Source organism: Cupressus sempervirens, chromosome 2 (assembly GCF_028749045.1).
Source record: "Cupressus sempervirens isolate cs-2001-9-10 chromosome 2, ASM2874904v1, whole genome shotgun sequence".
Classification (NCBI taxonomy): Eukaryota; Viridiplantae; Streptophyta; class Pinopsida; order Cupressales; family Cupressaceae; genus Cupressus; species Cupressus sempervirens.
The window spans coordinates 479,205,663-479,494,020 of record NC_143119.1 but is presented as its reverse complement, the minus strand read 5'-3'; the positions used below and the strand labels follow the sequence as shown (position 1 = coordinate 479,494,020).

General features: G+C 36.6%; 3 protein-coding genes and 1 long non-coding RNA gene across 5 annotated transcripts; all 4 read right to left on the bottom strand.

The window, feature by feature from the left end:
• Positions 1-58,432: 58,432 nt before the first annotated feature.
• Positions 58,433-285,620, bottom strand: LUT2 (Lycopene beta/epsilon cyclase protein). Of its 2 annotated transcripts, none has more exons than XM_089814295.1 (12): positions 285,552-285,620; positions 243,860-244,171; positions 200,727-200,898; positions 165,406-165,541; positions 127,330-127,440; positions 127,137-127,239; positions 88,439-88,582; positions 88,159-88,266; positions 87,340-87,436; positions 87,116-87,247; positions 65,697-65,829; positions 58,433-58,723 (listed from the first exon to the last, which is right to left on the bottom strand). In XM_089814295.1, exons 2-12 carry the CDS (start codon positions 244,151-244,153, stop codon positions 58,558-58,560), a joined length of 1,596 nt encoding a protein of 531 aa, XP_089670421.1. In that variant the 5' UTR covers positions 244,154-244,171; positions 285,552-285,620; the 3' UTR covers positions 58,433-58,557. The 2 variants fall into 2 exon arrangements, with proteins under 2 accessions (XP_089670421.1, XP_089670420.1); XM_089814294.1 differs by lacking the exon at positions 285,552-285,620 and adding an exon at positions 244,271-244,623.
• On the bottom strand, positions 79,507-82,028 carry LOC149573117 (uncharacterized). The gene is made up of 4 exons (XM_089812306.1): positions 81,759-82,028; positions 80,491-80,929; positions 80,218-80,342; positions 79,507-80,026 (listed from the first exon to the last, which is right to left on the bottom strand). The coding sequence occupies exons 1-4, from the start codon at positions 82,026-82,028 to the stop codon at positions 79,826-79,828; spliced, it is 1,035 nt and encodes a 344-aa protein (XP_089668432.1). The 3' UTR covers positions 79,507-79,825.
• Positions 82,095-83,183, bottom strand: LOC149573116 (uncharacterized). Its single transcript, XR_016360037.1, has 2 exons — positions 83,061-83,183; positions 82,095-82,423 (listed from the first exon to the last, which is right to left on the bottom strand). It is a non-coding gene; the product is annotated as an uncharacterized LOC149573116 (long non-coding RNA).
• On the bottom strand, positions 202,657-205,070 carry LOC149573115 (uncharacterized). Its single transcript, XM_089812116.1, has 5 exons — positions 204,697-205,070; positions 204,150-204,547; positions 203,829-204,052; positions 203,531-203,718; positions 202,657-203,436 (listed from the first exon to the last, which is right to left on the bottom strand). Exons 1-5 carry the CDS (start codon positions 204,779-204,781, stop codon positions 203,429-203,431), a joined length of 903 nt encoding a protein of 300 aa, XP_089668242.1. The 5' UTR covers positions 204,782-205,070; the 3' UTR covers positions 202,657-203,428.
• Positions 285,621-288,358: the final 2,738 nt, after the last annotated feature.

Here is a 288,358-nt window from a genome sequence, read left to right as displayed (position 1 = left end):
GATCTAAGCCAAATAAACATGGTATGTAAACTTCATAAGGCTTTATATGGATTAAGGAAAGCTCCTAGAGGATGGTATGAAATACTACATAGATATCTGATAAAAATTTCTTTTGAAAAGACAAATGATAATAGAATTTATGTATTTAAGAAGTAAACTAGGGGTTATTCCCCTATCTAATGCTCACTAAAGAAAAAGATAGTGTGGCATCAACCAAGCTCCATTGAAGATCAATCAAGTTGATGCAGTAAAATGTAGAGCATATTGCCTATGAATTAGTACAAAAGGTACATTGTAACTTCAAAATTTGTATACTTTGACAATTGATGTTAAAGTGGGAGATTTTGGTGTCAACATGGAAGACTTATAAGACTGATGAGAGTTCATTTTTGGAATGAAAGAGGGAGATATTTTTTTATCTTAGAAGGGAGATATTCATATTATGGAATGATCAACAAAGAGGGAGTAAATGATAGAAGTTCACAATAGAGTGTTGACATGAATCAAAAGAGACAAATACAAGCAAAATCTCAAATGTAGTATGGATGAGAATCAGAATGGCACTAAGGATATTATCTTATTGCTTATGTTTTATCAGTTTATATTGACATGTTGTGTTGCCATCAATTCCAAAGAGGGAGTTTGTTGGAAATAATTATTCAATTGTGTATTGTCATTGATGTTTACAAAAATTTTAGTATTAACTGAGCAATGTAGAGTTTGCGATATTAACCTTGTACATCTTAGTATTAACCAAGCCGTCAGGTAAAAAAGATTTTCTAGTATTAACTGAGTAGTTGGTTAATAAAAGGATTCCTACTTGCAGTATTGACCTAGTGGTTAGGCATCGGAAGGCTTGTAGTATTGACGAGTGGTTGGGCATCGAAGAAGTCACATTGTCAACCAAGTGCTCTTTCCTAGTGTTGAACAAGTGACAACATAATGTAATTATAAAATATTTTATTAATTGAGACTGACTATTTAGATGTTTATTGATGTTTTGAAAGGATATTCAAGCCAAATTTTCTTAGCTTATGATATAAAAGAAAGGTCAAGTTGTGAGGATAAAGAGTAAGAAGTGGAACACAAATTAAGATGGATATGTGATCGAAGGCAAGGTAGAGAAGGAAAGTGTAGAAGATAAACTGAAAAGAACCTTTGATCGGAAAGGATCCAAAAGTCAAGATGAAACATATATCTGAATATGCAAAGGAAGTTACTTCATAAATCAGATCAAACTATTGTTGCTTTCTAACCATTGTAGTGGTAAAGAAATCTCTTAACAGAGTTGACTTAGCAATTATTTTGTAAATCTTCTAACAAGGTGACATTTCAAGATTGAAGTGTTGAAGACCTCTACCCAGGCCACTCCTAACAGGGCGATCTGAATCCTCTAACAAGGTCATACTTAATAGTATATTTCGTAACCTTTAACAAGGATTGTTCCTAACAGGGCTCACTTTAGAAGATTGAAAATTATTGTGACTAGTTGCAAGGAGGTTTTTCTCAAATTAGGTTTCAACGTAAAATCTTGGTGTCATATGTGTTCATGTTATTTGCTTATGCTTTATATTTCTACAACTAACTCACTAAGGGATAAAATAATTTAATAAATATTAAGATTGTTTTGATAATTGAGTAACAATAAAATTATAGTGTTAACCGAGCTATTCAGTATTGCATGATCAATGGAAGTTTGTATTGACATCTAAGGGAGAAGGATTTCTTTTTGTGGTATCTAATTCACACCTCCCCTCTTAGTTTCTCTCTTACATTTCCAACAAAATGACCCCCCCAAAACTACCTTCCAAGTCCTAGCCTCTTGTAGGATAGCCATGTCCATAGTTGAAAGAGCACCAGATTACCTCCCCTCTTGAGAAAAGGGCATCCCATATATATCTATTGAGGTAAAACATCAATATTCTACACTAAAAGACCAACCATAGACCCAACAAAAACTATGGCAGAAAGCCCCTATTAGCATGAATGCTAATGGTATTCCTATGGGGGAGTATCCTAGCATTATTGGAGATATTATTTAGAGCTTTTATGTTGCATTGATGATCATGTTTAGCATTGATGTGATCATACTAGTTATTATGTGAAGACTAACATAAAAACATAAAGAGATTGTATTCACCTAGTTTGAGGATTGAAGATTAGCTTATGCACATGAAGGATTATGTTCTATAGTATGTCTTGATGCTAGAGTTAAGAGCGCTTATGGAAATATGAAGACTAGACAAAGTCATGCAGATTTTAGTGAATCCAACTTTCAGATAACATTTCTAAAAAGTGGGCACTATTGTTTTGATTTTATCTCCTAACATACATGGAATTTGGTTGAGCGAGTTGAGATAGATGTTGAAGACATGTTTAAGATGACTTTGTTAAGTTAGCATAATCCGAAGATCATCAATAAAAAGTTATGATTACTGTGAGATGATAGATTAATTATAATCTTGGTTAAAGTGTAAAAATGTAATGTAACACGTATTGAAATATATTAAGATGGTCCTATATTATTATTATAAATTGGGAAAGCCTCAAGGATGACTCAATAATTTGTTTTAGGACCTGGTAGAAGAGAAAGGTCATTTCCTTTTGGTATCGCATGGTATGCGGTCATATCTTTGTAATATCTATTGTGCGAACTTAGTATGCAAAGTTGTGAAGATCAGAGTAGAGTTTGGTGTAGTTGAGGCATAATGAGCTTAAAAGGAATTGTACTTGGAAAGACAAATTTATTCTTGAATAATTATTTCACATTGTATTTTTTAGAAGGAATTATATAGAGGCTGATTGGACAATAGGTTCAATGGTCTTCCTTTCAACTCCTAATAGGGTTGACACAACTCTTAACAAGGTTGGAATCTCTTAACAAGGATTCAAAGTTTCCCAATAGAGACTCATGTGCAGTGATTGTATTTCATTAACTCTAACATAAATTTTTTATTAGTACATCATTTTGTGGGTACCACCCCCACTAGGATTTTCCCTTTGATCAAGGGTTTCCCTAGTTGAAAAATTTGGTGTTACTATGCATGGTTATCTTTCTATGGTTGTTGCATCTACTATTTACATGTTTTAGAATTAATAAATAATATATTGAGAGTTATTTTAGTTAAATAAATAAATCTCCCACCTCTCAATTATCTTGGCAGACTTTAGTTTCTAACAATTGGTATCAGAGTATCATGTCCTTGAAGAAAATTCTTTATCACATAAGGAGATCTATGACACATCAAGAAATATAGTCCAAAACTTGATGGAGTTAACTATGATGAGTAGTAAAAAAAAAGGATGAAAACACACTTGTTATGCATGTGTCTAGAATTTTGGTTGGTTACAAAAGATAAGAAGACCATGATTAAAGAATACAAGATTGAAAGATTTGATGAAACAAAAAAAAACATATTCATGTAGAATATGCTTGCTAGAGAAGCATTGCTACTAGGTCTTCTTGAAACTGAATATGGACAGGTAAAATATTTTAGACTTGATAATGAGATTTGGAATACTTTACAAGTAATATTTGAAGGTGATAAACATGCTAAGAAAGCTAGACTATAGAGTTAGATAAGTTTATTTCAAGATGCTAAGATGTTGGAAGATGAAAATATAAGAGTATACTTTTCTAGAATATCATAGATTGTTACAGGAATAAACAATTATGGAGAGAAGTTAGAAGATGAAGTTGTATGGAAAATATTGAAAATATTGACAAGGTAGATGATTAAATAGTTTATCCCTTGCACACCTAAATTTACAAGAGAAACTCTTCTTATGGGATTACATATATATGAGATGTGAATGAAGCAAAGTGGAGAATTACCTAGGTGGAAATTGCTTTCAGCATATTAAGAGACATACATATGCTGATAAGAAGTGCTAGTACAAGTGGTGACTATGCTGGTAGAATCTGAACAAGAGATGAAGAAGATAAGAATATTGAAGGACTTCCCTCGCTTGTGAAGATAGAACCTATAGCTAACAAGATTCTTGTTTGTTGGCCATGTAAAGAATTTGGTCATTATTCGTCTAAATTCCCTAAAAGAGAAAATAAATTTAAAAAAAACCTTACAAATCAAGAGTACCTAAGGATTTCTTTTATGTTAATGAGGATGGTGAATTTGGTTTTAAAATGGTAGACTTTTAGAATAATAGTGATAACGAGAAAGATGATGAAATTGGATTTGATGCTATTAAAGAAGAGAGCCTTGAAAAAGATGAAATAAAAGAAGAAATAAGAGAAGAAAAGGCATTGGTATCACAAGTTGAAAAGAAAAAGTTTGATTGGATTATAGATAGTGGTTGTTCCCATTATATGACATGAGATATGAACAAACTTGTGGAATACAATAGTTATGATGGTGAAGTTGTTAGAGTTGGAAATAATGCAACATGTCACATAAAAGGGAAATGATCTATTACACTTGATGGAAAGACTAGCCCTAAAGATGTGTCCTTTGTACATGGTTTGAAACATAATCTTTTGAGTGTTGGACAACTTGTTGATAAGGGATATCCGTTGCAGTTTACAGAGAAGACTTACATTATCAAAGATAAGAATGACACATTGATTGGTACTGGTAAAACAACAAAAGGTGTATTTTAGTATAATCTAACCAAAATGACATGGTTAGTTGCTAAGGTGGATGATAGTTGGCTATGACATAAGAGATTTTTTCATATCAAATTTTATAACATTGTGAAAGTCTGTACTACATTTGCAGTTAGAGATTTGCCTAATATTGGAAGCTACTAATATGATGCTTCAAGAACATGTGATAGAAAAATAGAAGAAAAATTCTTTTTCGAGCAAAAAATATACTACTTTAATGAAATTCAAGACTGTGCAAATGAATTTGAGCAGTCCTAAAAAGACCAAAGCATTCTATGGTGAAAGGTATTTTATGGTTCTTGTTGATTTCACTTGAATGATGTTGGTTGAATTTTTTAGATAAAAATCTAAAGCTTTTGAGAAATTCAAGATATTTAAGAGTAGATTTGAGAATTAATTTGGTTTGAAGATTAGATGCTTGAGATATGATAGAGGAAAAAAAAATATTTCAAATGTGTCCAACAATTTTTTGAAGACAATGGTATAAAGAGAACTTTTATCCCCTAAAACACTTGAGGAAAATGAGATATCAGAAAGGAGAAATAAATTAGTGACTAAAAAAAAAGAGCAATGATGTTAGAAAATAATGTATCACATATCTTTTGGAGAGAAGTAGTGACTAAATTAGTATATATTATGAACATAGTACAGATCAAACAAGGCATATGTATGATGTAGTGCAAGGTAGGAGAACCCCCAAAAGAGATGTCCTAGCCCCCAACAAATAACCACACAATGGAAGAATAAATAACAACATAGATAATTAGATCCAAAATAATGCCAATTTTCATAATATAATCATAAGATTTACATCCAACATGCCTGACTGTGAGGCCTTCCAGGTTATAGCCAAATACATAAGCAATTCAAATAGGAATTCTGCAAGATCCCTCAAGATCCAACCCAAATGCTAGCAAGTCTAGATCCACACTCTGGTAGAAACCTCCAACAAAGATCTCAAATTGTGCTCGTAAGCCCACTAAGCAATCTCCTTGTTTCCTAAGCCTCAACTACTAACCCTTCTATAAATTTATCCAAAGTCCAAGTGTAAACTACCTCACATTCGACGCTCTAACCAAACACTTTGGAAATCTTCAATCACTTAGCTACTCCATCTTCTATGCTCTTCTCCAAGCTATATCATTAATCACAATCCTACTGTAAATTGCCTCACATTCGACACTCTATTCATAGACTTATGAAAAACTCTCTCTTTATCTACTCTCCACACTCACTTCTCCTCTAAATTAATGAATAATGACAAGAGAAAGCCCTCTACTTATACCAAACCAAGCCACAAGTTGGTCACTAGCAAGTTACATTAAATAAACCCTCAAGCCATAAGCTATATTTAATAATGACACCAATTAAATGCCTTTTCTCTCTTTTCTCCATTTTTAATTTTTAAAATTTCTTCTTCTTCTAATTTTAGTCACTTTCTCTCTCCTCCACAATTAATTTTTTTTTCTCTTTTTTTTTGAAAAATAAATAAAAACAAAATTATTTGCCACTTTATTTTCTGATGCAAGATACTCCTGCATTAGACTCCCCAGGTAGGTAGAAAAGTGTGTCCCACACTTTGACACCTAAAGAAATATCTACAACCATCTTCATCTTCACCAAAGGCTTCTACTCTAATAGGGACAAGAAAACCAAGATGCAAGTCATCTACATATGTATCACTCTATCAAACACCATAATCTCAACCATCCAATCAACATGCTCACACCTAGGAACAAACTGAACATAATGCTTCATCAGAAAACCCTCATCCACATTAACAACTAGTAAATCCACACTAGTAGCAACAAACTCCATAATAACAAAAATATGTAGATCTTCATGAATACATTCCAAGCTCACAACACCAATGGTCTTATTGCTTACAACAAGATTCTCTACAAGTCACAACCAATAGCAACTAGATCATCCACAACCAAGTGCTCCATAATCTCCATGTCAAACTCAACCAATTGATCATGAAAACCAATTTCCATCCCACTATCAACAAGGTTAGGAATATGCTCAGCAACAACCTCAAGTCACTTTAAAAGTTTTGTATCTGACTCCACAAATTGATCAACAAAACCAACCTCTTCCACCTTGACCTTGCTATGCCATCTTCTCTCTCAAACAAGTCTCTTTACTGACCAACCAAATCTCTTCCAGATTGGTAGACTCTAACTCCAATAGCATATAACTTTCTTCTTTTGGTTCCTCAAATCTTTTAGAAAAAGAAGCATCCAGAACAATGCCCACCTGAGGTATTGTCTCATTAATCCTCCTCTCTACTATATCATGGAGATTCACAATCATCCTAGGGTGCAATTCTCTTGGAGCCATTTTTTCCAAGATCTTCACAAACCCTCTACGAAAAATCACCAACAGAACAATCTTCCTGAACAAGATCAACCTTCCATCTTCACAACCATAGATCCATTTGCATGTTCTCCTAAGGACCTGGTGCAAATTGCCTCAACTTTGGTGATCTGTCTACATGCTCAGGAACAACTTTCACTTTGATACCACTTGATGTAGTGCAAGGTAGGATAATTCCCAAAGGAGATATCCTAGCCTCCATCAAATAACTACACAATGAAATAATAAATAATAACACAGATAATTAGATCCAAAATAATGCCAATTCTCATAATATAATCATAAGATTTACATCCAACATGCCCGGCTATAAGGCCTTCTAGGTTATGGCCAAATACATAAGCAACTATAATAGTAATTCTGCAAGATCCCTCAAGATCCAACCCAAACACTAGCTAGTCCAGATCCAAACTCTGGTAGAAACCTCCAAGGAGGATCTCAACTTGTGCTCACAAGCCCACCAAACAATCTCCTTATTTCCCAAGCCTCAACTACTAGCCCTTCTCAAACTTTATCCAAGATCCAAGTGTAAACTGCCTCACATTTGACACTCTGTCCACACACTCTAAAAATCTTTTCCTACTCAGCTACTCCATCTTCCATGCTCTTCTCAAAGCTAGATCATTGCTCACAATCCCATTGTAAACTACCTTACATTCGATGCTTTGTCCACAGACTCAAGAAAAACTCACTCTTTAGCTACTCTCCACACTCACTTTTCCTCCAAATGAATAATGACAAGACAAAGCCCTCTACTTATACCAAACCAAACCATAAGTTGGCCACTAGCAAGTTACATTAAATAAACCCTCAAACCACAAGTTACATTTAATAATACCACCTATTAAATGCCTTTTCCCTCTTTAATTGAAGAAAAATTAGTTTTTTCTAATTTTTGTCACTTTCTCTCTCCTCCACATTTTAATTTTTTTTCTCTTTTTTCTGAAAAATAAACAAAAATAAATTTATTTCTACTTTATTTTCTAATGCAAGATGCTTTTGCATTAAGGTAAGACCCCCTATGAACTTTGGTTTGGACAAGCACCTACTGTGAAGTACTTTAGAATCTTTGGAAGTAAATGCTATATTAAGAGAGATGATGATAATAGAAATTTTGATTCTAGAAGTGATGAAGGAATGTTTCTAAGACATTCATTGAAAAACAAAGCATATAGAAGTTTTAATCAGATGTAAAAGACTATTGTTAAGAGTGCTAATGTGAGAGTTGATGAAAAATTTATAATTTAGGAAAGAATATTTGATTATAATTTTGATGAAGAGACTAATCCAGAAACTAAAAAGTAGAATGTTGAGTAGAATTTTTTTTACAAAATTGACACTGATTGCAGACTGAAATACAAAGAGAAGAAATTAGATATCAGAGTTGAGATAGTGACACCTTACAAGCATGTGGTAAAGAATCACCCTACTGAATATATTATTGGAAGGAAAGACAAACGAGTTATGAAAAGGAACAAGGTACATGAATAACTATGTTTACTTCCTCAAGTTGAACCTATGAATGCTGATGAAGATATTAAAGATGATTATTGGATTAAATATTGAAAAGAACAAGAGTTGGAAATTGGTTCCTAAAACTAAAGATAAGAATGTTGTTGGAACTAAATGGGTATTTAGAAACAAGATGAATGAACAAGGTCAAGTTGTGAGAAACAAAACAAAATTGGTATGCAAAAGTTATTCATAGCAAAGAAGGAATTGATTTTGAAGAAACTTTTGTACTTTTTTCTAGATTAGAGAAATTGGTTCCTAGAACTAAAGATAAGAATGTTGTTGGAACTAAATGGGTATTTAGAAACAAGATGAATGAACAAGGTCAAGTTGTGAGAAACAAAACAAGATTGGTATGCAAAAGTTATTCATAGCAAAGAAGGAATTGATTTTGAAGAAACTTTTATACTTTTTGCTAGTAACAATGTTTTTGGCATATGCATCTAACAAGAATTTTAAAGTTTATTTGATGGATGTCAAATCAACTTTTCTAAATGGAGAACTTGAAGAAGAGGTATACATTGAAAAACTTGATGATTTTCCATTGAAAGATAAAGATGATATGGTTCACAAATTGAAAAGACACTGTTTGGATTGAAACAAGCACCTAGAGCTTGTTATGCAAGTTTAGATAAGTATTTGACAAGTTTGAGATTTGTAAAAGGTAATACTGATTATAATTTCTATTTGAGAAAGAATGACAATAGCCTACTGATTGTTGAAGTATTTGTGGATGACATCATTTTTGGAAGAAATGATGAAGCAAGGCATTTTAAGAGGAAATGAAGAAAAAATTTGAGATGAGTATGATTGGAGAGATGAAATATTTCTTGGGATTGCAAATTGTATAGAAAAATGATGAAAATATTATATCAAATTGAAGTATCTTAAAGATTTGCTAAAAATATTTGGATTGAAAAGTTGTAAACTAGTTGGAACACCTATGGTAATTGGATGTAATTTATCTAGAAAAGATGAATCCCCTACTATTGAACATAAAAAGTGCAAATCTATGATTGATAGATTGCAATACTTGATGCACACCAGACTTGATATAGCTAATGCAATTGGAATTGTGGCAAGATTTCAAATAGATCCTAAAGAGACACATTATGCAAGAATAAAAATAATTTTAGATATTTAAAGACACACTTGATTATGGATTATGGTATGATAGATCACATAATTTCACTCTATGTGTGTACACTGATGCTGACTTCTTCACTAAGCAAGAAACATGATTGCATTTCATAGAGTATGATAGATGCAGAGTATGCAGCAACAACAAATAATTGTAATCAGATTATTTGGATGAATAAAATGTTGAAAGACATTGGGATTGAGTTTATAGAGCATATTATCATACATTATGATAACTCAAGTATAGTGAGTATGTCAAAGAATCCAATATTACATTAAAAAAAAACCATTTATATATTGAGGATCACTTTTTGAGAGGGAAAGTTGCAGAAAAAGAGACTAGATTGGAATATGCTAGCACAAAGGAGCATATAGTAGACATATTTACAAAATCTTTAGCAAAGGACACATTTGAGTATTTGGGAGGTATGCTTGGGGTTATGCCCCAACCTACTTCACATTAGTTGATGTAAAGATTGTATCAGTCTAGCTGGTAGCAGCACATTATTTTCTTTACCTAGTCCAAAAGATTGATGTTTCCTCCATGGGGGAGTATCCGTGTTTGAGTTGAGTCATGAAGGACTCTTGGTAATGGTATTTAACAATATCTGTGGACACTTGATCTTATTGAATTTAAAAAAAAAGATGATTGAGCTTAGTGAATTGACATAATGATGCCTTTTTCATTGATGTCAATGGAGGAGAGAGCAGTACCATGAATTTGATATGTATATATGGGGAGATACAAGTACTATGTGTTTAAGAGAGATTGTTGATTAATGAAGAAGATTTATACAAAGATGTTAATGTATGTGGAGGATTATCACCATCCTTATGCATGTTTTTTACTTGATGACAGATGACATTCATGAGAAACATGAATGGGGACTGAAGGCAAATAAGGAAGAAGTATATTTTGGTATTCTTGGAACTTATATGTGTTTCATCTACGTTGCCATCAATGCCAAAGGGGGATATTGTTGGCATGAGTTATGATGGTATGCCTATGGGGAGTATCCTAGCATTGTTGGAGATGATATTTAGAGCTTATGTGGTGCATTCATGATAGTATTTTTCATGGATGTCAACATACTAGTTATTCTATGAAGATTGGTAGAAAAATAGAGAGCTTGGCTTTGTGCAGTTCGAGAATTAAAGATCAACTTATGCACATGTGGAATTATGTTCTAGAGTATATCCAGATGCTACAATTAAGAGGACGTATGGAAATATGATGAGTGGACAAAGTTATGCATATTTTAGTGAAGGTAACTTTTAGACAATATTTTTAGAAAGTGAGTATTGTTGTTTTGATCTAATTTCCTAACAAAGATGAAATCTAGTTGAGAGAGATGAAATAGAGGTTGATGACATTTTGAATATGGCTTGGTTAAGTTAGTATAATCTGAAGATGATCACATGGAAAGTTATGATGACTATGAGCCAACAGATTGATTCTAATCTTGGTTAAAGCATAAAAATGTAATATAATGTGTATTATAATAGCTTAAGATGGTCCTATAGTATTATTGTAAATTGGGAAACCCCCAAAGCCAACCCAATAATTTATTTTAGGAATTGGTAGAAAGGAAAGGTCATTTCCTTGTAGTATACCATAATATACAAGCATATCTTTGTAATATCTATTGTGCAAACTTAGTATGCAAAATTATGAAGATCAATAGAGTTTGGTGTATTTTAGGTACACTGAGCTTAAAAGGAACTATATTTGGCTAGACAAGCTATTTTTTGGACAATTGTTTCATATTGTATTACTTGGAAGGAATAATACATAGGCTATTTGGATAGTGAGTTTAGTGATCTTCCTTTGAACTCCTAACAAGTTTAGCACAACTCCTAACATTGTTGGAATCTCGTAATAGGGATTCAAAGTCTCCTAACATGAAATCATACGTACTAATTGTATTTCATTGAATTCTAATAGGGTCTATCCTCTAGCAAGGAATTTTTATATTAGTACATCATTTTGTGGGTACCATATCCACTAAGGTTTTTTCTCTGATCAAGGGTTTCCCGAGTTAACAAATTCAGTGTTAATTGCACATGGTTATCTTTCTATGGTTGTTGCATCTACTGTTTAAATGTTTAAGAAGTAATAAAGAAGATATTGAGAGTTTTTTTAATTGCATAACTAATTCACCCCCACCCCCCTCTCAAGTATCCTAGTGGACTATACTTTCTAATAGGCCCTCCCCACAAACACTGTCAAAAACAACATCCTTTGCAAAGGCCACTAAAAAGGGGGTTGTAAACCCAACAACATTCACACCATGAATACCCACACAAAACATAACTGAAACACTCACACTGAACTATACATCCATGCCAACAAAACTCTAGAGTGCATGATAATGAGAGCCATTGTCATCACCATTAATACATAGGAGAGGAGTTATGACTAATTATTACTTAAGGGCATGCAAGGACATTTAATTCCAAGGTTTCTCCATATTTGTCGAAATGAACAAAAATATTCTTAATTTTTTAATTTGGTATTACATTAGTTTGTTATACATATTTTGTGTTGAATGTGGTAAGAAAAATGTTCAAAGAACTTCTCAACTAGTTCATTCCAAATCCATAAGTCACAAATTGAATGAGAGAATCACTCCATAGCTTCCCACATGATTTTGTGGGAAGAGGCACATTGAATACGTGTTATTATAAGTAGACTTAGTACAAGCTATTTTAGAATATATGAACAATAAAAAATGTTAAATTAATTCATAAATAAGAGAAGACATAAATACAATAAATAGATTTAATGTGGGTCACCCAATATGGGCTACATTGACTAAAGAAAAAACCCTCTACTTATTTAATCATCTAACAAAGAGAAAATTATAATATCTGTAAAGCTAATCTTAGTAATAAATAATAATGGGTTACATTGAATAAATTAAAATGGGATAATATCTATAAATGTAAAGAATAAGATGGATTGGGAATTAAAAATCTAAGCTAGCAAAATGAAGCTATGGGAGCTAAACTAGTCTGGAGAATGTATCATGAAAAAAATAGTAAATGAACTACAATTTTGTACCATAAATACCTCTTGAGCTTAAATCCTTTATCTTTATTCTGTACCAATAATCCACCTAAATGATTTAAAACATGGAACTTTATGATGCACTATCGCTCCCTCATTAGCAATAATTTAACATGGGACATATGAGAAGGCCGAGACACTTAGTTTTGGGAGGACTCTTGGGACGGTCTCCCTCAGTTTGATAGTCTAAATCTTCCCACATATATCAAGAACATACTAACCAACCTATGGGGAAATCTTGTTAACAATTATCAACAAATCTCAATCACAAACCAAAAAGTAAGTTGCAATTAGAAATCAATTTATGAAACAAACATGAACAAAAAAATGTATAGTATGAGTAATTCATGAATTAAAGATTAAAAAATAATAAAGATAGGAATAAAAACTAATTTGGTGGATCTTTAGGATGGGAAATACAGAGTAAAAAAGGGTTATGAGTTAATTAAAAAATTGCAAAGATGAGAGAAGATAGACATCCCCCTAGCACTCTATTGGGATCCTGCATGCCTGCCAAGAGGAAGATATATTCTTATGGGTGGCTATTCTGAACACAATTATCACAACATATAGATTTGCAAAAATGGGCTTTGGGGGCCCCTTGAGATGCCCTTTATGTAAACAAGATTCCAAAATAGCCTAGCATTTTCTATTCAATTTTTCCTTTGCCAAAATTGGCTGGCTTTGGTTATTTAAGAAACTCAATTGAGATTTTGTGCTCCCTAACAATCTCTAGGGCCATCTCAAAAGTTGTCCTAAAAAGGGTATTCTAAGATTTGCAACAGTCTTTGGAAGATCTCTCTGTCAATTTTTCTTTGGGAAATTTGCAAAGAAAGAAACCGTAGATTTTTTACCAATGAAGAAATGTCCATACATTCCTTCTTGAATAAAGTAGAAGCTAGTATTGTTGAAGCAGTAAATAACGAGCTCAAGAACACTATCAAAGAAGAAGGCAAATTTTTGGATTGGGATGCAAAAATGAAGCATAATTGAAGAAATCTAATCAACCCTCCAATGGCCTATTCTAAAGCTAATAAACATGCAAGAACAAATTGTAAATGGGGCTCTCCACATTTCGGTTGGGCAAAATTGAACTTCGATGAAGCCTCTCAAGGAAACCTTGGGCAATAGGAATATGTTGCATCATCCACACAACATATAGATCTTAGATAACTAAACAACCAAATCCATAGGAATAACATCCAATAACATCACATAATTCAAAGCATTAATGAAAGGTATAGATCTTAGTTTAGATTTAAGCATCAAGAATTTAATCATAGAAGGAGATTCAAAAATCATTTTAAATGCTTTAAGAAAGAAGGAAACCCCCAATTGGATTCTTAACCTGTAAATGGAATATGCTCTAGGGCCAGTCGCCAAATTTAAAGAAATTAGAATTCAACATATTTTTAGAGAAGGAAACAAAGAAGCAATCACTTAAGCCAACTTAGGAGATGATGGAAACAACTTCCTCTTTAAAATGTCCATTCATTTTAAATAAACAATAGGAAAATAATAATTCTAAATCAAGTATCATTCTATGCTCTCATCATAACACCCACTAACTCTCTATTTGGTTACTAAATGTTGACTTCTGTGCTTAAGATTTTTTTTAATGATATGTGTCGCTTCACCTTCATAATAGTTACTAAATCCTCATAAATAAGCATAGTCCATGAGTAATTTTGATGCAACTTATTCAAGTTGAAGCAATGTCGACTCCCATTAAACTTAGAGGCCCCTCAATTCAAATCAACTTTGATAGTCCCATAAATAGTCGCAGACTTTGCAATAGAATGCTTGCTACTCATTTCTTATTTGTCAGAGAAATAACTAGCATATTGCGAAACAAATTTTTAAACAACAGGCACAAATATAAGGTAAATTCAGACATCCCTGCAATGTTCATAGCTTCAACTCTTCGAGTGGATGCCGATAAAGTTGCCATTGAACTCCTTTGTAGAATAATTTTTAAAGAAACATATAAAAATGATTTAGAGATTATAATTTTCAATATAAAGGAAAATCTAACAATCCCTAAACCTAGATTTCATCAACAAAAGTTGTTGGTCAATAGAGAAGTTCAAACTTTCCCAATTTTGGAAGTAGAAGATATTAATAGGTTTCTTGAATGAATGAACTACATTACACAAAAATTTGGACTTTCTTTCCCACTTTTTACATGTTTGTCATCCCAAACAACCAAATTGGATCGATATCTTCATTATTCAAAATCATATTGAAGCTTGGGAGTGGGAATCCGACACGATGCAAAATGATGAACTTGAAGATCTCTCTAAATGATAACATCTCAATAGAATTGAGCTCAATATGAATTATCATAGATTGTAACTAGGAGTTTCTCAAATTGAATAAGACCAGAAAGGGTCGCTTTTTCATAATTGCAAAGTCTCCTATCCTAAAAACATAATGAATACATATGGCTCATATACACAATGTTTAATAATAAATGATAAACATAACGTTTCTCGATTCTAAAAAGGCTTGTGAAATAAGTAGGCTTAGATTCAATTGTGCCATAGAGTTGTGTTCATTCTTGTAGAAGCTAGGGAAATAGAACAATCAATATTACTAGCACATAAATACAATCTAGCTATATTTTCCCCTTTTTCTATTATTAATGAGACTTTAGTAACCTTCCACAAATTGTGTGCGAATATGATTGTGCAAACTTCACATCCTATTTGTTATGGTGATACTAAATTTATTCTCAAGTCAAAAACATGTCTCACCTATATCAATATCTACTAATTTTCATTTGATAAAATTTATGTGTATCATTATCACCTAAATAAACCTATCCCAAATCACCTTGAACACAATCTAGAAATATTTTCTATGAGGTTTGACATGAAAAGAAGCTTCTAAAAGTAATACCCAAGGATCAATAACATTATCCAATGAAAGAATACACATTACTTGCTATTTTTCTTCTTTGTTACTTTCTTCTTGTTAATTTTCTTGTTGTCTCTTCCTAGATCAACAATGTTTCTTCAGACACCCTTTCTTACCATAATGCTAACATTCAATGCTTGCCCTAGATTTGGATCTACATTTCTTAAAATTTTTGCAATTACCAAGTATCTTCCTTCTTTCCCTCTATCATCCCCTATTCTCAATACTCAAATCATGTAAAACCTACCCTTAGTTTACTTTTCATGTTATATTGCTGAATTCTTTTAGGCCAACTTTATGGTTATGTGTTATGATTTAGTGGTACTTAGTTACCTGATTTGATTGGATATTTTTTCATACTTAGTTTATATATTTGATAAACTACTTGATACTCAGTTATTTCATGTGTTCATGTTTCTTCTTTCAATGATGATGCTTCATATGTTCATATAGTGATTTCAGTTGTTCACGATGATAGTGATTTCACACCAGATCTGTGAGACCCCGCAGAGATCACACTTGGTAGCGACCTTCCAGAGTACATGACTGCTCTAATGCCTACCTTTCCATTATGGACTACTTCTCACTTGTGAGGAGTTTTTAGTTGTTGTTATTCCTTTTCTTGGTTCTTTTATTGTTTTGCTTTCATGTTCTTTCTATGCACACCGTTTGGTGCTCCCCTTGCTGGCGTTAGCCCTTTGTACTGTTTCCAGTCCCTTAGACCCTCATTGGTCTCCTATTGGACATTAATAAATTTATCTTATCTTTATATATAGTTTTCTATGGTTACTTACCCCATACTTGCTTGTGTATGGTGTACATGTATGTTTTACTTTATGTTTGACATTTCTAATGTGGTTAAGGGAGGGAGTCATAGTTAGTTGCTAGTCAGGATCTACACGATGCACCACTCCCCACCATTGCTTGTTTAGTTTATATATATGTACATGTTTGGCTTTTATGCAGATTACAGATACCAGACATCGACTTCCTTGAATTTTTAAGATGAGTGTGCCCTATCACAGTACCTCAACGGTAAAGAGGGGAGATAGTTCTTGAGTCCAAATTCTAAACTTGAGCCAATTGTCCTAAAATATAGGACATGTATCTAAGTTATTCATCCTTTCGAATTTGTCAAAATAACGTGAGTTTGAAATTTTGACCCTTGTGTTTGAAGATGTATTTTGTCTTTTAGATGAGTTTTCTTATTGAGTTTGTGGGTCTGTTGTGATTTTCAGTTATAATTAAATCAAATAAAGATATGATTAAATGACTTAATTTAACATAAATTTTATAAAGAAAAATCAAAATTTTTAATTATATTTAATTAATTGAGAAATCGATTAAATAAACGAATTAAATTTAAAAGATTTAATTAAAGTTCTAATTTTGGCGTAATTATATTTATTTAATTTAATAATAATTAATTCAGGAGTTTTATTTCAATAACGAACTCTAAATATTATTATTTAAATTAATAAATATACTTTTAAATACATCTTATTATTTAATAAAAGCAAGAGTGAATAAATTAAATAAATTTTATTTTAATTAAAATGCAAAAAGTTTGCACATAAAATTAAAATAATAAAGAAAATACTTTGTGTGTTCACAAAAATTGAAACCCTAAAGGAGAAAGCTCTTTATTAAAAAAATTAGAGCTCATTTCTTCACACAAAGGTTTGGAGGAGCAAAATTTTCGAAAAGGGTTTCGAGAGAGGGGAATTCGTGCAACTTCTGAGCGTTTGTCTAGTTAGCATTAGATCAAGGTAGGAACTTTGTTGAAATTATAAGACTAGATTGCTTCGAATTTTCCCTCTATCTTCTTCGTGTTTGTTTATGGGTTTGTTTTCAGAAATTGATTTTGGTTAAAACCCTTGTTTGATAGACAATTTTTGTTTTTCCCTATTGAAATAATTGTGAGAGAAATCAATCGAAAACTCTTTTGGGAAATTGGATTTTAGAAAACTAAGATCGGGATAGGGTTTGAAAAAGAAAACCAGAATTAAATTTAACGAACTTGATCTTATAGATATAACCACAATTACTGTGGTAATATTTATATTGTAATGGATTTAAAATAAAATAAAATAATATATGTATATGTATATGTATATGTATATGTATATGTATATGTATATATATATATATATATATAATACATGTATATATATATACATATATGTATATGTATAAATATATATAATACATGTATATATATATACATATATGTATATGTATATATGTATATATATGTTTTAGGGAGGTGGGGCCACCACCTGCACCCCCCTCCTTATTGCCAACAATCTTTTTAAAACATTTGCACACGATAGACCTGTTGCTGTAGCAGTAGGTATTGCTAACATAGTACCTTGCAGCTGCGATAACTAGGTTGCCACGACAGTCGTATAAGCCTATAGGCTATAAAATTCATAAGGTAAGTGAGGTTTATTTTTAATTTAGTTTTTTTAAATTTAAATTTATTTTTAACATATTAATTTATTAAATATATTTTGTTTAATAAATTAAAATTAATTATTAATTATTAATTATTATTATTTTGATCGGTAAACAACCAAGGCCTTGATTATGTTTATTGAATAAATAAGTTACAACAACTTTCTCCATTCAAACGAGCACTGGTAGGAAAGAACGGAGAAGAAAACCTCCAGTCTAGCCTGGGACAAACGTCCTTTATTATTACAACTTAAAAGGGGCATACCCCAGTCAAATTGCATCACATTTAATTACATTTTATTTAATAACATCATAAAAGAGGCATACCCTAGCTAAACACTAGTACATTTGAGGTCATTTTTTGACCAAAATTTTTGACCATCTATTAAAATGTTTTAGATTGGTCGGAATATGGAAGGAAGAATCTCTTTTTTTTAAAAATCCATGCCCGTGTTGGTTGAAATTTTGACCAAAACTTAGTTGAACATGTTAAAATGAAAAAGGGTTTCGGCTGCCCATTTCATTGTTTTGTTAAATTAAGAGGCGGTAGATTAGCGCTTGTTGGTGCATGTAAAGGGTGGGAGGTATATGGATCGTAGGGCATGTGCATCTCGATTTGGATCTGAATACGCTTGGGCAATGAGGTCAGTAGAATCTATATGCGGTCTTGAAACTGTATCTTTGCCTCTGTTCACTAAGCCTTTGCTCCTATCTTTCTCGTCTCACTTGGTTTCAAAGATTCTACGGAGCGCGCGCGAGGGAGATGCACAAGCAATTTAAGAGAAGAGGCAAAAATCAAGGAAGAGGCAAGGAATCAAGTTACTTATCACATTTTTCTGCCATTTTTTGCTCAATCTTAGCCATGGCACCCATTAGATCATTTTGAACAAAGTTTTTCTCTGCAATCTTTCATGATAGGTCATAGATATGAAAAATAAATCATACAGTCAAAACTAAAAGCTATCAAGAAAAACTAGATTAATGTATGTACATACACCCATTATAAAATAAATTATTACAATATGCCATTATAATTATTATGTAAAACTTACTTCCAAGTCTCGCAGATAGCCACATAGTCTTCAGATGGAGGTAGGGCTACTCCATTTGCAAAGCCAAGGCCATTAAGCAGCACACTTGTCATTTTGGTTTTTGGGTCATATTTGAGAAGGTGGCCATATGGTTCTCCTTCTAGAAAGTCCAAAATGGAACGGCTATTTGGAAACTTTGTACTGGCATCTGAGAAATATAAACTTCCATCACTACCTTCCACAACTGCATTAACAAGTCTGAAAACACCAGATCATCAAACATAACGCTTTCTCCTTGTAAGGATTTATCTCAACAGTGAGATATTAAGATATTAAGTATTGAGCTTTCAATTAGTATAAATGAAAGCCCATAAACAGCCTGATTTTTTCTCCTTCGATTTCAGAAGTTATAATTGAGACTTCCTCATCACTAACTTTGAGCAGGCCTTGCAGAGTAATGAATATGTTTCCTTGTCTATTTAGATCTAACAAACATGGTGTCCCACAATATGCATATAAATAATTTTAAAGGGCATCTTTTAGTCTTTTCAATGTAGTCTATATATCTGAATTGTGTTGAATTAGTTAAATTAATCTTATACATCATATAAAATAGTTAAAAATAATTGTAGCTAATTTGGCACAACATCCTAAATAATTTGTATTGAGGAACAGGTTAAGAGACTATACTATTGGTGCCCTCTGAAGAAGAAAATGAGGGGATTCTATATGCCATTGTTCTTGTGAAAAATAACCATGAAGACCCTCAGATAATGTTGAAAGAGAGGTTCTGAAGTAGTTAGTTGATTTGGAGATTTTGAACCACGAGTTCAAGCATTTGCTTACAGTTGATTCCATCACTTTTAGCATAGGTTTTGTTTATGATGAGATTAATGAGGAGGCTAACAGGAAGCTAAATTAAAGATTTTTAAGATTATTCTGTTTCTATATAAAAATGTTAGAAAGAGTTTCTGTTAGAGAAATTATCTTTCAAGATGCATTTCAGTAAAGATAGAAGGTTTTTTTATTGGTTCTTTCCCTCTTGAACTCTTGATCAAATATTTAATAATAATATATTAATAATAATATATTAGCTTTCCACATTAACCAAAAAAATGTTGAAAGAGCTATCCTCAAGCAGTGTGGACAGGGGAAGATGAATAGCTGAGGCAAAATGAGCAAAGATAAGGATTTCTACTAACTTTCCTGTTTTGATTTTGTCACTCAAACTATTCTTATTAGTAATATAGGTCAATGAGTTTGACTCAAAAAATACACAGTCAAATCTTGATAGCAGTTTCAGAAATATATGATGGATAAAATATTGAGCTCATCTAGATTCTACTTGTTGGTCTCTCTGCTATGTTCTTTCTTGAACATTTTGAAGAAGATGAAGCAATATTGCAAAAGGTTAAAGTCCCTTCCCTCTAGTTTTACTCTTGATTTAATTTTCTTTTTGATTTTTTTTTAAATATTAGAGTGTGGTGATCTTAGGGTAGGTTTAATTACTGAATTTTCAGTTTCCTAAATTCACTACTTGTGAGCTCATTTTTATTTCGCATTTTGACTTAATATAAAAATTCAACTCCCTCCCAATTTATCTAATTAAAACTAGACACATTTTAAGCTTCTAAATAAAAATCAAAATAATTTTAACAAATTTACTACATCCTAAACTTTTGGAAAAGTAATTTCTCCCACCTACCTACCATTCACAACTATAGACAAACAACCAAAAGTAGCAGACAAGCAGTCGCCATTAGCCATCCTTAGCCATCCAAGCATTGTCCAACACACCAACCTCATCATCCAACATTAATTGTAATAACACTAATACACCAAGATGATGGAAATGAACTTAAACTTATTCATCTCTCAATTGGAATTGCTCCATTTTTCTGATCTCTGTGCTGCTAATCCTATGTATTCAAGGTATGATACATTGAGATGTTAGAATGGAACTCAAGCTTGATGGACTGTGAAGTTTGATTTGTGGTCTCTGTGAGCTATTATCATCCAAAAAATATACCCCCTTTCATTCATCTATCCATGAGCTATTTCTTGTGATTGTGATTGTGATTGAGCTCGTAACTCAATGACCTACTTTGGTTGCTAGTGTAGTTTTAGTCTTTTGCTTACTTAGATTCACTCCTCTGTCACAATGCAATGTCCCCAAATCTTATTTGATATACTAACAGATTAGATCTAATAGATTAAATATTATTCTAAATAGAATAGGAAAAGGTGGATTATAATTAACGAGGATTGTCATCAACATTTATTTTCCAAATATAATTTTCAAGCCTCTTGGAGCATGTAGGGGAAGAAGCTGACATAGCTTATGAAATTATGCTATGCTCTTATTCTACGGAACCAATTTTTGTTGAGATTGGACACCAAACATATTACCTCACAACCATGTTCATGGTTGATAAGGCACTGTTAGAAAAGATTTCTCAACATATTCATTTTGTTAGAAAAGAGTCAATGCACACAAAAATTCAAAAATCATTCCTAATGGATATAGAAAATTAATTAAATAAGGGGGATATGATCATATTGTGTGACTTATGAAGATAGATATTGGAACCCTTAATATGAACTAATATACTACTATAACCTTGTTAACATGTTTTTTTTTTACAACAGATGATTTGTGATGCAGCCACATTGTTCTTCAGCGTTGAGATCCCAGTCATGTTTGGAGGCTTCATAGATCAAAATTTACAATTATTTTTGATTGATCTTTGAAGGATTCATAGATTAATTTACAATATTTTTAGTAATCTTCAAGGGCTTCAAAAAAAAATTCACTTTGTGTGACCTCTGAAGGCATCAAAGATAAAGTCATGATATTTTCAGTTATCTTGGAAGACTTCATAGATAGATATGTCAAATTTTACTAAGTTCAAAGATTTCAGAATTTATGTATTTCATAAAAGGATAAATCCCATGACGTAATTATATTGTTAGTATCTATTTTCTCAGAAACTAATTAGAGAGGAGTATATCATTGAATATATAGATTTTAGTGGCTTAAAATGAAATTCCATTTGAATGCATGGCCAGGATTGATATGATGCCTGGATATCCAAAACATCTCAAGGATAGGGGTATTGAAAAATGTAATGACACACAAAATGATTACCTAGAGATTCAATATTAATAAAGGAGTGAAAATCTCAATTAACAAGAGTAACAAACCATGTCTAATAAGGATAAGATTGAAAACTAAGAAAAGATGACAACTAAAAGAAAAAAATAATTTTCCAATCAACTAGAATGTTAAAAACTTTCAGCAAATCCAATCTAATTGGATAAAATGACTCACCTCTGGATTTTTAAAGCAATGCCGCCACCACCCATGACACCCATTCAAAATGCAATTCGAACCTGCCAAAACTAAAAACCTTATAGAAAATCCAATGCAAATGGATATTGGGTCCACCCCTGAACGTCATTTGAAGCTCAATTTTACGAGGACAAAAGAAATTATACATACCCCAATTCTCTCCCATTATACCTACATAAGAAAAATACAAATTAAAACAAAACATTAAGATCAAGATTCAAGGATATGGAAGTCAAATCACAAAAAAAACATTTATAATAAAACCTGACACTATAATCTTCTCCAATTTGGATATGTATCTACCAAAGGATTCAGTCCACAACATAGTTTTTTGCTTTATAAACTATTATCCAAACCAAAACTACTCTCATAAGGAAGATAGGGCTCAACCTTTTAGACCAATAATTACATGGAAATGTATGTGAAATGTCTGATCCTATAACCCACTTCAATTTCTTGATCATTTTTTTTTTGTTCTATCTCATAAGATTTGGCAGACATTTTTTGGTTTTGTGTCTTGATGAACTAATTTTAGAAGTTTACATTACAATATTTGTGAAATTATCCTTCCAAAATTGAGAAGGAATTCCATTTACAGGAGAGATTCTTGGGTGAATCTATCCACTTCTTTACAGTAGCTATCTTTATCTAAAGGAATCTAGCAACACAGAAAACTTGAGGAAATATCACCCTTGTACAAATGGCTTTATGTCTTTAATATGTTGATTTGATTGTACAAAAAGCTAAGTTATCAATTTGGCACACATAGTCCTTGGATCTGGGTCTGATATAAAGGTTATTTGAGATCCAATTCGGTGTAGTAATGCCTATGGGTTAAACCCAGAAAACTCAAAATGAACTAAGTTGGCCCCTCTCTGGAAGAATGCCTTTATATATCATCTTAAAATGAAAGGATGTTGTTTTGTTTGCCTAGAAAATCTTCTTTAACTCTCTGCTCATGCTTTTGTATAGACTATTTATAAGGCATTCTTCCTTGGCCAGGCAGGAGCTAATAAAGCCCTACTGTATTCAATTGTCTACTGTCAGAGAGTCTTCCCCAAATCAGGCCTTTTTGTGCTGTGTGTCATCCAATTATTTTCATTGTCATTGTTTTTGTTTTTATATTTCAATATGTGCAGATGGAATATATATAGACATGATGCAACATAAAGTACTACAAGCAAGATCTTGGTGGGCATCAGTATAGTAGGGTGTCAAATAGTGCCTGACAGGTTGTGATGTGTGCTGGAGAGTTAGAAAGTGCTTAAAACACTTTATGCCCTCTTGAACTTCTCAATCAAACCAAGAGCAACTTTTTCAAAATTGGACCATTGAAAATAGGTAAATACAATGGAAGTTTGTATGAACCAATTTTAATTATATTTAGGATTATGAAACAGACAACAAATGGTTGTGGGTGTCATTTCTTAACCTTGTTATTAGAGTAGCAATAGTAGAGTTTTGTATCTTCCACTCACCATCAGGCCTTTAACTATCCAAGGGAAAATAGGCAAGAGAAGCCACTGATAAGGCATTGAAAGAGATTATTCAAAAGCCTTGTAGCATGGAAGGAGTAGATTGTGAAGACTTCTAGCAATTCTATTGGCTTACCAAATGACATACATTGTTACTATCAGACATACTTTTCTTCAGTGGATGAGAAGTGGAAATCCTTAGGACATATTCTAAAGTTGGATCTCACCCGCTAGATCCAATATGGATGAGGAAAAAGAGTCGACTTCCCTTAGTAATGGAAATCCTCTCATCACTTTCCCATATGCTCCTTGAGTTTTGTTTTCAAAGTGTTGCTTCTTAATAATTAGTAGGTAATTTTTCATGTTTTGATGGGAATTGTGCCATTTAACTAATAGTTCCCACATGGAGTGCCTGCCAAACTGCATGCAGGCCTTTTATTTTCATCTTTTGAAGTTTTACCTATATGGGTGCATGTGTAGTTTTTAATGTGCATGAGAGTCCCTCATACAAGACCTCAAGGGGATCATTTTTAAGTTTTTTGAGTTAGTAACTCTGAACTTTTGATTCTCTTTCTTCTCCTTATTATGTGACCATCTTATTCCATCAGCTTGTGTGTTGGTCTAGGTCACAAAAGCCTCGGGCTTATCATCAAAGTAATATTCTAAATCTTAGATGAGGATTTTTTGTAATGATTGTTATTTTCCAATAAAGTCTTTAATTATAGAAAAATATTGTGCCTCTTAAAGATTGTGTTATTGACATTGTATTCAAATAATAGGAAATGTTCTCATAATAGTCTTTGATGTGAATATTGTAATGTCATAAACTTGGAACATAAATTGATAACCAATTTGATAAGCTGTAATCCAAAGCCTACTTTTTCGGCTTCATCCAGCCCAATCCAAAGCTATATGCTATGGTCAATCAATCTCAAATTATTGATGAATGAATTACCTTCTCTTATTTCACTGATTTAAATCTGGACTCTTCTTATGAATCAAAGTTCGAGGATGAAGTAGCAATTTGGATAAAAGGAAGGGTTCAAACATACAAGAAGATAATCTATGTAGACAAGTTCATGGATCTCTCACATAACAACCTCTCAGGCAATATTCCTCCAGCATTGGGAGTCCTCCAAGGTTTAATTTCTCTCAACTTCTCAAATAATCAGCTATGTGGTTCAATTCCTGAATCCTTGGCAAACATGGCTCGTTTAGAGTCTCTAGATCTTTAAGAAAACAAGTTGTCAGGAAAAATTCCTTTCGAATTTTCAAATCTAACCTTCCTCAAAGTATTGAATCTTTCAAACAACATGTTGTCAGTATTAATACCACAGGGAAAAAAATTTGCAACATTTGAGGCTTCCTCCTTTTTAGGAAACCCCAACCTTCATGGGTTTCCCCTTAAAAATATGACATTGGGTTGTGGTTTAGGTTGCAGAGAGCATCAAGCAGAATGGAATAAGACTACAATTGGTAGCAGCAAAGTTATAATGGAGAGTCGATGGTGGGCAGTGGGATTGGGATTAAGTTATGGAGTTGGATTTGGTATTGTGATTGCAGTGTTGTGCTTCCATAGTAGTTATAAACTAGTATAGGAGTAGTTATGCATATAATTTCATACATCTGCACTGTAATTTTATTTTTATGCATGGTTAGAACACTAGCTATAGTTTCTTAGTTCAGGAATTGAAGCATTATATAAACAAGTATGTACAATGTAAATAATATTGACAATTTTTTTGCAATAAAGCTTTATGCAATTTTCGCTTCACTCATGGTGTGAGAATGCTTATATCTATGTCATTTGATTTTTTTCCACATCTTGTTCAAAACATATAATGCAATCTTATCTATGAAACATATTAAAAGCTAAGGATTTGGAGTGACTCGTATACAATTCATTTTTTGTCATTTCATTATATGGTTTGAACAAGTGTGGAAAAAAATCATATTTTTATTATGAATTTTCTGTTCACCAATCTATGTTAAACTAATCAACAAGGTCACTTTCCTAATACTTTATGAATTGGATGCTATTCACAAGGTCAGTTTCCTAATACTCACTATAGTACTTGCTATTCAATTGAGATAGACATGGCTCATTAGTTTGTTTGTATTCTCTTTGGATTTTGTTAAAAAAGACAGCTGAATGCTATATGAACTAAAATTTCTATGGTGTCAATAGGCTTGTGCATCTCTTGAGCCAAATTACCAGCCCTAGTGACATTTGTTGTTGTTCAAAAGAGGCACCATACTAGACTATTTGCAAACAACCATACAGATAGGCATTCTATAGATAGACTTGGGAACATCTTGCCAAGTCTTCAGTACATAATAAAGCAACTAAATTTCATAAATTATTTTTTTGATAGTTGATTTGTTTAAATATTGCCCATAAAAAATTACTTAGTACATCTCATCTTTTTTCTACACAAGAGCTTGCAGTTCTAAAGAATCTGATAGCGAAGAATTTGAAGAAGATATTGTAGCAAAGGTATATTTGGTGTTCTTTTTAAAGTGAAAATGTGATTGGAAATTTTGTATATTGTCATATTTCACTTGTAGAAAGGTCAAATTGTAAATAGAGGTGAAGTTGTATGGATTTAAGTTTCTTCTTCATTATTTATAATGCTCTCGATTCCTCCTTTGTAGCTGGCAAAATACTTGTTTATTTTCACCTTTCCAAATACCCTTTACCAGGTTCTTCAAGATTCTAAAATATCTTGGGTTGACCCCACTCCAGCATGTCGTAACTCCTACTTGGTTCAGAGACCTAACTCCTTTTTATATGTGTCTTCCTCTTACTACTCCATCTGCAGGTTGCAAAAAAATCATCCTTCTTCCACCAACGAGTCATTCCATTCAAGAAAGACCATGTCTGATGATATCAACGCACAAAAAAATAGGGAGACAATTGCTAGATTGTGGTCTAACTTAAAAAGAAAAGGTGATGAAAAATGTTATTGTCCTTGCAAAATGTGTAAGGGCTTAAAGACTCAAAGATATCTAATCACAACAAATGAGCAACATTGTAGGCAACATGATCACATTGAAGGGGGAAACGAGTATCGCCCATTGGTATGTATTTTAATAGTTTATAAATTACATAAGACATGATTTGATGATGACATCATGGTCATGGTTAATATAAGGCCATCATTTTCATATAGGTCAACATCCCTGAGTTTCATGTTATGGACCATGACAATTTGGAGAATGTAGATTTTCAAACGAGGGAATATGGAGGTGTGAATATTGAAGTAGAAGGTAATGATACCATGGAACAAGACTAGGATGGTGAAGATCACAATGATCAAAATGATCACGATGATCAAGATGATGATGATGATGCAGAGCTTGATGTACCTTTACTTGAGAAGGCACACCAATCCCTATATGAAGGCTCCAAAACAACTTTTCTTGCCATTGTATTTCTATTGGTGAACTTGAAGGTTATGAATGGTTTATCCAACGTAGCAATGAAACGTATGTTAAGGTATGCCATCTTCTTTCATTATTTTACTCGTAGTTCCCTTACAATTAACATTGGGTTTGTGTAGCAATTAATATTTTTTAAATTAAGAAATTATATTTTTGGTCGTAGGTTGATAGGTGAGTGTTTGTTACCACCATCAAACATTCTACCTCACTCGTACTGAGAATTATCTGCCATTATGAAAGATATTGGAATGGAGTATCAAACAATACATGCATGTCCAAATGATCATATTATATATCATAAACAACATGAATTTGCAACACAATGGCCTACTTGTCATATCAATAGATATCAATCAGATCGATTAACAAAAAAGGTGCCTCGCAAGGTTCTTCGACATATTCCCATTATTCCACGTCTGTAACAATTATTCAAGTGCAATAGCTTGGCACAATTTATGGATTACCATGCACACAATAGAAGTCAAGATGACATTATGCGAATGCCTGTAGATGGTTCAGAATTTAAGGAAATAGAGGAAAAATGAACACACTTTAAAGAAGAACCTCATAATCTCAAGCTTTCATTGGCAGTAGACGATGTCAATCCTTATGGAGAGATGAGATCTACTTACTCGATGTGGCCTATTTTTGTTATCAACAATAACATACCTCCTTGGTTGTCCATAAAGAGAGAGCACGTAATGCTGACATTGATTGTTCCAAGTATTTTTCGATTTAGTGGTCATCTAGATTAATTTATTATTACTAATCCATCAAATGGTCAAAATAATTATGTAATGTTTTTGCTCATTCAACTAGGTAAGTACCAAGTTAAAGATATCAACGTATATATTGAACCCCTTATCGACGAGTTGGTGGTGTTATGGAATGGGGTTACTATGTATGACATTTGTAGACCAATAGGACAAAGACAATTTCAATTTCATGCAATACTTGTATGGACAATACACGATGCCCCTGGGCTAACACATTTTTGTGGTATGTTCTCTTCTTGACACCTCTTTTTTGGTATGTCAAAGTTAACACATTTAATCCAATTATAGATGATCTTGTAGGTCTTCAAAAAAAGGGTAAATTTGCATGTCCAGTTTGTGGTCCAAAGACATAATATCATCATTCAAAAAGTTTAAGAAAGCAGGTGTTTGATGAGAATAGACACTTTCTGCATAGAAATTATAAGTACCGAATTATCGAAAAAATCTTTTCAATGGTCTAGAAGAGACTACGTCAAAGCCACAGAGAATGACACCTCACCTATGGAAGTTGGCATACAATAAAATAAATCATCGAGGTAATGTCATTCCATTTGATGGTTTTTGTTTCAAATTTATATTTCGATATTGTGTTTTGTTTATTGATGATGTGATTGATGCTTGTGAAGGTCGTCAAGACATCAATGACCAACTTCCAAAAAGACTAAAAATTTATCCTACATAATTTACTAGGTTTTCGTACTACGAACAATTCCTAATTGTGCATTTGTTTGATCCTATGCATATTGGAAAGAATGTAGCAGAGAAATTATGAAAAATCTTGGATGGAAGGCATGACAAAGATCAAATTGTCAAAACTTGTAGTGACATTGAAGAACCCAACCATGCAATGAAAAATGGCATTCAGTCAAATAACAATGGAGACCAGATTGATACAAGTACCCTTAGTTGGTTATTGTCAGAGCAGCAGAGCAATGCTATAAAAGAAGTCATAAAAAAAATACGATTTTCCACAGGATTTGCTGCGACCATAAACAATGTCATCTCAAATAAAAGTGAATTTGGGCCAAGGTTGAAAACACACGATTGTCATACATTTATTAAGGTGATTCATGTTATTTTGTATATTTATATACTACATGTAGTTTCAATTGCATTCTTTTATAAAATATTGAATAGATCATTTTACAAATATTGTAGTACGTTCTACCTCTATCTCTCCCATGCCACTTTGCCAACAATGTCAAATAGGTTATATATGATCTTGAAAAATACATGAGGTGGTTGTCATCTAAAGAAATCAATAAAGAAGATATAAAATATTGGAAGAGAAAAATTCTTCTTCTGATGTGTGAAATGCAAAAGTGTCTACCTCTAAGTTTTTTCAATGCACAAGAACACTACCTCATACATCAAGGTGAGGAGATTGAATTGTGTGAACCTGTACCAACCAAGTTAATGTGGATGGTTGAGAGGCACTTGAAAATTTTGAAAATCTTGGTTTGATAGAGAGCACATCTTGAGGGTTCTCTGGTGGAGGGATATATGGTATACTAGACCATGGTGTACATTAGTGAATATATTCGTAAGTTTGCAGCAAAGATCCATGTAGATCGTATTTGGGATCCCAACTCAATTAACAAATTCGAAGGAGAGTACTTGATGAGAAAAGGTAGATTGAGGAAAGTGAGAGGTAAATATAAGATGTTATTGTAGTTAATTAATTCTTATAAATCTTCAATATAAGTTATTTTTAATTGGTGTATTTTTTTGAAATAGGTGGTCGAGAGTGGGATGCAATACATTTGTATATTGCTAACAATCTTGATTGGATGATAGAATGGATTGAACGATGTCAAAAAAATGGTTGCTCATTAACATGTGAAGGTGTTGCTTCATTGGTTACAAAAGCTCATTGTAATGGAGATTCCAATGTTATGCCGATGGTAGTTGATCTAGTAAAGGGTTTAAGAGGTGGAGAGGTACGTAGAAATTTATTAATGATCATAACTTGACGTATGTTTCATATCAACTCACGATGCAAATAATTTACATACACTTCAAAAATTGCAGGTCAAGCACCGCAAAGCTATGCACTATCATGGCCACAAATTTTGCATAAAAAGGTTGGATGACACAAAGAAAACTTGTGATTCTGGGATAATTGCAATTTTTGAGGTCACCAATACATCATCTAGAAATGACATACATCCTCAACAATCTCAAAATCAATACTATGGCATCTTGGATGATATAATTGAATGTGAATTTAACACCTTCAAAGTAGTTCTATTCGTCGTCAAATGGTATAGGTTACGACTAAATCAAAATGATCTAGATAGAAAAGTTATTCAACATGATAATGGATTTACAATGATCAATACAAGGTCATTTGAGCCAGTTGGAGATAAGCCCTATGTTCTTCTAAGCCAATGTGAGCAAGTGTTTTACTTAGAGGTTACACATAAACAGAGTTGGTCATTTGTTGTTAGACATGATCCAAGAGGAAGGCCGATAAAGTATAATGTTATGGAAGAAGAAGATATTGAAGATGATGAAGAAGCAGATGATGAAGATCAAGATGATGGTGATGACGATGATGGTGATGATGATGATGATGGTGATGGTGATGATGGCGATGATGATGGTGATGGTGATGATGGCGATGATGATGGTGATGGTGGCGATGATGATGATGATGATGATGATGATGATGATGAAAATGAAGAAGAAGATAATCAATGACTACAAATGTCGTCACCCCTTCTATTGATGATCTTGCATTCCATATATAAGGTAAATTTGTTCATGTTTACGATGTTTCATATTGTTCATGTTGTCTTCTAAGTTATTTGTAGCATACACGTATGATGTAATTTTTAGCTAACTTAAGATAAATGATTAACATATGCAAGAAATTTGATTACATATTTATTGTGTTCATTTCTAATGATTACAACATATGTTATTTATAGTTACCAATGTTTATGTTGTGTCTGATTATGACCCTTTTTGCAAATAGTCAATTGATTATAGGTACATCGTCACCCCTTCTGTTGACGATCTTGCATTCCATATATAAGGGAAATTTGTTCATGTTTGCAATGTTGCCTATTGTTCATGTTGTCTTCTAAGTTATTTGTAGCAAACGTGTATCATGTAATTTTTAGCTAACTTAAGGTAAATGATTAACATATTTAGGAAATTTGATTACATATTTATTGTGTTCATTTCTAATTATTACAACATATGTTATTTATAATTACCAAGGTTTATATTGTGTCTGATTGTCACCCTTTTTGCAAACAGTCAATTGACTATAGGAAATTTGACCCGTTTGGCATGGATTGTGCACAGTGACATGGATCAGTAGTTATAAGTTAATAAATAGACATAATTGTCTTATATTCTTCTTGTTTATCATTGAGAACGTATGTTATAAATAGACATATTATATAATCATATAATGTATATATAGACAAAGAATGTCCGTATAGAAATATAATTGTATAATAACTTTCAACTTACTACATTTTATATTTGTCACTTTCACTTTCCATTTGATGGATTGCAAGACCCACCAAATAGGTACTTGTTAGATCTATCTACATCAAATGAGGGAAATGAGGAACTAGTAGATGAAAGCTCTACATGTAGTACGACTAAAATAGGGAGATCAACTAGAGGTCAAAAGAGTAGAAAAAAAATTGATAAACGCGTGCAATTTTTCCTTGCTAATGGGGGGTCATGTTCTTATGATGATGAGACCAAAGGTGACATCAAGGTGCCCTTTCGGTACTCACACATTGAGAAAGAATGGGTACCCAATGAGCTACCTCTAATTAACACAGATTTTTGTGTTAATGAGAGGATATAACGCATTGCTCCATCCTCATTACATGGTTTGGGCCTATTTTCCATGGATGAGATAAATGTATGTTACAAAAAAGTTTTTGAATTGTTCAAGTATATCGGTCCATGTTACAATTACAATGATTGGATGCAGATTGTTCGATATAAAAAAAGTATGCGTAGGTATGGGGTATCAACTAATTATATACAATAGAAAGAAAATGATCAAAGTAAAAGATTTGCTATATACATTGATGGGAGACCAAAATAAATAGGTAATATTGTAGGTTTTATAAATAGTACACGACCTTCTTCAACTAGTAAGCAACCCAATTGCATATTTGAGGCGCGTGAGGGGAATGAATTTTTTGTTTGTGCAATAAAATCAATAAGTGCAAGGGAAGAATTGTTAATCGATTACCATTTAAATCACATAGATACAAACAAAGTTACTATCATGAGGGCTGTAAGTACTATTTACCATTTTGTTAATAAGTTTTTTTTTGCTGTCTATTGCTTTCAGTTAGCTGAATTTTTTATGTTTAATCTTTGTGACAGGATGATATGGATCCGACAGATGATAGAGGTCACCAGGATGCTACTCCCACCCCTTCTTCAGTGAGGGTAAACCTTTTTGAAATTGTACAAATTAGATAGTTGAAAAATGTTATATTATTATGTTATTTTATTTACGGTGTAAGTACTATTTACCATTTTGTTAAAAAGTTTTTTTTTTGCTATCTATTGCTTTCAGTTAGCTGAATTTTTTATGTTTAATCTTTGTGATAGGACGATATGGATCCGACAGATGATATAGGTCACCAGGATGCTACTCCCACCCCTTCTTCAGTGAGGGTAAACCTTTTTGAAATTGTACAAATTAGATAGTTGAAAAATGTTATATTATTATATTATTTTATTTACGATTTTTTAGTTTTTATGATAGTTTTATTGATATTCCTCTCACAATTTGATGTTCAGGATAAGGGTAAAGCAGCATCAGTAAGTACCGAGCCACTAGCTATGCCTTCTGATGAGGATATTGCTGAAACTCCCAATTTCATAAAAATATTGAAGAAAAAATTTAAAAAAATTAATTTAGAAGCAATGAAAATTTTGGATGAGGCAAATACGGAATCTAAGGAGATGATGAAGAGGCTATCAGATTTGAGAGCGCAACTTCATCGTTATGAAGTAAGCTCTAATGAATATTTAGTTATAACAGAAGTTCAATAAAGATTTATATTTTATAATCTTTTATGTTGTGAAGTAAAATATGTAATATGTGCAAAAATACTTTATTGATGCAATTTTTTTTAAAGAGTTGTAAGAAAATTTAACTACTAAATTCTTGTTATACAAGAATTTTTGGCAACTGATCCACAACTTGGTCAAGGACAACGTGGTGAGGCCGATAGTAGCAGAGCTCGGATTGCCATTGGTAAAATAATCTTTTAGTTGACAAGTTAGAAGGAATTTTTTATTTCGAACATTCAAAACTTCTTAACTTTTACTTTTATTATTTCAGAATGTCTTTGCTAACAATGTATTGTTCAAGTCATCTAGTGCAGGATACTCCTACGAGGTTGACAGACGCTTGTACAAGATTGCCGACTACAATGTTGGCAAGTAAATCCCTATTTTTCTATATTTGGTTTTGAGTTAATTATGAGTTGATAATATGTACTTTAATCTTGGGTGCATCACATAGTGTATTATTTTTTTCGTGGTAGGAGATGCACCATCTGGTATGCCGCCAAATGCAGATCATAGTGCATGTATTGGTGATAATTCACCATCATTTCCTGGAGCTACCCGTATTTCTAGCACGGGAGCTATGCCGACATTGTTGTTGATTGACGATAATGAATCAATGCCTTTGAAATGTCCTAAGATTCCAAGTACTTTAAATAATAATTTTTTATATTGTAATAATTATTTGATCCTCCAACCCTGAAATAGATCACTAAAAAGATGAAATGTATCTCATTTTATGTATTTGTTATTCACTATGAAAAGTATTCTTTTCATGATTCATTTTAATGGTTCTTACTATTAATTATTCCATGACATTTTTTGCAGGAAACAATACATTTTATAGGAGGCTTTATGACCTCACACTGCGAAGATTCGGGCCCACCATACGTAAAAGGTGGAACATCATAACTGAACTAATTTTATCCCACTATTCTTTTTCATATCATTAATTGGTGCAACATTTTCCCTTTCATTTAGGTCTTTTCTTATACTAGCTATATCTAACAATTCTGTGTTTTTTCTTAAAAGGTGGAACTACCAAGATCAAAAATTAAAAGATGAGCTCATCAAAGATATAGAGCATGAGTTTGGTAGTAATATTTTTGATCATAAGAAATTGTTACAAAAATCTTCCAGACATCTTAAGGTTGTGAGGGACACATATAGAAAGAGCCTTGTCCTAAACCCGAAGTATGAGCGTCCTCCCTTTTTTTCAGTGAGGGATTGGAATGAGTTCATTTTGGATGCAAAGGAGAAAGGGGAACATCCAAAAGAAAGTACACCAGCAAATTCGAAAAGGTATGCAATAGTATTAACTACTAGTACATTAATGAGCAAATTTAGGGTTCAACTTCAGTATCAATAATTTCAACTAGCTCAATTTAATCTATCTATTGATGAAAGGAATGTAATTCATATGCTGACACAATTGCTTATAAATCTCAATCTCAATCTGGGCATAAATCCTACATAAGATATAACTGACACAACTGCTTATAAATCCTAAATTCATATGCTGACACAATTGCTTATAAATCTCAATCTCAATGCTGACACAACTATATATATCTCAATCTGGGCATAAATCCTACATAAGATATAAATAGTGCACTTATAACTTCACATATAGCTATATTATGTCTTGAAAATATAGTAATGCTCAACTACATGTACCATAGTTGTATGTGTTAGCAGTATAGGTGATAAATGATATTCAGTAATTGTAATGACAAGTGCAATTTTTTTGAAAAACTTTGCAAGAATTTTACTAATGGTCAGTCTCCTAAAAGTAATAAGCATCATGTTCAATGCCATAAACACAAGTTAATGACAACAATCATGTTCTTATCTTTGAGGACTGACAACAACCCTTGTAGATTTATATTTATTGGTATTGTGGAGAGATGATCCAACCTACACTAGGTAAGACAAACTATTTGAGACTTCATTTGGATGACATGATGTATGTTACCTGTAGACCATGGCTAGGCATAGAGCCATAAGATGATGTCTTCTCCTAGCTAGGATTCATGTTGGTATCTTAGCCACTGAATGGCCATTCTTCATTGAAGATAGAGAGATTTTTGCTAACCCATGTCTAGAGATAGTTCGACTATCAATACAGTATATCACAGGAGTATTGTAGTTACACCTACTTCACCAAGGAGGTAAAGAAAGGTTGTTCTCCTAGATTGGACCCAATTAGATGTATGGACGATGTTAGTGGCCTTACCATTTATAGGTGGGACTACTTTCTAGATGTAGTGAATGATGGTGTCACTCCCTAGTACATAGAGCATTTGGCCACACATTCATTTCCTCATATAACTGATCCTATAGGGGTAGTTAGTCAGGCACCACACCCTAATGTTCAGCAACCACAAGAACATCCTTTGAGGGAGGAGAGACCATTATAATGGCCATTGGTAGTTCTTGTTACAATTCATTCTCATACTGTTAGATTGGATCTTAGATCGAGCAACAATGAATACGCACATAGGCCTACTCATGTGAGAACTCACAGAGAGATGAGCACCATGGGTGTAGTAGGAGGTGATGCCAAGAGACATAGGGTAGAGGAGCCACCACAATAGGATGTGGGTGGAGGAGGGGATGATGACATGCCAAATTAGCCTCCACAGGTTTCACCCATAGGAGATGTATTAGCACAGACTCAAGACTCTCTATGACATGTGAGGGAGAGATTGAGGACTTCTTAGAGGTAGGTGGGCAAGTTACAGGTGCAAGTTATAGTTAGAGATGCATGACTAGCTAGAAGAGGGGAACTGTGAAATAGTAGATCTATGGTCTGAGATCATAGATCTAAAGAGATAGATAGAGTTAGAGTGAGATGAGACCTGTCATCATACCTCTCGGGCTGCTCATTATTATGTAGTATATGAAAATGCAGTACCTCTAGCTCAACATGTCTCAAGGTTCTTTGATTATGCTTGAGATTTTGATGGTGTAGTGCCTCCTACACATGCAAATGTTACTCCTCCTCCTCCTGGTGATGAGGGGGAAGGATTTAGTTAGGTCCATGCTATCTTTTGTTCCTTTTTGTATCTTTATATTGATCATGAGATTCATTGTATATTTGATGTATCATTTTGAGACTTGAGATATTGATAGTGCTCTGGTTAGCACTTAGTTTTGATCTTTTGATTGTGTCACCCTTTTGACATGTCAATGATATATATATGACACTGGATGCAAATTTTCCACTCTTAGAAAGCATTAGAATTATTGATTGCAATTTGCCCAGTAAGATAATGGTGAGCTTATGTTTACCTAAATGTCTCTATTTGGAAACTGACACTCAACTTTTGGAACATTTTGCAAAAGTGAAATTGATCAAGAAAATCACCTGTTCTGATGATGAAGATTTTGCTAATGTTAAAGTTCTACAATGCTTTCCTTATTTGGAGGAGTTATGCATGCATTCTCCATTATTGGCCGTGTCCCCTACAAGTGTAAGCATTTATGTTATTTTAATCTGCATGAAAGCATTTGTTTGCAAGCATTTAAAGTTATGATTTTTTTTTTGGAAAACTCTAACCCAAATTTCATTCTTATAAATAATGCTGATAATTTCTGCTATTTCTTTCCACTCTATGAAATTTACTATTTCTTAAACTCTTATACCTTATTTATAGGATCAAAATTATGTGGCATTATTAAAGCGAATGGTTTAAACATGATCACATACTAATTTTCTTAATTTCTACAGTAAAAGTGTTAAATTTGACTTTTTATTTTTTTCTATCCTTAATTCTCCTTTTACTGTGTGACTTTTAAGAATAGTTGAAGCTTATCTAAACAGTTTTCTATCCAATTGTCAGCTATGAAATCGTTTGCTGTGGATGTAGACTATACGAAACATCCTCCAAACTATGATGTAATGTTTATAATCTTCTCAAACATTCTGAATGGTGCTCCACTACTAGAAGCAATCAAAATAAACATAGATTAAGACAAGTCTTAAGTCGTAAGTCTTCGGCTGGAACAATGTTAGGTAGTTCTTGTTAGTTGTTAGTTATCTTAGCAAATCAGTGGGGATTTTGTTTCAGTTACAACCACCATTTATAAAATCAGTTCCATGCAGTGTGGAGGCTAAAGAAGCACTTGATGCACAAAGGTGATGTCTTTTAAATTGAAAACAAAAAAATACTTACTTTTCAACTACGGGTAAAAAAGAATGCTACTAAAACAATCTAAAATCTGACATTTGCCCTCAAGTTTATACCTGTTGCAACCTTGGGGATAAAAACACTTTGAGTGTGGAACCTATGGATACTCTGCAGGACATCAAGAACTAGCGAGTAATGATACCAAGGTAATGCTACCAGACTCATGCCTTTCCACTAAGCGTATAGACTCTAAACTGCAGTTTGAACCAGTGGTTCCTCCATGAAGCCCCCCTCCCCCCTCTCCAATTTACCAAATATGTTCACATCCCATTCAACTAAATTGACTTATCTTTGATGGAAAAAAAATTTAATCTATAAAATCTACTAGCTGTTTGAACTTTTAGCTTATTGTTTACTTTGTGTGATAATGGATAATATAGACTGTCGAAATTGATGTGTAATTTTATGGAGAGGCATGCCAGAATATAGACAAATACTCAGCATGAAATTCATGGACAAATAACATGATTACACATGTCAATTAAAGGTATGATGCTATAATTTCTTCCCTTTTTTCATATTTTTGGTGGAACATGCTACTTTATGCTAAAACCTTCATACCAATATATAATAATCCACTATTTAATACTGATCTTTATATCTATATCATCTAACATATTTCAAACTTTTCATAGGTTGTAGGACACATCAAAGGCAACAAAGGTGAGGCTGGAAAAGGTTGGGCAACACAGACTTGGCTCTGGGGGATATTCGAAAATCAAAGCACACGTTATAAGTAGCAATAAATGAATTGCAAAGAAAAATTATTTATAAAATGCAAATAATTTTGTTAATTAATAAAAAAATGCAGGGCACTAATTTTAATCTGGAGGCCACAAAAGAACACAAAAAAATTGCCTTCAAGCAAGGCTATGCAGCGGTGGCTGAATGCCTATGGAAAACTTCCATTACCCCAACCGAACAGTCTCCTGCATCATGTGCACATGTAAATATGCCAAAATATATATTAGAAATTGAATACTTGAGCAACAATTTATTTGATAATAATGTGCATGACATTGCAATGCAATCTGTTAATCATGACATAGATCATACGCAACATCATGAAGCCCCTGACGTGCATTGTACTATCGATGGAGGTGCTCATTTGTTATTTAAAACTAATTATATAATTATTAATACAATTTAACATCTTTAATTGAAATTGGTGTAACCTTTTTGTGTTGAGGATATAGAATCATGTCGTGCTAAACGAGTGTCGGAGGATGTTCAGACTGATCAGCAGGTAGATCATGTTGCACATTTAGCTATAGAAAATCTATGTTTTGTTCTTTTAAATTAATTTTTTGATTTATAGTTCTTTTACTTAAATAAAAACTCGTAATTCACTAATATAAAATGGTGCGAATTTAACTCACGAAGTACTTGTTATTGCAGCGGACCCCCCTTTGGTGCAACAACCTCATGATGTTCCTGAACGGATGAGGAGGAGACATGTGTTAGAACCAATAGAGGAGGGGGATGACGAGGACATTGATATTCCTCTTAGAAATTTTATGAAAAAAAGAAATGGCAAGAAAGCAAAAAAGATATGATTATTCATGAATGACTTACTCTTGAATATTGTTAATGAATATTATTCATTAATGTTGGGTGTTAATGAATATTGTGTTAATGAATTATTCATGAATGACTTACTCTTGAATGTTGTGTGTTAATGAATTATTCACGAATGTTGTGTGTTTATGAATTTTATGTGTTAATGAATGTTATCATGTGATTATAATGATTGAATGTTATTTTTCAAAAATGGATGAATTGAATGTTATTAAATGTTAATGGGGATGACAAGGACATTGATATTCCTCTTAGAAATTTTATTTTAAAAAAATGGCAAGAAAGCAAAAAAGATATGATTATTCATGAATGACTTACTCTTGAATATTGTGTTAATGAATATTATTCATCAATGTTGGGTGTTAATGAATATTGTGTTAATGAATTATTCATGAATGACTTACTCTTGAATTATTCATGAATGTTGTGTGTTTATGAATTTTATGTGTTAATGAATGTTATTATGTGATTATAATGATTGAATGTTATATTTCAAAAATGGATGAATTGAATGTTATTAAATGTTAATGGAGAATTTAGAGTGATGTTTGGGGTGGGGGGGGGAGGGGCTAAATGAGCATCCACCTTCATGTGGTTGGCCCTGTTAAGTAGAGAATATTTAACTATTCTCGAAACCAAGTGAAGCTCAAACTTTAAAGATAAGCTTATAGTTAATAGTGACAACCAATTAGCAAGTCGAAATGAAGTTCTTCGTTACAGGTACCTTTTTAGTTTTTAAAGAACGATATCATGTTTTAATATTGTATATTTTTTTTTCTTAAGTTAAAGTATTCTTTTACTATAACAACATAATTTATGACCATTTTAGTAACTATTCTAACATTGCTTTATGAAAAATCTTGTTTTGGCAAAGATGACGATACGTGGTGCTGTCTATTCCTTGGGAGATTGGATTGCACAGGTCTGTATCTCAACATCAACATGGAAAATGGTGTGAAATTGCACTTTCCTTACTCGTGGTTGCATACCTACTGCACTCTTTCATTTTAAAAATGAATAGAAATACCATATCTAGTAGCTTCTCTATGTTGTATTTATTTATTGGTAATGATTCAATGTCATGCCATTTGATGGTAGCTTCTACAGTTTCATTTAGTTGTAAGGTGTGTCTTATCTTTTCAAGTTTGTATACTCCATTTGGTAGTTTGGTATTAATTGATGATGTCTGGGATCTTCTACCTTCACTGTAGTCTTCATCATCATCCAACTTGTTATTTAGTATTTTCCATGTTATCCTCTATTTCCATGGTCTTCAGCATGGTTGTGTATTTTATCTATCTAGTTCAAAGACTCTATGCGCCTAAGGTGGAAGCCATTTAGAACTAACTGTTGGAGAGATTGTGTTTCCTTGTAAAGCTAGAAAATGTCACGAGTTTAAGGTCAAGAAGGAAGAAGTTGTAACATTTTGAGTAGCAAAATATGCTTAAAATTACATATTTAGTTGATTCTTTGGTGAAGTTTCTTATTTCAATTCAATTGATTTTGGTTGTCAACCAAATTCCTAACTCCAATGTATATTGTATTTCAGTGCTACATTTTCATAGGGATCTAAGTAAAATGACAGTTGACTATTATTTATATTTGAGAATTTGTGTTGTGCCTTACTATGATCTTCTGATAATAGAGGAGAAATCAATCTGAATTTGTTTCTCATGTCCCATGTTGGATGCTTCTTCTTGTGTAACTAACCACTTTTGACATGGGTTATGAACTCTGATGCTAGTATGCTATTACACTGCCATTTATTAGGCCCCCTTCAAAACCTGTTTTCCTTAATAAAAAATAATGCAAAATTTGAAGCCAAAGTCACAATAATTTATTCATAGATATAACTGATTACATGTAATGTGTCGAGCTGTCAGGCCTTCTCGGTTATGACCAAATATAAAGCAAGTAATAGTTCTACAAGATCCCTCAAGATCCCATCTAAACCCTAGCTAGTCTAGATCAACACTCTAGTAGAAACCTCCAAGGAAGATCCAATTGGTACTTGCAAGCCCACCAAGCAATCTCCTTGTTTTCCAAGCCTCAGCTACTAGCCCTTCTCAAAATTCGCTCCTCTACCACCTCCTCTTCTCCAAGATGGATGAATAATGACTAAAGACTTCACCACAACCCCTACTTATACCCAACTAAGCCACAAGTCAGCCCAGTAAACAACAAATTAAATATTCCTTACGTTAACTACTTGAAGAGCCACAAGTCAACCTCCAATAAAAATTAAATACCATATGCCTTTAAAGGCTTACAATACTTATTAAATACATCAAAATTAATTACCCAAAACCCAAATAGGTCCACTCAACCCCACCAAAATCCTTTAATCATGCAGGATAGCCAACTACCCCAGGATGCTCCTGCATTAGACTTCCTAGGTGCAAAAAGATGTTCTTAGTAGCTGGAAGAACATCTCTTGGGATTCAACACACAAATCTCAAACTAGTTCTTCACATACATGTCCTCCAAGTCTTCAACTTATACATTCTTCCCCTTGCTCTTCTGCTTCTTCACCTCCATCCTCCATGTTCCACATGTTTTCTGTCCACACTGATTGCTAACCCTATTAGAATCTGCCAACTCAACTTGGCTGCCAATACTCAAGTTCTTTCTACTGACCTCTTCATTCTGCAAAGGAATTAGGGAATGCTTCCTACTACCTTTCTCAATTGTAAACACATTATTGACACAATCATGCATAACCTTGCAATCATACTACCAAGGTCTACCAAGTAACACATGACATTGTTCATGTCCACAATATCACACAACACTTGATCCTTATACTGCCCAATTTGGAAATCAACAAAGCACTGCTCCTTCACTTCCAAAACATGCTCACCTCACAACCAACCAATCCTATAAGGATAAGGATGTCCTACTCTCTTCAAACCAAGTTTTTGATCCATATCCTTAGCAACAAGGTTATTAGTACTACCACCATCCACAATCACATTGCAAACTTTATTGCCATACTTACAGTGAGTCCTGATCAAATTACTCCTTTGACCAACCAGTACTTGCTGAGCCAATAAACTCTCTCCTTGCTTAGATTCATGGTCTTCAACCTCATTTACAACAGCAACTTTCCTGTCACCAGCCTTTTGCCGACACCCATAAGATCTCTGTCCTTCTTCATGACATTTGAAACAAGTACCCTTAAACTCACCTCTACTTGTACTTCTCCTCTGCTCAATAGGTTTTGTTTCATCTTCAACACTTGGCTTAGCCTTTGCTGAGTAGTTTTGCTTCTCCTTCCCTCGAGAACTACCTTAATTCTTCCTCTTCAAGTTCTCCTTTGCTCTCTAAGAATATTGATAATCATCCTCAACCAATAAAATATTTAGCATATTGACCTCATCCTAAATATTGAGTCTCAAACCATTAATGTACCGAGCTACCTTCTCCTTTGACAACTCTCTATGCCCAGTGTAGTGCCTCTCCCATTTGACTTTTGTAAGTTGTCCTGATGGATGCAACCTTGCTGATCTTTTGTTGTGATGGATCATGATTGTGACCTTGAGTGGTCTACACCGTTGAGGTGTTTGGGTTTATGTTTCTGTATCAGTTGCTTTGTTTATGCTTTTGACTGATCTTTGAGATTATGATGTGATTTTTGGTTCACTGAGGTTTGTGCCAGTGGTTACCAGGATCGATGTGGTATCATGAGGTTGTTCTTGATTACCCTGAGATGTGTGCAGAGATTGCACTGTGTACTATTACCATGCTACACTGGACTAGGTTCTTGTAGCAGTGGTTAGTCATGTTTATGGCTGTGTTCGTTTATGTGTTTTAAGTGCCTTATTAAATGCATTAATTATTAGAAATGGATTATTCTTGTTGGATTCTTTGGTTATGTGCTGCGGACATTTACCTTGTTATATTTCTGATTAGAGAGATATTTGTTACTCATGTTATGTTTACATTTGAGATGACCTGAGGGTCAAATGTTACTCTTTGATTCCAGTATCATAGATATTAGACTACTATGCTGTTCAGTTAATCATATTGCATGATGATGCCATTTTGAGATGACAGTGTGTTTTATGATGTTATCTGGTTATCTGGTATTTGGACATACCTCTGATTTTGTTATGTGATGGATTTAATGCTATGGTTATTTACTTCATTCCTGCGTTGCTATGCCTTTTGCGAACATGAGTGATGTAAATAGATTATTTTAATATAATTAAATAAATGGTTAAATTATGTGATTTAATACATTTATTTCTTCGGCTATGTTATTATATGCAATTGCACTTGATCGTGTTGTGTAGTGTGCAGGATTTATATCCCTGGTAGTGGCACATGGAGTTAGTGATTCAACCTTTCATATTTTACCAATGTCGTCCTTGTATGGTCGATGTATCCTTTATTAAATGTTTAATTTAAACCTATCGGTGATTATTAAATCCAAACTCATTTGCATTATGTGATTAGACCAGTAAGCGTGTCTGTGCATTTAGAGGTTCGCATTGTCGCGAAAGTTATTAAGGAGATTTATGTGTTTTTGGGTTTTCGGACTTTTTAATTGATTTATTTTAATTTCTGGTAGCTTTGCCATAGATGAATTCCTATTTATAGGAATAGCCTGTTTTCATTTGGGTCGATTTGGGGTTTAACTAGATTGGCTGGTTAAATGCCCTAATCGATTATTCACTCGAAAAGTGAATAAATATCCAAATAGGAATTTAATTCCTCACTTCTCACTTTCAAATTGGAAAGTTGGAGAGTAAAACCCAAAATCCTCTTCATGAGGATTTACTGTTTTGTTCGTTGTGGGAGCTACGGGCGTGGGATCGTCGCGAGGTTGGGCTCGTTGGATCCAGCTCGGGGAAACCTTGGATTGCCATGATTTTCAGCTACTTCTGCGAGATATTTATTTTATGGTTCAGATTTCTGTTTTGCCCTTTTGGCTGTGAGGTAGGGCTTTCCTGTTTTATTGTTTCCGCTCCGTTTCTGCTTCTGTTTTTGGTAGCCATTTGTTTGGAGGCTGAGAACTAGTGTTCCCCTCCGTTTCTGTATGCTAGTTCTACCCGGTTGGGCGGGTATGAACATTTCCCTATTTTTTGGGATGAGGGTTTGGAATTTTACGCCGTTATGCTGGCCGTTTTTGCATACGGTGTCCGATTCCATTGATTTTTGGATTTTTGGGGTTTTTGAACCCAAAGGCTAAATGGGTTTTAATTTTGAAGTTTTCCAAATTTTTGGAGTTTTTACCTCGTTTTGCGTGCTGCCCTGTTTTCTCGAGTTTTCTTGGCACAATGTGGGTCGTGGACCTTGATGATCCGTTTGGATATTAGTCAGACCACTTTTGCACTTTTATGTTGCATTGGGATGGATGTTGCATCCGTACTCCCGACGTTGTGTTCGGTTGAGTGATTTTACACTTGTTATGGTTTTTGTTGGACCTTTGCTTTTGTTTCGTGAACGCTAGGATTCGTGTAGAATCCATACTCTCGGATTGAGGCCAGTTGAGTGAGTTCATGATGTTTGGTCTTGTTACATCATTGGGATTCGTGTATAATCCATACTCTCGAATTGAGGCTAGTTGAGTGATTTCATGATGTATGATTTTATTGGCTTTGGGATTCTTGTAGAATCCATCCTTCCTGTGTTGCTTTCAATTGGGTGTTTTCTTTGCATTGTGTTCTCATTCCTGTCCTTGTGTTATGATCTTCGTGATGGTGGTGCGCCACACACGAGTACGTACGCATACATTTGTTGGGTGACTTGCGAGGCCCAATCTTCCGTGGATTTGCCAGAAGTTATGATCATTGGGGTTGGGATGGGAGTATGCATGCCCACGGGCACTTGTCGCAAGATGAGCATGGGTAGGGTAGGGTAGAATATGGAGGGGGCTTCTATCTCGCAGCTTGACGATCATGGCATCATGGGTTGGCAGAGGAAGCTTTATATAAGTGATAATTAAATAAAATGTGTGACTGGTAATAAAACTTAAGATAATAAAATGGTACTTTTGTGTATTGGCCTTCCGTTGAGGGAGTTGAGCTACACAGTGTATTGGCCTTCCGTTGAGGGAGTTGAGCTACACAGATCCGAGCTTGGGCTTTTGATGCCAAGCGACTCTCCATTATGTTAGTCCCTACATAGTAGCCTATTGAGTGTCTGACCAGGACCTATACTCCTTGCATTGTCTTAGGTTCTTGGTTCAACTATCATACTGTTTGGCGTGAGTGTTAGCCATGGATGTTCTTTTGTGTGTTTGTGGTTGGATCATTATCTCCATCAGCACGGTGGGTGTGGACCTATGGGTGCCACGTGGTTGGGAGGCGTAGCTACCTTCACCACTGCTAGGGATTGGTGTACAGAGACGGTCTCTTATCCTAGTGTGACCATTGCTGGATGTTTTCACTTGGTACTTCGAGTTTCGGAGTATGCTTTCTTGTGATTTATGCTTCCATTGGAATGCTTGGATATCATGTTTAGATGATGTTATTTTATTTGACGCATTCCCTTATTATGATTAGTATATGATTAGATGCTGTGAATTGTTGTATTAGCATATCTATTGCTTATTGCTGTTTAGCATGTGATAGGTGATTTTATCTACTGTAGGATTATCTTATGTTTTTCTACTAGCATGTTAGATTTCCTTATGCTTATATTGTTACATGTTTTAGTAGTGACATCCCTATTACGATAGTACTGACGATCTGGTTGGTGGCTTGGGATGTTACGCACGGGGGATGGCTAGGAGCCACGATGGTCTTATGATGCTATTGACGGTTGGGAGGAACCCCGTACTTAGTTTGGTTGTTTTGTTCCTGAGATGTATTTATGTACATTGCGATGTTGCTTTTGTTCGCTGCGATGTTTATATTTAGTGTGTTCTTTACTGTTGTAGTTTAGTTGGTTTGATGTTCTTCATTCTGTGTTGTTCTTGCACTTGAGTGTTCATTCCTCGAGCCTTTTTGGATCCGGTACTCCCTGGTGTGGAGGTTCTTTGCTCTAATTTTGGTCCTTTTTGCTTCTAGGAGTGTTTTCGTGTTTCTATGGGCGACATTTGTTCAACATGGTGCGAGACTTTAAAAAGTATCGCACGCCCATGCAAACTATGTCGTACGACACTGTAAAGTATCGCATGCCTTCTTGAGAAATGTCGCATGACACTGGAAGAGTGTCGTACGCCTTCTTGAGAAATGTTGTACGATGTTGAAAAGTGTCGCATGCCTTCTTGAGAAATGTTGTACGACACTGGAAGAGTGTCGCACGCCTTAAGGAGAAGTATCGTCCTCCCTTAGTAAAAAGTGTCGCACGGTTTTTGTGAAAAACCTGCGCGCGCCATCAGCGGGCACTTTTCTTCGTGATCCGATCTTTTGGAGAGTGGTTTTGGATACCCTTTTGGGCGTTCTTCGACCCTATGCTGTTGCATTTTGAATTCTGTCAGTTTCTCTTGAAATCGAGTTTTCGTGTTTCTGTTTTTGTCTCTTGGGGTTTAAAATATATCGTTTAAGTATAAGAAATACGTCAACTTATACTTAAGATATATTTTAATATATGCGACAAATCGTTTGAGATTGGTTTCAGACCTCTCGGAGATAAGTTATGGATTCTAGGAAATTTCAGGGCTTCACAAATCTAGACTTAGCCAATTTTCAGGGCTTCAGGATTTCAGGCTTAGCCAAAATTTGGGATTCTGCATTTTACCCCAGCTTGGTGTTTTGTTGATGAGTGGTTGTTTCTGGTGCCCTCATCATGTGCATTGTCGTTGTTGGCTTTGTTTGTGTGTGTCAGTTTGGTAGTGGCATTTGGAGATTCGTTGGTTGCTGGGATTGTGTTGAAGTCTTCCGTTGCGATCTTTGTGATCCCTGTATGATGTTGTCTTGCGCATTCATACTTGTAAAAAAAAAAAAAAATCTTGGCTTGATTTAAATCCTTGTTTCCAAGGATCTCCGGGCGGGGCATTACACCCAGACCAAATAGTCAACTTGTAGAACTCAGTATAATATTTCATAGTCATGTCCTACTTCAGATTCTGCAACCTCTTAAACAACTCAAGTTCATAATCAACATAGATGAACTTAGCCTTCAATTTAGTTACCATCAACCTCCATCTAGTGATCTTCATTTCACCTTCCTCCTCTCTATCTCGTTGTAGCTCCTTCCAACAAAGAGCAGCATGTCCCTTCAACTTAGTTTGTGTCAACCTTACTCTGAGTGAATTCTCAATATCCTCAAGCTCAAAACAGTCTTCCAATTCACCAATCCAATCAATCAGGTCTTCAAGATACAAAGTACCTGAGAAATTAGAAACCTCCATCTTATACTTTAACTTTAACTGAGATCCAGATCTAGCAAACTGACCAGCTCTATTTCCCATAGGTCTCTCCACACGATCAATTCTAGCCTCACCACTCAATCTGACAACTTCAAAGTCTTCAACTTCCTCATAATTATCTTTAGTACCCATATACCGAGGTACACCACCTATAACACTTATGATCTCAACGATCATATCACTCTTCATCAACGCCATCTTAGATCTGAAACTAACTTTAAACTCCTCTATTTGAGATCTAAAATTTGCTTTTACCTTCTTTGAGATCCTTTCTTCCACAAGGTCACTAAGATCATCAATCGCCCTAGGGTTCAATCTTCTCAGAGCCATCTTCTAAGATTTTTGCAAAGCCTAATAAATCCACTTCACAAGACCTTGGTGCAAATTGCCTCAATTTCGACGCTCGGTCTACACACTCAGGAACAACCTTCGCTTTGATACGACTTGATGTAGTGCAAGGTAGGAGAATCCCCAAAGGAGATGTTCTAATCCCTAACAAATAACTACACAATGAAATATAAACAACAATGCAAGATTTGAAGCCAAAGTCATAATAATTTATTCATAGATATAATTGATTACATGCAATGTGCCAGACTGTCAGGCCTTCCCAGTTACAACGAAATACAAAACAAGTAATAGTTCTGCAAGATCCCTCAAGATCCCATCCAAACCCTAGCTAGTCCATATCCACACTTTGGTAAAAACCTCCAAGGAAGATCCAACTGGTACTCGCAAGCCCACCAGGCAATCTCCTTGTTTCCCAAGCCTCAACTACCAACCCTTCTCAAAATTCGCTTCTCTACCACCTCCTCTTCTCCAAGATGGATGAATAATCACTAAAGACTTCACCACAACCCCCACTTATACCCAACTAAGCCACAATTCGGCCCAGTAAGCTACAAATTAAATATCCCTTACATTAACTACTTGAAGAGCCACAAGTCGGCCTCCAACAGAAAGTAAATACCAAATGCCTTATAAGGTTTACAATACTCATTAAATACATCAAGAATTAATTACCCAAGACCCGAATAGGTCCACTCAACACCACCAAAATCCATTAATCATGTAGGATAACCAACTACCCAGGAAGTAGACCATCTTTGTACACCAATCCCCAGTAGTGGTATAGGTAGCTACGCCTCTCAACCACGTGGAATTTGTAGACCCACTCCCACTATGCTGATGGAGATAGTGATCCAACCACAATAACACAATCTAGTCATCCATGGCTAACACTCACAACAAAAAGTACGTATGATTGAAGCCAAGATCCAGAGACAATGCAATACAACAGGTCCTGGTCAGACGTTCTATGAGTCTCTATGTAGGGACTCTAGTGCAAAGTAGATTGCTTGGCCTCGCAGAGCTGAAGCTAAAAATCATGTGGAAACTCTCCCTTGGGAGGCCATCACACTGTGTCTTTGGATAAACTGTACAAACATCTGCTCTTGGATGGACCGTACAGGCACATACCCTTGGATAAATTGTACATGTATTTCACATTCTATTATCTTAGTTTTATTACCCATTAATTTATTTAGTTATCACTTATTAGAAACTCCTTCACGTTTACCTTGTCGGGAACATCACCCAAGGTCACAAGAGAAGCCCCTCTACTTGTCTACCCTACATACCCATGCCCATCGCACGATGAGTGCCCGTAGGCAATGCATTTTCCCTACCCAACCCGTAATGAACATAACTCTACCGATATCATTTAGGAGTACGAGCCTCACAAGAACTCGACAAGTGCACACTCATGTGCTCATGTGTGGGTAGACCAACTACATGAAGATCATAAACAACAAGGGTTAGATGAGAAACAATAAAAAATACCAAGTATAAAATAACTCAACTGAGCACATAGCTGAAAGTACGAATTCGTCATGAATCCCAACAAGGCAACAAATCACCAAGCATCATGTATTAACTCCACTGACCTAATCTGAGAGTATGATGTGTGGGCAGACCAACTACATGAAGATCATAAACAACAAGGGTTCGATGAGAAACAATAAAAATACCAAGTATAAAATAACTCAACTGAGCACATAGCCAGGGGTATGGATTCGCCATGAATCCCAAAAAGGCAACAAATCACCAAGCATCATGTACTAACTCCACTGGCCTAAATCTGAGAGTATGAATTCAACATGAATCCCAATACAAGCAGAATACAACTATGGCCAGATTGGAATCCTCACGGATAATTTGAATCCATGACCAACATTAGTGCCAAGAAACACCCAAGAAAATCGGGCGGCACAAAAAATTGAGGCAAAGTCAAAATGCCCTAAATTCAACATTGATGAAAATCAATGAAATTAAAACCCTTTTTAAAATCAGGTATAAAAACCCCAAATATCAAATAAAATTTGGGTTCAGAGTCTGTATACAAAAATGACCAGCATAACAGCTCGAAAACCCAAAACCCCAGGTCAAGAGGCAATCAAATGCTTGTACCTACCCAACCTGGTAGAGCCAACATACATGAATGGAGGGGAATGCTAGTTTTCTATCTCCTAGTAAACTAGTATCCAAAACAAACTCTGAAACATAGCTACAACGTAAAGATCGGAGAGCTTTGCCTGACAACCAAAAGGGCAAATATGGGAATGCTCAGGAAAAAATAATCGCTTTGCTAAAATTGCTAAAAGTATTAGCAAATCAAGGTCTCCTCGAGCCGAATCCAATGAGATCAACCTCGCACTGATCCCACCCCCGCAGCTTCCACAACGAGCAAAACAATAATTCCTCCTTAAGAGGATTTGAGATTTTGCTCTCAAAAACAAGTTTTACAAGTGAGAAGTGAGAAAGAATTCACTTTTTGGGATATATATTCACTTGAAAAGTGAAATATTAAAACATGAAAATAACTAACTCACTTAATTAAATCCTTTTTTAATCCAGACAAAATTAGGCAATTCCAATGAAATGGAATTCAACTACGACAAAGCTGCAAGTAATTAAAATAATTCAATCAAATAATAAAATCCCTCTCAATACAAAATATTTAATTAAATAACTTCCACGACCACTGTGGATTCGTAAATGCACAGATAGACTCATTGGTCTAGAGACATATGGATAATGAATCTGGATTTACCAGTTACCAGAGGGTTAAAATAATAATAAAGATGCATCGCCCATACATGGACGATATTGACTCAACATGAAAGATTTGATCACTAACTCCATGTGCCACTATCGGGGATATAAGTCCTACACAATAAACACACCCAATCAAGTGTAGATGCACAATAATAATAGCGGAAGCGATATTTATGCAAAATCACGTAATTATAGCATTTAATTATTTTCAATCAGATAGTCCACTCTACATAAATTACTGAGATGAATAAGGTAAATATCCAGAGCACATAATTTCATGAACCTAATATTGGTAGCTCATTCTCTAATTCATTAAGCATTCAATAATGGAATTAATAGTAATTACTCAACAATGGAAAAAGGCACCAAAACCATATAAGTTAACATGGTCCAATATATGAGTAACATTGCTGCAAGAACCTAGTCAAGTGCAGCAAGATAATAATCCACCATGCAATCAATGTACACATCTCAGGGTAATCACAAAGCAACATCATGATACCACATCAATCCTGGTAACCACTGGCACAAACCTTAGTGAAACCATCTAACACATCGTAATCTCATAAATTAGGCAAAGGCATAATCAACCATATAATGCAACAATATAAATCAAATTACCCCAAGGGTGTAGACCACTCATGGTCCGAATCATGACCACTCACAAAGAAAGATTATCAAGGTTTCATCCATTAGGATGAATCGCGAAAATCAAATGGGAGAGACACTACAATGTACTTCACTTCTACTGAAGCTACACTTTAACACTCCCTCTAAGCAAGGGAGAAGTGAGATATTAAAAATTTCTCATGTACTCTTAAAATACAACTAGTATCAACTTTGATGATACAAAACCAAATAACAAATTATCTGACTAACACTATGAGATAGTGACTTGTTAAATAACAGTAATCACAATGTCATGAACTTTATCATGACAAGTAATATGATCTCTAGCACTATGACACAACAATTAAATGTAGTCTAATCATAACATGTTCGTTATCAATGACTTCTGGATGTCCAGAACAACAACATAATCTGTCATGATAACATGCCTACCATTTGCAAGATCGTCACCTTAGAATGATTACCTTCTAAATATACATGTCAATGAAAGATTGTCACCTTTTATTACATATCCGATGCAACTATGAAATAGAGGCATAAACACACATATAACAAAATTGGAACTTTATTTCAATAGTTATATTTACAATTTAATCATACCAAGTTTTCCTCTGAATATTCCAATTTGAACTTGGCAAGAGGTTTGGTAGGGAAATATTCAAATTTTATAACATCTCAATCTACCATATCTCTAATGTAATGATAAGGTATCTCATTATGCTTAGATTGATTGTGAAAGACTAGATTTGCTGAAAACTTGATACAACTTTGATTATCGTAGTGGATGATTGTGGGCTTCAAAGGTTTCTTCAATAATCCAACTAGCAACTTTCTCAACCATACTGCTTCTCTGGCTCCCATGCAAGAGGCTATATATTATGCTTTAGTGGAACTTAAGGCAACTGATGATTGTTTTCTTCTAAACCAAGAATTCATGGCTGATCCAAGACTGAAACAACATCATGTGGTACTCTTACAATCAGTACAACTACCCGTCCAATCAGAATCTGAATATCTATGAACATTGATTTCAACTTGATCATATCTGAGTCCCATACCAACTAAACCTCTAAAGTATCGTAAGATGTGCTTAGCTGCCATAAGGTGTATCTTTTTTGGTTCACACGTGAATTGACTTAATGTATTAGTTGCATAACATATATAAAGACAAGTGTTGACGAAGAACATCAGTAACTCGATAATCTGCCTATAGTAAGTAGGATCAATAAAGATTCAAATCCATCATTCTTCAGTTTATGTAAATTAGCTTCCAGAAGAGAAGTTACTATTTTACACTCGATCATTACAAACTTAGTTAAAATATCAACAATGTATTTTCCTTGATTTAAGAAAATGTAGTTCTCCTTTTGCCAAACTTCTAGGCCTAGGAAGTAATAAAGGAGTCCTAGGTCTTTCATGTCGAAATCCACTATTATTTCCTATTTGCATTTAGCTATAAGATGTTCTTCACCTGTTATTAGTAAATCATGAACATACAATACAAGAATAATCATATCATCTCCATTTATTTTGAAATATATCTTAGGATCAACTTCACTCTTGGAATACCTTAATTTTGAGAGATAGTTGTCTATTCTTTCGGACCATGCCCTAGGTGCTTGTTTAAGACCATACAATGCTTTTTTAAGTTTACATATGTGAGAATTTTCGTCATGAGTGATAAATCCTTCTTGTTGCTCAATCTATACTTCTTCAATTTCACCGTTTAAAAATGTTGTTTTGACATCCATTTGATGTCTCTCCCATCCTGTGGATTATGCAATTGCTATGATAGTCCTAACAAATGTGTACTTGGCAATTGGAGCAATGTTTCTTCATAATCTATTCCTTTCTTTTGCGAGAATCCGTGAGCTACAAATCAGGATTTTTCAATGTTGCCATCTATTGCATGCTTGATTTTGTATAGCCATTTAGAAGAGAACTTATTTATTTTTGGCTCTAGGTACAACATCCCGCACATCATTTTTTAGTATGGATTGATATTCTTCAATCATTGCATCTTTCCAAGATTTGCTTGATAAAGCTTATTTGACATGTGTAGGCGTTGTTTTAATGAATTTAGAGAGTAGTGCTACATAGCATAAATGATTCCTCGTTCTCTTGTTTTCTCTAACTACTTCATCAGGTTCTATATGATTTTTTTTTATCATTTTTCTAGCCCAAAGTGATCTCTTTTTATTGTTAGGATTTTTAGTATTCTTTGAATTTGGGATAGGTGTAATATGATTTGTATCATTCTCCCTCTCATTCTCTACTGAGGGATTCTCATCTAGATCAATAGTAGGCTTAAGAGTATGATTCATCAATGTTCTTGGGAAGATTAAAAGCAATTTCTTCTTCAAATTTTATATCTCTACTAATTTCAATAGTTCTTTGTCCAGGGACATAAATCCTATAGGCTTTGGTTAATTCACTGTATCCGATGAGTATACCCTTCTTTCCAGATGGTTCTAATTTGGTTGTCTTTTCTTTAGGAATATGAATATAAACAAGACACCCAAATATGCTTAGGTGGCTTAAGTCTGGTTTATTGCCCGTAAATACTTCTCCGAGAGTTGTATTTTCCAATATTGGGCGAGGACATATATTTTGAATATAAACTACAATATTAGAAGCTTCAACCCAAAAAAGAGGTATGGAAATTTTGATCGTGCATCATAGCTCTGGCTGATTCAATAACATATCTGTTTTTCTGTTCCATGACTCCATTCTATTGAGGATTATATGGTATAGAAAACTCCCTCATAATCCCAACAGAAATGCAAAAGTCTTTAAATTTTTTTGAGATGTATTCACCTCCATTATTTGATCTTCGGGTTTTGATTTTCTGTCCAGAGTGGTTTTCAACTAGGGCTTTGAATTCTTTGAATATGGATAACACTTCGATTGATTCCTTTTGTTTAAGAAAGTAAATCCAAGTTCTCCTAGAATCGTCATCTATAAAGATCACATAGTAGAGACATCCATTTAGGGAAGATACAAACATAGAACCACAGAGATCAGTATGAATGAGTTCAACTACATAATTAGATTTATGTTCACTTTTGGGAAAGGACCCTATAGTGTTTTTACCTACGACACATCCTTTGCAAATGCCTAAATGATCAGGTTTAAGACTAGGTAACCTTGTTACTATTTTTCCTATAGATGATAAGACACGGAAATGAAAGTGACCTAGTCTTTATGCCATATTTCATTTGTGTTTAATGGTTCATGATTTAGGGCTAAATTTTGTTGGTTACAAAGTTATAAACTTGCATCTCTAAATCCAATGGATATAGCTTTCTTGATATTGACATTCTTTGGCCAAGATAATACTTTATATTCTTGAAAGGTGATTCGATACCCTTGGTTAGCAAGATTGGAGATGGAGACCAAATTTCCTTTTATGCCAGGTACAAACAAAACATTCTTAAAATGAAGAGTAATACCTGAATTTAGTTGAATTGAACATGATCCAATACCTTTTATCGGATGCGTAGTCTCCAATGGTTACTTCTTCAGAGGAGTATCCTTCAAAGCTTTCAAATTTATCTCTAAACCCTGTGATATGACGTGATGCTCCACTGTCTATAATCCATGTTTTTTTGTTGGAGTTTAATTTAGTTGAGAGTGCTAGATAGAGTGCAAAGTTTTTATCTTTTTCATCTTTGATTTCTACTAGAGCTACTTGAATTTTCTTTCGTTCTGGGCACAAGTTAGTAGTGTGACCAAATTTGTCACATTTTGAAGCTTGCACTTTTGACCAATCTCATTTCTTGTATGATTTGTTGAATTCCTTTCTATTTCATTTGAATTTACCTTTCTTTCCTTTATTGTTGGTATTGGCTTGAAGAGCTTGAATGTCTCCCTCTTGATCTAAATTGATTCCTCTAGATACTAATCTCGACTCTTCTTAAGTACATTCATTTTCACATAGTTCAAATTTAGGAGGATTAGGTCAAGAACTTAGACCATGAATAAAAGTTTCCCAAGTAGGCTATAATGCTAAGTTCTTTGTCATCTACTTGATTTCAATAGTCCCAAGTTGACTTTTCAACTCTAAAATTCTTTAAAAATAAGACAATTGATTCTCCATTGTTCATTTTTATGTATAGTAGATCTTGCTTCAATGTTAGCAATCTACTAGTATTATTAATTTTGAAAGTATTCTTAATTGTGGACATCTCCTCAAAAGTTTTATTACGACTTGATATAGAAGGGAGAATGTGATCCTTCACAGAATCTATGATAATCTTCATGGCTTTATTGTTGTGTCTTTTTCATGTTGTTTTATTTGGATCATTTTCTGGTATCGATTTATTTGTCTCTATATATTCTTCTAATTCTCTCTCTCGTAAAATAATCATTACTCAAATCTTCCATGAAGCAAAAGTTTGCAGCCCCTTCAAGTCTATCTTCTAACCTTACATGATTCATCATTTTGAATTGAAGATATTTAAAATTTGATATTTAACAATTATGAGATTTGAATTTCTCTATCAAGATGGCTCTGATACCATGTAAAAGTTTAAGGATCTCTAATAGAGGAATATTTAAATCATCTTTTGTTTTACTTAAAACACAATTCTTGATTCAGACTTTAGTTATCTATATATGTCAATGATATTCTTATTTGAATATTAAAACAATATGTACTACCTTATATTACTAGTTTGTGTATTATACTATGTACTTGTAACTTATATTCAATCACTATTGGTATTTAATACATTGCCATTTATTGATGTTTTACCCAACAGTGACCGATCTCTATTAAACATGACAATGAAGAGTCTCATGTACTCGTAGGGACATGATGCAAAGGCCATGTAGTGTCATGGCCCTAAGGAGCCATGAATATAATTTGAATGAGCAATAGTAACATAACTAATCAAGCCTGACAAATGATTGTCTTATATGATTACAAAAGTGCACCATTTCATGTGTGTGTTTGTGTGTGAATATAATACAATGACAAATGTAAGTATATGAGAGTTATCAAGATATATAACCGTGATAAGGGACAATCTGTGTGTGTGTGTGTGTGTGTAGTAATCACAGATTCATATACTTAACATGTTGTGTACTTCACTTCTATTGAAGCTACACTTTAACAAACAACACAAATGTCATGCTTCAAATCCAAGTTCAAGTGAACAAGGTAGCTTCAAAGGTTTCTCACCTCTAGGAGTTACTGGATCATCAGAGTAATTATTTGTGTATTACAACTAGGGTTGCACCTGAACAATTTTGCTTACCATGACCATTCTCTAACTCATTGCTACAGGTGTGGCCGAAAGTTTTTAGATCGATGCTCTGTCTCTCAAATCTTAGGTAGAGTGTTTCCACTCTAGATTCAAGATTGGCTTGGGCTCAATATTGCTCTGCCTCACCTTTGCCTAGAGGTGCTACCTCTATTTAGCCCTCAATGGGGGTAGAACTGGCTTTTGGTGGTGGCAACAATTGGTAATCGACTAGTGGTGGTAGTGGTTGGTCAAACTCCTCAAAGTAGTTCCCTTGGATGGCTCTAACTATGTCACTGGTGATGAATGAAGGTAAAGACAAGGAGAAGAGAGGAGCTAAGACAAACTAGGGATGTCACCACAAACCTCGATAATGTAAACAACAAGCTAGATGACCACGAACCCACGTTGGTTCTCACTAGCATTTCACTTGCTCCTCAACAACTTTTATTGTTACTTGTGTACTCTAAGTGACCTTGTGCCTTCCTTCCTATTTTTGTAAATATAATTATACATTTCAACCAATGCAATTAATCATTAAAAAACCACTTATTTATTCGCAAAAGTACTAAGACCAAACAAGATCTTATCTCTACTAGAAATTTGGGCCCATTTGACCCCATAAGAAAAATTCAAAGTAACGTTTTTTTTCTACAATAAGAATTTAGGACCTCACTCCTAATTTCATGTTGCACGAGTTGAGACACTAAAATGTTTTTCCATTTTAGCACTTTATTCTAGAATGTGAGGCCTACAAGGATAGCAAGGATAAGTTTGCGGATACTATATGTGACAGTTCTTGGCATAACCTGTTCAACGAAAAGTACATTGAGCAATTGGGGGGGCTCATCATTAGTCTACACAAGAGGCGAACAGCGCTACTTAAGTCTGCTTGAGTTGTCTTGCTGTCCCATAGGCTATTTTTGGCCTCGTGGACGTTAAAATTTTATCTATCTATCTATCATGTAATTGGACATTTCCATTATTGCTCGTCTATATCGTCTCCATTTTTCAGCACATGGCTGATACTAGAGGATTTTATGTATGAACGCAAACACATCGATCCCTATCAATGAATTCTTTCAACTTTGCGAGAGAGATCAAAACGTTTGCTTTTGGAGGGCAGCAAAACCAATGGTTATGATCCAATGGTCTTAAAGAAACCAGAAAAACGTACTATCTCTAAAGAGTAACAAAGGGAAAAAGAGTTGAAGAATATCAAGGAGTCACAATAACTATGGCTTCTACACCATAGCGAATGATGAATTGTCCATATTTCAAAGGCTACGAGATAAAAATAACCAATGGAATCAGTATATAGTCTTATCTATGCTAAAAAAAATGAATCGTTTAATAAGCAAGCATTTTCTCTGCAGTAGAAGAAAAAAGTGTATGCAAGTAGCTTGTATAAGCATTCATGCCCAATTTAAAAAATAATGGCAAATGCTTCGAGGATCAAATGAATTTAGCTTATAGCTCAATTGCTTACAGCTAGCCATTTTAAACTTTGGATGATCCCATGCAGCTGCTTACCATGCATTTTTTAAATTCATAAAACGTAAAATTTAGAACTGACTTTCAAATAAAATAATAGCCAGAGTTTAGGATTTGAAAACTCAGTTGAGGATAGACCCCGTGTCTATCCAACATACTGGATAGACTTTTACTGAAGCAATTATTCTTAACTTGTTATATTTAATAGACAATAGTTCTAGGATTAATTACTTTCAAAAAGGGTGCATGCACCATCCTTCGTAGATGGTGCCGGAAATGAAAATGAGGTTGAATTTATGCAGTCACTGTTAACCACAGTTTTGTCATATGACTGTACATTTCGACTTTCCTCTGATTTTTACATTTGCTTTTAGATTTTACTTTATGAAGAATTCACAATCCAAATCACACCTAATGTTTCAATTGGTAGATACTATGCAATTGCTGACAGCCTGTAAATATTATCTGCAATTTGCATGTATCAAGAAAAAAATTTCCGATGCAGCCATGCAGCTCTCTAATGTTGAGATTCAATTTTCATCATAGACGTAATTTCCAAATTAAAAATGACAAACCATGAAAAGGAATACTGCAATCAAGCATCCACAAGATTTTGACGAGCTAATGAAGCTAATTAAAGATTATGAAACAACAGATAGTTTTACACCAAAAATGAATACAGAAGCCTATGAGAGGAGAAAAGGAATATTTAATACAATGGACAGTCCTGTCAACTTTAAATGCCAACATATGTCCGTATCAGTTTTGCTCCACTTGGATCTGACATCAAATGTTTTACCAAACAATAACGCATGTAATTTGGAGCCATGATAAACATTACCAAGGCAAACCAAATAAGATCGATTGAAGAAAGTCTTGCCCCAAGAAATCCTTTCCACATCCTGCCATTAATTTGCACATGTTATAAAAATTGTATTCAACTTAAATTGCAACTCTTTTATATAAATTCATCAAAAGCGTGTGATATTGCATTGTAAAGTTTGATTATAGTTAGTTTCAGAAATAAAAAGCATTTCAAGACACAAAAATAATTCATCCAATGGTTTGCTTAGCACTAGTTTATATTTCTTCATTCCAAATTTTGGTTTATGATCGTTTGGCCTTGTCATGTTTGGGTCTTTCAGTCACAGGCAAATTTATGGAGCATCCTAAAGATTGCATATTTTTGTGTGTTTGCTTATATTGCATCGTAAGATTTGTAACATTACTTTTATATGTGATGCACGTTAGAACTGTTTTCAATATATACAAATATTATAATCAGATTTGAGCATAGCAGTTGTCTATGTAATTTTTCTACTGTTTGCATTGTATGAACGTTTAAAATATAAAACCACCAGTGACACTTCTTTCTCTCATTTTTTAAAATATTGTCTTATGTGGGCATCAAATTTGCGATTCAAACAATCTATCTCCCTCTCTCTGCGAATTCTGGTGCTGTGAAACGGTATGGATATGCCTATATGAAGGCCATACGGTGTCTGAATTGACAGTATGGCGTAATGGAGAGGATGCCCGTACGGGATATAGGCCATACGTGGGATGCTGATGGTTGTATAGTGGAGGCCGTACGGCAAGAAGAGAAAGCCGTACGGTGACTAGCCGGCCGTATGGTGGGCTGGGTGTCAGTGCAACAAGGGAAATATGGAGCCGTACGGTGGCTACTGGAGTGGCCGTATGGGACAAGAGATATAATGAAGATGCTAGGCCGTACGGTGTATGGGAAACCATTCAGGATATAGAAGAAGGCTGTATGGACTGTTATGGAGCTGGTTGATGTGGTGCACGGAGATATAGTACGGCAAGGGGAAATGCAGAGTAGTTCAATGATGCAATATGTAGTGCATTTGCAATATATTTAACACAAATAACTTGCAGGTAACTAGATACACACTTGTGCCGAATAATATTCCACATACAAAGATGTTTTGATTGTCCCGATCCGAGCCAAGTACACAGACGGAATAAGGTGAGGGTTGAATCCCACCAAAACCGCACGAGCCAAATAGGGAAGATCTTTCACTTCCGAAATGGTGAACAATTCCAAACTCCAACAGGAATCCGCAGTATAGAGAAAATAATCCCAAAGCATACCTACAGACTTCCTACAAGCCGTGCTTAAATACCCGTCAAGGAAACCTTTCTGAGGGTGTACAAAGATAACTGACGGCGACACAAATTACGAACAAAAAATGAAAATGGGTCCGAGATAAAATAAATCAATCGGCCCGTTACAAAGTTTAATTTATTATTTATTTTATAACAGGAACATTACACAATTTCAAACAAAAGCTCCCTTTCAAATTCTTGGGCATGCAACTCACAACATGCAAGCGAATTTGAGATTATATCAAATTTGATGACAACTTAATTCAATCATTTAATAAAGTAATTAAAGGACTTTAATTGAGCTTAGTGAAAAATTAATAGTCATTTTAATTTCAAGAGATGGCTAATAAAGAGACAAAGATAAAGAATATCAAGAAATAGGTAGAGGGAAAATGAAAAGTCATTGGGATGTGCTATTAAAGAATGAGAGGTTCATGCTTGATTATGCTTGGTTTGATATCTTTACTTGGAGAAGTTTGTGAGCATTTGGCTTGCCTATCTGAAACATGAGGGCGGAAACCTTCAGGATTCTTGGTGGATTGGATGGAAACCCAAATTCATCTTTGGTGTAAATTCATTTCAGGGTTCACCAATGTGCTTCATTGTCGGACTGTTGATAAGTTAGAAGTTGAGTAAAATAACATTATATATTGTCAAACGATATGAAATGTGGTATGGTGGGTGAAAGTACTGCAAGTTATCTGATGATTGATAAATATTATTTGTGGGCTATCATTTTGCTTCAAATAATGATGGTGTGCTAAGTTTGATTTATTAATTATCATTTCAATTGATGATATTTTGGCATTGAAATAAAAGAAAACTGTTGAAGTTGTAAGTTTGCTAGGTTCAATGCAGAAGTTCATTTATCTCATTGGGCAATTACTTGACTACTCACGGAGAAGATGACTCAAAGGAGGATTCACACACACCAAGTCTTCTTGTTCAGTTCTACTGAGGTTGTCTTTAAAGTGAAGAATTCACAAGGAGAAATCACAAATCATTTATTGCCAGTCCATAGAGCTTGCATCACGGCAATATTTGAGAAGGATGCAAGACGAGGTCCTCTAGTTTGAAAGAAAATTGCTAGCACTGTGCCGTGAGTTCCCAAAATAGGACATTTGGAGTTGGGTGATTTGATTGGTGGAGTTCCAAATATTCACATCCTTTACCAATATTAACTTTGATTGACTGGTCTTTCACTTTTAATAAGCTGCAGTGAGAGTATTTCAGTAGTGGTTCTCTTGTCACTGGTGCTGCTGTTGCCATGTGATTTTCTGGGTATTCACTGTGGTGGGGCTTGATTGAAGGGTTCTCTGTGCCTTATCAACTCTAAATTGTTGGGAGTTTAGAAGGGTGTGGTTGCTGTTATATCTTTCTGGTCATAGGGTTCCTTTTCTCTGGGCATGGTCATTGTGAATGGAAGCTGCATATATCAGCCAATAGCACGAGATTGGAGCATTTCTGGGCTTGTTCGTGGAATTTATGACGGTGTGCAAGTGATAGAAACATTAATATCTAGTACTATGACTGCGTGCAAGGGTTCTCTGAGCTCGAAGGCTATGACTGCTATACATACTCCTTGTGGTGATGATGTTGGTTTGCGCGATAAAGGTAAAATCCCTAGTCTGGTTGACTATGCTATTTCTGTTCACCATGACATGCCCATTTCCCCTTCTGGTTCTGAGGAGCACGTGGCAGTTTCTAAGGAGGAAGCTAGTTCCCAAAAATCTGGGAGTGTTCATAAGGAAGCTTCCATTCAATTGAATCTTGACGACTTTCATGACAAGCAGGAACTTATGCTAGGATGCCTTCAAACTGCGAAAGTGAAGTCTATTTACTCCTTCAGGCTGGACAAATGGATTTTCAGTTAAATCAGGAATCTCAATCTTAGGGTTTGTGCCTTGTTGGCTAAGCTTGAGGAGATGCAGCAGCGAGGAACGGGGACAAGGCTTCTCAGAATGTTGGTGATGATCTTTGATCTCTGGATGATAAAAGGATGATGTTGGAACAGGTGATAGTGGCGATGAATAATAGCAAAACGCTGGATGATAAGTTGGAGGAAGTGAACCGGAAGGTGGAAAGGACAGATAGCAGGCTGAATAAGATTCATCACTGCTTCTAACATGAGGTTCTTGTGGCCAGGCTAAAGGTTCCCTACCAGAAGAGGCCTATTGTGAATGTGGATCTGGATACTGATGAAGCTGTTGGTCGGTCAGAAGGGCCTGGGAAAAGGACTCAGGCGAGCTTCAAGAAGAAGATTGCCACTGTGCCAACGGACATTCAAGAGCTTAAGGAGTCGGTGCAGAGGATGACCGCCTTGAAAGAAGAGGTCACTGAGATCCTCAAAGATCTGGCTTTGTCTGGTCCATTTTTCTGTCTTTTGTCAGTTTTGTTTGTGCTGGTTTGCTGGTTATTGGTTGTCTGCTGGTTTTTGGATCTTTTACCAGCAGTGTTTCGGTTTTGGTGGCGCTAATGCTTAATCTTTTGTAAAAAGGGTTTTGGATCCCTTCAAAACCTAATTTTGCAATTAATCAAAAATATTATTCTCTTAACACTATCAGATTTCCACAATCCATTTGTAAAGCAAGTTCTTTTCTGGATTCGATTGTGTGTGTTTTTTAGCATCAACGTTTCCAATCACACTACGTGATCGATCATCAGGATAAATTGCAGGATTAGAAATATTAAAAAGATGCAGACCAAACCTTACTCAATAGCTACAAGAAGAGAAGGGGGGATGACACAAAACTATGCAAAGAATAAGAGAAGAAAAAATGGAATATAAACAACAAAATAAAAACAAAATAAAATAATAATAAAATGGGTGGGCAACAATCATCAAGAGGAATTAGGGAACCACCAAGGTGGGAGAAATAAAAGATATAAACTAATAAAGCACAACATTCCAAAAAAATGATTAAAAAGAATCCCAAAAATAAAAACTTATAAACAATACCAAAAGAATATGAAAAACAAATCCATGAAAATAAAAATAATAAAAAGAAAGAGAACCGACGCCAATAAAAGCACACAAAAAACTTAACAAATATATAAAATAAAACTAAATAACTATATGTGTGTGTGTGTGTGTGTGAAAATATGTACATATATATGTATGTTTATATATATGCAAATATAAAATAAAAGAATAAATTAGAAGAAAAACCACTAACCTGTGAAGTTATAATCCAAATAAACTAAAATAAAGCCCCAAACAAAGATGCAAGAAGGCCCACTAAATAAATAACAGACAAGGTCAATCAACCACTAGACAAAAATTTAAAAAAAAAAACTTAAAAGGTAATAACTAAGCATATATATATATATATACAGTTGTAATCCAAATAAACTTAAAAAAAGTCCCAAACAAAGATCTAAATGCAAGAAGGCCCACTAAATGAATAACGTACAAGGTCAATCAACTACTAGACAATTTTTAAAATAAAAACTTAAAAAGGTAATAACTAAGCATACATATATATATATATATATATATATATATGAAAAGCAAAGGAAATATACAAAAAGAAAAACCACAATAAAATCTAAATGTATATAGGTCTAAGCCTATGTAGACCTATATGCATGTAGATCCAAATCAACAAAATAGAACACTATAAATAAAGATCAAGAAACCAACAAAAATAATAAAAGCAATGAGAATTAGAAGAGATCAAAATCCAACAAGAGAAACCACAAAAAAACAAAATAAAACGTAGACCATGCAAACCCAAGCACTAGTCCTAGCCTCCTCTCGCCAACAAGTATGAAAGGACAGTATTTTTTCTAACTGAAGGTATTGGTGAATTGTTCCAGAATTGCATTGCTTGTTCTGATGTTAGTATCTCAAAATTAATGCCAGCACACAGTCATCAACATCAGCAATACAGTAATCTATAGAAGCAACATGTATTAATAGCTGTTGTTGGGATCAGTGTGTATGGTGAAGGTTTCTTGATTCATCGTGAGTGCCTTTTCATTATCAGAATTGTGCTTTGTAGAGCCCTGTGTGTGATCTCAGCATTAAGATAGCAGATACAGTGGTTTCTGTTGTTTATGTTCAGATTCTAAATACATGTGCAATAATTTCTGCAAACGATTCAGATTAATGTTAAGGCTGGACTTCTCTGCAAATATTTCCTTTGTATGTTAGAGGAAATTCTGTCTCTCTGTTTTTTGATGCAGCCTTGGTGTTCTGAAAATCATAACTGTATTGTTTAGAGCGTAAATGTGCACATTTCATCCCATGCTTGCAAACTCAGCCTACTCATTCAAATCAGAAACATATATGGATTGCACCTGAGCTGTTTGACAAATTAACTCAGAGTGAGAAGGCAAAAATTTGGGCAAGATTCCATAGGGGATTGTACAATCACATGCATGTGAGTAAAGATTTTTTAAAGAACCTTCTAACTTGAATCTCATTTATCAGGTGTATGCCTAATATATCAATTTTGATTTATCTTTTACTTCATACAAGGACACCCTGATCAATACATCTTTTCTTTGACTCACGTTGGTGCTCACAATTTTCTATGTGATTAACATTTTTTATCTTGAAAATTTCTCTTTTGCACAATATTACCAATTTACCCCTATGAAATGTATCCCCATCTTTAAAGATGGAAAACAAATTCCATTATTGAGATGCACACTACACAATGTAATTTGTAAATCTAATTTTGAAAACTCATTTCCTTCATACAAGTGGACACACAAGTATGTGATTTCAAAACAAACCTTGAGTATTATTTTTCCCTTCTCAGGTGTGCACACAGTGCATTTCTAGTTCAAACTTTGAGTGCTCATTTTCATTTTCTCTAGTGTGCATCTAACAATGCAATTTCAACTTTTAAAAATTGAAATCATTGCTCCTAAATAGATGTGCACATGTCAATGAGAATCAAACCTAATGACAAGTCCATCTAACTAACTTTTCCTTATCAAGTGTGCATTAGACAATATATTTCTCTTTTAGACAAGTGCACCCTTGTCAATCGTATCCCTAGGTTTGCAGATGGAAAACAAGTTCCCTTACTGAGGTACACACTGTACAATGCAATCTGTGAGTCTAATTTTGAAAACCCATTTCCTTCATACAAGTGCCCACTTATATATGTAAATATCTTGCCAAAATGGATGTGCTTGGTTCAAGGCAGCATGTATACACAATGATTAGGGTCTCTAATAACAGACAACTCTGAATAGGTTAAAGGTAGAAAATCTTTCCTACTAGTCACAAAACAGTGTCAAGTTATGTCTTCTGTTCTTTACTTTCTTGTTGCGTGTGTTTTATGCACTATAATTGTTGATACATACTTCCATCCATTGTTAAATGAACTTAACAGCACTAAACTTCATACATAAGGACCATTTTCCTCAAAGTTTGTATGATGAAGAGAAAATTCATAAGCCAATTCACATTTAATTTGAATATGATCTGTTTGGTGAATTATGTGATAAAATATACACCCTAATTGCAGATCGACACACTTTTGAAACTAACAAATGATGGGCTGATATTTTCCTTGCACGAGGCTTCTTGGGTTTATCCTTCTAGTTTTGTTACTAATCCTTCATCTGATATGTGTAATTCAATAAAAAAATTGATTTCTAGCATGTCACCTATTAAAATATCTTCATTGCGTGATATTTAAATACATGTAATATCATGTAAGTATTTAAATCTGTACAATCATGTAAAAACTCATAATATAACTCCACCTTGTGTTGAAACCTTACCACTCAGGCAACTGGAAAAATGTTTCAAAGAACATTCTTGTCCCATCAATATTTAGTTGCAAAATCAATTCAAGTCCAAACAGAAAGAATGCTCGTTGACGCTTTCGCTCTTGAGGCCAAAGAGTTTCCCATGCTGTAGCAACCAACAAAAAATTAGCTTACATGATGAACTTAAAAATAGTATGGGATGCATAATGAACAAGTAAAAGTTTGCATTAAAGCATAAAAATAAAGTAGTGGTCTACAAATGAAAGAAAACCAAGTAAGATGAAATGATTTCTATTTAAAATGAATTCACAAGAAAGAAAGCCAAAAGCCAAAGAGGTATAATTTCATTTTATATTGTGGATAAATTTTCAGCAGCTGGGTGCATCTTTTATTCATCTTTCTCATTTCCCAAGATGCTTATAAAATACTTTAAGTAATGCTTGAATGATTCCTTTAATCCAAGCAAGGTTAGATTACAAGAATGATCTTGTTGGTGCGGGAGACTGGCACAGTTTTAAGGGATGAAGGAGAAAATGCTGTAGGAAAATGAATGGTAAAGATTGCGATTGGTGATGCTCAATGACAAATTTTAATTGGTACAGGACTTACGCTGTTCACAGATTTCAGATTTCGATATCATAGATAATGCTAACAGGCAACTATCTCAATTGCAACAATGAAGGATCCTGTTATGTGCTAAGGCCAAAAGGGACTTCAGATATCCAGCATGGACAGCTTGTCCTCCTATCTTTCTTTTCTGACAAAAGATTTACAGAAAAGTGTTTTTCGTTTAGAGAATTTTAAAATTATGAGATGCATTAAAAGAACAAGTGTTATGATTAAAATCAAGCACACAAATTAAACAGGACGCAAAGCAGCCCTCAAAATATCTGCAAAATGTTCCCTAGAAGCTGTCTTCCAAATCACCATTTCAAGGAACATACACTTATACAAAGAGATTGTAATTTGTGAGACAAGAAGACCTTTTATAGCCATGTGACAAAAGACATATATAATTAATGAGCCACATTGCTACTATTTCATTTCTGTTGAACAAGCAGTAAGGGTGAGTGATCCTAAAACATGATAAATAAAGAACTGCCAAAACATTTGCAAATCATAGGAATATTTCAAAAGAACAGTCTCAGAGTTGCTAAGTGTCCACCAAGGTTCGGTAGTTAAAATCAAGACTGTAAAAAGCTGGGAGTAACAAATTCATTAAGCAACCTGTGGTAGAGAAGAACTAGTTGGTCATATCTTCTATAGGTGAAGTTTTGTCAATCCTTTTTGGGCATCTACATGATTATAGGATGATTTTAAGTATTTTACCCCTCTTGGCAATTACTTCTCTCTAGTGACTCTTCAATGATAATTGAAAAATACTCCAGAAGACAATTTGATTGTCTCCAATTTGTTTCTTTTGTAAGATAAGATGTAAAGCCACTTTTCTTAGGGTAGTTCTTCACTCAGCTTATGTGAGTTAAGGATTTTAAAGAAGAATTTGATCATTATTCTGGAAGTTGATATTGTTTGCTTTTGTTATGATATATAGTCTCTGATGATGCAGCTTCAAATGTATCTTTACTATCATTAAAGGAGACTTCACATGTAATCGTATTGATAAGTAGGAGATATTTTCCACAGCAAGTCTAATTGTGATATTGCTATTAGGATTCAACTGTGTAGTTTTTTGTTTCAAACTCATTGACCCATTTTTCATGAGTAGTGGTTCACATGAACCCATCTCTCATGAGAATGAATGGACCACTTAGCACTCATTGCATCTAGGTGATGCTCAAAGAGGTGAAGCACCGGGATTTCCCGGGAGGTCACCCATCACAGTACTACTCCAGCTCAAGCACACTTAAGTTCAGAGTTTCCCCCATGGTTAAACCCACTCTGCTTGCAACCCCATTTGCAAAACCTTCACCATTCATTAGAAAGACCCTTAAGCCCATCAAGGTAAGTTGATAAAGTTGTTGTGTTAGTTAGATGTAATATATGACTCAAATCTCAAAAATAATAAATAAATGCATAACATTTTAAAAGTACTCTACGATCAAGTAACAACGCTATTGCTTGACTATTGAACAAGCGATGAATGGTCCTATAATTTGATGGTAAAGGCACTGCCAAACAATTTGATATCAAAGGCTTCTTTAATATGAAAAGTCTAATGGTAACAAGTTTTTCACAAGATTTGGAAATTATATCAATACTAAACAAGATTGCAAAAGAAAAAGTCATGCATCCAATGTGGAAGAGAGTTTCTGATTGGTAATGTATTCTAGGTGTGTGTTTCTGCGATAACATTGTGGACATGGTCACATGACTGAATTTGGCTATTTGTGTGTTGTCTCCCTTTCAGTAAGGCCTCTCTTTAGAGACTCTTCTAAGTTCAATGATATTTAAAAAAAGTCTTGCTAGACAAAACAGACTATTAGTCACCTGTGGAAGGTGAGGTTTTTCAAGAAAATCTCAGCTACGCTTGTGAAAGCTAAGCTTATCAGTTTGTGTAATGATTGATGTTTGCTTTCCAAATTTTATAAAATGAGAGTAGAGTTTACATGTGATCCTCTTGTCAAGCTGATACAATTTTCATATTTCTCTGATGTAATAAAGTACATTCATTTAAAGCACTCACAGTTCAATCTCCGCATGAAGTAAAAGATTACAGGCTTTTTCAAATATTCCACGTCTCAAAGTTTCTTATGCACAATTTTATACTTTTAGTTTAGCTGTATAATATTGCAAATAAAATGGAAGAAAGGAGAATATCTTTACTTGAGACAAAACATTCAAGAAAAATCTGCAAAAACCGCCATTCATTGACCCAATAAGGTAGGCATTTCCCACATCATCTCCATGGATAGTATCCACAACAAAATCAATCAAAGCTTGTAGTATTCAAAAGAATTTTTCTTTTTCTTTTTATTTTATATTTTACATCATTAACAAATGCAAATATCAATACACTTTGGCTGAATTAATCAATGCAAAGAACACAAATTAAACAATAAGGTAAATGCTAAGTTTGTTGTTGGCAAAAGTGTGTTATGCCATCAGAATTAGTAAAACATGTGTTAAGGGTGTTAGTTAGTAACCGAAGGATGTTCTGTTATGACGCGACAATTAGGTCGCACCCCTTTGGGACCTTATGTACACTCTTTGTTGGGAGATACAATTCATTCAGTATTGGTCATTGCTATTTATCTTGTGTATTGGCATATGATGTACTTGAAGCATTGATGAAATATATATCTGGTTCCTAAAGCATTACATGTCTTACTATTACTATAGTATGCATTAATCTAGTTTACCATAGGCGGTAAACATTTGGTGTCGTTGCCAACTGAATTTGGGAAGGGCAACACAACGAATGGCATACGTAGAATAAATGGGAACACTGGTATTGGACAATGTTAGAACTAATGAAGATGGAGTGACCGAGTTGTTCGAAGGCGAGCATGCTCTCATGGAAAACTTCCAAATACTGTTTCGAGCAACAATTGAAACATTTGTATGGAGAGAAGCCGTGTGCGCAGAAGTTCCTGAGGACACCGTTTGGGACACCTTGAACATGAGCCCCGCCACAAATAGACTCTTGCGCCAATTTCCACAATTGTTCATGCAAGCATTCTTTGCACAAGTGAGGCGAAGGGAGGAAACTGAGAGGTAGCAACGTCGGCAACAAATCCTGAGAAACTTTGATGAACGTAACCGTTGGGAAGAAGAGGAATGAGATAAGACCTGACGGAGGTCCAACCCATGAGCCTTGTGCCTTGGGAGTGTTGAAGGAAAAGATCACTTGTAAATTTGTAACAGTTGCACATACGACCCATGATGTACGAAGATTATAAATAAATAAAAAATGTTCTTTGTTATTTATGATGTTTTCGTGGAATTGATGCCAAACCAATTAAATAATGATAGAAATAGAAAAGAGCAAAATGATGTACACGCCACACATCAAGCTTTGATCCTCACATAACAAGTCAAACAGAGGCAAAGGCTCAAGCATCTCGCTGTAAGCACGGTGGTGTCATTGGAGGGTGACCACAGTGTCATGGGAGGTGTAGGGACCAACGGGAAACATGGTTCGTGTGACTGTCGGTGGGTGAGAAGTAGTGACGACTTAATAGAAGAAACACGACAAATATTAAGTTGGATAGAGGAAACAAGGGAGGTGTTCATAAATTTGTCTTGCACACCACGGGTGGAGAATCCATACAGGAGTGAAGAGGGAACCAGTGCGGCTAGGGGTGCCGAAGCATCAAGAGCATGGGGTAACCGAGACACTCCGCTTGTTCCTTACACACCAAATGAGTGAGTACAATTTGGTAACCAACCCCTATTTTCAGAACCTACCACACCACAGTGCAACGCGGGTGCACAAGCACAGACACAAACCTAGCATGGGGTACAACAAACACAGCCAACACAACCAACTGTAACAACAATGAATAGACACAAGCTATGGTATGGCAAAAGCAAAAATTGCCTAAATTCATGGGTGATGGTACAAAAGACCCTGTGCAACACTGCAAAACATGTGAGACTATATGGATGACCAACGACGTAATGGACTAGGATGATTGGGTGTGACAATTCCCAACTACTCTCAGGGGAGTAATGATTGATTGGTTTCTTGATATCAATTGGGCGAAGGTAGCCACATGGCTGAACCTGGAGGAGTTTGCAATAGAGTTCCGACTACTAAGAGATGATAATGAAATCGTAGTAGAAATCTACAACACCAAATAGGCGAAGGATGGGATTGTCCGCAGGTATGGGCGGATATTGAAGAAGTTGGTGGGGAAGATGGAAAGCCCACCACTTGACAGCTTGAAGAAATGCTGGTTCACCAAAGGATTAAAGCCCGCACTTAAAAGAAAAATGAAAATAGTATCCCCAACGTCATACATCAACACATATAACAAAGCGATGGACCTCAAAAGTGAAAGCAAGATGGGGAAGAAGGAGAATAGATCATCTGATGAGGAAGATGATTCTTCTAGAGAGAGCAGCAATGAAGAATCAAACAAGAAGATCCAGGCACTACAAAAAGACATGTTGTGCATGATGAAGGAATTTAAAAACATGAAGAAAAATTCGGGCCGAAGCACCAAAGGGGACTTATGGTGTACAGATTGTAAAGAGGAAGACTGCAAGAAGGGCTCTTGCCCCAAAAATCAGTTCTGTGACATCTACAAGATAGTTGGGCATTCCACTAAAGAATGTTTGTTCAACATGAAATCTAAAGGTCACCAACAAGTTTTAATGATACAAGAAGTATCTACCTCATGCACTGCGGGAACGAGGAATGCAAACACCAACGCAACATTGTCAGGGGGATATAGGAGCAACTGACAAGGAAGAGGCGAAAACAACAATAACAAAAAAATCGCAATCGTATACAGTACGACCCAAGTGGGTAGCCGATGATACAATGCTGCACTTGAAATTAATGGTGCCACTCTGCTAGAGATTGCATTAAGAGTGAAGCACCACAGTTTCCATGTAGATGGTGTGGTCCTGGAGACCATGACGAGTCAAAATGCTTGAAGCTAGTGGTGAACCTGCTAAACATCGAAGGGAATGGTGAAGAAGTGTTAGCGGGTCACCCGAGCACAAGGGGAAGAAAGCCGCGTACCCAAATCCTGAAAATGAAAAAAGAAGGATGTAAGAACCAAAAGTCGAAATAGAGAAAGAGATGATGGCATAAAGAAAGAAAATGAATGATATTGTAAGTACCTCAATTAGGATTTAGGTGAAGCAAAACATCATAAGGCAGGTGATGCAAGTTGAAATCCCCATAAAACAAAATGATCTTCTTGCATTGCCACATCAGAGAACAACAATATTAAATATGACACTATCCTTGAAGGCATCGGATGGGCCAACAAAGAGTACTTACTGTGAAATGGAAAACTCCATCGGAAAGAAGATTCCTAGGACTCAGGGTATAGCAAGACCTGATGTTACTTGCAGTGAATATGGGAAGACACCTTGCAGAGGTGGAGATGGGCATCCTTGGGACCATCCTAACGGACACCATTGTAGATGGAGGTTCTGGCGTTAACGTATTGCCAAAGGAAACATGGAGAAAATTAGGGAAACCAACATTGTGGCTGTCGACATTTCAACTGGTAGGCGCTAACCAACATGGTATTAAACCTATTAGGACTCTAATGGCACAGAGAGTGGTGATCGGGACACAACCCTTAATCCTAGACTTTGTAGTGATCCCACAAAAGAGAAAAGGATATGACATGATCATGGAAAGGGGTTGGTTGGTGCAAGAAAAAGTGAATCACGATTGGAATAGGAATACTCTTTCAATGGAGAGAGGGGGTCGCATGTTCACAATCGACCTACAAATGCAGATGGTGAGTGAAGATTTGGCATCCTTGTCCGATTCTGAAGACGTAGAAGAATATGATGAAGGGAAGAGAAGCATGGAACCTAATAAAGAGGGAGCCCTGGAACTGGAGGCATGTTTTGATGATGACCTGGATTCATTAAATGGACTCTTCCATTGGCAAATGGAAGATTGCAAGTTGTTTTCGAGTTGCAACGTGCTACGGGTGGAGGAAGAACTTGTTCCCAACGGAATATGGGGAATATACAGAAGGGGAGTCACGGATGGATGAAACACCAACACACACAGTCGACAAGGAAAAACTCATCAAATACGAAGAACCCTTGGTGAAGGCAGTGAACCTAGGGGATGAAGCCAATTTGAAGAACATTCTTGTCGGCAATGACTAGAACCCCGTGTTGAAATTAACGCCATCCGAGGTATTTATGAAATAGAAGAACGTATTTGCCTGGACTTATAAGGATCTAAAATGGGTCCAACCTAAATTGTGAGTCCATCAGATTCCACTTGTGCAAGGGGCCCTAACTGTGTGGAAGCGACCATATCGAATGAACAAAATTATGCGGCATGGGTCAATGGTAAGATTGCAAGAATGCTTGAAGCAGGCATCATATTTTGTGTACAGACAAGTGAACGGGTGTCTCCGATAGTAAATTCAATGGAGGCCAACCAAATAAGGATCTGTGGACTTCTACTGTTTTAATGCAGTAATCATTAAGGATCTGTTCTTGATATCATTCACAAATAATATTCTAGAGGAAGTCGTTGGACATGAAATCTATTCATTCATGGATGGATTTTCTGGCTACAACCAAATATCCATTACAGAAGAAGACAAGTTAAAAAATGATTTTCGTGGTAGAAGATGGAGTCTATGCATATAAACAAATGCCCTTTGGATTGTGTAATGCTCTAGCAACATTCCAAAGAATCATTTTGCACATCTTCAATGAGATGTCGGTTGAGAACTTTAGAGTTTTCCTGGATGATTGGTCAATCTTTAGCGCGGAAGACACACACTTGGTAACCCTCGAGGAGTGTATGGAGAGATGTCGACAAACAAGGTTAGCACTGAACCTTAAAAAGTGTAGATTCATGGTGCCTTAGAGGAAACTATTGGGACACATTGTGTACGAAACGGGTTCAAAGATGGATCCAGACAAGGTCCGAGTAATTGTGGAGATGTAACCTCCCATGGACGTAATCGGAGTGAAGTCTTTTTTAAGACACATCAGGTACTATAGAAGATTTATTAAAAAAAATTCTCAAGTGTCCTACCCATTGGACAGGCTGACTTGGAAGGGAGAGCCCTACATGTGGGGAACGAAGCAAGATGAGGCATTTGGAGAACTGAAGATGAGACTATTAGGAGCACCTATCCTCGCATACTCGAGCTAAGATAAGGAGTTCCATGTGCACGTGGATGCATTGAACTTTGCAATTAGGGCAACACAAGCGCAAACGGGTGACCATAAATTATATCACCTCGTTTATTTTGCAAGCAAATCGTTCTCAAAAGCCAAAAAGAACTATAGTACAATAGAGAGGGAGGCCCTCAGAATGGTGTATGCCATACAAGAGTTTCAGCATTACTAAGAGGCAACTTTTTTCGTGCTCTATGTGGATCACTAGGCTTTGATGTACTTGGTGAATAAGCTGATTATTCAAGGGCGAGCAAGTAGATGGTTGCTCCTCCTCCAGGAGTTTACATTTAGTATTGTTGTACATCCTGAAAAGAGTCGCATGAGTGCAGAGCACTTGTCAAGGATCAAGATAGGGGAACCACCCGAAGGAGTAAATGATGACTTTCTAGATGCACACTTGTTTCCAATTGCCGTACTCCCATCCTACTATACAAGCATTGGGGAATACATTTGAATAGGGTAGGGAATACCTTTCAACAAAGCAGTTCCCGAGGGAAATGTAACTAAGAAAAAGGAGGAAGCTCGTATTGAGGAGCCAAACATTTCAGTTGATTAATGAATTACTGTATAAGATGGGACTCGACCAAGTCCTGCGACGATGTGTCATGGAAGAGGAAGTGTTGAATGTATTGAGAGAAGCACATGAAGGTCCCGCAGGTGGGCACATGGGGCCCGACACAACAACGCGGAAGATACTTTTGGTAGGGTTGTGGTGACCTACCTTGTATAACGATGCTAGGGAACGGGTCGTGGGCTGCAATACTTGCCAAAGGGCAGGAAAGCCATTGAAGAGAGACTTTATGCCACTTAATCCTTCATGTGTAAGAACTTTTTGAATAATGGGGGCTAGACTTTGTTGGATCCTTGAAGGAAAGGAAAGCTTGAAGGTGTTGATACATCATCGTAGCAACAAAATACCTCACAAAGTGGGTAGAGGCGCATGCCCTACCAAAAAACTCAGCAATTAGTATGGCAAGGTTTATCTATGAGCAAATCATTACTAGGTATGGTATTCTAATTCAATTAACAAGCGATCGGGGAGGACACTTTGTAAATCATGTCATCCAATTACTCACGACGGAGTTCAAAATCTGTCACATCTTTTCGAGCCCATACTACATGAGAGCAAATGGGCAGGTTGAATCAATGAATAAGATATTGGTATCAGTGATTTATAAGTCCCACAGAGTCAAAGGAGAGGTCTGTGAGGAAAAGCTGCCATCTTTTTTATGGGCCTATTACACCACTTCTAAGGTTACAAGGAGACAAACTTCGTTCCAATTGATGTATGGTCTGGAGGTTGTTGTGTCGATTGATTTCATGGTGCCAATTCTGAAGATAGAAATCGAGAATAGGTTGGGTGACATTAAGTCTTAGAGAAAGGTTGTACAATCTGAACAAGCTTGACGAACGAAGATTAATGGCACAGTAGGTCACCAAAATATCTCAGCTTAGGCGTAAGGTGTGGCATGATAAACACCTAAAGCTAATTAAATTCACCTCAGGTCGATTCGTGCTGAAGTATAATAGGCACAATGAGATTGAACCAAGCAAGTTCAGGGTGAAGTGGGTTGGATTGTACAAGGTACGCGAAGTCGGCAATAATGGAGCAATCAAGCTGTGGACCTTGGACGAAAAAGGGTAGCTGACCAAGTCAATGGATTGAAACTCAAGATTTACCATCAAAGGCATGAGATAGAGAGATAATGGCTCAAGCACAGGGCAGAGAAATAACTTAGACTTGGGAATTAATTTTTAAAAAAATTGAATTTTTTTTTTGAAAAATTAAGAAATTAGTCATACAAGAGGCATAAAAAATAATATATCAAAATAAAATTTAAAAAGTGCAAGTAAATAAATGGGGGTTGTACGACCACATAGGGGTTGTACAACCACATATAAGCATAACCCCGTACGACAAACTTGGAGGCAAGTATGGGAAGAGAAAGATGTGCAACGTTGTATGGTGTACGATGAATGTTGAGGTCTAAGACTAACTACCATACGACATCCATTAAAAGACAAGGTATGTGTACCACCTGAAGCACATAAACATTGTACAGTGTTCAAAAGTGAATTGAGGGGAAAGTGTACAGACAGAAGACATTACTGTGGGTTACAAAATAATATGGAAAATTTGACTGCCGTACGATAGTCTGGAGATGCAACTATACCACATAGACATCAATTGATCGTACAACACCAAGTGAAATAGAAAACACTGTACAACAATATTGGGAAGGCATATAGAACACCTACAACATCACAAAGACAAAAACACTAGTACTATACGACACTTTCCTCAAATGCATTCAGGAAAATTTGAAAGACACCTTTCATCCTGTGTGGAAAACACAAGGAAACAACGTACGAATTAGGTAGGGACACCGTACAACATATTGACTAAGAACACCACCATACATGTTGGGACATAGAAGTTGACGTCACCACTTAGTGCACGACAATTCAGGAGAAAGAGGGCAAACACCACACCGTACAACAAATTTAGAAGGATACATGTGAGTACAGAAACAAAACCTTAACAATCTATGCCGTATGGTAATAGCCTAAGTTGAGAGATTGCTTAACATGTAGCAGCCACATAGCGGCAATGCACCATAACTAAATCCCCACCATATGGAAAATGCTTGAAGCCTAGGACTAAGTGCCGTATGACAACATGATGCGCCAATAAAGCCATCGAAAGGTTCAACATCAGTCGTACGTCACATGATAGATGGAAATAATTGGCAGGGAAAGGAAGGTAGACACTTTAGGATGCGGCAATAAGGGATATCGTCCAAGGCTATAATAGCCAGTTCCCATAGCAAAGAAGAAGTACAAGCCATACAAACAAGCAATACAAACAAAAAGAGTTGCAGTCATACAAAGAAGAAGTAAGCCAAAACTCTAACCATTTCTCTCATGGGTGCCAAATACAAATCAAGAAACCATTATGGACAAGTGACTGTGGAAAGAAAAATTGCAGACAAAGGCCAGCAGTTCAAGTTCAAGAAACAACATGTCCAAGAATGCTCAAGTACTACTTTTACGAGTAAAAGTTGCAAGACGGATAGATATAGGGAAACAGGAAGTACAGCCAAAAGTACACACGCCTGCAACATCTTATGTAACGCATCAAAACATACCATTTGAAAGATTGAATGGCTTAGAGTGTCAGAAGTGCTGGCAGGAAACTCTAGACGATGATCTGGTGAAGGGTAGCATAAGGAAAAAGCAGGTAGAATAGGTGATACAAATGCCAATATTTTGCATTACAGATTTTGAGGGTTCCTTAAGGATAACGATAGATACCTATGATAAGCACTCGAAAATGAGTACCTTCTCTTATCTAGACCATGATGTGGAAATCTCTTTCAAGGCAGAAGATTTTACCAAAGTATTTGGCATACCTAGGTATGCAAAAGGGGCAAAAAGATCGATTTAAAAGAAAAGAAAATGAAATAGGAGGTAAAGGAACTACTTGTAAATTCGGTGTGCAGAGATCTATCTAACGCAGAAAAACAAGGACTTCCAGGGGAAGAGGGCTAAAGAAATTAGACGTTAGAGAGGAACCATGGCGCTGCATCATGGACTTTGGCAAAGAGTAGACATACGAGGTCCAACCATACTTTAGCCATCTCATTTCCGTAGGTGGCATTGATGAACAAGATTATGAGAGGAAAGGTATATGACTAGGCGGTGCTGCTTTCAGAACGCATGTATGAATTTATAATGTTGTAGCATGTTTACTGTGCTGTGGTAAAGGAATCAATGCATACAGGCAATAGACAAGAACAACATAACTCCTTGTATTATTCACACATGCCAAAGACATTACATACAGATCATGATTTACAATGACCCAAAAGGGTGTATAAATACTTTTCGAAGAACCTTCCCAAAGGGGTTTGTCGGCTACATGACAATTACCGAAGGGACCCGTTGGCTAATGCACAATTTTACCAACGACACAACATAAAACATTTTATATGCCACACTATGCTATTGGAGTGTTTTTGGATGCGACAACAAGATTGATCCTAGTTGATAGGCTTGAGATCAAGCCAGGACCTTTAGCTCCAGGAGAACCTCCCATTATGCAATGACACCATTTGGACACACTAGGTCAACAAAAGGCCATGGCAAGGCACAAACAATATAGACAAGAGGTGGACTCAGGATCAGAGCGTGGGAACACAGATAGTGGCAGACAAGACACCTCATCCGAAAGTGCCAGTGACACAGATGAGGGGGGCAACATACAGATAGAGGATGAGGAGATGGAGACAATCACGATGACACCACTGTTGTTCACACGACCTCTTCTCTCCACATAGTTCATTTGACCACCGTGAGTACATACATTCCTGCTTTCGGACAAATTAGGAGACCTATTGACATGACTCTGATTGTAATAGTGGCAAAGAGAGCACCCACGGTGATTCTTGAGCTAGGAACAACTCCTGAGGCAATAAGTATACCCAAGACCATTCTTGTAGACAGAGTCACACACCTTGCCAGCTAAGGCTTTGTCAGAAGAGGTGATGGAGGTACCCAAGCTAGAGCAGATATGTATTAGCCAGGAGGAGCCACAGGTTTGATTAGATGTGATTGGATTAGATGTTGTTTGTCTCAATAGACGTCGCATTGTTAGTCAATCCAACCAGAGAGGATATCGGTCAGGCAAGTACAACATAAGATTTAAGTTCTTATTTGGACCGAAGATTCAACAAAAGACAAGTGGCACGAGCATCTAGCATTCTCTCACCTATGAGGGAGGTACCTGAGGTTGAGGTTAGGGAACTTGTGTCTCCTATAGTTCTTCCAGAGGGAGAGAGCCACCCCACCCCTATGGAGGAGTGACCACCTCTAGTAGATAGTGCTCAGATGATGTTGAAGGCAATAGACACGACGATGGGCACATAGGAACAACTAGCATCAAGGTTGTCCAAGCACATGGGAGAGGACGTTGAGGCCTACTTAGCAGTTATAGTGAATTGAGGTCACCTAGTGGTGATCTCTACTCAGACACAAGCACTCGAGGGCGTAGTTCAAGAGTTGGAGCCTGTTCTCTCGTTTATGTGAGTAGGTTGTCCAGCTGCATTCACTACATGCTTCAAGGCATGAGGATAGCTTGACATAGAGACTCCCAAGATGAGACAGGATTGGATTGTTGGAGAATCAGTAGTGGAAAGCCAAGTGGAGAGCCTTGTGAGATAATGCAGGTACACCGAGACACCTACTATGCTCTGCGACGGAGTAAGGTAGATTGAGTAACAACAGAGAGGGCTCAAGAAGAGACAACTACCCGATTAGTTGCAGTAAAAGGGAACTTGGCTACACAATAGTCATCTTGGAGTTGGAATGGGTAGAGCTCATCGCTCAACTTGAGTCAATCACGAAGGAGAAACAATCAGAAGGGACAACATTCATAGCCCAGCTTGAGACTGTAATGCCCCGCCCGGAGATCCTTGGAACACAAGGATAAAACATGCACTAAATAATTTTTTTCTTAAGATAAGTTACTTAACAACAACAAAAGTAACCAAGTGCAACTGCATATAATAACTTAGCCAAAGAAATAAATGCATTAAATCACCTAATTTAACCATTTATTCAATTATACTGAAATAATCAGTGTTACCCCAGCACGGGGGTGCGGCAGGACGTCAGGACGAGTTTCGGGTGCGGGAAAAAAATAGCCTCAATTTGGGGACGGCAAGGGAGCGGAGGGGGGGTTCAAGGGAGGGGGGGAGGAGAGGGAGTGGAGGGAGGGGGTTGCATAGTATATATATATAATATTATTAATATATATGATTGCAAATGCTAATTATGAAATGATACTTCAATATATTATATAACAATGTAACATTAACATATCAAATATAGTTGACTACAATGACTAGAGAAAATTAAAATGTGATTCACAAACCATAAGTTCAAACTTGAAACTTGAAATTTCATAACCACTACTATTACTAATGACCATTTGACAAATTAACTTAGTTCAAGATGCAAGATTCAAAATTCATTGTTCAAATATGATTTTATGAATATCATATATCATAAAGATGCTCATGATGACAATGAGCTGAATAGCATGAAACAGTGAAATAATAATAATGTATCATAGCCATATCAAAGTGAGTATAATCAATAAAATGACAAAATGCCAATAATGAGAATGCATGATTCTCAAGTGCTCTCTAATTATCCCCTATGCCAAAGTCCTCATCATTGGAACTACTAGACTCCTCTTGGGTAAGATCCTGATCCTCTAAAGAAACACCAACTAGCCCTACATTGGCTTCTGCATCGGCATCCTCATCAATCTAAGCTGGATCCTCTGGCTCCACATCCCATCGTGCTGCAGGGCTCTCCTTGTACTCGTGTGTCTTGCGATCTTTGAGCCGCAAGTGACCATGTATCGCAACTAGCTTCTCCGCTCTCTTAGAGGTAAGTCTATTCCTCTTAACAGAGTGAATGAAGCTATAGGTGGACCAATTCCTCTCTGCAGCTGAGGTGCTAGACACCTGAGATAACAAAGTTGAAAGTTACAATTTACAAGTTACAAACAAATGTTCATACAATTTGTAACAAATGATAAATGGTAAATCGATGATTAATAATTATTGAATCAATGAATCATAAATTAAAATCAGCAAGGTAAAACTCTTCAAGTTAAGATTGTAAAGGGCTGGAATTAGTTATTAGTATTACAAACCTGAGAAAACAGTCGAATGGCTAGTGAGGTGATCTTTAACTTTTGTGACCCATGGCATTTCCACCACAAAATGGGATTCTTTTGTGCTATGGTTTTGAGATCCACCTTTGCAATATCCGAGTATCCTACAAGTTACAAGTTTTAAAGTTTACAACATAATATTAAAATTATAAATAACTTAAATAAAGTTATAACTTATAAGTAACAATTAATTATTAAAAGAACTTATAATTATAAAGAGTTTAAAGCACTGAATCAAGATTTAAGGATTACCTGAAAGACTAGCAAATTCGGACCACTCGGTGCGAATCTCACTAGCAGTCTCAGTATCATACATTTTGGCAATGCATCGAAAGAACCCATTCTTCACCTCATCATCCTGAAGTGGTGTGACTCTACCAGGCCTAGGTATGTACCACTTTGAGTTCAATGCATAGGCAGACATGTGCAAAGGAGTGTTCAACTTCTCCCACCTGCGGTGAATGATAGGCTCAATGTGCTCCGTATAGAATGCTAGAGTGGGGTCTCTCTCACGCACAACAGCCCTCATCTGCCCAAGCATGGAATCAATGCACTCATAAACCTCTCCAAGGCTAGGTGAATCTGCATCTCCATATTTGATCACCTGAAACACTGGAGTAATGATGGAGACTATGTATTTTGCATCACTCCAAAACTGATCACTCTTCACTGTCTCCTTTACCCTCTTCCCCTACTCTGTTCTGGACTCAGGCCATCGATTCCATTCTTGTGTCATAACCATGAGTTGCAATGGCTCTTGCAACTCAATCATTCTCTCCAAGAGAATATAATATGATGCATACCTAGTCTCAACTGGTTTTAGGAATTGCTTCTTTGCGAAGCTCCTGAAAAGTGCATGTGATGTATGGTGATTGCAGATAAACATCTGCACCTCTCTCCCATCATTAACCACCTTTCTAATCCACTCTATTTTCCCCATGTCTTTGAGTGCATTGTTCATGGCATGCACACAACATGGAGTACACCAAATATGCCTATAAGCTACCTCAACAAGCCTCCCTGCAGCTTTGCACACGTGCTGCATCTGTCACAACTTGGACCACATTTTGTGGTCCAACCTCCTCAATGGCTTCCCTAAGCACATGAAACTGAAAATCAGCATCTTTACGATGCCTTGAACAATCAACTGCCTTCAAAAAATATGGGCCCTCTGTGCATGTAACCATAATGTTGATGAGTGGACGATGACTAATGTTCGTCCACCCATCCATGATAATGCTGCAACTTGAGTCCATCCAACATGCTTTCATTTGCTCCATCAAGATCCCAACCTTGTCATAGGCTCTATCCAACACTGTAGTCCTCAGCTTGTGGTCACCTGGTGGCACATATGATGGCTCTCCCTCATTCACTGCCATGTTCATCATCCTCACAAAATAGAGAGATCGAGCCACATGTGTAGAGATGCCATTGGCAAAGAAGAAATCACCAAACAACGTCATCTAACCGGTCCCTTGCATGCATGTTAAATAAATGAGCAATGGGGTTACTATCAGTACCACTTGCAGTTGCTTTTCGTTTCCCCTATTGTTGTCCCCTGCTGAATTGTGTGTAGGTGAGGAGAATGATGGTGTAGGTGACATAGTCCTTGCTCTTTGATGCAAGATACGAGTAGATGTATCTCGCTGCCCCTGTAACTGCTGTATATGCTGTACTTGTTGCCTAGCAGACAAAGATCTAGGCACTGGAACAACACTATCATCAGGAATGCCCCATAGTTTATTTACTTCAATTCTATATCTGACATTCTCAGGATTTGATAAGAACATGCATGGGTTCACACCATAGCCACTCCAAAAAAGGTGGTGTGAATTAACTCTTGTAATGCTGCCAAACCATTCTGCTCCACATATATTGCACTTCCATTTGCGTGTGCCACCCCCTGAAGGTGTAGGGCGTGTAATTTTTGTAGCAAACTATTTAAGAGGGGACTTTGGGTCATAAGGACCCCTAGCATACTTCCTCAAAATCTCTGAAGGGCAATCAGTAGAAGGCACCCCTGGTGCAACATAAGGAGGCTCTTCCTCGGGCTCAGATTGACCACCTACATCAGCCCCATGATCACTTCCTTCAGGCTCAAGTTCAGGCTCATAATCAGATGCACTTGGCTCATTAATTTCCATGTCTTCTGCACTTTGGTTGGATCTAGAAGCCATTTATAAAACTGCATTTCACAAAATGAAAGTAAAATTATAAAAATGATCATGATACATTTCAGCCCAAGTAAAAATAATTTAAAATTTAAAACTTTACTATTTAATTTTAACATTTACTATTTAAAAATTTAAAGTATTAAAAAATGAAACTAAATACTGAAAGAAAATATTAAATAAAAATATGGCAATATGGCATATGCTGAAACGTTTTACTAAGTTACTCTCAAGTTTCAAGTTTCATTCTTGATTCTTGAATCTTGTTGATAGTTGAATCTTCTTAGTTCTATGATTTTTTATTTTATTATCTATATTAATTTTTAGTTTTTTTCATTGTTCTTAAAATAAAAATATGGCAATATGGCATATGCTGCAACGTATTTTACTAAATACGTTGCAGCATATGCCATATTGCCATATTTTTATTTTAAGAACAATGAAAAAAACTAAAAATTAATATAGATAATAAAATAAAAAATCATAGAACTAAGAAGATTCAACTATCAACAAGATTCAAGAATGAAACTTGAAACTTGAAAGTAACTTAGTAAAACTAAACACTAAATACTAAATACTAAATACTAAATTTTAAAATTATAAACTGATTTTTAAAACCAAAAAAACTAAGTAAAATAAAAAAAACCCTACCTTAAAGGCTCGAACTTGAGGAGACACTTGCCAAATCAAACTTTCTTGCTCCTCTTGCTCCTCTTGATTTTGCAATCCCTTGCAAAACCACCCACTAATCTCTCACAAGCTCCTCCAAACACTCTTTCTCACTTAGCTCCTTGCTGCTCCAAAATGGTGAAATGAAATGATGAAATGAATAAGAGATCTATTGGTCTTATTAAGCCTTCAAATAGACTACATGGGACCCACACCCAATTAGGGTTAGCATACTTAAAAAACAAAAACAAAAAAAAAAGCAAAACATATTGTTTTTTTTTTAAAAATTGGGCCTCTTCTTGACGCACCCCGCGCGCACCTAGGAAGCACCTCGCGAGCACTCGTGGTGCACCCACGCACCCGAGAAGCACCCAAGCACCTGGTGCTCGACCGGTGCGGCGGCGAAAAAGCCACGGGCGAGGGTGCTTGGGTGCGTGATGCACCTGCACCGGGTGTGTACACGCACCCGGTGCGCCAAGCTTTTGACTCGGGTGCGTGCACCCGGGTTACATTGGAAATAATCTATTTACATCACTCACATTCGAATATAGCATAATGAAAGCAAGAATGAAGTAAATCACCATAGCATTAAATCCACATATAACCAAATAAGAGATATGTCCAAATACTGGATAACCAGATATCATCATAACACATACTGTCATCTCAAAATGGCATCAACATGCAAATATGATCAACTGCACATCATAGTAGTTTAGCATCTATGATACTGAAATCAAAGTATAACATCCGACCCTTAGGTCATCTCAAATGCAGAAATAACAGCATGAGCAACAAGTATCTCTCGGATCAAAATATAACAAGGTAAATATCCACAGCACATAACCAATGAATCCAACATGGGAAATCCATTTCAAATTATGTAAACATTTAATAATGGTTGTTTAAATAACATGAAAAAGGCACTTAAAACACATAAGCGAACACAGTCATAAACATTACTAACCACTGCTACAGGAACCTAGTCCACTGTAGCAGGATAATAATACATAGTGCAATCTCTGCACACATCTCAGGGTGATCACGAAACAACATCATGATACCACATCGATCCTGGTAACCACTGGCACAAACCTCAATGAAACCATCTAACACATCATAATCTCATAAATCAGCCATAAGCATAATCAAAGCAACTAATATAGTAACATAAATAAAATCATCACAAGGGTGTAGACCACTCATGGTCCCAATTACAATCTCTTCACAATGAAAGACCAACAAGGTTGCATCCATTAGGATGACTTACAGAAATCAAATGGGAGAGGCACTACAGAGACAGTGAAATGAGAGGAGTCTTCTACAGGAGTCTAAAGCGAAGGAGACAGAACTTGGGAACATTGCAGAGATGATGAAGAGAGTGTTGGAGATCCAGATGCAAGCTGAAGAGGATTTGAAGAAGAGGACCAAGCAGATGCACGAGTTGCAGGCTGCAGCATCAACAACTCCAAGGATGCACCCGGCTTCCTCCCAGCTTATGTTTTGATGTATTGTATATAGTAATATGGTCTCCATTTTGGGGGGATGATGTTGTTGGCAAAAGTATGTTATGCCGTTGGGATTAGTATAACATGTGTTAAGAGTGTTTGTTAGTAACTAAAGGGCGCTGTTATGATGCAACGGTTGGGTCACACCCATTCAGGTTCTTTACGTACACTCTCCATTGGGAGATAGGATTCATTCAGTATTGGTCATTTCTATCTATCTTGCGTATTGGCGTATGTACTTGAAGCATTGGTGAAATGTATATCTGGTTCTTGAAGCATTACATGTCTTATTGTTACTATAGTATGCATTAACCCAGTTTACTGTAGGCAGTAAACAAAATTAATCAATACATCTGGCACAAAGTACACATTAAGGTAAAGTCTCTAAGAATATTGACAGATAAATAAGTAAAAGTTAGAAAGACTTGTCTCTTAGTGCTTTTACACAATCAAATCTAGAAGCACTAAGAGATAATTGAATGGATTGTGGAAATCTCATAAAATTAATTAGAAAGACTAAGTAAACAAAGTATGAAAACACTGTATATATGATACTAAGATTATACTTCTAAAACTTGTTAGGAATATGAAAAACTTGCAAGCTGAATAATGTTAGTGTTTAATTTGCACCTTTGCATTTAACAAAAGATGGAACTGATGTACATTAGAACTGTTCTTTGAATTAAACAGTGAAGCTTCCTCTAAAATAAAAGCCAAATTAAAACTAGACAATTTATACTTGCAATGTACAATCTTTAGTATGGTTTTTTGGGGTGATTTATATTCATTTTGTATAAAATGTAAATTTTTGTCCAACATTTGTATATTAGTTCAATCATTTCATTTTATTACCAGTTTACAATCATTTACAATCTTAACTTTCATTTGATTATCCCGTCGCTAAGCAATTAATAGTTTGATTCAATCAATTGTAATCTTACATTTGTATATTAGATCATAAATTTATGTCAGTGATATGAAGAGTAAAATATAGAACGCTTCCTGAACTACAGATAAAACATATTAATTACATTATAGTTAAAATGTCAACTATTATTTATGTTTAAAGCAACTTAAGTTGTGCTTTTTGCAATGATGTAGCACAACTTCTTAACAACTTCAATTGAGTTTGTCTTTTTGTTGGCAGCCATTACTTCTATAATTTATATTTTTTTTCCAAAAAATAATAAGAATTTTGTAATTACATATCGACTTTGTCTCAACTCTCAATAATGAGTGGTAATGGAAAACATATTCATTTTTTCACTCAGTTAAAAGAAACTGTTTAGCAGCAAGAAAAGGCAAGAGAAGTTGATGTATCTGCCTTCCAATCTGTACCATATTTCAAACAATCAAATCAAGAGAAAGGAGGCATTGAGGCATTAATATGTAGCACCAGGTCATCCCGACTTCAATGTTTCCATTGCACAACTTGCCTTAGTCCCTATTGGCAATGAGGAAATGAAGCTGCTACATAGGGCACACATAGTGGTGCAAGCAGGAGTAATGCTGGTATTGCCTGTGGTTCCAATGAGCCAATTGATGATCTTGATACTGTTGACAAAGAGCAATCTGATGGTTTGTATTTATTTTCCATCGCAGTTGCATATTTGACCACTGATCATTGCTCCCTTATGAACAGATGCAATGCTTTGATTTATCTTTAACATTTGACATCGATTATCAATTTGTTTTCTTTGTTTATTTAACTGCAATTTTAGAAACTATCAACTAAATCCAGGCACCATGCTATACCATGCTCTAATAAAAAATAAAGTATAACCCAAATGGAACAATTTGCTGTTACATCCCTCCTGACTACCGAAACTTTCAGCGTTTTGTTTAAATTGATGCCCTAGATGATAATTGGTTTTCATAAATTGTGGTTTCATTTGAATTGATGCCTTAGATGCTATTTGGTTTCATAAACAATGGTTTTTTATTAAATGGATACCCTAGATGGTATTTGGTTTTCACAAAGCACTCAACAATGTTCTCGCCCCTTTTTGTCTTTCAAAGATGCAGGTCACCACATATCCCTTTCAGACTGGATGTCATCTTTGATATTTATGTTCATTGTAATCTATCTTGCGAGGTACATGTTACTTATGTTTTGCCTTATTATCAATTATGTACTTTATCTTATTTTGAGTGTAAATTCATGACTCAGACCTTGTATAGTTGACACGTGGCACATATGTAAACTTTCTTGTATGTATTTTGCTAAATTATTGATTTATTATTATTTATTATTTGTGGTGGTCCTTACACTTGCACACTTATTTCTAGCTCATTACCTGACTGGTATTATTATTACAAACATCATACTCTTTTTTTCCCTTAATTGTACAGGATTTTATTCATTTTTATAACAATATCATAAATCTTGCATTTGTAATAGAATATTTATTACATGAACAGCTCTTTTACAAAGATAAGCACTATATCAAATTTTAGAAGTGTAGGGGCGAGTGCTTAAATAGACGAAGAGGCAAACATCTACATGGAAAATGAGTTGTAAAAATTCACCTCTGAGTGCTGCATCTGTTGTACATTTTTCGTAAAACATTGTAGCTTCACTGCCAACACTTTTCTTCAAAGCACTTGCAATAGCTGCTGCATAAGAGGGAGCTTCTGATAAAGAGCGTACAACAGAGTAGCCTACAACAGTTAAATAAGATATCAGCTGATTGTATTTGCATCTGATAAATGATCTCATAGTGTAAAAGTGGGAAGAAATCTTTTCAATTTACCAGTGGCAGGGTGAACCATGCTTGCTGCAGCACCAAAGCCCAAGTGCTTCTGTCTTGTATTTGGCAATGAACCACCAACAGGAATATAAGACCATTCCTGCTGATTGAAGTTAAATATAAGACACCAGTTTAACTTAGGTTCCACTTAATTATATGGATTTTTCCATTCAAATTACTTCATTATCGGGGAAATACAATACAACTACAAGTAAAAACTCAGATCTTTCAAGACTGGTCCATGTATTTAAAGTTAAAACTAAAGTATTTCGTTACAAATAAATATTTCGTTAGCTTTAATCAATGAAACGTTAGCTAGGATTTCATAACATCCAAATTACTACATTGACTTGACACCTAAGCCAACTTACACTTACAGTGTGATGAAAGGTTCTTAAATGCAACAGCATTGACCTAAATTTACTCAGATGACTGTATCTAACGGTAACCAGATATAGTTGAATTTTCCAGAGGCATATGACTTCATTTTATAGAATATATCTTACTTTGAACATACCCATGTGCTGAGGGTTTGGCAGATGAATTAACTGGGAATGTAGAATTGAAGTTTGGTAAAAGAAATGCAGTTTGTTCATAGTCATAGACACAAAAAAACATTTAATGTTTTATATTTTTTCTATAACGGATTAAAAAAATCATTGACAATGAATTACGTTATAAACCATACACATATCTGGTTTGAAGTGAATGGCCAACATGTTCCAACTAAATCACTTGAAAAACTACAACAGAGACTAACAGCACAACATGATGTCTTCTGAGCGATTTGAACATGCTTAGTCTCAACTTAATTTAATTTACCTCTTCATATAAATGTAAAACACGTATTCCCATACTTTTTAGGCGTTCTTGCAATCTCTTCTTCAATGGTTCAAACTGCATGGCAGGTCTTGAAGCCAAGCAAGTCTCCTGAAGATTGAAAACTGTTTATTCAACATATATAAAGCCCCAAGCTAAAAAATGATAAACATTGATGCTAGTAGAAATACAAATAACATAAACCATAACACATTACCAACAGAGTTAGCAGAGGTTTAACAATTCTTAGACATACAGGTTTCCAGTTTATATCATTACATACCTCAAAAAATACTCGTGTCTGTGATAATGGCATGGCATACAAAAATGTTGGTAAATTGGAATCACATTGGGTGTTCTTTTGGTTCATGTAATCTCGATAATCCATGAAAACCATTAGTTCAGGGTCATAAGGAAAGCTTTCAACCTGCAACATTCAAGCATGTAACAGTTTCAATGAATAGAAAAGCTTTAATTATCTAAAACCTCTAAGCCCATCTATGAAATGAAGAGCTTTTTTATACTAACCTACACCAATTTTCTAGAAAAGTTATCCATAACAGATCCTTTAAAAAGATTATATCTGAGAAGTGTAGACTATGCTGTTACTTAATGAACAATATAACAAGTGATATTACTTAGCAATGATGAAATGCTATGTTACTCAGAGTTTCTCAGATTGGGGAATGGGGAAACAGGTTTCCAGGACAGTATTTTCCCCAGACCAGGGATCAGCTATATATATGTGTTTGTGTGGAAATCTGAAATTTCAAACTTGGCCATATGGTTTGAAGCTATAACAAACTAACAGGATGCTCAAGATGGCCTTTGGACTGGAGAAAATTGCAACTAATGACTCATTAAGGAAGCTGAAGGGATTAAGGTCAAGCCTGTTGACCATATCTCTGTATGTTAATATACAGTTCAGCAAATACAAGTTTTCGTCCTGCTCATATTAAATCTTTGCACATTTTTGGATGATGAAGTGCTATTTCATTTTCTGAAATGTAACTAAAGTGTTTCTACTTACCATACAAGCTTAAACATCACAATCTGAAACTATCAATGCAAACATACATATGCCACTCATCATATGTGTCAGCAGTTTGTAATCTGCAATAAGTTCAGTATGGAAAGTTAAGAAAATCTGCTCCTGGGTTGATGCTACTGTTATTTTATCTCTAAAAGTTTCGAAAAAAATTGCAAATATATAATTTAAAACGTCATGAAATAAAGCTACAGTCAGCCATCCATCCCTGGGACAGATGGACGGCTTGGCTGTCCCATTTGTCTGAGGGATCTAGGACAGACGGACGGCTTGGCTGTCCCCAGCTGTCTGGGGGATGGTCAACTGTTTCCAAAACAACTGTTGACTGTTTCCAAATTCCCAGAATGGTTTCCAAAATTTTGCTTCATTGGGGACGGCTTGGAAACATTTCCAGCTGTCCCATTGTCCCCAAAACTGTTTTAGTTTCCCAAATGGATGCATTTAGGAGGGAATGCGTTTCTAGGTAACACCAATGAAATGGAAATAGCTGTAGAAAAAGAAAATAGTTAAAAATGGACCAGGATGAGCATATGTTGAGATGACCCTTACTATAAAGGCCACTAAAACCCCAATACTGAGCTATGGCAAATTCGTTAAATACTCAATATGTAACTGTTAAATCTCAAACAGATTCACCTTATAGAATGGCTATAACAAATGTACTGATAATCGAAAAAAAAACCCAACAGAACAGATCTGTGACAAACTTCAATGGTAATAGCAAAGTCTTACACTATTTGTAACAATTGAAGGTAAATGAATAACAGTGCCCGTACTCAGTTTTCATACAATGAAAGCAACATCCAGAACCTGAGAGTCTTCCATGGATCATCATAAACATGAATGCATTTCTCACTGTCTGACTGCAAGCCTGCTGATGGAGTTTACTGATGGATTCGGGTGGTTCCTGTCTGCTCTTCACAATCTAAAAAATGTGCTGATGCTGTCTCAAATTGCTATAACATTACTCCAGTTATTATGGCAAACTGGCCTGGCTGAATCGGAATGGAATCTGAAGTCGTTCCCAGCTACCAAGTAAATCACCCAATATTTGATGCAAATCGAGCTATAGATTGCTCCCCGCCTGGTCTTAAAGAATTCGCATTTAATCTCTTAAAGAAGTTAGATTGTCACCTGCGAAATTATCCTTGCGATTTCCTTATAATCTCCCAAACTCCCAAACAGGTGATGGACGCTGGTGGTTTGGATTGTGACTTAAATATTTTCTTGACCCGCCTGCCAATCCCGCTAATCTTGTGCGATTTTTCAATATATAAATCCTAACCTTCAAACGGTGCCTACTGATTTGAATCGAATCCGCCTACGGCTTGATTTCAAGGAGAGGTGCCACAACCCTCATGGAAAATCGGCGATGATATTAGGAAATGTTTAAAAGTACCTCCATTGCCTTGACTTTGGTATGAGGAAATTCTTTATAAGCCTCGGTTCTCCTCCTTCATACAGTTTTTTACTGCTAACAGTTTCTACTGAACTGAATCCTTAAAACTGGCCTTAGGCCCTAGATTTCTGCCCTGATGAAATGACTGTAACGTCACCTCCAATTTGCAATAATTCAGGTGATATTCCACACCCTCAAAATTGCTTATCAATGGGAGTTTTCGTTCCCAAAGATAAATTGAGAATTTGCAGACCAAATGACTACAAATTGCTCCAACTGAAATAGAAGTCGAATCCACAAAACCGCTTGTTCAAATGGGTGCCCCCTGTCCTCTATTTATTCATTTTTTGAGAAGTTACTGGAAGCTTCCAAAAACGTCTTTTATAATATCTTATTATAATGCACTTTATTATCAAATAACTTTATAAAATTAAAAGTGCAATCTCAATTAAAGATTAGAACATGTAGGCCCCATTTACTGGATGTAGGATTAATTATGCTTTCCGAGAGCAAAATGCAATCATCTGGCAACGAGGTGACTCTCTCTCCAAAATCATTTGCCTACGAAAGTCGATGATAGGCAAATCTACTGTAGGAATTGTGACGCTAGAAAGGGGACATGACATATGGAACCTTATCATGCATTGATTAAATTAACTTCTATCACCTAGTCATATGTATCTCTTGCTTACATAGTATTGATAAAGGTGGAATTGAATTCAACTGCAAGAAGGTTCCTAGCACAAGCTTGGATCCATATAACTTCAATAGCCTAAACATAAAGATATATATTATTTAGCAATTTAAAAAGGAAACATTTACCCCAATAAGATTTATCATTTTTCTATAGAAAATTGTTATTCTCTTAGTTGTCATCTACCAACATCCCTCCTACCTGTTAAAGTTTGTAGCTGCGATAGAGATCTTTATTTCTTAAAATCTAGACATTACTACTGTTATTGTCATCTTCAGCTGAAAAGGACACTCAAGTTTAATTTGTAATATTAAATATAAATGACGTGTCATTCACATGCATTGAGGCATGAATATTCGAAGAGTTATAATTAATTAGAGGAGTTATGAGAATCTCAAGAGACCTCCTGTTATAATGTGAAGAGTCTCTCCTATTGTTATATATTCGCTTCAAGCAAAGAATATTGTACGCTTGAACTTTTATTATCAATAAAATGATCTTTTTGTAACATCCAATTTTCCCGGGGTCTTTAAATTATCAACTAACATATCCAAAGAAATATAGTTATTACTTCATTTTCATAGGAAGACAGTTAAATTAGTTTCGTTCATATAAAAGAGATTGATGGTTAAAAATTAAAATCAGTTAAACAAATTTTTTTAACTAAGAACTTAAAACACCATCAATGAATTTACCATAGAAATTAAAATCCACTTACCATGGAATTTGAATCAAGAAATCATTGTAGGGATGCTTTTGCAACCACCTAGGTTAGTCCACAGATACAACTATAACAATATCAAATAACAACTACCATCCAATACCGCTATATTAGAATCAAATGACAATTACCAATAAACACCACTATGTCAGTTAGGGCATCACATACCACTGTATCAATTAGGACATCAATTACCATTAGATCATTTAGGGCATCAGATACCACTGTATCAATTAGGGCTTCAGATACCTCTGTATCAATTAGGGTTTTAGACACCACTGTATCATTTAGCGCTCCAAATACCACTAAATCAATTAGGTCTTCAGATACCACTGTATCATTTAGGGCTCCAGATACCACTGAATCAATTAAGGCTTCAGATACCATTGTATCATTCTTTTCTTTTCGATTTCTTATTTGTGACATTAACTGCTTTTAACAATTAACAAAAAATAAGTGAAATCACATTCAATTGAAATAACTAGATCAACAATTAACTATTCACAACTGTATTCATGTTTAGCTGAAATAAATAGATTAATGATTAACCAGCATAATTGTATTCATGATCAACTGTAATAACTAGATTAATGATTAACTATTCATAACTGTATTCATGATCAGCTAGATTAACGACTAACTACCATAACTGTATACAAGTAAAGTAAATACTTAACAAGAAAAGAAGGAATGGAACATACAAGTATCATTGAAGGATATGTAGCTGGTTGTGCAATCCTTGGCTTTGGTGAGAGGAGAAGCATTGACATAGGCTTAACCTCCCAACCTTGGACCATACTTATCCCCACACATTCTATCAAATTAGAATGGCCCTCCCTACCTCTGGATCGGGCTTGGGATGTTCTTCAATCCAGCCACCTAAGCATCCTGGTGTTTTGAATGTCTGCTTAGTTATGAAACGGACATGCTTACAAACTGGTGCTACTGACATCAAGTGATCATTAGATGGCACACATGCCTATAAACTACCTTGGCCAAGGATTTCTGATGGGTTCATCGACCTGATCACCACCACTCCACTTGTCAACAAGATTCATTATAGGGATGAGCATGAGCTATTAAGTATATTTCTTTTAAGTTATCCATGTCTGATTTCTCTTTTGTTTTCTTGTAAATTTATTCCACCTCTTCACCATACATGGCTAAACAGCCGGTGATTCCCAAGTGTATTAAAAGATTTTGAGCACTCTGCCCCCTTTTCACCTCTTCACCATTTCATGGCTACATTGCCAGTGAATCCCAGGTGTATTAAAAGATTATGAGCATTCTACCCTTGATATCTTTCATCATGAGTTGTGACAAAACAAGACTTATTCTTGAGATCAACAACAATCATGCAGGTTCTTATTGTAATTAGAAACTCTTCTTTATGGATACTATTCAACTGGATATGATGTAAATAAGAAGAAAGTTCTTTATAAATCTCAGGGTTTATTTCAGCAAGTTACATAACATGAATATAGATGTAACAAAGAAGTTACTGTTCCTAGCCGGCTGCTATAGAATTTCATTTAAAACTTGGAAGGATAATTCGTGACTTGATAAGTATTTGATATTGTTCTGATGAACCTGAACTCAGATTGGTCCTCTCCAGTTATGTTGAGATGTTACTTGCAGAGCATAATCCAATGCAGTTACAGCAGACGTATCAAATGCATATGGCTTATTCCTTGATGGCTAATATAAATGGCAAAGCTACCGCTTGCAATGGATGTTTAAATCTGGTAAATAGAGGGGACTCTTGACTCATGGAATGGTGTGTAATCGGATCCTAAAGGTGGCAGGGGTAGTAAGAATCGTAGCCGAGTGTGGAATGAATGATCTCGACCCCTCTCACGGCTTTCAAATAAAGAACCAAGCCGTGACTTCTTGGCTTCCACCGGTTTAAAAAGATTATACGTCAATTCAAATTTCCAAGTGTTAATTCGATTAAAAACAAAGAAGAGGAGAGAAAAGATTAAAAGGTTGGAAGATAAAGTTGGAAGGATTATAATTTCAATTGTTATTATAATATATAGTTATATATGTTTATGTAAGTATATCAATGGGGTGACATCATTAATTATGTTATTATAATTTATTGGTGCCATTTCATTTTTATATTTATATGTACGTATGTAAATATTTATTATAATAATATGATGAAGACCAATTAAAGATCCTTTGAGGTATGTTTGTATTTTAAATTAGATTATTTTATATGTTCTTAGATTATTTTCTTAATAACTCATGTGGGTCCCAAAAATGTATCCTGTGATCAAGTTGTTGCGTCCTTTCCAAAGAAGTTTAAGGTCATACCTGCCAATCCTAATGACCGAACTAAGTGAACATCCCATTCCGATGATCCCGTTTAGCAATGTTTCGCCCCTCTTCATCTTCTCCTACAATCACCCATAAAAATACTTTTTGCCATAATAATAATTCTATAATAATTCATAAAAACATAATAATCGATATTTTAAATCAAGCAATTACTAATCATCTAATAATAGTTAATTGTTAATGACCATCTTCATTAACAGTTAATACAACGTATATAAATAACTACCTATTTCACATGATCATGAAAGGATAATCCATTAACCCAACGGTTATGAACAAGTTTAAAATTAGGTCAAAATTTTGGGATGTAACACTTTTGTTGTGTGGTTGGGTTTTTCCCTTCATTCTCGAAGGATTTTCCCAGGATATTTCTGGCGTCTTTGTTTCAGTTTTATATCTCTCTTATTGCTAGTTATCTTCATTATTTTTTGGGCTCTAGTTTTAACATGGTATCAGAGCTAGAACGGAAGTAAGTGCACCTGAATTTGAGCCTGCATTGTTGTAATGGTTTTTTTGTTATTATGTTTTATATCGTATGTTATAAGGTCTTTTATTTGCTTCTTTATCTGTATGAACTCTCATTGAAGAGTATTTTTTATATTATTATTTTTTGCATGAGGTTGCCTATGCATGATGCATTTCACCAAGGATCATTACTTGTGTCTCATCGTTCTTTGTTTACCATTTCATGTTTTCTTTGTTTCTGCACATGTTCATTCATTGTCCAAGCGTATGATTGTTTTTTTTGTTCTCATTCTTGTGGGTTATGTGTTCTTTTTGAATGGTGATTTATTTTTTGTCAATTCGATCTCATGTGAAGGGCAAGGGGTGTGATTGTTGAGTAATTCTATGGCATGGCGTTTCACCCCATCACAGGATATGAGTTAGGTGTAGCTACTTTATTCGTGTTTGTTGTATCATCCCATTCACCTTATTGTTGTCATCAGAATTTGCAACACGACAGTCACAAACAAAGGATAATTCATTCTCATCTCTCAAAATCCGAGGCATCATATGTTATGCAAGAGTTTGGTATTTTAATTAAATCATTTATGTTCCTACTTTTATTATAATGGTTCTGCTGAGTACCTTCGAGCAGATTTATGTTTATTTTTCTAAGCCCGTAAGATCTCATTTGCATCGGGTATTATCTCTTGGATGATCGTGATCTGTCATTAATGTCTATTTTGTAATTTGATTTGCAGGTATTGTTGATTCATTCATCGGCTTCAAGTGTTATGATGTGGTCGTCGCATATCAATTTTGGTCTCTTCAATGTTGAGTGTGTCATGTTCTAGCATCAGAAGTTTCATCTCAACTACTGCAGATGTGGACTCTTATCGCATCATCTCTACTTAGTATTGGTGTTATCACCAATTTTGATTACCTTGTGCCTTTCTAGTAAGATTTATCGTTTGGTATTGTGCTATCAAAGACTATCGCTGGGCTTACCTTCAAATACACAAAAAGACAACCTTTTAGCTTCCTGAAGCATAACGGCTTCATACACAAATCAAAGACCAAAATGTTTATTCGTATTTCTTGAATAATGACAAGGAATATATGTGGTATGTAACATAATAGGTTTTCTTTCACATTGGTAGTGTTGAGCCTTACATAGGTTAAGAGATTTTTTTTAGTTATCATTCATACAAAATTTCTGGAGTTATTGATTATTTAAATTCAGATATCTTAACCTGAACTATTGTCAATATGAGCATGTAGCATGAAATCATTTGCGGCTAGATGAAAAGCTTGAGAAATTGTTCTTTTTTGTAATAGAAACAAGAATTTCTATTGACAAATTAGTGTTTAGCACTAAGAGTTTTTCACCAGTAGTGGGATTTGGGCGGAATTCAATCTCTCATACTCTAGTTTTTGGAGGAGGATCTGCAGTTTGTTGGATGATTTAGGTAGGCTTGACCTTATACATGGCCACCGTCGATGCACATTTGTGATTGTCTCAAGCGAGATTGTGTCAAGCTGACAATTTGATTGCATTCTTCAGCTACAAAGTGAGACTTTGTTGTGATATACTATTGCATGAGGTTGTAGAGATAAGTATTGCATGTAACTGAAGAGATAAGTATTATTATGATGTTAATATTATATTCTTATAATTATATTGATGCTATGAGATTTACATTAGTTGTAAAGGCATTATTATGAATCTCTGTGTCTGTGCGTTTATTGAGATTAGACCATTAAACCACAAAGAGATGAGTATTTATGGGTATATTGCTTAAAAAAGAGATTATTTTTAGCATTGATAGTAGATTTAAGATACGGATTATAGCTCCAGAGGGAGATGTTGAGCTTTAGAGGGAGATATTAGCTTCAGAGGGAGGCTTCATAATTAAGAGGGAGTACTTATAGAATCCCTTTCATTCTCATATATGGTTGTGATGCTTGTGGTATTTGTAATATTTGAGACTTCAATGGAACTAAGTCTTGTTTTAATGCCTATTTCTATTCTTGTGTGAATAAATGAGATTGTAAGATCAGCAGTGATAACTCTTTCACTATGCAATAGTGAACATCATGTTGAGAAAGTCCATGATGTCATCATGTTGAGAGATTCCATGATGGGAGTTGGATGTCATGTTGAGAGATTCCGTGACAACTCACGTTAAGAGAGTCCGTGATTAAAGGCTTAGTTGTGAGTCTTACAAATCTATCATGTTGATTGATTCCATGATCATTAAATGAGTAATTGTTATAGGTTTTCATGTTGAGTGATTCGGTGAATTTTATAGGATCTATATGATATGATTTTATCATTGACATTTTGTTTGTAGTCGTGTATGACAGTTCAGCTAAAGATCTCTCTCTTGCTAAGAGGGAGTGTTTAATTTTGTAGCTGCGATAGAGATCTTTATCTCTCAAAATCTGGACATTATTATCATTATTGTCATCTTCAACTGAAAAGGACACTTAAATTTAATTTGTAATATTAAATATAAATGACATGTGTCATTCACATGCATTGAGGCATGAATATTCAAAGAGTTATAATTAATTATAGGAGTTATGAGAATCTCAAGAGACCTTTAGTTATAATGTGAAGAGTCTCTCCTATTGTTATATATTCGCTTCAATCAAAGAATATTGTACACTTGAACTTTTATTATCAATAAAATGATCTTTTGTTGTGTGGCTGGGTTTTTCCCTTCATTCTCAAAGGGTTTTCCCAGGATATTTCTAGTGTCTTTGTTTCAGTTTTATATCTCTCTTATTGCTGGTTATCTTCATTATGTTCTGGGTTCTAGTTTTAACACTACCATCCTTAGTTATCTTCTACAAATTTCTAGGAGGAAGAAGGAAAAGCTAAAATTGAAAAGCAAAAGTGATGTTTTGGTGTCTGTTTCTGTCCTTACCCTTCTATGACTCAAACACTAAGTAAACTTTGAGTTCAAAGTAGAGGCATGTCGGTATCCCTAAAACTGCATTTCTAAGCCTCTGTCGTCCGGAGATGACTTTTACCGTATGGGGTAAATGAATTAATGCATACAAACAATAGAACTAGAACATGTAACAACAATACTCCTTTTATTCGCATACATGCCCAAGAGATTACATAATGCTTCCAATGATAATTACAATGATCTTGGATGGTGTCCACATACTTCCCGAAGGGGTCCGTCGGCTACATAACAATAACCTTCCTGAAGGGGCCTGTCGGCTATATAACAATTATTGACGACAACCTCTTTTTGGTAAAATATTTGTCAGTAAATCCTCAGTGTTACATCATGCAGACGTCAATTATTCTCATTCCAAGTCGAATCTCCCAAAGTTGTCTTGTCCTTGGAACTGACAATTTTGCAAGAAAATACTATTTCAATAAAGTAAAGAACTATGAAGATGTAGGATTGATAGCTTGAACCAATTGGAGGAAAGAACTCTTTAGCTTGCTATTTGGATGGTAATGTTGATAAAGGAAAACAAAAAAAGATAGTAAATTGTCAAAGACAAGCACACCTTCAATGTGGCCAAGCTAGCTCAAGATTGTGCTCAAGTAGTGGCACATTGGCAAAGATGGCAGAAAAATCCACCAATCTCTGTCAGGATTACTTTCAGCATGGTCAAGTCATTCAAAAATTGTGCCTAAGTGAGGGCAAGTTGGCCATTGCAAAAAAAACTCTTCATGGAAAACAGGTTTATGAGGTTCAAATTTAATTTGGGCAAGAGGCTCCCTACCATTCAGTTTAAGGAAAGTTGCCTCTTAAGCGGTGCACAAAGAGAATGGTAAACCAGCCAATATTCCAATCAAGGTGGTATGATGGCATAAAAAATCCATGACAATGAACAAAGTACAGATGATGACACCATTCTAAAATGGTAAAGCTAGAAGAAAATCATGTCAAGTTTCAAGTAAATAGTCCCGTTAGGGAAAAAAAGCATAAGGTATGTCACTAGATTTGCAATGAAAGTTTTATTTTTGTGTTACAACTTTTACTCATATCACAAAGAGTAATCGTGTTAGGGTCAAGATTGACAAAAACACATCATGGCATCTGACTTGGAGTCAAAATTTTCAATTTCAAAGTGTGTAAAAATGAATGGAAATTTAATCAAGTCAAAGATGGTGTCTTCAGCAACTCTCGCAACCTCCAAAAAAGTTCCAAGTTTGGAGGACTCAGAAAAATTCGCAAGTATAAGATTATAAGTTTTCAAAAATGACTTGTGCTAAAAGTTGTTATTTTCAAAAAAGGGATTTTAGTGTCATGTCCCATTTCAGAACTTCAAGAATTAATTGAGGACCCATAGCCTATTTCTCATTCCTGTAGGTTAAGGGATAAAATAAGAGAAATAATCTAAGTTATTGATTCATGCTTCCTGCCCTTGGGTGCGAAAGCCGAAACAGACGGGTTCCGAATGCGTTTAGAAGCTTTGTGGAAGCTGACCGAAAGCCAGCCGTAGGCTCCCGGATGTGTTTGGAAGCCAATTGTTGTCTGGCAAATTGGGTAGTTTAACGGTTTCCGGTATGGGCACGATTGTGTTGTTTCATTGGCACTAAGTCGGATATTATAAATGTGGCTTACACTTATGTATTTGGCATCATTTTGCATGGAACATTACTATTATGTACGAAAGTATTTGATGAATGAATAGTAGTTTACTTTGTTAAGTTATTATATGTTTTTTTCCTGTTCACCTACAGGCTAAACACCAGTCTCTAGCTTCCAAACAAATCCAGGAGCTTGTGGCTTCATCTCTGAGCATCTATGGGCCTAGCGGCCAAAAGGCTCAAAAATAATAATAAAAAACTCAAAAATAACTTGCCCATTATGCACATGATTTAACTTTTTTTTTGCTATGAAACCCTAAAACGACCCTAAAGGTGAATGTTGAAGCATTCACAACTCATTTTGGAACTTTGTTTGCACCTACAACCACTTCTCATTTGGTCTCTAGTTTGCATTGCCATGGTGAAGCCAAGTTCAACATTTTCGAAGAGCGAGAGATAGCTTTCTAAAAGGAGTTTAAATCATTCAAGGTAAGTGATCAATCCCATTCTCGAGTATTTGATGATTTTTAAAAAAAAAAATTGATGAATTTTTTGAAGATAATTTTCATTATTTTTTTGAAAGATATGTAGAAGCAAGTTTGGGTATCTATTTTAGTTGTTTTTCCTCACTTCTTTCCACTTGTATGCATGATGTTCATAGTTGTTAGGACCTAATTAAAATTTATTTATTTTCTTATAGAGTAAGTTGCAAAAAACTAGGCAAGAATGGATACCGGTGGTAGTGCTAGTCAAAGTTCAGTGGGGGACCAAGGAGGGGAAGGGATTGATAATTTCAAAATTGATATAGGTTCTCCTTTGTGGAGAAATACAACACAGATATCACAGGTTGCAGGAGGTGGCTCATACTATTGGAAGTGCAATTATTGTCAAAGTAACAAAGGAAAACTTTTCAATAGCTCATATTCCTGAGTGAAGCTTCATTTTATGGGCCTTGCTGGCAAAGGATTTGGAAATTGCAAAGGCAAAAATGTTACTGGGATGACTAGTGCAGAAATACTTTCATTTGTGAGAGAACAAGAAGTTGTTGATGCATTGATCAATAGATCAAAAAAAAGCACTATCAAGGTCCATCCTCAAAGAGCAAGATGCATGCACCCACTGAACCAATTGCATCCTCCCAACACCCATTCTTGCAAGTACTTGTGCCAGGAGAGGATGAGGAAGAAGTGGGAATTTCAACCCACAAAAGAGGGCCATTGCACACCGCATTTAAAATGGAGGCAAGCGACCACGATGATGAAGCTATGCAAATGGGCTTCCTTTCAACTTGGTGAGATCACCATATTGGAAGGAAATGGTGGCAGCAATCAAAGAATCACTAGCTGACTACACAAGCCCAGGGTATGAAAAGGTATGTACGACTCTATTGCAACAAGAGAAGACACATATAGAGAAAGACCTTCAACCAATCAAAAATTCTTGGGAAACTTTGGGTTTAACCATTGTGTCAAATGGTTGGAAGGATACAAGAAACCGACCACTGATTAATGTGATTGTAGTTTCCCCAAAAGGGGCAATGTTTTTGTAGGTTGTTGATTGTGAGGGACAACTGAAGGATTTTGAATTCATTTCTAGAATTCTCATCGAGGCCATCGAGATGGTGGGTGGTGAGAATGTGATACAGGTGGTCACAAACAATGCCAAAAATTGCAGGGGTGCGGGTGCTTTAGTTGAGAGCCGGTATGAACATATTTTTTGGACCCCATGCACTGTTCACTCCCTTGACTTGATCATGTAGAAGATTGGCACTCAAATAGATTGGGTGAAGAAAATATACCAAGAGAGGGAGGAGATACAAAAGTTTGTGACAAACCACCACATGTCACAATCCATTTTTAGAACATACTCCAAATTGGAGTTGCTGAAGGTAAATTGATTTTTTAAAATTACTAAGTTTCATGGATTTTGTAATTTAGTTAAAAATTAAAAATTATAATTTTATTGTCAATTGACATATTGTTAACTTTCCTAGGTTGCTGAGACCTGTTTTGCATCTCATACAATTGTTATTAGATGACTCCTCAAGGTAAAAGATGCATTGGGCCAAATGGCCATCGGTAATCAATGGGGCATATAGAATGCCTCAAATTCAAAAAGAGCACAAAGGATCATGGATTTGATCTTTAATGAGAGTTGGTGGGCTCATATGGCATATGTATTGGATGTCACTGAGCCCATCATGACTATGCTCCATTTTGCTGATACAAATACAGCTTGCTTGGGGGATGTATATGATGGCATGGACACCATGGTTGAGAAGGTAAAACATTCTATACAAGCACATGAGAGTAACTCCACACAAAGCAAAGCCTTATGCAAACAAGTGCAAGTAATTATTCACCATCGCTAGAATAAGATGACTACCCCATTGCACCTCCTTGCATATGCCTTATCTCCTAGGTACTATAGTGAGGAGGTAGTTGGTATGCCGGGTAGAGTTGCACCATTTGGGGATGAGGAGGTTGCTGAGGGGTGCCACAAAGGTCTTACAATACTCTTCTCACTAGAAGAAATGCATGAGAAAGTGAGGGTAGAATTTGGGCTGTTTGCTTCGGGGTTAAAGCATTCTCCATTTGCACTAAAGGACCAAAATAGAATGGGAGCTATCACATGGCTGGACATGTATGGTCAACCTTTCAAGCATCTTCAACCTCTTGCAATCAAGGTCTTATCAAAAGTTTTTTATTTTGTTTTGTTTAAAACTTTTATATTTACATTTGCATTCTAGAATTTAGTGTTTCACACATTCTTTAAAATTAATTTGCTTTTTCATTTGTATGTTTTGTGACAACTATCTAGGTTGCTAGTTCTTCTGCTGCTAAAAGAAATTGGAGTACATACTCCTTTATCCATTCAGTGAATCGCAACCGATTGGGCTCCAAGAAAGCTGAGGACTTGGTCTTTGTCCACACCAACTTGCATCTTTTGTCACGTAAGAATGATCATTACAAGGAAGGGGCAACAAAGCTTTGGGATGTAGCCCCTAAGTGTGCGGATTTGGATGCAACACTTCATAATCTTATTACAGTCGGAGATGGCGATGATGATAGTGTGGCACGTGGTGCATCTAGCATAAGTGGAACCATATTTGGTTCAAATGATCTTTCAGCAATTGGAGATGATGATAAGAATGTGGATTTTCTTGCGAATCCCTATGATTCAGACTTTGCTGCAAGTTGATTGAATCTTCAATCATTAACTAAATTTTTATTTTGTTGGAATCTTGAACATGACCTATTTGAACTTATTGTCTAAGACTAAACTCTAATGTTGGACAAGCACATATTGATATATCATATGAATTTTGAAATATTTTGAATTTTGATAAAGGGTTAAGTATCATAGTCACACTATCAAATGATTTGTTTTTGTATATTTCTTGCATTTCTTTGCATATATTATATATAATTATATATGTGTGTGTGTGTGTATTTATTTTCTCCCACATCTGCATCCAAAAAAAATCCCCACATCCCGTATCCACTTCTAGAATTCACATCCGAATTGGTAGCTTAGGAAATATTAATATTTAAGTTGGGACCAATCATCTTATTTCCAAAAAAGCAACTTAAATATTATATTTAAGTAGTGTTTTTAAAACACAAACTAATATTTTGAAGTGTTTTAAATACTTGGAGGCTAAAACTATTCTAATAGATAGTCCAAGTGACTCCTCCCATTTTGGAGATTGAAGCTTTTAAAGATGAAAACACTTGTTGTGGGAGCTGTGGTGAACAAAAACCCTCTTGGCTTCCATATGTGAATTTATCGAAGAAAACACTATGTCAGAAATCCCCCTCAACGCTTCCATATTCAGATTCACGGATGAAAAAACTTCTTGTCCATGAGAGGTGACACCATCCAGTAATCACGTTTGTTGATTTGGTGAAGGATTTATTGAAGAATTAGTCGTCAATGATTGGATTCATAGGATATTTGCATATTTATATAAACAAATTACCATGCATAATTGTATTTAGCAGTTGTCTGTATTAATATATGCAATTTCTAATGACCTATATGTAATGTCCCCAAAAAATCGAGAAATAGATTAATTAAATTAATTATTCTTAAGTTGTCCAAATATACATAATATTAAAAGGATGACTTTATTTTAAATATTTGGTTAAAACATGGAAGTGACTTAAATAAAACAAATATTATTAAATGTCACTTTATTAAATAAAGTTCTCCAAAAAGATTGAAAATAAAGTCGGCCTGATATTCTAGATGCTTCTTGGAGTCCTTATAAGGAAGGGTTTTGCATTGTATTGGACATGTTCAGATGTTTATTGAAATTGATATGTAATTCATTTCCTTCAAGGAAGTGAATATCTAAGGATGAAAACTTCCAATATAGAGATTTGGATGGAAACCCAAATTCTTGGTTAGAGGATGGAGCTATTAGAGGTTCCACTATTGGGTTTAGCTGCAAATTTGTGAAGTCTTCATCCAAAGACAAAATTTGTAAGGAATGTTTTATAAATAAATATTTGCTTCTATTTCCTATTTGAGAGATTACACTCTAAATATTGTCTACATTTGAATATTCATGATTAATATTTTATATTGCCTAAGTGTTTTTCATATGCTATAGTATTTGTGATTGATAAACCTTCATTTATGGCATTTTTTGGGTGCGGCTCTTTGTATGGCTTTGACTCTATAACACAAGACTCTCTAATATTTATAAAGTTGTTCGATGTTGCTATTATTAAGAATAACCAATTTCATAAAAAAGTCTCATATAAGTTTAATTGTCTTATAATGCAAGTGTGGAAAATTTGGGCATTGAAAATGCTCCAAATGTTCACACTTGTGGTGTGGGATTGCATGCAAGGGAGGCTTTTCTAAAAAACAATCCACTTGTACGCTAACTCAAAAAACTTCAAATAAAATGGTATTTCTACAAGTAACATATTTTGATGATCTCATCTATCCTTCAAATGTTTCACTATTTGCTATATGAACTTGTAGGCTATGTCACAAGGTTTGCCGAATTTTCAGCTTTAGGTTCAAAATTCGGCAAACCTTGAATATTTTTTAAAAATTCATTTAAATTCGGGTTGAGTTCGTCTAGCAAGAATTTTTTTTTTTGGTTTGGCCTCAGTTCACAGGAATATAGATCCATCTTGCTTCTCTATCTGGGCTCTGTCGCCATTCTTGTCGTTTATTCTTTGCTCGGGTTGTTGTCCCTTGTTGCCATCTCTTCTCCGCCTAGACTTCTGTCGCCATCGTTGTCGTCTATGCAGTGGGGAAAGAATGTAATGCATGGTGCAGCTGCGTGATCGCTTCCATCTAGCCGTGAACATAGTTTTCTCTTCCCTGATCGAGCTTTTCTATTGCCACACAAAGAATATTAGGTTTTCATTTCATTTTTAGATTTTTAAGACACATTTAATATTGAAAGGTTAAGTTTATTTATTATTATAACATTTATCTTTATTAATTTTGATGATAATATTAATAGTTAGCATATAATTTATTTATTATTATATTAATGTGCCAACGAATTTAAAGCTTTATTATTTTTAATATTTTTCATTTTGTTTTGTAAAGTTAAAATAAAAAACTAATGTATTTCTTTTGTATGTTTTAGTTAATATAATTGGCGCTTTTATTTTGTTTTTAAAGTTTAATGATTTATAAATAAAATATAGTATTATTTTAATATGTAAGAGTCAATAGAAGAAAATTAAAAAAAAGCATTGGCTATACTATTATACATTAAAAAATTAATATATAAGGTGAATTTAATATCGAATTTTTATTCTTATCAAACTTCATCCAAATTTCATGGTTGCCAAACTTGAACTCAAACCTTGTGACTTAGCTTGTAGGTATTTACTTGATTGGCAAAACATTCAATGTATTCGAGGTTTCTTCTTTGAGCAATTCTTTTTTGGTTGTATTATATACAAATGACCCAAGTTTGAAATCCACTAATAGTTTTTCAATATGTACCATTTTCTTATATTATGAAACAGTGGAATGAAGAATCATGAAGAAAAGATTTGTAAATCGACATAAACGCCAATATTTTGAAGAAAAAGGTGGCAAAATCAATTGACCATAAAGAGAGATTGTTGGAGCCTAGTAAATCTTTGCAAGCCAACCAATCATGAGAATAACTTTGTCTTACCTTAGCACTTTCTGTCTTGTAAGGTAGTCTACAAATAGAAAAATATTGCAGAAAAGAAATGCTCCTCTATTTATAGTTAGCAAGTTGACCACAACATCTCTTTACAAGCCAACCTAAAGATACTGTTGAGATATGATAGTGTCGGTCAGATACTGATTATGGCAACTGTGCATGCATTTATCTTACCATTAATATCACATGCGATTATTTGAAACTATTACTTCAAACTGAGTATGCAAATCTGTACATTTAGATTATACCTCTCTTGGAGATTTTGCAATACTTCATTGCAAAATATTGATCATGCATTGGATCGAGTTTATGATCCATCATCCTATGTCAATCAGAGGTCACCATAAGACTTGTTTATTTAGTAAACATGCCCGATTAGGAATAGGTCTATTGGAGTGTTAATTATGTGACTTCATGCCTCTTGACCTAGAGACACATAATGAAGAGTCAAGTCCACTCAATATGTGGCTCTTAGTATGAATATGTGATGTTCCTGTTATAAAATAAATCATTTATCAAACTATTTGTAATGTCCTTTCTTTGGGGACATTAGAATTATTAAGAAGAAAAGAATTTATCATTTTAAATTTGACTATGTAAGCTAGAGTTTTATTATTAAAGGTCAAATTAATATTTCATGGGGTCACAAGAGGACGAGGAGGAATAAGATGATTTATCAAAGAGAAGTTGAAGAGTCAAGGAATAGGATGAAGGTCAGAGGGTAGCCGAAAAGTCTCAAGATTGTGGATTAAAAGAGGAAAGAAGTTCTTTGTTGATATGCTTGATTTATTATTCAGTTCAGTTTCCTCTCTTGTGAGAGTCTCGAAAAGCTTCAGCTTTTAGCTAGTTGGAGGACGTAGCCCCTCGTGCTAGCAGACAGTGGACGCAAACCCATTGTCCCAGGGAACATCACTTCAGGTGTTTCATTCACGCTTATAGGTTCTTATCCTATCGTTCCCATCCGACTGTTGAATCTGTATTTAGGATTGGTTTCTGTGCATTTGTTATTGTATAATACTGTAACGCATTTAGTGGTTATTTGTGTTAATTCCTAGTTTATACATGTACTTTCTGAATATTGGAGGAATAAAACAAAGTTTTCTAAGTTTCCTTGTATGTAAATCTACAGGTTACAACTCGATTAACATTCTAGAATTTATATCAAAATTGGTTTTACTGTTCGGATTTAAATTTGCAAGTATATATCACAGGTTTTAGTAAAATATCCGGAAAGGGATATTACAGTGGTATCAGAGCCATGCATCCTACCAACCTATCAAATTATATCAGCAATTAAATTGTAGAAGGAATTGACACGAAATTTGATGAACTCAATATCAAGAAATTCTGGTTGCTTGAATGTGATTGGGTTGGCTCAAGGACGAAAAACTTTGGGGAATTAGAAGTTGGACATAACCCCAAACTTCTTGTGATTTCTTCTTCATCAGTTGAAGTTCGGTTGGCCCTCAAATTTTAGAACGCATGAGTCAGAAAATGGTTGAGTAAACTCTTCAGATTACTTGACTCAAGAGGAATAGTTCGATACAGTCTGGAGCCGGCTAAGGTTGGTATCATACCACCAGGACAGGAGGGAAGTTTCAGTTGATTGCTACACATTAGCACAGTGATAAGTCATGAATACCCCAAGAATTTATACGAGAGCAGTCGGGTCTGCTAATGACCTCACCATAAGATTCAACATATGGGATTTGCCACCCATACCTGCAGATTGGAGGGTATTAAGCAACAACACAGGAAGAACGCATGTGCGTGGAGGACGGCGTGAGCTTACATAGGGAGGCAGGTACATCCGCGGCCTACAGAACCGACTTCATTTTTGCCAGTCACACTTTGGTTTTACACAGGTTGCAGTGAGGCTTAGCATATTATATGCATCCAGAAAGGATTATTACATTGTTCATGTCGTAAAGCTTAAACAGAGTATCAAGAATCCTATACAGTAAACTTTTGTAGTATGCAATATTATTTTCATACAAATCTCTCCTCACAGCTCTGGATTGTTAGTGGAATCATTTCTCGTGCAGGATAGAAGATAGTTAAGGCTCTCCAAGCATCGATACTCAGTCATTACTTTTTTGAATTGCCATGAATAAATTTTTTGAGCACTCAATCATGGATTGCTAAGGCACATTAGCACAGTGATAAGTCGTGAATACCCCAGGAATTTATACGAGAGCAGTTGGGTCTGCTAACGACCTCACCATAAGATTCAACATACGGGATTTGCCACCCATACGTGCAGATTGGAGGGTATTAAGCAACAACATGGGAAGAACGTATGTGCGTGGAGGATGACGTGAGCTCACATAGGGAGGCAAGTACATCTGCGGTCTACAGAATTGATTTCATTTCCGCCAGTCATACTTTGGTTTCACGCAGGTTGCAGTGAGGGTTAGCATATAATATGCATCCAGAAAGGAATATTACATTGTTCATGTCGTAAAGCTTAAGCAGAGTATCAAGAATCCTATATGGTAAACTTTTGTAGTATGCAATATTATTTTCATATAAATCTCTCCTCACAGCTCTGGATTGTTAGTGGAATCATTTCCCGTGTAGGATAGAAGATAGTTAAGGCTCTCCAAGCATCGATACTCAGTCATTACTTTTTTGAATTGCCATGAATAAATTTTTTGAGCGCTCAATCATGGATTGCTAAGGCTTGGGCAAACATTATGTTCTGAATGGGAATGGGAAATATTATGGATGTCCGCAGAGATTGAATAGTTAAGGTATACGATATATTGGTAATGTTATATTAAATCTTCTTATTTTAATTCAACATCCCTATGAGTTGACTAGTCTTCAAGAAGCATCTCCAAAATCATATTTTCAATTGTCGTGAACTGATTTTCTGAGCAAAGAAATTACGAAGTTGACTAGGAAAAAAAGAAGAAATGAGGATCGTAAGAATGCTCTTCAGGGGAAGTTTATTAAACTGTTAATGTTTAATATAGGCAAACCTTTCTTATTTCATGTGTATTTATAGAAGGTTGTAATTGCCAAGACGACACGTCTGAGCAAGTTACATTAGTTTTTCAATAATTGGATGGGTCACATTTCCGGATAACAACTGAGTGTCGACCACATTCATCTTTCGATCAGACTTTGTACATAGATATAGGTGACGTGCTCAGAGATTAAATTCTTTAGTTGAAACAGTAGAACTATCATATCCAATCCGTGTGGTAACGCCCATCATTAAAAGGATTGTCGAAGGAAGGAGTTTTATAACTTGTAGAGTTTTTGTGACAGGTGTATTACATGCCGAATAACGGCCAAGGCAGATAACGCTAAGTAGAATTTTTTATTTGCTATTTCTTTTCCTGATGGGCATAGGTGGGCCTCTACACTTGGCAATATAAACAAACTATTCGTTGCAGACACCAAGGTAATCATGTGGTTCCCAGCCAAGGACGTTACTCATTTGATTCGATTACCAATTCGAATTAAGTGACAGGTGTCGGAGTGCTACTTATTGAAATTGTGAGTGGATTCTGAATCGTTCTATTTGGTAGAGAAGCTTGTATTTTCCATATAACACGTGAAGGAGGAAATTCGAAAAATCAATGTTTGGAGAGCATTCGAAATAGAGCTGAGATATAGCGGAGGTGATTGTCACGTCAATCAAGCTTTATGAAAAATTTGTCTTGGGGAATTGGCTAGCGAACAGCAAAATCTAGGATCTCAAGGAGTGCGGTATTAAATTGGATACACAGAGCTCAGTGATCATCTCCAGCTGAGTTAGCAACGTTCATCGAGCAACCCAGTGACATCAACAATCTATATTCCTAGGGTGACATCAAACATTAGCAATTTTCCTATATTCTGCCACCATTCAGGATTACGATCAAGCATCTGCATATTCATACATGCAATCACAGTATCATTGGAGGTTGTGACAAAGATTGTGAATGTCAAGCACATATATCAGAGGTTGTGGACATATATTGTGCTCATTCATCAAGGCATCTATCATTCTCATACATCAGATATTGTGGCTTATATCTTGGTGATATCACCTCTGCAATATTCACAACACTTGCTTGTCTTGGCACGATACATACATACATCTAGTTACAACATCATCAGACTGGTTGGCAGCTTAGCTTCAGTCATCAAGAGATTGTAGCATAAGCATTGTGAATAGTATTTGGGAACTCTTAGCTGTGTGCATACTTGGTGGAGACTATTGAATAGCTATTCATAGCTGAGGTATGGCTATTTATCATCTGCAAGTGTTGTAGCTTCTATTGCAATCTAATACATGCATTTTTGAGCATCATTGGGACATTTGCACATTGATTTCAGTTATTAAGTCTAGCTTTGATTTCAGATTGCTATCATGTATAGACTGAGTGCAACTAACAGGTCAGGAGTAATATTGTGACTGCCATATTCTTATTGTGTGCATTATTGGTATTAAGCCTGCAACCTTGTGTGCTTTCTCTGTTGTTATTATGCAATCCATTGAAAATAAAAAAAATGAAATCCATATCAAACTAGAAAGCATATATATACTTGCACATTTGCAGGCAAATTGTTTGAGAAAATGTATCAGAGTTGAAATTGCAAAAAATTTAAAGGAAACAGGGTGGATCACTATACTCTGGGCCCTATGATATAACTATGTAGAAGGGAAAAAAAGAAGTTACAGTCAGATAGTACCATTAAGTGTTTAGCGTTGCTAGATTGCTATTGGGTAGTTACTATCAAGTTCGAGAAGCAGATCAAACTGCCTGGATTACAAAATCAGGAAAGGAATTGGATATTATCAAGAGAGCTACTATGAAGCCACAAGAATCATTAGTCTGAAATTCAGATTCTGTTGTAAAAAATGACTTACTCGACATTTATGGAGAGTACAAAGGATTTCCTATTGGAATTCAGAACAATTTATCATTCAGCAACTACTTGGATTTTTATCTAGGTCAGCAAAATATGACTAATATGGTAAAAAGAAAGTATCTGGAGTTGGTCTAGGATCTTTTTGCAAACAAACAACACACAGGGGTGGGTGAAGAAATCTCGATAGACTAGAATTATCATTTGGATGATCTTGAAACAGAAGAGCAGACAACTACCAGAGATGGGCAGCCTTCTCACAATCACATAGAAGATGTTACATGAGGTACAAGTTTTTATGTTGGTGAAATGGAGGTGAGTGTTGACAAATAGGCGGATGAAGGCGGTTGCACTCAAAATTATTGCTGGTTGGAATCTTTGCATGATGAATCTTTTAATTTTGATGCCCATGACATAAAATTAGAAGAACATATCGTGATGACCCTACAAAACGATAAACCGCTTTGAAGTAACAATCATGAAATGCACACCTTAAAGAGTTAGTTGAAGGTTAATGAAAATAGTATTGTTACTTCTCTGGTACGTTATGACAACACTCATAAGTTGGTAGAAGATCTATATAGAAAGGTTCAAAAGGGAGTGGAAGGATATTGGCTTGTTGCTGATTTACAGGTGATCATAACAACTCTTGAGACTATGAAATCAGATTATTTGTATTTGCTTTCCGACTGGGATAACATTCTTAAGGTTGTTGAAATTCATGTTGGTCAGCTGGATAAAGAAAGGAATGAGATTATGGAGCTTAATAGGAAGCTTAAGGATACTCATGAGGCATTAGATGATGCTCGATTTTCTCTTCAGGAAGCAGAAAATCAGATTAGGATCACGAATCGCTCTCAAGAGTAGGAGGATAAAGAGAGGTAGGAGTTTTTCTTAGAGGTAATTGATGAATTTGAGAGCATTCAGCAGATGTATGATTTGTATAGCTGCCCCAAATGGTTAAGTAGCAAAGCTTCAGAACACTTTCAGCTTGTTGACAACCCTTTGTTTGAAGTTGTTGTTGATTGGACAACTGACAATCCTCTTTTTGTGTTACATGATGAATCTTCTCTTGTTTGCCATGAAGAGGAAGAGTTTGATTTCAGACTTTGGGATCCTAGCAGTGAATCCAGATCTTAGCATGGGATTGATGAATCAACTTCTATTGCTTATCATTTGATCAGCCCCGATATATTTTCCAATTTCGTCCCATCCAGGAGTTGGGTGAATTATCTTCATCAGCCTTTGAACAGTTCTTGGTGGAGTTCTTATGGGAGGTTTGCGGTTAGATTCTCAGCATCCTTCATATTCATAGCACCTATGCGCTTGGGAATTCTCCAAGTTTATGCCAACAGTTTGGATTTTGATGTCTATGGGATGGTGATTTCGGCTTTTGAGCAGCTCGTTTCTTACATCACCCATTTAGGTCAGGTCTTCACATTCTTCTGGATTATACATGGACCTTGGATATATTTCTATATCATCATAGCAGTTAGGCAGCATAATAGAGTTTGGGATCCAGATTGTTAATGTTATAATTCTGTCGAATAAGTTATATTATATATATGAGATATATAATATATGACAAATATTATATATGGAATAATTAACTTATATTAAGAGTGATATATATATATATATATATATATATATATATATATATATATATATATATATATATATATATATATATATATTGTTATAAAACAATTATAATATATTGAGGGTATATTACTTGTATTATAACTATAACTAATGTAAGTTAATATGTTAAAGAGACATGTCTCTTCAAGAGACATGCCTCTTTATTTCACATTTATATTCATTCATATAGTAACTTGAAAAACACATAAAATATCCACAAGTGCTATTACAAGTTATAGAATAGTCGATCCTATTTCACTAACATGGTATCAGAGCAGTGTTCGTTTCTTATTCCTTTTCTTTAATGAAAGAAAGATGTGAATGTTGTAATCTGAAAGGAAGTATTGGGATAATATGCGCTGGATGCTTGGACATTCCAAAGGTTTTTTATGCCATGACTAAAATCTTGATCATTACCTATGCATGTCATGAGCAGGCCTTGGGAGTTTGGGAATCAACATGGATATGGAGCCAACCCTGCAATCAGCTTCACATAATCAGCAACGCCTTCAATGAGACCACTGGAGGCATTCACTTGGCCATCCCATTGTACACGTGTGTCATCTCGTGCTACAAAGCTCCTCGTATCTCTGCCTTCACTTCTTTGGTGTAGTCTGCAACATACTCTGCAGTTAAGTGGATTTCGTCTCCAATCGTATACGCGACTCCACTCGTGCTTTCCACAATTAGAGTAACTTTGCTCACCTTCTTCCTATTCGAAGCTGATTTCTGGCTGAAAGTGTTCCAGATAAATTTAGTAGAGGAGTTCATGATTTCCAATGCTCTGCCATTGCCGATCTCTTGGTTGAATCGATTGCCGCCTGGGGTTCTTTGTGTCGAATTAGTGAATTTGAATTCTAATGCTTCAACAACATTCCCAATTATTAATGTGACACCCAGCAGGAATAACATGAACGGAAACCTAGCAGGCCTTGGGAGTTTGGGAATCAACAACTGGAAATATCTTGAGAGTAAATATTAATATTCCTAAAATTAGACCGCCTAAAGACATTAGCGTATTACCTCCTATTGCTGTGAAATATTATTTGCTAGTTGCCATGGGAAATAGATCTTGAGGAAGTATGGAAACTTTGATAAATTATTTCATTCTCATATACCTTACCATGAGAAATCTAGAGTGCATCTGAAAACAAATAGAGGAGTTGCAAAATCCATTAGAATGCCTTAATGTGAGGGAACGGTATTGCTACCAAAGTCTATTGCATGGGCCAACATTAGTTTTTTGGAGTTCAACCCAAGCAGATATGTTATGACATGGAATTCTCCGTGTGATATAATTTTAGAAAAACAGGTTAAGAATATGATGACCTAAAATAAAGAGAAGTGTATTGGGCCATGTCGACACATGAAGATCACAAAAAAAAGAAGGGAATACCATACTGTAGAAAGCGACGAAATAGTGTCTCTTCATGACCAACAAATCTGTATAGACATGAATTGGTCAAAAGGACCTTGGATTGATATATTCAGGAATACATATATTCTTGGCATCGTTTTGGAGTTACAAATGAAACCATGAATGCAGCGATATCAATTGTTTCACTTTGAGTAGATGAGACCGCAATTGTGAATGTGACAATTTGGGTTGATTCAACAAGGATATTGATCGTATTGTATTTCTCTACAATTTTTATGTCATATAACTGTTGCGATAATTATTGCATATAATTGTGATGAAGATATTGTGAGGCCTCTAAGATGGATGTCACAACTGTTGTTACATCCCAATTTTTGACCTCGCTTGAAATATAGCCGTTGAGGTTCGCATGAAGTCAGTTGGCAGTTTGATTTGATATAATCTGGCGAAATGGTAAGATAGTTGGTCGTTACAATTTCAAGTGAAGATGACATGTTAGTTGATCGTTGATCGCGAATTCATGGAATTAAGGTGAAAGGTTAACTATTATGATTATTTATGATTATATAATTTATAATTATATTATGGAGAAATTCCTTGCAAGGAGCATGTCGAAGGGGTGAAAGCATTGTTAGAAAAGAATTAGGCAGGGCATCACCATCATTGGGCAGACGGGTAAAAGACCTAGCCAAAATACATTTGCGGGACTTGTATAAGTTATTTAATAATTTAATTAAAATAGTTAGGATAAAATATAAAATGTATCTTAAAAATTTATCTTAAAGGATTTTTAATTTATCTTTCATTATATTGTTTTTAATAATTATTTATTTCATACATCTAAATATAAAATCATTTTAGCCCCAATATAATTTAATAGTCAATTAAGTGATGGTTGCTTATTCATATTAGATTTTAATAATTATTATAACTTATAAACTTCCTATTTTCTTTCTTCCTTTCCTTCCTCCTTTCTTTTCCTTTTAAAAATCGAGTTGAGGGAAATTCGAATGGTTTTCTTTGTAACTGTTAGGTACTTGAAGAGCCAAGCATCTCTTTTAATGGTTTCTTCAATTGTATAATTGGGACCTTGGTGCGCAAACCCGTAACACTTCTTTCATTTGTCTTTTCATATTTTGCTTATGTTTTTTCTAGTGAGGAGAAGACTTAGTTTGAACGGTAGCCATTGCAATGGAGTTTCCTGGTGTAGTCCCTGCGTTAATATATTTCTGTCATTGTGGAAGGTCGTGTTCAGTCCCTGTGCACGGTATGGTAGCTCCTCCAAGGAGAGCGTGGGAAGTCTGTTCTTGTGAGTTGATCTGGAGCCGACATGTCTCTATTCATGAACGTTTAGATTACTGCAGAACATCACCAACCATGGGACCTTAGTAGGAAGGTCAAACCAAAATCACGAGTAGAATGCTCTATCCAAGATTCATTGTGGAGGTCACGTAAGACATCTGCCAATAGCCAAGTATGTTATATGTTCTTTATTCGCTAGTTTAAATTGTAATAACTCATACACTGTTGGTTCCTTGTTACTACCTTTCTTAGTATAACGTCAGCAGTGTGTTGATAGAGGTACTGAACCCATATCATGATATATTTGTTTCTTCCAAGGGATAGTAAATAGATTCATTTTGCAGTTTGAAGTAATCCATGACATGATAGTTTATGTAATATTAACCATCTTAGTTTAGAACCAAATACTTTCTGTTATATACTTGCAATGGAGATTTTGAAAATTAGGACACCAATTCAACAATGATGCTTGTTGAGCTAAAGAAATGTAAAGAAAAACCAACGTATTGGCACTAATAATAATCACAGACTAAATCATGTTGGGCAGTAAAAGATTTCAAGTTCTTGGAAAACTGTTCTTAAATCATAGATGATTCTTATTTCATAAGATTGAATCAATCATGCATACAGGAGATAGAGATGCAATGGAAGCTGTAAGCAATTATACCTGGCTTAGAAATGTAATACATTCATTTATACCATAACAGTTAAAAAACATTATCAAGACTCCATACACCATAGAAAACTCACCAGGCAATACGATGAAGAGGTGGAGATAATTAGATATTCAATTTGAGATCTTTAAAGAACATAATTTTAAGATCATAGTTTGTGAAAGGCTAAATGCATGTAAAATTGACAGAACCAGTTAATCTGAGAATTCCTAACTCCTGGACTCACTCGGCTGTGTAGCCAAGCAGAAGGGTGACAAGGTGAAAGAGAGGAATCTGTAATAATAAGATTCAATATTAGTTATGTCATATCAATATTCATCATTTACTATGAATTAAATAATAACTCATGCACTTCCCTACTATTGTGATCTCCTACTGCCAAGTCATTAATTTTCAAGAAGCCCAATGGATGGCAAGATGATCCCTGTCTATTCTGGGTAGGGAGGGCCTTTCTCGTTAGAGATTGTGTGGGGATATATATATTGTGGTCCGAGGTTGGGTGGTTAAGCCCCTGACAATGTTTCATCTTTCTCAAGATGTCAGATATGCGTCAGAGAGAGAGAAGTCGTGCATTCAATTGTTTATCAGAAACAAGTATTATCATTTTTGTTTATGAGAAGGTAAGATTTAATTGAAGTATTTCATTGTTATCATCATTTTACTTTCATATAAATGAATATTGAATATAAGTATTTATCTAATCTTGAGAAATTGTCACAGATAAGCAATCGAAGGAAAAGAAATCCGAGACCCTAATTGATTGTGTGACAGCTGGAATCTTAATTGATACAGTGGTATTGGAAGCCCTAACTGAAACCGTGGTATCAAAAGCCCTAGTTGAATCGGTGGTCGTAGAAGCCCTAAATTGAATCCGTCGTTGCGGAAACCCTAGATAGAAATCCGTCATCGTGGATGCCCTAATTGAATTCCGTGGTCGCGGAAGCCCTAAGTGGTAAAGCAGTGCCAGAAGCCCCAAATAAACCTATGGTAATTGATGCCCTAATTGTTAAGATGATATGTGATGCCCTAATTTAAGTTATATTGGTATTTAGTGGTATTCATCAAATGATTTTTTTTGAGATAGCAGTCGATTTGAGAAATTGTTATAATGTATTTGTGGACTAACCCGGGTGGTTGCAGAAGCATACTTAGATGATTTTCAGTCTCAATTTTTCTGAGGTACGTGATTTCAATTTCTGAAGTAATTTCATTAAAAAGTATTTCAAGTATTTAGTTAAGAAATTTTTTGTTTAACTGACTTTAACGGTAAATCTTCTTCACATGAACATGAATGATGTAATTGCCTTCTTATGAAATCGAAGTTATAACTGTATTCTATGCATATGTTAGATGTTAATTTAGACCTGGAAAATCTAGATGTTACAACTGTGTATACCGATGTGATGATGATGTCATTTTGGTTATTCTTATCATTGCAATCTCCAATATGGATGAATTCACAAGTGGTTAAAATGCAGGGCTAATGTTGAAAATTGCCAAAGCTATCGAGACAGTTTATTGATGATTTTTAGTAGAACTAGAGTTTGTTATATGTTGAAATTGTAACTGCTATTGGTTCAATGTGTTGAAGGGAGCATGTTTCCTTCTATTGGTGGCAACATTGATAAATATACACTCTTAATGGTGGAGAATGACATTGGTTGCATTAAGGAGAATGTGATATTTGACAATTGACAAGATATGTTATTTCTTGTTTTCCAACACTATGATTGGTTGGAGAATTTGTGGTTTATTCCTTACCATGTCCAGTTGGTCATGAGGAATTATGAGATGGAAAAGTTCAAAGTTCATTTTGGAGGACAAAGTTCAAAAGTTCCTCCCATTTATCAGAAGTTGTGAGAGATTAGTGTTTTCTTTTTTTAGAGGGCTTCTATAGATGGAGGGCTGCTCTTTATTACAAGAATTTAAACCAAGTTGTTTTGCCACAATTGATGTAATGTAAAATTATTTGACGATGTAAGAATGGGAATTTTACATTGTGGGAGGAATATAAACCAATGTTCCATTCTCATTGTTTGACAAATGATTAGACAGAGGCATTTTTTGACTTGATGGATATGGACCTTCATTGCAGCAACTTATATTATTATTGCAGATAAGTATTTATTATCCTCGGGTATTGCATGTATCTACTCATTGTAGTCTCTCTCTTATTTTGTATTTCTATAATTACTATAAAGAGCTATTTGCCTTGATCTTTTCCTTTGTCTCTGAGGATGTTTATCCAAGAAAAAAAGATTGGTACATTAGGCATGCTACCAAATATTGTGCAGACTCAATCTTATGATAGTAGCTTCAAAAAAGCTATGATTTAGGATTCACGAATCATCTGATGATTAGGTTGGATAATGTGAGTTTCTTGAAGCAAATATCCTTGATTAAAATTATGAGAGGGAGTCTAACAATTCATTAAAGGCAACCTTGGAGAAAGAGAGGGAGCATAAAATAATAAATGTTTAAATCATACTTTTGATGATCTTGGTTTAGAAGGAGTAGACCTTGATTGATGGATTCTCCACTAGTTAGAAACTATAACAGCTAAAGGACTATGATTCATGGGATAAAGTCTCATATATATAGGCTGGAAGGCCTTATGCTATCAGGATAACCATTGAACTACGAAAGCATGAAATGACTTGCTACAAAGAGCATAGAAGGATGATAACAGATTCAGAGGAAGTCTGATACTTCATTGGAGAGAACCTTGAGCTAAGACGTCAGAATAGTTGATATCAAACTAAGAGGGAGAAATCTTATTCTCTGATATGTTTTATGGTGAATGTTGTGACAACATCACTTGACAGTACTCGTGAAGACTTCATACGAACCTTTGATGTCATACATGTATGAACCTGTCCCCTGTGTACATCATGAAGAAGTGACAACTTCTAAATGATTATCACTTGTATTAGGAGAAGTTGTTGTAAAGTGACGTCCTTACAATAAGTTGTAGCATGATTCATTTTTGCGAAATTGTTTCATGTAAAGGCTTTATCTTATAAATCAACAACTAGGCGGTTGATATCATTAATTTGATTATCTACAAGTTGCTTGTATAGATATATTTTCGGTACTTGGTGTATATCTTGCCTTGATATTCGGATAGGCCATTACTACATTGAATACTTGGTGGATATCATTTAGTTGATGTTCTAATAGGCCATTACTCAGAATATTTGTTGAATATCATTTGATTGATAGGCCAATGCTCATATTACCAAATATGATATCAAATAGTAATTGGTGAATATCATATGTTGATATTCTGACAGGCCAATACTTACATGATATCATATTCTAGAATTCTTCTGATCAAAGATTTCCTATAAGTGTTATTTTTTGAAATATTACCTATGGTGTAATATCTATGTGTTTTATCCTTCTTCATTAAGAGGGAGTGTTAATGTTATAATTCTATCGGATAAATTCTATTATATATGGAATAATTAACTTATATGAAGAGTGATATATATATATATATATATATATATATATATATATTGTTATATAACAATTCTAATATATTGAGGGTATATTACTTGTATTATAACTATAACTAATGTAAGTTAATATGTTAAAGAGACATGTCTCTTCAAGAGACATGCCTCTTTATTTGACATTTATATTCATTCATATAGTAACTTGAAAAACACACAAAATATCCACAAGTGCTATTACAAGTTACAGAATAGTTGATCCTATTTCACTAACACAGGTGTTGGGAGATTGAATCTATGATTGGACGGGGATTTTATTATGGTTCTATTCAGTTTGAGGTTGATTATGGTGATGATCAATGTTGACCAATTTACAAGTGCGATATTTCTTCAAAGAGTAATATGGGCTCCAGGAATTCAGTTGACAGGTGTTTTGCAAAGTGGTACCGTGCTTCACAGTTTGGTCGGGTTTGTTGTCAGTTTGGGCTACTAGATTAACTACAGATTTATATGGGATCCTAGTAAATATTGCTTGAGGGCAAGCAATCTCACGGAGGGGAGATTTGTAATGTCCCTTTTTTGGGGACATCAGAATTATTAAGAAGAAACGAATTTACCATTTTAAATTTGACTATGTAAGCTAGAGTTTTATTATTAAAGATCAAATTAATATTCCATGTGGTCACAAGAGGACGAGGAGGAATAAGACGATTTATCAGAGAGAAGTTGAAGAGTCAAGGAATAGGATGAAGGGCAGAGGGGAGCCGAAAAGTCTCAGGATTGTGTTAAAAGAGGAAAGAAGTTCTTTCTTGATATGCTTGGTTTATTATTCAGTTCAGTTTCCTCTCTTGTGAGAGTCTCAGAAAGCTTCAGCTTTCAGCTAGTTGGAGGACGTAGCCCCTCGTGCTAGCAAACAATGGACGCAAACCCATTGTCTCGAGGAACATCACTTCAGGTGTTTCATTCACGTTTACAGGTTCTTATCGTATCGTTCCCATCTGACTGTTGAATCTATATTTAGGATTGGTTTCTGTGCATTTGTTATTGTATTGCTGTTGTATAATACAACAACGCATTTAGTGGTTATTTGTGTTAATTCCGGGTCTTTACATGTACTTTTTGAATATTGGAGGAATAAAACGAAGTTTTCTGAGTTTCCTTGTATGCAAATCTGCGGGTTACAACTCGATTAACATTCTGAAATTTATATCAAATACTGGTTTTACTGTTCGGATTTAAATTTGCAAATTTATTTCACAGGTTTTAGTAAAATATCCGGAAAGAGATGTTACACTATTGTAATGGGCCAATTGATTTTTTTGTTTCTCGGACCCATTCTTATTTTGTTTCTGTAGTTTATGTCGCCGTCGGCTATCTTTGTACACCCGCGGAAAGTTTTCCCCGCCAAGTATTTAAGCACAACTTAGAAGTAGTCTTTAAGTATGCAATTTGGATTATTTCTTTGTACTGCGAATTCCAGTTGGGATTCTCTATTGTTTGCCATTTCGGAAGTGAAAGATCTTCCCTATTTGGCTCTTCCAGTTTAGGTGGGATTCAACCCTCACCCTATTCTGTTGCTTGTAGCACTTCACTCGGATCTAGAAAATCGAAGTACTATTATCTTGCGAATTGATGAAATCATTATTATCAAATTCTCTTGCGTTGGATGACTAAGGTATTTCACAAAGTGTTCTGTGTTTTCTCTCCTTCCATTTCACCTTCCACTCTATTGTTTGCAAATTCTGTATTCATCCTCCTCCTGTGTATTAATCGTACGACCCTCTCTATTCCCTTACGGCCTCCTTGTATGGCTTCCCACAATCCCTTGTATCCACCATACGGACCACAACACCCCCTCCAAACAACCGTACAGACTGTCCTACCAACATACAACTGTCCATCCTTGACTGTACGGCCTCCCTCTCCCACTGTACAGCCATCATACCATACGGCCCCTAAGACATCTCTTCCCACCGTACACCTAGACACTGTACGACCAACAATCTGCTCCTATATGACCTCACCCTTGTCAATGTACGGGTAGCCTAGTTACATCGTACAGCCAAGACTCTTGCTGTGTACGACCATAAAAATACAATACCGTACCACACCCTCCAGTGAATTGACAGGCACGGAATTAGAAACTGATTAAGTTTTTTCTTCCCCGGGGTTCAAACATTACAGAATACTTATATTAATTGAATCCAAGAGAATGCATTGAAATTAATAAATGCTCTGCCTTATTTGGAATTCTCAAATTATACTTTGATATTCAGTATTTGTTAATATTGAATCTACTCTACATACATTCAGTCAGTCACATTTGCAGCTGTCGCATTTCAACATGGTATCAAAGCAAATCCTGTGAGGAATAATCAGGGTTAGAAAAAGTGAGAGTGAATGAAAAGAATAAATGTGGAGGAAATAATAATATTTCATAAATGCTTGATGTGTTACAGGAAATCCCATCATCAATTGTGGAGTTTCATGGCATGGTGATATATATATATATCTGATTTATTAATGGTTGAGCTGTTCTATGGAGTTTGAATGGAGGCCATAACAGATTTCAGACTCTTCCCACGGCAAGGTTTTGGCGATAAGTGGAACCCATAGTCAATACAGTTTGGAGTATGGGAAGAACACATATTTGTAGGATCATATACATCATTCCTTGCTAAACAGTCAATGTCAAATATATGTTTCTTTAGTAAATACAAACGCCACATCTGCAGGCCAACACAGGTTCATATATGCCCAGATTTGCTTATGGATTAAGTGGTGAATAGCAGTGATGTTGATGTTGAAAGTCGTAGTTATTAGGTATCTATTTGTATTACTGTGCACTGTAAACAGAGACTCAGCCCCAACAAAAAGATATATGAGAAAACATAATGGAATGCAGCAAACCAGAAGGCCATCAAACGGATGGAGGAAATAGTAAACAGGATATTGCAAGTGGAAATCACGCCGGGGTCTGTACGAACCAGCAAACCACTACAGGTGTACTTTATATATATATATATATATATATATATATATATATATATGCCAACAAAGATAAATAAGGTGACTGATCAAATGAGCAATTGGAATATGGATGAGTATGTTAATGATCACACAACACAAGAAAACTATTATGTGCACCAATCATATGTAAGGCGATTCATATTGATATCCTCATCTCCAATTATGCAGATGCAACTCATGGATGAGATGAATCACATGAGGTGGGGCACCATTAGTTGTGGGTGTTAAAAGGAAGATAACAAATTGTTCAAGGTAGTACTGATTATTATTCCAGCAACACAGAGAAAAATTAATTGTTGAAGGCACAAGCTGCAGCAGCATCCTTTGTCAAAATACAATTTAAGCTAGAGAAGAAAGCTGGAAACTATACACCTGCTATGGAGACTTGGCAAGAGTGGAGGACAAAGTCCTTCGTCATATGGTTGCAGGTTGAAGAGCTGAAAGCTCAGCTTGATTGCTTCTATTCCGTCCTCCCATAATGCAAAAAAAACTAAGGTTCTGAGATCCATTAAAACAGAAATAAGTTTGCCATATTTGACGAGGTGCAAAAGTTGTTCAACAGTATAAAAGTGGGAATTTCCATTGTAGAGGGAATAATAACCAATGTTCCGTTCCCATTGTTTGACAAATGCTTATATGCAGGCACTTTCTGACATTCATTGGAACAACTTGTATCAAGGATGTTGATGTGCAGATAAGTATTTATTATCCTTGATTATTACATTTATCTACTCTCTGTAGTTCCTCTCTAAATTGTATTTCTAGATGTACTATGTTTACCGTATGGATTAATTAAGCAACGCACACTGAAAATCGATACGAACACTGAACAGCAAATAGCAGAACTTCTATTATTATTCGCATATGCCAACAGTACATTATGTTTTTCTTCCTATGATAATGATCAGATAATGATCAGATGAATACAATGCTTCCCGAAGGGGTTATAAATACTTTCCAACGAACCTTCCCGAAGGTATCCGTCGGCTAAGTACATTATACCCGTTACAAACTGTTTTCCTGTCGGCTACATAACAAGACTTTTACCGAAGGGACCTGTCGGCCGATGCACAATTTCTACCGACGACATACTATAACAACTAATTTTACCTTATTCTTTTCCTTTGTCTCTGAGGATGGTCTTGCAGGAAAAGAATGGTACATTAGAGGGAGTAGCTAGATGAACTGATTCAATTGATCTTCGAGGATAAATAGATACTTAAATGCTTATAGTCATGGACTAAGTTAATGGCTGAAACATTTTCGAAGAGGAAATAGCATTACATTAGAAGACACCTTGGATGAGGAGATGGGGAGGTTGACGAATGTACTTGGAGCTTCAGAAAGAAGCCAAATTAGCACGAATGCCTGATGTAGCCATATCTGGGGAGAAATCCACATTTTATTGCATTCACTCATGCTACAATGGAATCAGACAAGTACAAGTGTGTATGGGAAGTTGCTCTTATTAAAATAATACATCATGTGCCTAATGATGAGTCCCTTGGAACAAGATATTTTCCATGATTGGAGTATATGAATAGGACATGCTTCCGTGACAGAGGGATTAGCTTAAGGATCTACGTTGTTGGTATCCAATGATATTGATTCTGAGGGAGTAGACCATGACAAGATGGTTTCTTTAACTTTTGGTTGAGGTACATTAACATTGAAGAACAAACAACTAACCCTCTCACCAAGCCTCATGCTAGAGATAAGTTTTGTGTACTTTTCGGACAAGCTTGATATGTTGGAGAATGAAGCCTTAGCTGATGAGCTATTATTTATACCCTTGCGTATTCTTTCCTTTGAGAGAGAAGTTTGAGGTGAAAGTTATTGTTTTCACCTTATGGATTGAGCTAGAATGGATCTACCCTCTAATATGGTTCATGTGTGTGATGCCATGAGAACACCATGTGAGAGAATCCGTGGTAACTTTGTTTAAAATACTTTATTGTCATATGTGTGACTCCATGACTTCATGGGCCTCCTGTGTAAAAAATTGAAAGGAGATGATTTTTCTGATAATGTACACTTGTATTCAACATTGTAAGGTGATGACTTTACAATGTTTACTATCATGACGAATATCATGTTGACTTGATATTCAGGGAAATGTCTTAATATCTCTTGAACTTATTGATAGATATCATATGCTGACTTAATATCGGTTGTGTATCAATACGTTCTTAATGAGATAAAAATGGTGGATATTATGCGATGCAATACCCGTGGACACATGATAGGTTATGGTAGACATCATGTGATGTGATTTTAGTGCACATACCATAACTAGGATATACGAATGTCACGTGACTTGATGTTTTGTATACTCCTTGATATCATGAGTTAGGTGATATCTAAATTAGTTCATCCTTAGTTATCTTCCCTAGCTAAGAGGAACTGTTGAGATATGACAGTGTCGGTCAGATACTAATTATGGCAACTGTACACACGTATATCTTGCCACTAATATCACAGTCGACTATCTTTCTGATTATCTGAAACTATTATGTCAAACTGAGTATGCAAATCTGTACATTCAGATTATACCTCTCTTGGAGATTGTGCAATACTTCCTTGCAAAATATCGATCATGGATTGGATTAAGTTTATGATCCATCATCCTATGTAAATCGGAGGTTGCGATAATAAACATGCCTGATTAGGAACGGGTCTATTGGAGTGTTAATTATGTGACTACGTGCCTCTTCACCAAGAGACACATAATGGACAGTCAAGTGCACTCATTATGTGGCTCTTAGTATGAATACTTATATGGATTAAATCCAAGAGACAATCTAATTTACTTAGATATTGCGCTGCCTTATTTGGAATTCTCAGATTATACTTAGTTATTCAGTATTTGTAAATATTGAATCTAATTTACATACATTCAGTCAGTCACATTTGCAGCAGTCACATTTTAACAGATGCAATTGAACAAGAATAAAATTTCTACTTATCCTTCTATTCACTCTGATGATAAATTAAAGTGTACGATTTCATGCACAGCCAAACTTTTGATAAATCACCATTCATATATCAAGGCTGTAATGTCCCCATTTCCAAGATTGAATTTAACAATTATAAGAATTATATATAAAATTAAATGATTAAATAATAAGAAAATATATAACTACAAATAAAATCAATAATATTTATAATAAATAAAAGACTAAAGTAATATTATAATGAAATAATATATTATATAAATAATATATAACACATTACATAATATTTCAAATATCATAAATATCATTAATTTGGAAATCTACAATATAAATATATTATGAAATATATCGATAATGATATATAATAATTTATATCTAAATGATAAATATGAATAATCATATAGTTAACATACAATTCAATGGATGGAAACCTTTGAAAGGTCGTACCTCTTCCATTCAACACAAGTATAAAAGAGGATAAGCTACGGAGAATATGAAGGCAGGCAGAGAAATAAATAAATAATTAGGAAAGTAAGGCGGGGGAAAATAGAAGAGAAATGGAGGACATTGGGGAACTACAATCTCCATTTTTGACAGTGAATAGTAAAGGCAGAACCCAGAGGATTGGACGATCAATGAAGATGAAAGCATAATAACCCAACTAATATCTTCAGTCGCAATAAAGGAGAGATGATGTTGTTAGTGCAGAATGGAAAATGTTAAGAAGAGTTGCAGACAAAGTAAGAGAATGATAAGGAGAATCCCAAGCCGGCCAAATTCACAAAACACTCAGTCAATTATCATTCACAAGAGAGCTGTAGAACTTATACAGTCAGCACTGCAATAATGCGAAACTCAAACCAGATATATATATATATATATATATATATATATATATATATATATATATATATATATATATATATATATATATATAATGAGTACTTATTTAACGAATCCAAGAGAGGGAAGGACAATCACAGAAAACATTCTAAGGACCCCAGATACGGCTATCAAACGTGTCGCAACAAATTACCAAAAGAACTATCAACCCACAAGAAGAAAGACATTCAAATGCACGCCCTCCCTACTTGTATTTACATCTATAACACCATTCAGCACAAACTCAGTACAGAGAATGCAGAAGCAATGAACAGATTACAAGCGGGTAGAAGCAAGGTATTAAGGCAGTATAGACGTACAGTGAACAAATGTTTAGGGCCACACGATAGTAGGTATCGAGTGATAGAGGATATACAACAAATATCTTGTATGCAGATCCTAGGTGATTCCATGCCATTGGTCGATGCGATCTATGCATTCAGAAACATTATCAGTTATTAACTTATTAGTATAAATATGGAATTATATAATTGCAGAGCTTAATCAAAGAGCTTATCCCTCAATATACCAGGGTATGAATAATGGTTATCATTTGGAGAATCACACACGAATATCTTAGAATATTATCTTTCTAGCATTGCAATGAATATTTGAAGGGAAGGATCTAGCAGCACACAAGCATCAAGATATACCCCTAATGATTTCCAAAAAAAACCAGATCATCACCATTACCAGTACTACAGCAGATAGCTAGATGTGAATGCAGAGGTCAAGGCAAATAGAGGAAGATAGAACACAAAACTAATAAGGAGTGAATATGGGAAAGAAATAATAATCTTAATCAAAGACCAGCATACTGACGTTGCACAATTATCACAGAGAAATAAGAGGATATAAATTAGTAGATTATACGATACTGTAAACAGCAGCATCACACTTGGGTTGTTTTCCAACAACATACATTTCATACATTAAACCTCTAATCATTTCTGGAGAAGTAATATCAGAAATTGCAGTGGTTCATAATTAGTGACAACAACATACATCAAAGGAATGTTATTAGCAATCAATGCTAAGACATTAAGGGCAACAAATAACCACATTAGAATAGAAATACTACACATATATTGTGTTCATTACATGTCAGAATAATCAGGCCCATTATAGATATCAACATTCCACTACACATACATTTCCTAAACATATTAATGCCCAAATTAAGATGGTTTAAGTTAAATAGACAATATTATCTTTATAAGAATTGTCCCATAAGAAAAATATCTCATAGATTTGAGAGAATTAAATTCGTATATTTGAAGATTTTTGGGAAGAAGTCTCTTGCGAATTAAAGTTTTGATAACATCATTCCAATATTCCAAATTGGTACACAAGGGACATTACAAAGGCATTTTACTCGTAAACTCTTGATCAATTAACCTACCTCAACTTCCATACCGTAGGCAGTTTGAACACCAACTGGCGGACCATCTAGCTCATATTGTAAAAACCTTCCAGAAGCAGCCCCCGATGCAACAGCTACAATCCTGTTTATAAATGATACAATTGGAAAGATGGTAATACCTACAAAAGCTTAATTTAGAAAAAGGTGAAACAATATAAGGCCTAAAGCTCACCTGCAAGGAATCATTATTCCATTTTCACAAGAGATGAGACTATTGCTTTCACTTGTTTCTGTAATCTTCTCCACTTTGGAGTTAAGATACCGTACTCCAGCTTCAGCACACCTGAAATCAAAACAATCACTTCTAATCAATTTCAAAAGTTTTTACAAGCGCATAACAATGTTAAGAATTTAAGGCTTTCATATGCATTTTAATTAGAATTTTGATTTTGTGGAATTTAACAAGTGCATGATTTTAAGCCATCTTGAAATGAGTTCCTGGCCATGATAATAAATTTTGTGTCTATTGATAATAATCACACACTAGGAGGCCCACTTAGCAAAAACTTCTAAGTATTTGTTAGTTTAAGAGGCAGAGGTGGCAATGGATGTAATAAATTACCACGTCTTTAATTATTTCAAGCCTTTTTTCCCATTGGCAAAGCTTTTAGAGCATGTATTCTCTTGTAAGCCGCTACTTGCTAGAAAGAAACTTATATCCAATACACCTTTAAGATTCTTACAGTAAAATGTCCTTTGCCTCTGGCTCAAATATTTGGGTGTGAAAGCTTTGGAAAGGATTCTAGAAAGTGACCTTTTGAAAAGTAAAACAAATTTGACTTGGCAAAAGGGCCCCCCATGCCCTGGGCGTCAACTTTTGAGACTACTTCAACACCTTTTAAAGAGACATTACACTTAATTTGTCAGTTTAACATTTAACATCAGAAACTCAAGTGAATATTTAAATTATTTTACCTGAGTTGCAGAAGGCATTAAAATGGCATCAAAATCTAACTCCGACCATACCAACATGATACAAAGAAATTAGGATGATGAGAAAAGCTAATTGGGTGACTTACTAAAAACAGATCGCTACTCCAAAAAGCTTGAGGAGCTTCCCAAGTGTCAAAAAACATTTCTGGAAGTGTCACAAAAGTCCACACCAACTGAGCAAATTGCCAAAAGCAAAACCCTACTAAAATTGTGCATTCTAAGAATTTTGGACTTCTCCTGGCACACCAATTAGGCTCTAGAGCAACTTGGAAACTAGGCTGATTTTCATTTTTTCTAAAAATGTGTACAGTACAGAAACTGAGAGATTTGTTGGTCAGATAGAAGATTTTGAGGGGTTATGCTCTATTATCTAAGATCATAAACAAAAGGTCAATTTTGTTTTTTATTAGTTTTATATTTATGCAAAGTCACAAGCGATAAGTTGTATATAGCAGCAAAAATTTTATTGCTTTTTATGTAGAAGTAGATTAAATCAAGGAGCTTTGTAATGTTCCCGACCAGCACCAAATAACTGTGTACGCCCTGGAGGTCTTTGTCCCTCACACAGAAAATTTTCTCTAAGGAGTATAGGTGTACAACGACGGGGAATACTGGCTAATAGCAGAGACAAAATAGTTCGTACAGTGGCAATACAAGGACATTCGGTCAAGAGTATGTCGTATGAAGAGATAGGAGGGGAATGTTGTACAGTCAATTCATACAATAGGACAATGTCGTACGGTGGAGTAGGGATTTGTACGGACTGTATTGGAGGTTGTATGATAGACTGTGTGGGAGGTTGTACGTTGGAATTGAAAGGGAGGTCATACATCATACCATGTAGGTAATGGGGAAGAGTTGGAAGGTGTTGCTTCAAACAATGGACTGATGTACTTGGAGGCCAACGATGCCGAATAGGTATGAATTAACTGAGTGACCCAAACACTCACAGTATACTTGCCAAGCACAGATAGGTACGCAAAATATAGAGAAGTATGCAATTCGTCACCAAAACATGAAAGTATATTTGCAGATAAAGATAGCTATAATCCTAACAAAACTGCATAAGCCAAATAGGGAAGATCTTTCACTTCCGAAATGGTGAACATGGCAAACCTCCGATTGGAATTTGCAGTATCATAAAATTAACTCAAGATGCATCCTACAACAAGCTAACACGATTGACATATATACCCCGTTAGAGGAAAACTCCTGAGGGAGAAACAATGTGCCAACAAGACACGACAAATACCTATGAAAAAATAAAAATAGGAATGGACTCCGAGATATATTAAATCGATCGGTCCCACATACAAAGTTTTTAATATTTTATTTATTTTCATTCTCAGGCCTATCTACAAAGGATGACCACATGACAGTATCAGTATGGGAGTATTTTGATCAGCTCACCTTGAGGTCCAGCCACATGCACTACAGGAGGGTGTAAGATGCCTTCTTTGGGCATTATATGTGCTTATCCAACAAGGAACTACCAAAGAAGCATGCATTCGACAAGGCTTGGGCAAAAGTAAATGAATATGGATGTATGGTCCTCCTGCTTCCTAACTTCACATGCATGAGGGTTGCTTATTTCAGAGACGAGCCATATACTCTTCCATAGTATCCTACCGACAAGATCATCCTTATGGAGTTAGTAAGGTAGTTGATGGTGTACATTCTTACCAATCTTCCTTGCATAGGCTAGGTATTTGTATTCCATCCAATAATCCTCTAAAGATTGGCGGCTATTCACTGAACACTGTACCAAATGCCAAGAGCATGGACTTTGAACTGCATAGAATCACTTTGAAGAAGTTCATGGAACGTGCCTGTTTTGATTGGAGAGGCATGAATGGTAAAATCAGAAAATCCTACATTCATGTTCATCACTTTGAAGACCTTTGGGTTGATCTGCGCACGGAGATTGACATTCGTCAGATGCACTATTGTCAGTTGACACTTAATAAAATTGCCGACTTCAACCTTGTAGTGATCCCTGTAGGGGTTGAAGATGATGATCAAATCCTAGATCTGGAGTACACCAAGCATCACCTTGATAGGTTGCCTATCCTGTCTTGATCCTACTCATCCAAGGAAAGCGTTTCCATATGGGATCATTTTTAGCCTATTCTTGCCAACACAAATATTTGGTTGAAGAAACTAGGAGTGAAATCCATAAAGGTTAAGCCTGAAAAAAATTTTGATTCTGCTGGTTCGATTGGTCTAAGGGTTGAAATGAGAGGCAAGCAAAAGGATGGCACAGAGTCTCTGACAACAGTCATTCCAAAGCTAACCATCAAGGGTGGCAAAGCGAAGGGACGTGTACTTAAGGTGAAATTTGTGGAACCTCAAAAAGATTCACATTGATCTTAGTGATGATAGGGCTCTTTCATCTTCGAGAAAGTGCTCTCCAAGAAAACCCCCTCCTCTAGACGTATCGGTTGCGACCACCCTTCCTGATTCTATGTCAGCCTCAGACAATTCAGTGGATTCACCCTTGTGTGCTGCCGTGGACACTTGTCCTACTGAACAGGTACGATAACATGCGGATCCAACTCTGATCACACTGGTTATGCCCATATCTTCAGTTATTGCTGCAGTTCTGACAGTGGAGCAATATCACAGCCTGGATAGTCTTTTCGATGCTTGCACCATGTCAATCCCCAATGTCACAGTTCCATCTATGGCGTGATGGATACTTTGTTAGTGAAGTTTGAGCAATTCATGACAGGAATCACACATAGCAGCCCATTTCTAGTGGCAATCATGTCTGAGGTCCCAACTACTGTAACTACAATTGCACAAACTGATCCAGTATCCACTTTGCTTACCATTGTTGCTATAGGATCCTCTTCCTCCTTGGTTCATTGCGATTACTCAAAAGAGGAAGGAAGAACTTCCACCTAAGGACCATGATCCCAACGTGGTTGCAAAGGCCAAATTTCTTAAGACCAAGAAGGCTAGAGTGGTATCAAGGATCGTAGTGGGTGCTGACAACACCAAATATGCAAAGATGGTTGAGCCTCTCGTTAAAAAGCCAACAAAGAAAATGCAAACCACTGATTACAGGTTCATCACAATTGAACTTGGTAAACAATCTTGTTTGGCTTGTCAACAAGATGCACATGATGCTCTCAGCTTGGTCACCCAAAAGAATGATAAGTTGCGGAAAGGAATAACAAGCTTAAGGAGGAGAACGCTAGACTGGATACATTATTGAGAAAATGAAGGCCTCCTCTCTGACAACTGAGTCTTCGGAACACACAATGCAAATTGCAAGGAAAACCAAAGTTGCGGACAATCTATGTGATCGTTTGGTGTCCCAAGGGGTAAATGTGATCAGGGATAGCTTCAGGATACTAAGACATGGGAGAGGTATTTCAGGTACGTCGAAGGAGCTTCTTTCTTTCATCAACAACTTAAATCTCTCAAGGTCAACCTTGAATGTGTAGAAGACCATGAACGAAGTTGACTAAGATGCTTTTTGTAATTATATTTTCTCTTCAGTGGAGATATACTACAATACCTTGCATCTAATGGGCAACAGGGAAAAGGTGTTGCAAAGCATAGTCGTGGAAGGTGAAGCAGCAGTTCAGCATTCACAAGACCAAGAGCACATGATCATCAATGATTTTCAGCAATTGACATGCATAATTATCATTGAAAGTAGAGAACTTGTCAATCAGGGAGTTCTCATAACAGACATTGAGGACATAATTCACCTATAGCTTGGTGCAGAAAAAATTGATTTTGGAGAGATTGATACTTTGGTAGGCTATAAATTTTCGCTTTGTGATCTACAAGACAAGATAAAAGAATGTGACAATGTTACTTTAGAGAACGCAAGCGTTATCTGTAAGTTATCAATTCTTGCACAAGCACAACAGAACCAGATGTAGCAGTTCTAAAAGAATCATTGCACAAATTCGGAGAGTTCATGGATACATTGTGAAGATCTTTCTTAGTTAAAAATGTTTGTTGTGGCTGTTGAGACTTCAAATGGAATTGAGTTGGTTGGTTAAGTTGACCTCTATTTTGATTATATGTGAAAAAAATTTGTCGGGTTATTGGGTAGTTAGACAGTTGGTACATCTAAGGGAGTTATACGGTCGCAACATTTCGCCTCACCACCCCTCGGACACTATATGTATGCATCATTTCCTTTAATTGAGACATGTTGGCATGGAGTACATTTGTGTACGATGATCAATTAATGAAATAATATTACTATTCTTCCTTTCTCTTCCATGTTGAGTACATTACTTTCTATATGCAATTAGTATCTATTACCCCACGAGGGTAAACATTTCGCGTCACTGCTGTTTTCGAATTTGGGAAAGCGATGCGACCAATGGCATACCACAAATAGAGTAAATGGGAATACCTCTGGAAGACAACGTGAGAATTAACAAAAACAGAATACTCGAGCTATTCGAAGGGGAGCACAAACTAACGAAGGACTTCCCCATTTTGTTCCGTACAAGTATTAAAACCTTCGTACAGAGAGAAGTCGTACGTGAAGGGCTGTTGGAGGACACTATCAGGGACTCAACGAACATGAGCCACACCACCAACCGATTGTTGCACAAGTTTCCTAGACTATTTGCACAAGCCTTTCTAGCACAAAGATGACAACACAAGGAAATCAAGCGAGAGCAGCTAAGGCAGCAGACCTTGCAGAACTTCCAGGAATGCAACTGTCGGGAATTAGAAAAGTGTGATGAGAATAGCCGAAGGTCCCACCCATGAGCCCTATGCCATGGGAACGTGAGTAGAGTGTGAGTGGAAAAGAGCACTAACCTCTATAACAGTTGCACAGACGACCATAATGATGTACAAAGACTTTACATAAATAAAAGTGTTCTTGCTAACTACGATGTTTTTCGAGTATTAATGCCAAATTAGTTGAACAAAAATAAAAATAGAAATGAACAAAATAATGATGATATTCACGTTGCACAATGAGCTTTGATCCTCGCACAAAAAGTCGAGCGACAACAAAGGCTTAGGCAACTCGCTGACGGGTATGATGGTGGGGTCACGGAGGGTGACTTCGGTGCTGCAAGAGGTACACTGAATGGAGAGCAAGGTTCACCTAACTATTTGCAACTGAGAAATACTGAGGACTTATTCGAAGAGACGTGACAAAGGTTGAATTCGGTTGAGGAGAAAAGGGAGGAGTTTCTAAACTTGCACACATAACAGGTGGGGAACCTGGACAAAAGAAAAGAGGGAACTAGCATGGCTCAATGTGCCGAAGGAGCACGAGCACACAGTGATTACTTTGTCCTAGATATATTGTTCGAGCGAGTACAGTTCAATAGTCGATTATGCCTCTTCACAAAAGTTATCACACCACAGTACACACAGACACAAGTTCACGTGCAACAACAACAATCGTAACAGACACAACAACCACCTATAGCAACATAATGACCACTAGTTATGGCAAGGGCGAAACGAGAAACTACCCAAGTTTACTGGTGATGGGAAGGAAGGTCCTGTCAGACATTGTCGTGCGTGTGAAACTATTTGGCGACAAATGGGGTTATCGATAAAGATGAATGAGTTCAACAGTTTCCTGCAACCCTATGGGTTGATGCCATGGACTGGTATTTGGACATGGACAAAGTGAAAATAAATTCATGGGACGATCTCAAGAAAGAATTTCAAGTAGAATTCAAACTGCTTTGGGATAATAATAAGATTGTCACAAAGATCTACAATGCTAAGCAAGGAAAGAAGGAAACTATCCGAGCATACAATAGAAGGTTGAAGGAATTGCTCGGGAAGATGGAAACCCAACCGGCGGATGAATTAAAGAAGAGATGGTTCGTCGACGGATTAAACAGCTCCTATTTGAAGTGCTGGAACTTGAAAGATATTTGGAAGATGACTTGGATTCCTTGAACAGACTCTTCCATTGGCAAATGGGAGATTACGAGTTATTTTTGAGTTGCAATATGCTAGGAGTGGAAGGAATGATGAAGAGGAGAAGGTGTTTCTGCTAGAGTTCAGGGAGGAGTATAAAGAAGGAGAAGCCTGGGTGAATGAAAGTCCTACTCACAACTTTGATGCAAGGAAACTCATCAAGTATGAAGAGCCAACTATACGAGTCATGAATCTTAGGGATGAAGAGAGTCTACGAACATAGTGGTTGGCAATGAGTGGGGTCTTGTGTTGAAGGCAGCAACATTCAAAATCTTCATGGAGTACAAAGATGTGTTTTCCTAGAGTTACAAGGACCTAAAGGGTGTACCACCAGAGTTGTGCATACACCGTATAACCCTAGTGCTTGGCGTTGTACCTATACGGAAGAGACCATTTAAGATGAACAAGAATTACGCAACTAGGGTTGATGAAGAGATCCAACGCATGTTGGAGGTAGGAATCATATTTTGAGTTGAGACAAGTGAATGGGTCTCATTGAAAAAGGAGGCAAACTAGATTAGGATGTGTGTCGATTTCCGCTGCTTGAATGTTGTCACTATAAAAGACCCCTTTCCTATCTTGTTCACGGATACAATACTTGAAGTTGTTGGACATGAACTATACTCATTTATGGACGAGTTCTCTGGTTATAACAATATATCAATAGCAGATGGGGATAAGTTGAAGACCACTTTCGTGGTAGAGGATGGCATCTATATGTATAACCAAATGCCCTTTGGTTTGTGCAATGCACCAGCAACCTTCCAAAGAATAATCCTCCATATCTTTGATAAAATGTCCATAGGGAACTTTCATGCATTCTTAGATGATTGGTCTATCTTTAGTGGAGAAGACAAGCATTTGGCAACACTCGAGGAATGCATGGAAAGGTGTCGTCAGGCCAGGTTGGCGTTAGAACCGAAGAAATGCAGATTCATGTTACCCCAGGGTAAGCTGTTGGGGCACATTATATGTAAGATGGGACTCAAAACTGATCCCGACAAGATACGCGTGATCATGGAGATGGAAGCACCGATCGATGTCAGTGGAGTCAAATCATTCTTAGGACACACTGGATATTACAGAAGGTTCATAAAGAACTTTGCGCAAGTTTCATGCCCCCTTGACAAGCTAACAAGAGAAGGGGAACCCTATGTTTGAGGTACAGAGCAAGAAACCTCCTTTAAGGAATTGAAGAAAAGATTGCTAGAGGCACCAATTATGGCATACCTGAACTGGGATAAAGAGTTTCACGAGCACATGGACGCGTCTAACTTTGAAATTGGCACAACACTTGCACAAATGGGTGATCATGGCCTGGATCATCCTATCTACTTTGCTAGTAGATTGTTATTAGAGGTGGAGAAGAACTACAATACAAAAGAGGAGGAGGCTCTAGGAATGGTGTATGTTGTACAAAAGTTCAGACGCTATTTGTTGGCAACACCCTTCACATTCTACGTAGACCACTAGGCATTGATGTACTTAGTAAACAAACCCATCATTCAAGGGAGGGTGAGCAGATGGTTGTTGCTACTCCAGGAGTTTACATTCACCAATGTGGTGCGATTGGGGAAGAGCCACGTTATAGCCAATCAACTATCTCAGATCAAGTTGGGGGAACCACTGGAAGGAGTTAATGATGACTTTCCAAACATGCATTTATTACGTATAGCCATCCTTCCGGAGTAGTACAAAAGCATCGGCAAATATCTATTCACTTCAAAATTTCCTAGGGAGATGCCATCTAGAAAACAATGGAAGTTGGCATTAAGGAGCAGAATGATTTTGCTGATCAATGGTTTGTTGTATAAAATGGGGCTAGACCAAGTATTGAGAAGATGCATCATGGAGGAGAAAGTACAAAGTATCCTTCAAGAAGCCCAGAAAGGCCCGACAAGGAGGCATATGGGACTAGACACAATGGCAAGGAAAGTACTTCTAGTGTGGCTATAATGGCCTATGCTATAAAATGATGCCAAATAGTGGGTGGTAAGTTGTGACATTTGTTAGTGCTTGGGTAAACCCTTGAAATGGGATTTCATGTCGCTAAACCTCTCACATGCCCACGAGTTATTTGAACAGTGGGGTTTAGATTTTGTGGGACCCCTGAAGCCAAGTAGGGCTCAGAGATGCCACTACATTGTGGTAGCAACAGAGTATCTCACGAAGTGGGTGGAGGCACGAGTGTTGCCCGATAATTCGGCCATAAGCACAGCAAAGTTTATTTACGAGTAGATCATCATGCATTATGACATCCCTATCCAGTTGACCAATGAAAAGAGAGGTCACTTCGTCAGTCATGTCATCCGATTGCTCACGATCAAATACAAAAAATTCACTCCCTGACGAGCCCATACTATCCAAGGGCCAATGGTCAGGCAGCGGCAAAGAATAAAATCCTAGCATCGATCATCTACAAGTCATGTGGGGTGGAGCAAGCCGATTGGGAAGAGAGGCTACCATCAGCACTTTGGGCATACCGCACAACATATAAAGTCACAACATGACAAATGCCATTCCAACTAATGTCCAGGCAAGAAGTGGTAGTACCAGTAGAATTTATGGTCCCAAGCCTCTGGATAGCAATTGACAATAGACTTGTCGACACGGAAAGTCTTCGGAAGAGATTGTATAGGCTGAACAAGCTAGACGAATGACGGCTAATGGCACAATGGACAATTGAGGTAGCACAAACTCGTCGTAAAGCATAGTATGATAAACATCTGAAGAGGACAAGGTTTCAACATGTACAATTGGTGTTAAAAGTACAATGGACGTAATGAGATTAAACCCGAGAAGTTTAAGGTGAAATGGTTAGGACCCCACAAAATACGGGAAATTGGCGACAATTGAGCCATTAAGCTGTACACTCTTGACGGACGGGAGATAGCGGATCCAGTTAACGGTTTGAAATTGAAAATTTATCATCAGAGGAACAAGGACTGTCGAGTTAATACTGGTAGCCCATAAGAGGGGCATACTGATAAAATAAATTTAATAATAATTTATAAAAAAAAAAAAGCTACCGCACGACTGTTGTTACTACACACCAAGAGACACCATCACACATCATCCGCACGCAAATGAACATGTGCTTTGCTCCGTCTTGGTGGTTAGGAGGTGTGTGGTGTTAAGAGGATTGTGTTAAGCTTTGCAGGCATGCTCACGTGACCAATCCAAAGGTTATTAATATGCTTGTTTCAAAGGCGATGAAGAACTCAGGAACTGTCTTTATCATTCAAATCAGCATTATCACATAATTGGTCCATATGTGGATAGCCAAGAAGGGAAAATACCACTAGTTATAGACGTTGAAGAAATTCGATAACTTGCATGTTACAGGAGTAGAAGAATACCGCACGGGCAAGGGAATCGAGCCATACCATAAGCAGGCTAATGGTTTGAACCTTTAACCATCATTTCCCACGGCTACATCTCAAACATTCCACCATGCATGATCTTTAGTTAGCGCAAAGGTACAACTGAATTGAAAACCAAAACCATCATACACTGGGGGAGTGTAAGTGAAAGGTACGGCCATTTTAGTTAGGCACAACACGACAAAAGGGAGATAGTTATGGACTCAGTTTGAAAGCGCACTGCTTCCTGGAGAGCAAAGTTAACTACAAACTTGCCTAGTTTGAGTTCTAGAATGACCAAGAATGCTCTGTTTTGCCTTCGGGTGTAAGAGTTGCAGGCAGTATGGCAAAGTCAAAAAGAAAAGGAGATCGAAAGCATTTGCAACCTTGGCCAATGAACATGTGACACCACAGACAATAATGTTCGAAGGTTTAAATGGGTTGGATTGCCGAAAGTGGTGATTTGAGAGTGCGGCAACACAAGACAGCTAAATTATTAAAGATAACCTAAGGGACACGAAGGTGCAATGGATGATATAGATGCCAATATTTTCCATCAAAGATTTTGAAGGCCCTCTCCAAGAAATGATTGAGACCTTTGATAGCATCTCCATGAAGAGCACAATATCATACATGGACCACCTAGTAGCAGTTTCTTTCACACCATCAGAATTTAGGTGAGTTTTAGGCTTACCGGCGAAAGGGCATAAGGTGGAACTAAAGGCACATAAATTGACTCTGGAGGTGAAAGATTTCTACATTCGACTAATCTATCGAGACAACCTCACACAGGCTAAGAGAGTCGCTTAACAAGGTTTCACAGAACAGAGGGATAAAGTAGTCATTTATCGGAGAAGGGCATCGAAAGTGCTTGATGGACTTGGTCAAAAGTCGGCTGAAAGACACCAACCGTGCGTGCGACATTTCATTTCAGCAAGTCTCTCTCATGAATAACTTGTTGGTGGGAAGGATTTATGATTGGAGCACATTATTGTCAGAGAACATGTACAAATTCATGACCCAACAGCACAAGACGTTCTACATGCTGCACCACGCAATCGGATTGCTTATGAATGTCGTAGTCAACCACGTGTCGCACGACATTTTGGCAAGAGGGGACAAAATAGCACCTGCAGTACCAGACAAGCCTCCTATTATGAGATAACGACATTTGAACATGCTAGGCGGCCAAAAAGAAGCGCAGAATAGGCTCAAACAGGAGGTAGAGGCAAGCTTAGATCCGAGGGATACAGATAGCGGGCACCAAGAGACATCCAACGATGAGGATGAGACAAACGAGGACGAAGGTTCATTTGGCACCCATCACCGCTAATGTCCTTATCCCGACATTTGGTTAGGTAAAGAAGCCATAGATATGACTCCACCAATGGTGACGATGACGAGGGTCTCAATGGTGGACAAGACTGCAGTGATGGAGACCACTCCTATGACAGTATCAACCATAACCATGGTGAGCACTGTAGCAATTGCCGATATGTCCCAGGCAATCGAAGATGTGGTCAAAAATGTGTCAGAAGGAGTCGGGGAGACTGTGGGCGATGGATTATAGGAGCTGGTTTGGCTGGAGGCGATTGCCATGGAGGCTTTCGTCACCATTGCTTCCACCTTGTTGGTCGAACCAGTGAACATGCCACAGTCAACATAGTCAAAGGCTGAGGATGTGCAGGTGATGGACTGCACCAATATGTTCTTGCGACAATAGTTCTGCCTCACTTTTGCAGACATGGATCCCTCCATTCAGTCCTAAAGACAAGAAGAGGAGTACTAGCACCACCATAGGAGAAGGGGATTCCACCGTCCGAGGATGCGCCAAGAGATGAAGGGGTCGCACCAGAGGTGGAAGTCGCTGCCACAGGAAGAATGGAGATAGATACAGACCAACAAGTTGGGCAAGAGGATAAGGAGAGGATATCCTATGGATCGGACGGAGAGAGATCAATGGCGTACATTAGGTCTCTAGAGGATGTGCTGGAGAAAGGTCAGGTACTTGGACATAATGCCTTAACTAGAACAAGGAAATTGCAGTTGATTTGAGCCTACACGCAACGAAAGTGGCCCAAATGTTTTTGCTCTTGCTTTGGAGCAAAAGTGTGACCAAAAGTAGAGATGCCAGAGATGATGGAAGCTTGGGCTACACAACCTGAGTTGGGACCAAGCAACAACACCATGAAGAAGCTTGCACATGAGGTAGTAGAGGCATATAAAGATGCCTACTATGCTCAGTGGCATGCGGAGGCAGACAGAGTTGCAGCTAAGAGGCCCAGAGAGGTGGAGGCAAAAGCTCAGGAGGAGCTAGCCAACAGGCAACTTGGGCAATAGAGCGAGCAACGCTCTTGCAGGACAAAGAAAAGGCCAAAAAGGGGTTAGCAGAGGCTAAAGTAGCCTATGCACAAAGGGAAGCACAAGCCATGGAAGCAACACTTTTATTGAAGGATGTTGTGGAGGTCAACATGAGGACAATAAAGGATTTGCGCATCCACACGGATCAAGTCTATGAGTTGCGTTGGTTGTTGGACACTCCAAGGACGCAACCTCCCTCTCAGTCTTTGTTTTTTGATGTATTTGGTTAATTGTCTCCTATTTTGTAAGTTGTGAGTCATTAAGAGACGACTTTTCTTTTGGGGGGGTGATGTTGTTGGGTTATTGGGTAGTTAGATAGTTGGCACATCCGAGGGAGTTATACAGTCGTGACAATTTGCCTTGCGACCCCTCAGACACTATATGTATGCATCATTTCCTTTAATTGAGACATGTTGGCATGGAGTACATTTGTGTACAGTGATCGATTAATGAAATAATATTACAATTCTTCCTTTCTATTCCATGTTGAGTACTTTACTTTCTGTATAAAATTAGTATCTATTATCCCATGAGGTTAAATAAAAACTAAAGTGTTAGTTGTTTGTTATAGTTCAAGTGAAACTAAAAGAGTTTGTTTACCGCTATGTTCCATGGGAAATTAAAATAATGGTTTTGTTATATGAATGGCAAATGGTTTAGTTAATATGATTACTTGTTTTGATTTAACAATTTGGAAATATGTTAATTCTATTGGTTCCTAAAATTGCAAACTGGAAATCCATGAGCTTGTCACTTCTCCGACAAGATTCCATAATCACTTTTGGCCAACGAATGAGAATCACCTTGATTCCCCTACATTTTAGGCTCTGCTACACCCAGGCGGGTAGACTTTCACCTCAAACATTGACTACTTGGTTCGAAGCTTTTCTATAGTGAATTTAAGCTTGATGAGTCATCCAGTTGGCAAGGTCCTCAAACTCGATCAAAATGAAATTGAATGCTAAGTGTTTGAATTGAATGTTTTGTATAAAGTTTTTAACAATGGATTTGAAGTTTGTAAGAAAGAAGTTATAGATTTTCTAACTTCAAGTATAAATCCGATACTTCAATGATAAAAAGACCAGTGCTTTAGCTTATCCAAGCAAAAAAGTCAACTACATTGAAGATTATAAAGTACAACTTTATAATTTTCTATGCACATATTCTATAAAAAGTTTAATAATCAAGATGCGGCAGATCAAATATATATACGCAATTCTAAACTAGTCCAAATTGTGCTTTAACTCCTAAGATCGGTGAGATAGACTGGACACAGATTCAGAAACATCTAAATATTTCACAATATCTGTGATGATCGAGTTTAAAATGCCATAGATGACCTTGTCCGCTTATCTAACCAAAATTGTTTACAAATTTTTTTAAATGATTATAAAGGACATATGAATTGCAGTTCAAATCTCCATGCCTTTAATAAAAATAAACAAAGGGTCTTTTATTTTATTAGTAAAATTAAATATCTAAATTCATATTACAAAGTCATGCTTTCCACTCCTTATTCCTCCGAACAAATAAATATATGAATGTTGAATATTTTACACCGAATGTCTTCCAAAATATTCTTCATATATACCCATTTCAAAGGAGAGTATTTTAATTATATTAGACTCATAGCTTCATCATATAATTATATTAATCCTTATTAGCCATGGTGAAGAGATGTATTTCTTCAAATTAAAATGATAGTCGTACACAATACTTCCATGGCATGACATATCCCTTCAGTACATAGTGACACACATATGCTATTGTGTATCAAACCTTCAACCGTTGATTACTTTCAAAGAAAAATTTGACCTTTCATATATATTTTTTACTAATATCGCACCTAGGAATCTTTATGTGATTGAGCCTCAAATCCTTTTTATTAATCCTCTGCTTATGTTTTTAATGTTTAGTGGGAGAAGGCATGGATGCTAAAGTCTTTAACATTGACTGGATCTCTTCATTGTTAGATGGCACCTTTAATTTTTAATATTCACGATTCATCCAAAGCACCAAATTTCTTAAAAATTTGAGAGGCGTTGTAATATCCCTAATCGGATATTTACTAACTTTCTCCTTGAACAATATGATCAAAACTAAAAAATGGTAGATGTACTTTAGAACAAGGAAGTTCAGTAGAAAGCCCAAAAGGAATTCAACTAACTTCTTGGATATAACATTCAATTCAGATTTAGGCCCAAGGAATACAATACTATCATAAAACTAGAAAGTTCCCCACAAGTATATAACCTGTTATTTCACAATAACATTCAAAATATCGAACATGCAACCATAGATTACAAACTGGTATGATAAAACCAACAAACTCTTATAATTCCTTAAACAATGTTATTGCCTTATACAACACCAATATAACAATCAGCAACTAAAATGTTATTGTAATATACAACAGCAATACAATAACCAGTACACAGAAACCAATCCTAAATATAGATTTAACAGTCAGATTGGAATGATAGGATAAGAACTTGTAAGCGTGAATGAAACACTTGAAATGATGCTTCTCGGGACAATGGATTTGGGCCCACTATCTGCTAGCACGAGGGGCTACATCCTCCAACTAGCTAAAAGCTGAAGCTTTCTGAGACTCTCACAAGAGAGGAAACTAGACTGAATAATAAAATCAAGCATATCCAACAATGAGCCTCTTTCCCCCTTTAATACGCAAACCAAGACTCTTTGGCTCCTCTCTGGTTTTCATCTTATTCTCTTGTGGCTCTTCAACTTCCCTAAGGCATTTTGTCTTGTTCCTCCTTGCCCCTTTGTCTGTTTACCGCATAGGTTAATTAAGAATTGCACACAGACAATGAACACAAACACGAACAGCAGAACTCTTCTTATTATTATTCGCATATGCAAAACAGTACATTCCTTCCATGATAAGATCTGATGAATACAATGCTTCCTGAAGGGGTTATAAATACTTTCCGAAGAACTTTTCCGAAGGAGTCCGTCGGCCACATACAACATGTCGCTACATAACAAAAACCTTTCCGAAGGGACCCGTCGACTGATACACAATTTCCTTTCCGAAGGGACCCATCGGCTGATACACAATTTTTACCAACAACATCATCCCCCCCAAAAAGAAAAGTCGTCTCCTGACGACTATTACAAAATCTTTGAGACAAATCAACAACCAAAATACATTGACTGACTAACTGGTCTTCAACACTGTCACCTTAGCCAATCTGACATTTGACCCTGATAGCCACCTGTGCCGCTTTCTGCCTTCCAATTCCGAGTACACTGAACCAAGTGTCGCTGCACTGCCTCCAACTGGATGATCAGCTCCTCTCAAGCTCTCGAGGGGTAGCGCCCCCGCGAGGTCCTGGGGCAGGTGGGCTCCCTGACCAAATTAGCACTCTGAAACCCACACAAAACACAATTTCTGTCATTTTTTGCCAATTCTACACTCTTTCAGACAATCGTTGATGCTTCCCCTTCCCTATGGCATCATCTGATACTCATTCTGAGCATTCTTGATTTGTCAACGTTTTTTTTTTTTTTTTTCACAAAACCTCCTGCGCTGCCAATGCACATCTACACCATGATGTTGTACTGTGTTTGCTAAACCACCATCCTGAAGATCGTACGCTGAAAGCAGAAGAAAATCCAAATGAAATAGGTTCTCCAGATCAATGTTTTCACAACTCCGTATAGTGCACATTGCATCAATCTCAAAAACTCCATACGCTAATCTTCAAAATCTAGAATCCATACGATACATCCTTCCAAAATCCATATGCTGGAACCTTAAGAAAATTCGTACATTTGGATATGTGGAAAATCCATACAGTGACCTGGCTCCAAAAATCCATATTGTAATTGCAGGAAAGAATCCGTACATTGCTTGCTAAAACCCGTGCGCTGGAACCTCCAAAGTCCGTACGCCATACGGTAATCAAATTTTATAAAACTTGTGATGAATTTAGAAAACCGTACGATGGCTGGAACCTGAAATCCGTACACTGTTAAATCATTAAAAATCCATACGTTGTCTCCACAAATCCGTACGGCAACTCTGTGAAAATATCCGTACGGGAACTGTCTTAAAAGTCCGTACGGTAACCTTGCTGCTAAGAACCGTACAGTATCTGCCAGTTAAAAATCGTACACTGCTTTCTTATTATAAAATCCATACAGTGAACCAATAAATTCCGTACACTGAATTTGGAGAAGCCATACGGTGACTTATTTCATCATTTTTTTTCTTTTTTCTTTTTTTTTCTTTTTTTTTCTTATTTACATATATACAGTACTTACAGTCTTCTCTCAGTTGTTCATCCATGGAGGTGTGTTATCATGGTAGACATTCAACTTCGATCTCTTCACTACATCGACGACTTCCTTTCCATCTATCATCCATAGTTTTATTGCTCCATTATCACCCACTTCTCAAAGCTGATACGGCCTGACCCATTTCATTTGAAACTTGTCTGGGTTGATCTTGTTCCGTCCGTCATACCTCAACGCCCACTATCCCGATTGGAACTTGTTCAATTTCAGGTGTCTATCGTGCCATGGTTTGCACCTGTTCTGTGTCACCTCCATGACCCTTGGTGCCTGTAATTGTCGCTCCTCAAGTTTATTTAAGGTACACGATCTCTCCACCCGGTTTTCTATGTCGCCCGATTTGTTCCCGAAGCTCGATACCATGTACTCCGTCAGCTGCCCCTTTACGTCATCAATAACACCTACAACTTTTATTGAACCCTTCCTCTTTGTTGCCTGTACAGAACGTATCATGTGTCTTCCTTGCTGCTGGTACCTTTCTACTATATCTGTGGTTCGATGTAATACTTTCTTCCTGCGCAGTCGTACAGTAGAATCTTTCCTTTTTTCGGGTTCGTACTGTATGTTCTTTCCTTCAGCTTTAGTCATACACACGTTTCCTTCTTCGGCTTCTCTGTGTTGCTTTGAACATTCATTTCCTCCTTCGGCTTCTCCATGTTCCTTCAAACATTCATTTCCTTCGTCAGCTTCCCTGTGTTCCTTTGGACATTTATTTCCTCCTTCGGCTTCTCTGTGTTCCTTCGGACATTCATTTCCTCCTTCGGCTTCTTTGTGTTCCTTCGGACATTCATTTTCTTCTTCTTTCTTACCTTCGTCGATCCTCAACATATTACAACTTGGAAAGAGCTCGTAATCCTCTATCTGCCAGTGGTAAAGACCATTTACTGAATCCAGATCGTCATCTCCTTCCAATCGTAGGACTCCCTCCTGATCGGGTTCCATACTCTGCCTCCTCTAATCATCTTCTCCTTCGGAATCTGACGATAGAGCTTCTTCCCCAACCATTTGAGTGTGTAGATCGATGACGTACCTCCGCCCTTTGCTTTCAAGTGATAAAGAATTTTTCTTCCAATCGTGCTTCGCCTTGGCTTGTATCAGCCACCCCCGGCCCAGAATGGCATCGTATCCTCTCCGCTTCAGTGGGATCATGACAAAGTCCAACAGGAACGGTTGTGTTCCAATTGTCACTGGTTGCGCTGTGAGTATTCCCAATGGCTTGATTCCATGTTGATCGGCCGTTAGCAGTTGGAATGTAGGCGGCCATAATGTCGGCTGTCCCAACTTTTTCCAGGTGTCTTCAGGCAACACATTGACACCGAACCCTCCATCCACAATTGTTTCCGTCAATACAGTCCTGAGAATTCCCATTTCGACGACTGCTGGATGGCGTCCAGATGAGAGGGCTACTAGCATCAGATCTTCTGCACTTGCGCCACTTTCCTTCCCCTTTTTGTCCATTGTACTTGCTCCACTCTCTTGCTCCCTTCCATGTTCTCCTAGTAGTTTAGCAACGGGAACGATGTTTGTGAGTGCCAATTGGAGCTGAGGCATAGTGAGCAACAGATCATTTATCTTGATGGGTATCTCGGCTTGCAGAATTTGTCGTACGATGTTCTATTCTGCGCAGTTCTGTACGGAAGTACCAAGCGTGTCCTTCAGGTGTGCCATTTCTATCTGTGTTGCTCTCTAGATCTCTGCCCGTGCTTCCTCCAGTCTCTTCTTTTCCTCTGTTGGATCGGGGTGTAGCTTTGCCTCCTTTCGAGTGATTGCCAAAACTTCTTCCTCGTCCGTCCCGATGGTAATCAAGTTTACTCCGGACTTTGGGCACTTAGCATCGTCATGATCGCCAAGTCCACACCATCGACATAGCAACTTCGGTGTGTTCGCCGTTGTGCATTCTCGGGCAAAATGACCCCACAGATTGCATGCACAGCATTGAACTATCGGCCGACCATTCACATCATACTGAATTCGACTCCTTCCGCCTGTATTGTTGTTGTTGCTATTGTTCTTGTTTTGACCGTGCCGGTTGTTTCTGTATCCGCCCGATGTGGCACCTTCCGTGCTGGTGTTCCCGTTTCCTCCTGATGGGGATGCCTCCTGCGTGAGGAACACTTGCTGTGGTGTTCTTGATTTCAGGTTGAAAGGACATTCCTTTACCGAGTGTCCTAGAATCTAGCAAATCTCACAAAATTGATCTTTTGGGCAGGATCCCTTCATATGGCCTTCTTTCTTGCACTCTGTACACCATAGGTCATTGCCCTTAGTCTCCTTGTTCATGTTTTTGAACTCCCTCATCATCCAAAGCATGTCCTTCTAAAGAGCACGAACTTTCTTGCTGCTGCCTTCATTGTCGCTGCTATCTTCTCCTGAAGGCTCATCGTCATCTGAATCGGATGATTTGGTCTTCTTCTTCTTCTTTGTCTTCTGTTCACTTTCGAGGTTCAATGCCCGATTGTATGCTTCAATATATGTCGATGGTGGCACGATCTTCATCTTTTTCCGCAGCTTCGGGTGAAGGCCTTCAATGAACCATCTTTTCTGAAGCCCATCTGTCGGCTTATTCTCCATTTTACTGATTAAGTCCCTCAACCTCCTGGCGAAGACCCGTACTGTTTCATTCTTCTTTTGTTTGGTATTGAATATCTCCGCTACAATTTCATTATCGTCGTGCAGAAGTTGAAATTCTGCGATGAACTCCTTAATGTTATCCCAATTGTTTAACTTTTGTGGATCAGTATCAGTAAACCAATCAATCGCAACAACCCGTAGGGTAGCGGGAAATTGTCGGATTCATTCGTTTGTATCTATTATGCCATTTGCCCTCCAGATTGTTTCACATGTTTTACAATGTCGAATGGGAATCGGCTACTTCATCACCATCAAATTTAGGCAACTTTTCTTTCCGACCTGCCATTATCATTGTATGTTGAGGGTTTTGTTGTGTACTTGCGCTATTTTGCACTCCCGTGCTATTTTGAGCACCCGCGTTGTTCTGAGCTCTTGCACTATTTTGAACACCCGCGTTGTTCTGCACACCCGTGCTGTTCTAGACACCCGCGCTGTTCTGCACACCCGCGCTATTTCCAACACCCGCGCTATTTTCGGCTTCCGCGCTATTTTAGACTTCTGCGCTGTTTGGTGAAGAAGGTCCGTCAACCGAAGCTGTTCGTTCCGAAAGTATATCTCGAACGAAGAGGTCACTCCACGCTCGTGCTCCTTCGGCACTTTGAGCCGTGCGAGTCGATCTCCTTCCGTCAGGATTCTCTTCCCGTGGTGTATGCAGGTTCAAAAACTCCTCCCTCGCTTCTTCCACCAAATTGAGCCACTATCGAGTCTCTTCCAACAATTTTTCAGTGCTTTTGTGTTTGTCGGTAACTTGCTAAAATCTCCGTCCGCGTTCAACCTGTTGTGCCAAAATTAAATTTTCCTGTGCTGCACGTAATTCATCCTTTTCCTTCAATTTATTCTTATTCTTGTTCAACTGATTCGGCATTTAATCTTCATTTGCCTGTCACCGTACCGGGTCCATCGGGCAACAACGCCAAATGTTTACCGCATAGGTTAATTAAGAATTGCACACAAACAATGAACACAAACACGAACAGCAGAACTCTTCTTATTATTATTCGCATATGCAAAACAGTACATTCCTTCCATGATAAGATCTGATGAATACAATGCTTCCCGAAGGGGTTATAAATACTTTCCGAAGGAGTCCGTTGGCCACATACAACATGTCGCTACATAACAAAAATCTTTCCAAAGGGACCCATCGGCTACATAACAAGAACCTTTCCGAAGGGACCCGTCGGCTGATACACAATTTCCTTTCCGAAGGGACCCATCGGCTGATACACAATTTCCTTCCCGAAGGGACCCGTCGGCTGATACACAATTTCTACTGACAACATTGTCCTTTATATAACATTAAATCGACCTTTTTAATATTTTGAGCCTATGTCTTAGAGTCAATTTAATATTGCATAAAATAAGACTTCAATATTTGTAATGTTCTAAAAGGGAACATTACAAGTGTATACTTGTTCCTATGTATTTTGTTTGTGCACCTGAGCCTTGGTAAAACAGTTGTATGCATATGCGAGAATATTAGAGATTCTAATGTCTTTGTTCGATCTTCCAACACAATACTCTGTTGTCAGACGATGGATGCTATCCTCGTTATCCTTCAAAATAATAATTTTTAAATCCATTCTATGCAGTGGGAATGGATGCCATGGTTCCTCCTTTATCTTTTATCGGGCTCTATTTTTGTATGATGATTTGAAATCTGGAAGTCTGATATTATGGAGCCTGTCATCATTGAAAGTTTCTTTTATCTCCCTTATTCTTTATTGTTGTGGCTAAGATGAATACTATGACTCTTATCTTTTGCTTTGGCATTATCTATTTCCTCCATTTGGGTTGATGCTGCATATTTACTTCATATGATAGACACCACCACTGGCGCCTGCAACGCTTTCAAGATTGTTTACCGTACTGGTAAAGTCAATGAATGCATACAGACAATGGAATATAATAGCAGAATATTATTCGCAATAGCAGATGAACGATGATTTACAATGATCCTAAAAGGGCTATAAATACTACCGCCGAACCTTCCCGAAGGAGTCCGTCGGCCACAATATTGCATCCGCTACAAACTATTTACCTGTCAGCTACAAAATAGAAAACACCACCGGAACCATCCAGTCGGCTAACACCATCCCCCCCAAAAAAATAGTCGTCTCCTGACGACTAACAAAAGTAGTAGACAACTTACAGACAACAGAAGAAATACTAGAGAGAAGGGGGCATCCCAGAAGTGTGTTGCTGGCGACGTAACTCATACACCTGCTCTGTCCTGATGCGGAGATCTGTCTGAATCTGAGAATTAACCTCGACGGCCTCCTTGAGAAGAAGCGCCGCATCCATAGCCTGTCTCCTAGCTAACTGCACCTCGTGCTCAGCCGCATCCTTATCTCGAACCGCCGCCTCTGTACCTTGCCTAGCCACGTCCCTCTCCTGCACCGCTGCTGCCAAATCTGCTAGTAGTGCTACCCGCTCTGCGGCCCATGCTGCCTGCTGGTCGGCCAAGTCGGCGGCTAGCTTCTGTCTAGCCTCACTCTCAGCTACCAATGATCTCTCTGCTACAACCCTATCTGCCTCCGCATGCCGACGACCATAGTAAACATCCTTGTACAATCCCACAATCTCATGTGCCAGCTTCATCATAGGGGTGTCACTTGGTCCCAACTCCGGCTCAATGGCCCAATCTGCCAACATCTCAATTGTCTCCGTCGCCGGCCAACCCCTGTCTACAAAGCAAGTCTGAAATCACCAAGGACAAATCCCACGGATATATGCTTTGATCGATTGCCACTCCCTCCGCCTAGTCAGGGCCTGAATTGCCACATCATGTCCCTTCTTCAATGCAGACTTCATAGTCCTGAGGTAATCCTGGCACCTGTCCTGATCCGACCCATAGTCCTCCTTGGCGAAGGCCTCCAATGACCATTCCGCATCACTGTTCTCCTCCTCATCAGCAGGAGCCATGCCCACATCCGGTGCCGCCTTCTCTATTGTTGGCGCAACCACAGCATGTGGCATTCCCCCCTCCTGAAGCTGAGGCTCTGGTACTGCTGGTGATGTTCCTGAATGCCTAGGAGACTGAATGGACGGACCTTGCTTCGCCGGAGTGAGTCGAAACTGCTGCCTTAGAAACTCACTAGCTCTATCCATCACCTCCGGTTGATCGGACTGCACAGGCTCCATGTTCTCCTCTGGTACTGGTTGGGCTAACTCGGCCTCTGCTAAAAAAGATGATGAAACGGTGACCACTGCATCACAATCAATGACCTCCAACCGAACCTGCGGCTCAGACTCTAGCGGTGGCAACTGTGCTCTCGGTGGGACTGCGACGGTGACATCTGCTGGAATTACCTCTGCTACAGCCGTCGGCAATAACTCGGCGACTGTCCGTGGGACATCTGTCACTGCCTGTGGGACCACCTCCGACATTGTCCGTGGGACATTTGCCTCCGCTGGAGGACTCATAAGGACCGGGGCATGGCGCTGACCAAACGCCGGAATGACTGTCGAAAAGGTAGTCAAGTGCGCCGAAGTTGATAGCTGAGGACGGGTAAAGAATGTGGGCCCACTACTCGCTGCCTCACCATCAACTTCCGCCAATGTGCTCACCTCTTCATCCACGAACTCAGCCCCGTCACTTATCAAAGTGCCCTCCCGTCCGCTATCTGTCTCTCCAGAAGCAACCAATCCGCGGAGTACTTTCTTGTGACCTGCTGTTGATCCTCTTGTATCCAAGTGTCGCCAGTAGAATATGGGAGGTTCCCCGTCTACCAACTTGCCCCTTGGAGGAGCCTCAAAGCCATCCATTGGAATCTGGCTAGCTGCAGCCTCTAGAAACAGCCCGATGGCATGGTGCAACATAAAAAATGTTCGGTGCTGAAGCGTCATGAATTCCTCCATCCTGTCGGCAAGCACTGAGGCCCAATCATATACCACTCCCTGCATGATACCATTCATAAACACAATCTGTGGCAATGCTATATCCGAAGCTCGGGTGGCGCCTGTCAACCTGCTCTTGATGACGTCTATGATACACTGCCAATGACCCTCCCGAATAAAGTCTCTGCAAAGCCCTCTGCACTTTGTCTCCTGAACCGCTATCTCCCTCTCCACGGGTGTAAGGTCCCTACACACTAGATCTATCCAATGCTCCTTCCGTTCCCGTGACAGTTTATGATTCTTGATTTCCACTTTCCTCCCATCGGGGCCAGGGATACCGAAAGCCCTAGTGAAATCCCTCGGTTTAAAAGACACCGTCAACTGCTGCTGCTTGTACAGGAATGTACTTGTTCTGCTCTGGGCGCTATATGTCTTTATCATGGTGCGCAATACGAATTCGAACAACCTGATGGAAAAGATAGGAAGCTGGATGGCCCAATGCACCTGTGCCCGCATCAAAATCTGTTTAATCTAGTGTGCCTCCGGGGTCTCCTGCCACCACTTCCGACATTCCCTCCCACTAAGACTCTCAAATTGGACAGTGAGATAAGTAAGTTCCTCCTTGGTCTTCTGTTTCTTGCTATTGGAACCGGAAGGGCCTGCAACTCGAATCCCCGATGCCAGGACTCTTGAATTCTTCTCCATATTAGCTGCCAACTGACTCTTCCACGGCTTCCGCTTGCCCGTTGACTCCATGCAAAAATGACTTATTTCTTCTTATATAGGTTTCCTCCGTCTGTTACAAATGCAATCTCACCCCTTGGAGGGGGTAAGAGAACATGTCGTAGCCAATCCGACTACACCAGCACTCCTAGAAGGCAACCAGTAACTTCCTGAACAATCTCAATCCCTCTTTTTTTTGTTGCAATTTCTCCTTCCTAACAAAATTAGTGTGCTTCTCGGAATTCTTGGCGGAAATCCTAATCCTTTGGATCGGACATGGAAACTGCCCAGCGCACAAATTGAGAACCGCCAATGGCAGAATAATGATGGCCAATTGCCCGAAAAATGAGAACAGCCTTCCCCCGTATGCCGACGCTAGTTACGTTGTTCAATTGAAGCACAGAGAAAACCCAAGAAAGCGCTTGCGAAAAACCACCGTCGGATGGGCGTCAAACAGCATGCTCCTCATGGACCTTGTTCTATTACTTCCCCGACCTCCAGAAGGTTTTTTTTTTTTCAGTGGGCTTTCGCGTCTGAATTGCTACTGATTAGAGCCAGCAGTTGGAAGAAACATCGAAATCTTGTATTCCCGCGGAGAAGTCTACTGGCCGGAGGAGTTTCCTAAGTTCTATGCCCGTAGTCCTCTTCCTTTTACCTGTGGAGTCATCTGGCGAAAATGCTTTGGAGCTCGTGGCCTACCTTGGCGGAGAGAGTTATAAGTTTTAGAGCCCGCGGACAGGCTGCTCGCAGGGCTTTTATTAACCCGCGGACAGACTGTCTGCGGGGCCTTTGTCTTCGTCTCCTGCGGACCATGAGTTGCCCGCGGGGCTTGCTTTGTAACGCCCGCGGACCATTAGTTGCCCGCGAGGCTTTGCCCGCAGACAGACTGTTGCCCGTGGGGCCTTTCTGTCCGCGGGGCCTGTCAAATTTTTTTATTTTTTTTTGAAAAGAATCAAATAACAGAGGTAACTCCAGATGGCGTCGCTGCAAGAGAATCCTGTAATGACGATGACAGAGGATTCAACGACGACGATAACTTTCTTGCGCGATATAGTTTCAACTTAGATCCGTTAATTGACTGAGCCACCTCCTGTCCGTCCAAGCTCGCCAGTTTGATTGCTCCAATGTCGCCAATCTCTCAAATCTGATATGGTCCAACCCATTGCACCTTGAATTTTCCCGGTTTAATTTCATTACGGCCATCATACTTCAATACTAACTGTCCCAGCTGGAATCTGCTACATTTCAGATGCTTATCATGCCAGAGCTTGCGTCGGTTTTGTGCCACTTCCGTCGCCCACTGTGCCAACAACCATTTCTCCTCCAGCTTATTCGAATTATTCAACCGCTCTTGTAAGCTTCCATCATCATCCAATTTGTTTTCCAATGCTATTCGGAGACTCGGAATCATGAATTCCGCCGGGACCACTGCTTCCTGTCCAAACATTAACTGAAATGGTGTGTGCCTTGTCGTCACCTTGTACACCGTGCGGTAAGCCCAGAGGGCAGTGGGTAAGTTTTCCTCCCAATCAGCACCTTCCATAGCGCAAGATTTGTAGATGATGGACACTAGAATTTTATTGGTGGCCTCTGCCTGTCCGTTTGCTCTTGGATAGTACGGTCTCGACAATGAATGATAAATCTTAAACTGAGTGGTGAGCAGTCGAATAACATGATTAACAAAATGACCTCCCCTATCACTTGTTAATTGCAACGGGATTCCATACCTGGTGATGATCTGTTCATAAATAAATTTCGCAGTGTTGATGGCCGAGTTATTTGGTAACGCACGTGCCTCGACCCACTTGGTCAAGTACTCAGTTGCAACAATGATGTACTGGCACTGTCGAGTCTTGCTCACCCTCAGTGGTCCAATGAAATCTAGTCCCCATCTCTCAAAAAGTTCCTGCGCATGAGAAGGTTGAAGTGGCATGAAATCTCTCTTCAGCGGCTTCCCGGATCGTTGGCAAGTGTCACATCCGACGACCCATTCCCGTGCATCATTGTACACCGTCGGCCACCAGAGTCCTGTGAGTAATATCTTCCGTGCAGTGGTGTCGGGCCCCATATGTCCTCCCGTGGGACCCTCATGTGCTTCTTTTAAAACCTGCGGTATCTCCTCTTCCAACACACACCGTCGAAGAATATGATCCGGCCCCATTTTATAGAGCAATCCATTGATCAATTGAAACATACGACTCCTGATTATCAACTTCGGTGACATCCCCGAGGGAAATTGTCCTGTTGACAGGTACTCGCCAATACTTTTGTACCATTCCGGCAGTACCCCAATTTGAAATAGTTGTGCGTCAGGGAAGTCGTCATTCACACCCTCCGTTGGTTCCCCTGTTTTCATCTGCGACAGGTGGTCGACACTAACATGTTTCTTTCCTAGCCGGACAATGATTTTGAAGATGAATTCTTGCAACAGGAGTAGCCATCTGCTGATCCTCCCCTGGATGACAGGTTTATTAATCATGTACAATAGGGCCTGGTGATCGACATAGAACACAAACGGAATAGCAAGCAAATAATGACGGAATTTTTGCACAGCATAAACCATTCCCAACGCTTCTCTTTAAGTCATGTTGTAGTTCTGCTCGGCCTTTGATAGCAACCGGCTAGCAAAATATATTGGATGATCCAATCCGTGATTACCAGTCTGTGCCAGAGTCGCGCTGATCGCATAGTTGGAGGCATCCACATGAACATGAAATTCTTTATTCCAGTCCGGATATGCCAGGATGGGTGCCGTAGCCAGTCGTACCTTTAGCCCTTCAAATGCTTCATCCTGCTCTTTATCCCATCTAAATGATTCTTCCTTGCAGGTTAGCTTATCTAACGGTTGGGACACCTTGGCAAAAATTTTAATAAATCTCTTGTAATAACCTATATGCCCGAGAAAAGACTTTACCTCCGTCACATTAGTAGATGGCTGCATTTCAAGAATGACTCACCTTGTCGGGATCCGTCTTTAACCCTTCCTTACAGACAATGTGTCCGAGACAATGTGTCCAAGCAGTCTTCCGTGCGAAACCATGAATCTACACTTTTTGGGATTCAACGCTAGCCGGGCTCTGTGACATCTCTCCATACATTCACCAAGTGCTGCCAAGTGTCCGTCCTCCGTGCTAAATATTGACCAATCATCCAAGAAGGCTTTGAAGTTTCCCACAGACATCCTGTCGAAGATATGCAGTATAATCCGCTAGAATGTGGCCGGCGCGTTACACAACCCAAATGGCATCCGGTTGTACACGTAGACCCCATCTTCAACGACAAACGTTGTCTTCAACTTATCCTCCTCCGCAATAGAAATCTGATTGTATCCGGAGAACCCGTCCATAAAGGAGTAAATTTCATGTCCTGCGACTTCCTCGAGAATGTTGTCTGTGAATGGAATCGGAAAAGGATCCTTGATTGTTACTGCATTCAGGCATCTGAAATCGACACATCCGGATTTGAGTGGTATCCTTCTTCAGTGAAATGACTATCGGCGACACCCATTCGTTGGTCTGTACCTTGAAGATAATGCCAGCTTCCAGCATCCAGTTGATTTCCTCCGTAACCCGTGCTACATAGTTCTTGTTCATCCTGTAGGGTCGCTTTCGTACAGGTACAGCTCCCTCCACCAGCGAGATGTGGTGCACACAATTCCGGCGGTACTCCCTTTAGGTCCTTGTATGTCCATGCAAACACATCCTTCTAGTCCATAAATATCTTGAATGTCGCGGCCTTGAGTACTGGATCCCAATTATCTCCGACTAGTATGTTCCTTGGCTCTGCCTCATCCCCCAAATTCATCGTTTGCAGTGTAGCTTAATTATACTTGATTGTCTCTCCCTCACGGAATACATGGGTGGGTATAACATCCAACGGTGCCTCCCCCTCCTTTACTTCACTAAACTCCTTCGGATATTCATTCTCAATTGACAAAACATTGCAGCTGTGAAATAATTCATAGTCCTCCATTTGCCAATGGCAGAGACTGTTGACGGAATCCAAGTCGTCATCCATTGTTCCCCCGTCCAATCGGAGGACGCCCTCCTGATCCAATTCCATCCGTTGTCTGCCTTTGTCCTCCTCTCCCTCAGAATTTGACGACAAGGCCTCTTCTCCTACCATTTGGGTATGCAGATCAATGACAAATCGGCGGCCTTTACTTTCCAGTGATAAAGTGTTCTTCCAGTCGTGTCGAGCTCTTGCTTCGATAAGCCACCCGCGGCCCAAGATGGCGTCATAGCCTCTCCTCTTCAACGGAATTACCACGAAATCCATCAGGAACGGCTGGGCGCCAATAGTTACCGGCTGTGCCATGAGAATACCTAATGGTTTAATGCCATGTTGATCGGTGGTCAGCAGCTGAAATCTCGGAGGCCACAATGTCGGCTGTCCAAGTTTCCTCCAGGTTTCTTCTAGCAATACATTTACGCCGGACCCTCTGTCAACTATGGTGTCTGTGAGAACATGTCCAAGTATCCCCATCTCGACAACTGCAGGGTGCCGTCCAGATGACAGCGCCAGCAACATCTAATCTTCTCCTCCAATAGCAATTTCATTTTCCTTCCGTCGACTCGATTCTCCCGGTGATTTTTCCTTCCTGAGACCTGATTCTCCTGCCATATTTGAAAGAGCAGATTGAAGTTGAGGCATGGTGAGAAGCAAATCACTTACCTTTACTCACACCTCCGTTTGCAAAATTTTCCGTACTATGTTTTGTTTCGCGGAATTTCTCACTGAGGTGCTGGCGATCTCCGGAGGTGTTGCTGCTTGGGATACTTTTCCAACCTCTGCCTGCGCTTCCGCAAATTTCCTCTTTTCTTCGGCGGGGTCTGGGTACTGTTTTGCTTGTTACCGTATAATCGCCAGAACTTCTTCCTCATCCGTCCCGACAGTGATCAAGTTCACTCCTAATTTTGGACACTTTGAGTCGTGATCATCAGGCCCGCACCATCAGCACAATAGTTGAGGTGTGTTTGCTATTGGACACTCTCGGGCAAAATGCCCCCACAAGTTACATGCACGGCACTGAATAATCGACCGTCCGTTTGCATCATACTAGATCTGGCTTCTGCTCGTATTGGTATTATTATTGTTGTTGGTATTGTTCTGTCCACACCGATTATTCCTGTATCATCCGGATGTAGCACCGGCGGTATTCGTGTTTCCACTACTACCCGACGGGGAAGCCTCCTGTGTGAGAAGCACCTGCGGAGATCCTCTTGTCTTCATGTTAAAGGGGCAGTCTTTTGTCGAATGGCCCATGATCTGACAAATGTCACAAAATTGGTTTTTTGGAGACGATCCTTTAGTATGGCCGTTGGTCTTACACTTCGTACACCACAAATCACTTCCTTTTGGCTCCTTCTGCATATTTTAAAACTCCTTCATCATGCGAACCATATCCTTCTGTAGGGCCCAAACTTTCTTGCTGCTACCTTCGTCGTCGCTGCTATCATCTTCGGCAGGTTCGTCGTCATCAGAATCAGAGGAGCTAGTTTTCTTCTTCTTTGTTTTCTGCTCACTTTCAAGGTCCAATGCTCTGTTATACGCGTCCACATATGACGACGGTGGCACAATTTTCATTTTCCTTCGCAATTCCGATCGTAAGCCGTCCACAAACCATCTTTTCTGCAATCCGTCCGTCAGCTTGCTTTCCATTTTGTTTATTAAGTCTCTTAATCTCCTGGCATAGACTCGGACAGTTTCGTGCTTCCCTTGCTTGGTATTGAAAATTTCCGCTACGATTTCATTATCATCCCACAAGAGTTTAAACTAAGCCAAGAACTCTTTTTTTATCTTATCCCAGGTATCTAGCTCTTGCGGATCCGTATCCGAAAACCAATCAATCGCGACACCCCGTAGGGTTGCCGAAAATTGCCTGACCCATTCATCGGCATCTGTGATTCCATTTGCCCGCCAGATCGTCTCACATGTGTTACAATGTCGGATGGGGTCGACTGTACCATCACCTTCAAATTTCAGTAGCTTTTCTTTGGGTCCCACCATAACACTGGCAGTCGGCACTCCCACACCAACGGTCGGCACTCCCGCACCGGCGGTCGGCACTCCCACACCGGCAGTCTGAACTCCCACACCAGCGGTCGGTACTCCCACACGAGCAGTCTAAACTCTCGCATCGACAATCTGAACTCCTGCACCGGCGGTCTACACTCCTGCACTGGAGGTGTCGACAGCTGCGAACCTTGGTGAAGAAGGATCCTCCGAAATTGTTTCCCGCATAAGTCTATCCTCGACGAAGAGGTCACTCCATGCTCGTGCTTCGTCGGCACTGCGAGCCGTGCGAGTTGATGCTCTTCCGTCTGAATTTTCTTCCCTCGGCAAACACAAATTCAAGAACTCCTCCCGTGCTTCTTCCGCGCTATGGTTTCCATCGGCAATCTTCTGAAATCTCCATCGGCGTTCGGCTTGCTGTGCCAGAATTAAATTCTCTTGTGCAGTACGGATTCCATCTTTTCCCTTCGCCTTATTTCGATCCTTGTTAAGCTGATTTGGCATTAATCTTCATTCCTCCCACCTTCCAGATTCATAAGGCAACGACGCCAAATGTTTACCGTACTGGTAAAGTCAATGAACACATACAGACAATGGAATATAATAGCAGAATATTATTCACAATAGCAGATGAATGATGATTTACAATGATCCCAGACGGGCTATAAATACTACCGCCGAACCTTCCCGAAGGAGTCCGTCGGCCACAATATTACATCCGCTACAAATTATTTACCCGTCGGCTACAAAATAGAAAACACCACTGGAACCATCCAGTCGGCTAACAAAGATGTTCCACGATAATCAAATAACTGTCCCGGTTACTTCTTATTGTACCATGTCGATATATTACTACTGCAGATTTTGTTTATTCATTTGTTCTCTTCTATCCGTCATATTTTTGGTTGCTGAATCATCAATTCTTCCAAGGCATAGTCTCAAATCATTACTGTGTGTATATTTTGTTGTCTTTCTTTTACTGCTGACTGTTGCTATTTGTTTTGAATCCAACTCTGCATGCTTGTTTTTTAACATTGAATATCTAGGAGCATTTGAATAACCACTGAGTATCATTGGGATCAATTATAGCTGTATATATGTTTGATAAATTTATTACTGTACTACAAAGGCAAATTGCGGATTGTACTTTTGTCTTCATTGCTAACTTACGTTGTTTTTAGCTACTCCAATTTAGACTCACTGTTTTACTTCTGTTCACTGACTTATTAACATTCCTCGTCAATTCATTTGTGTTGTTGTTTCTCACTCACATAAATACACTTTGTTCATGTTCACATCACTCAGCAAATTCTATTTGATTATGCCTATATGTCAATCTTTTTATAATCTCTCCCTCAGGTGCCTTTTTCATCATCACAATTGCAGCCTAGTATATATGCACATAGTGCCTTGTCTCCATGTAGGGCTTTGCCTTACCCATTAATGCAACAGCATCCATATTTCCAAATCAAGATGCTTTTGTAGATGCCATAGTGATTACAATATCCTTGTATAATCTGCCGAGACTCATTTTCTATCCTTGCTCCATTGTGCTTCAAAATATGCATTCAAGATTTCTACATTTATATCTCTGCACTTAATCTACCTTGAACTATAATGCATTGTAAAAACTCTGACTTGGTTATACTTAAACCACATCAATTTTCTTCATGAATCAGAGATTTGGCATTTAACCAAACACTTGACAAACATACTTATAGCTTCTGAAAAGGAACCAGAACATAGATTGCTACTTTATTTATTAATACCATTTGAATGCAAATAAATAAAATGTGCAACGCTAAGGTATTAAGTTCAAGAAATTATAATCATTATTTTTTCAAAGCCAACTCTGATTTATTTATACCAGGATCAACATTAATCAGCAAATATATTAATTAATGATAAACAATGTGGAACCTGGCTATGCGTGAACAGTCTTTCAATACCCAAGGGCAATCCAGAAGTGAATGTAGGGTTCTACAATGATTTGCAGGTCTCAAATAATGCCACACCTATCTCCCACATTAGTTGCAGCTCTAGCACATAAATATGGGTTGCACGAATCAGTAGCAGACCTCTTTGAATTGCAACACAGCTTCCAAAATTTGATTATTATTTGTCCTTTGAATATCAAGTAATGATCTTTAGTAACAGCAACAACTCTCTGGTCTTGAACGCTGCTGTTTAATTTGCATGTGAATTTCCCTTAAACCAGTCAATAAGCACAACTCTAATTTTCTCCTTAGTCACAGTAGAAAACAGTAGGAGAAATGGCAAAGTCACAATCCAAGAAGCAATTACAATTTACTTTATTTCAGCAGCAAATTGCAAAACAAACTCAGAAAGAAACTCAATATCTCCCACCCACAATATATATAGCAAGAGATATTAATAATAATTTCATAACTTTAATCCACAATAACCTCAGCTATGGATTAAAGGCACAACGTAGCTTCGAAACCCTTATACTTCAGCAAGGGCCACAGAATATTATAACTCAGAAAAGCCACAAAGGCAACAAAAGCATATAAATATTCAAGCATGCTTTTCTCAACAAATGGGCTTGTATTTATAACCTCTAGATTCCCTTTTGTTGCCAAAATGTAACTTCACTCAAAACGCTTCACCACACAACATTAATTAGAAGCTTCCATTAGATTCTCTCACTTGACTTGGCTTAACTAATTAATAAATGACACTTTCCAATGATAACTCAACTGTCAACTTAAGTGAAATTATAAAGTTAAATTATAATTTTATAATAAGCCATTTAATAAGTAATAATAATTTGGCCACTAAAAATATAATAACTCCCAAAATACTCATCATTTAAAAATGTCGTCTGAAGTAGGAGTCATAACTATTATTTCTCCATGTGACCAAATGCACTTTCCAAAAATAGAAAAGTTCCATCTCAATCAACACCAACTTACCACAAATAGTAAGTACACAATACTAAGCCCAAACAAAGTCTGATCTAAGTCAAACGAAGACCAACCTATAGCTTACTGAGATGTGGAGAAGATAAGACCCTCTCAAACCAAGCCACTACCACAGGAGACCCTCTATCCACAATAATTAGCTTATGAGGATCGCAATAATAGGCTAATCCCTGAAACTCCAATGCTGGGAAAAATGGAGACATTACATGCATTGATATTAATGACCTTTTCCATCATGAATCCTCAACATTATTTCACAAATGGAGACAAAAATTTGTGCTCCATCTAATTCCTTGATGAACTTCTTTTGCAGGAAACGCGACGAAGGTGGGAAGCATTGCCAGAAAAGGAAAGGGCATGAGGGCATCACCTGCCATTGAGCTAACAAGTATGGGTCCTAAACCACCTTGGTCAAGGGAAAATTAGACTAGCCAAGCAAGGGTATACCAAGTGATTACCATGAGCTAATTTGGTCAATGCATTTAATAAGAATATAAAATAACTGAAATAAAACAAATGGTTACCTTTATATATATTGGGATGATCTCAGAGCTTCCTATTATAACAGACATGTCTTAATATAATGACACCATGATAGCTACATGTACTTGTACATGTATATACATATACATGTAAATATGCATAAAGTCAAATATGACGTATAAGAACAAATACGCATACTTAAAAACTTGACGTATACACGAGGTACATATACTAAGAATATTACGTATATGTATGTGTATGTGTACACACATACGAGTATAGGTAGATACAAGACGGTGTCCTTATATTAACACATTGAGAAAAAAAATTTAATTCCACCTTTTGACAATGTTTTAGTACTATTACTCTTTTGAGTCATCGGCCTCCATATTATATTTTTTTTTTTAGCAGCTTATATTGTTATGACTTTGACCGATCATTTGTCTTTGCCGGCCCATTTTAAAAATTAAGACTTCCGAATTATAAGCCAAGAACATAACTCCTATTCTGCCACCTTTTCTCTATCTTGCTTGTAATTCCAAGTGGAAGAGCATATGAAAGAACAAAGCATGCATGGAGAAATGGAAGACTTCCTTTTACCTGCCATTTTTTTTCACTGAAAAGGATTGCTATCATACCCGGGCTGCATTCATATCATGAGAGTTGCATCATACTATCATACCAGAGTTGCATTCATATTGTTATATCTAGGATTATATTCATCTTGGCATAACTGAGAATTACATTCATTTTGCTATCGATCCTATTTGAGTAGTGCATACGATCTGTTGTGGAGCATATTGGGAATTGCACTCACATTTCTGTGTATCCTGATTGGGTATTGCAAATGTACTACTTCTGTTCATACCAGCAATTGCAATTCATATCGCCATTGCCTTTTTCCCTTGCAATTACTTTCGCATCACTTAAGGCTGATATTCTAAAGCCAAGGATCCGTACTAGGCATTGCCAACAGTTGAGGGTGAGCACACCACAACTAACAGACCAGGTTGTGCATCTATCTGCATTTTCCTTTTCTTGATATTTGAATAGAAAGCTCTGCATTTCAAACTGGTAGCATATATGCTGTAGAGAATATTTGAACAGAGCCACATGGATTAAGAACCTGGTTTGATTATGTTACAACTATTTGTTTTGGTTAATCATATGAAATCAGTGTAACTGCCTGTCGTATATTTACATGTCTCATATCCTAAATAGTTGGGAAGGAATACCATTTGGTGAGATTCTTATACAGCGGCATTATCCATAAGGTCTCTGAGATAGGGAAAGGCACCATTAAAGAGGTATTAAAATATGCTAATGAAATGTCCATGAATTTTCAGTTATAAATCTGTTGCAAGCCCAGGTTGGGCAGAGAACTCGTATCTGTAATAAAAAAAGTTTAATCAAGAGCCACGGAAAACCACACCAGGATTCATTAAGGATGACCAGTATGGTTGAGATGAAGGGTGTGGGCTGATAACCCAATGACTATGTGATGTAACCTCAAATCAAAGATGAATAATCAGATTTTAACTAAAAGGATATAAGCATATAAACAAATCCAAGTCAGCTCATGATAATCAAAGTGTACAATTCTTGTTGTCAAGTCGAGCGGTGGGTGATTGGACACTATGTCACAAGGTTCGAGTTCGAATTCAAGTTCGTAGACAATGAAATTTGGATGAAGTTTGTCAAGCGAAAAAAATTCGTAAAAAAATCGACATTAAATTCGCTATATGTATGTATGAATTTTTAAACAATATATGAATAATAAACCAATTAAGTTGTCAAAAAATTTTAAATGCTAATATGTATATTATAAAATTAAATAGTCACATGCTTTATTTTTTATTAAAACAAAATAAAGGTTATATTAATTGTAAATGAATATAAATAGAAGTCACTTATTTAATTAAAATTATTAAAAATTAATCAACATTATTAAATTTGGATTCATAATAATAAATTTAAAAATAATGTAATATAAATTTAGTCAAAATTAATATATGGTATGTTAAATCTTTTATTGATTGCTAAGTTTAGAAAGATTTTCAGTTCCGTCATATGTAGTGTGCGATGGAGTTTTCCCTCCAAGCTCACGACACCGTGAATTTTTTTGTACAGGGTGTGACGAATTTTTTGTGGAATACTTCATTTTTGCCCTCACTATTTTTCAGCTGCCCGAAAATTGGCTCTCATGTAACCTACTTAGAAATGTTCCGAGTAAAACTAAATTGTAAACTGTCTATTTCTATCGTGATTTTTACTCGAATGGGCTCATATACTTTTCGTAGCAATTAGTAATGGATTTTTTGTCAATCTTGATTACAAAAGCACACAAACTTTGTGTCGTACAAATTTATAGATGAACATGAACAATTTTTTTAAAAAATTTATACAAGTTCGGCAATTTTCGAACTTCATACACAAAGTTCGATGAACTTTGTGACATAGATCGGGCACATAGTGTCCATGCAAATCCTTGGCCAAGGTAGGTTTAGTGGCATGCTTCCTATTGTGATCACTAGAGTTAAGGGTTGCCAGCAATTGGATAGATGAGCTGATGGGAAGGACTTCATAGCCTAGCTAGTTGTATAGCCGACACTCTAACACCAAAATGCTCAGTGGCAGGATAGGTTGTCCCTTGCCTAATCTCAGGTAGGGAGGGCCTTTTTCAGTTGAGATTGTGTGAGCATACTTAGGGGTCCGCAGTTGGGAGGTTAAGCTCTTGACAATGCTTCTTCTCTCCACCAGATGCCAAGACTTAAAACAAGACAAAGATATGATCTCAATTCAAGTTATCTTCTTTTAAGAAGTATTTTACTTTTATTTACTAGCATTTTCAGTTGAGGATAAGTTTAGATTATTAATATTGTTAAATCAGTTACTCTCTTTTCAATTGACTAGAAATCAGTTAATCTGTTATACCCATTGATCTCTTTCATTGAATATGTAAAATAGTTGTTATAACTGCTTTTCATGTGAATATGAAAACTAATGTATCTTTTATTTATATTTAATTGTTTAAATAGGAATTGGAAAAATAGCTTGCTACATCTTTCTTATGCTTTTTAGAAGTAAAACTAGTTTTTTTAAAACAAGAAACATGCACCTGTATACACACTTCATGCAATCAAGTTGCAACAGCATTAAGCATGCAACTTAGAATAAGTCAAAGTTAGTTAGGAGTTTGCTAGTCGAATAAGTCAAGGTGGTTAAAGGTTTCCCCTTTTCTCTCCACCTTTCTCTCTCTTCTTTTTCTTTATATAAAGGAGAGAGCTCATTGTAAATATTTATCTATTGCTTTATACAAGGAGGCTATGCTGAAGTACCTGTAACTTGAAAACTTTGTGTTTCTAGATACAATAAATTTATGAATTGAATAAAGAAGGAGGTTTTCTCAAACTTTGCGTTGTGAAGCTTGAAGTTGGTCTTTGTATTCTTAAGTTGCATTGATTAATTTATCTTTGGTTCAGTTTATAATTTATCCCTGTAAAGCATTTGAGCGTTCAGTTTTGTTTCTTGAAGACTTTGAGCTTCTAGAAGCAGAATTGTTATAATTTGATAGTGGCTGCAAATACTGGGACTAAAGAGTTTGTGCTTTGATTACTTATCATAGATTTACCAAATTTAATTATAACTATTGTCTTTAAAGTTGTTCTTATGCCAACTACTACGCCACCGGTATTACTGTAGCAGTAGGTACCTTTTGTTAATTTGCAAGTAGTAGTTTTTCCAATACAATCATTTCTCCAAAAAAGGAGTTAATTCAGAGAATTGCCCATTTGATAATTTCAGTAAGGTTTCTGTTGTAGCCACCTACAGTAAGAAGGGAGCTTCCCCTATTGCTGAGAGGAGAGATTTATCTCACTACTGTCACCTGAAGTTACAATTTTGTAAGTTGTAGTCTTAGTGACTTACAAAAATATTTGCCAACAAAGGCCTAGCTGAAACTTGCAAAATCGCATACTCTAAACCATTGAGCATGTGGAAGTTGTTGTTCATTGTCCACCTATCCCAAAATAAATAAATAAATAAATGAATAAAAGTCTACTGTAAAGCCTATTTTCTTTGTGCTCTCTTGCAGGCACAAGAATTCCAATCGTAAAATTGTTTTTTCTCACATACAGAATTTAATAAATAATTAACCCATGAAACACAACCTAGTGCAGTTGCATTGATAGAGGGGATGCATAAAGAAATCTCAGACCGCACTTCGTTTTTTAGGAATCAAATTGCCATTCATTAAAGAGAACAAAGAGCTCTATGACCTGTCTCTTTGACTTTGAAATTGAAGGCCAAGCGTAATTTCTGATCTTCTGTCAACTGATGAGTCTAAAGGTGTTTAATCTGGATTATGAACATCAATTAAAAGGATTGTGTGTTATACTTTTGAAAGCATGTGTTTTGGTTTTTACTAAAAGTGAAGATACTACAATGCTTGTAAGGTCTATAAACCTTGAAGCTGAGCTTCAAAGTTGTTTAATATCTATATTGCACTCAGGATTGTTAGAAGTTAATGGATGTAAGATTTCTTCATCTAATATGCTTCCAATAATTATACTAAAAGAATGAAATTAATATCCTTGGAATTTTCATTGTGGAACAAAAAGGAAGCTTCCCTTACATCCAATTCACTCATTACAATATCTGCACACGTAAATCACTATAAAATACTAACAGGGAAAGGAAACAAACCTTCTCAGCAATTCCTCACGAAGTAAATGTCTACTTACGCGACCATAAGCACGTCCAATTAGAAGAGGTTTGTTGTTTTTTAAATACACAGCTGTGTCTCTCCAAACATGTTCTATGCAGTTTTTAAGCCCAAGAGCTGTAAGAGAAAGTCATGTGATTAGAACACTAAAAAATAGTTATTAATCTAAAAGAAACCAAAGTAATCATATTTGTAAAAGCAATTAAATAACCTTGGAAAAACATAAAGATTGGGGGTACAAAAAGGGGCACAAAACACCAAAGTATGTGAGAGTTTCCAATATCAATAAATTTAAGCATTTAACTTTATAGCATCAGATAAACCAAGTAAAAAATTACATTAGAAAGCAATTTTATTCTTGCTTCTGGATATGAGAAAGACTTAAAAAATAAAAGAAAACTAAGGCATTTGATTTAAAACCAGCATTGGAAACAATATCTTCCTATTGAGTGTCATATCTTTTTCTATCTATATCTGCACGTGTATGTTAGGTACTTGGAATCTTGGATTATTGGGGTATAAAATTGTATACAGTTAATAATAAAATTTGGATGGCTTGGTGCTACACCTTAAGTCATTGAAATCACAATAAATCTCATCAAGAGAGATAATAATACATCAAAGATATAATAAAAATTAAAAAGACAATTTAACAGAAACCAGTTTCAAAGTCCATAACGTTGATAGGAGACAATTTAAGCATTAAATATAAAATCTGTAATACTAACATGATTACATAATAATGTTGATGAAAGCATAAATAAGAAAATTAATAATATTCCAATTCCAAATCAAGAAACAAGGGGCAGTTGATTTTACATGGTTGTGATTCCTTGAATATGTGCATAAGACAGTTGTTTATCTGTTCAAAGAATTCATCTAGAGCTTCAGGTATAATGAGTAGACTTTGTATTGAAGTCTGGGTTATAAAATCCTGAGCATTACTTAATAAATGACAAAGGCTACCTAGAAGAGAAGTAAATTCAGTATGAAAAGCACCTTCAATATGAGTTTTAAATTTGGTGCTCATCCTCCTTTAGCTTAAGACTTTAGGCCATAGTTACAAGACCTAGACTCGGCAAGCTGATTTTTGACTTGGACATGTTGACATATATATATATATATATATATATATATATATATATATATATAATACTTTAGTCTCATAGGATTTATCCAACAGAAGCTACAAACAATCAACAAGACACGGACTCAGACTTGGCGACCAAACTTGGTAAAAAATTGGCAAAGACTTGAAACTTTGAAAAACCCAAGAAATTCAAAGATGTATAAGGATTCTAAAATTTGTTTCATGCATCCTTTAGTAAATAAACCTTAAAAACAAAATAATCTTGTCAAATAGAAGTTACTTTGAAAACATTCACAAGCTGACATTTATATCCAAATTTTACACTTTACCTGAAGGAAATATTCAAATGTGTTAAACTAAATAGCATGAGAAATATAAAGAGTCAAATGTCTAAAAAATTCATGGACTATGAAATTTGAAGCGTTCAAATAATATATCAAAATAAAAGATAGAACCTAGAAGTATAAGGCTCAGAGGTGCCTATATTAGTGATCACCTCAACCCAACAACCCTCCTACATAAGCACCTAAAATAGGTCTCAATTGATGTTGCAGCCATGATATCTAACTGCATCTTAGGCTTAGCCTCAACAATGTCTAAATGCTCATCCACATCATCCTTGGGGTCCTCCAATGGGTCTCCTCATGCTCGAGCCTCTTCTACCATTGTTTTTGTCCCTACCTCTCAATCCACCTGATTAATCTCCTTTCAAGCAATAGGAAGTGAGTCAATGCCCAAGATCCTTTGTGACAGAGGCGAGGGTTGTAATGAACATAGACAAGATCATTCAACCTTTGCACTACCAACCTGTTGCACTTTTTTTAGCATATATGCTTGGGTATGCTCCAATTGCACTCACATTCTAAAGCACCACATGGCTGGCTCAAGATATTAATTGCAATCCTCTATAAATTTGGTACCTTAGCACCAACATCTCCTACCATGCATCTAAAATGAGAAAAACTAAAAAATCAATTCTATTCAATAACTTTAAGTTTATCAATGTAAAATGGTAATAGAATCATACATAGAAAAGTTGAAGACTTAAAATTTTAATTATGCCTTGAATCGATTTTTACTTGTCATCATGTGTGTTCGATTTTGCCTACATTTTTTCTCATGAATCAAGTGACATTTGCTCTACAATTTCGTAGACCCCTGATCCGAATTATGAATTCAAACTACAATACCCAGTGTGATACCTACAATATTGTTAGTTTAAATGCCAACAACTTAATTCAACAATAGATTTTGCAAGCCAAAAGTGATCTATTCCATTCGAGATTGGAGTTTATACAAAGTTTGATGGATCCCAAGGGTCGCCAGCATCCCTTGGAAATGATAACAAAAAGTCCATATAATATTTATTACAAAATAAACTAGAAAAACTACCAAACCTATCAAAATATTATATACAAAATTAGGTCTCCTTGGAGAAGGCATAACTTTTTGCTCCTAGCTCGGAAATGTGAACCGTTCACTTTGTTGGAAACGTCTTCGAGAGCTCTAGATTCAATCCCTAAAGGGAAAATCCAAAGGCTGGATCTTCACAAGGTTTCAAAGCCTTGGAATGCCTCGAAGACATCCAAAAATGCAAATTACTAAAACATAGAAAATAGAAAAATAATTAGAGTTCGATATTTTCCCATTTTTGCTTGTGCCAACCTCCTCTAGACCATCTTGAACTATGCTTTGATCAAACCCACTCAACTCTTCATCAAACTTTAAATCTAGGCAAAATTGGAATGCAAGATTAAGGTAGTGGGTAGTTGTATGTATAGGCCTGTAAAGCAAACGGTGCCATTGTTGAAAAATGATCTCCCATAGGAGACCGTACTTAGCCTCATTCCATGAATAAATAGATCTAATCACCTCCTTTTCCCTATCCATGCCCTCATTAATGTAGCCTATTTTGGGCTTGTCTCCATCGACAACTTGTAGGAGCACAACTAGAGACTATGAAATACAACCATTGTAAAAGTTGAAATGTAAAGCTTTAGTTTTACTTACACCAATGAACATAAACAAGTGCAAACAATAATAAGGAAGAAAAATGAAAATGAGAACAAAAATATAGTGGAAAATTACCCGAACAATGTTTACCGTATGGGGTAAATAGTTTAATGCATACAGACAATAGACAAGAGCATGTAACACAATAGTACTCCTTTTATTATTCGCATATATGCCGAAGAGATTACATAGTGCTTCCAATGATGATTACAACAATGATCCAAAGTCCGTTCCGGACGGTGTACATATACCATTCCGAAGGGGTGACTCAACCGTCACACATCCTTTCGGATGCTAATCTACCCGTCGGCTATTTTATAACTTTACCGACAACATGTTAATCTACCCGTCAGCTATTTTATAACTTTATCGACAACATCATCCCCCCCAAAAAGAAAAGTCATCTCTAGACGACAATTACAAAATATCCACCAGTGTCACTTTCTTTGCTTTCAACTCATGGGTACACTAAGCCAAGTGTCACTGTACTGCCTTCAACTGGATGATTAGCTCCTCTCGAGCTCTCTATGCATCCACTAAGACAACTTCACGTCCAACACACCCCTCTCGAAAGGCTTGCTCTGTTGTTCTCTCCACCTCTGGTACACAGACACTCCATGCCTGCAACAGCTCTAGGTCTCATCAACTGGTCATACTTCCCACGACTGATAACTGAAGCAATTGGAGGTCTGGGGGCAGCACCCCTGCAAGGCCCCAAGCCCCCCAAGACCAAATTAGCACTCTCAAACCCACACAAAAGTCCATGGAACACACCATTTTTGTGATTTTCTTCCAATACCACACTCTTTTTAGCAACTGCTTATGTTTTACTACCTGTTTATGTCTTTCCCTTCCCTTGGGCATCACGTGTTATTCAGTCTGAACATTTTTTATTTGTCGTCTTTTTTTTTTTTTCCTTCTTCCTCTATTTCTTTCTATTGTACGGCTACATCTTTTTCCTTTTCTCTTTAATCACTCAGAAAATGTTTGCAAAACCCAACCCAAAATCGACCTCTACCTCATGCTCGTACGACGGCAATGTAGATGCAATATGGCAAAATAAATCATAAACTTTCCCTTTCTTCTGTATTGTACGATGTTTGAAGCAGTACTAAATTGTATAAATTCCTCTCTATTCTGAACCGTACCACATGTATTGATGGTTGTACAATGTCTTATGTGTCTGTATGGTAGTAGCGTATATCATCCCTTTTGTTTTGTGTGACCATACGGTTGAGATCTCCAGCTATCTAACACCTGTAAAATATAAATTCTCTACGCTCTTCTTAAAATTCCATACGTTGTCTTATTACTTCTGGCTTTTTGTAATGTCCCCTTTTTCTGGGACATCATAATTCAATGGTCGGCTCACTTCGCCTAGGTTTCGGAGCGAGAAGGTTCTTATGGGGTTTGGTTCGAGATTTGACCTAGACATTTCTAGTTTCGGACCCATCAGAGCAATTATGGCAGGTTGTCTGGATGCTTACTATTTTTAGTAAGTAAACAGAGCTCAGTATTCGTGATATCTTAGTGTTGTGTTGGAAGCGTCTCCTCGAGAGCTTTCCAACGAGCTATTACACGTGCTTATCTGAGTTCGTTTAGTCAGTTATTTTAATGCCTAACGATATATGGTTCACTGGCTACGTGACTTTAAAAGTTCATTTAACTTGTCACTTTATTTAAAAAGTACTATGTTCATTTAAGTGACTAAAGGACAAAAAATGTGCTTTATCCCACATTGCTTAAAGATGCGTGCATCACATTGGGAAAAGTGATAAAGGTACAACAGACTCTACATGGGAGGAGATATGAAGAATATAATATTCTAAACAAATATTAAATCTGGGAGCTGGAAACAGTTGTTGGTTATTTCTTCTAGGACGCAAACCCTTGAAGAAGTATTTGAAAGTTGGATGCAAACCTAGCCTTCTCACAGGTTAATCTACATTTTCAATCTGATTGTTATTTTTGTTTATAAGATTGAATTTTCTGGATTGTTGCACGTTATTGTGTTGTTGTTGTATAATACAATAACATTACTTGGCAACTATTTGTGTTAATTCCTGATTTATGTATGTATTTCTGAATATTGGAGGAAATAAACGAACTTTCTTGAGTTTTCTTGTATTCAAATCTGCTAGTTATAAATCTATTTAAATTCTGGAATTTATATCGAATATTGGTTTCTTGTTCGGTTTAAAATCTGCAAGTTTATATCAAGGGTTTTTTAGTAAATATCCGGAAAGGGATATTACAATGGTATCAAAGCTGCACATCTTGCCAGCCTGTGTGGTTGCTGGAAATGGACTATCAGGAGTTTTTAATAGAGATTTCATATTTTATTGGAGGCTGCAGAGAAAAATCAGTATCATTGCAAGTACATGTTAAAGTTTTGAGTAGAAGCACCATACAAGTTGGAGTTGAACAGGTTAAGCAATGGTTGCAAAGAATATACAAGAATTTATGAACAAAAAAATTCCCCTCGGGAAAGATTTATGCTAAGGCTGGACGAAAACCCAGTGCTTTCATTGAAACAAATGCTCAGAATGTGGAAGGCGAGAGATGTAAATATCGTGTTTATATGAATCAGTGAGCATTGTGTGCTTATTAACGTGAGCAGGGTTGGAGTCGGGTTTTCACAATATGCAGCAAGACAGTCATTGAGATTGCAATGGTCTTGATCGGCTGAAGCTTTGGTGGAGTCGGAATCAACCGGAAACCTTTTGTTGGGAGGTATTTTTGGGCTCATGAATGGTCATTTTGCGTGGTTTTTCCTACATGAAAAGCCCCAGGAATCTTTGGTAGGCGTCGAAATTCACCTTGCGACCAGTGTATTCCACTCACGAGGTCGCGACTAGGCTCATAGGTTGTTCACAGGAGTAGCAGGGCATGAACGCGCAGGCATATTTTTGGTAGTGTGGGAAAGGTTTTGCAAGAAGACAGGTTGACGCCACCATTGAATACCCTCCTCAATGTGCACAGGAATCATGACCACGTCTTCCTAAGAAGAAGCAAACTCACGAGTTTAATGTCAATCTCAATTTTGAAGCTAAGTGCGTTGACTGTGGAAGAAGGTGTTCTACAAATTACCTAGCATTGAATCAGCTGGAAAATGTGTAGCATCCACAATCAGCCATTGCATAAAACGAACCCAGTTCAGCAGCATGTATTAAGAGAAAAACTCTATCCAGTAAACCCCGTGGTTTCCAATGAAAAAGAAAGCCCACGAGTTGAATAAACATCATCAGACTACATGAGAATTGTTTGACAAAATTCCTTCCAGTTTTCTTCTTGCATTTTGGCCATAATTTTGGATTCAAGGGAAAATATTCATTTAACAAAAGATTTGATAATTGTTTGAAGCTGGTGATTATTTCAATTAGGGGGATTAACATTTCTGAAGATTATCAAGGGCTCTACACTTTGTTTGGAATGGTATTGAAGGCAAATTATTATTGCTGAGTATGAAATAATTATTTTTGCTCTCACTGTGAAAATTAAGGGCAGTGCAATATATTGAAGATATAGATTTATATTTGCATTTGGAGCATTTTTATTTTCGTAGTACCTTCACATAGCCAGTTGCCTTCCTGCTGTTGAGTTTTGGGAATTCATCTGAGGTGGTTATACTTTATTAACTTCTGTGAAGCTTTTAGCCCAGTAGCTTGAGCAATCATTCTTACACAACAATATCAATGGTGTCCGATACTTCCTATGAAAGCTATCATGGAATTTAGGTGAAGGGTCTGGGTCTGCTTGTAAAACTGACAATTGAAGTGAGGACTTGGCCCTATTTGATGCTTCGAAATTGATCATAGTTGTGATTGAATAATTACGTCACTGGAATTTGAGCTTTATATATGCTAAAGAAGCGAATTGGAGTGATTTTTGTTGTACTTCTGCAACTGAAGTACATATTGGTGCTTGCATTAAAGGAAAGGTAAAGTACATGCTTATGCAGCCAATGGAAGGAGATTGGTTGAGGTCTAAGTTAGTTGACTATACATTCTGTAACTGCATTTAATCAAAAAATTGGTTGCTAACCGTTTGATAAATTGTCCATGAACCTATCAATGAGAAACAATATGACTGTGCTTGCTATTTGATATCTTGGTTTTATTTGATATTTTCCTTTCGTAATGAACAGAGGAAACTCATAATAAGAAAAACAAACCCGTTATTGCATGGAATCAGCAGGTAAATGGACGCCGTGGAAGACTCAGCTAGCGGCAAATATGGAAAAGACTTCAAGGGTTTTGGCATCAGGGATTCGAGTTGCAGGCCCCTTGGGTTCCAGTAGCAAGAAGCAAAAGACCAAAGAGGAACTTACTTATCTCACCGTCCAATTCAAGTCTTAGTGGCAGCGAATGCCGGAGGTGGTGGCAGGAGACCCCGGAGGCAGACCAGATTACACAGATTTTGATGCGGGCACAGATTCATTGGGCCATCCAGCTTCCCATTTTCTCCATCCGATTGTTCGAATCAGTATTGCGCACCATGATAAAGACATATAGCGCCTGGAGCAGAACAAGTACATTCCTATACAAGAAGCAGCAGATGACGGTGTCCTTTAAACCTAGAGATTTCACTAGGGTTTTCGGCATCCCTGGCCCCGAAGGGAGGAAAGTGGAAATCAAGAACCATAAACTCTCACAGGAATGGAAGAAGCATTGGATAGATCTAGTGTGCCGGGACCTTACACCCGTGGAGCGGGAGGCAGCGGTTCAGGGGTCAAAGTGCAGAGGGCTTCGCAGGGACTTTATTCGGGAGGGTCACTGGTGGTGTATCATGGATGTCATCAAGAGCAGGTTGACAGGTGCCACTCGAGCTTCAGATATAGCATTGCCGCAGATTGTGTTTATGAATGGTATCATGCAGGGAGTGGTGTATGATTGGGCCTCAGTGCTTGCCGACAAGATGGAGGAATTCATGACGCTTCAGCACCGAACATTTTTTATGCCGCGCCACGCCATCGGGCTATTTCTCGAGGCTACAGCTAGCCAGATTCCACTGGATGATTTTGAGGCTCCTCCAAGGGGCAAGTTGGCAGATGGGGAGCCTCCCATATTCTATTGGCGACACTTGGATACAAGAGGATCAGCAGCAGGCCACAAGAAAGTACTCCGCGGAATGGGTGCTTCCGGGGAGACAGATAGCAGACGGGAGGGCACTTCGGTGAGTGATGGGGCTAAGTACGTGGAAGAAGAGGAGAGCACTTCGGTGGAGGTTGGCAGTGAGGCAGCGGGTAGTGGGCCCACATTCTTTACCCCTCCTCAACTGTCAACTTCGGCGCACTTGACTACCTTTCCGACAGTTATTCTGCCGTTTGGCCAACGCCATGCCCCAGTCCTCATGACTCCTCCAGCGGAGGCAGATGTCCCACGGACAATGACAGAGATGGTCCCACAGATAGCGACAGATGTCCCACGGACAGTAGCCGAGATATTGCCGACGGTTGTAGCGGAGGTGATTCCAGTTGTACCAGCAGATGTCACCATCGGAGTCTCACAAAGAGCACAGTTGCCACCGCCGGAGCCTGAGCCGCAGGTTCGATTGGAGGTCATTGATTGTGATGCAGTTGTCACTGTTTCGTCATCTTTTTCAGCAGAGGCCGAGTCAGCACAGCCAGTACCGGAGAACATGGAGTTCGCGCAGTCAGACCAACCGGAGGTGATGGATAGCGCTAGTGTGTTTTTGAGGCAGCAGTTCCGACTCACTCCGGCCAAGCGGGGTCCGTCCATTCAGTCTCCTAGGCATTCCGGAACATCACCAGCAGTACCAGAGCCTCGGCCTCAAGAGGAGGGAATGCCACATGCCGTGGTTGCGCCGACAGTAGAGAAGGTGGCACCGGATATGGGCATGGCTCCCGCTAATGAGGAGGAGAACAGTGATGCGGAATGGTCATTGGAGGACTTCACCAAGGAGGATTACGGGTCAGATGAGGACAAGTGCCGGGATTACCTCAGGACTATGAAGTCTGCGTTGAAGGAGGGACATGATGTAGCAATTCAGGCCCTGACTCAGTGGAGGGAGTGGCATTTGATCAGACCATATATTCGTGGGATCTGTCCTCGACGATTTCAGACTTGTTTTGTAGACAGGGGCTGGCCGGCGGTGGAGACAGCTGAGATGTTGGCAGACTGGGCTACTGAGCCGGAGTTGGGACCCGGTGACACCCCTATAATGAAGCTGGTACATTAGATTGTGGGATTGTACAAGGATGTTTACTATGGTCGTCGGCGTGCGGAGGCGGGCAGGGTTGCAGCAGAGAGATCATTGGCAGTTGAGAGTGAGGCTAGACAGAAGCTAGCCGCCGACTTGGCCGACCAGCAGGCAGCATGGGCCGCAGAGCGAGCAGCACTACTAGCAAATATGGCAGCAGCGGTGCAGGAGAGGGATGTGGCTAGGCAAGGTACAGGGGCGACGGTCCGAGATAAAGATGCAGCTAAGCACGAGATGCAGTTAGCTAGGAGGCAGGCTATGGATGCGGTGCTTCTTCTGAAGGAGGCCATCGAGGTTAATTCTCAGATTCAGACAGATCTCCGCATCAGGACAGAGCAGGTGTATGAGTTACGTCGCCAGCAACACACTTCTGGGACGCCCCCTTCTCTCTAGTATTTCTTCTGTTGTCTGTAAGTTGTCTCCTAATTTTGTTAGTCGTCAGGAGATGACTGTTTTTTTTTGGGGGGGGGATGGTGTCAGCCGATTGGATGGTTCCGGCGGTGTTTCTGTAGCCGACGGATTGACTGTCGTCGGTGTTTTGTATTTTGTAGCCGACAGGTAAATAGTTTGCAGCGGATGTAATGTTGTGGCCAAAGGACTCCTTCGGGAAGGTTCGGCGGTAGTATTTATATCCCGTCTGGGATCATTGTAAATCAATCATCTATTATTACGAATATTATCAAGCATAATGTATGTCTGGCATTTGCGAATATAATTCTGCTATTCTGTTCCATTGTCTGTATACGTTCATTTATTTTACCTGTACGGTAAACATGCACAAACTGCAGATATAGTACAGTTACATACAGAGGTAGTTGATAAGGATTTGATATCCATGGGTTGTAGTAGGGGTGTGGTTAGATCTATCACAGATATAGTTACAAAGGTTTCAGCTGGGATGAGTACCTTGGTGGAGAACAGTAGAGAACCACTAGTTGTATCGAGTTCTCTTGAGGTTAGTGCCGTGACAGTTGATACAGGACTATTTACTGGTAGCTCTTGTCTCACAATGGTGGATTCTCCTGAGAGTTGTGTGGTAGCACATGACGCTACTCCATCATCCACATAGGGCATTCGCAGTGTCATCCGATTGGGAGTATAGCTCTCATGTTGATTTGTTTCCATCTCCTGGAAGCAAATCTGTCACTTCATTCCATGTAGCTGATTTTGGATGCTGGCTTGTTGATTTTTAGAGTCAAAGGGATCAGCTGTTTGATTCAAGTGTTTTTAGTGATCAGCCATTGACAGAGGTTGGAGCATTTTACCGCAAATACACAGTGAGGAGTGCTCATCATTTTTCTTTTGACCCAGGCACGGAGGACTTGATGATGCATCGGTGTGGGTTGATTCCAGAATCATATCATCCTTTGTGGGATGGGTATACGCCATCTTCGGAAGGTGGGATTAGCGGATGCAAGCATCCAACTCAATTGTTTGTGGGGGATTACTTGCAGGGAATGCTGTCGGTTATACATCATGCTGATATGTATCCAACATGGTTTGCTACTTCTATGTCACAAAGTCCTCTTATGGGTACATGGTTACAAGACGACTATGGCATCAGTTGGCATGATGGTTTGGTTAGTTATCACATCCATGGGAGTTTAGCGGGAGCTATAGAGAGATGTTGTGTTATAGACGCTACCAGGTATTTTTACCTCTATATGACGAATGGATGTGGGGTTCAATTGTTTTGGGATCCAGGTGGTAACAGGTTTGACATGGTGTATTGGTTGATCGGGGATCCAAGTGTTAATAGTATCTTACATCTAGTGGATTATGTTGTGACTATGATCTGTGTGTTTCAGCCTTCTGACACATTAGAGTTCCAGAGATTAGGATTACTCCGTTTCCACCAGGGTGATATAGTGGTGGAGTCAGATTGGCTAGATTTACCATTGTCATTGGTATAGATATTGCCGGAATGGTACAGTGGTACAGATACTACAGGAGTTGGTCAGTGCTATCTTAGACAGCGCACGAGTTCTCACTCGGGATCCAGGTGGAGCATCCCTATGTATTGCTTTTTATCAGGGATCTTGTTGGAGAGTTGGGTTGCTATCCTCTTGGGGTGGATATTGGTATATTGTTGAGCTCCCATCTTCACTTGACAGTAGAGATTCATAGGGTCACTTATGGAGGGAGGCTTTCATCCTGACTAAGGGTATTGGCACACAGGGCAGCAGCACATGGTAGTTGGTGTCCATTTATGGTGAGACTTGGAATCCTGGCATTCAGTTATTTGGCACATTGATTCCTATTGTACTGTTTCACCATTCTAAGTTTCATATCGACTAAGGAGTAGAATCTCATTCTTGAGGCGAGTATGGGATCCTAGCATTTGATTTCTGCAAATATGAGCGGATTGCTTGATGGAAAGCAATCTTTGAGAAGGGAGGCTTTGTAATGTCCCCTTTTTCTGGGACATTATAATTTAGTGTTGCCGGCACACTTCGCCTAGGTTTCAGGGAGAGAAGGTTGTTATGGGGTTTGGTTCGAGATTTGACCTAGACATTTCCAATTTTGAACCCATCAAAGCAGTTATGGCAGGTTGTCTAGATGCTTACTATTTTTAGTAAGTAAACAGATCTCAGTATTCGTGATATCTCAGTGTTGGGTTGGAAGCATCTCGCTGAGAGCTTTCCAACGAGCTATTACATGTGCTTATCTGAGTTTGTTTGGTCAATTATTTTAATGCCTAACGATTATATGGTTTACTGGCTAAGTGACTTTAAAAGTTCATTTAACTTGTCACTTTATTTTAAAAGTACTATGTTCATTTAAGTGACTAAAGGACAAAAAAGGTGCTTTATCCCAAATTGCTTAAAGATGCATGCATCACATTGGGAAAAGTGATAAAGGTACAACAGACTCTTAATGGGAGAAGATAAATCTAAGAGCTAGAAACAGTTGCTGGTTATTTCTTCTAGGATGCAAACCCTTGAAGTATTTGAAGGTTGGACGCAAACCTAGCCTTCTCACAGGTTAATCTTCATTTCCAATCCGATTGTTATTTCTGTTTATAAGATTGGATTTTCTGGATTGTTGCACATTATTGTATTGCAGTTGTATAATACAATAACATTAATTGACAACTATTTGTGTTAATACCTGATTTATGTATGTATTTTTTAATATTGGAGGAAATAAACGAACTTTCTTGAGTTTTTTTGTATTCAAATCTGTTGGTTATAAATCTATTTAAATTTTGCAATTTATATCAAATACTGGTTTCCTGTTCGGTTAAAAATCTGCAAGTTTATATCAAGGGGTTTTTTAGTATATATCTGGAAAGGGATATTACACTTTTCAAATGCTTCATACTATTTGCCTCAATGGTGACTGTGTCCTGCTGTATGGTGCTTGGAAAAGACTGTACGAAGGGTACTTAAATGTTGTACGGTTTCCACAAAAGGGTATGTTAATTTGTCGTACGGTGATGGGGGCACTAAAAGAACCGTACGGTGGTTGAAGATATCGTATAGTGTTTGTCGTACGGTGTTGGGAAGAACCGTACAGTGCCTTGGAAATGTCATACGGTGCTTTCATCACACTTTTTTTTCTCTTCTTTTTTTTTCCTTTTTTTTTTCTCTTTTTTTTAAAGCTATTACGAGTTACCATTATTCATCGATGGGGAAGTAGTTCTCGAGCAGTATATTTTTAACTTGAAACCATTTACGGCTTCTGGACTTCTTGCCCGTCCAATGTCCACAGCTTTATTGCTCCGTTGTTGCCCACTTCCCAGATTTGGTATAATTTGACCCATTTCACTTTAAACTTCCCTGGCTTAATTTTGTTCCGTCCGCTATACTTTAATACCAACTAACCTGGTTGAAATTTATTCAATTTCAAACGCTTCTCATTCCATAACTTCTTCTTGTTTTGTGTAACTTTCATGACCCATTGTGCCTGTAGTCATCACTCATCTAGTTTATTTAAATTATACCATCCCTCACTCAGACTTTCCATATCTCCAAGCTTGTTCTCAAAACTCGGTACCATGAATTCCATCGACTGCCACTCCTTGCCATCAATAGTTGTATTCTTGATTTTAGAACCTTCACTCCTTACTGCTGAAGTTTTTACTAAGCACTTTCTCTTTGTTTCCTGTACAAACCATACGATGTGTTTTCCTTGCTGTCAACACCTTTCTAGTAAATTCGTGGTGCGTTGTAACCTTTTTTTTCTGTGCGGTCCATTCACTATGTTCCATACAATGGAATCTTTCCTTTTTTTGGGTTCGTACTGTATGTTGTTCCCTTCAGCTTCAACCATAACCGCCTTTCTTTCTTCCACTTCTCTGTATTCCTTCGGACATTCATTTTCCTCTTCTTGCTCACCTTCGTCAACCCTTAACATATAACAGCTCGGAAAGAGTTCGTAGTCCTCTATCTGCTAGTGGAAAAGGCCGTTCATCGAATCTAGGTCGTCCTCATTCGACCCTCCTTCCAGTCTCAATACTCTCTTCATCAGGTTCCATTCTCTTCTTCTCCTCGTCATCCCCTCCACCTTCGCCTTCGAAATCCGACAACGCTGCCTCCTCACCTACCATTTGTGAGTGCAAGTCAATTATGAATCTTCTACCTCTGCGTTCCATTGATAGGGTATTCTTCTTCCAGTCATGCTTAACCTTTGCTTGTACGAGCCATCCTCGACCTAGAATGGTGTCATATCCTCTCCTCTTCAGTGGGATGATGACGAAATCGAGTAGGAATGGTTGTGTTCCAATAGTCACTGGTTGTGCCATCAGGATCCTGAGAGGTTTAATGCCGTGTTCGTCCGCCATTAGTAATTGGAACGTAGGTGGCCACATCGGCTGTCTCAACTTCTTTCAGGTATTTTCTAGTAGGAAATTTACCCCTGAACCTTCGTCCACAATTGTGTTTGAAAGGACCGTTCCTAATATACCCATCTCTACGACCGCCAGATGTCGTTCAGATGTAAGGGCTAGCAGCATTGGGTCCACCACACTTGCTCTGCTTTCCTTTTCCCTTCCATGTTCTCCTGGTAGTTTAGCAGTCGGGGCTATGTTCGTGAGTGTTGTCCGTAGTTGAGGCATTGTGAGTATTCGATCATTTAACTTGACTAGTATTTCAGTTTGTAATATCTGCCTTATGATGTTTTGTTCCGCGCAGTTCCTCGTTGAGGTATCGGTAGTGTCCTTCAATTGTAATTTCTTTGCCTACGTTGCTTTCTTAATTTTTGCCTGCGCTTCTTCCAATCTCTTCTTTTCTTCTATCGGGGCGGGATACAGTTTTTCTTGTTTACGAGTGATTGCCAAGACTTTTTCGTCCGTGCCAATGCTGATCAAATTCACTCTTGATTTCGGGCACTTAGCATCTTCATGATCTCTAGATACACACCATCTGTATAACAACTTTGGTGCGTTTGTTGATGTATAGTTCCATGCAAAGTGACCCCACAAATTGCATGCTCAACATTGAACCATCGGGCGGCCGTTCGCATCGTACTGAATGTCGTCGATAAATATTGTGTAGCCGACAGGGTCTTGTCGTCAGTAAATATTGTGTAGTTGATGGACCCCTTCGGGAAGGTTCTTGTTATGTAGCTGATAGATCCCTTCGAGAAGGTTCTTCGGAAAGTATATATACACCCTTCGAGATCATTGTAATCACCATGATAAGCATAATGTAATATCTTTGGCATATGCGAGTAATAAAAGTTTTGTTGTTCTTGTCTATTGTCTATGTGCATTAATCTATTTACCCCATGCGGTAAGCATTTGGCGTCATTGCCCAATGGACCTGGTACAAAGGCAAAGGAATGAACATTAATGCCTAATCAGTTGAATAAAAATAAGAATAAGCTGAAGGAAAATGATGAAATACGCACAACACAAGGAAATTTAATTTTGGCACAGCAGGCCGAACACAGACGAAGGTTTCAGAAAATTTCCGACGGACACCGTAGCACTGAAGAATTGTTGAAAGAGACTCAACAATGGCTGGATTTGGTGGAAGAAGCAAGGGAGGAGTTTCTAAACCTGCATATGTTGAGGGAAGAGAATCTAGACAGAAGAGGATTGACTTGCACGGCTCGGAGTGCCGAGGGAGCACGAGCGTGGAGTGAACTCTTCATCCGAGATACACTTCTGGAACGGATAGCTTCGGTTGACGAAAACCCTCCTTCACCAAATAGCACAACTGTTGGAAACAGTGCGAGTGTTCAAAGCGGCACGGGTGTTCAGAACAACACGAGTGTGCAGAACAGTGTGGGTGTTCAGAATAGCACAGGTGTGTAGAACAATGTGGGTGTGTAGAACAGTGCAAGAGTGCAGAACAATGCGGGAGTGCCAAATAGCGTAGGAGTGCAAAACAACACAAGTACACAACCCCCTCATCCTCGAATAGTAATGGCAGGACCAAAGGAAAAGTTGCCTAAGTTTGATAGTGATGGTATGACCGATCCAATCCGACACTATAAAACATGCGAAACAATTTGGAGGGCAAATGGCATAACAGATACAAATGAATGGGTCCGACAATTTTCGGCAACCCTACGGGGTGTCGCAATTGATTGGTTTGCCGATACGGATCCCCAAAAATTAACCACTTGGGACAACCTTAAGGAGTTTACCACCGAATTTCAACTGCTCCGCGACGACAATGAGATCGTAGCAGAGATATACAACACAAAGCAAGGCAAAAATGAAACAATTCGAGTATATGCCAGAAAATTAAAAGATTTAATAAACAAGATGGAAAGTAAGCCAGCAAATGGGTTGCAAAAGAGATGGTTTGTTTAAGGATTACATCCGAAGTTACGGAAGAAAATGAAGATTATGCCGCCATCGTCATACACTGAAGCATACAATCAAGCAATGAACTTAGAAAGTGAGCAGAAAACAAAAAAGAAGAGTAGGTCATCTGAGTCAAATGATGATGCATCTTCGGAAGAAGAGAGTAGTGATGACGAAAAGGGCAGCAAGAAGGTCTGAGCCCTCCAGAAGGATATGATCCGAATGACGAAAGAATTTAAGAACATGCAGAAGGAGACCAAGGAAAATGAGCTATGGTGCACAAAGTACAAAAAAGAAGGCCATACGAAAGGATCGTGTCTGAAGAACCAATTCTACGAGATTTGCCAGATCATGGGACATTCCACAAAGAAATGTCCTTTCAATATGAAAACAAGAGGACCTCAACACGTGTTCCTGACACAGGAGGCTTCCGCGTCAAGAGGGAGCGGGAACACCAGTATGGAGGGTGCCATGTCGGGAGGATACAGAAACAATCAATGAGGTCAAAACAACAATGACAACAATAATAATGGTAGCAGAAGTCGAATTCAGTATGATGCGAACAGACGGCCGATCGTTCAATGCCACACATGCAATTTGTGGGGCCACTTTGCCCGAGACTATATAACGGTCAACACACCAAAGTTGTTATATAGATGGTGCGGTCCTGGAGATCATGAAGATGTCAAGTGCTCGAAGTCAGGAGTGACTTTGATCACCATCAGGATAGATGAAGAAGAGGTTCTGGCAATCACATGGAAGCAAGCAAAACTGTACCCCAACCTGACGAAAGAAAAGAAGAGACTAGAGGAAGCGCGGACAAAAATTCAGAAAGCAACGCAGGTGGAGAAATCACACTTGAAGGACACTACCGGTACCTTAGCAAGGAATTGCGTGGAACAGAACATCATACGGCAAATATTACAAACTGAAGTACCAATCAAAATAAATGATCTGCTGCTCACAATGCCTCAACTCTGATCGGCACTCACAAACATCACTCCAACTACTAAACTACCAGGAGAACACAGAAGGGAGCAGGAAAGTGGAGCAAGTACAGTGGACAGAAGGGAGAAGGAAAGTGGCACAAGTGTAGAGGATCCAATGCTACTAGCCCTCTCATCCAGACGGCATCCGACAGTCGTCGAGATGGGAATTCTGAGAACTGTTTTGACAGACACGATTGTGGATGGAGGGTTTGGTGTGAATGTGTTCTTGGAGGATACTTGAAAGAGGTTGGGACAGTCGACATTGTGGCCACCTACGTTCCAATTATTAATGGTGGACTAGCACAAGATCAAACCGTTGGGAGTCCTGATGACACAGCCGGTGACTATCAGAACACAGCCATTCCTGCTCGACTTCGTCGTCATCCCACTGAAGAAGAGAGGATATGATGCCATTCTAGGCCGAGGATGGCTCATACAAGAAAAGGTTAAGCATGACTAGAAGAAGAATACTCTATCATTGGAGCGCGGAGGCAGAAGATTCATAATTGACCTACACACACAAATGGTAGGTGAGGAGGCAGCATCATCAGACTCAGAAGGTGAAAGCGAGAATGATGACGAGGGGAAGAAGAGAATGGAACTTGATGAAGAGGGAGTATTGAGACTAGAAGGAGGGTCGAATGAGGATGACCTAGACTCGTTGAACGGCCTTTTCCACTGGCAGATGGAGGATTACGAGCTCTTTCCAAGCTGTAATATGTTAAGGGCCGACGAAGGTGAGAAAGAAGAGGGAAATGAATGTTCGAAAAAATACAGAGAAGAGGAAGAAGGAAAGGCGGTTAAGACTGAAACAAAAGGGAAGAACATATAGTACGAAAATAAAAAACAAAAAGATTCCACCATACAACTGCGTAAAAAGGAAATGTTACGTCGAACCACAAATATAGCAAAAAGGTGCCGATAACAAGGAAGACACATCATATGGTCTGCACAGGAAACAAAGAGGAAGGTTTTAACAAAAGTTGCAGCAGTACAGAGTGAACATTTTAAAATCAAGAATACAGTTATTGACAACAAGGAGTGGCAGCCGACGGAATTCATAGTACTGAGTATCGGAAACAAATTGGGCAATATGGAAAACCTGAGAGATCGTGTAACTTAAATAAACTTGATGAGCGACGATTGCCGACGTAATGGGCCATGGAGGTGATACATAACAGGTGCAAAGCATGGCATGATAAACACCTCAAACTAAACAAGTTTCAACCGAGACAGCTGGTGTTGAAGTATAGTAGACAGAATGAAATCAAACCTGGAAAGTTCAAAGTCAAATGGGTAGGACCATACAAGATACGGGAAGTTGGTGATAATGGAGCGATGAAATTATGGACACTTGATGGGAAGGAAGTACCGGGCATGGTGAATATGTCAAAGTTAAAAATCTATCATGAAGGGAATAGTCCCCCATCAACGAATAATTGATTTTTATTTTTTTAATTTTTTTTTATTTGAAAAAAAAATTGAAAAAAAAAAAACAAAACAAAACAAAAAGAGAAAAAAAAAGAAAAAAAGAAAGAAAGAAAGAAAACCGTACAGTAACTTAAGGTGTCCTAAAAGACACCGTATGGCAAGTTAAGGTGTCTTGAAAGACACCGTACGATGGTCCCATTAGCACCTGCAACCCCATATGGATTATGGAGATGATTGAGCATGTACACTCTTTTGCAGATTTGGCATACGGACTTTCCAATTTGGCGTACGGATTTCCCAATTTGGTGTACGAATTTCCCAGTTTGGTGTACAGATTTGAAGAATACAATTGCCATACGAATTGAAAAATACAGGTTACCTTATGGATTTGAAGGATAAGAGTTGGCGTACGGATCTAGGAAAAATAAAGTTCTCTAGAGTGTACGGATTTTGGAATTGGCTTCGAATTGGAAGGTTAAGCTTCCTAATGCCATCATACGGATTTCAGATTTGGCTTGCTTCAGTACGCATTTGGTTTTCAGTCTTCTATTTCACTCCATAAGAATTGAGGAGAGCTTTCATAAGGGATCACCGTACGGCTATTGGTACAGCATCCAATTCAAGTACGGCTACTGGTAATAGCAACCCATATGGCTACCAACAGGGGAAGGAAGGCATAGGATGGTATGATGGAATCAGAGGAAAAACAAATAGGTACGATGAAGGAGATGGAAGGGGGCAAAAATATAGACCATACAGTGCAGGAGAGGAGTCCTAGAGAAATTTTCCATCTCTATCAAAGGAAAGCTAGGGCAGAAATGTTTGATTTTGGTCGCCAAGGGTTGGATTTACTGAGTTCTAGAGAAATAGAGGAAGGAACAAAAAATAAAAATAAAATAAAAATGTCGACAAATAAAAAAATGTTCAGAATCAATAATGAATGATGCCCAAGGGAAGGGAAAGACATAAGCAGGTAGTAAAACATCAACGGTTGCTAGAAAGAGTGTGGGATCAGAAAAAATCACAAAAATAGTGTATTCCATGCAGTTTTGTGTGTGTTTCAGAGTGCTAATTTGGCCTTGGTGGCTGGGGCGCTACCCCTCGACCCCACCCTGTATCGCGACAAGGAGCACCAGGACCCCACGGGGGCGCTGCCCCTTGACCCCGCTGGGGGCGTTGCCCCCTAGACCCCAAGTCGTTGCGGTTATTAGTCGTGGGAAGTGTGACCGATCAATGAGACCTAGAGCTACTGTAAGCATAGTGTGCCAAAGATGGAGAGAGCACTGGAGCAAGCCTTTCGAGAGGGGTGATATGCTTTGAGGCACTTGAAGTAGGTGTTGGACGTGAAGTTGTCTTAGTGGATGTATAGAGAGCTCGGGAGGAGCTAATCATCCAGTTGAAGGCAGTTCAGCGACACTTGGCTCAGGGTACCCAGGAGTTGGAAGTAGAGAAAGCAGCACATGTGACTATCAAGGTCAGCTTGATTAAGGAGACAATATTGTGTTAGCAAAGGCTATAGATGCAACGTGGTTTGGAGACCAGTTTGGTGCAGGCACGGGATGAATGTGAAAGTGGTGTGACAGAAATAGATCTATCTTGTTGTAGTTAGTTAGTTAATGTATTTCGTTTTGTTAATCTATCTTAGATATATTATAATTGTTGTCTGGGGACGACTTTTTCTTTTGGGGGGATAATGTCGTCGATAGATATTGTGTAGCCGACAAGGTGTTGTCGTCAGTAAATATTGTGTAGCCGACAGAACCCTTCGGGAAGGTTCTTCGAAAGTATATATACACCCTTCGGGATCATTGTAATCATCATGATAAGCATAATGTAATGTCTTTGGCATATGCGAGCAATAAAAGGAGTTCTATTGTTCTTGTCTATTGTCTATGTGCATTAATCTATTTACCCCATGCGGTAAACACTGAATTCGGCTACAGCCCCCATTATTGTTGTTGGTATTGTTGTTTTGTCCTCTTCTATTATTTTTGTACCCACTCGAAGTGGCACCATCATTGCTTGTGTTCCCGCTCCATCCTGACACAGAAGCCTCCTGTGTCAGGAGCACTTGTTGATGCCCTCTTGTTTTCATATTGAAGGGGCATTCTTTTGTGGAATGTCCCATAATCTGACAAATATCACAGAATTGGTTTTTTGGACAAGACCACTTTGTGTGATCTTCTGTCTTGCATTCTGTGCACCATAGCTTGTTTCCCTTTGTCTCTTTCTGCATATTCTTAAATTTCTTCATCATTTTGATCATATCCTTTTGGAGAGCTCGGACCTTCTTACTGTCCTTCTCGTCACCACTGCAATCTTCCGAAAATGAGTCATATGATGATGAGCTACTTTTCTTCTTCTTTTTCATTTTCTATTCACTCTCTATGTCCATCACCTGATTGTATGCTTCGGTGTATGATGATGACAGCACAATCTTCATTTTCTTCCTTAACTCCAAGCTTAGTCCTTCAATGAACCATCTCTTTTTCAGCCCATCTACCGGCTTACTTTCCATTTTATTTATTAATTCTTTTAGTTTTCTGACATATACACGGACTGTTTCATTTTTCCCTTGTTTTGTGGTGTAGATTTCTGCTACAATCTCATTGTCGTCTCGCAGCAATTGAAACTCAGTGATAAACTCCTTTTTAACTGCTACCCAAGAAGTTAATTTTTGGGGATTGGTGTCGGCAAACCAATCAATTGCTACACCCCTTAGGGTTTCTAGAAATTGTCAGACCCATTCATCTGTGTCGGTTACACCATTCGCCGTCCAAATTGTTTTGCATATCTTACAGTATCTGATTGGATCGGCTGTTCCATCACCATTAAACTTTGACAATTTTTCCTTCGGTCCAGCCATTACTATTCGAGTTGGAGGTACTTGTTATGTGCCCACATTGTTTTGCACTCCTGCGTTGTTCTGCACACCCGCGTTGTTCTGCTCAACCACGTTGTTCTGCACACTTGCGCTGTTTCGGACAGCCGTCTTATTTCCAACAACCGCAATACTTGGTGAAAAAGGGTCTTTGTTAAGCGAAGTTGTTCATTCCGAAAGTGTATCGCGGACGAAGAGTTCACTCAACACTCATGCTCCCTCGGCACTCCAAGCCGTGCGAGTTAATTCCCTTCCGTCTGGATTCTCTTCCCTCAATGTATACAGGTTAAGAAATTCCTCCCTTGTTTCTTCCACCAAATCCAACCGCTATCGAGTCTTCCAACAATTTCTTGGTGCTTCGGTGTCCGTCGGCAATCTGTTTGAACCTCCATCCGCATTCAGCCTGTTGTACCAAAATTAAATTCCCTTGTGCGGTGCGTATTTCATCTGTTTCCTTTAACTTATTCTTATTTTTGTTCAGCTGATTCGGCATTGGTCTTCATTCCTGTCTCTGTTCCAGGTCCATGGGGCAACGGCGCCAAATGTTTACCGTATGGGGTAAATAGTTTAATGCATATAGACAATAGACAAGAACATGTAACACAGCAGTACTTTTATTATTTCTCATATATGCCAAAGAGATTACATAGTGCTTCCAATGATGATTACAACAATGATCCAAAGTCCATTTCGGACGATATACATATACCATTCCGATGGGATGACTCAACTGTCATGCGTCCTTTCGGATGCTAATCTACCCGTCGGCTATTTTATAACTTTACCGACAACATGCTAATCTACCCATCGGCTATTTTATAACTTTACCGACAACAAACAATCTCCTAGGTCAATTGCCAAAAACTATGCTCATCAAAAACCCAATCGGTTGTCTCAATCTTTTTAGTAATCTTTGCATATGATGATGTGGTCCACTCCTCACAAACATGCATTTCAAACCAGCCTTAGACTCAAGCAAGGATTGCAACATGAGAGAATTGGCTGCAAATCGGGTAATTTTTGTATGAGCCAACTATTTCTTATTTGTATAAGTCCTCATAAGATTGAGGACCCAAGTATGATTATAAATGTATATTGAAATATTCCTTGCGTGCTACACATGTTTTGATTCAATGAAGTTTGTCAAGATCCTCCAATATGAGATCAAGGTAATGAGTAGCACAAGGTTTCCAAAATAAGGTAGGGTGTCTTTTTGCATTATCTATGACTATTTGTACCACATTCTTCTCACCCACTTCCTCCAAGACCTCACAAAGATAACGATTTTCATTTTTCCTCAAGCATTAATTAACTTCAAAAACATTGTGCCACTTGTGAAAGAAAAGAAGCGATTTAGTAAAATAAAATTGAAAAACTTTACCACTAAATCAATATACTTTACAAAGAAGTAAGTATAATTAGTTGATGAGGAGACAAGAAAATTCAGCAATGTTCCATCAGACCAATCATCAATCATGATGGATCAACCCTTTCTCCTCCATACCTCATACTGCTTTGCAATTGTGGATTTGACATCAGCCACTTTTTGACTTTCAATAGGACCTTTTAGCTCCCCATCATTAGGCATCTTGAACCACGCAACACAAATAGTAACATCATCCATCATAATTTGCCAATAAGGAGACCTAAAACAAATAAAATAAACAATGTAAGTATTACGTTTTACTTTGAACTTTAGAAATTAAATAACTAATGTGGCATACTCTTAAAAGAAAAAACTCAAGACATAGAAATCAAAATAATAATGAATACCTTGCTGCATGAAATGGAATAGTGTTGTGGAACCAAAAAACTCCAATTGCACTTTTCGCAACATCATGCTTCTCCTTATACCAACCCATGATCTCAAGTGATCGTTGGGCAACCACGTCACAGGTAGAACAAAAAGTGCAATTTGTTAGGATTAACCACAGATAAAATTAACAATTACATGCAAATATAACTAATATTAGAAAAAATCGCACAGAAGAGAACACAAGACACAAAGATTTAACGTGGTTCACTCAATCCTTGGGCTACATCCACCAACAGTAAGTCCAATATTATTATTATCCAATGATTACAATCCGCAATCCCTTACAACTCAATACCATTGCAAGAAGCTACAATCTCATCATACATTAATGAAATCCCTAACCCTAAGCCATTTTATACAAGCTTTTTGCCGCTTAAAAAATTAGGGCTAGAATAAGTCATCCAATAGAAAAATAGCAGCAGATGCCTTTTACAATAGTAAATTCATTTTTTGCTTCGGGAGCGCTACCCTTGAAAACCCTTGCAGGAGTGTTGCCCCTCGACCACACCCTGTACTGCTATAGGGAGTGCATCTGGGGCTTTGCCCCAAGACCTCACAGGGGCGCTGCCCACAAACCTCCGTAGTAATAATTTGGGGGGAAATCACGCCGAATAAAGTGAGAGAAATTAACCTCTTAGTCTGATTAGGCTCCACATCACAACACACTCTAATTTGGATTTCTTTTATGAATCCAAGGCTCAATGCTCACATGCACTACCATTACTTGCAGATGCAAGAAATGGAGGCCAAGGAATTGAAGAAGCCTCTCCATCAGTGTTTTCCATTTCTTCCATTTTCTTTTGGTTTTGATTCTCTCTTCAAATTCCTCTAATTAAACTTGCACTGAACATATAACTTCAATGGGTACTCTTGTGCATGTTTTGGCATCATGGCATGGTATTTGTCAAGGTGATACTTCAACCAATGAATACCTCCCCCACTATATTTTGTTTTGTAATGAAAACATTTTACTTTTATTTTGATTTGGGGATTACATGTTTCCAGTCCTTAACTTCTAATTGGACCTATCCCTAGGGTATCAATAGACTGAGACATTATGCTGCAATATCTTATAGATGAAAAAAATCAGCATCTACACATTCTAATTTTATTAAAAATAAAAAAAGAAAAAGAAAAAACAAAAGTAGTTAGGATTTCCAGCTAAAGCATTAAAGCAAAAAATAGCTGGGATTGGACCCTATATAGCTATGAAATCCACCACCTCTAAAGTAGTGTAAGATAAGACTATACCCGAGGTTTTTTTATGACAAAGACAAAGGTTGTAATGAATATGAAATTAAACAAGACTATTCAACCTTTGCACTAACAACCTGTTGCACTTCTTGCAGTGAATATGCTTAATCATTCTCTAATTGCACTTGCATCTTAAAGCACCATGCAGGTGGTACTAGACACAAATCGTGCAAGACACAAATCACAATACCCTCCAGATTTAATTTGGCACCTTTGCACCAATCCTTTCCCACAATGCACCTAAAATGAGATAAAAACCCGATCTTGTTATCCAAGAATGGATTTCGGTATTGAAGTATACAAAGTGATATTTTAAATTTTAAATTTAACTTGTGCTCATATTAGCCTTACCTAGCAACAATGTCATTTGAGTTGTCTTCACATGTCTCATTCAAAGATGCCCCCTTGTGCAAGTCTAGATTTTCAACTCATCAAAAAGTAATTTGTGAAAGTCCCACTTATTGGCCCACACCAAAACTCAAGACCAAACTTCATACAACAATGGGGCAACCGAAAGCCAGTACCAACGAAGAAAGAATTTTCAATTGAAATTGTGAAAATTGCATACCCAAACTATTCCTAATGTAGTCAGGAATGATTATGCTTCCTAGTGTCATATTACCCCAAATGCATTCTCCTTTTATCTCCCCATTTGTATATTTCATATCTAAAAGTCCCCTGGAAGAATAACCAATCACATCATAAAATGAAATCTGAGTATTAGCAGGCTGAAAAACATATTCTGATTCAGGTTCTACATCCTCTCCTCGATCCCATACCTTACTATTTTCACCAAGTGCAACACTACAACTAGGAACTAAGTTGAACCTAAAGTGATGCAATCACCTCATCAACATAAAATGGGATTTAATATTGATTATATCTAAATTCCCTTAGACAATAGCTAACAATTTTTCCTATACATTTGTTACTGTTTAGAATTTTCTCTTTTGTAACAACTTCATATCGAGCAATATGTGAGGTAACAACTCTCTTCAAATTGTATGGGGAGCTTCTTGAGATGTCAAACTACCCTATAGACTAAGCTACACACAAAAGATATGCAGAATAACATTATATAATATTCTCTTGGTGATTGCATAAAAGAAGTATTTGTCTGTCTAGTTATCTCTTTGCCTAGGAAGAAAACCAATTCACATCATAAAGTGAACTCTAATTATTAGCAGGCTGAAAATCATATCCTAATTCAGGTTCTAAATCATCTCGCAGATCCCATAGCTTACTATTTTCACTAAGTGCAACACTACAAGTAGGCATTAAGTGAACCTAAAGTGATGAAATCACCTTGTCAACATAAAATGGGATTTAATATTTGATCATATTCCGAATTCCCTTAGACAAGTAACAAATGTACTATACATTCATTAGTGTTTAGAATTCATCTTTTCAAATAACTTCATCTTGAGCAATATGTGGGGTAAAACCTCTCTTCAAATTGTAAGGGGAAGCTTCTTGAGATAAACCACCCTATGGACTAAGCTACACACAAAAGATAAGTAGACTAACATGATATAATAGTCTCTTAGGGATTGCATAAAAGAAGTAATTATCCGTCTATCTCTTTGCCTCAAGTATGTAAACAAAACGCATAAACTCGTCTCACAAGTGATATTTTCAAACATTGAATGATTACAACTAACTCTAAAGATGAATAAGGAAACCTTCCACTATCTAAACAGAGACCAATAAGTAGACATGAACACAATTTTAGAGGGATAACAACTAAAGATCAACAACATACAGGTTCATGGACTAAATAGGAAGTTTGCATGCAAAGTTACAACCTAGATGGAAAATAAAACCAAAACAAACAACACTATAATCTACTTTGAATTCAATTAAAAAAAACAACAAACATAGTAAAGCAAACTCAAACAACACAAAAAGTGGTATTCCAACAACATAGGCATAATGGCAACTCTTATTGAAGTTACGTACTCAAAGTGTTATCCTTTATGCTTAAATCTCTTGAAAAACAAGAGAAAAATAGCCACTTTCAAGCAAAGCTAACCCTACAAATAAATTCGTAACAACTAAAACAACCAAAAACTAGGCTCTCAACTCTCTATCATGAAACAGAACCACCAAACCCGACAAAAATAACCATTGCTAAAAGCCTAAAAGGCTAAAAGTAGCAGTTTGATACACAAACCGTTTTTGAGATTCTAGCTCCTCTAAAACATGTCAGATTCTCATTTGAAATGGTCCTTTAAGCTGATAAATCACTTACTTTACCCACTTTCATCATTCATGCTACATCCAAGAGATTGGTTTCTGCCCACATGTCACTAAAGGGCTGTCTAGACTCCCATAGGCATGCAGCTCTGGTACCTAACGATACAATTTCACTCATATAACCCTTGAAATCTATCCCCTAGAAATGCTTTTCTTTCTCCCTTGCCACTTGAATGTTGAGAAAACTCCTCAATGGTGAACTCGCCACTTAGATTCTTCAAATTAACCAAGGCAGTTCTATTTCATATTGATACCACCAATTCCTCCAAGCACCTTTATCTTTTCTTTGAATGCTACAATGGTAAATTGTATCATGCATATATAGTGTTTTAATGTTGACAACGCAGGCCAGCCCTATTGGTCACAAGGATGGAAAGATATGTTTTGAAAATCTTCATATAGGTACAACAATATCAAATTCCATAGGGTTGAGAGATATTACAAGTTACACAATACTCGGCACACCCAAATCAGAATTAAAATGTATTGAGAAGAAGCATAAGGATGGAAAAGAGGTCTATTAATATTGGCATGTTTTGTTACAGTTGTAAATGTTTGCAGCTTAGTCACCAAACTCTTGTCACTTACAAGAGAAAAGCAAGTTCTAAAAATTAATTGCCTCTCACATAGACACATCACTCAAATCTCCATGAGATTGTCATGGCCTATAATTGTAAATGTTTGAATGCTATAATTGTAAATGTTTGAATGCATGTTTTGTTACAGTTGTAAATGTTTGCAGCTTAGTCACCAAACTCTTGTCACTTACAAGAGAAAAGCAAGTTCTAAAAATTAATTGCCTCTCACACAGACACATCACTCTAATAGTAATTATTGAGGATGGAGACAATCAAAGAAAGACCCTATAACACCCACAACAATCAACTGTATTGCTAGGCTGATTTTCAATCCCTTAATATCATCCTCAACTGCAAGCATCATCCAAATTGTCAAGAACAAAATCACTCATTGTTCGCCAACTCACTGAGCACTTGTTGAGCACTAACACGATTTATTGTCAACGAGTCTTTGTGAGTTTAACTCACCGAGTCCAAGTCCCAAGTTTTTTAAAAAGCAATCACCAAAATCTTGGCAAGTCGAATAGCTTGACTCACCATGCCAAAAACATAGAAATAATGCAGCAAAGATGTAGTTTTTCTCTTTTACGAACCCTATTTGGCCATGTCAATGTTTGAACACTCCAAAAATGTTCTGTTTTTCAGATTTGTAAGCATTGTTCATTGCATTCTAAAAAAAATATGCAAATAGTATGCAATTCAATCTTATTAAGGGCGATGCCCCCAAAGTCCCACCAAACTCATTTGATACATTTTGTAGCTGTATTTGTTAAGAATGTTAGCTTGTGTGAAATTGTATCTATAGATCTATACTCAAGTTTAATATTACATATTTGATTCATTAATTATATATATATATAATATTATACATATACATATATACATAAGATTATATTAAGAATATAAATAATGTAATGTTACATTAATCATTTTGTATGAACTCCGACAGCCGACAGCACATTGTACTCACGAAAGGTTTTGTTATCGGCAGATAATAATCTGTGTGCATACTGTCCTGAAATCAAACCATCATGACTATCGGGCTTCAGTGCCATCGTGACTGTTCACTACTATCCTACGTGACTGTCCATTGTGACTTTTCACTACTTTGTCCGCACATATATATTATAGTCTGTGATAAGAAGTTGATCAATCAACACGGCAATCAAACTCTCTCATTGCAGACTATTATATATATATCAGTTTCAATTATATTTTAGTTTTCTTCCTTTGAATTCGTTATCTCATTCAAAGATCAACAACAAGAAATTAAAGTATAAGCAGTACTATACTGTAATTCAAATTCTGCATTATCAAGATATATTGAAATTGAGATTTACACCAATAAGAAGACCTCAGCATATTAAAACTTTACATGGTATCAGAGCCTAGTTGGTTGAGAAATCTCAAATTTCAATTGAAGGAAGAAATAATGACAAATAACGTCAGAGTGGAAGATAGACTTGAAGGTGCATCAATTTTTTTCTCTTGGAAAACTCGCATCATTACAATTCTGGAAGAACTGGAACTAGAAAACTAAATTGAAAAAGATATCCCAATACCTCAAGATGAATCTGAAAGACTCACCTGGAAAAGACATAATAATAAAGCAAGGAAAATCATTGTCAATTTAGTAAACGATCACATCCTTCCTTCTATATCAAATATCAAAAGTGCATATGAAGTATTCAAGATCATAAAAAATACATTTGAGATAAATAACTCAAGTAGACTAATCACCTTAAAATCTCAATTACTGAATATTAAAATGGAAAAAGGAGATTCTATTCAATCTTATTTTGAGAAAATTTCTGAAACGAAGAAACAATTATCTTCCATTGGAAACAAAATAGAAGATCAAGAACTTTCATTAATAGCTCTGAGAGGGCTACCAATGTCTTGGGATACCTTCATACAAGTGGTAAGCAAACCTTCAATTCCTACTTTTTATCTGTTGAAAAATGAATACATAGCAGAAGAATCAAGGTTAATCTCTAGAGGCATCACTTCAAATCAAGAGGGAGAAAATCAAGCTCTTCACACTGTCTCAAATAAACGAAAGAGGAAATTCAATAATAATAAAAAGAATTTTAAAAATAAAGATCATTCTCAAGTTAAGTGTTATAAGTGTGAGAAGATAGGACACACCTTTAGAAACTGTCCAGAGAGAGGAAATTCTAGCCTCCCTTACTGAAACAAAAGAAAATGAAAATCAACTATACTATTCCGCACTTTCAAGTGAAGTAAATTCAAACAAAGAAACTCGGATCATAGATAGTGGTGCATCCCGTCACATCTCTAGATTCAGAGATATGTTTGATACATTTGGAACTCATATCACTAAAGGAGTACAATTGGAGACAACTCTACCTATCCTGTAAAAGGTATTGGGACCTGTTCTATAAAATTAAAAGATGGAACTACACTTAATCTTAAAGATGTTTTGTTTGTACCAGGCATAACGAGAAACCTAATTTCTATCTCAAGTCTAACCGATGATGGATATCATGTCACCTTCAACAAAGACAAAGTACTATACTAGCCTAATAACTCAAATATGAAAAGTGCTATTATCATAGGGTCCAGATTTGGAACATCATATAGATTAATCAATATTCAAATACAAGCCCTCAGTCATGAAACATCCAATGTTAAGGAATTATGGCATAGACGACTTGGGCACATTGGGTTTAGTTCACTTCCTAATTTAGATAAGATCACTTCTGGTACTCCTAAACTAGACTCGTCTCATATAGGAACTTGCAAAGGGTGTGCCCTAGGGAAAATCATAAAATAACCTTTTCCCTCTAGTGAACATAAGTCAAAATCAGTCTTGGATATAGTCCACTCAGATCTTTGTGGACCCATGCCCACACCATCTCTAGGAGGTTTCCTTTATTATATATCCTTCATTGATGATTTTTCTAGAAAGACTTGGATCTATTTCTTGAAAGTCAAAGAATCAAATTAAGTTCTATCAAAATTCAAAACTTTCAGAACAGTAGTAGAAGATCAGACAAATAAAAGAATTAAAACATTAAGATCAAACAATGGAGGAGAATATACATCTAAAATCTTCAAAAGTTTTTGCAATTCCGTTGGGATTAAGAGGGAGTATACAGCACCTTATAATCCTCGACAAAATGGAGTCGCAGAAAGAAAAAATAGAACCATCATTGAAGCTACAAAAGCTATGTTACATGATCAAAATATGCATGCCTCATTTTGGGCAGAAGCCTCTAAGACTGCAATATACATTCAAAACAGATGTCCACATTCAATTTTAAAGAATACCACACCTGAAGAAGTCTTCTCGGCGACCAAACCAGATTTAAGTCATCTTAGAATATTTGGATGTCCAATCTATATACACATACCCAAAGAAAAGAGGACTAAACTTGAACCTTCTGGGAAAAGAGGTATATTTATAGGATATAGTGAAAATTCCAAGGGTTATAAAATTTATATTCCTAGACAAAGATCAGTTGAAATAAGTAGAGATGTAATTTTTGAAGAGGACTCTACTTTAAAACTTTCAACCGGCATAGAAGATGAACCAAACTCAGATGACGAGGAGATTAGTCAAACTGAAAATCAGAGGGAGCACACATCTGAAGAAAGAGAACCAGATATAACTAATACGAAGAAAAGACCATTATGGGCAAGGAAGATGCTTGAAGAAAACAATGTAGAACCAAATGATATCTCAAAAGAAAACAAGAGAACTCGAAATCAATCATGTTATACTGCTCTTATAACTGAGCTAAACAAAACTGAACCATCAACAGCTGAAGAAGCTCTAAATTCACAAGAGTGGAAAGATGCCATGGTGGAAGAATACAATTCCATAATTCAGAACAATGTCTGGGATATTGTACCTAGGCCTAAAGACAAATCAGTTGTATCTTCAAAATGGTTATACAAAATCAAATATGTCGCTGATGGAAGCATTGAGAAACACAAAGCTAATTTTGTTGCTCAAGGATTTTCTCAGAAAGCTGGCATTGACTATGAAGAAAATTTTGCTCCAGTAGCTCGTTACACTTATGTAAGAACAATTATTGCAATTGCAGCATCAAAAGGATGGAAGATTCATCAGATGGATGTAAAAACTGCATTCCTAAATGGGGTCATTAATGAAGAAGTCTACATAGAACAACCTGAAGGGTTCACTGTAAAAGATAAAAAATTGTATGTATGTAAACTCAAGAAAGCACTCTATGGTCTCAAACAGGCCCCTCGAGCTTGGTATGAAAGGATAGACAACTATCTATCCAAACTTAGATACTCAAAAAATGAAGTCGACTCAAACATATACTTCAAAACCTCAAATGATGAGATGTTAATACTTGTTCTAACAGGTGATGATAAATTAATTGAAAAATGTAAACAAGATCTGATAGCTAAATTTGAAATGAAAGATTTAGGGTTACTACACTACTTCTTAGGATTAGAACTTAATCAAAAAAAAGACTCCATTTTCTTACATCAAGGAAAGTACACTCAAGATATTCTGACTAGATTTGGAATGATGAATAGTAAGCCCTTATCTATTCCAATTGAAACAAACTTATACAAGCTAAAAGAAGAAGCATCAAAATCTAAGGACATTGATCCCACTCTCTTCAGACAGATAATTGGATCTCTTATGTATCTTGTGAATACTAGACCTAACATATGCTATGCTACAAATGTCCTTAGTCATTTTATGTGTAAACCTAAGAAGATTCACCTAATTGCTGCAAAACATATCTTAAGATATTTATGAGGATCTATTGGCTTTGGATTAAAGTATGAAAATGTTGAGATAAATCTGGAAGGATATACTAACTCAGATTGGGTAGGTTGCTCCTCTAACCGAAAAAGCACTACAGGTTGTTGCTTCAGTCTTGGGTCAGAAATGATATCTTGGTTCAGCAGAAAACAACCAGTTGTTGCCTTGAGTTCTACTGAAGCTGAGTATGTAGCTACTTCCATGGGAGCACGTGAAGCAATTTGGTTAAGGAAACTACTATTTGGGCTATTTGGAAAACCTCTAAAACCAACAATGATTCATTGTGATAATCAAAGTTGTATCAAGCTGTCAGAAAATCCAGTTTTTCACAATCGATCAAAGCATATCGAGACTCCCTATCACTACATAAGAGACATGGTTGGCAGAGATATCATTAAATTAAGTTATATTAGTAGAAATGAACAGAATGTTGATATTTTCACCAAACCTTTTGCGAAGTTGAAAATTGTGTACTTTCGAGGAAAACTTGGTATGACATTGTTGTAAAGCATTTATTATCTAATATTCATGAATACAAATTATTTTTCTTGCAAGCTTGTATTGTGAAAAGTGATGACTTTTCTTGTGTAAGGTAACGACCTTTCATGTGTTTTGATCCTATTATAAAGTGACGACTTTATTTTAGTTGATCTGTCTTCAAACAATGGTTGAATTTAGTGTTATCTTTGTTCTTCGGGCCGGATTTTGCTGGACACATTGATAACTTTCATGATTCTTTGGGCCGGACCTTGTCGGACACCATGAAAACCCATTGTTTTGAAGTTAGGGTTATCCTTGTTCTTCGGGCCGGATTTTGCCGGACACATTGATAACCTTCATGGTTCTTTGGGCCGGATCTTGCCGGACACCATGAAAATCCATTGTGGTTTTTCCTCTCTTAGTTTAAAACATTATGATGATTACACCTTATTGTGTAAGTTAAACTTATTTCAATTTCCCTTGCTAAAGAGGGAGTGTTAAGAATGTTAGCTTGTGTGAAATTGTATCTATACTTTTGTATATATATAGATCTAAGTTTAATATTACATAATTGATTCATTAATTATATATATTTATATATATATATATATATATATATATATACACACACACACACACACACACACACATAAGATTATATTAAGAATCTAAATAATGTAATGTTATATTAATCATTTTGTATGAACTCCGACAGCCGACGGCACATTGTACTCACAAAAGGTTTTGTTATCGGCAGATAATAATCCGTGTGCATACTGTCTTGAAATCAAACCATCATGATTGTCGGGCTTCAGTGCCATCGTGACTGTTCACTACTATCGTACGTGACTGTCCATCGTGACTTTTCACTACTTTGTCCGCATATATATATTATAGTCTGCGATGAGAAGTTGATCAATCAACATAGCAATCGAACTCTCTCTCATCGCAGACTATTATATATATCAGTTTCAATTATATTTTAGTTTTCTTCCTTTGAGTTCATTATCTCATTCAACAATCAACAACAAGAAATTAGAGTATAAGCAGTACTACACTGTAATTCAAACTCTGCATTATCAAGATATATTGAAATTGAGATTTACACCAATAAGAAGTCCCACCAAACTCATTTGATACATTTTGTAGCTGTATTTTGCATTAAATTTATGTTTTGTTTTTCAAAAACTTGAGTATTTTTTAGATTTGAAGTTTCAACAAGTCCTTAAAAAGTGTTCATTTAGCAGGAAACTTTTGGCTTACTAAGTAATCTCTATATCTTAGTCTGCTAACAATGAAACCACTACATTTCAAACTTAACCTCTTAGATTTGACGAACTTTTCATTTCCCTAAAGTTCTAGAAGCTATGAATAAGATCTCATTCCAACGCATGTTCCCCACTGCAATATTGATGATGATAAATGTCCCTCAATCCTTTGAAAACCAAGATGCCCTACGTTCATAGAGCATCAATGAATCCCTTAGTGGATCCCTAAAGGCCATACAATCTCAAAGATCCAAATTCCGAGTAATGCAATACACAATGCTTTTGCAACATGTTGCTCAACAATCAAGAAGCCATCAAGGATAATCTCTCTAGAAGTAAACAAGGTATCTCAATTCTGGGTTATTGAAATCAAAACGTACTCAACTATAATGAAGCAAGTGAAATAATCTCACTACAGACCAAATGTGAAGGGAGGAATCTACTTTGCCTAATTCAATTTAGCAAAGCATTTTTACCAAATGGTCTCATTCAGCCAAGAACTTCAATGCTAATGCCAGTGCTTCACAAATGGAATATTGAACTTTTCATGATAATGGTGGTACTCATGGTAACGTTGGGTGGCTGTGGAACATCAATAGACATATTACCCCTAAGACTCATGCTAGCAAGCAACAATGCCCCGTCAATAGGAACCTTGCATGGCTTTGATAGTCTCTTTGCTGTTCAAAACTACTCTTAAAAACAGAAAGTATTGTGATAATTGCTGTTTAGTATGTAAGTATGGCACTCTCTTCTAGAAGAATACATCTACCTCTATAAGCTAAGAGTGCAAGGGATTTCTGTAAGCTTGTAACCATTTTATTAAAATTACATGTTCTCTTTACCAAAATGAAAAGAAAAGGTGCAATGGTGCATAAATCTCTACCGAATGGGATGCTTGGTTTATCTATCTATCTATCTACGTACCTGAATAGCTACCTACCAACAATATGTTTATCTACGTATAGAGGAAGAGAGGGAGGGAATGCCACATAAAAATAAATGTGAGGGGAAGGAACGGGGAGATGGTGGAGGAAGTATCAAGTTGGTAGGAACATTTATGAAACATGCTCCCTAAGGTTTTGCATCTATATAAGAGAAAGTGGACTAATCCACAGTATCCTTCACAAAAATGAAAAATCAATTTTTAGTATTAATAATCAACTGTAGAATAAATCATCTTTCAAAAACATCAGTCTTTTTATAAGAAAGAGAAACTGTATTGATTAGTTCACTTCCAGATGTGAATTACAGCAGCTTCTGCCCATTCCAGGATTTTACTATTTAAAATGAGACTAATAACTAGCAGTTAATGATTTGAAACCCTATCCAGACACAAATTAACAGGAAAATTAGGGCTGTAAGTCATAAAGCTTCTTCACAATTTTTCCTTCTTTTCTTTCTTTACATTAATCTACCAACTATGATTTCAGGCCAGATTTTATATTTTAATCCAGGATTAAACTTAACAAAATCAAACAAATACATACCTTCAAATTCATCCTCCCACACACCATAGTTATTAGTAAATGGCATATCAGGCCCAATAAGACCCACATTCAGACCTTGCTTAGCTGATTCTGCAGCTAGTGACATCCCTGCTGGACCACACCCCATGACTACCAAATCCAAATTCGCATCTCCAAGTTGAAGAAGTTGCAGCTATACAACACACAGATCATTATAGCTTTCCATGTCATTATATGAAAAGAGTATACAAATTGGAGATGGAATGATTTATAAAAGGATTCAATGGAAAGAAAGCTTAGTTTAGCATAGACACGGAAAAGAAAGAAGTATTTGGATCCCTATTGGGAAAAAGCCTACGCAGAAAAAGAAACATTTAAGATATAACAGTTAACAGGAAAGCAAAAATAAAATGTAGTCCTAGAGTTGAATATCATAGGCCTTGAGGAAACCATTTATTATTTTCACATAAATCAATCATCAAGTGTTCTGTACAAAAACCATAAATTTCAAAGAAGAAGACTTTTGATTAGAATCACATCAGAAGCTATACAGAATCTTTTGGTATTGAAGTCAAAAATGGCAGGGCTCAAGAATGTATGAAAGCTTAAATAATGTACATCCATAGCAAATACTTTAGAAATCAAGTTAATAATTTTTTTAAATATTGAATGAGAACATATTTTGCTTTCACCACATTTGTTTCATTGCAATCTGAGTTTAATACCAAATGTACAAAGTGAATATAGTTAATGCCAAAACATAAAATCAAGTTATCTAAAACCTAACAAGCTCTAAAGGCAAGAAATTATTGGTGATAGCACCTTCTAAGAGATTCAGAATATTTTTCTTCTCTCAATTAATTTTAATTGGATGTGGCAACCAAGGGTATGATTAGATCAAATTTTTATCTACAGTATTTATAGTTTAGAAGCATCTATCAGGAAAACATTGCGAGAAATTGTAAGATATCATTTCTCACCATGTCCATCAAAAAATTCCCCAAAACACCATGAGATTTTCAAAACATTGGTAAATGCATTTTTTACCAAAACAATTACCTATTTTATTAGCAACCCTCTCGTTTTTTCCCTCTATATGCCTCTGCAACATGAATTCTTCCTCATTCTGCTCTCCAATTATTCTTATGTCAGATATTCATCGGTTTTAATGCAGAGTTTTCAGCTTTGATAATTTTGTGTCAATCATTCATATCAACTACAACTGCATTTTCTCCAGAAATCTTTTTTTTCCTGTGCTTTGTTCCTACTGTTTCATGTCCATGTTGACACACATTACAAAGTAGGCTGTTTTTGCCCACACAGTATATTCTGATAAGTTTGAGGGGTGTGCTTCCAAGTATCCTCAGAACTGAATTCAAGTTAGAGGTGCTTATGCAGATATATCATTTAGGGATCTGGTGAACCTATTATGAAGTAATTGGTAAAATACTTGCTTGATATAAAAGAGACCAAAAAGTCATTATATACAAAAGAATAAAATGATGTTTCCTTAGGAAATGATCATAAAGAATAGAAACATTCTATTCTAACAGAGAAAGCTAAAAAAAGTTAAAGCTAACTAGATATTTGCAATAGATTATCATTAACTAATAATAGATGATTATCTATTATCGTAATACCCTCCCTTAATGGTTAATCGATCTAGAATACCAAGTTGTCCTCTGAATTTGATAAACTTTTTAGGACCAAGAGAGAATGTCTAAAGTCTGATTTGTGATAGGAACCATAGTTGGAAAACTCGCCAAATGCAAAAACTCGCCAAGCCCCCCAAAAGTTTAATCGGGAAAAACTCGGCGATTTAAAAAAAAAACTCAGGAAAAACTTGGAAACCTAAAAAAACGCTGAAATTTAATTAAAAATATATTTATTTTGCAAAATTTAATAAGAAGATGCATCTAATAAGTTAATTAAAGACAATACAAAAGAAAGAAACGAAGTTTAGATATATATAAATGCATAATGCGTACAAAATTGCATTCTCATACAGAATGTCCATGGTAGGAAGCAAAATAGTAAATTACTAAATAGTTTCAATCTGTCAAACTAGAAGTAAATACTAAAAGTCTAAATACATCAATACAATGTGACAATGTCAATCACATCTTCCTCTTTCCACTTGCACTAGCAGGAAAGCGAGGGGGTCTAGTCCTAGAAGAAGTGCCCCGTACTGGGATAGGGCGTGAGCTGCGTGACTGTGAACTCTGTGGCTGTGCCCCCTCGCTCGACGTCCCTACTGACTGGCTCGGCATCCTAGAAGAGGATGCATCTCCTCCTAATGGTAATGCCTGATCCTCGCCTGAATCATCATCATCCTCGTCCTCATCCTCAATGTCATCCATAGTGAATTGAAAATCAATGTTAGCCTCCCCCTCCATGGCCTGCCTCTCCAAATCAGCGATCTCATCTGGTGTAAACAATGGACTTGGCTCCTGTGCTGTCCAATCAGAATAAGGATCTATCTCATCTAGATCAAGCGGACCAGGTAGTTCTAAGAGTTGTGCCTTTTTTATGCACAACTTAAGATTATAGTGCACATAAACAAGGTCATTAAGCCGTTTTTGAGTCAATCTGTTTCTTTTCTTTGTATGGTTGGACTCAAATAAGCTCCAATTGCGCCCACAATGGGATGAGCTACAAGGTTGGGATAGGACTCTAAGAGCAAATTTCCTTAAATTGGGGGTATTGCCACCCCAACTTGCCCACTAAGCATCTGCAAAACAAAATTAAAAAAGTTATAAAGCAATAAAAAAAAATCAGAAGCACAACTTATCAATTAGCAAAATTTTTTAAGTTTGACGCTTTACCTGGTGCTTGAGTAGATCTTGCTCTCTTTGCTAGCATAGAAGAGAACAAAGGACCCCTTGATTCCACATAGATTTGTTGTTCGGTCACAATAAGGTCTCTCTCCTCTTCACTTGATATCATTCTCTCAATGCATTTAGAGAGACCTTCCATGACCTCTCCATTAGGATCTGAGTAGGAATCATCAGCCCTAAAACAAATAGAAAATGATATCAAGTCTTACTACACAACCTTAAAAAGTAAAGTAAAATAAAGACTTATTAAAATCCCAACTTCAAAGACAATCAATTATCATAGTACCTGAATTTGGGATTGAAGAAGTAGCCTGCTGCATGAATAGGTTGGTGGAGCATATTGTTCCTCCTCCTATCAATTATTTCCCAAATGGGGTCAAATCTGAGACTATCCCCGTGATAGTAACTTCTAACAGCCTCTTTCGCCCTATCCATGGCCTCATAAAGACCTCCCATTGGGGATTGCTGCCCATCACATGTGCGCAAGACTAGAACCAGGCGCAGAGACATCTACATTTGAAATTTGAAAAATACAAATTAGTTAATAACATAGTAAGTTATGAATTGATAATGAAACTTGAATAAACTAAAAATATAATGAAGTTACCTCCACAATCTCCTTAGCCTTTGCAAAAAAGCTATCATCAAACACTATTCGTGCCACAGCCTCTCCTTGGGGCTTCTTTGAGTAAGGTGAAGGAACCCAATCAGCACACACAAACATTTGCTTCAAAGCCAATATGTGGTCAAGAATACTTTGCAACGTCAAGAAGACCGTTGCAAACCTTGTCATAGTAGGTCTCATCAAATCTTTGCCTTTAGTGGCTTTTCTCATCAAACTGAGAACCCATGGGTGATTATAGATATATTTCGTGACTCGCCTAGCATCTTCCACAATTGGACTCACCCAATCAAGTTTTCCTATGTCCTCCAAAAGAAGGTCAAGGACATGTGCTGCACAAGGTGACCAAAAAAGTGTGGGATGCCTCTCTTGGAGGATTCTACCTAAAAGATTAGCAAAAAATCAATAATCAGTAACAAACTTTCCATATTTAGTATTTACAAATTACATCAAATCTAAATTGGATAATACCATTATCCATAGCATTACATTCATGATCCATATTGATTCAAATATAAAAAATTAAATCTACCTGCTGCCACATATGCTGCTGCATTATCTGTGATTATTTGCACCACATTCTCTATTCCCACCTCCATGACAACATTCTCTAACATTAAAGCTAATGTGGCTGCATTTTTCACTTTGTTGGAGGCATCGACAGATTTCCAAAACACCACATCATCTTTGCAAGCAATCAAGAAGTTAATAATGGTTCTACTTCTTCCATCTGTCCACCCATCAGATAAAATGGTGCAGCCATACTTCTTCCACTCTTTCTTTTGGTCTTCTATCAACAATGTTGCCCTACCAACCACTTTGTCAAGCAACCTACAAAATTTAGGTGTAATATTAAATAAAGTGAGTGTTAGTAAAAAATTAGGAAATAAGTTATAACAATTAAGATTTAAAATATAACAATGAACTAAAGTGAATCACAATTATTTACAATTACTGAATAGTAAAATACTAACCTTCCACTCATATCCTTGCAATTAGGCGGCTTGTACCCTTTGCCTGATATTGTCATTGCATTCACCATATTGACCCAAGAGGGACTATCAGCGGCATTCATTGAGATATTGTTGAAAAACCAAAAATCAGCTGCTGCAATATCAATTTGCTCATGCACCTTCTTAAACCATGCAGTGCCCTCTAATGATGGTTGTGCTCCAAGTGTGTTCTTGGGCACAAAATAACCACCTATCCCTAATGGGGATCCGGATGGTGATGATGAAGAAGTAGGAGATGTAGAAGAAGTAGAACCGGTAAATGAGAAATTTTGTTTGCGGATCCGTGGGCCACGAAGAGATCCTGGTATGTTCTCAAGTGCTTCTTCTTCCTCTTGCATATCAAAAGGAGCTCCTTCTGATTCAGCTATGGCTGCCCTCATAGCTAATTTTGCCCTCTCCCTATTCAATTTTTTCTCTTCAGCAGCTGCAAGTAGGGCATGGATGAATCTTTTTTCTTCATCAATTACCTTGAGACAAGGATTTGAGTCATGTTTCTTTATGCCTGCAAGGTGGTATTTGAGGCGGTTTATGCCTCCAGAAATAATTCTCTCACAGGGAATGCATATCACCTTCCCAATATCATTTGGATTTGGAGCTTCATAGGCATACCGCCATGCCTTATCTCTTGCATTTTTAGGCCAAGTGCCTATATATCCAGATGGGCATGGTGTTTGTGGCCACTCTTCTTGCGGGTTTGTCATTTTTTTAATGGTTGACTGCTGCCCTACACATAAATATATAGAAAAATGAATAAACAAAGTTAGAACTTAGAAGCTAGGGTTTCAAATGATTCAAAGTTTCAAACTTCAAACTTCAACCATATCCTTAGCAAACAACAAACTTCAACCATATCCTTAGAAGCTAGGGTTTCAAATGATTCAAAATGATTTTAAATAATTTGAAAACATTTACAAACAAGTTAACAGTAACAAAAACAAAAGAACATTTGTTATAAAACTATAAAAAATTTTCAAACTATGATAAGGTGAACATACCTGGAAAGAAATTTGTCTTCTAAAATCGGTTAGAATCCTCTACAATCCACTCAAATCCGCCTTGAATCACTTGCAATCAGCCAAGAATGCCTCCAAACCTTCTTCTCTTCACTCCTCAAGGCTCTAAACAATGCAAATACAAGAAAGAATGAGAAAAAACACATTCGGTGCTGCTTTAATCTGTCACAAGCCGCGAGCGAAAATCTCACCAGTAAATCACGAGTTTTTATGAAAAAACTCGCCGAGTTTTTCACGATTACTCGCCAAATACTCAGCGAGTTTTTACCAGTCCGCCGAGTTTTTAAATCGGCGAGTTAACTGGTGAAAAACTCGCCAAGCTAGTAAACTCAGCGAGTTTTCCAACTATAATAGGAACATACTGCAAATCTATAGTCTCGTCTTCAACCAGTTGTCGTATGTAATGATAGTGAACATCTATGTGCTTGGTTTGTTCATGGAAGATTGGATTTCGTGCTAACTTGATAATGCCTTCATTATCAACAAACAGAGTAGTCAGTCCTGCTGGTAAAATCTGCATATCCCCAAGCATCCGACGAAGCCAAACAACTTCACATCCTGCCTTAATAGTCCCTCTGTAGAGGAGAGAGAAACTGCTTGCTGCTTTTTACTGGTCCATGTGATTGCACCTTATCCCAAACTAAACACATATCCAGAAGTTGACTTTTTATCATCAATAGAGCCTGCCCAATCTGAATCTACGAACCCACTAAGTTTAGGATTAGAACTTTGAGAGTACAGAAGTCCATAATCTAAAGTGCCCTTCACATAACAAAGCACACACTTGGCTGCCATCCAATAATCAGCCTTAGGAGTTGTCATAAAGCGTGAGATATAGCTGACTGTGAAGCTAATATCAGGCCTAGTAGCAAAGAAGTAGATGACGTTGCCTACTAGTTACCTGTATGTAGTATCATCAACGGAAGGAGAATCAGACTTTGCGGATAACTTGAGACCTTTCTCCATAGGTGTAGATGCGGGCTTGCAATCCTGCATGCGGAATTTTTCTAACAAGGCCTAGCATATTTGGACTAAGAAATGAATATACCAGAAGACTGTTGCCAAACTTCAACACCTAAGCAATAATGCACAAGCCTAAGGTCAGTCATATCAAAAGATTGGCATAAATTATGTTTGATTCCCCGAATCAAAGATGCCGAACTACCAATGATGATCAAATCATCCACAAAAATAACCGGAAGGATAATATCACTGTCAGTAGTCTTGATGTACAGATTTGAGTCTAAAGAACTCCTCTTGAAGCCTTGATCACTGAGGTACTTATCAATTTTTATGTACCATACAAGAGGGGCTTCCTTCAAACCATAGAGAGCTTTTACCAATCTGAAAACCTAATGGTCTTTACCAGCAACCTTGAAACTAGGAGGCTATGTCATGTAGACCTCTTCATGAAGATCACCATTCAAGAAAGCACTCTTGACATTGATCTGATGGACCTTCCAGCAAAACCGTGCTACCGTGGCTAGGACTAATCTGATGGTGCTCATCTTTGTAGTTGGAGCAAAGGTCTCCTCATAATCAATACCGTGATGTTGAGAGAAGCCCTTCACAACTAAATGAGCTTTGTACTTATCCAAAGTACCATCCGATTTGTATTTGATTTTGTAAAACCATTTGCAGCCAATGAGTTTCTTCCCTTGTGGAAGATCAAAAAGAACCCCAAGTGTTGTTTTTCAGCAGGCTCTGGTGTTCAAATTTCACAGTTTGTTCCCACTCTAGAATTCCTTTAGCCCCGGAATATGTTTGAGTTTCAAGTTTCAACCATACTGTGAATGTTGGCCATGAGAGCAAAGTTAACAGACTCTGTAAGTTTGCTCTTTTTCCGAGCAGTTCTCCCATCAATGAGCTCATCATCACGAAGATCAGCAAGTGTCTTAGCCCATCACTTAGGCCGGAGAGGAGAATGACCAACATTAGTATCCGAAGATGCTTGGTGATCAGGTTCCTCATCAAAGAATCTGGATCAAACTCAAGCGAAGCATCTACAAATCGAGGTGATCCTGTAGGAGAAGCCGGAGGTGTTTGTACAGGTATCATTGGTATAACTGGAGTTGCAAGAGCTACTGGAGCCCTCCTATCAAGTGGACTTAATGGAAGTCGAACTCCCATATCACGAGCCTTCATAGGCTGGTCTGCGGGATCAGAAACAAGAGAAATAGGCATGAAAGGTCCTCGTTGCTCATCAAAGACTACATCAAGATTGTAGATGAGACGAGTTGTCTTAACATTGATCAAGCGGTAGACTTTGTGAAGGCAATCTGGATCAAACTCAAGCGAAGCATCTACAAATCGAGGTGATCCTGTAGGAGAAGCCAGAGGTGTTTGTACAGGTATCGTTGGTATAATTGGAGTTGCAAGAGCTACTGGAGCCCTCCCATCAAGTGGACATAATGGAAGCCGAACTCCCATATCACGAGCCTTCATAGGCTGGTCTGTGGGATCAGAAACAAGAGAAACAGGCATGAAAGGTCCTCGCTACTCATCAAAGACTACATCAAGACTGTAGATGAGACAAGATGTCTTAACATTGATCAAGCGGTAGGCTTTGTGAAAGCTGTTGTATCCAGCAAGCATGAGTTTCTAACTCTTGGCATCCAACTTGGTGAGTGACGTATTAGGGATCCAAACAAAAGCAATGGAGTCAAAAACCCTCAGGGGTGATTATGGGCTTACGACCCGACCAGGCCTCTTCCGGAGTTTTACTTTTGACTACCACTGTGGATGACCAGTTCAACAGATAAACTGTAGTGTTAACTGCTTTTGCCCAAAACTTCTTCGGAACATGTCTGTGTTCGAGCATGGATGGAGTCATCTCAGCGATTGTCTGGTTCCCAAGTTCAACTACATTGTTTACTTGTGGCGTGTGGAGTGTGGTCAATTGGTGTTTGATGCCATGTGTATCCAAGAAGCTAGAGAAAACATTAGAACAAAATTCCCCCCCATTGTCTAATCTAATAGTAATAATAGATTTCCAAGACTCTTTTTCAACTAAAGGTTTAAACTTTTGAAATATAAAAAATGCATCTGATTTCATTTTAAGGAAATACACCAACATTTTTCTACTGAAATCATCAACAAACAACAAAAAATACCTAGACCCAAGAACAAAAGGAGTGGCCATAGGGCCGCAGATATCGACATGAACAAGCTAAATTACCTAAGAAGCTCACCATGAATCGCCACTAGTGAAAGGTGTGTGATGTTGCTTCCCAGCCTAACATGCATCACAAACTCCAAGTTGTTGAGTTTGAATCTCTAACAATCCAAGAACAAACTCATCTCGAGCAAGTTGTAAGAGATAATGTACATTTAAGTGCCCATATCATTGATACCAAAGTATGCTAACAAAAGACCGAGCAGCCATAGCTAAGTCCCGAGAATCACCAGAATTAGTAAGTCTGAAAAGACCATGATCCTCAAGACCCACTGCAAGAGTAGACTAAGTTGCCCGACCAGTAATGGTGCACTAATGTGAACTGAAGGTGACATCCAAGTATGGAGAATGTTGTTACATCCCAATTGTTGACTTAATTTAAAATATAGCTATTGAGATTCACATGAAGTTTGTTGACAATTAGATTTGTTATAATCCTGTGAAATAGTAAGATGATTAGTCGTTATAATTTCATCTAAAGATAACATGCTAGTTGATTATTTATCACAAATTCATGGAAATGAAAAGGCGGTTAGCCGTTACGATAATTAATAACTTGTTATGATAATATGATTTAATTGCGGAGAATTTCCTTATAGGAAACACGTTAAAGAGTGGAAGCATTGTCAGAAAAGAATTAGGCACAGGGCATCACCATCACTAGGCAAATGGGTTGAGGACCTAGCGACTTGAACATTAAGATACAATCGATGAAACCGCATGAGCTATTAAATAAATAATTTAATAACTTAATTAAAATATAATGCGTACCTCAAAGAATTTAATATGATCTTTCACCATATTATTATAATATATAAATATGTACGTACATATAGACATAAAAATGAAGTCGCACCACTATATTATTTTCTTATAATAAAACGATGTCATCTCACCAATATATTTACATATACGTATATAAATATAAATTATAATAATATTCAAATTATAACCTTCCAACTCTTTTTCCATCTTTTATTCTTTTCCTTGTTTGTAACCGATTAAACTCTTGGCGTTTTTATTGGACAAATATTCTTTAAGTTATGAAAGCCAAAGAGCCCTTAACCTTTAATATTTATATTATGAGTCGGGAGAGACGGGGGACTAATTATCATTCCCAATTTCCTTCCTTATTTCCGCTCTTCCCTGCTCACTTTCCGGCTTCCATTCACCATCCGAATCCCTGCAAATTACAATCGGAATCTCTGCAGTTTATAGCAGCGCCCTTCTTGATTACAAGTCTGTCGTATGTGTTCTTCTTTGTTGAGGATTGAAGTGATATTTATATATTGTGGGTACGCTTGAAGGAAAAATGGAAGAAGAGAAAATACAAGATCGTTTAGCAAGATCCAAACACCCGACTTTTATTTCTTTCCAAGCATCCTATATATATTTTTCATGCACTTGACTTCCACAAGATTCAAGTTCTCGGCTTCTCCATGTTATCAACCACAAATTGTGAGCACTCTTATGTTGGGACTACATTTGATATTTTGTAAGTAAAGGTGTGGCAAGAAGCTGAGTGTCCAGCAAGACATCATTTCCGATTAATCTAGGTTATGTGAAATACCCGAATCCAATATTTCAATTCGATTTTCTTGAAACAAATGGGGCAATGACATCAAATTACATAATAGTAAATTATAGTATTTATCATGATAATATCCTGTTTGATATTACAGAATTGATCCTCTTTAAAGTAGATTTGATCATGGCAAGAGAAAGCCAAGTAACCATAATATGAACACATGAATCATTATGCCAATGGAGATAAGAGTTAAACAATAATTTCTGCAATCTTTAACAATATTTTTCTCAAATCACAGATTGTGATACGCTGGAATATATGTATATATCAATCATGAATCAGTTGAGAATCAACAAACAGCCGATTGCTTTGAGATCCGAGCACCTAGGATTCACTGAATGCATAGCCATGGAAAAGGTGAAGAGGTGACATGAAATTTGCTAATGACATAAAAATAAAAGTTAGATATGATACATTAAATTTGAAATAATATCATTTAATAACTCATGCATGATCATGTTTATTGTATTCTCTTGTAGTCAAGACAAGTGGTGTGATTAGATACCAGGATGTTCAGTGGATGACAAGATGTACCATGTCTGTTCTAGGTAGGGACGGTCTTTCTCGTTAGAGATTGTTGAGGATAAGTTGTGGGCCGAGGTTGGGTGGTTAGGCCCCTGACAATGTTTCTCCTCTCCACAAGTTGTCAAATGTGCATCAGATAAAGATAAGCTATGTATTCAAACGTTTGTTGGAAACAGGTAATTTTACTTTTATGATCTATATTCAAGAAAAAGATAAGATTAATTAAGTTGTATCATCGTTACAGTTATTTCTTAAAATGAAAACAATTCTTATCGTCAATATAATTGGCAACCAGTTAAATCAGTTGATTTTCTAGCTGAATATGGAATATATCTATAGGATTGTTATTTCAGTTTTTCATATATAAAAATAATGATTATGAGCATATCTTCTAATCTTATGTTAATGTCATAGTTTAGCGAAACGGAAGGAAATGAATGATACAATGGTATCTGAAGCTCTAAATGATACAGTGCTATCTAATGCCCTAAATGATCCAATAATAATTGATGCCCTAAATGATACAGTGGTATTTGAAACCCTAAGTGATACAAAGGTATCTGATGCCCTAAATGATGTAGTGGTATCTAAAGCCCTAAGTGATACAGTGGCATCTAATGCCCTAAAAGATCCAATGGTACTCGATGCCCTAATTGATACAGTGGTATGTGATACCCTAATTGATATAGTGGTATTTAATGGTAATCGTCATTTGATTTTGATATAGTGGTATTAGATGGTAGTCATCATTTGATAATGTTATAGTGGTATTTGTGGACTAACCTGGGTGGTTGCAGAAGCATCCCTAGATTGGTTTCGATCTCGAATTCCATGGTATGTAGATTTTAATTTCCATAGTAAATGCAGTGATGGTGTTTTCAATTCTTAGTTATGAAATTTTGTTTAAATGATTTTAACCGTAAATCTCATTCACATGAACATGATTGACATTACTGTCTTTCTATGAAAATGAAGTAATATCTGTAATTCTTGGATATGTTAGTTGTTAATTAAGACCCAGGAAAAGCGGTTGTTTATGGTATCAGAGCGTTGGGTTCAACGCTGAAACCTTGGGTCCAACACTGTTTTTTGATAAACTAAGAATGTAATGTTGAAAAAATTTATTTTACATAACTGGATATTTTATAATCAAAATGGAAAATCACACCGGGGAATCACCCAGAATAGCCGGGGAAGGGCTGAGATGAAATGGACAAATGGATAAATTGCAATATCATAAAGATGAAACAAAACTAAGAAAATGACATGATTGGCAAGTCGAGCAGTGGTGATCGGACTTTTCATTTGCCCATTTAAATCCTTGGCCAATGTAGAATAAAGGCATGCTTGCCTAAAATGGATCACTAAGAGGTCAGTGGTGCCAGCTGACAGAATGATGGGTTGGTGGAGGTGTATCCTCAACCTTGATTGTTACTAAGCAAACACTCTAACACTAGGATGCTTGGGGCAGGACCAAAATGGTACGAGTGCCTTATCTCGAGGATAAGATTAAAATGAGTCCAAATGCAGAGGCTTGCACAATCCAAACCAACTCCTATAGCCTTGATGAGATGTTATCTAAAACCCTGATGATGGCTAAATATATCTTTTCAATTGAATGTTCCTAGCATTTACTTTATGCAATTATATTCATGTTCATAATGGTAGTAATATTTTGTTATCTATTTTTGACTTGAACTGAAGGAAAAATTAAAAAAAATTGTGAACCATGATTTTGAATGATAATCCTTTCTGATGTTGATTAAATGACAAGGTCATTTTGTACTCTAGTATGGAGTAAACACACTTGCATACTTGAAAATATCAATGCTTATTTATAGATGTAAGCTTTTGTTTGACTTGAGTTTTCCTTAAAACATTACACTGACAAGAGGGGCATAAAACCTAGGTCACGCAATGGAAAAGATAAACTTCCAAATATTTACAAGTGAATGATGAGCTACTCATGAGAAATTGTTTCAAATGCTTATGATCTTGATTAGATGTGTGATGATCTTGCATAGTATATCATGTTTTTACCCTTTGACACACTGCTATACATGTATAATACACATGCGATGTTGACTTTACATACTGAGCTGTGGTATATTGTTTTGGAGACTATCACAAGATGATTATTCTAATGAAATGTTATTGTGATAAAATGGGCATGAAGGCCGAGGTTACATAAATGGAAAAACATGGATTCACTAACCTTCTTTAGGTGATCTATAAAGGATGATTTATTCATTAACAAGTACCATATGCCAGACGGTATGTATGAGTGACTTAAATTATGTGATCAAGTTATGATCTAGAACTTGCTAGTTGAAGAATTCCAATTTTGAATACTTATTTTACTCTCAGTTATTGACCCTAGAAATTCTCTTATATGAAGATATCAATATGGAGAAATCGAACTAATGATATGGTGAGTGTCTACATGAATATGACAGGAATATGAAATAGAATATCCTACAATATAATCAACTCAAGTGATACTGAGGTGATCACAAGTACAGTAAAGTGAACTCAGGTGAGTAAGTGTTAAATTTTATGATATCATGCAAGCATCTTTCTGGAAACAGTGAAGTAAAAATAGACCTTGAGTTTTGATCGTGATTTAGATTTTGATCCAATTTTGAAAAGAAATGATATCATGATACTATATATACATCTTGTATTTGGAATATTCTTTTAGTGTCTAAGATTGCAGAGATCATCGAGGATGATGAAACACAAAGGGGAACGGTACGTTACATTCCAATTTTTAATACTCCTTTATAATGTTCGTTATAATTTCAAGTTTATCGAGGACAATGAAACACAAGGGGAATGGTATGTTACATCCCAATTTTTGACCTAATTTAAAATAATAGCTGTTGAGGTTCACATGAAGTTAGTTGACAATTAAATTTGTTATAATCCTATGAAATGGTAAGATGGTTAGTTGTTATAATTTCATCAGAAGATAACATGCTAGTTGATTATTTATCACAAATTCATGGAATTGAAAAGGCGGTTAGCCGTTATGATTATTTATAACTTGTTATGATAATATGTTTATTGCGGAGAATTTCCTTGTAGGAAGCATGTCAAACGGGTGGAAGCATTGTCAGAAAAGAATTAGGCACAGGGCATCACCATCATTAGGGAAATGGGTTGAGGACCTAGCGACTTGAACATCAGGATACAATTGATGAAACCGAATGAGCTATTAAATAAATAATTTAAAACATAAAATAATTTAATAACTTAATTAAAATATAATGCGTACCTCAAAGAATTTAATATGATCTTTCACCATATTATTATAATATATAAATATGTACGTACCTATAGATATAAAAATGAAGTGACACCATTATATTATTTTCTTAAAATAAAACAATGTCATCTCACCAATATATTCACATGTACATATATAAATGTAAATTATAATAATATTCGAATTATAACCTTCCAACTATTTTTCCATCTTTTATTCTTTTCCTTGTTTGTAACTGATTAAACACAAGCCTTCTTATTTGACAAATATTCTTTAAGTTACGGAAGCCAAAGAGCCCTTAACCTTTAATATTTATATTATGAGTCGGGAGAGATGGGGGAACCAATTATCATTCTCGACTTCCTTATTTCCGCTCTTCCCTGCTCACTTTCTGGCTTCCATTCACCATCTGAATCCCTGCAAATTACAATCAGAATCTCTGCAGTTTATAGCAGCGCCTTCTTGATTACAAGTCTGTCGTATGTGTTCTTCTTTGTTGAGGATTGAAGTGATATTTATATACTGTGGGTATGCCTGAGAGCAAATACAAGATTGTTTAGCAAGATCCAGACACCTGACTTTTATTTCTTTCCAAGCATCCTATATATATTTTTCATGCACCCGACTTCCATATGATTCAAGTTCCCAGCTTCTCCATGTTATCAACCACAAATCATGAGCACTCTTATGTTGGGACTGCGTTTGATATTTTACAAGTAAAGGTGTGGCAAGAAGCTGAGTGTCCAGCAAGACATCATTTCCGAATTAATCTAGGTTATGTGGAATACCCGAATCCAATACTTCAATTTGATTTTCTTGAATCAAATGGTGCAATGACATTGAATTACATAACAGGTAAGTTACAGTATTTATCATGATAATATCTTGTTTGATATTACAGAATTGATCCTCTTTAAAGTAGATTTGATCATGGCAAGTGAAAGCGAAGTAACCATAATATGAACCGATGAATCATTATGCCAATGGAGATAGAGTTCAACAATAATTTTTGCAATCTTTAAGAATATTTTTCTCAAATCACCGATTGTGATAAGCTGGAATATATATATATATATATGAATCATGGATTAGTTGAGAATCAACAAACAGAGCCAATTGCTCTAAGATCTGAGCACCTAGGATTCACCGGCTGCATAGCCATGGAAAAGCTGAAGAGGTGACATGAAATCTGCTAGTGACATAGAAATAAAAGTTAGATATGATATATTAAATCTGGAATAATATCATTTAATAGCTCATGCATGATCATGTTTATTGTATTCTCCTGTTGTCAAGATGAGTGGTGTGATTAGATACTAGGATGCTCAGTGGATGACAAGATGTACCATGTTTGTTCTGGGTAGGGAGGGTCTTTCTCGTTAGAGATTGTGTGGGGATAAGTTGTGGTCCGAGACTGGGTGGTTAAGCCCCTGACAATGTTTCACCTCTCCACAAGTTGTCAAATGTGTAACAGATAACGATAAGCTATGCATTCAAACGTTTGTTGGAAACAGGTAATTTTACTTTTATGATGAATATTCAAGTAGAAGGTAAGATTAATTGAATTGTATCATCGTTACAATTATTTCTTAAAATAAAAACAATTTTTATCGTCAATATAATTGGCAACCAATTAGATCGGTTGATCTTTTAACCAAATATGGAATATATCTATAGGATTGTTATTTTAGTTTTATATATATAAGAATAATGATTATGAGCATATTTTATAATCTTATGTTAATGCCACAGTTTAGCAAATCGAAAGGAAAGGAATGATACAATGGTATCTGAAGCCCCAAATGATACAATGCTATCTAATGCCCTAAATGATCCAATGGTAATTGATGCCCTGAATGATACAGTGATAACTGATGCCCTAAAAGATCCAATGGTAATCGATGCCCTAATTGATACAGTGGTATGTGATGCCCTAATTGATATAGTGGTATTTAATGATAATGATAATTTGATTTTGATATAGTGGTATTGGATGGTAGTCCTCATTTGATAATGTTATAGTGGTATTTGTGGACTAACCTAGATGGTTGTAGAAGCATCCCTAGATTGATTTCAATCTCGAATTCCATAGTATGTAGATTTTAATTTCCATAGTAAATTCATTGATGGTGTTTTCAATTCTTAGTTATGAAATTTTGTTTAATTGATTTTAACCGTAAATCTCATTCACATGAACATGATTGACATAACTATCTTCCTATGAAAATAAAGTAATATTTGTAATTCTTGGATATGTTAGTTGTTAATTAAGACCCGAGAATAGCAATTGTTACAAATATCGAAGCAACTAATTGACTAAGAGTAGATTTAGTTCCATCCCTGAAATGTAGTACACATCAAGGAATAGGAGATTCCTCCCAACAAATTGAATATGAATATTGCCTTTGCTGACAACCATGTACTCTTCTCCACCACCAAAAATAACAGAATCAGAATAAGGCTGGTATTTAGTAAACCAATGTCTGCGGTGAATGAAATGACAAGAGGCACCTAAATCAATGTACTAGGAAGACGACTTGACATGATCTATAGGTCTTTCAGCCATGAAGGCGTAAAAGGAAAATTCCACCTACTCAATGTGCTCTGAACTGTTCACGTTGGGCTGCGAACCTGATTGCTTAGACTGTGCAACTAAGCGTTTCCGATATTCAACCTTCATGTGTCCAAAGTTGTGGCAGTAGTTGCATTGCATGTGCTTCTTACGAGAACCATCTGATGCTGGGGCAGACGACTTTTGCTGAGATGGTTGTTGAAACTTGCCTTTATCCTTCTGAAAGGATTAAGCAGCAAAGGTTTTCTCTATGGAGCTGGAGCTGCTATCGAACTATTGTTTCCGCCGATCTTGCTGAAGTAGCAATGTGCAGAGATCAATGAACTTCAAATCAACACCAGAAGACGTGATGTTGAGAGTCTCAATAAAATACTCATAGGACTTTGGTAACCTCCGAAGAGTGATAACCACAATATCCTCTTCCTCCATCTTGCGACCGATGGCAAGCAACTGATCACGGATTTCCTGAATTTGATTCAAGTGTGCCTGGAGCGAGGTGCACTCATCCATGAAAACAGAAAACAGAGTGTTTTTCAAAAAGAAAGCTTTGTTTTTGTCTGAAGTCTCATGAAGACCTTTGAGATGTGTCCAAATCTCGATAGCTATCTTGTCGGATGGACTCTGAGAAAGTTGATCATCAACCACGGATGATTTGAAAAGCATCACCACCTCTCGATTATTCAAATCCCATGTATCTTGATCAGGACCAGGAATAGTTAGACGCTTCGTAACAACCAGAACAAGTTGATCAGTGTTCTAATATTCAAAAATTGCAATGATCCGTTGCTTCCAAGTGCCATAATTTTGACCATTGAACTTGGAGTTGTGCTCAAGCAAAATGTTTTTCAGAGATGCCATGGCACATTTTTCAATGAAAAACATGAAATTCTATGAAGGCACGTTCTTTGAGGCAAAAAAATGGCAGACCCAAAAAATTCGGAGAGTGACCCAGAAGAGAGCTTGAAAAACCTAAAAAGAATATGTTATTTTTTTGATCTGTTGGCTCAAAAATTGAGGCACAAAAAACACAGTCGACAACCATGAAAGCTCGAATTTGCAAAAAAAAAAGGAGTTTGCAGGTAGAAAATGACTGGTTTGTCTGTCACAGAGAACTTGTTAACAGAGATAGTTGTTGAGTTGTGAAGAACTCAAAAAAAATGTAGACTTGCAAGAAAAACGACAGACCCGTTTTTTGTTTTTAAAAAATGTCATAAAAAATGTGATTTCTAGGAACTAAGAGTGAGCAGACTCAACATGTTCATGGAGATTGAGATCAAATCATGTGCAAACCAAGATCGCGTGCAGACTAGGCTTGATTTGTTGCCGCGATTTTATGTCGTTGATGCCACGATTTTGCATTCACTAAGCCAAAAAACCTAGTTGCGAAGAAGAATTTTTCTCGGCTACGAAAACCCTATACCGATTTTTTGAGAAAAAAATAGACACAATTTTGAAAAATCTGAGCAAATAATTTTGAAAGAAATTATAGATTTTTCAAAAAAATTTAAGTATTGGCTTTGATACCATATTACAAAGTAATTGGTAAAATACTTGCTTGTTATTAACAAAGATCGAAAGATTATTATATACAAAAGAATGAAATGATGTTTCCTTAGGAAACGATTGTAAAGAATAAAAACATTCTATTCTAACAAAGAAAGTTGTTTACCGTATGGGGTAAATGAATTAATGAATACAAACAATATTTACCAACAACATCATCCCCCCCAAAAAGAAAAGTCGTCTCCGGGTGACAACACAACAAAACTCAAAAATAACTAATTACATTAATGTATAGTGGTGAGTATTCTAGCTTGTCACGCAGGTGACCCGAGTTCGATCCTCGACAACGGCACCGAATGTTTACCGTATGGGGTAAATGAATTAATGCATACAAAGAATAGACAAGAACAACAATACTCCTTTTATTCACATATATGCCAAAGAGATTACATAATGCTTATGATGATCATTACAATGATCTCGGCGGGTGTATATATACTTTCCGAAGAACCTTCCCAAAAGAGTCTATCGGCTACATAACAAGAACCTTCCCGAAGGGTTGATGTCGTTGGCTACACAATATTTACCGACAACATCAACCCGTCAACTACACAATATTTACCGATGACATCAACCCGTAGACTACACAATATTTACTAATGACAAAAGCTAAAAAAGCGAAAGCTAACTAAATATTTACAATAGATTACCATTAACTAATAATAAATGATTATCTATTATCATAATAGAACCTTGATCAAAATGTGTGTGGAAATCACTTCTCACTGATCTTCCACATCCAACAATGTTGAAAGTTTTGTCCCACACAAGTCAGCAAGAAATAAAGTCCTCAAACAATATCTGATTGAATTCATGTGTACCAAACTTGGAGAGTAGAGAGATTCAAATGTTCTTAACTTCCTACAAATTTGTTGATTGTTACATCCCAATTTTTGGCTCAATTTAAAAATGTTCATATAGTTGTTAAGGTTTCATGTGAAGTTAGTTGACAAGTAAAATTAGTTATGATCATGTGAAACGGTAAGATGGTTAATCGTTATAATTTCATATGAAGATGACATGTTAATTAATCGTTATGAAGTTATTATAATGTTACATTGCAATCTTGGAAAGTTGGTTATTCGTCATAAATTCATGGCAAGTGAAATGGTGGTTAGCCATTATGATGGTTAATGAATAATAACTTGTTATAGTGATTATATTGAGGAATATGATATTATCGTGGAGAATTTCTTCCTTGTAGGAGCACGTCGAAGGGGGGGAAGCATTGCCAGAAAGGAATTGGGCATGAGGGCACCACCTATCACTAGGCAAATAGGTACAAGTCCTAAACCACCATGGCTAAAGGTAAATGGCTAGGCAAGCAAGAGTATACGTTGGACGACCATTACCTACCTAGTTATATTATATACCACTTAATGATAAAAGAAATCACTAAGCATAAATTGAACTATGAACAAGTTGGTACCTTTATAATTGTGTTATTTGGTTGGAGTCTCTTGGTGTTTAAAGCATGTCCTACCATATCAACACCAAGATACCTAAATATCTGTACATGTATATGTGTATATACATAAACCAATTATATATATATATATATATATATATATATATGAGAATGTATGTGTACACTTGATATTGGACGTATACGTAAGAAGTATATGGTTGGGGTTTATGCATGTACATGTATTTATAGATACCATGATGCTATATATTAAGACAATATTATTATTCTTTCACCTTGGGTAAGGATTAATATTATTTCATGCAAGGCCACCTTTCATAATTCTTTTTTTCCATTGGGCCTTATACTTGTTAAATGGTTCATCATAAAAGAAATTGTATTTTTTAAACCGATAGCCTTGTTGAGTGCCTTGCCACCTCAGACTTCTTGCGTAGCTGAGCATGCATTTGGTGAGCCTTTGCATTTCTATGCTCACCTCTCAGCGATGGGCTATTATTGATACTTCTCCCATTTCAATCTGCAGTTCAAAGTTTTATTTTCTGCTCCTTGTCGTAAATCATCAGTTCGCCCATAGCTTATGTTCTTATTCCAAAGCTAGTGTGTATTCAATTACAGCAATTGCCCTAAGAGAGCTGGTTATTGGCCAAGACATCCAGTGTCCATATATAGGACAAAGACTTATGATTATTCTTGCATGGGAGTGCCAGCATTTCCAGCATTGATTGCTTGCATACAGTGCTCAAGTTGAGCTATACCTTCTTCAGGTCATGATTTATACTCTGATTTTTCTTTATATTATGTTCCAGTAATCAAACATTAGAATTATCCGATTTGCCTACTGAAGTAGGTATCAAGATCTTTCTTTAATCCAGAGTCTGCAATGATTCACAGCCTATGTATTTATTCATTTGTTTTCTCCTACACTGATATAATAAGGAGCCATCATGTTGATGAAAAGAATATGTCCATGAAAACACTCATGATTGTGCATAATTAAAGACTCTCTGTCAAAGAGTGCCAGCTCGTACAAGGGTATTATCAATATACCTCTGAGATGAGTGCAACTCATGTATGATATTGGAACAATTTGAAAGAATTATATGTTTCATCTGTAATGCCATAGGCCAGATTGGGCATAATGAGATCGTAGTGTTAATATTCAATAACCAATTTTCACTTATGGAACCACCCAAGAATTCATCCATGAGGACCAGCATGGTCGAGATGAAGAGTGAGAATGGAAATACCCCTGCATGAAAAGTAAACATAAATAAATAATAGTAATCATATCTAAATAACTAAGATATCTCATGGTAGTCCAATGTTTAGATCTTGTTCTCTAGTCGAGCAATGGGTTCATACTCTAGTACCAAGATTGCTCAATGACTGAACAGGGTGTCCCATGTCTATTCCCAAGTAGAGAGGGCCTCTCTCGGTAGAGATTGTGCGGGGTACTTAAGGGTCTGTGGTTGGGAGGTTAAGCCCTGACAATGCTTCTCCTCTCCACCAAATGCCAAGACTTGCACAAGACAAAGATATGATATGCATTCAAATATCTGCTAGTAACGGGTATTTTATGTTTATGAATTTGTGATTTCAAGTTGAGGATATGATAGGTGGTTAATATCATTTAATCAGTTATTTTATTTGGTTATAGCCGTTGGTTCTCTTCCATCTGAATATGTAAAGTAGTTGTGAAACTGTCTTTTTGTGATTATGAAATGTAACATATCTTTATTAGTAGAAAATATCTCTCTTCCATTAAGTAACAGTTGGTTACAATGGCAGTTATATTCATCATATTTGTTGAATGAATACTCTTTCAATTGTTAGTTAAGATATTTCAGTTAAACCGATTTTAACCATTAACCTCCTCCATATGAATATGTAATATATCTACTATAACTGCCTTCTCATGATATGATAGTTGTTAGACAAGGCCTGGAAAAAGGGGATGTTACATTGATGATGGAAAGCTGTACTATGAAATTGAAGCATACATTCGGCCAATTTTAAACCTCTAATCTACAGTTGGATATATGGCTATTTGGTTGACAATTTAAATCTCATTGAGGTGTTTGAACTTTAATGTTCAAAACAAGCCATATGAGTGTAGTAGCCTTTGTAACTATCATGCAACTCAGTCACCTATTGCCTTGAGAGATTGTAGTCCGGTTTATGATACTGCATAAATCCTGAAGAACACAGAAAAACGCCCCACTTAGTATTTTGAGATGACTGAGCAATAGGGAACACCCCCAAGCCATCCCCCTTTTTCCTGTAAATGTGAAATGTTCCTGAAATGGCTCAGAATGAAAGCAAACATCCAGACACAATTTGTGACTTTGGATGGAGGCCCCGTAGGATGTAGGCAGTACGGCATCATGTACACAATTGCAAGGATTTTTTAACAAGATTCGTAGAAGAAAATCACAGGTTGCAAATGCAGGCAACATAGACACAGTTGTATCAAGGGCAGAATGTGGGTAACACACCTGCTTTTCACCAGAATAAGTATCTTATGATGACAGGTTCTCCTATTTACACAATGTTTATGAAATTTCTTATAAGACTGGCTTGTGTATCTTTATAGCTCGAATGTTTGACATTTGTCAGCGCTGACTTTTTTGGCTACTTCTGATCAAACAGCTCGAATTATTCACTCTTTACAGAACATCCATTGTACCATAGCTTAGTTTTCCTTGTCTTTCATTTGAGTTTATCTACATGTAAAATCTTTATGTGCAAGAAAAGCCATACTCCTTATCATGTGCATTTTCGTAGCCAGAATATCTGACATTGTCGGGCCTGACTTCTGTGCTATTTCTGATGAAAGAACTTGAGTACTAGATTTTTAAAGAACTTACATTGCAATATAACTTAGTTTTATGTATCTTTCTTTCTTTTGAATTTATATGGGTATTTCACATTAAATATTTTTGTGCAAGAAAAGCCAAATTCTTGATCATTTGTTAGGACATTCATTATTATTTCCTTCATTTTCTAAACTCTATATTTTATTTTCACAGAGAGAAACGGCACGTTATACTATTTGAAGCATTTATCTGTCAAAATCTGGAACAAGTCTCTTTGATTTGTGTCAATGGATATTTTTCAGACCTAATTCCAAATCTGCGCAGAGTACAATAAGGTTTCCAAATGCTTAATTAGCTTTGAGAAGCCTTTAAACCCTTGATGTTTTATTTGATTTCATAAGGGTGCAAATGCAAGTTACAAGTATATAAGACACTGAACTTTTTTGGATCCCAACAACTGTAACGTGCAGATTTCTCTCAAATGTATAAAACAAGCAGAGAGGATACTCTACTCTCTCACATATTTATGGTTAATCTTATAGAAGTTTGAGTATATATACATATATGTAATGCTGTGGTACCCTCACCATTCCCCAAAATGCCCCCCTGGACTTCCATCCCTGAAACGCATCCCTTGTCATCCTGCTGTCCCTGAAAACACCATGGAACATGTGTTTTTAACTTACAACAACAGTCAAAAAGGCACCAAGAGCTAATTTTAAGTGGCTGAAATATGGTAATTGTACACCTTAAAAAGGATAAGACAAGCTCAAGGGGGAAGACCACCTGAAAGACATGCCTAGGAGAACATGGATACCTTTGTAGTGGCTATGTAACTGTTTTGCAGTGGCTAGCGAACATAAATTTTAAGTGGCATAAAATACCCAAAACTTCACCTGGCTGTAGGTTAAGTGGTAGAGTACAGTAAGGGCACATGTAGGATTTATGTTGACTGGTTCAAGCGGCAATATCAGCAAAGGAAGCATCCAAATGTAGCAAGAGAAGTCTTAGTAGACACACACAGCTCACAGACACACATAGATATGGTTATGTGCTATTTAAGAAACAAATCTACATCAAGGAAGCACCAAGGCTCAAATGAATGAGTTTTGAGTCGTTAGCACAGCTGAATATTTGAGCAGCAGAAACAAAGTTTTGTACATATTGCAGCTATTGGCATGTTTCAGCAGGGACTCAAGTCCCCTACAGCAACAAAGGATAGTGTTTTCAATCACCCGTGGCAGCAGTTTTTCATATATTCCCCTTTTGCTTTAATGTATTGCCAGTTTGAGAGGTCAAAATAACAACAATTACAGGATCATGTTGTTCCTAGTACCTACTGTGCCTAGGATTACAGCCTTGCCAACTTTATTTGTTGATGGAATAACAGTCATTGGTTTCCAAATTTGATTTGGCTGATCATCCACTGCCTAGGGTTTGTGTCATACTACAGAAGTGTTAGAATCCTCAGATTTCTCTATATTTTGCAAGCAATTTTAATCTTGTCAAACTCAGGGAAGCAGTTCTCAGAAAGCAAGAGGAAGACTACTTGGGTGTTCAAAATATCAAGAGGATGATTTGCACCATTTAGGTTTAAATTGTTGACAATGTCTAGGGTTCAAGTATTAAGATAATATCTTATACTTTCTATAATAGTCAACTACTTGTCTGCAGTCCATCTTTCAGTCTAGATAGGAATGTTTCCTATCCCGTCTCTTTTTTCTTCAATCCAGATAGGAATGTTTCCTATCCTGTCTTTAGTTTTGTTTCTAATTCCGTCTTCAGTCTACGTTGTTTCTTTTAGAAACAACGTCCTTGTAATTCTTTATAAGGAACACATTTGTTCCTCTGTTTAATTAATGAATCATCCGGAAATCCGTTAATCTGCCAACTCTTCTTGAATCTTGTAACATGGTATCAGAGCCAATTTTCGAAATTATTTTGTGATCCTTGCTTTCTAAAAAACCTTGAGCTTTCAACTAAGGTTTTTTGTCTGAGGTTTTTGTGTCTGAGATTTCGACCAGTCTACCCTAAAAATCGTGACTTCCGAACACGTTTTTCTGCAACTCCCGTCATCTGCAAAACGTGTGGAAATCGTGGACGATTATCTGCAACAACCTGCAATCTCGACCATTTGTGGAGTTAAAACTCCAATCTTTAGTGCAGCCTCTGCCTCTAATAGAACTCTGTAACAAAAAATGACCATTTTTATCAAGAAATCTGAAGTTTTTTCAAGCTTTTTTCAGCCAGGACCTTTTTTTTCGAAACCCTAATTTTTGGGGTCAAAAAAATATTGTTTGCAGATTCTTGGTGGGTTTTTCGAGAGCTCAACTAGGTTGTCATCCGTTTTTTCTGGGTGCCTCGATTTTCGAGCCAGCGGATCCAAAAAATGACAGCAGATTCCTTCTGGGTTTTTCAAGCTCTCTTCAGGGTCATTCTCTGATTCTTCTGGGTCTTTCGTATTTGTGCCTCAAAGAACGTGCCTTCACAGATTTTCACAGTTTTTCATTGAAAAACGTGCCATGGCATCTCTGACAAATATTTTGCTCGAACATAATTCCAAATTCAATGGTCGCAATTATGGAACCTGGAAGCAGCGCATCATCGCAATCTTCAAATATTGCAACACCGCTCAACTTGTTCTGGGTGTTACGCAGCGTCCGACTTCTCCGGGCCCTGATCAAGATACATGAGATCTGAACAATCGAGAGGCAGTAATGCTTTTCAAACTATCCGTAGCTGATGACCAGCTTTCTCAGATTCCATCCGGCAAGACAGCTGCCGAAATCTGGACACATCTAAAAGGTCTTCATGAGACTTCTGACAAGAGCAGAGCCTTCTTTCTGAAAAACACTCTGTTTTCTATTGTCATGGATGAGCGCACCTCGCTCCAGGCACACCTGAATCGGATTCAGGAAATCCGTGATCAGTTACTTGCCATCGGTCGCAAGATGGAGGAAGAGGATATTGTGGTAATCACTCTTCGGAGTTTACCAAAATCCTATGAGCATTTTATCGAGACTCTCAACATCACATCTACTGGTATTGATCTAAAGTTCACTGATCTCTGCACCCTGCTGCTTCAGCAAGATCGGTGGAAACAACAGTTTGGTAGCAGCTCCAGTTCCACCTCCACTGAGCAAGCCTTTGCAGCAAAATCCTTTCAACAGAACATTGGCAATCATCAGTCTTCTCAGCCTTCCCAGCATCAACCTTCTGCTCAATCCTTGGATGGCTCTACGAAGCAAAATGTACAGTGTAATTACTGTCACAAGTTCGGCCATATGAAATTTGAGTGTCGGAAACGTTTGGCTGCCCAAGCAAGGCAAAATGCTTCCCAGCCAACAACACAAGTTGTCGAGCTTCCTGATCAAGGCGAAGCTGCATTTTACGCCTTCTAAATCTATTTCTGTTTTTATGGGTTTGTTGATTTTCTCCTCAAAAATCATTTCAAGTTGTCTGTAATACGCAAGGTTGTGTGAGATTCTGGGTTTGTTGATTTTCTCCTCAAAAATCATTTCAAGTTGTCTGCAATACGCAAGGTTGCGTGAGATTTTGGGTTTTACCGTTTTTCCCACAAAAACGAAGTTTTGTAATCTATTTTGAGTCATAGCACTCTTCTGGCAAAGCTTCTTGGTTTCAGCATTCTGTAGATCCAAGGAGGGTCTTAGTTATCCCAAAATGTTTCGACATCCGTACGTTGACCATTAAGGGAGGGTATTAAGATAATATCTTATACTTTCTATAATAGTCAACTACTTGTCTATAGTTCGTCTTTCATTCTAGATAGGAATGTTTCCTATCCCGTCTCTTTTTTCTTCAGTCCAGATAGGAATGTTTCCCATCCTGTCTCTAGTTTTGTTTCTAATTCCGTCTTCAGTCTATGTTGTTTCTAACGTCCTCTCATAAACTTGTTGCGGTTTCCATCACCAAAATGATTGATGGAGCTGTCAGTTGATCGATGATAAGAGTTCCATTGTCCTCCAAAGAATTCAGCATGTTTCAGAGAAAGAGTTCATCAAAATTACAGGGAATGTTCATGTGCAGATTGCTATTTTGAGCAATGGTAGTTTAAAAAGATTCTATTTCTAAATAAAGGGTTGGAGCCTATTTTTAGGTCACTTTTAGTTATAGTTTATTTTAAGTATCCTTAGATTAGTTTTCTTTCAAGTTCCCGCTTCCATGCTCTTCAGGTAGTTTTAAGCATTTGTGCTTTAAAAATTCATTTTTTTTGGATAGAATATGATTCTTCAAAATTCCAAAAATTGGGCTTATTCTAACCTATGAATAAGTGTTTTCAAATAAGAAAATGCTTAACGAAAATCAACTCCAAGACTATAGTTACACGGGTATATTAATATTCATTTGGTAATCTTGTATTTGTGTTATTGAACTTGTGATTCTTGATTAGGTTAAAATTGAACAATAATATCAGGCTTTATATCAACATAATCCATTCCTCTAGCTTATAGCTTTCTATGTTAGTGGTTTATTTCTTGTTATCACATGTTGTTCAATATTGAAGCAGACATTCTTTCCCAATCTTGTTTGCATCAGATGGATAGCTTTTATTTTAGCTGGTAGGAAATGCATTGTTTATGTGTTTATACTGCTTTCTTTCATAAAGTGTAAAATCTCATTTGTGAGACAAGATCAATTACCAATCTTGTGCCCATGCTCAAGGAAAAAAGACAAGTGGATAGTTCTGATTAAGTAAAAGCAGGTTTTAAAGGACCCGAAAACTTTTTACATAAAGTCTAGAGAGAAACAGAGAATAAAGCACCATAGAGAACAACTTAGAACATACATGAAACAGAACTCAAAAAAGAACACTGGAGAGGTCACTGAGAGAACTGCTGAAAAAGATAGCAAAAAGACAGCAAAAAGCCAACTAAGAAGACTTGATCAGGTCCAACGCCTGGTCCGCAAGAATGTGCATGTTTTCAGCCACTGCCTTCACCTCGTCCTTTTTGCCCTTGTCCTCAATCTTCTTTGAGTGAACCCGAGTACACTTGCTGGGACCCTGACTCTCCACAGCCTGAGGGGAGTCCTGACCTTTCTCAATATCCACTTTCTTCAATAGAGTGCTCACATTCTCAGCAATTTGTTTGACCAGTTTTTCCAGATTGCTCATCTTGGCTTCCAATTTTGTTATCTTCCCCTGGTTAGCATTCAACTCTTTGTCCATTGCCCTATTTTTTGCCTCCAGCTGCGGGATCTTCTGCATTAGATTTTTAACATCTTCTGCACTCCCTACCACCTCCATTAATCTATCAATGTGTTGTCCAAGTTTGCATTCACCACGAGCAATTTTGTCGACATGCCCGACTTCTTTCCTCAAAGCTTGCATATCCCTTCCAAGCATCTATATTTGATTTTTCATAACCCCAATCTCTTTCAGAATTGTGCTAGGGTTACCATGCATCCCTTTAGTAGACCCTGGCATACCTTCAGACTTTTCACCAAAATCAAGGTGTATCCCCTGTTCCTCGGATTCCTCATTATCCGACTCCCCTTTATACCTTAAATGCTTCTCCTAACATCTTGAGGGATATCTTTTCCTTTCCAACCTTTGGGCTAAGGCCTCATCATCCGAAGGGGAAGAAGCCCTCACAGCAGGGATGCCCTTATTCCTCTTTCCCTTACTCTCTCTTTTCTTTTTATAATCCCTCACCAAATCCTCCATAAAATCGCTTTCCTTGTCTAAATCAAAGAGAACCAACACTTTTTTCTTCTTCTTTGAACTACCCCCAATGCCCTTATTCAAATTCTCCTCACCCCCCTCGGCTTCATCCTGGGTTTCAAAATCATAACCCTTCTGTGGAATGCTCCCTTCCGTATCATAATCAACATCCTTCAGACGGCCTCTAGTCCTCACAATCTTCTTAGATTCTAAAACATTCATGATGAGAACCATGAGACCCTCATGGCAGACATGTTCACCATTTGGGTCATTCTGAATAGCGTGGACAGAAATGCTAAGAGACTGCCTCAAATAGTAAGGAAAATTGATCTTAACATTGTGCCGAAAGTGGTTGGCCAACATGAAATGATACCCATAACATTTCGTGAATCTCCCATCAAGAGTTAAGTACTCCATTATCACAAACAAAACAAAATGCCATGGGCAAGAAACAGAGAGAAAATTGATATAGGAATTACCTATTTTGATCAGACGGCTCTTCTCGTGCTCGGACTCCACAAAATCCTCAATAGCTCTATTTGAGAGTTTCCGCTCCCTATAGAAAGTAATGCCATCCAACTCCAAGCCCATGGCCTCAGCAATCACCTCCTCCAAAATCTCCATACGCTGATTACCCACCATAATCGAGCCCTCCTTCCATGTTTTAATAAACTGTTGTGTAATGGTCAGGTTATTACCGTTAAGCCTCTCCATATACTTAGTGAAATTACCCCGCCTCAGAATATCCCACACCTCCTCCTTCATCCACTCCGAACAACTCACTGGTCCCACCCTTTTCCTCTTACCTCCCATTTTCCTATCTCCAAGAACCCAGTTCTTCTTCATCTGAAACCCCCAAATGAATCTGACAAAAAGAGTATCACAGAAAACCAAGAGGAGAATGACAAAAATGACCTAGAATCCATGCGAAAAAAAGCTAATATCATTGAAGATAATAACCCAACACCCACGGCCACTTATCTCCACATAATTACACTATACTGACACTATCATATATAAAAATCTTTTTTGCAATGACCTCCATTTGTCATGATAAAAGAGTTGGCATTCATCCATAGGTAAAGGATCATTAATTCCCCAAATGATAATTTGATCGCTACTACACGCCACATTCGCTGCCCAGTCAGCAATACCATTAGCTTCTCTGAAATTGTGAGTGATAACACAATTATCAAAGGAATTTATAATGTTAATAGCCTCAAAGATAATATTACTAATTGTCCACGAAGGTATAGAGTTTTTATTAAGGCAATTAATAATATTGAGTGAATCCTCTTCCACCCTGTTAGTGAACAGATTGTCCTCCAAGAAAATGCATGCAAATCTAACCCTGAATGCCCAAGTGAAAGGACTAATCGGCACCAATAGTTGGATAGGTTATCATTGGATTGATAACCTTCCTCTGAATTTTATCGGGTACAGCTCCCCGTGTAAGATATACAACGAGTTAATTATAGGTACTTTTAACCAGAAAGCATGAAAGGTATCTATCCATAAACACAGAGTAGATGCGAAAACCTTAATAACTGAAAGGAAAAGAAAAGCAAAGAGCAGCAGATGACATAAGATTCATTTGCTAAACGCTGCATTACATAATGAAAACGAAAACATGTCTTCCGTCCTCTTGAGAGAATTAAAATCAGAGCTTTAAAAGATGTTTTGAAATGATAGTGTAACAAGGAAACAGTGATATTATAATGTAATTTCACAAAAAACTGAAAATGACGTAAAGATCATGATCAGTGGAAGGAAAAATACATTATAATCAAAGTTCTAATGTGATTAACCTCCAGCCTCCCTTCCCTGACTGTAAAAGACCATAAAGACTTTTTTACACGTTACAACCAAATCACTATTTAAAGAAAAACAGAAATTCCTTTCACAATATTACATCAATCATCAAAATTTTATCTCTATCTCAGATACACAGTTCAAAGAAAGAAAATTAGCCCATGCTCTGCCTCTCACGATCTCTCAAGAAAATGGAATAAATTTGGAAAATCTCCTTCCCTCCTGGAGCACACAATCTACAGTCCGGAAGCCGAAAAAGAATGGAACCCCTGGCACTTCTTGTTGCTGCCTATTTATCTTTTTTTGGTTAGTTTCTCTTCAGTTTCAAAACTAATTCTTGAAATCATTTTCCCCTATCTTTATCTCCTCGAGCCATTAGAATAATTTGATTATATTATGACTTTATGTCTCCTTTATTAGATGGGCTCTATATGTAAATTAAACTTGACTGACAGATGTCAACTACTTAGAACCCTGTAACAATGTTTAATCAGGTATGAAATAAGCCTGAAACTTTCTTGAGGCTTAATTGTTGCATTCGGGATGCCCCCATGTCCTTGAGAAACATCACTGCCTTCAACATTACAGGCATGTGATGAAGGAGGATATGGACCAAACCATCAGCTGTGAATTGTGTCTAACTCTGTTTTGTTCTGAGTAATATTTAGCACTGCAGATGTCATTTCCGGGACCACTAGAGACCCTTTGGCAAATAAAAATCGAAATCCTCCCCTGTAGAATTGCTGGCTCACAATCTCAAATTCACCACAATGCTCTGACATGAGCATGTAAATATATGGTGTCTCGTCGACAATAGCACCAATTGTTCCATTCCTGAGAAAATCAACGTAGTTTTCTGCCTTTGAAAGAGATACCAATCTGCTCTCATCAATTTTTAGCTCATAGATGAGGTAATGTCTAACAAATGAGCCATCCAAATGGCCTATGGGGGTATTGCTTGCTTGCAGAGAGTCTATATCTTGTATTGTCGAGGACAGTTGCTGACTAGTGAGATAGGATGCAACACTAGCCATATAGCTTGAATTTAAGATCAACACTACAAACAGCCAGACTATCAAAATTAATTTGCCAAGAGATGTCATAACCTTCTCTCCCTGAATAAATACAATTGTTGAATATGAAAACCTTCTCACTGTGATTTCATCAATATAAATGCGTAAGCACGGGGATATCTTTGCTCTTCTTTACTGAGAGGAATCATTAGTTTTATCAAACCATTACCATGCGGTTGCCAACAGACCCGTAAGCTGAAAATGATGGAAGTTCATTTGTTTTATGTTCACTCGCGGCTTTCAACATATTTCTTCATGATGGGACCCGAGCTGCCTTATTTCCTATGACAAACCTTTCATTCTCTACATTCACAATGTGTCGATATCTCTCGTTTGCCTTTGAGTTGAGGGATTAACTGATCTCGGGGATTCTGTCAGTCAAACACATTCTATAACACCCATTCAGGTGAAGAGCACTCCACATTATTATTCCTTCCACTGTTGGATGACCAAATCTTTCTCTCGATATCTGCTCTAGATATGTGGCCTATGTTTTATGACCTAAGTTGCTGGACTGGGAGTACGAGATCTTAATTGCTGTCACAGACTTCAGTTGCTTTATCATGACACAATGCTCAGAGGTTGTATGTTGGCCCACGGGTTCAAAACAACTGTCGTGTTCAATCAAGATTGCGCACGGCTTTATGAACTTGACCACTCATCATGTTCCATTATTTGATGGCATCACAAGATTTCCGAGCTTGAATACTATGCTTTAACACTACTTCATCATATCTCTTCACTGCATATCCTTTTCATAATGCAGTTGGGACTCGATATCATGCCAATGTCTATTTTTTCGGCTTTTGAGAAAGGTCAATTTCCAACTAATCAGGTATTAATTCCTATCTTTGATGATATTCTATTATCTAAACACATGCACCCATTTACAACATCTGCCTGATTGGACTGAATTATTATGGCCATTCTAAATCCGAAGTCAAACTTTGAAGGTTTCTCCTTGAATCAAGTTAAAAGTTTGGAGATCATGCTGGAATAACAAGCATCCAAACTATAGCCATATTAATCATTTTACAGAATAGGGCATAGACTTGAATTTCTGATTCAATCACAAAATTTCTGAACCAACGGATCAAGATTATCTTCAAAAACTGAAAATAAACTTTGAACTTTGTCTCAGCATCCCCATTCCTGAACCTTTTGAACTAAGCCTTTGAAATTGTGAATTGACAATCTGCATCTCTAAACTGGACATTAATCATCAAACCCAGATCATTGAATTGCATATGTGACCCTCTCAGAATAGATCATTAATCCTGCATCTACAAATTGAACTATTTCGAACCACTTTGAACTACTTCGAACTTCAATTAGAAGTGGTTCAAAACTCTGCACTTCAAGTTTTAAAATCGTGTTCATATCAGGTACTAACACACCCATATATTTTTCATATTCATTTTCTTAGCATAAATAAGACCATGAAGAGCAGCAGAGGCTTCAACAACGTGATTTGTTTGATTTCCAATTGGTATAGCCATACATCCCATATTATCACCATTTGCATTTCTTATCACAATACTGCACCCTGCTTTGCCCGGGTTTTCTTTCGAGGCCCCATCAAAGTGTTTACCGTACTGGTAAAAAAATCAACGCATACAGACAATGGAACAGAATAGCAGAATTATATTCACATATGCCAGACATACATTATGCTTGATAAGATAAGATTGAATGATAGATGATGATGATTTACAATGATCCCAGACGGGATATAAATACTATCCGCTGAACCTTCCCGAAGGAGTCCGTCGACCACAAACATTATGTCCACTACAAACTATTTACCCGTCGGCTACAAAATACAAAACACCGACGACAATCATTCCGTCAGCTACAAAAACACCATCGGGACCATCCAATCGGCTGACACCATCCCCCCCAAAAAGAAAAGTCGTCTCCGGACGACAATTACAAAATATCTTAAACAAATTAACAACAAAATACATTAAAAAAGTGACTACAACAAGAGAAATCCGTTTTTGTCACATCACTTCCACATTCATCCCATTACAGCTGGAGCCTCTGCTAACACAATACTATCTCCTCAAGCTGACCTTGATAGCCACCCCTGCTGCTTTCTCTGCTTCCAACACTGGGTCCACTGAGCTAAGTGTCGCTGTACTGCCTTCTAGATGACCCACTCCTCCCGAGCTCTCTATGCATCCACCAAGACAGCCTCTCGGCCAACACCTACTCCCAGTGCCTCTGGTACACAGAAAGTCCATGACTACAGCAACTTCAACTCTTTTCAACTGGTCAAACTCCCACGATTGATATCCACAAAGACTAGGGGTCCAGGGGGCAACGCAATTAGCACTCCGAAACCCATACAAAACTACACAGAACACACCATTTTTGTCATTTTTTGCCGATTCTACACTTTGTGGCAACCACTGATACTTCCCCTTCCCGTTGGCATCCTCCGTTACTTATTCAGAGCATTCTTGATTTGTCGTCAGTTTTTTTTTTTTTTTTTTAGGTAAGAAAACCCCTCACACCCATCTTCTACACAAACTCGAATAATTTCTCCTCTACAAATGAGAAACAGAACTCCAACAATCTTTCGCTGAAACATCTCCTCTGGCAATGAGAAAAAATACACAAACAAGCCTTTCCATTGAAATTTCTCTGCAGTCTAAGGCCGTTGATTTGCACGCCTCCAAACCTCCTCTTCCCATGAGCTAAGCAGAGTTTACGGGAAAAATCCTGCTCAGAATGCCTATGGCTGTACCCTTCTTTTGCTTTTCCATGGCGAGAATGTTGACACCGACGGCAATTGCCTCTTCGCAACTTACCATAAGGCAATCCAGATGAATGCCAATGTTACTGCCACAGACCTGCGCCGAGAGACAGTGGCGCGCTTACTTCATACCTACAGGTATGCTAAGCCCCAGGGGAAAATCGAGAGAGATGAAGTCTGCGAAAAACACAGGAGCTCATTACTCGAAAAAGCTGTGACGTGAACCGCGTATGCCGCACCAAAAACTCTGCGTGCACCTCCTGAGAAGTCAGAGTGTTTAAGGAAGAATCCACAGGTGAACAACCAAAAAAAACTCCACAGAGATGCAGAAAGAAAGGATCAGAAGATAATGCGAAGGCAGAGCCGTGGAAAGTACTTCATCCGCGGGTAGGACAGCCAACCATGGAGGCAAGTAACCTACGGGAAGCAAGCAGCAGACTCTGTGGAAGACGAGCACCACGTGCGGAATGAAACAAGCCCGTGGAAGAGAATTAGAACCACGCGGAGAAGACAGAGTTCGCGGGAGAGAGAAAAAGATCTGCAGAAAAGTAAAGGTAACCCGCTAAAAAGACACACGGGAGGGAAAGGTCTCCGCGGGAGTCCGCGGGGACATCCATCAACGAAGCCCGCGGGGAGGGTCCACGGGACACCCCGAGAGGAAATGCCCGCGGGACATCCTGCCCACGGAGCGCAGTCCGCGGGATTTTTTTTTCTTCTAATTTTTTTTTTTCCTTCCAATTTTTTTTAAATTTTTTTTCCTTCCAATTTTTTTTTGTTCACCTTTTTCTTTTTTTGACAAAAAAAATTTAAAAAAACAACACCTCAATTTTGCCTCCAGGCGTCGCCATTCTGCAATGACAATGACGAAGGAGCCCTCAGATCATTCGGCAACGACTTCTTCAGTGACGGCGATAGCGTCGGATCATTCTGCAACCACTTCTTCGACGGCGACAGTGACGGTGATGAAATCTTCCGGGCGCGGTATGTTTTCAATTTAGACTCGTTGACTACCTGAGGGATCTCTTCCCCATCCAAGGTTGACAATTTAATTGCTCCATTGTTGCCGACTTCTCGGATCTAGTATGGTCCAACCCATCTGACTTTGAACTTCCCCAGCTTGATTTCATTTTGCCCGTCATACTTGAGTAGTAGCTGCCTCAACTGAAACCTGTTGAGTTTGAGATGTTTGTCATGCCATGCCTTACATTTGTTCTGTGTCACCTGCGTCGCCCACTATGCGTGCGATCGTCGCGCATTTGGATTATTTCCTTGGCACCCTTCAACTAATTTTGCGGTGCGATACATTCTCTTCTTTCTATGTGGTCTGTTCACCGTGTACCGGATGGTGGGATCTATCTTTTTTCTGGGTTTGGACTAGATGTTCTTCCCCTCAACTTCCACCTTTCCTCCTTCGACTTCGCTGTATTCATTCTCCTTGGTTTTGTCACCTTCATAGACCTTTAACATATTGCAGCTCGAAAACAATTCGTAGTCTTCTATCTGCCAGTGGTAAAGGCCATTCACTGAGTCTAGGTCGTCATCATTCGATCCTCCTTCTAGTGTCAATACTCCTTCGTCGTTCGGTTCCATTCTCCTCTTTCCTTCATCGTCATTTCTTTCATCGTCACTGTCACCTTCACCTTCTGAGTCTAACGATGCTGCCTCCTCACCTACCATTTGTGTGTGCAAGTCAATTATGAATCTTTTGCCTCTGCGCTCCATTGATAAGGTATTTCGTTTCCAATCATGTTTTACTTTTGCTTGCACCAACCAAGTCCGTCCGAGAATAACATCATATCCTTTTCTTTTCGATGGAATGACCACAAAATCCAATAAAAATGGTTGCGTACCAATGGTTACCGGTTGCGCCCTCAAGGTTCCTAACGGTTTGATCCCGTGCTGGTCCGTCGTGAGCAACTGGAATGTAGGTGGCCACAGCATCGACTTTCCCAACTTCTTCCAAGTATCCTCCGGCAACACATTCACACCGGACCCTCTGTCGATAATTGTGTCTTTCAGAACGTTTCCCAAGATCCCCATCTTGACGACCGCAGGATGCCATCTGGATGTGAGTGCCAACAGCATTGGGTCTGTTGTCATCACTTCCCTACTATCCCTTCCTGTGTCCTCCGTTGCTTTCAAAAACGGTGTATGATTCAGGATGGCCGTCCGTAACTGTTGCATTGTGAGAAGGTCACTTATCTTGACCGGTATCTCTGTTTGTAAGATCTGTCGTACAATGTTTTGTTCTGCGAAGTTCTTTGCCAAGGTGTCGGTGATGTCCTTCAACTGAGATGTCCCTGCTGACGATGCCTTTCCAATTTCCGGCTACGCTTCCCCCAATTTTCTTTTTTCCTCCGCTTGCCTCCGTGTAATTGCCAAAACCTCCTCTACATCCGTGCCGACAGTGATCAAGTTTACTCCAGACTTTGGACACTTGGAATCTTCGTGATCGCCAGGTCCGCACCATCTGCATAATAATTTCAGTGTGTTTGCCGCTGTACAATCCCATGCAAAATGACCCCACAAATTACATGCTCAGCATTGAACAATTGACCGTCTGTTTGCATCATACTAAGTTCGACTTCGGCTCCCATTATTATTGTTATTATTTGTATTGTTGTTATTTTGCCCTCTGCTATTATTCCTGTATCCTCTAGATGCGGCACCTGCACTATTCGTATTTCCGCTACTGCCCGACGGGGAAGCCTCCTGTGTGAGAAGCACCTGCGGAGATCCTCTTGTCTTCATGTTAAAGGGGCACTCTTTTGTCGAATGGCCCATGATCTGACAAATGTCACAGAATTGGTTCTTTGGACACGATCCTTTAGTATGACCGTCGATCTTACACTCCGTGCACCACAGCTCACTGCCTTTTGGCTCCTTCTGCATGTTTTTAAACTCCTTCATCATGCGGATCATGTCCTTCTGGAGGGCACGAACCTTCTTACTGTTGCCTTCATCGTCGCTGCTATCACCTCCAGCAGGCTCCTCGTCATCCGAATCAGATGAGCTAGTCTTCGTCTTCTTCTTTGTCTTCAACTCGCTTTCGAGGTCCAATGCTCTGTTATAAGCTTCTGTGTATGACGACGGTGGCACAATTTTCATTTTCCTCCGCAACTTCGAGCGTAGGCCTTCCACGAACCATCTTTCTAAAGTCCGTCCGCCGGCTTACTTTCCATTTTGTTTATCAAGTCTTTTAATTTCCTGGTGTAAATGCGAACGGTTTCGTTCTTCCCCTGCTTAGTATTGGAGATCTCTGCTACAATTTCATTATCATCCCGCAACAGTTTAAATTCTGCCAAAAACTCCTTTTTAATGTTATCCCAACTGTTTAGCTTTTGTGGATCTGTATCAGTGAACCAATCAATTGCTACGCCTCGTAGGGTGGCCGAAAATTGCCTCATCCAGTCGTCTTCATCAGTTATCTCATTTGCCTTCCAGATCGTTTCACATGTTTTGCAATGTCGAATAGGATCGACCATACCATCGCCATTGAACTTCGGCAATTTCTCTTTTGGTCCTGCCATCACAATTGGTTTCTATAAACAGGGGTTGCTCGGTCCTGCAACACTGGCGCTCTTCACTCCCACACCGGCGGTCTGCACTCCCACACCGGCGGACTGGTCTCCCACACCGGCGGACTGCACTCCCACATCGGCGGACTAGTCTCTCACACCGGTGGTCTGCACTCCCACCCCAGCGGTCTGCACTCCCACACCAGCAGACTGCACTCCCACACCGGCGGATTGCTCTCCCACACTGGCGGACTGTACTCCCACACCGGTGGACTGCTCTCCCACACTAGCGGACTACACTCCCACACCGGCGATCTACACTCCCACACCGGCAGACTGCTCTTCCACACCGAAGGACTGCACTCCTATACCGGCGGACTGTTTTCCCACACCATCAAACTCAACAACTGCAAACCTTGGTGAAGAAAAAGGATCTTCTGAATTTGTCTCCCGCGGAAGTGTATCCCGGACGAAGAGGTCACTCTACGCTCGTGCTCTCTCGGCACTCCGAGCCGTGCGAGTCGATGCTCTTCCGTCTAAATTCTCTTCCCTCAGCAAACACAAATTCAAGAACTCCTCCCGTGCTTCTTCCACCAACTCCACCCGCTGTCAAGTCTCCTCCAACAATTCCTCCGCGCTTCTGTTTCTGTCGGCAATCTTCTGAAATCTCCGTCGGCGTTCGGCTTGCTGTGCCAGAATTAAATTCTCTTGCGCAATACGGATTCCATCTTTTCCCTTGACCTTATTTCGATCCTTGTTAAGCTGATTTGGCATTAATCTTCATTCCTCCCACCTTCTAGATTCATATGGCAACGGCGCCAAATGTTTACCGTACTGGTAAAGAAATCAACGCATACAGACAATGGAACAGAATAGCAAAATTATATTTGCATATGCCAGACATACATTATGCTTGATAAGATAAGATTGAATGATAGATGATGATGATTTACAATGATCCCAGACAGGATATAAATACTATCCGCCGAACCTTCCCGAAGGAATCCGTCGGCCACAAACATTATGTCCACTACAAACTATTTACCCGTCGGCTACAAAATACAAAACACTGACGACAATCATTCCGTCGGCTACAGAAACACCGCCGGGACCATCTAGTCGGCTGACACAAAGTTTATCTTAAACCAATTCTCAGGAGGGCAATCCCACCTAGCATGTTCCCTAGGATTAGGTCTATGAACACCCATACTCAAGCTTTTCAAATTCCAATTATGAAGAATTAACATTCTCAATCATAACGATCTTAATCTTATGGAAGACCTAATTAGGACTGAATTCCACATCTCTAAAGATCCTATCATTGTGCTCCTTCCAAATACCCCATCCCACATACAGAAGAATGAAGTCCCACAATTTAGCAATCAGAGTATTCTTAGAAGGGGCCTTCCAACTAGTAAAGAACTGCTGACTTGTGAAGGGGAACACCCACTCAGCATTCAAGAGGCTGCAAATTTTTGGATGGTTCTTTCATTACCCTACAGAAAATATTGGATGGTGTCTGTAACTATAGATTTGCCTATATCTTAGTGTTAAGGTAGTTTTAAATCTCAAGGAGTTTCCCTTACAATTTGGAGAGACAATTTGGAGAGACATTTTAACTTGCATATTGTTTTGACACGAGTTGACTCCATCTAGACAAATTAAAATGCTAACAAGTGGATAGTTCTTTCATTACCCTACAAAAAATATTGGATGGTGTCTGTAACTATAGATTTGTCTATATCTTAGTGTTAAGGTAGTTTTAAATCTCAAGAAGTTTCCCTTACAATTTGGAGAGACATTTTATCTTGCATATTGTTTTGACATGAGTTGACTCCATCTAGACAAATTAAAATGCTAATAAGGACCAAATTCACCTCTAAGAGGAAGGTTATAAAACAAGACCTGTAGCCAAGGTATACCCATATATCTAAGGCATTGGCTATAATGAGATGTTTGCTCAAGTTTCAAGGTTCACTATGATAAGAATAATTCTCACAATTGAGGGAAAATAGAAGCAGTAGGTGCATCAGCTAGATGGAAAGAAAGTGTTTCTTCATTTTAATTTGAAGAAAAAGATCTTCGTGCAGCAACCCCCTTGGTTTGTGAACGTAAATGATGAACATTTTATTTATAACTAAAGAGGTCATTGTATAGCTTGAAGCAAGCATGTCATACACTAAATGAGAATATTAGTCAATATCTCAAGGAGCTGGATCTTAAAAACTTTGCTAAACTCCCAGTTTGTATGTTGAGGAAACTGATTGGGATACTCTCATTATTGTTATCTATGTGGATGATCTAAGGAAAGGACACAACGTCAATTTGTTTGTTGAAATGAGAAAGCTAGTTGAAGATGACAAATTGAAATTGCTTCACTACTTTCTAGCTTTGCAAGTTTGGCAGGAATGGTACAGGTTTCCTGTCTCTCAATCCTAGTATGCCAAACAATTTCTGACAAGATTCAAGATACAGAATGGAGAGGTGATATTGGTATGAAGTTGACAAATGAAGGGAGGAGATACTACAAAATATTGGAAGTATGCTATACCTTACCCACTTTCATCCCGATATTTCTTTTGTTGTTAGAGAGGTGGCCAAGTTCATGGAAGCACGAAAAAGTTGTCACATGAAAGTTGTGAGGCAAATCTTAAGATATGTAAAGGGTGCTTTGGATTTTGGCTTTGAGCTCAAAGGAGGAAGTCAATGCATTCAACCTGGATATCCAAATTTAGATTGAGTTGGCAACCAAGATGACAGTATGTCTGTTTTAGGCCATGTCTTCAAGTTCAAAAACTCAACTATTTCATTCTCTCCAAAGAAGCAAAATAGTGTTTTAGAATGAACAACAAAGGCAAAGTACATTAGATTAGCTAAAACATCAAACAAAGCAATGTGGTTACACAAGATACTAGATCACTTCTATTTGCTAAAATATGTGTTGCTGATGTATTGTGGCAATCAGAATGCTCTTCAGATTGCCAAATATCATGTCATACATGCAAGGACTGAGATTATTGACATCATGTTTGACAAGATTCACAAACTGTTAAGAGCTTCAAAAATTTTGACTGGCTATGTTTAGAAGGACCAAGGGGCAGATATCTTCACCAAAGCATTGATGGAGAGAAATGTTACCAGGAGATGGTGGTACTTGGAGACTGGAACTGGTAGGGCAAATTTTCAAAAACAGAAGATGGGGAACTTGAGACAGCAATTTTTGTAATATAAATTAATAATTCCCAGAAATTATCATCACATAGAAAAATATCTCTGAGCTTGTCAAATAGAAAAATGAAATCCTTACCCTGCTTATGAGATGCGAATATAAATAATTACTGTCATATGAGATGCTCTTCCTTGCATTTAAATTTTCCTAACTAATAATGAAAAATATTATTACTATTATACCAGGTGCTCTACTATTAAAAGAATTACTGACTTATAATTACTACTTTCCTAAGCTGAGTTGAAAACTTAATTTCCTAAGACAAATATTTTGCATTTTTTGCTAAGTTTTTTGCTTATTGTTTTTAACACATGTTTGACCTAGTTTAGAATGAGGGATATAAAAATATTTGTGGGGCACTTGGAGTCATCAAGAGACGCCAGAGTCTGAGAACCTGAGCACCCCAACAGTCTCTAGAGACATCTCGGATGCAGAAGTCACGTCCGGTCCTAGGGACATGTCCCAAGGATCTGAAGGCACATTTCCTAGTAACCTAGGTTGAGGATAAGTTTGTCACCGTTTTGGAGCAATCATGTCTCAAAGAGCTTGTCATGAATCAGAGGTATTCTCAATGATAGTGTCTTTCTTGTCAAATGTGCTTGAATGTGATTGTATATCCTCCAAATTTAGGTTGAGGGTGGTGGTAGAATATGTTATTGTTCATTTGTTCAAATTTGTCCCACATTTATTACAAGATATTTTAATTGTATAATGTGGCAACACAAGTGTGAATGTATCCCACATGTTATACCTCATTGGTCAATGGTCAAGAGACATTTTATAATAAGGTTGATTGTACAGTGTGATCATTATCTGAAAAAGTACCATCTTGAGAACATATTTGATCAATAAAGTAAAAAGTAACCCAATGTAACCATTTTTAATCACCTGTCTATCTTCCATCTTGCATACTATCCTTCAACAATACGATCCTTTGAATGTGATGTATTTTTCTAGCAAGCAGTACCCTTGCGGCATCGTCTATGGGGCCACTAAAATGCACATCCCCATAATGTATTTTCAAAGTTTAAACTTATAAAGTACACTACAAGGCCGTACAATCTGGTGGTCTCATAGCCATGGTGGTAGGATGTATTTACAACAGAAAAGTATATATACACCTTTTGAGAGAACATGATATATTACAGCAAGAACAACCTTTCTCAACTCTAAATAAGAAATTGGTAAGAGCATCAATTCCATAGTTCTGAATTAAAAGAAACCGTTTTGAGTTTAGCATATAGCAATGCAATACTGCAAGTAGATTAATGTTCAGCAACTGAAGTACACAACAGCCAAGGGTAAGCACTCAAAAAACGAATTGCCATTTTTAATTAAAAAATACACATCAAATACAACCCACTTCAACAAAAGTGGAAATACATCACATCCGACAGCCAAATGTTTAATCGAGGAACAACCCATGAAAAGGCATCACATTCTAAGTATTGCATAAATCGCAAACCTGAGAAAGCCAAAGACCCAATCAATATTATTAAAAGGAATAGTTAATTAATCCTTCTCCCATTGACGTAGCGAATACCTGGCAAATCACAAATGCACCCATTTGAGCACCTTAACAGCTCTCGGACCATATAGATATTGGGTTCAATAAAGTTATATTGAAAGCAGTATTTTGTTAACATATATTTTGGTGGGGCGGGGGAATCATGAAGGTGGAGGAACCTCGAGTGTAGAGAAAATTATCAGAAAACATATTATTTCACTGTTTTCAATGGCCTCCAATGTTAGTATGGGTTTCCAACCTTCCAAGACCCTATGTCTCATCCATTCTTGTGCAACTCCTCTTAAATTTCTTCCAATGACATTGAAATGACGTGATTCCTAAGCACTTTAAGCTTCTCCTTATATCATTTTATACCGTCCACTTCTTCGATTCCATGAAGCCATCCTTTGCATATAATTCACAATGAAGTGAAGCTAATTCATCTCTATTTCTTCGTAGGTAGGATATATTAATAATAAAAATATTGGCTGACGTTAGGATGTTTCCCAGATGTTCTGAAATAATTGTTGAGGAGGAATTAAACTATAAAGGAAAAAATTTGGATGAAGTATAATAGTAAATATTTGAGAAGTTCTAGTTTAGGCCTTAGTCAATGCCTCGCTCATCATTCTCTAACAATAATTTAGTTGCTCCTTATTATGTAATTTATTTTTTATTTTATTCAATAAAAAATATTAATTTGTAAGAATGTTCTAATACTGGTACAAATGCAGACATGAGAAAAATTTAGGACTATTAGATGGATAACTCAGATTGGCTGGAAAAAAGTACACTATATTGAAGCGTTCCATTTTAGGTGGAAATGTTATTAAAAATTCTATTTGGGGGTTGCAATTAGGAAGAGAAGTTGAGTTTTAATAACATAATTGAGAGAGTTCTAATCATCTTAGATGTGATAGAATATATGAACGGTCTTTAAGGAATAGTAGGAAGAAAAACTAGCATTTTCTGTAGCAAATGAGTAGTTGAAATTGAGAGACACTACATTATTAAGTGCGTAGCATACAGAAGTAGACGTATACACCTATTCATCATGAAAAAATATGCTAGACCTGAGAAACCATATAGAAGTACACAACTATTCATCATGAAAAAATGATGCTAGTCCTAAGAAAGGAGAGTTTTGAGGTACCTTATCCGCAATGTTTGGCTGGTCAGTGGTCTTTGTGGCCTGCATTTGTACATATTGAATTTCGCTTCCACCAGCTTTGATGAAATCTTCTTCGTCTTCAAACTTTATGTTAGTGTGAGCGGGAGTGACAACCGCCCTGGCCTTCACTGTGGCTGAGCAGAGCTTTGTGTTGGAACAAGGCCAGCCACACGTTATGGATGAGTACGAATGCGCCCAATTCCCTCTCCCACCCGCGCCATCACCGGGGATGCCCTTCAAAGTGCACTTGCCCTGCACTAAACTATCCAACGCCATTTTCTCCGCCTCCTCCCCCTGAAAATGCATTCAGCGTTTCGAAGTTAGAACTTGTAAACAGTACGTAAACTTTGCATTGCTTCTCTGTTTAGTTGATAAGACTTGCAGAGGCTGTACCTTTCTGCGTACTGTTTCTGGAGGGACTTCATGGAACAGTACACACCACTCATTTATTATGAAACTATTGGAGAAACAATGGATCATGAAACTTAGTCCGGCTCATATTAACTGCAAGAATATTATTATTATTATTATTATTATTGTAAAACTGAGTCAGATTAGGATTTAATGGTTAAAAAATCGCCACATTCCTACACACGTGCGGGACATGGTATGAAGCAAATTATTATAATAACAAACTTCAATTAGAGATGTTGACAGATGTTGAGAGGAGGTTACGGCCTGTTTAAGTACATATGTTCCGTTGTTGAAAGGCTCTGTATTATTCCTATTCCTAGGTCTGTTTTGGCCTCGTGAATGTCGTTAAAATCTTTCTTTTATGTTGTCTTTATTTTTCAGAGAATCTTTCTTTTCTCATTACCTTCATTCCTAGAGGCTTGGAGTGCATACATATGATATAATACTATAGTTTTTTAATCAAATATATATAATAATTATTTATTTAATAAAAAAGTTAGTATGATAAAATATGCTTTATCTTAAAATCAATTTTATATATGATTTGCTAGAAATTTTAAAATTGTAATTGTATTATTAAGTAAAAAAATTGAATTTGAAAATATGTTATTATATTCTAAATATGATTACTAAAACATACAAGAAGATTATTTAATTTTACGAGTAGTCATAAGGTGGTGTTGTCATACCTATGACTTTTGAAAATCCTTATCTTGTAAAGTTTAGAATTTTTTTTCGTATGTATTTTATTTTTTTAAACATTATAGTGATATACAAATGGAAGAATTTATAATGGTCTTATCTAGATTTAAATGCTCGGCCTAATTATGGAAAAGTGGATATTAAGTAAACTTGTAATTATGTTTATAATTTGTCAAATAATTATATAAACAAAATTTTAAAATATTTATATTTTACACATTAGTTTATGATTGTTACTTATTCATAATTACAAGTAATATTAAATTATTTGTTTTTATTTATATCATTATAAAATTATTTTTTAAAAACTAAATTATATAATTTAAATCTAATAATATATGTTTTTTTTTTTTTTTTAAATTGTCTCGGGCCACACTCGTGTACATTGTCAAGAACTAACAAAAATGTTAAAATAGTGAAATTTGCTTACAATGTAGAGGGAGAGAAAGAAAACAATGAATCTTGTCACTATCTATATGATTTAATCCTCAACTTTGACATCATTCGACCAACTCAACTTGTCACTAGCATTGTTGTATTCTCAAACTTCCCCTCTAGTTCCTTTAATTTCACTAAGCTACTTGCTACCAACATCTTATGAATATCTATGCATTCCTTAATATTCTAGATGAAGAATAAGATCCAAACTTTGTTCTAGGGGAGCATTAGTTTTGGCCACTAACCATCATCCAAGGACATGAGAACACCTCCTACCACCTACTCCACATTGTATATTCACCCAATACTTTGACTAGACTAGTAACTCCATGAGTCATTTAGATGGGGCTCTATTATATCTTAGCTTGAACACCCACACAAGAAACATGGAGGAGACATATGAGTTCATACAATTGTGACACTCTAAGTTCAAGAAAACATCCCCAAAAGCCAACTTTATCGCTTACAAGACTTCTTTATCCACTACTTTAAAATTATTCAACAATCTACTATTTGCAATCTTCCCACAAAATCTCATTTGTCTCTCTCTTGAGTCAAGGAAAGTTGTAGTGTATATTCTTTCATTTTCACTCTTCAACATGTTCTTCGGCCTTTCAAACTTGATATATCAATGGCATCAGTAGATTACTCTCTATCTACTCTCATATGTGGATGTGAATCTTCTCCCTTTGCATTAATGTGACCACATTGATTGTCGTTAATGCATTTTTCCTTTGATGGCCACCACCAAACTCCTTCCCTTCACCTAATCTTCAAGCACTAAAAAGTTGTCAATCCACTCTATTTCCTTTATGTGTATTGTTGTAAAAGCTAATAGTGCAAAACAAATATAAAGAAGAATAATAAAGAATAGGCACACAAATGTACTTGGAAAAACCTGGTAAAATATATCTTTCATATTATTTCTCATGAACTTTCATAGCTATAACAACTTTCAAACTTGCATGAAAACATGACATCTCATAACATATAGAAATTAAGTTATATAGTCTTAATTAAAGAGATCTTTCTAAAAATTGCAAGCATGACTCATACAACTATATGTTCAATACATGCAAAATATGAATGAGAAAGGGGGCCAAAACCATCCCCTTGCAACCCTTGACCATTAGCTTTATAGCTTCAACAATGTTAAGTGAAAACCAGGGTATAATATAGTGGTGAATTTTATATTTTGGCGAATTTGAGGTTTTGTTGGTGTTACTTTTGGCGATTTGTGAGCCCTTCCATGGTTTCCCTAGTCGCCAAGCTTTGTCGGGTTTACTTGGTTGCCTAGCATTGTCAAGTTTAGTAATCGCCAAGGAAAACTTTACATTTGAGTTTTTTCCTGGCAATATTCGCCTTTCACGCAACCAACCAGGTAATGCTCATCTGGTAATGTTTGCCAAGTTTCAAGTTTTGATTTCATGCAGTATGGGGGAATTTTCCAACACACTTTCATTTTATCGTGGAGGAATCGGCTCATCTCACCTTAGGGAAAGTGGAGGAGTCGGCTCGTTTCGCCAACACACTTTCATTTTGCCATGGAGGAGTCGGCTCATTTTGTGTGGTAAATTGGTAATTGATTTGTATAAATCTGAATTCGCCCAAGCAATAAGACATTCACTAAATACCGCTGGCACTCCTTCAAATTTTTGGCAGCATAGGACACATCACAAGCACGACTCAGACTGCAGAGATAGCTTCCACAAGTGGTGGTATGTGCTGTAAAATACTCTTCTTGAGCTTATCTAGTATAATTTAATAAGAAGCTTATCTACAGTTTCCTTTTGTATCTCATTTTCATTAGAAATTTTTCAAAAAGTGGACACAATGCTGCAATTTGGTGGCGATGTTAATGGTTTTTAAAGCTTGCATGCATGGATATTGACCACCTTTATTTCCTTTGTCATGGAATGTCAATTCACTAACTATCAAAAATCAGATTTGAAATTTTCCTTTTTCTCTTTAAGTTTCAATTCCTAGTCTGAAACTAACACTGCTTATTCTCAGGGAAGTAAATGGATTGCTAGTGGATTGATCATCGAGATGTCAGGGGAGGGTGAGTCTCCAACTAATATTGCTCAATCTCAAGGAAGTGAAATTGAAGGGGTTGTCAATAGAAGGCTACATGTTGACAAGGGTAAGACCCCCAAGGGCAATGAAGGGATTAATCTTACATCAAAATGCCCAAAACTTAGAGATACTACCATAAAGGCTTTCTTTGGAATTGACAATGTTTCTGGTCCACCAACTTGTGCAACTACAAGTGCAAAAGGAAATCACAATAGCTCACCACCACTAGAAGATCGAGTTGTTATTCAATTAAATCAAAATGCATCAAATGAGGATAACAATGTTAGAACAACAAAAGATGTTGTAACAGAAGATAATATTGATATTGGTAGGAAGAAAAGAAAAAGGAATGTAAAAATGGGGCGGGAGTGGGAAATGAAAAGGACTTTCTAGGTTGATTGGGTAGCAAAGTACTGGTTTATTAAACCAGTCACAAACAATGATGAACCACCAATAGAATGTAGGTGTATGATTTGTACTTAGAAAACTAAAAGAGAGAAAAAGTTGCAACTAAAGCTCGACACTATAGAAAAACATATTGGTAAGGTTTATGAAAAAAAAATCATAGATGGAAAGGACGTAACGGCAGTGAGATAGAAATCAAAGGAAGAACACCTTCATGTTAAGTATGCCATAGAACATGAAGAGCATTTTAAGAAAATAGCGGTAATTGGTAGTGGCAGTAGTGGCAATCCAATCAAGGATGGGCTTCAACATGCAGCCAATGATGCAAACCTGGCAAAGACCATTCAAATGAGTGTTATTTTTCATATTCTATCTAGAGGGCATCCTATGAGAGACTTTTCAGAATATGGTATTTTATTATCTTTTTTGAGAGTTCCTCACTATCCTATGTCACATCCGTCAATATACGCTGAATGGGAAATGGCAAGCTAACTTGCTGAGATGGAAAAGAAAAATGTGCAAGAGAGAGTAAAATAATCCAAGTTCATTTCATTATCCTTAGATGAAGTCACTGCGATAGATAACATTGCTTGGGTCTGTATGCATGTATATATTGTAAAAGAACATGTTTGTCAAGCTAATCTACTTTGTGTTCATAAAATGAGGGCCAATTCAATTGTAGAAAATTTATATTTAGAAGTTAAGAAAGCTTTGAATGAAATTGCTGGTATGGATGACTTGACAATTGCAAAGAAGTTAGTGTGTCTCGGAGCTGATGGAGCTGCAGTAATGCAAGGGCAAAGGACTAGTCTTTGTGCAAGATTACAAACTAGTATTGCACCTTACATGCTTGGCATACACTGCATGGCCCACTAAATGAATTTAGCATATAAGATTGTAAGTAGTTTTCCTACAGTGTCAAAAGTTGAAGATCTAATCCATGAGCTCCACTCCTACTTTTGCAGAAGTCCTAAATGCTTTGCAGAATTTAAGATTTTTTTCTGAGGGAGTAACAATAGGAAATAAGATTCTCAAGGATGTTGAGACTAGATGGATATCTTTGCACAGACCAACAAAACGAGTTCTAGCAGAATATCAATCCTTGATTGGAGTTATATATGAGCAACGCCTTACAGTAGACAAAGCTCATGATTTGTTAAATAAGTTAAGTGATATAGAGAGACTATTAACTTTAGCCAATCTTCTCCCCATGCTGGATTTAATGAACAAACTTGTTAAGAAAGCCCAAGACAGAACTATGTATATTCATGAGTATAGTGATTTACATAAAATGACATGCATGGCTCTGGATTCTTTGTATTTAGATCTCAGAGGTCATAGCCCAATTTTTTCAAGGTGGAAGATAATTACAAATTTGAATCATGTTGAGAATTTTTTACAATTCAATGGAAAAAATGAGTTATGTGTGTTTGTGAAAGGATTTGAAATACCAATGCACCAATCTAAAACAACCAAGAGAGGCAAAGTACTACCAATTAGAAAGGATGATTTTGACAAGATTGTTAAATCTGTTAGTGAAAATGTGAAGTCTATTTCCTACCAACTTTCAAGTGAGATTCGTGAAAGATTCCCTCGAGAAGAAATTTTTGAAGCCATGAGTTGTGTGTTTTCTCAATTTTGGAAACACTTCAAACATAATCCAAGTGCAAAGTTGTTTCATAATAAACTTGATGAATTGATAACACAGTTTTCAAAGCATACAAATTGCAATGGACAACTAATACAAGGAGTCTTAGATTCAAATAATCTTAAAAAATAATGTAAACTTTTTGCATTGTGTATCAAACACCAGATGGAAAACTTTAAGAATCCATTTGATCCTAGTGCAATAACAAGGCTCTGGAAAAGGATAAGTCAGAGTGAAGTATTGCGTACCTCAATATCAAAATATTTCAAACTTGTTGATTTATGCCAAACAATGATATTAGGGTCGATGGAAGATGAGAGAATTTTCAATGCATTGGGGTTTTTGAAATCAAAGGTCAAAAACAAACTAGACAAAAATCTAAAAACTTGCTTGAGGTTGTTTGTAACTCAATACAATGTTAGAGATTTTCCTTATGATAGGTCATTGGCCATTTGGAATTCCACGCGGGAAAGATGAGGCCTTTGCAACACTTCAAAAGATGGCAGTGCTACTATTGATTCCAACATAAATGATGGGTTTAGGTCTCAAAGTCAAAATGAAGATGAAGATTTTATAAATTTTGAATACCCGATTCAGAATGAAGACGAACCTATTAGTACTAGTCAGTTTTAGGATCTAGAGTCCATATGGGATATAGAAGCATCACATTTGAGACTGAGTCAATGAAGTGATTTAGCAATGTAGCATTCAGTTCTAAGGAATTTATAGCTATACTCTACTTCAGTTCTTCCATATTCAATCATATTACAATTACAATTTATAAAAATTGAGTTCAAGATTTTTGCTACTCTATTGTTGACATAATGTTATTTTTGTACCTTTAAGGAGTAGCTTATGGTAGCTTATGGTTTGCAGTTATTGACATTAAACTACTTCAACAGATCAAATGCATACAGGTTGGGAGATGGGAGTTCCCTCTATGTGGATTATGGAATGCTTGTTTGTTTGGAAAGTAAATGTAAGCCATTTGATTAATTTCACTCCAGCCCATGGTATGGTTATCTTAAATCTTATTGAGAATGCCTCATTTGTAATGGGCTTGAGAAAATTTTACTCCCTGGTTTTGACTGTAATCTTAGTAGTGAGATGAGGGCATTGAGTGAATGATTTCCATAAATAATTGGGCACTGTATCTTTCTCTTGATTTAGCTATTTGATAATAAAAAAAGAGATAATAGAGAGTCAGAGACATGTGCAAAGGCCATAATATCATCTCAGAATATGACACTTTTCATTAACATTAACATCACAGAGAACTACAAAACATAATGGAAATACATAGAGTTGGAACAATCTGTGCTCTTAAAGAAAATTATACTTAATCTGAAAAATAACAATAGATCGGACCATTTCTAAGCCTTGGGAACTCATATTTATATCAATTGAGTTGCAACAAGCTTCAGGCTTAGAAAGGTTACATCATTACAAAAGACAAAAGATAACAACAATTAAGGTAATCATTACAATTTTTTGAAACCTTTTGTAACATCTATTAACAGAAAAAGGGGAAACAATTACAAAATGTGACAAGTGGCAAGTGATCATTAAGCCTGTCTTCCAGTTCTAACTGCAACATTACCCATAGCAAATGTCCTACAAAGGTAAGGTAATCTATTATGATGAACAACTTCTCTTTGATATTCTTCTGCAACACTTGTCCTCCAATTGATTCCCCAAGGCCACCATCTTTTCTGCTAATCATCTTCTACTGAAGGGATTGCCTTGATATCTGCTATAACCTCCCAGATGGCAATATCTGTATCCACAATAGGCCATGTTGTATTTCTAACTGCCTCTAATTCACTTATGTTTTTAGTCCATTTTGCATCTGTGATGGCTTTACCCTCTCCAGTAATTTTGTTCATATCTGCTTCAATTTTGTATGTGATATCAATCATATCATATACAACTTGAGCACTTAATTCACCCCTTGAAAATGCTAGAAATCTTGGATGGTCTAATATTAGATCAAAAGATTCAGACCACTCCTGCCAAGATTTGACACACCCTTCCTTGTTCAAAATTGTTGGAATGTAATCTGGAGTACCCAATGCTATGCTTTTCAATTTTCCCCTTATTGCTTGCATCTTACCATTGAAGAATGAATTCAATTCTTTAACTTGATTTATCATTTTCCTTATAGGAACAATGATCTCCTTAAGTAGTTCCTTTTTCTATGCGAGTAAAGAAACTAACCTATCAAAGAATTGAATGTATGGCCCCCACTGGGCAAATAATGGAGATAATAGTGATAATGCCTCAGAGCATTGGTATTCATTACTCTGCGAAGTATTGTACATACTATGTACATTTACAGAGGCTCTCTTTAAAGCAGTTATTGTATGAATCAAAAATTGTTTCATTGTCCTGATCTCTGCATCCTTGCTAATCTCAAACTCATCCACATCCATGTGTGTTACTGGATGTGGTTCTTCTGCTATATGGTCAGTTTGAAGATTCTGGTCTTGTACCTCCCTTACTGACCTTTCTTCTCTTTTCAAATCTTCATTCTCCTCTTTTGATTCCTCCAAAGCCTATTGCAAAACATATGTTCTTTTCATTTCCTCTTCATACTTCTTCCTGGCATCAAGGTAATTTTCATATGTTTGTACCAGTTGTTCTTGAAGAATATCAATCTTGTTCTTGCCTAGCATAGCAGTAGTGGTTTGGAGGTTGTAAATTTGATCTGAAGAAGTTGAATGTGCATTCCAGAAAATTACATTACCTGCCAGTCTTTCTTTTATTTCCATCAGGGTAGGCTTCTATGATTCTGGAGCTATACTCCAAATAGCCATTGTCTTACTATCTATATTAAATCTTGCCCCCTCCAACTCACTAAATGGATTAATCTCCTCATAAGAGATTTTTTTTTCTTGTCTCCTCATTTGATCAAGCAAGAATAACGAACTAATATCCCATCCTGGGAAAACTATCATACCACTCCTTTGTACCAATTCCCTAGCCTCCTCTATAGTGAGGCTTTCACTGTTAGGATCATAGGCTTGGAGCTTTTGCACCATTTCAAACACTTTTTCATCTGTGTCTCCAGGTTTTACATGCAAAGAAAGTTCATTCAATTTGAGTTTATATAGAAAACTTTTGAATTCTTCAGTCTTCGTAAAATCATCATCCTTCATGAATTCCTGAGCCTGTATAATTTTGTCATCTAGCATCATGGACTGCAGTTCTAATCTATTGGATCTCCTCTCCTCTTGAGTAGCTTGATCAATTAAGAACTTTTGTCTAGCATCATCAAAATACCCAGTTCCTTTTGGAAGCATTTGTAAGGCTTTCTCTCTAGCCTTTTTTGGAACCTCAATCATTTTTTGTTTCTTCTTGCCCCTTTTATCCCAGTCTGAAAGGCCAGGCTGATCTTCTTCGTCATTGATTTCCAATACAACATCTACCTCTAGAGAAGAAGGGTTTACCCTATCTCTAGCCTTTTGAGGAACTTGAGCCATAATGTTATCAAACTCCTTAATACACTTATCAATTTTTTTTAAATAGGGTAAATTAGAATAGAATCCTTGGAAATTAGGATCTACTTTCTTCATTTCTTCCTCTACTGAGAGGATTTCTCTCCACTTTTGCATCCTATCAGCACAAACATCTTCATCCAATTTATCCCTAATGACATCCTCTTCCCAAATTTTCCTTCCAATGACCACATTATAACCCCTTATTTGTTTAAGAGCACTTCTAACAATGTTATATGGGTCATAAACCCTAGTGGGGGCAGTGGGGAAATTTAACTCTCTTAGGAAGGCATCAACTTCCTCAATGGCCTCTTTACCAATTTCAAAATCCCTTAATTTGAAATTTCTACACAGAAAAGACCCCTTTTTGATGGTTGGCCCTAGATATTCTCTATTCATGGATAACAACTGCCAGAAAATTTCCACTACACCCACCCTCTTTGGTACATATCTTGGCAACAAATAAGGGGGTTGGGAACAACCAAAAATTCTAATCAATGTACATTTTTCTAACAAAAAGGCACTGCCCTAATCATGATCAATTGGTCCCTCATCATCAAAACACATAGTTGGTCTAACAATCTTCCTAATTAACCTAGGTAATCTTTCCAATTTTGAACCTAACATTCTATGAATAGTTGCAACAAAATCATTATAAAAAGAGAGGGAATTAGAAAAAGAGTAGAACCTTTTCCATAATCTTGTCCGTCTTTGAACAAGAAATGCCTCTCCGAATTCGTCCAAAGCTTCAATGAAACTGGAATCCACATGGCCCACATTGTAGAAGAGGATGAGATGTATAAGCAACGAGTAATGTAGAAATTTGAAATTGCCAAGCTCACCCTGTTGAGTTGTCACCATCTCCCGATGAATACTATCAGTAATGAATGTTCCAAAATCATACCCCACATTAGTATGTGGGTCCTAAATGTCTAGAGCTATCACATACAATGTTGGGGAGGCATCCATGGATTCATCTATTCTCAATACTTTGTTCAACCTGAAAACTATTTTCTAGAAGTGTGAATAGAAATATGACAAGGGTATAAAATCAATAACCTTTTTCGGGAATTCTCCTTTCATCTTGTTTTCCCTCGGGATATGTCGCAACATTGCCTATTTTGTATAGAAACCTTTCTGTCTCTCAAATGTTGCTTCCAATTTTTCCAGGTCAATAGGAACTGACATGGGACCCTGCAAATCAAATGCTTCAGCAAAAGCATCCTTACTTAATGTACAGAGAATTCTCATATCCTTTCTATGGAAGGACTGAGTGGTTGGATTATATACATTTACTAGTGCCTTGATAAGGTCAACATCCATGTATACCTCTAGCATTATCAACTTCCCCAGGTTCTTCGTCCATGGATATGAGATGGGAACCTTGTGCACCCTATTCTTGTAAAAGTACCAGAACAATTCAGTTCCATTGGTGTCTGGTGCTTGAGCATCTCTACAGAAGTTGTAAGGGTCTCTAAACACGTGGAAATTAGCACTTTGAGCATTGGAAGATTTAGGAAGAATCATCAACCATTCTTCTACAAATTTGGTAGACAATGAAACCTTGCTACCCTCTGTAGTGCCCTTCTTTACTGATGGTTCTGCTTTTGTCATTCTGATCTTACTACAAATTCTTTTCGCTCTGTTAGCTCTGGATATCTGAGAAGTCAATTCACCTTGTAAACCTTTTGCTTCAATAACTTGTACTTTAATAATCCTTGGATGTTCAGCTTATAGTAGTACTAGTTTTTTGCAACTTTGTGACAACGTTAATGGCTTTAAAAGCTTGCATGTGCATGGATATCGACCAATACCACCTTTATTTCATTTGCCTTAGAATGTCAACTCACCAATTGTCGGGAATCAAATTTGAAAACTTGTTCTTTTGTCCTTTCAAGCTTTAAAATCTTATGAGTTGTGAAACCCTTCTTTCTACACTCTATTGCAAGCGGTTTAACTTAACCTTCAATTCTTCTTGCAAAACTATGAAACCCTTATTTTTCTTTTCTTGGGCTATCGCAACCATTAAATCAAACATTCACTTTACCCTTGTGATCCTGCAATAAGCCTTATATTATCTTGCCTCGCAACATCACATCCTTTTCTTTACTGAAGACGTTAACCATTGCGAAATGGTGAACATAGGTTATCGTGGTTTCACAGCTTCTTTTTAACCCTCCTGGTTTATCATTGCGATGTGGCAGCAATGGATTTCCCTTCTGTCGCAGCTTCGAAACTTAAATTTTTCACATCGTAGTCTTGCATTTGTTAAAACTCATTTCCTTCTAACCGGTGTAAAGTGGCGAAGACGGCTTCATCTTAACTTTTCACGACTTCGCAGCATGAGCATATCTTTCTATCGGAACCTCAGAACATGAAAATCCCTGCCATTGCAGTCTCGTGACTACCAGAAGTTTTTTACCTTTAACTGCTATGAACATGCAAAAACTGCCTGAATTAACATCTCACAGTCTCGCAACCAAGAGACTAATTGCCTAGAAAAAACCTCTAATGATGTAATCTCCCTTTTTCGCGACTTCACAACATAAAAGTTCACCTTCATCATTTAACTATTGATGTCGCGAAATCTCCTTTTTGCAAAGTTGCAACGTTAACTCCTCCTTTATCTTTTCAACCGGCGATGATGCGATCTATGCCCTCCTTGCGATTTCGCAACACAAAAACTATTAACTTTCACTTTGACAGTGACATTGCGATAGACCTGTTAAAGCCTTTCTCGCAGTTTCGCAACCACCAACTTCAAACTGATGAAACCCTTTGCGAACCTTCGATGCCATCGACTTCGCTAATGTATATATTTTTTGTCAAATCAATGAAATGGTTCGCCCAAAAAATTAAAATTTTACTATGATTATTATTTTTTGTTTGCCAATGTATATATTTTTTGTGGTTTTAAAATAACACAATTCGCCTAGATTTTACACATTGTTTGAGAGACTATGAATGATTCGCCAATGGAGATTATTATTTTTTCTTTATAAACTATTTTTTTCACCACAAAAAATAAATTTTGTTGTCAGGTGTTTTACCCCTTTCGCCAAGTTTTTACACCTTTTCTAAAGGGGGGTTTCTTAAAGTATACACTGGTGAAAACCTAAAGTACTATTATGGTATCTCATGTATTTAGCATTACAAGAATAATAGTAGAATTGACTTTCTATTCCAACATCAATTACATGATTTACCAAATTATTTGATTCATTGTTGCCCTTTCTATAGATATAAGACATTGTAACCTCTTCAAATATATTTGTGTCAACAACTTCATGATGTTCCAATTTGGAGTAACCTTATACTTTCTTGTATTAATGGTATATCACTTCTAGGATTTGACACCTAATCTTGTTGCTTAGAATCATCTTCATTATCAATTTGCTTCAAACCAACTTTCTTACCGTAATTTCAAGAATGCTTCCTTTGTGTCTTGAACGATACACTTAGCACCCCAAGGGTCCTTGATTGAACTAAGTTGCCCCATTGCTAAAGTTCACTTTGATCCATCCTTCCTTGGGGGAAAGCTACCTAGTACCAATTTTATAACACATCTTTAGATTAACTTGGCCAAACCCTTGAATAGGTGCTAATTATATATGTGTTAAATTTATATAAATATTATTAATTTTATGTCAAATAACATACTACATCAAATAATTATCTTCTTTAAGGAAATGGTTTATAAGTAATTGTTAGTATTATAGAATTTAGATTAGAATTTAATTATTAATTTAAAAAGTCAATGATATTATAAATTATTCATATCTTTTTATTGAAATTTTATAGTACTATTTTAAAATATATTTAGCTAATAAATTAATCATAAGTCATTTTTTTAATCTTGTATTATTATTTTGATATATAATGGATTTTAATAATAAAAAACTAAATTGATTATTTATGTTCTATGTAAGCATTTTTTATTGATTTATTGAGTCAATAATTATGTCTTTTAAACCAATTATCATCTCAATCAAAGAGTATAGAGTGTGATTGTAAACTTTAATTCAAAAATTTCTTATATGATTAAATCTAGAATCATTATTGATTAATATTATAGATTATAAAATAGTCAATATATTTTATCATATTCTTATGTATTAATTTTTAAATATAACACTTGTAATTTATAACTTATTTGATAATTTGGTTGTGCAAATTTTATAGAATTCAGTGATAATGATTGGGTACATAAATAAAGATCACTTAAATCATTAGTAAAAATTAAATACATAGAATCTCATTTGTACCATATCACATGGAGACTAGAACTAGTGAATTAGTACTTGCACATATACTATTGATTCATCATCTAGACATCATATATTTATGCTTGGTGTATATGTGATATTTTTTGAAATGGCAAAATAAATTGACTAGTTGTTAAAGGAAGTTACATTTCCTCTACAGACAAGGAGTCTACATAAGGTACTTCTTGACACCGCCCATGTTTAGATATATATGCACACTTTTTCAATTAAAAACAATACATAACCATGCAAGAAGGACATGGCCACAGAAGGACCAAACCATATGTGATGTCATGTCTAAGAGTGAAGAAAACAATACGTAGACTTGTGTTCCTCTCTCTCTCTCTCTCTCTCAGACCTTGAGCATGCAAAAAAAAACCCTACCCAATATATAGAAAGGATTGGCATTTATTGATCATGGTTGGGAAATGGACTTGTGATGCTAGAGAATCCTTAGGTTGTTTGAAATATTGCATCACCCAAAAATAATTTCCTTTTAGCTTTTTCATGTTAATTATTTCATGTGTTTCCTATGCCAAATTTTGTTAAGGACATCATGTTTTACCTATGACTAGGTTTTCACCTCAACTTGATTCTTCATAGTGAAGATATTTCAATTTCATTCTCAAGAACGTGGGATCTTCATGTTCTAATGATTGGTTGAATTTTTCTGATCTTACAAAGCGGTTCCTCAATCGATGAGGCTTTGTGGCTCATATCATGGTGTTTTTTGATGTTGCATGTTTGCAATTCATAGTCAATCTTGTGTTGTCATTTTTCCATGTTGACTTAGAGTGTAGGGTTTGGAGAAGTCTCATTGAGGTCCATCTAACTATGATTGCATCAAATGGTATTAAAGAAATATTATAATGTTATGATGGTAGATCTTCATTCCTAGCTTGTGAAGATGTAGAAATATGTGTTGTGTGGTGGATGAGTGTGGATTTGACCTGCAATTAATGGAAATGCATCTTCTTCTGGTTCAATTCAAGTAGGAGAATGACCCATAACCTACCTCTTAGATACTCAAATGTAGCCTTTGGCAATGGTTTTGTGAATATGTTTGCTACATGTTCCTTAGTTGACACATACTACAACCTCACTTCCTTTCCATGAACTTGTTCTCTAAGAAATGATATTTTATACTATATTATTTGTCTTAGAGTACATCATTGGGTTCTTTGAAATGATAATGGAACGTACATTGTCATAGTAGATAACCACTACTTCAGATGTCTTCTCTTGAATTCCTTCCAGAATATGCTTCATCTAAACTACCAGTGTGCAATTATTTGTAACAACCACATAATCATCTTTAGTTGTTGATTAAGATACACAATTTTGCTTCTTGCTTTTCCAGGATACAAGCCTATCATCGAGAAAGAATGCACCACTTCTTGTGCTCTTCTGATCATCAAAATTACCAATCAAAATTAGTAAACACATTCAAAGTGAAATCACCTTTATGTCCATACCATAGGCCATAATCTTCAAACCCCTTGAGATACCTAAAGATTCTCTTTACTACAACCAAATGAGATTTCTTAGGATGAGAGGAAAATATATCCAATAATCCAATTGTACATATTATATCTAGTCTTTGGCATAGTACATATTGCAGCTTACCAATCATTAATATATATAATCTCTCATACATCGATTTAGAGTCATCTTCCTTGGATAATTTGTAGCTAATTACCATAGGAGTACTAATTGGTTTTGAGTCTTCTTACCCAAAATCTTTAAGATCTCTTTCACATACTTGGTATAATTTATGTAGATACCATCTTTGAGTCGGTTACTTTGACCATAGACATGCAAGAAAATCCTTATCTCATATATAGCAAGGAGTGGCATTTATCAATCATGGTTGGGGGATGGACTTGTGATGGAAGAGCATTCTTGGGTTGTTTGCAATATTGCATCATTTAAATGGTTTCCTTTCAATTTGTTCATGTTAATAATTGTATGTGTTTCCTATGGCATTCCTTCTATTTGTCTCAGTTCTTGTTGTGAACCTCAAGTTTTGTTCTAGACATCATGTTTTACCTGTGTCTAGGTTTGCACCTAAATCTAATTCTTCAGAGTGAAGATATCCCAATTTCTTTCTCAGGTGTGGAGGACCTTCATGTTCTAATGATTAGTTAGAGTTGTTTGATATTGCAAAGTAATTTATCAATCGACGAGGCTTTGCAGTTCATATCATTATGTTCCTTGATCTTAGGTTGATGTCTCTCTAGAATTGTGCTCAATTTCAACAAGTTGGCACCAATATCAGATTATGATTTGCATCTTGACCTATATTTGATATTACATTTTATTTTCCTAGGAAAATGTGTTTGATATTGGCCAACATGTTTTTTTGTAAAGGCTCTGTACATAGAATTATTTGATCTCTATTTAATAATTATTTGTAAGGATAACATCTAGAAGGTTAACAAGATGGTTAGGTCTGTATTTTTGTTATGAATTGTTCCTTTGTGCCTAGTATATAAGTTGCATGTTGTAGGCCAATTGATGTGAATTCATGGATTTTTGTTAATGCAAAGATATGACATTGCATGCTTGCAATGCATAGTTGATCTTGTGTTGTTGATTATGCTATGCTAACTTGGAGTGCATGGTTTGGAAAAATCTCATTAAGGTCCATCTAATCGTAATCACATCAAATGGTATCAAAGAAATATTTTAATCTTATTATGGAATATTTTTATTCTTAAGCTTGTGAATATGTAGAAATTTGTGTTGTAGGGTGGAAGATTGTGGATCTAACCTGCAATTGATGCAACCAAATCTTCTTCTAGTTCAATTCAAGTAGGGGAATGACCCCTAGCCCACCTCTTAGTTACTCAAATGTATCCTTAGGTAATAACATTATGAATATATTTGTTACATGTTCCTTAGTTGGCACACACTCCAACCTCACTTCCTTTTCCTAAACTTGTTTTCTAAGAAATGGTACTTTATAGCTATATGATTGGTCTTAGAGTGCACCACTAGGTTCTTTGAAATGTTAATGAAACTTATATTGTCATAATAGATAACCACAAGTCTAGTTACCTTTTCCTAAATTCCCTCCAGAATCTACTTGATCCAAACTACTTGTGTACAATTAATTGTAGCAACCACATACTCAACTTTAGTTGTTGATTGAGATACACAATTTTATTTCTTGCTTTTCTAAGATACAAGCCTATCATTGATAAATAACACACCACCAATTGCACTCTTTTGATTGTCAACATTATCTTCCAAGTCAATATTAGTAAACACATTCAATGTGAAATTGCCTTTATGTCCATGTCAGGCCATAATCTTCAAACCCCTTGTGATATCTAATGATTCTCTTTACTACAACCAAATGTGATTCCTTAGGATTAGAGAAAAATCTAGCCACCAATACAACTACACATGTTATATCTAGTCTTTAGTGTACCACATACTATATATTACTCATCATGGATCTATATATTGTCACATCCACTGATTTAGATTTGTCTTCCTTGGATAGTTTGTAATCAATTACCATAGAAGTACCAACTAGTTTTGAGTCATCTAACCCAAAAGTCTTTAAGATCTCTTTCACATACTTGGTCTAACTTATGAAGATACCATCTTTGATTTTGTATACCTACAATCCATGAATAACTTGATGTCGTTGATCATAGACATTTCAAACTCTTTTTTTAACTAATTTGGAAATGCATGCTCAACTCATCATTTTCTTCAAAAATGATATCATCTACAAGCATCTCTGCAATCAGTGGCCTGTCATAATTCTTAGCCTTCAAATATAAATTATTGTTATCACTTGTTTTGATGAAGTTGTCTACCCATTTGATATACCTTGAATCCTTTATGAGAAGAATATGCAAGCAATATCCTCACTCCTTCAAGCTTGGACACAAGTGCAAAATTATGTCCATTGTCCAAGGCTTCCTCTCATGTATATTCTTTACACACCAATTTGGGTGAAACTGTGGTGGGATTAGTACCCAAAAATTGCGCACTCTTCTTAAGTATGACCTATGTGGATCCTAACCCTGCTAGGGGTTATAAAGACATTGTTAGGTGTCACCCAATAAGGGATTTACCTCTAGCCATGTGAGGAGCTTTACCCTGTTAGAAGTAGCCTAGTTAAAGGACTTTATATCCTAATCAAAGTGTCACTTTAATAGAGGATTTACAATCAAGGACCTGATAGGATCCACTCGGTAAAGGGATTTGAGTGATGTAACTATTAGGAAACAACAAAAAGAATGATATGCGTAATAACACTACTTCTTCTTGACCAGATATAGTGAAGCTCAAACACTCTTCACAACATACTCAACTCTACCTTATCATGATCACAACTTGCACCCTTTATCGCACTTGTCCAACCATGATCAACAACATAAACTATTCAGCTTTCACAAGTATTTATTGGACTTTCTAGCCTACCTCCTTAATTAAGCCCAAATTTTGAAATTGATATGAATTTAAAATATCCTACACAAATCCAATGTACCACAAGACTAATCTCAAAGCATGAAACACATTTTGAAGACCATACCATCCAATCTATTGAGTTACATATAATTTAGTGTCAAGATGTCAAAGAAGATTTGACCAAACACTTGCTTCATGTAGAATATTCTCCAATGTGTTATCATCAATCAATGTGATGTCAGATCATCACCTCCTATCATGAAGACATGTCACCATGTCATGACTAAATCATCTGAACCCATCACAACCTCAACATTGATCATCGATCATCAATTTACTATCACTTGAGAACACAATAAGCTTTAACTTGTTAAACAAATTTTTCATTGACCACTTATCCATTTTGACACTGCTTCACTAATCACCAATCCATTTTGGCATTGCTTCAACAATCACCCTAATGATTTACAGTCAAAACTAGATCATTAGAATAATGTTGTTTATTGTCTCATGTAATCATTCCACTTGACGCATTGTAGATTTGGTAAACTAATCAAATCACCTATCACTTGTCACTAACTATTCTAGTAGTTACACTATCAATATTCAACCAATCATGCCTCTCTTCACTTCAATAGTAGAAGTCATACTATGGACCTTCAGAGGCATTCCTGAATCTTTCATAATATCACTACCACCAAAACTCATTGCAATATATTATGCATCATGTTTATGCTTGGAAACATACTAGGGACAATAGGTCAATAGTTGACATTAATGACAACACAATAATTGATCATCATATAATCCAATCCATATGATGGAATGACTAATATCATCTTCCATGGCAACATTAGTTATGCTAATAGTTTGTGGGTCATTTTTGGCGAACTCTATGGAAGAAGTTGGGAAACCAATTGCCATTCACCTCAACATATCACCCTCTTGTTGGTAGCTAATGATACGAATAGATCATTGTAGAATTTTCTAAGATGTCTCACAAAAAGCCTTGGTCAAGAATGCGATATGGTGGTCAATTAGGTTGAATGTGCCTATAATGACTCTATTAATAGAAGCACATGAAAGAGTTCATTTGAAATTGTCCATGGTATCCACACAAGAGGTCTTGGAACTCAAATATCTCAATGGTATGGACAAGAGGAGCTCTCAAGAGGAATATTTTTCAATGGCAATGAAGGAAGTCTATGATAGGATAAAGGAAACTTTCAAACAAAGTGTAAATAAATTCAAGGAAAACTATAGACATGTTTTTGAGTAACAATAATTTTGTATGACCTAGTATAGATTGAAAGAATCTTAAAAACCATTTGAATGTTTAGAGGAATGAACTAGATTCCTTTTGGAATTGGTCTCATTTTATTTGGTTTAGTTTGGAGGAAGATCTTGCCAATTTTGTAATAGATGGTTTAAAACCCTAAGCACCGAAAGTTTTGACACAAAATCATGATTATCTCTTCGTTGCACCAGTGAAAAAATACTCATTATTGGGGTGATGAAGGGTATGGTATAATATGCAAAATCTAAAAAATTTGGACAAGGATAAGTCTGATTTACTAATTAAATGTATGAATAAAGGCTATACATTTCCATGTGACTAACCATAAGAGACAAAGTGTTTGTGCACAACGATATAAATTAAGTTTTTAGAAAAAAACTAAAGGTAGATTTGGTGTTTTTAGGTGTGTGCAAATATATTCCAACCATTGAGAATCAAGTATCAAACCTCTAACTAGTACTTTATTTGTAAATGTACCCAATTAGGCTTAATAGGTATATTTGAGACACAAATTTTTTAGGTAGTCAATGAGGAGACTCGAGCCTAAAAAATTGGAAATATTTTATGTGTTGATAAAGAGTATCAAAATGTGGTCTATGTTTGGAAGGTTTTTGAGGGGTTTGAGAGTTATGGTCAGAAAGGCCTTGAGAAAGGGCTACAAGGTTTACACTTGTTTGTATACAAGTAACCATTATTTGGTTTTGGGTGTCAGTAATTGCACTTGTTTCTTTATACTTGGGTCCCTAAGCTATGTAAATGAAATTTATTTATGCCTAACACATCCATGTGAAAAAAAATGGGACCATGTATTTGTGCAACCAAAGGTGACCAAAATACTTGGGGATGATGCTTCACGTAAGAAGTCATATCTACAAAGGTTAGATGATTGATGGACATTTTTTGAATGACAAAGAATGTGTTCATAAGTTCATCAATCCACTTGAGTTGGAATGATTAAGGTCATAAGTGTGTTGTGAAGTGTGATGGTAAGTGAGACAAGTTACTGAACCGTGGGTTGGAAACTATTAGTTTCCTTGTGCCTCTCATCAAAAAGAAATGAATCAATATTTAACATCCTTTGTTACCATATGAAGATGTGAAGTAGGGAAAACATGGTCCAGAAAAGATGAAGGATTTGACAAAAGATAGAAAAGGGTAAAGGAAAGAGTGGTCATGATAATGAGGATATTTGGATCAAGAATAAGCATGGGATTTACATCCTAAATTATATAAGATGTTCACGTATTCCTCTCCTGGAACATCTTCTTTTCACCAGGGGTGTCCGATGTAGGAGCATCCTTGGGTTGTTCACAATTTTACATCACCAAAAAAATATTTATTGTATTTCCTATGTCATTCTCTCAATTTGGCTCAATTTTTACTATAGACCTCAATGTTTGTCCTACACATCATGTTTTACATATGTCTAGGTTTGCACTTGAATTTGATTCTTCATGGTGAATATATCTCAGTTGCTTTCTTAGGCTTATGTGATATTCATGTTCTAAAGGTTAGTTGGAGTTTTTTTATCTTGCAAAGAAATTTCCTAGTTGACATCCTAGTTGACAATTCTTTGGGGCTCATATCACGATGTTCCTTGGTCTTGGGTCAATGTCTCTCTTGGATCATACTTAATTTCAACAATTGAATCAATATCCCTATGATTTGGAGCATGGTCTGTATTTGGTATAATGATTCATTTTCCTAGGAGAAGGTAATCAATCTTGGTCGACATGTTTATTGCAAAGGCTTTCTATATTAAGTGAGGCATTTGATCTTGGTTAGTTGTAAGGATAACCTCTAGAGGTCAATATTAGGCTTAGATCTAGATTTATATTATGACATGCACATATGCCTAAAATGTAAGTTGCATTTTGAAGGAAAACTTGATGTAAATTCATGGATTTGTGTTAATAAGAAGATATGAGATTTCATGTTTTGAGCTCATTTTTATGTTGTGTTATTGATTCCTATGTATTCACTCATGCTACATGTTTTTGATATATCTCATTGAGGCCCCTCTAATTGTAATTGCATCACCTTAGAGGAGAATCAATATAGATTGAATTGTGGTTGAGTATGCTAGATCCACTCCCAAATATGGGTTGGGTTGAGGATCCACCATGTTTCTACATACTATTGGTTCCTACTCCCATTTATATGGTATTTGTGCATGAAAATAGAAGTTTGAAGGTTATTATTATGGTCCTCAAATACCTATCAATAACATGATGATGTTGTTGTCATAAAAGATTGCACCCTTGTCCAAAGTTTACCCAAGGACAAAATTGTGAAACATGGAAACAACCTCCAAACTGTGGGACCTGAACTATGAGGTTGAGTCTCCGGAGAAGGCCGGTTTCCTTTGCTATCAGGATGCACCTAACTACTCTTGAGAGGAAAGGGGGAAAGGAGGTAGTGCATAAAGCATTAACCTAATCTATCCTAAAGAAGTGATGCACCAAAATAGAGTGTTCAAACTAATCTCTGCCCATATATGCACTTTTGAACCATCATGACACCAAAAGATGTACAAATCCAAACTTGTTTTAATCCAACAATCACATACAAATCAGAAAACCAAAATATATGACACAAGGAAAATGAGATTCACATATATATCATTCATGGTCAGAGAGATACAATCATGCAAAATTGCAGATATCCACAATACACCACTAAGAGGCAAATAGGTCTTGCACAACACATCAATGGTTGAAGGAGATAAGGCATAATGCCATTTAGTTCAGAGGCAAAGGGGATTTACAGTAGCATGCTAGAGCAATACCAAAGAAACAGAGAGGATCCGACTCTTACAAAATTTACAAAATCTGCCTTTATATCTCAGGCATAACTGAGATATTTTCTACCCTAAACCAAACTTAACCACTGCACCTAGTAGTTACTGCGAATCCGAAAGAAATCTGATCATGGAACAACTCCAAATGTAATAGTGATAGGAAGAAACCAAAATCAACGCATCCATCCATAAGAGATCAAATCCCATGACATTTTATCATTACATATAATAAAGAGACATGGAGATGCATTAACGTCATGGAACAAGACACAAAATGTCAGTTTTTATTGGAGAAACAATCCTTGTAATGGTCATGGCCGCAACAAATAAATCTGCATTGCTGTAAAAAAAAGTGGGATGAGATAAAACACAAGTTAACCCACCGCAAAAATTTTAGAGTTGACTCGTGTGGAATAAATCTAATTTTCCCCCAATAAGATGAGTCATCGGTGTAGATCTTCCTTTTGAAATAAATGGCCTGGATGTTGCAAAAATCTCCCCAACAAATGAATAAAACCCAACCATCAATCCAAGATCTTCTTCAAAAGAATGGACAACCCAGATGCATCTAGAAAATATCCAAAGATTCGTAGCGCAGCACAAGAAGGATCTGCCACGTGGCATAAAACTGTTGGTTGGCACATTTCTCGAATGTTCGGTGGAAGAGACAACAACGATTTCACGATTTTGTGAAAACAAAAATGTGAGCCTTCCGAAACAACAAATTTCGCTATTTCGGAACGAGTAGCAAAGTCATTCTCTGAAATGGCGAAAATGGATAACACAAAATGTTAACCCGAAAAAACATGTGTGTTAACCTGCAACTCAGCACATGAAGGAAAATATGCCAACTCAGTAAATGAACAAACTGAACTAGCTCGGCCAATGAAGGAACTGAGCCAACTCGAGCCATGAAGAGACTGAGTTAACATGAGATGTTAACCCAACCAAAAAGTGTGTTAACCCACATCAAGAATCCATCCCATTGAAGATCTCTTTGATCGGTTATCAGTGATGGGCTGAATGAGGGGCAAAAATGGCCAACATTCTTGGTGACTTAGAGGGGATGCTTGTCTGCTAAGCATAGACCAGTGGCCTTAAGAAATCCATTGGGCATAGAGTCACCAAAAGAAATGATGCATTATCCTGCATGCAACTTCACAAAATTTTGCAACCAACAAAAAAAAAAAAACTCTAGGGAGCTCAGGAAAGGCTCAAAACAACTCCAGTAAAAGGAGCAAATGTGCTCATGCACTTCTTGGAAAACAGAAAACCACAGGAAGCAAACTAACCTACTATGTACATGGAAAATTTAACTCTCATCAGAAGCATGGTTTAAGATATATTCCATTGACTGGAATGTGCAAAATTTCACCATTAGGCATGCTTAATTGGAAAGCATTGGCCTGCTTGCAATTGATAACCACATAGAGACCACTCCATAGTGCATCAAATTTTGAGTGCCTCCCTAGTTTTTCCCTATCTACATCCCATTTCAGCACAAGATCACCTTCTCTAAAAATTCTAAACTTAGCCTTCCTATCAAAGGACTTCTTCACCTGTTGTTGATGTGCTCCCAAGGTTTGCATGGCCTGGTTTCTTTTATCCTCTAACTCCACCAGTTTAGCTACTCTTATACACAAAGCATCATCTTCAATCAATTCTAACTGATGGGTTAGTTCAAGAGCAAGAAATTCCAATGAAATAGGAAGCCTAGCTTCTCTGCCATATACCAACATGAAAGGGGAATTTCCTATGGCTCTCTTAGGTGTTATTCAGTCAGCCCACAGTGTTATTTTTAACTTTTGATGCCAACACCTCTAGTTATCTTCTATAATCCTTCTCATAATCTTGCCTCAGCTAATCCATTGCCCTAAGGATAGTAGTTTGAGGATGTGCTCAAGTAGATATTATGATCAACTTCCCATGCACAAATCTGAGCTCCTACAAAAGATTTTGCATTATCTAAAATAATGGTTGGAGGGACACCAAACTTGGTTACAATTCCATCAAGGAATTCAACAAATAAAGATTATGTGGCATCCTTCAATGCAACTGCTTCTATCTATCTAGTAAAGTCATATGTAGTAGCTAGGATCCATTTATGACCAGAGCTAGAAGGGGGATTGATGGGGCCTATGAAATCTAATCCCCATTGAGAAAATGGTTGATCAACTTGAATAAGGTGGAGAGGAAAAGTTGCAAGTCTTTGCTTACTTGAAAAGAAAGCACATCTTTCACACTTTCTGACATACCTATGACAATCATTGAACAAGGATGGCTAGTAGTAACTAGCCCTCGTGATCTTCATTGTAGTTGTCCTTGCTGAAAAATGACCATCATCAGGACCATCATGGAGCTCTTTTATTATTATTTCATCTTGGTATGTATCAACACATCTCAATAGGGATCCATTGAAATCCCTTTTGAAAAGGATACCATCAACTATGGCATAATTGACTGCAACCTCTACTGTCTTCTTTTAGCTCTATCCAATCCTTGAGGATATCTGTTGCCTGACAAGAAGGTCATCATATCATCCATCCAATTCTTTGGATTATCATGTCTTGCTTCTTCTTGTTATGTTAGTATCAAAGAAACTTCCTCATCTAATTCCTAAGGTGAGATCATATGTTTGCGCAATTCTTTCCCTCTTACCAACTTGGTGATCTGGATGTCAACATCATACTCCATTACCTTAGTGACCCATCCAACTCTTTTCTCATTAATATATTTGCTCAAAAGAAAGTCCCTCACACTTGCATGAGGTACTAGCAAATGGATTTTGTTGTGTGACAGAAGGCGTCTGGATTTCTTCAATGCTCTTATGACTACAAGGGCTTGCTTCTCCACATAGCTATACTTTCTTCATATTCCTTAAGCCCTTCACTAAAGAAGGCTATGGGTTGTTCTTCATTCTAATCATTTTCTTGAGTCAAGACAACAAAAATGCTCAACTCACCACCTAAGGTATAAATAATGAATTCCTTTGCAAAATTTGGATTAATGAGAGTAGGGGCTGAGGCTATGGCTACCTTGATGTCTTCAAAACTTAATTTCCCTTCCTTGGTCCATGCAAATACCATCTTCTTCTTGAGCATAGTTGTAAGGGGTTTCATCATGGTCGCAAGATTAGGAATAAATCTTCTCACAAAATTTATCCTACCAAGAAAACTTTGCAACCCTTTCTTGTGACTAGGAAGAGAGAGAGCAAGTATTGCCTTTGTTGTTTCTGGATCAATGGTCATGCTATCTTTAGATACAATGTGTCCTAAAAAATTTCCTTGATTAGTGGCAAACACACACTTTCTTGGATTTAAGGACACACCAAACTCTCGACATTTTATAAAAGCCTATCTGAGATGGCCAAAATGATCTATCACACTCCTAGAATATACTATAATATCATCAAGATAGACCAATACAAAATTTTCAATCATATTCTTGAAGGCCATCTTCATTGCCTTTTGAAAAGTGGCACTTGCATTGGTTAACCCAAAGGACATTTTACTGTAGGCATAGGTGCCCCACTTTGTGGTGAATGCAGTCTTCTATTTGTTAGCCTCTTTGACTAGCACTTGGTTATAACTAGAGCATCCATCAAGAAATGAGAACCTCTCAGAACCGCCAACCTTAGACAATATTCATTCCATTCAAGGGAGGGGATGATGATCCTTAAGGGAAGCTTGGTTAAGGTCCCTAAGTCCAGACACAATCTAATTTCTCCATTCTTCTTCCTAATAGGGACAAGGTTTTTGACCCATGCTGAGTGCTTGATAGGGAAAATTATATTGGCCTCAATCAATTTGGATAACTGTTTTCTCATTAAGGGTTCAATTTTAGGATTCATTGGCCTCTGCTTTTGTCTTACTGGTTTGACATTATCAATTAAATATATGGTATGATGAAACAAACTTGCATCAAAATGCTTCAAATCATAATATTCCTAAGCAAATACATCATTAAACTCTTGACATAGATGAATAAAAGTTTCTTGCTCAATTTCAGAACATACCTTTCCCATGTTTAGGGATTTTTTATCAGCAACCATGACTAGTGTATGATCATCCCTGCCTGTAGCAAGGTTCATGCATCTATCTCTTGCTTGGTCATCAAGATTGAAGGCACTCTCTAAGGTAATAAGACCCTTAGGAAACTTGTTGGAACTGAGATTAATAATTTGATCACCATATTGGCCATGCAACTTCGATTGATTTCTCTCTAAGAATTCTGCTTCATTATGCAAAAAGCTTATAATTTGTTCGTCATATTCAAACATTGCTAATTTGTGTTGTTGTTAGGGATAGTAGGCCTAACCATCACCTTAGTTTGCTGCTTCTTTTCATCTTCAAGGCTCCTTGGCACATCATAAGATGCACCCACTGCTGCAAGTCTATCAACATATCTATTCTTTTTCCTAGGAATGCTTTGAATATTAAATGCATTGAAACTTTCAAGAAAATCTCATACTCTATCTCACTTGATTTCTCACTTGATTAACCTCCAACTCACTATCTGCATACACACACTTAATGCTTGAATTCCTCTTTTTTTGAGCAAGTAGGAGACCCTAAATCAAGGATTCATACTCAGCCACATTATTAGTACAACTGAATTGGAGCCTAAAGGAGAAGTAGTACCTTTCTAGTACAGGAGAAATCAACATCACACCGGCCCCTGATCCATTTTTATTTCTTGATCCATCAAAGTACATGCTCCATATCCCACTCATATCTTCTTTGGTCTTCGTAAGGTTAGGGACAATAGCATCCTTTTCTAATACACATATGTACCAAGGCCTATCTCAAGGGTTTCTGATATAGGATCAAATTGTTATGGATTAGCCCATTCATCTAAGAGAAAATCAGGTATCTCTGCTAGAGAAGTAGCGGGCTCATCTTCTATATCATTTTCATCTATCTCTAGAACAGTGCAATTCATAGTGACGAGATTTGGTGTGTAGGGCTCAATATGATGGAGGGCTAGAGGCTCTACTCTAATTGAAGCCTTAGTTCCATATCTTGTCCTAAAAAACATGTATGACCAATTAGAAGATATGTAGCCACCTATTTGGGTAGTGAAATCTCTTGAAAGACAGATGGAAAAGTGTGGCTTCACTTCAACAACTGATATATCTTGGACTACAATACAATCGGGGCATGCATGTAGGGTCATTCCCACATTCCTAAGAATTCCTATAGTCTTGACAATACCACCATCCAACTGTAATACATCCTCAACAATAGGCTCATATTTTATTTCTAAAGCATCATCAACACACTTAGGCATCAATGAACTGCTAGCACCCTGAATCAATCATGCAATTGTGGACTAGCCTATTCCCTATAATCAAATAAACATAAAATGGAGGAGGTCTAACCTTTTTATTTTTTTCTACCTCCCTTGATGGCTGTATTAGACTTGTGGCACTTTCTTCTTTTGATGGTTGATCCTTTAGTTCAATGCTCTTCAATTCTTGTTGTAGAAACCTGCTTTGTATGGGTATGGTAGCAACAACATCCCACATTGAGATATTCACATTTGATTTACCACATTGAATGATGTATTATGTGCTCTAGTAGAAGCTTTGGGAGTTGCATCTATAGGAGGTGGAAATGGAATAACTTGGGGACTATTCACATCTCCTCTGTTACTATTATGCCTTTGTTGTTGAGGAGCATTGGCTTGATCATTTACGGCTTATACATGGGGTATTGCATTTGATGTTGAAGCCTGATTAGGAGGTGATGGGGTAGCATCTTCAATAACTCTTCTCTTGCTCCTAGTATTATGAGCAATGGAATCCTAGTTTACATTACAATGTTCCTCCACTTAATGATTCATGAAAGAACAATCCCTCGGTTGTTACAAATGGGCAGTATTAGTAGACTGAGGGTCATTATATTGTTTTCTATCATATGGATCTTGTGTGGTCAATGCTAGGTATGCTTCCGCCCTTTGGCACATGCAACATCTATATGAATAATTGCAGGAGGGACAAAAGTCCTGATCCTGAGCAAGATTATTTTGAGGAACTAATTCCCTCATTGGATTTGGGTTTGCATTTGTTGCAACGATATTTCTGATAGTCCTATTATAAGTAAGGTTTTCAAAATAAGGTTGGGGAGGCCTAAATTTTTTAGGTTCCTGCCTTTCCATAGTCACCATCTTGTTACCCATTTTTTGGACCACTAAGAAATTGTCCTCTAGCTTCCTTTCTTGGTCTTGCAACTTCTTTCCAATCTTAGAGCCCTGATCTTGCAATTTCTTATTACTCAACACAAGGGTCTGCATCATGTCCCTCAACTCTCTGAACTCACTCGAAGATGTGTAGGCCACTGGGGTTATAACAATAGGTTGATTTGTGGAAGTAGTAGGGATAGGGGCTACTGGAGGTCTATGATTAGGAATATCTAGGAAGAAGGGCATAGGAGGCCTTGGAGCCAATTTTCCTCCTTGTATCAATATATTCTCTATCCTAATGGTGATTTCATAGGCATCAGGTAAGTTGTCTCCTCCCATAGATTACAAAGTGGTAGCAATATCACTGTTAAAGGCTTTGAGGTAATACAAAAAAAGTATTACCAGGAGAAGGCTTAACTGTAGTGGGTACTCTATCCCATGTCTTCTGAAATCTATAATTGAAATCAATCATATATTCATGGGGGGCTCTCTTGATAGTTATCAATTGCTCCAAAAGTGGTAGGTGATCACTTTTATCTTCAAAGTGTTTACATAGTCAAGCTCCCAACCCATCCCAATCAACAATAGAATTAGGAGCCAAACCCCTATACCACTGTAAGGCCTTCCCTTTTAAAGATGAATCTAAAAGCCTAAAATCAACATCATCTTCTGCAATACCATGTATATTGCAGACATTTGAAACTTCTTGGATATGTTGTAAGGGCGAAATGGAAGTTTCACTAGTAAATTCAGGTATACTCTTCAGGGCTGATACTAGTATATCATGTCTTTGAGCCAATAGGAGAGGAATTTCACCATTAAAGGTGGTAAAAGCATGAACTCTAGGCTGTGCCATATGGAATAATGGTTTATTTATATGAGTAGATGGAGACCTAGGCTGAGATCTAACAACAGGAGTAGAGATAGATCTTATAGGTGTATGTGTTTCCTCTGTACTCCGAACTGGTGATAAAGATACTATAGTCTTTCTTCTTCTAGGATTTTAAAATGAAAGCTCTTGATATTGACATTTATCTCTAGAAGATGCCCTTGTTTCAGCTTTCGGCATGAATCACTGCAACTTGGTTTGAAACCAAATATGAAAGGTGTAGAGTCACAAAGTACTTTGAATATAAGCCTCTTGAAGGCCTGCAATACTGTCTTCTCAATATTAATCTTGAAATCCTCCGATGTGAATGTCCCATCGGGCATACCAAAAATTGTTGTCACAAAAGTTTGCACCCTTGTCCAAATTTTTTACCTAAGGACAACCTTGTGAAACATCGAAACAACCTCCAAGCTGTGAGACTTGAACTATGAGTTTGAGTCTCCGGAGAAGGCCGACTTCCTTTGCTATCAAGGTGCACCTAATTACTCTTGAGAGGAAAAGGGGAAAGAAGGCGGTGCACAAAACATTAACCTAATCTATCCTAGATAGGTGATGCACCAAAATAGAGTGTTCAAACCAATCTCTACCCATATATGCACTTTTGAATCATCATGACACCAAAAGATATACAAATCCAATCTTGTTTTAATCCAACAATCACATGCAAATCAGAAAACCAAAATAAATGACACAAGAAAAATGAGATTCACTTATATATCATTCATGGTTAGAGAGATATAGTCGTGAAAAATTGCATATATTCACAATACACCAATGAGAGGCAAATAGGTCTTACACAACACATCAATGGCTGAAGGAGATAAGGCATAATGCCATACAATTCAGAGGCAAAGGGGAATTATAGTAGCATGCTATAGCAATGCTAGAGAAACAGAGAGGATCCAACCCTTACAAAATTTACAAAATCTGCCTTTATAGCTTAGGCATAACTAAGATATTTTCTGTCCTAACCAAACTCAAACACTGCACCTAGTAGTTACTGCAAATCTGGAAGAAATTTGATCATGGAACAACTCTAGATGTAATAGTGATAGGAAGAAACCAAAATCAATGCATCCAACCATAAGAGATCAAATCCCATGAGATTTGAACATTACATATAATAAAGAGGCATGGAGATGCATTCACGTCATGGAACAAGGCCCAAAATGTCAGTTTTTATTGGAGAAACAATCCTTGTAACATGTCATGGCTACAACAAATAAATCTACACCATTGTCAAAAAATGCAGGAAGGGATAACACGCAAGTTAACCTGCCACAAAAATTCTAGAGTTGACCTATGTGGAATAAATTATATTTTCCCCCAATAAGATGAGTCGTCGGTGTAGATCTTCATTTTGAAATAAATGACCCAGATGCTCCAAAATCTCCTCGACAAATGAATAAATTCCAACCGTAGATCCAAGATCTTCTTCAAAAGAATGGACAACCCAAATGCATCTAGAAAATATCCAAAGATTCGTAGCCCAGCACAAGAAGGATCCACCATGTGGCATGAAACTGTTGGTCAACACATTTCTCGAATGTTTGGTTGAAGAGACAACAACAATTTCATGATTTCACGGAAGTAAAAAGGTAAGCCTTCCAAAATAGAAAATTTTGCTATTTCGGAAAGAGCAGCAAAGTCATTCTCTGAAATGACGAAAATGGTTAACGCAAAATGCTAACCTGACAGAAAATGCGTGTTAACCCGTAACTCAGCACATGAAGGAAAATAAGCTAACTTGGTCAATGAACAAACTGAACTAGCTCGACCAATGAAGGAACTGAGCCAACTCGGTTCATGAAGAGACAAAGTTAACATGAGATATTAACCCAACCAAAAAGTGTGTTAATCCACATCAAAGAATCCAACCCATTGAAGGTCTCTCTGCTCGATTATCAGTGATGGGTTGAATGGGGGGAAAAAATGGCCAACAGAGGATTCTCGAGGACTATGGCTACCTAGTTACCATTAGCTCCCTAGGATTATATTCCCCCCCCCCCCCCCCCCTCTCTCTCTCTCGGGAAACAATAAAATATCGTAGGTGCATCACTACTAAAAATCATAATCCTTGCCCTCTCTCTCTACCTCGATCTCCTTAAGAATCTCTCTTTCTCTCTCACACACATACACATACACATTATTTGTGAGCTTGTATTCGTTCATTGTGATTGGAGAGAGAGAGAGAGAGAGAGAGAGAGAGAGAGAGAGAGAGAGAGAGAGAGAGAATTAATGCATTCATTCTCATGTAAATATTCATTTACTTGTCCTTCATAATTCAAACATAATATTCTTTGTCATCCTTAAGGGAAAGTATTCTTTGGGACATGTGGAAGCAAGAGATAATTGAACATAGTCCCTTAGCATTTTGTGAATCTTTTTCTAGAATACTTGCAAGCCAAGATCAAGATAGAAGAAGTCATCTTACATGAACCTAAAAAAATCCTATTACATTGCACGTTCAAAAGGAAACACCTAGAAAAGCTATTGAACTTGAAATCAAGCCATCAAAATAATATATTTTTGTCATCCTTATCAAGCCTTCCAATGACTAGAATTATGAGGAAGACCTTTCCACTTCAATGGTGTTTTTCTAACATTATGAGGAATGTTTTTCTCTAGTGTTAACAAAGTCTAATGTAAATATGCTTCTTGTCCACCAAAGGAAGGTTGATTTGAACATTTCAAAAGATTATGCCCACTTACTCCCACAACATATATTTATGTATTTCCCTTAAATCTAGTAATAAAAAAAACTAACAAGTTTCTGTGAATAAAAACTTGAATGCTTTTAGGCATGTAAGGTTATTTTTGTTGGCTAGTGATTCATATGTAGATTTAAAAGTAAAAAATAGAGGGGTTTGGGGGGGAGAGAAAGGGGGAATGGGGAAATAGAAATGGGAAAGAGGTGGATAGAGGATGAAAATGAGAGACACACATAATTGGGTATGCACATTGTTTGGATCCAAAAGGTCAGGATGTAAAGCAAGTTTGACATTTATGGAAGGTTATCTAAAAAACTCCTTTAACAAAATAGTTAAAATATGACTTTTTTTTACCAAACCCTCTCTTGTTTGAATCATGTGCAAATAGTTGACACTTGAAAAAAATACCTCATTTTTCTTTAGTTATTATAATAGTTCTTTTAGCTCCAAGAGACGTATACATTGAGAACAAAATGAATTTCAAGATGAATGTGACCAAGATGATCCTTCACCTATTCCCCCATGTGAGGACATAAAGGGAAAATTATAACAATATTAGAAAGCTACAGAGAGAGGAACTAGATCACCAATATAAAAGGGGAAAATATTTGTAAATCCTTTTTATGACATTGAAATATGCATTGAGGGATTTTATCTTGGAAATGTCCATTTCTCCAAGTGCATTACTCATAAACAACTAGAATTATTTCATACAAGTAGATGATAGTGAAATGACCCCTTTCAAAGTTCATGAATTGTCCTTTATTATCTTATTCACCTTGCCAATATAAGTACACACAAGTTTGGTTTTGTAACTAATTACTATGAATCCCAAATCACCAACTATTGGAATTAATTGCATAAGAGATTGAATGAGTCCACTCAAGTATCTCTTCATTCCATTTGTTGTCCCATAAAATACCTTCCCTTGAGGATGCCTATGAATGAAGATTGCACAATTCACTCACCTCATTTCACATTGTTAAATATTATTTTATGGGACATAGAGACTACATTTCTCTTAGGGGTTTTGATTTTAGACATATTTAAATACATAAATATAGGTTTTACAAAATACATAAGAAAAAGGGAAGGTTGATGAATGACCTAGAAGGAAGGAGGGAAAATGTCACTTGGGACTAAAAGATAATTATCTGGATGTATCTAGGTACTTTATGATGTATCAAGGCTTTTGTATGTATATGTGTGTGTTTGTGTGTGTGTGTGTGTGTGTGTGTGTGTGTGTGTTTACATACATGCATACATATCCATGTATACATATACATATTTATACATAATAATTTTCTAATTTTATATCAAATAAATGCGTATGAGTTACATCTCCATCACATTTGTATAAAAACATGATCATATTTTTTAAATTAAAACTACTTACACATTTTTACACATACAAATTTCTATGCTTGGATAGAAAGCCTTAGACTTAGGAGCTTCATTTTTCTTAGCTCCTTTTGGTGTGGTTTTCTCCTTCTATTTTGGTTTACTTCACCCTCGTCAGGTTTACACATTATCAAGTGGGTATTTGTAGAATCACCATTATAATGTCACACATATCCTAATCTTTCTAACATATATATATTTTAAATTGGAATAAATTTTTTAAATAGTGTCTCCAAACTTGTCATTGACATACATGTACATCTTATTAACTAACTTATTGGAGAATAAATATATATTAGTGCCCTATACTCCATTCTTTATTACAAAATTTTAAAATAAATTGATTAGTTTGGTGCAAGTTATATATGAAGCACAGGAATAAGTTCTTTATTTTACAAAAAAATTATAAACAAATCATTTTTAAAAACTCAACAATTTTTTTTAAAAATACACAAGTTCCAATGCTCACTCTTAACTATATTTTTAGAAAAATATTTTTTAGAATATTTAATGTATGAATATCTTTTTTGAAGTGCACATCAAATAATATGTTACATTTTAGGGAAAAACAACAAGAACAATTTATTATGTGTGGAGGGTTTGACTCCCTTAATCTTCTATATTTTTGAAAAAAATTAGCCATTCATAAATTAGATTCAAAATATTATAATTTACTTCCTTTTGGTATCTTCAAATTTTAAATGCGTAAGTCTGAGATTGCTCCTCCAAGTTTAGGTTTAGTTGATTTTAAGAAAAGGAAAAAGAAAAAAAGTGGTCACTTATACCTCCCCTTTTTGTTCACCATCTTGGGGGACATGCCCAAAAATGTAGAGGACATAATTATGCAACAAGGTCATAACCACACAAAGACCAAACCATGTGTGGTTCCTTGTATAAGAGTGAAATAAATAATTCATATAGTGTTTCAGTTCAATTTTAGATAATGGATCATGATAATATATCATGGTCGGGAAACCAATTATTAGATAGCAAAGATCAACAACTAGAGCTAAGCACATCTTAATAATCTCTTTATCATTTTAATATATCATTCTCAACTCATCAATTAATTTGTTAATTAGTATTGAAAATAGTATAATGGTTACATATTTACATATTTTTGTGAACCTCTAATCTTTAATATACTCATTTTCCTTGTATTAGGTTATAATTCTTTCTGAATTTTAAATTTATGATATGATTTATTTCTAATACGAAATTTTCTAATATGTTTTTTTCTTAATCTTTTGACACATTTGTTAGATTTTAAATTGATGTGATTTAATTATATCCTTCTTTGATAAGTCATATACTGATTATATGCCAAAATTTTATTCACAATCTCATCATACAATTAGGAACAATCCGAGACTCAACCCTTATGTGATCATGAATTGCTTTGAAGTTTCTAAATTATGGAAAAAAAAAATCTGTCTTAACATGGAGAAATACTTTGATCATGATGACATCTTAAGAATATTGAAACTCAAAAGAAAATAGACAAGGCAAATACATTGTACTTTATTAGGGAAGATATTTCTCAAGTTAATAGTGATTTAATCCTTTGTCATTAGTTCATGCAAATAATACACTAGTTACGAATTTTATATGATGAAATTCATTAAAGTAGTTAGTCAAATAGAAAATGAAATCAACACTTATAATGTTGTCCCTTTACCTCACATTGTTAAACTATGCCTTCCATTCTCATGTTCTAAACCCAAATGCACAATTTCACCACCCAAAACCCAACACCCCACTTCTTTATTTCTACTCTTGTTATGTTCACAAATTTCTATTTAAAATATTGTTGTTCTTACACCCCACCTATCCTAATATCCATTCTTATTCCATTTCACATGCTCACCATACTTATTATCCTTTCATAATCTATTTTCCAACCACCTCATATTATCCCTTTAATCCCAACTAATATATACCTAACATATCACCCTGATAGTATTATCCTTTTGCAACCTATTCCAACCACATCATATTATCCCTTTAATCCCACTAATATATACCTAGCATATCACACACAAACTTGATAATTCGTCTAATATTTTTCAACCCAGTCTTTAAATAATCTTGTAAGATTGGCCTTATCCAACTTAACACAAATCATATCTAAATTAAGATTTAGATTAACAATTCCCTTTCATTAATAAAATAATATTTAAATATTAAATAAATGAAGAATCCATTAACCTAGAATAAATCAACACATCCTTTTGTGAAGGACTTCACGACAAGCCAAATTAAATTCTATATTGAAAAAGGTTGTTAAGTATCCCACTTAAGAGCCTTCAATGCAAGTTGTTTGGTTTTCTTAGAAAATGATTAGTTGAAAATATATTTCCATATATGCAATAGAATTTTCTTTGGATTGATCAATTATCTTATTCTAGTTTGGTATTTTTGTTTAATTGACTAGTAGGCTTTTAATTGTAAAATTTCCTTTATACTTTTATGCTAGAAAACTTGTCTCACATTATAAAACTACTCCAAATACACAAAATAAACCTTTTCCTAAACCACTAAACCTCTTCACAACAGTTGGAAAATTCTTTACAATGAAGCTATCCATTGATTTTCTTTATTTGTGCTTTATTTTAGTCTAATTTAGTCATCGGACGTTAGAAGCTCATACTTTTTTTTATTCCCATTTTATTTTTCTCTAAAAAAAACACTCATTCATTTCATGGTTTTTCCCTAGTATTGTTTTTTAGTTTTATTAACTTGTGAAATCTTAAGATTGCCATATTTTTATTTCATTAAATCTATTTTGTGCACAAACTTCTAAGTTCTTCTATGAAACAATAAATACTAATAAAATATATTAGAATTAGTTTGATTTGAAAACATTTTATTAATATTCTTAATTATCATAAAATATTTATTTTTATACATTTTTTTTCTTACTTTTTTATATTTAAATTCAAATTATAAATTTCTTTCAGCTTATCTCTTGAACCTCTTTAGGTGGAAGTCCTAGTATCAAAATAAAGACCAAATAGTAAATTAATGTTATGTCTTGTTTTTTGACATTTTTCACAAATGTGAGTAATAAATCATTAAATGTTTAAAGGGGGTCCAAGAGTTGCGATAGAGAGTAAAGTGGGCATGGAAATTTTGCGGGTGTTGATGGAAGGTTGAAAGCTAGAACCCACCCTAATATAGATGACAAAACCATAAGGCTCGGATGTGAACAAGTATGATGATTCATGATGCCATTTCTATTAATGAGGGAGAGTCATGCCATATCATGTCAAAGTGGAAGGAGGTTGTTTGTTTAATGCCTGTAGAGGTCCAAGTTAGAGATTACTCCCCTCTACACACTAGTGTTCTAGAAATGTCTATACAAGCATTAAAAACGTGTATGACAAGTTGATTTTTAAATTAAATAATTAAATGAAATTTAAAATTAAAATTATAAATTATAGATTATAGATTTCAAACTAATTATTAGGTTTGAAATTTTTTCTTGAAGGACTATTTTTATGCTTCTATACACATTTCCCACCATTATCTTGTTATTCCAATTTGAGGCAAGTAGGTTGCTTATCCAAAGAGTGAGAAATGATGTATGAGTACGATTCATCCTTACCTATCTATGAATGAATAAATAGGTTCATTGCCTAACACAACATAAATAAATCATAGGTTGTCATCCTACCACATAACATGATTCTACTTGCTCATTTCATTTACTAATTTTATTATTTGTTTAGCTCAAATACATGCCAAAATGTGGGGCAATGTATATGCAACATCCAAAATGGCTCATTTATTACAATTATTGATTCATTAAAATAAAAATTAATTAATTTTAAATATAAGTCATATTTTTAATTAATAAATAAATAATGAGTAAATAGAGCATTTTGGGTGTTGGACACACAATGGTAAATGTAAGGAGGGGAGAGATGAAATATAGCAGTTAGTATACTTAACTTGGAAATGTTGCAAATACATGTCCTAATGTTTTATTTGTCCCAATTTTCATAAAAATATATAAAAGTGTAGTAACTAAGAGTTTATGTCTTGTCTTTATAAAAGAGAAGGTATTCCCTAGAGGCCTATTATGCTACAAAGAAAACTCTACCTATAATGTGATTTTAAATTGTGACATCTCTTTAAAGAGCACATTTTCTCCACCACTAGGCTAGATTGGGATATACTACTAATTTGCACAAATTTTTAAAGATAGATTTTAAATATAATATACAAATTAAGAAAAGATTTGAAGGTATTTAACAATTAAATATGATTTTAAAACCTAAATTATAAATATAATTAAATACAAATACAAATACCTAACTTTTGAGAACTTAATTTTATAGTAATTGACATTTTCAAAAGTGACATTTTTGTTGGTATGTATAACATTTTATTAGAAATTATATAATTATAAAATTTGAAGTATATAACACCATATGTAGTGCATGTATATTTGTTTCTAGTTAATTTTTTAATTCAGGGTAACTATAATTTGGACAAAGGTTTATATTTCTACATTTGAATTAAATTCTTCTTTTTGTTAGAATAATAATATCAATACCCAAGAAACAATGTGCTTTTAGAAAAAAAATTCTTATTTTTTCACATGTTTGAAACAAAGACCATTATGATCAATGAAAAATCTACATTCATAAGAAATTTTAAAAAAAAACTTCTAATAAGGGTCACATAATTACAAAATAAATTTATTTGACTACCCAAAAGGTAGAGTAAAAATGTTTTAAAAAAATAAAATAAAATCGATAGTTGTAGATGATACTCTACTGGAGATATGATTTAAGACTAAAAGGATTATGTGTGAGATTATTTGATTTAACCATCTTTAATTAAGGTTTGTCAAATTAGACCTCTCAACTCTTTTATTATTGAATCTTTTTTAAATATGTAATTTTAGGCATAGATTCTCAAGTTTGTAACCTATTATTGTGGAACAAGAATTTCTCTCCACACAAATGATACAATCTTTTAAATAACTTAATTGTATACAATCGTAAAATTTTGCTAGTACCATTTTTCCTACTTTTCCGACCTTTTCAAATAAAGTTCTTATTATTTATTGGTTTGTAGGTTAAATAAATTAAATTCAATAATAACATTAAATATTTTTTAGGTTTAGGGAAGAGCCTACAATACAATGGTAAACTTGTGGAGCCTCTTATCTCAGAGGTTTTGGGTTCGAATCTACTTGAGATTAATAAATAATAATAACCAATAACAACACATAATGATAATTAATCTTGGGTTTGGCATATTACCGATTAAAACAATTAGGTCATAAGTGAACTACTATAAGTAGCGACATAATCAAATTATTTAGCTTTTAGCTTGCCTAGGAGAGCCTTATTTACAATAGTTAAATCTCCACCTCACCTTTTGAGGCACCTAGTTCATACGTACTAGAGACATGCTAAAACACTTTCCACTTGAGCTTAGATGTGGTGCACCTGTAGAGGGGTAATCAGTCATTTAGTCCTACCTTCCTCCTCAACCTAAACCATATATGTAATGTTCCCATTGTATATTTATAGGTGTATTCTCATTTTTATATGATAGACATCTACATATTGTGCTTATTTTTCACTAGTGGAAGGTTATTTTATTGCATTGAGATAATGGCTTATCCAACATGGTGCCAAAAATATGAATTTTCATTACTCATGGCCCAAAACTTTGCGGTCTTTAACAAATTGAACATGGTACTAGAGCAAGGTATAGTTGAAGACATTGATTTTATTTTATTTTGTGAGGTGTCATATTTTTCACCCTTCTTATCTTGTTACACATTGGTTTTTTGTCCATGAATACACACTCCTTCTCACGCTAAGGTGACTCTGGCACCCAATTCTGTCATTCAAACATCTTAGAGTCAAATGAACGTCACCATTAAGTCTGGTATTGAGAAAAGAATAAATATATTTTCATCAAATTTGACACTTATTTTTTTTACATTTTTTTGTCCTTGTGGCTATCGTGTGATAAGGAATCCATACAGATCCGTACTTTGAATCACTTCTTATTTGAAAACCTTTTCGCTTATGCCATGTATATTATAGTTATCATTGATTCTCACATCTACCTTGTGTTCTTATCCATGTTGACCTTTTGTGCCATGTACATTGTACATCTCCTAGATTCTTATTTTACCTCTATGATTCATACTTTGTTTTCTCTAATCATGCAACACTATTTTTTTCCCATGTTGATCCATTTTGTGTTTCCATATCATGTGTTTCCTCACATATTTTTTTATCTTATATGTTTACTTCCCTTGCTTTTCATACATGCCTTGTTTGACTCATTTGTTTTCTCATGTACCATGTTTACCACACATATATTTTCCCATGTTCTGTGGTATACTCTTGTGCTACATGTGCATTGTATTTGTATGCTTCTTATGTTTCATGTTTATGATGTGCAATGACACAATTGATATGATGTTCCCAATCTTCCCATATCCTTACGATGCGATTCTTAGATTTGAAGAGTACCTCATATACATATGCTTATTGTGTTTCCATTTTATGATACTTACATATTACTTATTTAGGTCATTTGCATTCCTCCATATTGTTATCATACTAATCTATTATGATCTCATGCCTAGATTTACATGTTATCTTATTAACTAGTATTTAAGGAATGACATTATTAGAGCACACACCATCTTAGGCATCCCTACATGCTTGATTTCTATTTTTAATCATTGATCTAGAGTTGCTAAATTGAAAAGTTTTGGTGTTTGATTGAGAAGAGCATGACTCATTGTTTAGCAAGTTCACAAACGATATACGTGACCTACTCCTTTTCAAACACATGTACAATGAGTTGAGAGGAATCCACAATATTTTTCCATTTCCTCTATATATATCAAATTGCCCAACATGAATAAAATTGACCCAAAATATAACATAATTAATTCACAAATTTGAAACATTCATATTATTTAAACCCAGAAAATCCAATATATTAATTTATCCATTCCAATAGTTAAGCAGATGGGTGCATGTGGTTAGAAAGATGCTTGGACCTTAACAGATGCACAAAACTTGGATTATACTTGGGCCAGGAGGAATTATCTTGTCAATGACTATTGTCTTGATACTAAACGTTTTGACGAGATGCCTATTGAATGTAGTGTTTCAACTATGCAAATCCTAATCACCTTTAGTGTACTATATCATAAATCATTTAAAAATGTAACAACACGTTATGGTTCAACAATTGGGCCCATTTGTAATGAAGGTGAGATCCGGGATTTTCTTCCTTAGTTCTTTCCTCAAAGACCCTTTGAACTAAGGTTTTTTAATTTTATATATAATAGCTCTGCCTACTTTTACCCAAAAAAAATAACATAATAATAAAATAATAAAATAAATAATAATAAAATCTGTTTTCAAAATCCAATAAATTTTTTATTTAATTTTTTAAAATTTATTTTTACATTTAGCAATCCACTTCAACTTCTTTTTACATTTACATTTACTGATAGTTATTTATTGACTATCAATAGCGTGGTAGGTTATCTTCTACTAATTTCATATACTATAGTTGTCCGTTTTCCACTAATTTCATATACTTTTAGTTGTTCGTTTTCCACTAATGTCACATACCCTTCTGAGCATTTTACTGTAATGAATGATGAAATATATATATATATATATATCTATATTTTGAAATGAGTCCACTGGATTTCCTAGACAGTGAATTATAATGTACGTGAGTTACTGTTCTACATGATTAATAGAGTTTTGAGGTCTTTTGAAATTTATAAACAACGAGTTCTGGTATAAATTATACTAATAAATGATGAATAGAAAATAAAATTTGTGACTTTTGAAGTCCTCTGGAATTCATAAACAGAATTATAATGCAAATTGATGATATAAGATGAAGTCAAAATAAAAAATTGAAGATTTTTGAAGTGTTCTGATATTCACAGGCAACGAGTTGTAATGCAAATTACTGTAATGAATGATGAATGAGGTCCTCTACATTCATAGAGGATGAATTATAATGCAAATTACTGTGATATACGAAGAACAGAAAATAAAAAATTAAAGAATTTTGAGGACCTTCGGGATTTCTAAACATATTATCAGCAGAGTTGAAAATGCGGTCCGGCATTGATAAATTGATGCCTTATTTAAGCCAGACTTTCTGAGTGACAACGTTGCTAAAAATCTCGGTAAAAAAAGCGAAGGCCGAAGTTTGATCGAAACATTTTCGTTAAATTATTTTGTCAGTATATAATGCACACAAGTTTTCAAGGCACAATTTCCATCAAATTGAGCTAGAAAGACAAAATTTAAGCTTGAAATTAATCACGACTACCTAAAATCCAAACAGATATTATATTGCAGGGAATTGTGTAAACTGCATTTCATTTATTTAAATACACAGCGCTTATTCTCGCACAGAATTTTTGCAATGCAAAGTAGAATTGGATAATTTCAGGCTGAATCGAGATTATTAGCAAGGCAAAGAAAGTCCGCTAACCTTTTAATTCGTATAGCTTAAAATCTGCTCGCCCATTTGTAGTCCCTCTGCAAATTCTTCTGGAACGTTCGCTTCCATCTTCTTCCCCAAAAATATTTGAGCTCCTTCGAAATTTTGCCACGTAAAGACGACGCTTACGTGGCAGCTTTTGGATAAGTAAATCCCCGCCTCATCTCGAAGGGAGACATAAATATCTTTTTTTTCTTCTCTTTTCTTTTTTCCTATTTTTCTTTCCCTCTTTCTTTTATTCAAATCAGGGTGTAGTTATTTTTCAACCAAAAAATGAACAAGTATGAGTTAATTAGAGAAATAGTATATCATTAGCAAGATATGAATGTAAAAACTTTAAGGATTGCGAATAGTCGAGAATGCGTTACTGTTTGAAAATAAGGCCCAAAAAATTAGCTAACCCTACATCATTTAATACAAAATGGCCCCCCTCCATCCACTAGTGATCCCAACTTTTGACACCAAACCCTACCTAGATCCATTGACCATTGAATCAAAATGAGACAAAAAATATACAAAAATGTTGTAATAGTTATGTCTTCATTTTCTTCCCCATTTGGGTCTTTAAATAGTGGTCATCTGCCTCATTAGTTCTTCCATCGTAGAGGTGTTTCACACAAATAAGAAAAAGCTTACCTAGAGAAATTCAAGCGACATACCCTATGCCAGACAGACCAAGTTTACCCTTGGAAGCCACATCAAATATCAATTTTGCTTAACCTAGATGAGGACATTCTTAGTGCTCCTTTAAGCCAATTTTGAGTCTCTATTAATTGAGATAGGCTCATGAACAAGCCTTGGTTTGATCAAAGGTTATTTCTCTCCATGATCCTGTCATTGAGGCTAAAAAGAATTTTATCCAGATCTAGTTCAGATGCATTATTATTCACTATTTCTGAGATAGGTAAAAATTATTTTGGTTTTATGCTTCAAAGTGTTAAGATATGCACTAAAAGGGTTTTTCTTTGATTTTACCTTGTCATAAATTTTTCTCAAGTATAAAACCCCAGGTCTATCCCATGTTTCATATTAGTCCTCTAATGTTTTAAATTTCCGTAAAGCCTTATTCCTTTTTATCTTTGTTCACAACTACACGTAAGGTATATGGTTTGTGTTAAAAAAGGTTGCGAAGTCGCAATGTGCTTTAGGTCGCAACATCTCATGCTTTTTACAAGTGTTCAAATCTATGGTTGTGAACTAACGATCCATGGGAAGCGTGACTTCGTCAGATGTGTTGGGTTTTATGGAGAAAAGTGTTGCAAAGTAGTGATTATATTTGAAGTCGTAACATCTCTTGTCTCTCCCACTTACTCATATTAGTGTTGCAATGTAGCAATCTTAAAGTTAACATGACTTCTTTGCAGGATCTGATCTTATGATGCTGACGGTCGCAAAGTAGCAATGAATAGTTTTTTTCTATAGTGCAACTTCACCACAATTAAATGAATGTAATGTCAAATGGTTGCAAAGTGGCGACATCATACTATTGGCAGATAGCGTGACTTCTCTACGATTAACCCTTAACATTGTTTGAGGTGGAGATGTTGCAATAGGTTATAGCGGTTGTGATATCCCTATCAAAATAAGATTTATATGATGAAATACAAAATGAATGATTAACATAAATAATAATATAATTATAATTTCATAATTTTATATTATCATATAACATCACTATATATTATATTATAATAACAACAATAGTATTGAATCGAAATGAATTAAATGATAATTAAGTATTATATAAAATAATAAAATATTAATAATTGAAATATGAAAATTGAATAATATATAATTCTAGATATAATAATTTTATTTTATTTTAATAAGTATAAAAAATATAGTCATAATTATGATATTAATAAATAATAATTTTAAAGTTAACAAAAGACATACTTTTTCATATAATACAATATGTAAGGGAACATTTTACACCAATAAAGGATATCATAGATAAAAGGAAATTACTCTACCAAGTTCAATATAAAATATGTAGAAATTTGTGTAAGGTCTAAAGATGGATCATTACAATTGGTATCAGAGCACTAATTCTATCAACGTGTGATATCACCATTAAAGATACATTAATTTACTATGCAACACAAGGAAGTTGTAAACAAGAACAATTACAAAATGTTTGAACAATTCAAATCTTATTAATATAAACAACATTCTTAGTGACATCTCATAGAATATCTAAATAACTCTCATAACCATCCATGACAAGACAAGACCTCTGGAGCAGTTGCTATCATCATAATTTATTAATTGATGTATAACCCTAATTACATTTATAATTAGAAATTGAATAGCGTCTTTATGATGTATGGTGAATTCAAGCATTTTCTCACATATTTCATAGAACATGTAGCAAAATAGGAATAACTTATTTTTTGATATAGGCATCAAAATCTTAATATCTCATTTACATGAGCAATCAAAGTCAAGATAATTGATTGAGAAAATACCTACATTTTATGAGTTCATTTAATTTATCATGATCCTCATTGAATAAGTACTCTTAAATTTGAGAAACATAATTTTTTTAGAATTGGAAATGGAATAGGTCACAGTCTCTACTTATCATGACCAAACATACATGTTAAGTTGCAATCAAAATGAATGGATTAAAAGGAGATTTCATTGTGGAATCCCATTGATTGTAGTGGATACACTTCAAAGTAAATTTCCGTGGATGAATGTGGCACTCAACATTTCCAACAGAGTTGGATGATATCGACATAACTAAACCACACATTCCCATCTAAGTGACATCTGTGTAGCCCATGAAAAGTTTA

Coding starts and splice junctions, on each gene's coding strand:
- LOC149573117 (XM_089812306.1), bottom strand. CDS start 82,028: ATGTTCTTATCAAATCCTGAGAATGTCAGATATAGAATTGAAGTAAAT. Junction 80,930..81,758: donor ACGAAAAGCAACTGCAAGTG/GTACTGATAGTA, acceptor AGAACAGAGTAG/GGGAAGAGGGTAAAGGAGAC. Junction 80,027..80,217: donor CCATTCGACTGTTTTCTCAG/GTTTGTAATACT, acceptor TTGTTATCTCAG/GTGTCTAGCACCTCAGCTGC.
- LOC149573115 (XM_089812116.1), bottom strand. CDS start 204,781: ATGTTAGAGAATGTTGTCATGGAGGTGGGAATAGAGAATGTGGTGCAA. Junction 204,548..204,696: donor AGCAGCATATGTGGCAGCAG/GTAGATTTAATT, acceptor CTAATCTTTTAG/GTAGAATCCTCCAAGAGAGG. Junction 203,719..203,828: donor TTCTTCAATCCCAAATTCAG/GTACTATGATAA, acceptor TATTTGTTTTAG/GGCTGATGATTCCTACTCAG.
- LUT2 (XM_089814294.1), bottom strand. CDS start 244,357: ATGATCCATTGTTTCTCCAATAGTTTCATAATAAATGAGTGGTGTGTA. Junction 200,899..243,859: donor AGCCAAACATTGCGGATAAG/GTACCTCAAAAC, acceptor TGTGTTGTATAG/CTGCAACTTCTTCAACTTGG. Junction 127,441..165,405: donor CGTGAGGAATTGCTGAGAAG/GTTTGTTTCCTT, acceptor TTTTGATTTCAG/GTGTGCTGAAGCTGGAGTAC.